The sequence below is a fragment of the Bubalus bubalis genome, chromosome 20 (genome assembly GCF_019923935.1).
Source record: "Bubalus bubalis isolate 160015118507 breed Murrah chromosome 20, NDDB_SH_1, whole genome shotgun sequence".
Taxonomy (NCBI): Eukaryota; Metazoa; Chordata; class Mammalia; order Artiodactyla; family Bovidae; genus Bubalus; species Bubalus bubalis.
Genome location: NC_059176.1, coordinates 46,799,856 through 47,052,235, shown reverse-complemented (window position 1 = coordinate 47,052,235; position 252,380 = coordinate 46,799,856). Strand labels below are relative to the sequence as shown.

The 252,380-nt window shown below is 44.7% G+C and overlaps 5 protein-coding genes, 1 long non-coding RNA gene and 2 other non-coding genes across 15 annotated transcripts; 4 read left to right on the top strand and 4 right to left on the bottom strand.

The window, feature by feature from the left end:
* The first annotated feature begins 9,699 nt into the window (after positions 1 to 9,699).
* On the top strand, positions 9,700 to 13,331 carry LOC102397046. Of its 3 annotated transcripts, none has more exons than XR_006546810.2 (4): positions 9,700 to 9,828; positions 10,715 to 10,869; positions 11,578 to 11,655; positions 13,015 to 13,331. It is a non-coding gene; the product is annotated as an uncharacterized LOC102397046 (long non-coding RNA). The 3 variants fall into 3 exon arrangements; XR_006546812.2 differs by having other exon boundaries at positions 11,564 to 11,655; XR_006546809.2 differs by lacking the exon at positions 11,578 to 11,655.
* LOC112581021 lies at positions 12,075 to 12,201 on the top strand. Its single transcript, XR_003105470.1, has one exon. It is a non-coding gene; the product is annotated as a small Cajal body-specific RNA 15 (non-coding RNA).
* A 1,384-nt stretch (positions 13,332 to 14,715) lies between the features above and the next one.
* Positions 14,716 to 59,661, bottom strand: FSD2 (fibronectin type III and SPRY domain containing 2). 3 transcript variants are annotated; one of them, XM_044932839.2, is made up of 15 exons: positions 59,294 to 59,661; positions 51,805 to 51,996; positions 50,496 to 50,680; positions 35,895 to 36,597; positions 35,657 to 35,752; positions 33,765 to 33,995; positions 32,554 to 32,576; positions 31,151 to 31,272; positions 28,079 to 28,234; positions 25,438 to 25,572; positions 24,549 to 24,699; positions 22,330 to 22,463; positions 21,091 to 21,223; positions 17,792 to 17,968; positions 14,716 to 15,648 (listed from the first exon to the last, which is right to left on the bottom strand). In XM_044932839.2, exons 4-15 carry the CDS (start codon positions 36,525 to 36,527, stop codon positions 15,396 to 15,398), a joined length of 2,244 nt encoding a protein of 747 aa, XP_044788774.2. In that variant the 5' UTR covers positions 36,528 to 36,597; positions 50,496 to 50,680; positions 51,805 to 51,996; positions 59,294 to 59,661; the 3' UTR covers positions 14,716 to 15,395. The 3 variants fall into 3 exon arrangements, with proteins under 3 accessions (XP_044788774.2, XP_044788775.2, XP_044788776.2); XM_044932840.2 differs by having other exon boundaries at positions 59,299 to 59,661; XM_044932841.2 differs by lacking the exon at positions 50,496 to 50,680.
* A 119-nt stretch (positions 59,662 to 59,780) lies between these two features.
* Positions 59,781 to 77,874, top strand: WHAMM (WASP homolog associated with actin, golgi membranes and microtubules). Its single transcript, XM_025271727.3, has 10 exons — positions 59,781 to 60,389; positions 63,204 to 63,377; positions 64,114 to 64,264; positions 66,099 to 66,268; positions 67,445 to 67,610; positions 70,191 to 70,378; positions 71,624 to 71,710; positions 71,953 to 72,048; positions 74,405 to 74,864; positions 77,102 to 77,874. Exons 1-10 carry the CDS (start codon positions 59,781 to 59,783, stop codon positions 77,401 to 77,403), a joined length of 2,403 nt encoding a protein of 800 aa, XP_025127512.3. The 3' UTR covers positions 77,404 to 77,874.
* Positions 77,875 to 91,825: 13,951 nt separating this feature from the next.
* Positions 91,826 to 219,117, bottom strand: HOMER2 (homer scaffold protein 2). 2 transcript variants are annotated; one of them, XM_025271721.3, is made up of 9 exons: positions 218,755 to 219,117; positions 129,289 to 129,445; positions 121,654 to 121,785; positions 107,456 to 107,548; positions 101,877 to 101,983; positions 97,644 to 97,800; positions 95,422 to 95,532; positions 94,175 to 94,255; positions 91,826 to 92,726 (listed from the first exon to the last, which is right to left on the bottom strand). In XM_025271721.3, exons 3-9 carry the CDS (start codon positions 121,753 to 121,755, stop codon positions 92,538 to 92,540), a joined length of 840 nt encoding a protein of 279 aa, XP_025127506.1. In that variant the 5' UTR covers positions 121,756 to 121,785; positions 129,289 to 129,445; positions 218,755 to 219,117; the 3' UTR covers positions 91,826 to 92,537. The 2 variants fall into 2 exon arrangements, with proteins under 2 accessions (XP_025127506.1, XP_045019650.1); XM_045163715.1 differs by lacking the exon at positions 218,755 to 219,117 and adding an exon at positions 182,801 to 183,005.
* Positions 123,536 to 123,608, bottom strand: TRNAR-UCU. The gene has a single exon. It is a non-coding gene; the product is annotated as a tRNA-Arg (tRNA).
* Positions 219,118 to 219,404: 287 nt separating the features above from the next.
* On the top strand, positions 219,405 to 224,836 carry RAMAC (RNA guanine-7 methyltransferase activating subunit). Of its 2 annotated transcripts, XM_006075614.4 has the most exons (5): positions 219,405 to 219,545; positions 220,273 to 220,321; positions 221,612 to 221,634; positions 223,113 to 223,291; positions 224,016 to 224,836. In XM_006075614.4, the coding sequence occupies exons 4-5, from the start codon at positions 223,122 to 223,124 to the stop codon at positions 224,200 to 224,202; spliced, it is 357 nt and encodes a 118-aa protein (XP_006075676.2). In that variant the 5' UTR covers positions 219,405 to 219,545; positions 220,273 to 220,321; positions 221,612 to 221,634; positions 223,113 to 223,121; the 3' UTR covers positions 224,203 to 224,836. The 2 variants fall into 2 exon arrangements, with proteins under 2 accessions (XP_006075676.2, XP_006075675.2); XM_006075613.4 differs by lacking the exon at positions 221,612 to 221,634 and having other exon boundaries at positions 219,408 to 219,545.
* An 11,659-nt stretch (positions 224,837 to 236,495) lies between these two features.
* On the bottom strand, positions 236,496 to 241,844 carry C20H15orf40 (chromosome 20 C15orf40 homolog). Of its 2 annotated transcripts, none has more exons than XM_006075615.4 (4): positions 241,680 to 241,844; positions 240,234 to 240,360; positions 238,034 to 238,161; positions 236,496 to 236,610 (listed from the first exon to the last, which is right to left on the bottom strand). In XM_006075615.4, exons 1-4 carry the CDS (start codon positions 241,827 to 241,829, stop codon positions 236,515 to 236,517), a joined length of 501 nt encoding a protein of 166 aa, XP_006075677.3. In that variant the 5' UTR covers positions 241,830 to 241,844; the 3' UTR covers positions 236,496 to 236,514. The 2 variants fall into 2 exon arrangements, with proteins under 2 accessions (XP_006075677.3, XP_025127549.2); XM_025271764.3 differs by having other exon boundaries at positions 236,573 to 236,864.
* Between the last annotated feature and the right edge of the window lie 10,536 nt (positions 241,845 to 252,380).

The following is a 252,380-nucleotide window of genomic DNA, read 5'->3' as shown; positions in this document are numbered from 1 at the left end:
CCCTCTGTATCCTGGTTGCTTCTAATACATATATATATATATATATATATATACACACACACATACACACAAACACACATATATATATAAATATCCTGCCTGCTTCTATTTTATATAAATAAATATATAAAAATACGTATGTATTTGTGTGTGTGTATATACAATGTATATTTTTCCAAACCAAACTTGGATATGCTTGCCTGCACGCTTAGTAAAGCCAACCTATCAATCACACCAGGTTGTGATGAAGGAAAAATGCAGCATTTATCACAGAGAACCAAGCAGTCTGTGCAGGTAGCTAATGCTCAAAAGACCCAAATTCCCTAATGGCGTTCAGGGAACCATTTTTGAAGACAGGGTCGGGAGGTGGGTTGCAGGGTGTACGATCAGTTCGGACATTCTTCTGATTGGTGGATGGTGAGCTAATTGGGAGTTAACATCATCAATCTTCTGGTCTGCGGTCGATGTGCTCCGGGTCAGCAGTTAACTACTTCCACCTGGTGGGGCTTTCAGTGTTTGCAAAACAGCTCAAAGGATTTGGCTCAGAATATTATCTACAGACCTTGAGAAGGAACTAAAGGTCCTTGACTTTGTTTAATGGCTATTATTATTTTGTCTGGCTGAAATGTTTTCTTTTGTTTCTGCATTTTCTCACTTCTCTGATTTTTTTTAACTTGGGGAAGGCCCAGGCGGCTAGAGTTTTTCTAAAAACAAGAGGCAGGTGGAGTACATGGTGGGGAGGGGGTGTCTATCCTCCTTATGGGGGAAGGCCCATAAGGCCTTATAACAGTGGGGAAGCCGAAACTGAGGCAGGAGCCAGGAAAGGTTAGTCCCTTCCATGAACTAAAGTAATAAAAGCTCTAAAAAAGGGCAGTTTAGCAAATAAAAATACAGGACAGCCATTTCGATTTGAATTTCAGATAACAAATATTTAAGACATACATACTAAATAATTATTCATTGTTTATCTGAAATTCAAATTTAACTGAGCATCCTGTATTGTATCTGGTAACCCTGCCCCAGAATGAAGTGAGGGGGAAAGTCATACATACCTTTTAGGGGAATGATGGTTCCAGGCAGAGACAGTTCCAAGTACAAAGGCACAGAGGTAGGAATACAGTTGGTATATTTGAGAAATAAGGAAGCCAGAAGTGGTGAGAGAAAGGGGGACAGTGGTAGAAGACGGGTTGGAGGGGCAGTCTGGGGCAGAGATCTCACAGGACCTTGCAGCCCATGGTAAGGATATAGGATTTTATTTTAAAGTATGATGAAAAGTCATTGGGCAGTTTTGCACAGGGGAGTGACTGGTGACTCAATAGGAATACTCTGGTTTCTGTGCAGTAGAGAGTGACAAGGGGAGAGAGAGAGAGTCCAGTTAGGATGCTCAGCCAGCAATCCAGGCAAAGATGTTGGAGGCTAGGACTAGGTTAGTATTTACTTTGGGGACAAAAAGTGATCAGATTCAGTATATGTATTTTAAAGTAGAACTCATTTGCTGATAGGTTTAATGCAGAATGTGTTTGAAAGAAAGGCATCAAAGATGACTTCAACGTTTCTGACCTGAGTGACGGGGTCAATGCTGGTATCATAAGATGAGGAATACTATAGGAAGAGCAGTTTTGAGGGTGGCAGAAATAAAGAGTTCAATTTTAGACATGTGAAGCTTGAGATATCCATTAAATATCAATTGGAGAAGTGAGGTTAATGTCTGGATGTGGGAGTGGAGAGTTCAGGGGAAAACTGCCAAGACTAAAGAGTTAATTTGAGGCTTATCAAAATAGAGATGATTAAGGTCATCACAAGATTTCACTAGTGGCCCAGTGGCTAAGACTTCACACCCCAATGCAGGGGGCCTGAGTTTGATCCTTGGTCAGGGATCGAGATCCCATATGCCACAACTAGAGATACTGCGTGCCACAACTAAGGCCAGGTGCAGTCAAATAAATAAGTTATCACACTGGAGAAAACCAACTAGAGTGTCAGGGTAGAAAGGAAAGAGGGCTGCAACCTCAACTGAGGTATTCAGAGGCACGTTTATGCCTTTAAGATGTCTTCATTAAAAACAAAAGACTAAGAATGAAGGCACTTTAAAAAAATAAAGAATCTTAGATTCGTGTTTAGGGACTCGCCTGGTGAGTTCAGTGGTTAAGAATCTGTCTTCTGGGATTTCGCTGGTGGCTCAGTGGTATAAAGAATCCACCTGCCAGTGCAGGAGACACACATTCAGTCCCTGGTTTGGGAAGACTCCACATGCTGCAGAGCAGCTGAGCCCGTGTGTCACAACTACTGAGCCTGTTCTCTACAGCCTAGGAGGCGCAACCACTGAGCCCCTGTGGCCTCCAGCCGGTGCTCCACAACAAGAGAAGCCCCTGCAGTGAGAAGCTGGTGCACCTCGAGAACAGCAGTGAAGACTCAGCACAGCCAAAAATAGATAAATACATATAAAAAGAGAATCCTCCTTCCAAGGCAAGGGATCGGGGTTTGATCCCTGGTGGGGGAACTAAGATCCCACATGCCTCCGGGCAACTAAGCCTGTGCTGCAACTAAGGCCTGACATAGCCAAAAATAAATAAATTAAAAAAAAAAATAGATTCAGATTTAGAAGTTAGACAAGAAGAACAAATAAGAGTAGGAAGAAGAACTATCACAAAAACTAAAACAGAAAAATACTAGAAAAACAAACTCCAAAGGCACTTCCTTGAAGAGTTCAAGAAAATAAATCCCTTGTGAGCCTGATTTAGAAAAAAAGAAAGAAAAAAATATGTAAGGTTAGCAACGAGAAAGGAAACAACCACGTGTGTAGAACAGATTTTTTAAATCATAAGAGAATTCTATGTCTAACGTAATGACAACTAATTTAAAAAACCTTTTGGAAATGGATGACCTCCAAGCAAAGTATAAATTATAATTGACACCAGAAAAAGTAGAAAAGATGAGTAATTCAATTATCACAGAAGAGAGTAGACACTTTATTTAAAATTCACATATAATAATGCTTCATACAATATAGTTTCACAATCAAGTTCTCTGTTTAGTCTTAAGAGAGCAGATAATTCTAAAGTTACTTCAATTATTTCAGATCATAAAAAAATGAGAAATGCTCCCTATTTTAAGGGATCTCATATAATTGTAAATACCAACATGTGATTAATATAGTACCATAAAATCCTACATGCCAATCTCACTAATAAGAAATATATCCTAAATAAAATATCAATAAATTGCACATAGGAGTATATCAAAAAATAATATAATTTGGCTAAATAAAGTTATTTGGACAGCCTATGAGTATTTTAATAGGCACAGTATCAAAACCTTTTGTCATAAAATTTTATCTTTAAAACACTGAATTTTTCCAATCCTGGAACATGAAAATCTTCATTTAATTAAGCCTTTCATGTCTTTCAATAATATTCATATTACTGTACATCTTTTGTTCACTGTATTCTGATGGATTCTTTTTTTCTATTTTATTACTGACATATAACAAAATTTTAAGGTTTTATATATTGTTAGCCACTTTGCTGAACCATTTAATTAGTTCTAATAGTTTGTCATTTAATTCTCCTTCATTTTTTAGAAAGAAAATCACATCATCTGAAAATATTTTTGCTTCTTCCTTTCCCAATCTTGTCTTTTTCTTGTTTTGCTGCACTGGCTACAAAATCTAACACCATGTTAAACACTAGCAGTGAAAGTGGCTATCTATTTTTTCAATGTCTCTAATGTTTCATCAGTATGCACAATGTTTACTATAGATTTATGGTGCCTTTTATCAGCTTGCTATTTATCCATTCCCATTTTGCTGAAAGTGTTTTAAGTAGATACTCAATTATTTCAGAAAACATTTTATCAGTTGAGGTGATCATATAGTTTTTTAAAACCTCTAAACTATATAAATGATTTGTAGCAACAGATTTTCTAATATTAAATCATTGCATAAATGCTTTCTTGTTCCAAATGGAGTATGGGATTAATTTGCAAATATTTTACTTTAGAAGACTGTATCTATGTGAGTTTGGTCTCTAGTGTTTTTTGTTGTTGTTTGTGTGCTATCAGGGGGATACTAACAATATAAAACAAGGATGAACTACAATGAAGTATCACCTCACACAGATGAGAATGGCCATCAACAAAAAGTATGCTGGAGAAGGTATGGAGAAAAGGGAACCCTCCTATGCTGTTGGTGGGAATGTAAATTTGGTGTAACCACTATGGAGAATAGTCTGGAGGTTCCTTAAAAAACCTCAGAGTTACCATATGATCCAAAAATTCCACTCCTGGACATATACTCAGAAAAGACAAAACTCCAATTCTAAAAGATCCCTGTACCCCACTGTTCACAGCAGCACGGTTTATAATAGTCAAGACACAGAAGCAATGTAAATGCCCGTTGGCAGACGATGGAGAAAGAAGATAATATTCCATATATGCAATGCAATATTACTCAGCCATAAAAAGAATGAAATAACGCCATTTGCAGCAACATGGATAGACCCAGAGATTAAGTGAAGTCAGTCAGACAGAGAAAGGCAAATAGCATATGATATCCTTTATATGTGGAATCTAAAAAAATGATACAAAACATTTTTTATTTATAAAACAAAAATAGACACAGGCATAGAAAGCATTTTTTTATTTACAAAATAAAAATAGACACAGACATGTAAAACAAACTTATGGTTACCAAAGGGGAAGAGGGGGGATAAATTACGACTATGGGATTAATACATACACGTTACCATACATAAAGGAGGTAAACAACAAGGGAACACATAGGGAACTAAAGTACAGGGGACTACATTCAGTGTCTTGTAACAACCTATAATGGAGAAGAATCGGAAAGAGAATATATATGAATCACTTTTCTGTACACCTGAAACACAACACTGTAAATCAGCTATACTTCAATTTTAAAAAATAGTAAGTTGAACAACTCTCCTCCCCACCTCATATCACAGCACAATTTCCATGACAAAAAAATCAACAAGTGAAAATCACATGGCCTGAAAGCAGCATTCCAGAAATAAAGGACAGCATGAGCAGGGACACCAGGAAGAAAAAGCACAGGGTATCAGAGGATGGGATTAATACTCCTTAAATTGGATAAGTAACACAACAGAAGTTTGGCTCAAGTTACTAATTAATCTTCAAAGCACAACCCCCACATCCTGAAACATTTCGATTTATTCTTTTAACATACAGAGCCGACTCCAAACTCTTCAGCCTGCATTCAAGATCCCTCCTGCTTTAACCTAACTTCTTTTTACATTTCAACCAGTGCTGGTTAGTGCTGTCTGTTTGCCAAGCACGCTGTGATGGTCTACGAATGACACATCCAAATTCTACCCACCCCTCATTCTGTGTGTGTGTGTGTGTGTGTCTGTGTGTGTGTCTGTGTCTCTGTGTGTGTGTGTGCTAAGTCATTTCATTTGTGTCTGACTCTTTGTGACCTTATGGTCTATAGTCCACCGGGCTCCTTTGTCCATGAGGTTTTCCAGGCAAGAATACTGGAGTGGTTGTCATGTCCTCCTCCAGGCGATCTTCTGACCCAGGGAGGAAACCCTGTGTCTCTTCCATCTCCTGCACTGGCAGGTGTGTTCTTGACCATTAGCGCCACCTGGGAAGCCCCAGTGTCCACAAAAACTTCTCAAATCCAACTAAAATATGCTTGAGTTCACTTGTACTACAGCTGTTGATTGTATTTGGCTTGCCTACTTCTTAGGCTCTTTGACAGCTATTCTGGGTTGGATAGTGTCAAATCCTCTCCCCCACTCCCATTCATGTCCTTCCTGGACCTTAGGATGAGACTTTATCTGGAATCAGTGCCATTGCAGATGTAATAAGTTAAACTCAGGTCATACTGGAATAGGCTGGGCCCTACATCCCATTTTTTAAGAGAAGAAACGTAAGGAGAACAGAGTTAAGTGACTGGAGTAAGGAGTAGCTATAAGCATTGAACATCAAGGACTATTGGACAGCACCAGAAACTGGAGAAGGGAATGGCAAACCACTTCAGTATTCTTGCCTTGAGAATCCCATGAACAGTATGAAAAGACAGAAAGATATGACACTGAAAGATGAACTCCCCAGGTTGGTAGGTGCCCAATATGCTACTGGAGAAGAGTGGAGAAATAGATCCAGAAAGAATGAAGAGATGGAGACAAAGCAAAAACAACGCCCTGTTGTACCTGTGACTGGTGAAGGAAGTCTGATGCTGTAAAGAACAATATTGCATAGGAACCTGGAATGTTAGGTCCATGAATCAAGGTAAATTGGAAGTGCTCAAACAGGAGATGGCAAGGGTGAACATCGACATTTTAGGAATCAGTTAACTAAAATAGACTAGAATGGACGAATTTAATTCAGATTACCATTGTATCTACTACTGTGGGCAACAATCCCTTAGAAGAAATGGAGTAGACTTCACATTCAACAAAGGAGTTCAAAATGCATTACTTGGGTTCAATCTCAGTAACAACAGAATGATCTCTGTTCGTTCTAAGGTAAACAATTCAGTATCACAGTAATCCAAGTCTATGCCCCAACTGCTAATGCCAAAGAAGTTGAAGTTGAACAGTTCTATAAAGACCTACAAGACCTTCTAGAACTAACACCAAAAAAGATGTCCTTTTCATCATAGGGGACTGATATGCAAAAGCAGGAAGTCAAGAGATACCTGGAGTTATAGGCAACTTTGGCCTTGGAGTAAAAGTGAAGCAGGGCAAAGGCCTGGTCATGGCAAACACCCTCTTCCAACAACACGAGATGACTCTACAAATGGACATCACCAAATAAATGGTCAATACCAAAATCAGATTGATTATATTCTTTGCAGCCAAAGATGGAGAAACTCTATACAGTCAGCAAAAACAAGACCAGGAACTGACTGTGGCTATGATCGTGAACTCCTTATTGCCAAATTCAGACTTAAATTGAAGAAAGTAGTGAAAACCACTAGACCATTCAGGTATGACCTAAATCAAATCCCTTACGATTATACAGTGGAAGTGAGAAATAGATTCAAGGGATTAGATCTGGTAGACAGAGTGCCTGAAGAACTATGGCTGGAGGTTTGTGATATTATACAGGAGGCAGTGATCAAAACCATTCCCATGAAAAAGAAATGCAAAAAGGCAAAATGGTTGTCTGAGGAGGACTTACAAATAACTGAGAAAAGAAGAGAAGCAAAAGCCAAGGAAAAAAGGAAAGATATATCCATATGAATACGAGTTCCAAAGAATAGCAAGGAGAGATTAAAAAAAAAAAAAAAAAAAGCCTTCCTCAGGGATCAATGCAAAGAAATAGAGGGAAACAAAGAACGGGAAAGACTAGAGATCTCTTCAAGAAAATTAGAGATACCAAGGGAACATTTCATGCAAAGATGGGCACAATACAGGACAGCAATGGTATGGACCTAACAGAAGCAGAAAATATTAAGAAGAGGTGACAAGAATACACAGAAGAACTATACAAAAAAGATCTTCATGACCCAGAGTGATAGTGTGATCACTCACCTAGAGCCAGACGACCTGGAACATGAAGTCAAGTGGGCCTTAGGAAGCATCAGTTCGAACAAAGCTAGCAGAGGTGATGGAATTCCAGCTGAGCTATTTCAAATCCTAAAAGATGCTGTGGCTAAAGTACTACACTCAATATGGCAGCAAATTTGGAAAATGCAGCAGTAGCCAGGACTGAAGAAGGTCAGTTTTCATTCCAATCCCAAAGAAAGGCCATGCCAAAGAATGTTCAAACTACTGCACGATTGCACTCATCTCAGATGCCAGCAAAGTAACGCTCAAAATGCTCCGACCTATGCTTCAACAGTACATGAACCATGAACTTCCACATGTTCAAGCTGGATTTAGAAAAGGCAGAGGAACCAGAGATCAAATTGCCATCATCCACTGGATCATAGAAAATGCAAGAGAATTCCAAAAAAAATCTACTTCTGCTTTATTGACTATACCAAAGTCTTTGACTGTGTGGATCACAACAAACTGTGGAAAATTCTTCAAGAGATGGGAATACCAGACCACCTTACCTGCCTCCTGAGAAATCTGTATGCAGGTCAAGAAGCAACAGTTAGAACCGTACATGCAACGGACTGGTTCCAAATTGGGAAAGGAATACGACAAGGCTGTAAACTGTCACACTGCTTATTTAACTTACATGCAGAGTACATCATGTGAAATGCCCAGCTGCCTGAAGCACAAGCTGGAATCAAGATTGCTGGGAGAAATATTAATAATCTCAGATATGCAGATGACACCACCCTTTGGGCAGAAAGTGAAGAGGAACTAAAGAGCCTCCTGATTAAGTGAAAAAGGAGAGTGAAAAAGCTGGCTTAAAACTCAACATTCAAAAAACAAAGATCATGGCATTCAGTCCCATCACTTCACAGCAAATAGATGGGGAAACAATGGAAACAGTGGCGGACTTTATTTTCTTGGGATCCAAAATAAAAGCAGATGGAGACTGCAGCCATGAAATTAAAAGACACTTGCTCCTTGGACAAAAAGGTATGACCAACCTAGATGGTATATTAAAAAGCAGAGACATTACTTTGCCAACAAAGGTCCATCTAGTCAAAGCTATGGTTCTTCCAGTAGTCATGTATGGACATGATAGTTGGACCATAAACAAAGCTTAGCCTTGAAGAATTGATGCTTTTGAACTGTGGTGTTGGAGAAGACTCTTGAAAGTCCCTTGGACTGCAAGGAGATCAAACCAGTCAATCCTAAAGGAAATCAGTCTTGAATATTCATTGGAAGGACTGATGCTGAAGTTCCAATACTTTGGCCACCTGATGCAAAGAACTGACTCACTGGAAAAGACCCTGATGCTGGCAAAGATTGAAGGTGGGAGATGGTTGCATGGCATCACCACCGACTCAATGGACATGAGTTTGAGTAAGCTCTGGGAGTTGGTGATGGACAGGGAGGCCTGGCGTGCTGCAGTCCATGGGGTCCCAAAGAGTCGGACACGACTGAGCGACTGAAGTGAACTGAACCAGAAACTACCAAGAGGCAAGTGGGGAGGGGGTTTACCCAGTGTCTTAGAGCATGATGTTGTTGACACCTTTAGTCTTTCCGGCTTCCAGCCTCCAGAACTGCGAGAAAAGGAGTATGTTTCTTTAAGCCACCCAATATGACAGCCCTAGGAAACGAAGGCAACAGCAAGAGTGCCATACCCACAGACCACTCCAGTACTACGTAGGCGCTCAATCCCGTCGCTGGTAAAGGAATGAGTTGAGCTTCAGCAGTCCTACTGGCCAAGAATTACCAGGCATTTATGAACTAACTGCTGGGAGATGCACAGCCAACACTCAGCATTACTGAAGCAAGATATGGGACCACACGGAAAACCGAAACACAGTGAGGAACTAAATACGGCATGGGACAGGTGGAGCAAAGCGAGAAACACAAGCAACTGACGGGGTACGTGGGCCTCGATTTCAAGGAGGACCTCTGTTGGAGAAAGGGGTTATTTTCTGAGAAGATGGCGTCTCCAAGTCGCTCTCCCAAGCCCCGCTCAACGGCTCCCAGACTTCTCCCCACGGCCGTGGACCCAGCAACAACAACCCACTGTCCAGTGTTCCTCCGGTCTGTACTACCCAGCAGTGAGCATACCTCTTATAATATCACAAGCTTAATTCTCCGCGCTTGCGCACGGCGCCTCGACGCGACGCACCGCCCCACGCCACCGCGTGGGGAGGGACTTCCTCCTGGCGCCCCGGAAACCGAAAGGAGCTCTTTTCTGCAGGAAGGAGAAGGGAGTTGCCGCCGACATCGGACACCGGAAAGCAGGCTCGTTGTGTTGCGTAAGGTAAGGCTAATCTCTGGCCACTCGGCGGAGCGGATGACTGCAGCGACCTTTTAAGCAGGCTGTCTGTAGCATCGGACTTCAAGCGATGCTGCAGGGAACCGGAATTAGAGGTGAGGTGTTGGTGTATCTGTCGCCGGGTCAGGCCACCAGCGACCGAGGTCTCATTACTAACTCATTGTCCTCAGCTCTTTCGACCTCGTCTGAAAAACGAGCTTGATAATAGCTCACGGAAAAGTCGTGAGGATAGATACGGAAGGGAGAAATTCACACTCAGAATGAAGTTTAAGAAAAAACTTAAGTAGGTGTAATTTCACGGGGGTGAGATCTGTGTTGCGTAAGCTATGTAACGTGAAAGTCTATACGAACCCTGCCTTTCTGAGTCGATGATTCCTGCCTGGTAGCAGCGCCTGTTGCATTAATTTGAAAAAGTACACTCACGGATGGTCATTTTTAAGCTTCCCGAATTGGCCAGCAGCGTCATCATTTGGTATTAGAGGTGGAACAGGATCGTCTAGGTCATTACCCCTCCTTTCATCTTAGATTAAAGCACAGTCTCTGAGAGGAGACCGACTGAAAGTAACACAGGTTGTTAGTGAGACAAACTAAAAGTGAGATTTCATTTCCAACCCAGAATTCTTCCCTCCACACCGTGCTGTCTCTTTGGATTGCTAAACAAGTCTTTGGGAGAAAAAGTGAGCAGGAATAAAGAGGGAGGTGTTGTACATTTAGGTGCAATATGAATCCATCCAAGGTATACTGGGACAGAAGAAAGGTTGAGGATCCTTGTCCCTGCTCCTGCCTATACACAGAAATTTGAAACCCACTTTCTAATAAAGAGGCTTGTTATTTTGGAAGACAATTTGATGTCTCTCTCTCTTTTTTTCAGGTATATGAGCGCTTTGAAAACAGAACACCGTTGTTTCCGTGATTCGATCATTCAGAAATTATGAAGGCACAGTTCTTGCCTTTGATTGACTTAAAGTCAAGCGGAGTAGACATAGGTCATGGTGGCAGTATAGCCACTTAAGTATTCCGAAGGAGGTGAGTGTGTGGCACTTAACTCAGCCTGAGAGAGGGAGAAATTAGGCAGTGCTTCTAAGAAGCGACTTTTATACAGGCCTTTATACAGGTGGACAAGGAACGGGGAGGGTGGGGGGTGGGGGTGGGGTGGGTCATTCCAGATTTCCAGGAATCTGTGGCTGAATTGTAAATTGTACAGAAGACACTGTCAGGTGTTTTACCTAGAGTGTTAGCCTTATTTTTGGCTCATGCTTCTCTTGCTTTCCTTCTCTCACTGCTCCCTCCCCCTTAACTGGATGGGTGTTTGGGAGATGAAAGGAAGTCAGGGTAGAAATCTTTCTGAGTGGCAGAATAATAGGATGGTTTTACCAAGAAGTAATGTATCTACTCAGTAAATCCATTTGTAAAAACTAAGTTCCTGCTTTGTTTAAATGCATAGCTAGGAAACCTCAATTTGTTCGTTGGATTCTTTCCCAGTGAGTGGATTATGTTCTTGTCTCCAGTTCGGTCTTTTTGAATATAAGGACATTTAAGGTGCTTTCAAAGAAAAGATCCCCACATTTAAGTTTAGGAATGAGCACAGGGGAGATAGCAAGATTAGAATCCAAGTTCATACTACAAAAACATTTTTGTTGGCTCTGTCTGGGTGACTGCATATTGTTTTAATCAGCTGCAAGCTGTTAAATTGAATTTGCATAGCTCACATAAATGACAGTTTAATTCCACCAGGATTTGAGTGAGGTGGAAATAGAGCAGAAAAACCTGAATCTGTCAAACTGGGGAAAATGAAGAAAAGGCAATCAATTAGTAAGTTGGGCTTAATGTTTTTTTCTGGGATTGGGGAATTGCAGAAAAGCAGCTCTGTAATAGTAAGACATGAACTGTTCAGAAGCTCTGGAGTAGTAAGACATGAACTGTTCAGTAGCATTTCTAAAATATTTGGGAGCATTTTACTGACTTGGGGCATAGTTGTACCCTGCTCATGGTTAATGCTCCTTGCAGGAGACTTCCTAATTGATAGAAAAGATGCTGACTGGGTGGACTCTTTACAAATCACAAAGTGTCTTGCATCTAGGTTCATTAACCATTGGTTGCTGTGAAGGAAGCATATGTAAGAGTTCAAATCTGTTAAATCTTTTAAGTTATAAAAGTAATAAATGACCATTCCCTCAGTATCTTGACATGCTAGAAGACAGTGTTCTAAAAGTTGGACTTGTCATGTTCTTCTGGAGACTAACAAAATAGAGTCCTTGAAGTCAAGCTGACTCTGCTTTTAGCCTCCTAAATGAAAAGGTAGATAGAACAGGTCTTGTGTGCAAAATGAATTCAAGACCTACTTATCTACCAACAGCAATGATAACAGTTTGCATCATCTTCTGTAGAAAATAGGAGTAGTAAATACAGAGATGAGTGAGGGTGAAGAGAGACTTAGCGAACCTATGAGACTCTTACTCTTTAATTGATAGGAAAGTGATTGGAAATTGGAGAGGTTGGTTAGGAAAGTGGAGGAGAGGACCTTTCCTGTAGTGCAGGCTTCAGAGTGTCCAGGAAGTCTCCAGATGGCTAAACGCCCTTGGTTGGAGACCAGCATAGTGGTGTTTACAGAATGCTGCATCATGGTGAATCGTGCTGGGGGCAGCTGTCAGTGTGTGAGCCGTGTAAGGTTTTCACACGTGCTGGAAGATGGAAAGAGCAGACTGATGACCGAGCACAAGCTTCAGAAATATTTTATTGGATGTGTACAAGTGCTTGCAAACTGTAGTTTGAATCAACAGGAAGTCGGTTATTAAACATAATACTTCTCCAAAGAAAAGGCGATTCAGTTTTACTAGAAACCAGTGTCATTTTATATCCCAAGTCTCTAACCAACTTTGCAATCTCATCTAATAAGGGTGCCTTAGGTCTTGAGTGTTCTAAATCTCTGAATCCCTGTTAGTCTACACCAGGATTCTATGGTGGTTTTACATATTCCCTTTCCCCTTTGTTAAGGTGGGAGGCCAAAGCTTATGTTAATTACTTGCTCAAGAGTTATATGGTGATATAGGTAAAGCTAAGAAAAGAACAGATTTTGATACCTTTTGTCTTAATTGCCCATTATGAAGGATTGTGGCTACAGTGGTCTGATTTTTTTTTTTTTTAATCTTTTTCTGTTTTGTTTTTTAACAGATTTATCAGCAGGTTGCAGGTGAACATGGCCTTGAGGTAAATCCTGCCCCTTGTTGAAATGTAGTTTCAGTAGATAGTTCTTGGCATTTTAAGGAATTAGAATAGTTACAAAAAAAAAAAAAAAGTTTTGTTTTGGTTCTTTTCTAGACTTTTTTTTTCTTGTAGATGATGAGAAACATATTAAAGGTTCTTTATGCTGAGTAATTGTGATGCTTGAAGTTGGTCATCTGCCTTGTTTAAATTAAGTGGATTTTAAATGTCAAAGCTAATTGTAGACCATTTTTCCTTGAGCAAAATAAAATCTTATTAAAACCTTATATGTGCCTAGTTTTTATCCATTTTATCTTATATGTGAAATAAAGCCTGAAAAACCCTGCATTCAAACTTACTTGATCTATGAGGTCCAACTTCCTACTCTGTAGTTTTTTTAGTAGCTGAGAGCATTTTTGAATACACACATACACACACACACACACACATATTGCAATTTGAGCCATCTCTGTGCTACTTCCTTATTTCAGGGTAGGGCAGAGATGTATGTGTGTGTGTAAGGAGCTTTAAGATTGTCAGGTTGAGTTGTGAGTTTAAGAATCTGAGTTCTTATTTATATGAATAGGCAGGGTTTTGAGATAGGAGATAATAGGGGTTCCTTGTGTCAGACTCAGCATGTACTGGGAAGCATGAAAGATTTTTCAGTTAACACAAAACCCTAAGTGATGGGATCCGGGCATATATGTTAAAAGAAGCACCTACAGGACATGATAGTAAATTGTCTCTGAGAACTGGCACCGGAAACTTGAACTCAAGAACCAAACCAGAGATGCAGCCGAGAGGGCTGGGCGTGGACCTCACAGAACACAGGAGAGCAGCGAGGCAGGAGGCCTGGAAGCTGCTGGCAGGAGACCACCTCTCCCCACGGCGCTCAGCTCTGTACTTGGCGGGCTGATGTTTTCTCCTAAAAGACTTGTGCATCTGCTCTCTGTCATACGTGGTTCTGCATTCTCATGTTTGTCATTAAATCTCTCCTATAAAGACAAGGGCTCCCCAGCTGGTGCTAGTGGTAGAGAACCCGCCTGCCACTGAAGGAGACATGCGGGTTTGATCCCTGGTTGGGAAGATCCCCCAGAGGAGGAAATGGCAACCCACTCCAGTATTCTTGCCTGGAGAATCCCATGGATAGAGGAGCCTGGCGGGCTACAGCCCATGGGGTCACACAGAGTCAGATATGAGTGAAGTGACTTGGCATGCATGCACGCACATAAGTGTTATTTTTCTCTTTGTTCAAAGGGAAACAAGCTCAGGGAGATAGTGTGACTTTTCTAGGGCCTAAAGCAAAGTGGCTATAACATAGCAATCAAACTCGGGTCTTCCAATTTCAGATATGGTTGTCTTTACCTTATAGGTCAGTTCCTAGAATCAGTTACAACTACTGGTGTCTATGTTGACCAGACCTACGAGGGCCCCCTGGCCTCCCACCATGTCCCCAACATGCACACAGTGAAAGCAACATGTGTAGTATTTGTGTGTGACACCAGGAAGCACGGGATGTTGCGTCTTTACCGACCAGGCCACCAAGCCCCAGGTGCCCCTCTTCTGACACACTGCCTCCCCTCCATCTCCTGGTCATAGGTCTTTTGCCGTAGCTTGAACGAGCCCTGCCGTGCCTCACGTGTAGAGCAGTGATAGGCTGAAGAGCAGTGGGTGGATGAAAAAGATGCTCTTTTATTCAACAGATACTCAGCGTGCACATGTCAGCCCTCAGGGACTGAGTGCTGAACAAGACAGACACTGTCTGGCTTTTGTGGAATCAGGCATTACAAAGGTCACTTCAAAATTAGAGGGCATAAATACCATGAAGGAGAGGAACAGGTTTTTAGAAAGTACTTGATGGGAGAAACCTCACCCTCCAGACTGCCACTGGGAAAACGAGAATGCCGCTGAGAAGAGCATATGGCTTCCCTGGTTCTCTTTGCTGGTGGCCTCTTGCCTTCTCAAGCCAACTAATGAGATGTCACAAGTGCTGGGGCAGCCTGAGCCACTAACATGAATCTTCCCTCCTCTTCCCCCAAGCTCCGCAGGCCTTGGAGACTCAGATACTTTGCATATACACAAATAGACCAATGCAGTTTGACAGCCTTAAAGACTTTTGAGTTTAGTTTGAACCTTCATTTTAGAACCAGGACTAGAACTGAGTAACCAAGCCTCACAAAGGTGGCAGTGCACAGGATCCAAGTCAGGTGAAATGAATCCAGCACACCAGGCTGCCAGGTAACGAGCCGAAAGTGACGCTGGGTGCACGGTGCTTGAATGCCAAGTTCAGGCAGCTGAGGTGTGAGTGGCTGGGAGAGGGGTTGGCACGGAAGAGAGACAAGCAGAGTGCGCTAATAGAAAGTGACGTGTTTTGGCATCGAAATGCCGTTGTGTATCTTCAGGCAGCCAGGCTTTTCCAGGGAAAAACAGGGATGCACAAACTGGTGAAGCTGACAGCTGAATGTATACAGATGCTGAGAAATGTCCACATTGAAAAATGACAACTTTGCATTTTCATAGTCTAACAGGATACCAATCTTCTTTGGGGGAACCGTTATTCTTATGTCTGGAGTTGTCTTGTTGTGTAGAAATTCATACTTATGCCTGAAGATTAAATGTTGATATAGCAAAACTTCAGAAACTCTGTGGATGGGCTATTTACAGAACATTTCAATTTTCAAATACTCCTATAATTATATTATTTTCCTTCATTAAATGAATATCAACAGGCCATTTCTAAAACTATACATCTCTTTGTCCTAAGAAACTTACGTTTCAAAACTCTGAGCAGCCACAACCTAGAAAACTTAACACACAGTATCATAAACTCATACTGCATCAAAATTTGTATAGAAATCATATGTTTAAAAATGTGGATTTCAAGGTTCAGATGTGAAATCCCCTGAAATAAAAGACATTTGAAACAGGGAACTTCGCGATCTTTCATGCGGTAAACGGGGCCTTTACGTATAATCTGCACATAACTGTGAGGCATCCCGTTCTTAAACTTTCAGGCCAAGCGGGGCACCTGGGGGCTGTCACCACTCGGTACTGTATGCACTGGCACCCTCTCCCGCCAGGGGAGGGTTTCACCACAAAGGGAGGTTGCCTCTCCTGTGTGCTTGGAAGTGGCTGAAGCCAAAGCCCGCCAAGGGAATTGCCTAACGCTGCCCCACTATGGGCACGTGAAGAGCTCTGTGTGCCGGCAGGGGGTCCACACAGTTGGGGTGAACACTTAAGAACATGCTGGAGCAAACCAGCCCATTTCCATCCCAGTTCACCTTATTTTTTCTCAACTGAGCAGTCACCCTCTACTTTCCCTCCCACCATCTATAGAGTCTATGAGTCAAAAAGTGCAAGTCCTCCATTGTGAACACACACACACACACACACACACACACACACACACCCCAACATCTTTCCAAGGTGGGACTTAGAGCCTGCTCAAGCACTCAGCTTTTTGCCCTTCCTGTCCTACTCTGTCTGTGTTCCCACCCTTCTTTTAGCCTTACCCCTCCCACTCCACACAGATGCCCATTCTTCCTTTATGCCCCTCTTTCTTAACTAAGAGAGGAGACTGATTTTTAGTCTTACTTCAGGCAGAATATTCAAAAACAGTGTGTGGCTCAGTGCATGGTGTTTCTTGCATTCTCCGAAGTGGGTCTGAGGTCTAGCAGAGTGCATATTAGACCACATTTTAGTCGTAATGCCTTACAGGAAGAAGGCTGGTCTCACAATTGCTTGGGCATGGCAACATTTAACTAACCATGATCGAGGTTTCACTGTGAAACATTAATAGGTTTCAGCAAGTTGAGGGTCAGAGGCCTCATAGTACACACGATGCTGGGAAAGTGGGGTGATAAAAGGGGAGGTTGCACTCATGGCCTTCTAAGTCTGAAGTGTCTATTGGCCTGGGCCTTGTGGATTTTCCCATTAGAGGACAGAATGCTTTTAGCAGCAGAAGCAAACCAGAATTAATCATAACCATTAAGCTTCTGCCCACTTCTACCAAAAAGGTTGGACTTGGGGCTTCAAGTCAAACTTCATTTAGTAACACTGAAGTTGAACATAAATGTAAAACCAATCACTTAGTGGTGAAGAATGCTGTCTTTGGAGCCAGACTGCCTGGGTTTGAATCCAAGCCCTGAATCCATGTTGGCAGTGGCTCTGTGTAAAGAATCCACCTGCCAATGCAGGAAACACAGTTTCCCCTCTCTGGTCTGGGAAAGTCCCACATGCCACAGAGTAACTAAACCCGAGTGCTACAACTATTAAGCCTACGCTCTAGAACCCAGGGCCACAACTACTGAGCCCACATGCTCTAGAGCCTGCGCTCCACAGCAAGAGGAGCCAACGCAATGAGAAGCCCACACACTGCAACTAGAGAGTAGCCCCTGCTCGGCGCCTCTAGAGAAGAGCCCGAGAAGCAATGAAGACCCAGCACAGCCAAAACAAGTAAATGGGATAATACAACTGTGAGAAGTAAACAAGACAGTATGTGTAAGGTTGTTGAGCAATGCTTAACACAGAATAAGCGCTCCACAAATTTTAGCTATTTTATCAAAAGTACCTAGAGCTGCTTTCTCTCTCTAGCTGGACTTTAGGGAAAGGGGCAGGAAATGAGTCCTGAAACATCTTAGCGTACTTTAGAAAACATGATGTGGGCCTTAGTTATTACCCATGAAAACCTCTTGCTCTCTTCTTAGCAAAGCACGTTTTGATCTCGGGTACCCAGATTTCGCCCTACCTTGATGACGCAAATGTGTGCCTCATGCACCAGGAGAGGTGGTTTGCCCCCAGGTCCTCCTGTCTGGGGACATCTTCAAAGGCCACACCCACCGTGTAGTCCAAACACTCGTCCACCTCCACCTCCCAGTAATGGCGCCCTCGGACTGGAATTAGGTTTCCCATGACTGCAGCACACCTGGGTTTAGAAAGTAGAAGTATGTGTCATTTGGGCTGACCCACGCCTGGCTGTGCAGGTGAGCAGCCCCAACTGCTGGGGTCAGTCAGTAAGTGATCAGGAAGGGTGGAGGCAGGTGTTCAAAGACCCCATTTGTAAGGCGGCACAACCTTTGCTCTCAAAGCTCAGCTGCCCGATGCTGAAGATCAGAAGGTTAGTACAATGCTGGTCACAGGTGAGGAGGAGACAAGCCCACTCTGTGTGCTTTTTCAGCAACAGGGCTTTTTACAGTAACAAAAAGATTTGGTTCACTTGTTCCTTAAACAAGAAAGAGATTGAGGACTTTCCTTGTGGTCCAGTGGTTAAGACTGTGCTCACAATGCAGGGAGCCCAGGTTCGATTCCTGCCCTGGAACCAAGAGTCCACATGCTGCAACTAAGGCTCAGTGCAGCTAAATAATTAAATATTAAAAACAAATGAACAAGACCACAGGCCCAAACTGGAGCTCTGTGTGCCAAGCCCCATGTCACCAGTCAGTGACAACTTACTTACAGTTTTACCTTTCACCTAAATGGAATTTTAAACCAGTCAATCAGAACACTAGTTAGGTAATATGCCTGAGAGACCCCTGACCTTTCCTAAAGGAAAGGAACCTTACCACAGCCAACCTGCTTTTTAAAAAAAATTTTTTTTTAAATTTTGTATTGGGGTATAGCCAATTAACAATGTTGTGATAGTTTCAGGTGAACAGTGAAGGGACTCAGCCACACATATACCTGTATCCATTCTCCCCCAAACTCCCTTCCCATCCAGGTTGCTGCATAACAGTAGGTTCTTGTTGGTTATCCATCTTAAATATAGAAGTGTGTACACATTCATTCCAAACTCCCTGACTATCCCTTCCCATACCCCCTGACAACCATAAGTTCGTTCTCTAAGTCTGTGAGTCTCTGTTTTGTAATCTTGTTTGTGTCATTTCTTTTTAGATTCCACATAAAAGGGATGTCATATGATATTTCTCCTCCTCTGTCTTCACTCAGTAAGACAATCTCTAGAGCCATCCATATTGTTGCAAATGGCATTATTCCATTCTTTCTAGTGGCTCAGCAGTATTCTATTGTATATATGTACCACATCTTCTTTATCCATTCCTCTGCCGGTGGACATTTAACCAACCTGCTTTTTTTGCCTGGAAGTATAATTTCCTTGTTCCTGATCCCCTCCACCTGAAAAAGTCTTTCATTCTGTACAGCTCCTTGGACCTCCTCTCTACCTCCTAGATTTCAGGGGCTGCCCAACTCAAGAATTATTGGAAAAAAGTCAATAAGAACTTTAAGATTTGATCAGTTTCATTTTGTTTCTCAACGCAGGTAAGAACTTTATTGTTTCTTATTCCTCTCTGCCCTGCCAACCCAGTGTTGACTGGGTGGAGGCAAGGAAGGATAAAGTTGGGTTCCACTGTACTCTGTGCTGCTCTGCTCTCACAAGCTGGCACAGATGTGTGTGTTGGTCGCTCAGTCGTGTCCGACTCTATGTGACCTCGTGGACTGTAACCCGCCAGCTCCTTTGTCCATGGGATTCTCCAGGCAAGAACATTGGAGTGGGTAGCCATTCCCTTCTCTGAGGGATCTTCCTGACCCAGGAATCGAACCAGGGTCTCCTGCGGTCTTTACCATCTGAGCCACCAGGGAACAGATAGTAGGTGCATAACACACATGCAGTAAGAAGGTCAGCAGGGAGCCAGCGTCAGAGGAAGAGACAGTTATGAGACAGCCCAGGACGCAGGCAGGGAGGCTAGATGCAGTTGTTCATCGGTAGCCCCTCTGGCCTCCTAAGTCCTTTCTTCCTTAGAAGATCCTCCTGACTCTGAGACCAGCCCACCAAGAATTCTTTCTATCCTGATTACCAAGAAGCTGAGAACTGTGTTTAATATTTAATCTTAAAAACAGAAATTAGCCCTTGAAGTTAAGCCATGTTCTTTTTTTTTTTTTATCCACTGCTGTGATTTTTCTATTTCAGTAGGGTACATTTGCTCTCCCCCCATTTTTTAGATTTCTTTTTATGTGAACCATTTTAAAAGTCTTTATTGAATTTTTTACAATATTGCTTCTTTTTTGGGGGGGCACTGAGGCATGTGGTATCTTAGCTTCCCCACAAGGGATCAAACCCACATTCCCTGCACTGGAAGGCACAGTCTTAACTACTGGACTGCCAGGGAAGTTCCTTGGCCCCTATTTTAAGTCTTCTTTAAGTATTTGGAAAGAAGTAAGGTATAATGAGGGCTTCCCAGGTAGTACCAGTGGTAAAGAACCATGGACAGAGGAGCCTGGTGGGCTACAGTCCATAGGGTCGCAAAGAGTTGGACATGATTGAAGCAATTTAGCACATGGCATGCAAGGTATTAATAAATGGCAACCCACTCCACTACTCTTGCCTGGAAACTCCCATGGATGGAGGAGCCTGGTAGGCTGCAGTTCATGGGGTTGCTGAGAGTCGGACACAACTGAGTGACTTCACTTTCACTTTTCACTTTCATGCATTGGAGAAGGAAATGGCGACCCACTCCAGTGTTCTTGCCTGGAGAATCCCAGGGATGGGGGAGCCTGGTGGGCTGCTGTCTATGGGGTCGTACAGAGTCGGAAATGACTGAAGCGACTTATTAGCAGCAGCAGCAGCAAGGTATTAATTAATACATCATTTCGACCTTAAGTACTAAGTTCTGAAAATAGCATCAGTCCAGACAGACAGGGCGCATCTTTGATGGACACCCCTCCCTCAGGTCTTGCGCCTGCATGATCATCATTCCTTCCACCAGCTTTGGTTTTTCACCAGGAGTTTTGTTAGAAAGTATTGCCCAGTGGGAGAGAGAGCTCTGGGCTCTGCACTGAGGGGCTGGGTCCTTGTTCTCCCACTGCTCTGGGAGCCCAGGACTCCACTCAGAAGCCACGTCTCCCCTTCTGACATTGGTCAGACCCCTACTACCCCTCCCCAGTCTCCCCTCCTCCCCTCCCTCTCCCTCATTTCTGGGAGTCAGAGCCTGAAGCCCCTTTCAAGGCTTCATCAGTCATAATCCACCAGTACCCGAATAACAGCACATATTAGGGGGGTTCATGAGCTGTTCAGGTGAAGGGCTGGTACAGTACCTGGTAAACTGGGTGTCGCTGGGGACTGGCTCCCTGGCGGGGCCTCTCCTCTCGCTTCGCACAACCGTGAGCCCATCTTCAGATACAGTCAGCCGGGGATGGCAGGTGTGCTCGTCCAGGGGGAAGTAGCTGCCTGCGAGGGGGGAGGCACATGGAGACCCCCCAAGCCAATCACTACACTGCTTTCTCCACGTTGCACTCCACACAGGCCGGGGCCTCACCACGTGTGGCTGGAGTTAGCTCCCTGTCTAACACTGGTGAGCCTGGACCTTGCCTGGTGATGCCCCTCGTGCTGATAATGATGGCAGTTTACATGGGTAGGGCGTTACTGGGTGTCTAGTACTGAGCTAAGCTGTTTGTTGAGTCTTATCCCATTCACACCTTACAAGTATCCAGGTGTTAGTATTTCCATTTTGTAGAAGAGGAAACAGAGGGGCAGGGTGGTCCTATCATCAGCTGTAGATGCTAGAACTCCAATTGGAACCCCAGAGACATCCCTGGTGGCTAAGACTCCATGTTCCCAATGCAGGGGGCCTGGGTTCCATCCCTGGTCAGGGAACTAGATCCCATGTGTCACAACTGAGACCCAGTGCAGTCAAATAAATAAATACTTCAAAAAACAAAATAAAAATAAACATAAGGAATAAAAATAAACATAAAAATAACAACAACAACAAAAAACCCAAACCCCAAGCCCATCTGATTCCAGTGGCTGCACTCTTCACTGGGAGGCTATAAATACCTGCAGGTGAACAGGAATTTCTAACCTGTTTGCCAAGGGGAATAGGAATTGAGGGAATTACTAGTGATCAATTTGACAAACGTTAGCAAAATCCAACTTTCAATGAGGGCAGTGAGAGAGAAGGGAGGAGATTGTACAACCATCTCTGAATTATGGTTAAAACAAAGCACACCAAAAAAAAAAAAAAGTTACAGAATGGGGATTTCCCTGGCAGTCCATGGATTAAGACGCTTCCAATGCAGGGGGTGCGGGTTCGATGTCCCGATGGGGAACCAAGTTCCCATGTGATGGGTGGTGCAGCCAGAAAAAATAAAGTGCCCCCCTTCTGTAAAATGGGACCCCAGGGCTTTGATCGCCCCAAGTCCCTTCCTAGCCTGATTTGCCATGTGTTCGTATTAGTGAACGTTCACTGATTTTTCCAATGAAGTCACAGCAGCACTGGGTCTGCCACGAAGGGGTAACTTTGGGTCCAGTGCGTGTGTGGTGGGGGAACAGACCTGTGGTGTGGACGGTAGCGGGCTCACTCCTTGCGCTGGGGCCGCCCACATTGAGGGCTCTCACATAGATGGTGTAGTTCTGTCGGGGCTGCAGCTGCACCAGGCACTCGCAGGTCGGGATGCCCACAACAGACCTGGGTGAGGAGGCATGCGGACATCACCGAGGGGCTGGGGCAGACAGACCCAAGCACCAGCCCCTCCCCGCTGACCCCCAGCAGCGGCACAGGCAGGACTGAGGCTCTCCTCAATGCTCCCTCCCAATAGGGTCCCCTTTTCTCATTTTCTTGTATCCTTTCTGTCTGTGGCTCTCGCCCGTCCAAGCCCCCCACCCTGTGTCCCAGGCATCCAGCACTGCACTCAGTCTGGGTCTAACGCTGCATCAGTGGGGCGTGCATGCAGTTGAATCCAGTGTGTGTCAGCCTGTCTGACAGGCCCCTCTCTGAGGGCAGGGGCCAAGTACCACAAACTAAGCACAGAGCCGGGCTCACAGCAGGCTTTCAGTCTGTGTTTATGAACAAATGATCTGACTAGAGCTGATATAGAGGGGCCCTGGGGGAAATGGAATGTAGCTGCTGCCCTCATAGAGCTTCCAGTCTAGAAGAAAGGCATTTCTCAAGCCATCACTGGAAGAAACATAAGATGGTAACATGACAAGTTGATGGTGTATTATGGAAGGTACAACTAGCTGAGAGGTGTTTTCGAGCTGAACTTTGAAGAATGACTGGGAGGTAAATGGATAAGAAAGAGAATAGAGGAGTCTCTTTCATAGAAGAAGCATGTGCAAAGGCCCTGTGGCAGGAAGAAGGATAGAAAGTAAAAGGAACTATTAATAAAATATGACCCATGTGGTTGAGGGAGGGTGAGCTGGTGGGGATAAGCTGGACAGGTGGGAAGGGGCCAGAGCTAGTGAAGAAATTTTGTCTTCTTCAGGGATGCCATGATTAGATCTATACTAGGAGAGTAAGCACTGCCCAGGTCACCTCAGTCCCTGACCAGCTTTCTGATGACCCCCAGTGTAAAGGGTTTAAAGTATCAGCACAAGTTGCAAAGGAAATCCAAACCATTTGGCGGGGGTGTGGGGGGTGTGGGGGGTGGGGTGTGGGGTGTGGGGGGTGTGGTCAGACCACTGAACTCCCTTCCCTGCTCCTGAGGATCCCTGAAATAGATAACCCAGGTTAGCAAGCCCTGATGTGGTTGTGGACACATGAATTTAGGCCGGGGTTTGGGGGCAGGGGGTGGGGCATATGGCCAGGTCCCAAGCCCTGAATTTAGTGTAGAACAATCTGTCTCCCTAACAGTTGACACCAACCCCTCCTCCTCCATTTCTCTAAAGTTGGGTTGGTGCACAGTAGGGCAGCCCCTGCACTTGGCTGCCTTTGATAAGCTTCTGGACTGCCTGGTTGTAATCCAGAGGCCTAGCCATAATTCCTCCACTGTACACAGCTGTAGACTTGTAGGATCTGCAGGCCTTTGTGGTTCCTGAATCCAGCCCTCTTCTAGTTGTGAACTCCTCCAGATTTCTGCCAACCAGAAGGGAACATGAGCCTCCAGGCAGCTGACCACCAGGGACATGATGTTCTTTGTACATTGAATTCAATTCTCTTTCATTTCTGCTTGCCTTGATTCTTTCTCCTCCTCAAGTTCCAGCCAGGTGGGTTTCTTGGTTCCTCCAGTGCAGGAAGCTCATTCCTGCCCAGTAGCCAGGCCTTGCCTGCACCCACTCTTCTCAGGCCTCCTCCCTTCCCATCCATCTGGTCTTAGTTCAAATGTCCACTCTCTTCAAAGTAAGCCTCCACCTCCACTGCATTCCCTATTTCATTTCGTTTCTTTTCCCTTCATGCTACTGTGTGTTTTAAGCATTTGTTTTCTTGGTTTTTGTCTATTTCCCCCAACTCAGACTGTCAGCTCTGTCAGGGTAGGGAATTTGTCTCTCGGGGTTACCAGTGCCCAGGCACCATCTGTACACTCAATACTTGTTGAATGAATAATGGGAAACCCTGGTTGGACTAAGAAAGCAAACCTGAGGTTTACCACTTAGTCACTTTTTCACTCATCCATCATTTATCTTCAATCACAACATTCCAGTTACTTCTCATGAAACTAAGCAATCTAAAATCAGGGTTCCTGTATTTAACTTTCTCTCCAGATGCCATACTTTTCCTAAGCTGTGTCACTGTGTCAAGGCCTCTCGTGCCTAGCCAACGCCCCTTGTGACTCACTCAGTTACACCCGAGGCCCCCGGCGTCTCTGCCTGGGTCAGCTCCACCGTGTATGAGTCTACAGGGTTCAGGTTTCCAGACTCCCAGGAGATGAGCGCAGCCTCCTCGCAGCTCCTTATCTCTTTGCTTTTTATAATGGGGGGACAAGGCGCTAAATGCAGGGGAAACGGAGAGAGGAACAACCCTTCTGTCACATTCAGCCTAGTGCTCCAGAACACAGCACACATCACAAGCCCTCTCTTCCTACAAGAGGTTCAGTGCAATAAAAGGCAAACCAGGTGTTTCAGCCTAGACAATCATGTCCCCCTCCAAATTCATATGTTGAAACCTATTCCCCAGTGTGATGATAACTGGAGTCTCCAAGAAGTGCCTAGGTCCTGAGAGTTGAAGGGGTTTATTATACAAGGAAACCCAATGAACTCTCTTGCCCAGTTCCATCATAGGAGGACACAGCAAAAAAAGGCCACTCTGAACCAGAAAGTGTCCTTCCCTGACACTGAATCTGCTGGCACCTTGATCTTGGACTTCCCAGCCTCCAGAACCACGAGGAATAAATTTCTGTTGTTTATAAGCCATCCAAAGTGCAGTATTCTAACAGCCCAAAGGAACACCAGGGAATCACTTGCAGATATCTCTGGAGTGGAGGATGGCTGCATGGTTCAAATGTGTCTGTGAAACTGTGTCCAAGGGCAGTACCTTATCTTCTTTTGAGACCAACTGTGAAAAAATGTCCCTGCCATATCAGGCATACAGATTTGGCGTACTAAATGAAAGGAAAGAAGTGCCAAGCTATTCCTGTCCTTCCAAGTGACATCAAAGCCCTGCCCCCATCAAGAAAGCCGAGACTTCTGGGTCCCCTTCAGTGAAGGTCCTACAAGTGGCCCCTTACCTGTCATGTACACCGCACGCTCACTGGTGGGGCTGAGGCCGGCCCTGTTCTGAGCTGTGACCCAAAACTCATACTGCGTGTTTGGCAACAGGTTTGTCACTGAGCAGTATGTTTCTTTGATGGTCATTGTAACCTCTGGGGGGAAAAATGATAGGAATTAAAACCTAGAACTTCCCTGGTAGTCCAGCGGTTAGGAATCTACCTGCAAATGCAGGGGACACCAGTTTGATCCCTGGTCTGGGTGGATTCCATATGCTGCGGGGCAACTCAGCTCACGTGCCACAACTACTGAGCCTGTGCTCTAGAGCCCTGGAGCCACAACGAGAGAAGCCACCACAGTGAGAAGCCTGCACACCACAACTAGAGAGTAGCCCCCACTGGCTGCAACTAGAGAAAGCCTGTGCACAGCCACAAAGACCCAGGATGAACATAAATAAATAAATGGAATTCAAGCCCCAAATAGGTCAACTGGCTCCGAGTTCACTGTACTATAATCTATCTTCCCTGAGGTAGATACAGAACTGGCTACCAATCCCCGTCGGCTGTGTATGCATGCCCCGCTGCAATGAGACTCTGCTGATCCTTCCATTGAGAGGACTGGTCTTTCCCACTATCCATTGCAGTCTGGGCTTAACCACGTAACTTTCTTTGGCCAATGGAACCACTTCAAACATGGTGCAAGCAGAGGTTTGGGCAGTGCTGGGGCACGGGTGCCTTGTCCTCTTCCTGCCAGGAATGCTTCCATTTCCATGAAATGACCCTGGGCCAGCCTCCTGAAGAATGTGGTCATGATGTGAACAGAGGCCCCCAGCACTGCAGCTGATGCCCTAGACATAACAGCAAGGCCATCCTAGTCTGTCCAGACCCTCCCAAGCTGGCCCAGACAAGAACTATCTAGTTCATAGAATTATAATAAATTCCATCCATTTCATAGAATTGGATATAGTTTATAATAAACTATACAATTCACAGAATTATAATAAATAATAAATGTAATTTAAAAAGTTGAAGTATCATTGATTTACAATATTAATTTCAGGTGTACAACACAGTGATTCAATATTTCTATGGATCATATTCAAGTTAAAGTTATCATAAAATATTGTATATATTCCCTGTGCTGTATAATATTGCCTTGTAGTTTATTTTATACATAGTAGTTTGTACCTCTTAATTCCCTACTGCTATCCTGCCCCTAGCAACAAACGAATGACCATAAAATTTGTCATTTTAGCTTATATGTTGGGTATATGTGTGTGTGTGGGGGTGTTGTTACACAGCAAAAGCTAACTGATACACCTCTAAACATGCCCAGACTCTTAAGGCAGTGACAGGTCATTAATCCACTCTCTGATATCAGTTCCTTTATAACAAAGTGCTCATTGAAAAGATCTTTACTGGGATGTCCCCAGCAGTCTGGTGGTTAAAACTTCACCTTCCAATGGCGGGGGTGCAGGTTCGATACCACATACCTTGTGTCCAAAAAACCAAAACATGAAAGAGAAACAATATTGTAACAAACTCAATAAAGACTTTAAAAAAATGTTTTTAATGTGATCAAAACATAAAAAAAAAAAATATCTTTATCAATCACCAGGACAAAGCCCCCTAATGATGGCATTTTCTGCAGAGGGTGCCAATAGGGCTGATTTGTGGCAAAACCTGCTATGAATCAGATCTGACTTTCTGGTCCTCAATCTCCCCTCCCATGTCCTCTTTAATCCCTCATCGTGGATTAAACTTACTTTGCTCAAGAACTCCTGTTCCTTCCTAACCCCTGGGCAGACAAATCATCCTCACCTTTGACATTCAGAAATCTTCTATCTGCATGAATGGGTACAAGGGGAAGAGCTCCAGGCATGGCGCCTGCGGACTCAACTCTCATTCTGGTTCTGCCATAACTTATGGTGTCCCCGCGTGTCCGCTCATCTGTCTCTAGGTCATCCATAAGATGGAGATCTCTGAATCCCTTTCCCACAGTCTTGCTCTGACCCCATGCACACAGAACAGGCCCTGATCCTTCAGATGCTCAGCTGGAGCTCCTCTGCTGTCTGACCCCCTTCTCAACAGAAGACTGCTTATCTACAAAGAGGGGGCATCTCCCTCAGCCCTAACCCTGCTCCAGCCAGCTCTTCTGTCCTGGGAAGAAGATGGGCTGAGAGCTGCATGCAGTGGAGGCCACGGCCTTTCCACCTAGGAATGTGGGTCAGATTAGCAGCAGCCCTTCCAGGCTGCAGAGCCCTCCTCAGCCCCCTGGGGGTCTGCAGACTAACCCCCGAGGTTCTCCCAACACAGGGTGACCTCAAGGAAAGCCCAGCCACCCTTGCATGCCAGGACCTGCTAGAACCCAGCCAGTCCCGCTGGGCCTCCTCGAGGAGGGGTGTGCCCACGTGTCCTGCATATGGTGCAGCCAGAGACCCATCATCCCCAGGACAACCCCGATCTGATGGCTGTGGATACGCTCCACGTATCTGAGCCCTATGATTCTCCCCAGCCAGGCCTCAATTTGCCTTCCCAGCCCTTCCTGCCATGCTCACCTGCCTGCACACCATCCTGCAAGGAGCTAGGTGTGCAGATTCACCCCATCGCCGCCTCCCCAGGGCCCAGGCTGGAGCTTGTTTCTGCTCCCAGCAGACCTCACCTGTTTGTTCCTTCCCAGGCGAGCCGTCCTGCACTGGCCGGTAGGACAGCTGATAGCTCTCCACAGTGTCATCGGAGTACAAGCTCCAGCACACTCGGACTGAGGAACCCGTGGCTGAGTTAGGGGCCTGTGGGTTTATCACTGGAGCAGAAGGAGCTAGAAGAGGAAAAGGGAGGAAAACAAAGACAAGTGAGGAGCCTTCACTTACAGGCACCGGATGGGAACGGCCGCTTTTACAGGACAATCCATCCCTCAAAGCATCCCACGGGCTTCAGAGATGGGAGAGGCAGCCTGGGTGGCCAGGGTGGGAGGCCAGACCTCCCAACCAGGAGCCTCAGTAAGAACCGGTTGTGTCCATCTTGCTCTGACCAACCCACACGAGCTGGGGGAGGCGGGGTTGCTGACAGCAGCTCAGGCTGGGGTGTTTGCAAGTCCTGCCCTAGAGAGGGATGGGTCCTAGGACCCCACCATGCCATCCAGAGGCAGGACGGCCAGGACCACAGCACCGCTGCCCTCAGTCCTACAGTGAACAGAGGAGGGAAAGAGCCTGCAACAAATGGCTCCTTCATTATGATTTCATTATGATGAGAGATGATTAGGTTTGGAAAAACTATGCTTTTTCAGAACCAACTTTTTTTTTTTTGGACTGCGCTGTCTTCATTTTGGCATGGGGGCTTCTCTAGTTGTGGCATGCAGGCTCCAGAACACATGGGCTCAGCAGTTCAGAAGTTGTGGTGCTTGGGCTTAGTGGCCCCAAGGCACGTGGGATCTTAGTTCCCTGACCAGGGATCAAACTTGTGTCCTCTGCATTGGAGATGGATTTTTAAAATTATTTATTTATGGCTGTGTTGGATCTCTGTTGCGGCACTGGCTTTTCCCTAGCTGTGCCGAGTGCTTGGGCTATTCTCGGTGGAGTGGCCTCTCTTACTGCGGAGCACAGGCTCTAGGGCACACTGGCTTCAGGAGTTGCAGCACGTGGGCTCAGTAGTTATGTATTCTGGGCTCTAGAGCACAGGTTAGTAGCTGTGGTGCATGGGCTTAGTTGCTCTGTGGCATGTGGGATCTTCTTGACCCAGGGATTGAACCTGTGCTTCTTGCATTGGCAGGTGGATTCTTGACCACTGAGTGACCAGAGAAGCCCTGGAAGGCGGATTCTTAACCACTGGCTCACAAGGGAAGTCCCCAGAACCAACTTCTTTCGAGTCCATCTACTGAGTTAATACTTTTCTTCTCTGTGGGTTAATAATTCTTCCTACCCCACCCCACACACATTCAAGAAACATTCCTTGTTTGTCCTCTGTAATTCTTCACCCATGGCAGCATCTCCTTCCATCTGGGGCTCTCAAGAACATCTTTATTTTCAAATTCTGAAATTGTTCAGACCAGGTAGGACTTCATGGAACATACTCAGCTTTTCCTTGCTGGTTAGTGGGTGGAAGGCCCCTAACATGACAAAAGTGAGAAGAAGAGAAAGAACCTGTATCTGCATGTGATGTAGCTCAGAATGCACAGCAGATGCCCTGTTATACCCTGCAAAGAAGAGTCCCCTCCGGGGAGGCAATAAGAAGAGGGATGGCCCTGGATACAGGCTGGGGGCTGATGGTCTGCCTGGGACCCGGACACGGGAGGGTGAGGAGAAACCACCACTACGTGTCTCAAGCACTGACTTAGGCAATAGTGCCTTTCCTTCAAAATCACTGGGTCTGATTATTTAGGCAATACCGTCTTCAGATCATCTGAAGGACTTCACAGCTCAGCAAAATCTCCCCTCAACCCAGGGAGTCTAAGAATGGCCTCCAAGACTCCGATTAAGGATGTTCATTGTGGTATGGTTTATAAGGATGAAAAACCTAAAAGCATCTCGGCACCAACAGTTGACGATTAAGATATACAGCCATTAAAATGATGTTGCAGAAGAATTTATCAGTGAGAATTAAGTACACAGATTAAGGTATAGAGCCATTAAAATGATGTCATAGAAACATTTATCAGTGCAAAATAATATTCATCACAAATGTTTTGCTGGGGAAAAAAAAGCAGATTATAAAAGAGGATGATTTCATTTTTATTAAAAAAAAAAAAAACAAAACACTTCTATAAAGGAAAAACCTAGAACTTCCGTGGTGGTTCAGTGGTTGTGAATCTGCTTGTTAGTTTAGGGGACACGGGTTTGATCCCTGGTCTGGGAAGATTCTACACGCTGTAGGGCACCTAGGCCCATGTGCACAACTACTAAGCCCACGCTCTAGAGCCCATGAGCCCGGGCTCCACAAAAGAAGCCACTGCAGCAAGGAGCCTGTGCACTGCAGCTAGAGAGCAGCCCCCGCCTGCTGCCGCTACGGACAGCCTGCATGCAGCAACGAAGACCCAGCACAGTGAAAAATTAATTTTTAAAAAGATTGTAAAAAAGCCTTTTGAAGAAGGAAAATCTAAAATGATAATATAAAACATTTTTCATAATGTTGCTGGGTGTTGCTGGATGAAAAAGGAAAGATGGTATTAAAGTCTAGTATCAGTCTTAAAAAATGAGTCCTCATAATAAGATTTTTAAGAGCTACCTGGCACCATGTGACATGCTATACATACATTACTCATTTATTTTTTACCATGTCCTCATGAGTCATTGTTATGTCCATTTTACCAAGGAAACCAAGGCTCAGAGAGGTTAGGTAAGTTGTCCAGGGTCACACAGGTAGGAAGTAGCAGGGCTGGGATTCTCACCAGCTCCATAGGATTCTAAAATCCCATCTCTTAATCCTATGCTAAAAACAACCACTTGAGAGTGACATAAATAAATTCAAGGAAATAAAATTCGGGATACTTGTTTAGAGTAAGACAGGCTGATGGGGACCAGATGCTGGCACCCTGGAGAGGGATGGAGGATATTTATCCCAGGAAGGTCAACCTCTGTTTTCACCCTTACAAGCCATAAAGACAAAAACACGAAGCTCATGCAGCTGGTAGGGGAAAACGCCCGTTTCTAGATCTTTATGATTTTTTTTAGCCATCAAAGTTTTTAACTCAAAGCTCAGAGAAACTGGTGTCAAGTATGCATCCAGGTGAGACACGCACCTGGGATGGTGTTTATGGAGCCCATCAGCTCCTCCACATCAGAGAAATCCAAGGTCTGGTCTTCAAAGTCGGGCTGCGCTGAGATCTCCACATCTGTTTTTGTTTTCAGGAATTTTCCAAGTCTATCAGTATAAAAAGACACACTAACAAGAATGGAGGGATACTCTTCCCCAGGGTCACTAGAGAGCAGCAATGAGGGCCTCTTTACTGAACTCTTTTTTTAAATAATTATTTTGTTTTTGGCCACACCAGGTGACATGTGGGATCTTAGTTCCCCAACCAGGAATGAATGAACCTGCACCCCCTGCATTGGAAATGTGGAATCTTAACCACTGGACCTGCCAGGGAAGTCCCCAGCTGAACTCTTATTTCCTTATTTTAAAATGCTGCGGGCGGCCTTCTGGCCTATGCTTCAGTGACTGACCTATGAAGTCACTGGAGGTGTGGTTGGTTTACACCTTTGAGGAGAGAAGGGGTAGGGTCACGTTAGAGGGTGGGGGGCTGGGGGATGTGGGCCAAAAAGCCCCAGATCCACACCTTCTGGAAGATCCTTAGATGCTGACCTGGGAGCTCCCACCTCCACACCACCCCAGGACCCAGAGACGCGCAGCCTCTCCACACGGTCAAGCGCCCTCAAGTCGATGAGCATGAACTGGGGCTCTGGGTCTCCTGCACCTGCTCCCATCTGCCACAGCCTTTGTAAGGAGCAGAGGCAGAATTTGAAACCATGTCTGTCTTTTGCCAAAGCTTATGCTCTTAACCCTGACATTATTAAACTTCACTGTTTGTGTTGCTTTACAGACATTGTCTGATTTTATTCCCACAAAGCTATCCCTGTTTGTCAGTAAGGAAGGTGAGTCCTAGACTGGCTGGACTTGCCCAAGGTCGTGGGGGTATCAGGATTTAAATTCCTGTCTGACTCCATAATGTGCATGCTTTCTGCAGCACACAGTCTGGGTCCTGGCTTATCTGGGGGATGCTGGGGATACTCTGACTTTTTTGCTTTTTGACCACGTGGCATATGGGATCATAGTTCCCCAAACAGGGCTCAACCCACGTCCCCTCTGGTGGAAGTGCAGAGTCTTAATCACTGGACCACCAGGGAAGTCCCACTCTCTGGATCTCTGTTCCTCCTGGTGAAAGGAGGGGCTCGGGAAACCCCAGCCCGGCTTGAAGGCTGAGTCTCACCATATGCTCCCTTCCAGCTCTGAGATTCTAAGCTTTAGTACCAGAGGGTCCTTGCGGTCCCACACTGTCATTCCAAAGACAGTGCTATTTACTCTTAGGGGCAGACACAAAAGCTGAACCTGGGAGCATGTAACCAAGGGCAACTGATACCTAGTCAGGTATCTAGAGGTAAAAGGAACAGAAAAAGAAAATACATGTCAGGATAAAAGTATTACCTGTCAGCCATAGCCACAGCATCCTAAAAAGGAGAGAAAGAGAAAAAAATATTAAACTGATTTTGGAAATAAATTTCTTTTTCAAACTATATAATAATATAAATGTATCTTAAAACTTGGAAGTTAGTAGAAGAGAAAAATCAGCCATGTCCACACCCTAAACAAAAAAGACTCTTACGACGCCTATGCAGTTTCTTCCCATTAACATGACGTGAGCACCTTCCAGGTGACAAATGGTCTTGGGGATCATCAATTTGAAAGACTGCGTCATGGTTCACTGAATGGGAACTCCATCATTTACTCTATTGTTGCACATTTTGGCTGTTTCTAATTCCTCACTACTATAAATAACAGAGAAGACATACTCATATATCTCACTTTCTCCACATTCTAGATTATGTCTGTGAGCTACAGTGATATTGTGGACAAACTGGTTCAAAGGTCTGAGTGTTGAGGGCTCTGACGGTGGCTGCCAACCTGCTGTCCCGCTTCCATCACGCACCCCGCCCTCACCCCAGGCATGGCAGGAGGGAGGGGCTGTGGGCCTTGGAGGACCACTATGGGCGTGGCCAATGGAAAGGGCATATATGGCAACTAGGAAGCTCTGGAGGCTAGGGGCCCCTTTCTCACATCCTGGATCCCACGTCTGCCCCATATTCCTGTGGGACCCTAAAGAAAGGAGACCCCAGCTCTGGCTGAGACTGAAATTCCCAGTCTGGCTGCATGGGGATTTGGAGTCAGATTGAGGAGGACTTTAAGGACTTTTTTTGCATGTCTGAGCTTATGAACTAAGATATCTAACGGCAGCACTTGTAACTGAGAAACAGGAGGTACCTTTCTAGCCTGGACGTCTTTCTCCCCCGACCTCTGAGAGATCATCTGAGATGGCCAGAAAAGTCTCAGAGTCCCGTTTTTGCCCCACTCCACGGTGAGAGCACCTATCTCTGGGTAACCAAGACAATGGAACACAGACTCTGGTGTTAGCTGAGCAGTGGTGGAGGGGAGGGTCAGCTGTGTACGAGCCTGCTTCACCCACGGTGAAGCTGTGCAGTGAGATGGGGGATGTATTGTCATGGTTACCCATCCAGTGGAATCAGATGGATACTGACCATGAAAGTCGGTTCTAACCCCAGGCAGAGAGGGGACAATCTAACCTACTCTGGCCATGACTGTCATTCCAGTTCATTATTTCATTTCACTTCATTACTGACCTTTATGAAATCAACCTTCTCTTCGTGACACATCTCCTCTATTGTTTCCATCAGTTCTTTGCAGGTGTCAAGATTTTCTCCACAGTTGACCAGTTGTCCATACAAAGCTTCCAGTTTCTCTTTCTTTTTCTCCCCTAGAGCTTGTATTTTTTCTTCGTATTTTTGAGCAAGTGTTTCCAAGATCTCGTTGTAATGAGACTCAAAGTTTTGTTCTTGTCTTCCAAAATTCTCCTGCAAGATATAGTTGATCTCAGCTGTCATTTCAGTGCATGTATGTTGACTGCAGAGTCATTTGGGGCATGAAAATGCATCTACTCAGAGATGTTTTGGTCCCTCCCTGTTAATCTTATTGTCTCCTGCCAGGATGCTGAGGTGGACAAAGGTGGAATTAGGACCAGGAGTCTCCAGCTAGAACCCCAGGGATAATCTTAACAAGAAGTACTGCTTTCTTTGCTGGTGGCATTTTACAATCCTCTTCCCCATACCCCACCCACCTCTAGTGTAGCCACCTCCCATTACCATGACAACCGACCCGGAAGATTATCATGATTATCATTACTATAATGAGTCAGCCTGCCACTGGAACCCTGGACCTTAACATGAAGACGTCTGCCCTGGAAGAGTCCTACCTAATTTGCTTTCCCTCCTGAGCTCTCAACATCTCATGACATTCACCTCCACTCCTTGATGATTGAATTATACAAACATCAGGATCACACAAATCCTTATAACAACCAAGAAACAGATGCAGGGGGAGGGGAATAACCCAGGTGGTGCCGCCTAACAGATCAGAAAAAGCAGGAAGACAGAGAGAGGGCTGTGCCAGGATTTAATCCTGGAATGCAATGGATGGGAAATATGAATTAAACTTTATCAACTCCTGGTCCCCCTTAGACTGGAAGCCCAGGAGAGCTCTGTGGGTTCAGGGAGTATTTACTCTTATCAATCATTCAGGGAGTACTTACTGAGTATTGACTGTATATGTAAGACTTTCTCAGAATGCTTGAAGAGAGGGAGAAGCGGTAGATGACCCCCACCAGTGCTGAGTGTAAAGGAAGAGGTCAGAGTCCTTACAGAGGGTGGAGACACCGTGAACTGAGAGCAGCGGGCAGCACGGAGTGTAGGGACCTTCTTCCTGGCTGCTGTACACTTACCCTCCTATCGCCCACCACCCAATGCTTAGATGTGGAAGGGCTGGTCCCTTCCCTGTGTCTCCCATAGGAGATTAGTGCAACAGCTTCCCTCCATTTTAAGACTGGGGGTGGGGAGGAAAGTCTAGCTTCAAGGGAAAGGAACCCAGGGCTTAGTTCATTCGCACAAGATGCTCCCACTGATGCAATCTGAGGCTGCATTAACAGAGGTAGAGCACCCACATGAAGGGAGGGGACATAGGAAGTCCTCTGGTCCCATTCCTGGGCGACCTCATCTGGATGGCTAGGTTATGTGCTGGTGTCCAACAGTAGATGATACACCTACTAGGCACACCCAGGGAACTGTGACATGTTTGGTGACAGGCACAGAAACTTACTGGCGGTGTGAGAAACAGGTAACATCTAAGGAAAAGAACACATCAGTGACAGGATGGGTGACTTGCAGTGTCTGCTTGGCTGGCCCATGAAAGAGTCCTAACTTATAGTGTGAGTGGAGACGTAAAGATACTGAAGACCCAGCCCCTGAGAGCTAACAGTTCAGTAGGGAATGCTGCCAGGTAATCGGTTCCACAGGTTTATGCCCCTGTGTTACGGAAAGGCAGACAGAGGGGTGAGGGAACAGGAGCGGCATCAACATCATACATTCCAAGAAACAGGTTCCCTAATTCATACCAGACACAGCTGCTGACTCAACCACTCATGTCTGCATATATCTGATGGAGTCACTGAGCGTGCTCTTACCTCCACCGTGATGAAAACCTCTTCTAAGTGACTTGCAAAGTTTTCCATCTCAATAATTTGCTTTTCCAACTTGTACATATTTTTGTGAATTTCATCCTGTCAAATAGAGGATCCCAAGAAGACATTAACACTATGTTTTCTCTGTTTCGTACAAGGCATTTTAGATTCAGTCCCTGCCTACATACTTGAGATACAAATACAATCTCCACAGAAAGAAGACCTAAGCAGACCTACTTACCTTGGCGCTCTCCAGGGCTTTACTGAGTGGAGTCACCTCATGCTGCCTGTGTTCATCCTGATCCTTCTCTGACGCTCTTATTGGAGTTTTGCAAGTGACACAGAAGACGTCAGCCGCTTCTTCCTCGTCCTCCTCCTCTGGGATGACGTAGCACTCGTACTCCTCGCTGGCACGGCCGTGGCTGTACCTGTAGGCTTCCCGCAAGTCCTGGCACTGGCCTGCTGAGCCCCACCCCATGAAGCCCAGGTCCTCACCCTGAGCTGCCTCACCAGTAAGTCTCCAGTCTCTCTGCTCACTCCCCATCATCATATAAGAAGGATATTCTGAAACCTCTATTCTGGGTGTGTTTTCCTCAATAAACTCATCCCCTAATTCGTGATCATCTTCAAGTCCATAGAGATGGACAAGTTCATCCACTTCCTCTCCAAGGTCTCTCGGAGCCTTCCCTTTCACGCCCCGTCTCATGGGCTCATGGGTCATTTCAGCTTCACCTTCTCTTCTCATCCGAGTACTCTCTTCTGGGAAGATCTGCAGTCTGTCTTCAGAGTCATACAGATCCATGTGATAGAAGCGGAAATCCTTAGACGCAGCAGACCTGCCCAGCCCCGGTGCCTCCCCAGCTCCCTCCTCCATCGCAGCTCCAGGCAGCACCTCTGCACAAGGGGGACTCTTCCTGGACAGTCCTTAGTGGATCTCCTGGGTCCTAGAACACAAAACCCCATTTCTGAGAAGGTCGTTGCAGTAGATGGTTATTTTATTGGGCTCAACTCATTCGCATTAAAAAAATAATTTCATCTGAGCAGCTCAGTTGTAGTTTCTCTTTAAACAATCTGTAAGGAAAGGTTTGCTTTCTGCAGGAGGATGGACTTCCTGAAGCTCCAATACTTTGGCCACCTGATGCCAAGAGCCGACTCATTGGAAAAGACCCTGATGCTGGAAAAGATTGAGGGCAGGAGGAGAAGGGGGTGACAGAGAATGAGATGGTTGGATGGTATCACTGACTCAATGGACATGAGTTTGAGCAAACTCTGGGGAATAATGAAGGACAGGGAAGCCTGGCCCGCTATAGTCCATGGGGTTGCAAAGAGTCAGACACGACTGATCAACTATACAATGACAACAAAGCTTAAAAGAGACAGGAGAAATTATGAACAAAAATGTAAATTGGGGGCTTCCTTGGGTGGCTCAGTGGTAGAATGCCAATGCAGGAGACACGGGTTCAATATCTGATCCTGGAAGGTCCCACATGCTGCGCAGCAATCGAGCCCGTGCACCACAACTACTGAAGCCTGCATGCGCTAGAGCCCATGATCCGAGAAGCCACCGCAGTGAGAACCCGTGCATCACAACTAGAGAGTAGCCCCTACTTGCTGCAATTAGAGAAAGCCTGTACAGCAACGAAGAAACAGCACAGCCAAAAATAAATAATTAATTAATTAATTAAAAAAAACAAACTATCTGAGCACCTCAGTTGCAGTTTCATTTTAAACAATCTGTAAAGAAAGGTTTGCTTTCTACAGGACTATGGGCTTCCAAAGCTTGAAAGAGACAGGAGAAATTACGAAACAAACAAACAAACTATAAATTGATTTGATTAACAAATGATCTGTATACATTTAAAAACCTAAAAATCCCAAAAGGCAAAATAACAGGAAGTGTTTCAGGCAATTATTATTAAATAAATTATGTAGATTAATTGAAAAGAAAAATCTCAGTAGTAAGGAATATTCACAAAATAATTTCCTTTGCATACAATGTTACCTATACAAAACCATTTGGAAAATAGTTCATCCTTATGAGTAACAGGGGCTTCCCCAATGACTCAGTGGGTGAACAACCCACCTGCAACACAGGAGACACAGCAGATGTGGAAGACTTGAGTTTGATCCCTGGGTCGGGAATATCCCCTGGAGGAGGAAATGGCAACCCACTCCAGTATTCTTGCCTGGGAAATCCCATGGACAGAGGAGCCTGGCGGGCTGCAAAGCATCAGACATGACTGAGCACATAAACTCACGTGTGAATAATAGAGAATAAACATGTAGATGCTGTTTTGCCTTTCGAACCCCAAGACTGGGGAAGGGTCCAAGAAATGAACAGTCTTATATGTTGTTGGTTAGAATGTACACAGTCCCACCTTTCTGGAGAGTGAACGTGGCAACATGGATCAAGAGCCTTAGAGATGTTCCCGCCGCTCAGGGACTTCCCTGGTGGCCCAGCGGTTAAGACTCTGCTTCTAGTGCAGGTGGTACAGGTCTGATCCTTGGTGGAGGAACTAAGATCCCACATGCTGAGCAGCCAAAAATAAAAAAAGTTCACACTTTCTAACCTAACAGACCTTTTCTAGGACCCTAAAGAAAAAATCTCAAATATACCAGAAAATATTATTTCTATATAAAAATGTCCACCACAAAATTTTTTTATAATAGCCAAAAAATAAAAACTGTAAAGCCCTAATGATTAGGAGAAACATAAAAAAAACTAGAATATGTACACCCTGTAAAATATAATGTAGCCTTTAAAATGTTAGGGAGAGCAAATGATACCTTGGGGAAAGACTTATAATATGATACTAAGTAAAATAAACAGAGTACTCACTATATATAGACTATGAGGTCTACTATTTTAATGGAGGTGCATAAAATCTAGAAATAAATAATAATAACAGCAGCAAATACAATATTAGTAGTAGCTACTGCATGTTGCGGAGAAGGCAATGGCACCCACTCCAGTACTCTTGCCTGGAAAATCCCATGGACGGAGGAGCCTGGTAGGCTGCAGTCCATGGAGTCGCTAAGAGTTGGGCACGACTGAGCGACTTCAATTTCCCTTTTCACTTTCATGCACTGGAGAAGGAAATGGCAACCCACTCCAGTGTTCTTGCCTGGAAAATCCCAGGGACGGGGGAGCCTGGTGGGCTGCCATCTCTGGGGTCGCACAGAGTCGGACATGACTGAAGCAACTTAGCAGCAGCAACTGCATGTTGACAACTTACTGTGTATTTTCTCCTGTGCTAGGCAATTAATTAATTTTTTTTTAGCCATAGGGCATGTGAGATCTTAGCTCACAGCCTAGGGATCGAGCCTGTGCTCCCTGCAGTGGAAGTGCAAAGTCTGAACCACTGGACCACCAGGGAAGTCCCTGTGCTAAGAAATTTTACTTACATTTTTCTGTGCGGTAGCCACTACTATTAGCCCCATTTTACAGACTGGGAGACAATTGGCTCCCAGAGGGTATCTTGTGCAAGGAAGGTCACATGGCTAGTAAGCTGTTGAACTGGGATTTGAATCTGAGTGTGTGTAGTGGCCATGAGACTGAGCCTCGCAGACATCAGTTATAGGGGCCATAACCAGGGGTGTCAGCTACACTCTGAAAGTCACTGTCACATTCGCATGGAGGACACACTTCCTGCTGGCGTCTCCCACTGGATGACAAAGCGTAGCAGGGACACTAAGGCAGATCCATTTCTGATTGACACAAAACTACCCTGGTGGCAAACCTTGGCTGCAGGACTCCTTGGCAGCCATGCCAGACCTTTCCTAGAGTGTGTGGTGGGCTAGGACGATTCTCCAAACCTTCCTTCCTTCTATCCATATCTGACCCCAGCCTTTCCTGTCTTTCTCCCCTTTATAATCTCACACAATAAAACAGCGTGAGATTAGTTTATAATTATAGTCCCATAATAAAACATAGTCCCCCATGTTATATTTATATTTATCTAGTCCCCTAGATTATAGTCCCCTAATAAAACAGTGTGTATCTAACTTCTAATTTGGTGCCTGCTTCTTGGAAGGCCTTGTTAACACAATCTGTTGGACTATAAAGTCCCTGCTTGCTTCTTGGCACAGAACTGCTGTTATATTACTTTTTGGTAATAAAGTGTTCATTTCTCAGTCATGTCCAACTCTTTGTGACCCCACAGATTGTAGCCCACCAGGCTCCTCTGTCCATGGGATTCTCAAGGAAAAAATACTGGAGTGGGTCACCATTTCCTTCTCCAGGGGATCTTCCTCCAGGGGAATGAACCTGAGTCTCCTGCATTGCAGGCAGATTCTTCACCATCTGAGTCACCAGGGAAGCCCCTTGCTTTAATTGATATGTACTTTATATGAACAGAGGAGCCTGGCAGGCCACAGTCCATGGGGTCACAAGAGTTGGACATGACTTAGTGACTAAACAACAACCCACCTGCCTAAAGGCTATAGTTCAGTGGTTTTTAGCATAGTCACAAAAACGAGCAATGATCTCCACAGATAATTTTAGACCATTTTCATCACCTCAAAAAGAGATTCTGGGGACACCCCCGGTGGCCCAGTGGTTAAGACTCTGAGCTCCCAAAGCAGCAGGCTCAGGTTTGATCCCTGGTCAGGAAACTAGATCCCACGTGCTGCATGGTTTAGATGCTACAATGAAGATCAGTGATCTCGTGTGCTACAACTAAGACTTGGCACACAAAATAAATAAAATAAATCTTAAGAAACTCTGCACTCATTAGCTATCATGACTCACATCCCCTCATTTCCACTAGCCCTAAGCAACCACAAATTTATTTTCTATCTCTACAGATGCTCCTGTTTGGACATTTCATATAGATGGAATTGTATGTAGTCTTTGGTGACGAGCCTCTTTCTTAGCATAGTTTTCAAGGTTCATCCAGGTTGTAGCATATGTCAGCACTTCATTTCTTATTAGAGCTGAATAATATCCTATTGTATGGATATATCATATTTTGTTTATCTAGTCATCTGTTGATTCGCACCACTTCCCATTTCATTTGGGTTGATTCCACCTTTTGGCCATACTAAATAATGCTACTAAAATATGTACAAGTTTTTGTGTGCATATATGTTTCATCTCCCTGGGATTTCTTTGGAAGGACTGATGCTAAAGCTGAAACTCCAGTACTTTGGCCACCTCGTGCGAAGAGTTGACTCATTGGAAGACTGATGCTGGGAGGGATTGCGGGCAGGAGGAGAAGGGGACAACAGAGGATGAGATGGCTGGATGGTAACACTGACTCGATGGACGTGAGTCTCAGTGAACTCTGGGAGTTGGTGATGGACAGGGAGGCCTGGCGTGCTGTGATTCATGGGGTCGCAAAGAGTCGGACACGACTGAGCGACTGATCTGATCTGATCTGATAGTGTTCCAGCCTAAAATAAGCCTTTTCCCTCTTGTTAAACTTCTCTCCCTCCTCTATTTTTTTTTTTTTCTTTCACATTTGGGATTCTCTAAAGGGTTGCAGTTGTGCTTCCCAGGTGGCTCAGTAGTACAGAATCTGTCTGCCAAAGCAGGAGACACAGGAGATGTGGGCTTGATCCCTGGGTCAGGAAGATCCCTGGAGAAGGAAATGGCAACCCACTCCAGTATTCTTGCCTGGAGGATCCCATGGACAGAGCAGCTGATGGGCAACAGTTCATGGGGTTTCTAAGAGTTGGATGCAATCAAGCTACTGAGTACCAAAGGGTAGCAGTTAAACTGTTGATGTGCAGACTACAGCATCTGTACACTAAGGCTTTCCAAAGGGGGACACAGACATGAATAGTTTTAAGAGTACCAGTTTCCAGATGTGCAACATAATATTTAATCTTTCCCAGAGCTGCTCTTGCCTGGAAAATCCCATGGATGGAGGAGCCTGGTGGTCCGCAGTCCATGGGGTCGCTAAGAGTCGGACATTACTGAGCATCTTTAATTTCACTTTTCACTTTCATGCATTGGAGAAGGAAATGGCAACCCACTCCAGTGTTGTTGCCTGGAGAATCCCAGGGACGGGGGAGCCTGGTGGGCTGCCGTCTATGGGGTTGCACAGAGTCGGACATGACTGAAGTGACTTAGAAGCAGCAGCAGCAGAGCTGCTCAGCCTGGCAATGAGCCAGCAGTCGAGGCTTCCTGCAGGTGATCTTTTCATAATAGCCCTTCATCTTTTTATTAGAAACGTAGAGCTATAACTCTCACTCATCCTGAATATTACATTCCACTGTGAGACTTCATTGCTTTGGAATTAAAAAACCCCAGTGGGCTAAATGAAAGGACAATTTGAAGTACTGATATCAGTGTCGAAAGAGTGAGTGACATTTATTGAATGGATAAGAAAATTTTTTGTAAGTTGAGTGGTTTTCGATTCTTTGCTTTCAACAAAACTGAAGGAAGATCTAATCAACTGTCATCTCATACACGGTCTAAAATGATTTTTCATGATATATTACTATGTAATTTTTGGCATACACTTCGGGAAGAGTTCAGATAATTGAGTGACTTGCTATAATAAAACAGCTTCATTTTCCATCTACTTCTATAGTGAACAAGTTTGCTTGGTGCTTACAACTACAAAATGAAAAACAGAAAGACAACTGGCACTAATTTCTGTTGCATTCTAGAATATGTCATCTTCATCCATGGATGCACAAACTAACTTTAAAGAAAGTCCCACCCACTTTATTAAGAAATACATTTCTATTTTACTTTTTTCTTTTGTTCAATAATTATTTGCCAAAATGTGCAATGCATTATGTCATACTGCTTGTGTGAATGTGCTCAGATGCTCAGTTGTGTCCAGCTGTTTGTGACCCCATTTTTTGAACTGTAGCCTGCCAGGCTCCTCTGTCCATGGGATTTCTTAGGCAAGAATACTGCACTGGGGCACCATTTCCTTCTCCAGGGGATCTTCCCAGGGATCAAACCCCATCTCTTACGTGTCCTGCACTGGCAGGCAGACCCTTTACCACTGGGGCCACCTGGGAAGCCTTGTGATTAAAAATTGTATTGATAAATTTAATCCAGAAGGAAAAAATATTATTTTAGTCTTAAATTTATTTATTTATTTTTTTGGGGTGGGGGGCACTCCTCTCCTATCCTCCTCACCGCCCTTAGCCTTTCCCCGTGGCTCACAAGACAGAACTCAGAGTGCATGGGGGCAGGTGGCAGGAGAAGCCTGGTGGGCTGTCTTGGGAGTGAGGATGGAGGTCTGGGCCAACTGGGCAAAGTGTCTCTGAGCAGCCTTGGCTGCACGGACAGTTCTTTCCCCCAAGGGTATGGGTAGAAGAGCTAAGTGATCCTTGGGCTCTGCAGGCAGAGACTGAGAAACGAGGATGAACCTGAAGGCCGATAGCAGGAATATCCAGGGCGGGGACTGGGACCCCGAGGATCAGTTCAGGACCTCATAGACACTAAGGCCAGAGAGCGGAGAGGCTGAAGAATGTGGGTTCTCTGGACAGCTGCTGAGCCAACTGGGCCTCCAGCTGTCTCCTAGCGTGGTCTACAGAGATGGTTGCAGGCGTGTGGCTTGAGAGACAGGGCCAGTGTCCCACCACACATAAAACTAGAAAGAAAAGAAAAATGAGAGGTGACAACTTTGGCCACCTGATGCAAAGAGCCAACTCATTGGAAAAGACCTGTGGGAAAGACTGAGGGCAGGAGGAGAAGGGGGCGACAGAGGATGAGATGGCTGGATGGCATCACCAACTAGATGGACATGAGTCTGAGCAAGCTCGGGGAGATAGTGAAGGACAGGGGAACCTGGCGTGCTGCAGTCTATGGGGGTGCAAAGAGTTGGACATGACTTAGTGACTGAACAACACGTGAGGGTGTCAAGTCTGAGGTGATGGGGGCTTTTCAGGAAGGCGGCTCCTCCTCTGGGCTCTGCCTGCGCTTGGGGAGAGCTGAAGGCCAGAGACAAGGGTTTCGAGAGTCATTTTCAGACCAGGGGACATGGAAGCTGTGAGTGTGGCCAAGATCACCTGGAGCACATGGACAGTGAGCAGAAGAACCAGATGGAAGCCTGGGGACTGCCAACACATGAGGAGCAGCCGAGGGAGGGAGTCAGCAAAGATTCCAGCAGGCGGTGGCCTGAGGTGATCACAGCTGAGCCAGGGGAGAAGGAAGGGTGAGTAGGAGCAAACAACACAGAGCAGTCAAGGGAGCACAGGGCAGTGTCCCTGGATTTCACAATTAGGCCCTCAGAAAATGTGATATTTAAATGGCAATCAGGACTTTCTTGGCATTAGTGGTTAGGACTCTGTGCTTCCACTGCAGGGGGTGCAGGTTTGATCCCTGGTCAGGGAACTAAGATCCCACATGGCATGACTCCAAAAAAGTAATAATAAAAAATAAAATAATATTTGTTTCCTTCTGGATTAATTTATCAATACAATTTTTAACCACCGGGCTTCCCAGGTGGCCCTAGTGGTAAAGAACGTGCCTGCCAGTGTAGGAATCCGCAGATTCGATCCCTGGGTCAGGAAGATCCCTTGGAGAAGGAAATGGCACCCCCACTCCAGTATTCTTGCCTGAGAAATCCCATGGACAGAGGAGCTTGGCGGGCTACAGTCTGGGTGCGTGCTTAGTAATGTTGGACTCTTCACGACCCCATGGACCGTGTAGCTCTCCAGGCTCCTCTGTCCATGGGATTCTCCAGGCAACAATACTGGAAGTAGGGTGCCATTTCCTCCTTCAGGGGATCTTCCTGACTCAGGGATTGAACCCACATCTCCTGAATTGGCAGGTGGATTCTTTACCACTGAGCCATCTGGGAAGCCCCTCTTTATCTGGGGCGTTGCACCAAATGTCGCTCTCCCAGTCATCATGGTCATGACCCTGCTGGGAAGCCCCTCACACACCCCTCCATGGTGTCACCCTGGTTTTTGCTGATGGCAAGACAAAAATACAAGAACCAAGTGTCCCTGTCTGACCATGGTGGGGACAGTGGGGATGTGACCACACGGACGTAGCCCTGCTGAGCTCCCGTGGGTCTTGTCTCTTCCCTCCTTCACTCTGATGTGCCCATAGGATGCTGTTCCTCCATCTCCTCCATCAGTACCACACAGAGAGGTCACTTCCAGCAGCTATTAGAGGACAAAGATGCTGCTATCCTAACCACACCCATATTATGCAGGCAACTGGTTTCTAGGCTCTGGATCCCCATCAGGAAATTTCACTCCTGAAACTCCAGGACAGCACACATAGCACTTGGGGGCCAGAAAAGCTTCAGTCCCATCCTCTAGTGCTGCCAAACTCTTCATTAGGAAAAGAATGGTAAATCACTTCAGTCATGTCTGCTGAGGCTGAGTACAATGACTACGTAGGACTGATGCAAAAGATACTGACTCCACAGTGTGCGGGTCCACCACTAGGTCCAAGGACACCTGGCCACTTCCTGGGAGGAGGAAGGGATGAATGAAGGTCACTCCCAGGGGCAGCATCACCAAGCAAGAGGCTCTGGGACTAGTGCTTTGTTCCCAAGCCCAGCATCCAGGACTTATGAAGACGGCGAGAGCCTGGATGTTCTTTGGGGTTGCTGGTAAGAACCCTGCTCACTACTAGACCGGCTGGATGGTCCTGGAATGTCCTCATCAACACAGCCTGTTGTACGGGTGCTTCAAGTGAAGCAGGACACATCTCATGATAAGTCTGTATCCCAACAGAAACAAAAGCCAGGGACACACACACACACACACACACACACACACACAACAGACCCAAAGGATTGTTCATTCTTCCTGGGTAGCATGTTCATTGCCAGGGACTACTTTAGCCAGGGTTTCCCTTAAAATGTTCCCAAAGTCAAAGAGTGAGGGGCTTCCCTGGTAGCTCAATGGTAAAGAATCCACCTGCCAATGCAGGAGACAAGAGTTCGATCCCTGGGTCGGGAGGATCTCCTGGAGAAGGGAATGGCAACCAACTACAGTATTCTTGCCTGGGAAATCCCATGGATAGAGGAGCCTACAGTCCATGGGGTCGCAAATAGTTGAACATGACTTAGCGACTAAACAACAAGGCCAATGGGGTCGTACAACGATGGAAGCACCGCTTTGCCTTCTCCCTGGATTATGATCCATCCTAGGTCCCCACATTCATTATTTGGTCAACAAAGCAATCAGAGTCTGCTGTCCGAAGGGGCTCTAAGTACTGCCTCCACTCTCCTGTGTGTCTGTGTAACTAAGCAGGATTATTCCATTGTGCGAAGGGGTAGACTCTTCAATAAGTAGTGCTGGGGAAACTGGATAATCACATGTAAAAGAATGAATCCTGACCCCTATCTTATGCCACTCATCAAAATAAACTCAAAATGGATTACAGACTTAAATGTAAGAACTAAAACCACAGAAGCCCTAGAAGAACACATAGGGGGAAATTTCCACATATACACCAAAAGCACAAGCAACAAAAGCAAAAATAAACAAGTGGGACTACATCAAACTAAAAAGCTTTTGCACAGCAAAAGAAACAATCAATAAAATGAAAAGGCAACCTATGGAATGGGAGAATATATTTGGAAACTATCTATATGATAAGGAGCTAATTTCTAAAACAAAGAAGGAACTCATACAACCCAACAGCAACCCCCCCCCCCACCAATAATTTGACTTAAAATTGGGCAGAGGACTTAAATAGACTTTCACCTTACATCTTACATCTTAGCATGGCTATTATAAAAAAGTGAGGCAGTGATCAAGACCATCCCCAAGAAAAAGAAATGCAAAAAGGCAAAATGGTTGTCTGAGGAGGCCTTCCAAATATCTGGGAAAAGAAGAGAAGTTAAAGGTAAAGGAGAAAAGGAAAGATATACCCATCTGAATGCAGAGTTCCAAAGAATAGCAAAGAGAGATAAGAAAGCCTTCCTCAGTGATCAATGCAAAGAAATAGAGGAAAACAATAGAATGGCAAAGACTAGAGATCTCTTCAAGAAAATCAGAGATACCAAGAGAACATTTCATGCAAAGATGGGTGCAATAAAGTACAGAAACGGTATGGACCTAACAGAAGCAGAAGGTATTAAGAAGAGGTGGCAAGAATACACAGAAGAACTGTACCAAAAAAAGATCTTCAAGACCCAGATAACCATGATGGTATGATCACTCATCTAGAGCCAGACATCCTGGAATGTGAAGTCAAGTGGGCCACAGGAAGCATCACTATGAACAAAGCTACTGGAGATGATGGAATTTCGGTTGAGCTATTTCAAATCCTGAAAGATGATGCTGTGAAAGTGCTGCACTCAATATGCCAGCAAATTTGAAAAACACACAGTGGCCACAGGACTGGAAAAGATCAGTTTTCACTCCAATCCCAAAGAAAGGCAATGCCAAAGAAGGCTCAAACTACCACACAATTGCACTCATCTCACATGCTAGCAAAGTAAAGCTAAAAATTCTCCAAACGAGGCTCAAACAGTACATGAACTGAGAATTTCTAGATATTCAAGCTGAATTTAGAAAAGGCAGAGGAACCAGAGATCAAATTGCCAACGTCTGCTGGATCATCTAAAAAGAAGAGTTCCAGAAAAACATCTACTTCTGCTTTATTGACTACGCCAAAGTCTTTGACTGTGTGCATCACAACAAACTGTGCAAAACTCTGAAAGAGATGGGAATACCAGACCACCTTACCTGCCTCCTGAGAAATCTGTATGCAGGTCAAGAAGCAACAGTTAGAAACAGACATGGAACAACAGACTGATTCCAAATCAAGGCTGTGTATTGTCACCCTGATTATTTAACTTATATGCAGAGTACATCATGAGAAATGCTGGGCTGCATGAAGCACAAGCTGGAATCAAGATTGCCAGAAGAAATATCAATAACTTCAGATATGCAGATGACACCACCCTTATGGCAGAAAGCAAAGAACTAAAGAGCCTCTTGATAAAAGTGAAAGAGGAGAGGAGAGTGAAAAAGTTGGCTTAAAGCTCAACATTCAGAAAACTAAGATCATGGCATCCAGTCCCATCACTTCATGGCAAATAAATGGGGAAACAATGGAAACAGTGATAGACTTTACTTTTTGGGGCTCCAGAATCACTGCAGATGGTGACTGCAGCCATGAAATTAAAAGGCGCTTGCTTCTTGGAGGAAAAGCTATGACCAATCTAGACAGTATATAAAAAAGCAGAGACATTATATTGCCAACAAAGCTCCGTCTAGTCAAAGCTATGGTTTTTCTAGTAGTCATGTATGGACGTGAGAGTTGGATCATAAAGAAAGTTGAGCGCAGAAGATTGATGCTTTTGAGCTTTGGTGCTGGAGGAGACTCTTGAGAGTCCCTTGGACTGCAAGGAGATCAAAGCAGTCAATCCTAAGGAAGTCAGTCCTGAATATTAACTGGAAGGACTGATGCTGAAGCTCCAATACTTTGGCCACCTGATGAGAAGAACTGACTCGTTGGCAAAGACCCTGATGCTGGGAAAGATTGAAGGTGGGAGGAGAAGGGGACAACAGAGGATGAGATGGTTGGATGGCATCACTGACTTGATGGACATGTGTTTGAGTGAGCTTTGGGAGTTGGTGATGGACAGGCAAGCCTGGCACGCTGCAGTCCATGGGTCAGACACCACTGAGTGAGTGAACTGAACTGAAGTGTGGATAAGGATGTGGAAAACGGGGAATTCTTGTCCACTGTTGGTCTGAGTGTAGTGTAGCCACTATGAAAAACAGTATGGAGGCTCCTCAAAAAATTAAAAATAAGGCTATCATGCAATCCAGCAATCCCATTTCCATGTATGGATCCGAAGGAAATGAAGTCATTATCTTGAAGAGATATCTGCACTCATGTTCACTGTAGCTTTATTCACAATAGTCAAGACATGTCCATCAATGGATGAATGTGTAAAGAAACACACACACACACACACACACAATGGAAAATTATGCAGCCACTAAAGGGAAAGAATTTCAGTCAGTTGAACTGAGGTGGATGAACCTAGAGTCTCTTATACAGAGTGAAGTAGGTCAGAAAGACAAATACAATATATTAACACATATATATGGAATCTAGAAAAATGGTACTGATGAAACTATTTGCAGGGCAGGAACAGAGATGAAGACGTAGAGAATGGACTTGCGAACATGGGGGGAAGAAGAGCATGGGATGAATCTGGAGATTAGCAGTGACACATATACACATATACACTATACACATATACACTACTGTGTGTGAAACAGGTAACTCACGGGAAGCTGCTGTGTAACATAAGGAGCTCAGCTTGGTGCTGTGAGGACTGAGAGGCGTGGGATGGGGATGGGTCGGGGGAGGCTCAGGAGAAGAGGGATGTATATACACATATGTATATGTATATATACATATACACATATGTATATGTATATATACAAAGCAATTATCCTCCAATTAAAAAAATTTTTTAAAGAACCAAATAAATAAATAAATAAAAGTATTATATGGGAAATACAGCAACAATTAAAAAAAAAGAAGGAGGAGGAGTTCTTCCACACCAGCTTTCGTCCTTTGAATGAACCAGCACAAACTGGTTTGGGAGCTTGGCAGCAAAAGGAGAAATATTGTGACACATCCCACAGTTACATTCACTTTTCCCCTTTATATCTAGACTCTTTCCATTTCTTAACAAAATATTCAGAACTGGGGGAGAGAGGAATATTAACACTAAATTGTCATTTGATAAGTGTAAAACCAAGGCTCAGAGAAATACAGTAATAAATCATAATTTATAAAAATATATTATGGATTTCCGTGGTGGTCCAGTGGCTAAGACTCTGAACTCCCGATGCAGGGGGCCCAGGTTAGATCCCTTGTTGGGGCACTAGATCCCACGTGCCACAACTAAGACCTGGCACAGCCAAATAAATAAATAAATTAAATAAATGTTAAAAAAAATACATTAGTTGGGTAGCTTCCACTCTATGCAATTGATCTGTAGTTAAAAAAAAAGAGACTTTTGCCTAAGTCTTACATAGAAGGTGTGTTCCTGCACTTTAATTAGAAAAATTCCCGATAAAAACAAGTCTTTTAACCGTTTATGGGTCATGGATATCCCTGAGAATCCACTGAAAGCTGTGAATTCTTTCCCCAAGAGTAGCCGATAAGGGCACAGATATAATTTTGTGTACAATTTGAGAAGCTCACCCATGTATCTCTTGGCAATTTCTGAGTCAAGGCTAAAGAAACCTGCTTTAAAGTGTTAGCTGTACAGTTTTTTTTTTTTTTTTTTTTTTTTAATTCTGGCAGTGTGCAGGTGGGATCTTAGTTCCTCAAGCAGGGATTCAACCTGCGTCCCCTGCACCCTTCCCTACATCGGGAGCACGGAGGGTTAACCATTGGACCACCAGGAAGTGCCCAGCAGTACAGTTTTGCAAGATGGTTCAAATCTGCACAGCCTACACCTGAAAACTTTCTAAGGGAGGAGGGGGATGCCTAACAAGTAAAAAGTGATTATGATGCTGTTTTTCAGTATTTGAATCGAAGCTTAAAATTATGGTTTGGCAGCATACACATGCAGATTAAAATAAAAGGTATTTATCAACCTGATACCATAGCCAAATGGTATCAACATTCAAGGTTCCAAACTGTTCTAACAAATGGACCCCTACACTAAAAATACCCTAAGGACACCCTGCAAGAACCACTAGCTTCTCTCTGTCTGCATCTGAGGCTTTCACGCCCTGTACTGAGGCCACATTCTTGAATCCTTGCTATAAGAAGGCACAGGAAACGTTCACATTGTTTACTGCAATGTACACACATCTGCGATTTAAGATGACATCTCTTCCCACCTAAAGGAAGACATTGTGGCACTAAGTTACTGGGTTTCTAGTAAACATTTTGCATTAGAAGAATGACTACACAAAAACTTGCCTGCTAAGTTAAGGATCCATAAAGTCTTCTTTTAACTTGGAGGCTGTGGTAACTGCTAGAAACTGCATTCGCGTTCAGCAGGCTTTCCCTCCTGGTGACCTCTGCGTGCCCAGCAAGCTGCCCCTGCCCGTTTTAGCCACAGTTCTACAAGTGGTGAAGGTGATGGTAACATGAGCTGGCTCCGGCTGCAAATAGCAACAGGCCTGCCATGAGTGAAAGCCCAAATATAGACCTGCCCACTGCTGACTGCTCAAGTATCACCAGCAGAAGTTACATGCTGTCCCCTGAGTTACTTCCATCACCGTGGGGACTGGAGTCTGGTGCCTCCATGGAGGGGATTCAGATGTCTAGTCATGCATAGAGGGTGGAGGGCTGTCACAGCAAGGGCCGGAGGCTGGCTGCAGGCCACAAAGAGGAGGAGGACTTCTGGGAGCCCCCAGGTATCCACCTGGCCTGAGGGGCTTTACCCAGAGTCTTTTCAACAAGCGCAACTCCGAAGGTAATCAAACACAACTTAATTTTTTTCTCCCACAATTCCTTGAACATTTACTCATGTATTCTCCTCTCAGGATAAAAATCCAGCACACCGGGGACTTCCTGCTCCCTCTTAGGTAACACAGTCCTAGGGTCATTTGAAGGCATAGTCTCCATTCAGTAATGGAAGGTACAGTCCAATATGTTAATTAAAAAGTCAAAGTTAGTTTGGACTTTTCAGGTGGCACTAGTGGAAAAGAACCTGCCTGCCAATGCAGATGGAGGAGATGTAAGAGTTGTGAGATCAGTCCCTGGGTTGGGAAGATCCCCTGGAGGAAGGAATGGCAACCCCCTGAAGTATTCTTGCCTGGAAAATCCCATGGACAGAGGAGCCTGGTGGGCTACAGTCCACAGGGTTGCAAAGAGTAGGACATGACTAAGGTGACTTAGCACCTAGCACAACACACAAAATTAGTTTGGCGAGCATCAAAATCTCCTCCGTTCCCCAGCTGAGGCCTCTGCAGCTAGAAATCTGCTTTTTCTCCCTGTACCTCCTCCCAAAGAAGCTGGTTTGTTCGCCAGGGGCAGGAGGCGATAACGTGATAAGGCAGCGCCTATCTGAGCTAATGCCACCGAGAGTGGGTGCTAGCTTCTGCTTCTCTGGGGCAGACACTCAGATCACTCTGAGCTTTTCTACATCTCTGGGAACCCATGATGCTCTCCCCTGGAGTTCCCACCGCCAGGCTGAGAACCCCTCTATTTCAGGGGTCCCTTGTACTCCTCCTCCAGGCTCTGGGGGGCCACCCCTAAGATTCCTCAAATGAGGTCTCCTCACCCATGCAGCTGGTTCTCTCAGGCAGGATCCAGGTGCCTCCTTGCTGGCTCAGTGGTGCAGCTGGCCCACATCTGGATCTTGGGATGCAGGCTCCATCCTTGGTCCTGGCAAACTCTGGGATGCAGACACTTCCAACGCAGCCACTCCACCAGCTCAGCCACCAGAGCAGCCAGTCCTCTTTCCTCTGGCCACCTGCAGGAAATACAGCAAACGCTCTGAAGGGTCCTGTTTTTGAAGACCCCTCACAGGGCTTAGGGGTAGAGGGTAGGATTTCCAATACCGCCCCTGCCCCGCCAGTCCAACCACAGCTCTCTCCAGAAAAATTGCTCCTCTAGTCTCCCTCCCAGACACCCTCTCTTCTTCACTGTGATCCCTTTTAATTTTTTTCCATTGGTGCAGAGTTCTGGGCCATTTCCTTTAAAAGTCTGCATGTGGTGATTTGATCTTAGAATTTGACATCTATTGCTTTTTTAAACCTTAATCAAAATTTTATTTTAAAAAACATTGTCACTGCCAAGTATCTATATGGCAAAAATATTGGAAGCAAATAAAACATCAAAAGCAAAAAATTTGAAAGAATAAATTATGCAAAGATGCATGTACTCTAAGAAAGTTCACCACAACATTATCTCTATTGGCAGAAAATTGAAGTTAATCTATTTCTACCAAAATAGAATCATTTAAATAAATCACAATAACGTCAACTCAGTATTGGCAAGTATTAAAATAATGACGTAGAGACCTATTTTTTAAATGTGGAAAATGCTCACAATATATTTGTAGAAAGAGTAGAAAGTAGAAAGACTATGCAAAATATTAGGGACAGGGGTGTACCTATGGCTGATTCTTATTGATGTATGACAGAAAACTACAAAATTCTGTAAAGCAGTTATCCTTCAATTAAAAAAATAAATTAAAAAAGAGTATGCAAAATATTTGGAGAAGGCAATGGCAACCCACTCTAGTACTCTTGCCTGGAAAATCCCATGGACGGAGGAGCCTGGTAGGCTGCAGTCCATGGGGTCGCTAAGAGTAGGGCACAACTAAGCGACTTCACTTTCACTTTTCACTTTCATGCATTGGAGAAGGAAATGGCAACCCACTCCAGTATTCTTGCCTGGAGAATCCCAGGGACAGAGGAGCCTAATGGGCTGCTGAATATGGGATTGCACAGAGTCGGACATGACTGAAGCAACTTAGCAGCAGCAGCAGCAGCATGCAAAATATTATTACAGTATAAAACCACCTGATGCAAAGAACTGACTTATTGGAAAAGACCCTGATGCTGGGAAAGATGAAGGCAGGAGGAGAAGGGGACTACAGAGGATGAGACGGTTGGACGGCATTACCGACTCAATGACAAGCTCCAGGATTTGGTGATGGACAGGGAAGCCTGGTGTGCTGCAGTCCATGGGTTCGCAAAGAGGTGGACATGACTGAGTGACTGAACTGAATAAATATATATACACACACACAAAGTGAAAGCAAGGTTTACGTCTTCTGAGTTATATTACTTTTATCTTTTTATCTCTGATGTGTCCATTTTATAATAATTATATTTACCATGTGCTACTTTTAAAAAGTCTTTATTTCCTGTTTTAAATAGTATATAGTGTTTGACTTAGAAAAAAGCAAATACTACAAAAGAACCAAAAAATAAAGTGAATGTAAACCAGTCATAGGAGAAGGCAATGGCAATTCATTCCAGTACTCTTGCCTGGAAAATCCCATGGACGGAGGAGCCTGGTAGGCTGCAGTCCATGGGATCGATAGGAGTCAGACATGACTGAGCAGCTTCACTTTCACTTTTCAGTTTCATGCGTTAGAGAAGGCAATGGCAACCCACTCCAGTGTTCTTGCCTGGAGAATCCCAGGGACGGGGGAGCCTCGTGGGCTACCGTCTATGGGGTCGCACAGAGTCGGACACGACTGAAGTGACTTAGCAGCAGCAGCAAACCAGTCATACATCCTGGTAACAACAATTATTAGGTTTGGTGTATACTTATCCATATTTTTTCTAAGAATATATACATTTATTCCCCTCACATGAAATAAAAATTATAGAAAGCCTGCTAATTTCATTTTGAAAAAGCAAAGAATTTAGAAAGACTAATAGAAATGATAAAATAATACAAAAAATACAGTTAAAAGACATTCTATAAAGAATATACACGGGCTTCCCTGGTGGCTCAGTGGTCAAGAATTCGCCTGCCAATGCAGGAGACATAGGTTTGGTCCCTGATCTGGGAAGATGGCACTTGCCACAGAGCCACTAAACCCATGCAGCAAAACTATTGAGTCTGTGCTCCAGAGCCTGGGAGCCACAACTACTGAGCCCATGTGAAACAACTACTGAAGCCCGCTTGCCCTAGAGCCAGTCCTCTGCAAAAAGAGAAGCCACCACAGTGAAAAACCAGGGTGCCGCAACTAGAGAGTAGCCCCTGCTCATTGCAACTAGACAAAAAGTCCGCTCAGCAATTAAGACTCAGCACTGCCAACAAGTAAATTAACTAAATTATTTTTTAAAAGAATATACAAAAAGATATTAAAACAGACTAGTTCAGTTCAGTTCAGTCATTCAGTCATGTCCAACTCTTTGTGACCCCATCAGATCAAATCAGATCAGTCGCTCAGTTGTGTCCAACTCTTTGCAACCCCATGAATCGCAGCATGCCAGGCCTCCCTGTCCATCACCAACTCCTGGAGTTCACTCAGACTCAAGTCCATTGAGTCAGTGATGCCATCCAGCCATCTCATCCTCTGTTGTCCCCTTCTCCTTCTGCCCCCAATCCTTCCCAGCATCAGAGTCTTTTCCAATGAGTCAACTCTTCGCATGAGGTGGCCAAAGTACTGGAGTTTCAGCCTCAGCATCAGTCCTTCCAAAGAAATCCCAGGGCTGATCTCCTTCAGAATGGACTGCTTGGATCTCCTTGCAGTCCAAGGGACTCTCAAGAGTCTTCTCCAACACCACAGTTCAAAAGCATCAATTCTTCGGCGCTCGGCCTTCTTCACAGTCCAACTCTCACATCCATACATGACCACAGGAAAAACCATAGCCTTGACTAGACGGACCTTTGTTGGCAAAGTACTGTCTCTGCTTTTGAATATGCTATCTAGGTTGGTCATAACTTTCCTTCCAAGGAGTAAGCCTCTTTTAATTTCATGGCTGCAGTCACCATCTGTAGTGATTTTGAAGCCCAGAAAAATAAAGTCTGACACTGTTTCCACTGTTTCCCCATCTACTTCCCATGAATTGATGGGACCGGATGCCATGATCTTAGTTTTCTGAATGTTGAGCTTTAAGCCAACTTTTTCACTCTCCACTTTCACTTTCATCAAGAGGCTTTTGAGTTCCTCTTCACTTTCTGCCATAAGGGTGGTGTCATCTACATATCTGAGGTTATTGATATTTCTCCTGGCAATCTTGATTCCAGTTTGTGTTTCTTCCAGTCCAGCATTTCTCATGATGTACTCTGCATATAAGTTAAATAAACAGGGTGACAATATACAGCCTTGACGTACTCCTTTTCCTATTTGGAACCAGTCTGTTGTTCCATGTCCAGTTCTAACTGTTGCTTCCTGACCTGCATACAAATTTCTCAAGAGGCAGATCAGGTGGTCTGGTATTCCTATCTCTTTCAGCATTTTCCACAGTTTATTGTGATCCCAGGATACCATGCTTCCCTGTCCATCACTACTCCCGGAGCTTACTCAAACTCATGTCCATTGAATCGGTGATACCATTCAACCATCTCATCCTCTGTCGTCCCCTTCTCCTGCCTTCAATCTTTCCCAGAATCAGGGTCTTTTCAAATGAGTCAGCTCTTTGCATCAAGGGGCCAAAGTATCGGAGTTTCAGCTTCAACATCAGTCCTTCCAAAGAATATTTAGGACTGATTCCCTTTAGGATTGACTGGTTGGATTTCCTTGCTGTCCAAGGGACTCTCAAGAGTCTTCTCCAACACCACAGTTCAAAAGTATCAATCTTTGGCGCTCAGCCTTCTTTATGATCCAATTCTCACATCCATACATGACTACTGGAAAAACCATAGCTTTGACTAGATAGACCTTTGTTGGTAAAGTAATGTCTCTGCTTTTTAATATGCTGTCTAGGTTGATCATAGCTTTTCTTCCAAGGATCAAGCACCTTTTAATTTCATGGCTGCAATCACCATCTGGAGTGATTTTGGAGCCCCCCAAAATAAAGTCTGTCACTGTTTCCATTGTTTCCCCATCTATTTGCCATGAAATTATGGGACCAGATGCCATGACCTTAGTTTTCTGAATGCTGAGTTTTAAGCCAACTTTTTCACTCCCCTCTTTCACTTTCATCAAGAGGCTCTTTAGTTCTTCTTCACTTTCTGCCATAAGGGTGGTGTCATCTGCATATCTGAGGTTATTGATATTTCTCCTGGCAATCTTGATTCTGGCTTGTGTTTCATCCAGCCCAGCATCTAGCATGATGTACTCTGCATATAAGTTAAATAAACAGGGTGACAATACACAGCTTTGACATACTCCTTTGGCCACTTGATGTGAAAAGCTGACTCATTGGAAAAGACCCTGATGCTGGGAAAGATTGAAGGCAAGAGGAGAAGGGGACGATAGAGGATGAGATGTTTGGAATGGCATCACTGACTCAATGGACATGAGTTTGAGTAAACTCGGGAGTTGGTGATGGACAGGTAGGCCTGGCGTGCTGCAGTCCATGGGGTCGCAAAGAGTTGGACACAACTGAGCGACTGAACTGACTAAGATGTTTTTCTGGAACTCTCTTGCTTTTTCTATGATCCAATGGACACTGGCAATTTGATCTCTGGTTCCTCTGCCTTTTCTAAATTCAGCTTGAACATCTGGAATTTCAGAATTCATGTATTGTTGAAGCCTGGCTTGGAGAATTTTGAGCATTATTTTACTAGCATGTGAGACAAGTGCAATTGTGCGGTAGCTTGAACATTCTTTGGCATTGCCTTTCTTTGGGATTGGAATGAAAACTGATCTTTTCCAGTCCTGTGGCCATTGCTGAGTTTTCCAGATTTGCTGGCATATTGAGTGCAGCACTTTCACAGCATCATCTTTCAGGATTTGAAATAGCTCAACTGGAATTCCATCACCTCCACTAGCTTTGTTCATAGTGATACTTCCTAAGGCCCACTTGACTTCACATTCCAGGATGTCTGGCTTTAGGTGAGTGATCATACCATCATGGTTATCTGGGTCATGAAGACCTTTTTTGTATAGTTCTTCTGTGTATTCTTGCCACTTCTTAATATTTTATGTTTCTGTTAGGTCCATACCATTTCTGTCCTTCATTGTGTCTATCTTTGCATGACATATTCCCTTGGTATCTCTAATTTTCTTGAAGAGATCTCTAGTCTTTCCCATTCTATTGTTTTCCTCTATTTCTTTACATTGATCACTGAGGAAGGCTTTCTTATCTCTCCTTGCTATTCTTTGGAACTCTGCATTCAGATGGGTATATCTTTCCCTCTCTCCTTTGCCTTTAGCTTCTCTTCTTTTCCCAGCTATTTGGAAGGCCTCCTCAGACAACCATTTTGCCTTTTTGCATTTCTTTTTCTTGGGGATGGTCTTGATCATTGCCTCTGGCACAATGTCACAAACCTCCGTCCATAGTTCTTCAGGCACTGTCTATCAGATTTAATCCCTTGAATCTATTTGTCACTTTCACTGTATAATTGTAAGGGATTTGATTTAGGTCATACCTGGATGGTCTAGTGGTTTTCCCTACTTTCTTCATTTTAAGTCTGAATTTGGCAATAAGAAGTTCATGATCAGAGTCACAGTCAGCTCCTGGTCTTGTTTTTGCTGACTATATAGAGCTTCTCCACCTTTGGCTGCAAAGAAAATAATCAATTGGATTTAGATATTGACCATCTGGTGATGTCCATGTGTAGAGTCTTCTCTTGTGTTGTTGGAAGAGGGTGTTTGCTATGACCAGTGCATTCTCTTTGCAAAATTCTGTAAGTCTTTGACCTGCTTCATTTTGTACTCCAAGGCCAAATTGCCTGTTACTCCAGGTATCTCTTGATCTTTTTACTTTTGCATTCCAGTCCCCTATAAATGAAAATGACATCTTTTTTGGGTGTTAATTCTAGAAGGTCTTGTAGGTCTTCATAGAACCCTTCAACTTCAGCTTCTTCAGTATTGCTGGTCAGGGAATAGACTTGATTACTGTGATATTGAATGGTTTGCCTTGGAAACGAACTGAGATCATTCCGTCATTTTTGAGATTGCATCCAAGTACTGCATTTTGGACTCCTTTGTTGACTATCATGGCTACTCCCTTTCTTCTAAGGGACTTTTGGTGGAGAGTTCTGATAAAATGTGGTCCACTGGAGAAGGGAATGGCAAACCACTTCAGTATTCTTGCTATGACAACCCCATGAACAGTATGAAAAGGCAAAAAGATAGGACACTGAAAGATGAACTCCCCAGGTCGGTAGCTGTCCAATATGCTACTGGAAATCAATGGAGAAATAACTCCAGAAAGAATGAAGAGATGGAGCCAAAGGAAAAACAATACCTAGCTGTGGATGTGACTGGTGATGAAAGTAAAGCCCGATGCTATAAAGAGCAATATTGCATATGAACCTGGAATATTAGGTCCATGAATCAAGGCAAATTGGAAGTGGTCAAAAAGGAGACGGCAAGAGTGAACATCGACATTTTAGGAATCAGTGAACTAAAATGGACTTGAATGGGTGAATTTAACTCAGATGACCACTATATCTGCTACTGCGGTTAAGAATCCCTTAGAAGAAACAGACCTGAATTGTAAGTAAATCATATTAGCTAACGTGATACATTAAAAACTAGTTTGAGGGAAAATAAATCACTTCAGCTAAAAGGTTCTCTCTCCAAACGACAACCAGAGCAGCTGTTAGGAATCCAAGACCCAGACCCAGGCTTCTTCCCTGCTCCCCGAGCTTCTTGTTCCTCCCCCTCTGTCCTGCAACCCCACTACCACTCTAGCAGCTCTCGCAGGATGGGAGCTGACACATACTGTATTTCCATCTACACTGTACATTTCCTAGATAGAGACCAGTGCTGCCTTATTCCTTGTTGTATGAACAGGTTCAGCTCCAACCACACTCCATCCCCACCTGAAAGTACATCACCCCATCTCCTTAAACAGGTCTTCAATAGCCAGGTGGTCTGAAGCGTCTGAATTGCCTGAGTGTCTGGGTATCTTAAGAAAAGTTTCTTTTCTGGATCTCAGTTTCCTTATCTCTAAAATGACAAGTTAGAACATGGATTGTATTTAAACATGTTGGTTGGGAGCCGGAAGGATTTGAAGATGGAGGTATCTTTTTTCTTTTTTGGGGGGGCATGCCCCCTTCGTGCGCAGCCTCCCAAAACATTATACATTACATAAAAGCTTGCTGAATGATACCAACAAACTTGTGGCTTCTACCTACTGCCTGGCACTTACGCCCTCAACAAGTAACTATTAAGTTTAATGTTTTACCTCACCATTCTTGAGCTCAGGAACGATGTATTCACTAGGGCCCTGATGATAGAAGACCAAGTCAACCGGTTTTCCGTTCTCAAGAGGCTCACAGTTTAGTGTAGGAGGCTAAGACAACAACTAGTTCGTTTAACAAATATTTTTTCAATATCAGTGTGTACATAGGTGGAAAAGGTGAGGCAAGAGTGGTAATCCCAGCATCCGGGCGAGGTTGCGACATTGATTGACTCGGAGCGGCGACCTCCTGACCATTTCATTGGTTGTCGCAAACCCGCCCATCTATCATCCAACCAATCGCGGAAGCGTTGTTGGAACCTCCCAGGCAGCAGACAGCCAATCAAAAGTGCCAAGGGTGGCGGTGGTTGGGGTGCTGACGCCGATTCCAGTTCAGCGAAAAATGACGCCGTCCGGACTGTGCAGCGGCTTCTGATGCGAGGAGACCAGGCTCGGGAGAGCCGAGCCCTCCGGGCGCTGACCGCTGGCGGCCATGGAGGACGAGCAGCCCGACAGCTTGGAGGGCTGGGTGCCGGTCCGCGAGGACCTCTTCGCCGAGCCCGAGCGGCACCAGCTGCGCTTCCTGGTGGCCTGGAATGATGTGGAGGGCAAGTTCGCCGTGACTTGTCACGACCGCACGGCGCAGCGGCGGCGGTGGCGCGAGGGGAGCCAGCCGGGGCCCGAACCCGCTCCCGAGCCCGAGGCTGCCGCGCCCCCGCCCAGTTGGGCGGGCCTGCTCTCGGCCGCCGGGCTCCGCGGCGCGCACCGGCAGCTGGCAGCGCTGTGGCCGCCGCTCGAGCCCTGCTTCCCGCGGTTGCCGCCGGAGCTAGACGTGGGCGGCGGCGGGGTCTGGGGCCTAGGGCTTGGGCTGTGGACGCTGGTGTGGCCGGCGCCCGCGGTCCCGGGCGAGGCGGCGCTGCAGGAGCTGTGCAGGCAGCTAGAACGCTACCTCGGCCAGGCGGCCGACTGCTGCGGCGGCGCGGCGGTGCGCGATGCGCTCTTCCCCGGCCAGCGCTGCGCGGCCGACTGCGAGAGCACGCGAGAATTCCGGGAGCGAGCCCTGCGCGCGCGGCGCGACGAGGCGAGCGCGCGGCTGCGCCAGGTACGCTCTCGCCGGCCCCACGCAGGTCTTTTACGTGTTCCTTTGCCTGGGGAGGGACGAGTGCGAGAGTGGGGTCTTCCGGTTATCTGCCTGATGCGCGGGAAGGGCGCGCAGCCTCGCAGGTGGCATCACTTGTCGGACAGCAGCGAGGGGACTTCCCGAGGAACTCGCACGGGCCTGGCGAGAGGACTGAGTTAAAGTTTATTCGCAGTTCAGAGCCAGAGTAGGCTCTTTAACCTTTCCCCTGGAGTTATTGGCGGAGCAGGCTGTTGTGACCGGAAATGCCAGAGAATACTGAAAGAGAAACTAGAAACATCCTATGAGTGTAGGAAGTGATAACAAGGACTGAATGTAAACAAAAGCAGGTTCCCGTGTATGAGGGGAAGCCCCATAAGGGAGACAAGATGTGTTAGAGGATGAAGGAGCTTCTAGGACCCAGGCTTTTGAGGTAAGAAAGACTTGGTGAGGAGATTTCCTTGGTGGTCCAAGGAAAGGACTCCCCGTTTTGCACTGCGAGGGGGCACTGGCTTCCAAGACCCCGCATGCACAGTGTGGCCAACAAAACAAAACAAACTTGGTCCAGTGGAAAGCCTATAGGATACGAGCTGTATTCATCAGTTTGGAACAGCAGCAATAGGAAAGCAATTTTAAGCTTCAAAGAGGTTGTTAGAGTGATTGAACAGTTCATTTTTTGAGCGCTAAGTTTACAGAACTGAAGGGGATTCAAAAAAGGGTTTAAGAGGAAAACATGGCTTATATATCCACAACGAATTGACTATTCTTAAGTCAAGACTGAGTTCTCTGTGCTACACCTGGACATGCCTCTTGCCTGCCCTTTCTATTTATTGTTTTAGTCGCTAAGTCGTGTCTGACCCCATTGACTGTAGCCCACCAGGCTCCTCTGTCCATGGGATTTCCCAGGCAAGAATACTGGAGTGGTTCGTTATTCCCTTCTCCAGGGGATCTTCCCCACCCAGGGATCAAACCTGCGTCTCCTGCATTGCAGACGGATTCTTTACCACCGCACCACCAGGGAAGCCCTTTCTCACTTTGCTGCTGCTGCTGCTAAGTCGCTTCAGTCGTGTCCGACTCTGTGCGACCCCATAGACGGCAGCTCCCCCGTCCCTGGGATTCTCTAGGCAAGAACACTGGAGTGGGTTGCCATTTCTTTCTCACTTTAGGTCGTTCTTAATCAGAATGATTTTTCTCTGTATTCATTTGAGGAAGGGGAGGTGTAAGAACAATTTAGCCACATTCCAAAATCTTATGTTCTCTCAAGCTAAATATAGAATGAGCTTTTTATACACCCACTTCTCATAGGTTTATTTCACTTGATAATATGAGGAAACTACAGGGCAGTTTCAGGATAGTTAGCCTTTGATCTTCAGCTTTACCATGTTGAATCACTTATTTTTCAGACACCTGGTTTCTCATAGAAGTGGTTTTCCCCTAAACTAACATATGTTACTATTGTAAAAGTTATATACACTTTATCCAAGTTTGAGTTCGTTCAGAGGTATTATGGCACTAGTATAGTTCATACTGTTAAGCGAGCTGTTGACACTGGTATAGTTCACCCGTTTACCTGGAACATGTGGGTGGGGTGAGGGCTTAAATATGAAATACACTGCATCCATGGAAGTGCATGTAATAATTTTAGTACTCAGCTCATATTTAGAACAGGAAAGCAATTGATTCTAGAATTAGGCCAGTTACTAACATTGCTAGAATACAGAAAGTGAAACTGAATGTTTTGAAGTCTGAATAGTCTTAAGAAATAAGGCTGAAAAAATCATTGTCTTAAGGTTACTTTTTCACGTGTTTTAATTTTCTTGAGGGAAACTTTTGCTTTTTTTTTGAGGGAGGGCATAATCCTACTTTTGTCACCTGGATAAAATGACTACTGAACATAGATCACTTTATCCTTAACGGAGGGAAGGAAATAGAAGAATTTAAGGATGTACTGACCGAGGGGTGGGCATGCGGAGTTTATACTACTAATTGATTTTTATTTCTCTTCTCCTGGGCAGTAAATTAGTTTCTTACCAAATGAGTTTTTCTAGTTTATAAGTGTTCGATTTATTTCTTGCCCTGCCTCAGAAGCATTCTTCAGAGGCTACAGCCCCATTTGTGATGCTGTGAATGAGTCTACTCTGCTGGGGAATTGGTGGGAATACTAACCTGGGGGAATTAAGAGTCAACGTGCTGGAGAAGTACCTGGAATCATCTGTATGTCCTTATCAGTTTGTCTCTTTGTTTTTGTTTGTTTTGATTGCATCACACGGCATGTAGGGTCTTAGTTCCCTAATCAGAGATTGAACCTAGGCCGCCTGCAGTGGAAATGCAGTCTTAACCACTGGACCACCAGAGAAGTCCCTTAGCAGTTTTAAAAAAGGAGTGCATTCTCACAATACCTTTATGGTCAAAAAAGTAATGGAGAAATATCCTCTCTCAGGCCCTTTTCTCTGAGTCCTTAGTACATGTACTACATACTTAGGACATAAATTTTCAACTCTACATCCTCCTCTATTTCCCATTTATTATTATAAAAGTGCCCAGATTACAGTACTGGTCCTCAAAAGCACAGTGCTGAATAAATGATTACAATAATAATATTTCTACTATGGATGTACCATGATTTATTTAACCATTCTTACTGGGCATTTTGGTTGGAGGACAATAGCATTTTCATGTTTAATCACTATTTTAAATTGATGCGTTAATGTTAGGAACATTCAGATTTCTTTAGCTCTATTGGTTTGGTATGATCTTATACTGTCCATACTTGAACTTTATTTACATTTTGCCTTCTAGTTGCTTCAAGGGCATGAAAAAGCCAACACCATGGTAGCATTAATGAATGTATATCGAGAGGAAGATGAAGCGTACCAGGAATTAGTTACTGCGACAACCATGTTCTTTCAGTATTTACTGCAGCCATTCAGGGACATGCGAGAACTTGCAACTTCATGTAAGCTTGCTATTTTGGTACGTTTTATGTTTTTACTTTATCAGATTTACTGTTTATGACATACTGTTTCTTTAGTTGCATTTATGATTCAATCTGTGTTTCCATTTTGGGTTCACCCTGTGTTTCAATAATATTGTAGATACATCGAATTTATTTTTTAAATAGATTTAAAGATGAAGACATTTAAAAAATGTATTTATTTATTTTTGGCTGTGCTGGGCCACGCATGGACTTTGTCTAGTTGAGGTGAGCGGGGCCTACTCTCCAGTTGTGGTGTGTGGGCTTCTCTTGTGGCTTGTGGGCTCCAGAGCATGGGCTAGGTAGTTGTGATGCACGGGCTTAGTTGCCCCATAGCATGTGGGATCTTCTCAGACCAGGGATAAAACCAGTGTCCCTGGGATTGGCAGGTGAGCCACTGGACCACCAGGGGTCTCCAAACAATATATATTATTATTATCAGAGAAACACAGCTTGACAGTATTCCCTTCTAGAAAAAGTTATTCGAGTAGTACAAAGTAAAGTAGGATATTTTTTCCTTTATGCTCCAGAGTATCCCTTTGTCTTCCAGAGAATGCTGCACTTAGAGCCTTATTTATACTCAGTAAGGAACTGATGAGTGAATGAAATTTAATTGACTAAGTAGTAGTAATAAAAGTAGTTTAAATAATCCACATGACCAGTTTCCTTTCGATTTTCTAATGGTTCTACATGATTCTTCTCTCTTACTAATACAACTTTCCCTTCTTTCTGTAGAAGTCCTTGGATGAAGATGATCTAGGTCCTAAAAGGATAGTTGCCCTGCAGAAGGAAGCCCAAGAATGGACCAGACAGGCTGAAGAAGCTATAGTCTCTATTCAAGATATAACAGTGAATTATTTTGAAAAAACGGTAGAAGCATTAGCAGGTAATAATTTTAAAATGCTATATTAAGATACATGTAATTTTCTTTGTACTCAGAAAACACTTGAGTGCCTCTTAAGCACCAGATTCTGTATTTTCTAGGTACTGAGGATTCACTATAAGGATAAGCATAGACACTGTAAAGTCAGATGAGGGAAGAGAAATCTTTATTATATATTCATTCAAACACATGGAAAATGGCAGTGGCAACAAGCCATATGAGGAAGAGAAACATGGGGTGCTGAGAGCCTAGGAGAGAAGAATGAGGCTCAGTCAGAGTGGTCACAGAAGGCCTCTGAGAAGTGGCATTTGCTCTCCTATCTGAAGGCTAAATGGGAGTGGAGAGAGCAGAAAATTGATGGAAGGGTGTTCCAGGCAGCAGTAGCGTTTACAAAGGCCCTCTGGTCTGAGGGAGCTTGACAAGAATGAGGAAGCCATGGGCTGGAGCACAACACGGACACACCTCATTTCATTGCTCATTTCGTGGCGCTGTACCTTACCCCACTTCACAGATAGTATGATTTTTACAGATTGAAGGTTTGTGATAGTCCCACATTGAGCAAGTCTGTTATAAAATAGCAAGTGCTGGGACCTCCCTGGTGCGCCAGTGGTTAAGATTCTGTGCTGCCAGTGCAGTGGGGTGTGCAGGTTCGATTCCTGGTTGGGGAACTAGATCTCACATGCCATGTGGTGCAGTCAAAAGATAAAAATAAATAAATTTTAAGAATAGCAACTACTGTTTTTCCTACAGCATTTGCTCCACTTTGTGTCTCTGTCAGTCACATTTTGGTAATTTTCAAACTTTTACATTTTGTTATGGTGATCTGTGATGAGTGATATTTGATGTTCCTATGCCAAAAAGATTATAGCTCAAAGCTCAGATGATGGTTAGCACTTTTTAGTAATAAAGTTTTTTAAATTAAGGTTTGTACATTTTTTTTAAAGACATAGGCTCCTGCACACTTACTAGACCAAAGTTTGCTTTTAATGTTCTTGTATGCAGTGGGAGACAAGAAATCCGACTTGCTTATTGTGGTATTCACTTTACTGTGTTGGTTGGGAACTGAACCTGAACTACCTCTGTGGTCTGCCTGTACAGAGAATGTGGTGTGAGAGAATGCTGGCAGACAGGCAGGGACAAGACCAGATGGTCCTGTAGGCTGGGTGAAGTACTTTCTGTTTATTGGGTTTTTTTGGCCATATCACTGAGGTGGAAGTGCAGAGTCTTAACCACTAGACTGGTAGGGAAGTCCCTGGGTTGAGGTACTTTTGTCTAATCTTCAGTCATTGTTGATAGTAGCTGCAAATAGCAACAACTTATTATCTATCAGTTTGTTAAATTATAGTACATTCATAAAGTGGAATACTATGTAGCTATTAAGCATGATTCTCTATAACAATTTTTATGAATAGCAAGAATTCTGTGATACAGTAAGTGGAATAAACAAGATATAAAGCAGAATGATATCCTGGGTGTGGGGAGGGGGGTTGGTGGTTTGTTTTGGTCAAACTGTATCTTCCTATTAGTCTAGTTAGACACAGAAACAGCCCAGAAGTATTTGCACCAAGATGTAAGAAGCAATTGTTTTAAGTGAGATTCATGATTTTCTTTTTTTAAATGAATTTATCTAAAATTTTATACTAAATAGCCATGTATTATTTTTGTGACAATAAAAAAATCACTAAAATACAAGTTTTCTTTTGAAAGGGATGTTTTGCAGGTAACATAGAAGGCAATAAACAGAATTCATTCAGGATGAATTTTTCCTTTTTTAAAAAGTTTCTTTTTTTATTGTGAGTTGTACTTAAGTTTTATTTTATTAATTACAATCCAACAGGAATGAAGAAACAGATGGCGCAGGATGAGAAGAGATTCGGCCAGGCTGCCTGGGCCACAGCAACTCCCAGATTGGAAAAACTCAAGCTGATGTTAGCCCGGGAGACTGTACAACTCATGAGAGCCAAAGAGCTGTGTTTAAATCACAGAAGAGCTGAAATTCGGGGCAAGGTAAGACAAACATAAGTGAAGCTTTGTTTTACAAATACACTTTTATTTTAGGTAGCATCCTTGCTCACTTGTTCCAACACCATCTTTTTTATCTTAAAAAAGTTTTTTTTATTTAAAAATTGTTTGTAAGTTTCACCATTTTATTTATTTATTGGGTTGTACCGGGTCTTAGTTGTGGTTCACGGGATCTCTGATCTTCCTTGCGGCACGTAGGATCTTTATTTGCAGCATGGGAACTCTTAGCTGTGGCATGTGGGATCTAGTTCCCTGAGTAGGGATTGAATGCAGGCGCTCTGCATTGCAAGCAGAGAGTCTTTGCCACTGGACCACGAGGGAAGTCCCCAGTACCATCTTCTTTTGTTACTGTCCAGTCACTAAGTCGTTCCAACTCTTTGCAACCCCATGGACTGCAGCACACCTAGCTTCCCTGTCATTCATCATCTTCTGGAGTTTGCTTAAACTCATGTCCACTGAAGTTGGTGATGCCATCCGACCGTCTCATCCTGTCACCCCCTCCTCTTCCTGCCCTCAATCTTTCCCAGCATCAGGGTCTTTTCAGAATTTAGAGACTGGAAGTTTGGCCGTGAAGTTTCAGTTAAAATGTTTTTGAAATATTATATTGTCGCAGTCACTTGATCACATTGACCTCAGAACCAAAGTAGGTAATATACTTGAAAATCAGTCAAGCCATGTTTTCAGCACAATTTTAGAATAATTAAAGAGGTGCTTCGTCTTAGGACCATAGTCAATTTTATTTCCTATAACATTATGACTTTAAAGCAGAAAACATCTGTGAATACTTCATTGTCATTTATTTTCTCAAAACCTAAATGTTTTCATGTGTTTCAGAGATGAGGTAAAGTATTTGTGATCAACGCTGAAGAAGGCATTTTTATCCCACTAAGTGAAATGGAAAAGTGTCTCTTCTCTCTTTGCTTTTTTCATATTTGATACTGAGCAGAGAAGGAATGGCAACCCACTCCAGTATTCTTATCTGGAGAATCCAGGGACAAGGAGCCTCACAGGCTACAGTCCATGGGATCCCAAAGAGTTGAACACAGTTGAGCAACTAATACTTTCACTTTCACAGAATAGAAAATAACTCAGATGCTTGTAAAGTTTGCTTTTAATGTCCTAATTATTTTAACTTGCTCTTATCTTTTTCATGAAAACAAGATGGAAGATCTTCAAGAACAAGAAAAAAAAATAAACATCATAGATGACTTAGAAATACAATATTATGAAATTCAATTAGAATTATACGAGGTTAAATTTGAGATATTAAAATATGAAGAAATACTGCTTGTTACACAGTTGGACTCCATTAAAAGACTTATAAAAGGTAAAATTTATATTTCAATGTATATCTTGGTATGTTTAAATTACACATTCAAGGAAATACAGACCATATTATCAATTATTTCTTGTATATTGTATACTGAAATTTTCTAATACAGTTTCCCTTCAGTATTTTTGTTACTGAAATAATATGTTCATTGGTAAACACACAGCAAAACAAAGGGAAACTATTTTTACTCCAGTTCCATCATCTAGAGATACTTTGTAGACTCTGTAGTTTTGTAGCCTTTTTTATATGCTAATGTTTAGAAATATCTATCAATTTCTTAAACCGAAACTGCATATTCTGTTCAGTAACCTCTTTTTCATTTAATATATAATAGTCATCTTTCCATTTCAAAAAGTTATAAAATCATCAAAAAATTTTAATGGCTGCATAGTATTCCATTAAATAGATATACTGGGATATCCGCTTTTCACTGTTGTGAACAATGTAGTGAAGAACCTTCCTTTACATATGTCTCTGTGTATAGGACATTCTTTCCTTGGGATAAATTTCTAAAGACGGAATCAGGTCAAGAACAGTGTACGTTTTACATTTTGACACTTAATTGTTAAAACAACACTATAACAATCATTTGATATACATTTTCCCAAACCACTATTATTTTCTAATTTCTAAATTTCATTCTACTTAATGATGCTCCTATCAGCTGATGATGAAAATGTTTCCCTGTACTTATTCATTTAAATTCTTTGCCTATGTGATGGGGGAAAAAATGGCATCTTCTAATTTTCATTTATTTCATTTACAAGTGATGTTGAACACAATTTTGTATGTTTACTGGTCATTTGTTTTTATTTACTGCCTATTCATGGTCTTTGCCCATTTTTCTTTGGAATATTCCTTTTCTGTATTAGAGATGTTACTTTATTATCTGTCATATGTTGCAAATCATTGCTCTGTCATTTGCCTTTTCGGAATATTTAATCTTTATGAAGTCACCTCTCTCAGTCTTTCTGCTTTGGTGCTGTAAGTCCTTTATCCCAATATTACACAGGTATTTACTTTTGTTTTTAGTATTTGTATGATTTTGCTTTTAAAAACACTTGGCTCTTTAATCCAGATGAAGTTTATTTTGATGTGGGGTAGCAATATAAACTTTCCCTTCCAAATTCTTAGCAGTCCCACTCACTGATTTTAAAAACATTTCCCCTGTTGCTTTGACTTGTCACCTGTCCCATATCCAGGATTATCATACTTGTTTTGATCTATTTATGAACTGTTATTTTCTTTCACTGATTTGTGAATGGCTCCTGGTAGCTGGTACCATGCTGTTCCTATTATTACGTAAAGCAAATCCTTCCCTCATTAATCTACTTTTCCAAAAATTTTCTGACTCCTTATCACTCCTTTATTCTTCCAGATGAACTTTAGAATCATTTTGACAAGCTCAAAGCAAAAACCCCAAAAAACTCGGAATTTTTATTGGGACTGCAGTTAACATTAGAGATTAATTTGGGAAGAATTATCGTCTTTTCAATTTTGAATCTTCCCATCCAAGAACATGGTATGTCTCTCCATTTACTCCAGTCTGTTTTTTTCCCTAAAGTTCCTCCAAGTTTAGTTATTTTCTTCATATAGATCCTGAACATTTAATTTAATCCTAGGTATTCAAAAACTTTAGGTTCATGTTATAAGCACTTTACATATTTAGGAAGAAGTTCTGTTAGAAAAAGGTTAATCTGGAAGGATGCGTGCCAAACTATTCATATTTTCCTCTGGGAGTAAAAGGACAAAGATTTGGTGAGGAAAGAGGAAAATTTTACTTTGTATTTTTATGTACTTCTGTAGGACTTGAGTTTGTTACAGTCAGCATGTATTTTGAAAAAATCAGTACATAATTAAGATTAAATATCATTAAGGCACCTTAATGACATACTGCTGGTAGAACATATGTTCCCTTTCTGGAGGAGGGTGATTTGACAACAGTGATCAGGAGCCTTAAATATTCATCTGCAAAGGAAGTAATAAAAAATGTATACAAAGATTTATATTCAAAGATGTTCATCACAGTGGAAATGATAATAATGGAACATTGTGACATTCTAAGAACAGAGAGTGCTTAAATTCGAGAATACTGTGTTGCCATTAAAACTGTATTTCTATCACATGGAAAAGTTTCTCTAATTATCTTTATTGATACATGTATCTATGTAAGTTGCATGTGTGTGTGTATACACAGACACATATATATACCTGTTAATTGTAAGAACCTTTAACTATCCTTACATTAAAAAAAGTATGCATGGCTTCTCTGGTGGCTCAGTGGTAAAGAATCCACCTGTCAATGCAGGAGACACGGGTTCGATCCCTGATCTGAGAAGATGCCGCGGAGCAACTAAACCTGCGCACCACAACTGCTGAGCCCGAGTGCCCTAGAGCCTGTGCTCTGCAAAGAGAAACCACTGCAGTGAGAAGCCCGTGCACTGCAACTAGAGAGTAGCCCCACTCTCTGCAACTAGAAAAAGCCTGTGCAGAGGACCCAGTGCAGCCAAAAGAAAAAAAGTATGCATTATTTTTAATAAAATATGTTTTTAAAAATCATTAATATGCTTCTAGATAAACAGGATGAAGTGATCTACTACGACCCGTGTGAAAGCCCAGAGGAACTTATGGTCATGGATGGTGTAATGGGGCTCCAGGAAGGGAAGCAGCTGGAGGTGGGAGTGCTCAGCCGGCAGTGCCAGCAGCTGGAGTCAAAGCGGGGCAGCATCTGTGCCAGGAGAGCCCGTCTCAGGAACAGAAAGGTGGGTGCGCCCGGGCGGCCTTCTTGTCTCACGGCTTTGGGGGATTTCTTCTTTTACAAAAGATAGGTTTGAAAATAAGGCTTTTATGAATGATTCATTTTATGTGTGTTTATGTAGATATCAGTGGCTACAATTAAAATACACTACAGTTTTTTTTTTCCTTAAAAAGATTCTTTTTTCCTTTTGGATTTAACCATCTTTAGATTTTAATTAAGTCTTTCAACAACTATTGATTGAATGTCTATGACATACATAGGCATTTTTAAAAATCACAGTAGGTAGAAACTTCTAAGAAGCTATAATAAATGATAAAATTAATTTTATTTTAAATTGATTATAAAATGTCAGTCAGACAATATTCGGCTTATTTCAGTCCTTATAATTGGTGAGTGATTTTTTTTCTTAATTTTTAAAAACTCTGTGATTACATAAAAAGGTAACATACTAAGAAGGGGTAAGCATACTTGAGATACAGTTTTTTTTTAAAGTTATTTATTTACTTATTTTTGGTGGCACTGAGTCTTCATTGCTGAGTGGGCTTCCCCTAGTTGTGGTGAATGGGGGCTTCTCTTGTTGTGGAGCACAGACTCGAGAGCACAGGCACAGTAGCTGTGGTGTTCGGGCCTAGTTCCCCCGGGGCCTGTGGGATCTTCCCGGACCAGGGACTGAACTTGTGTCCCTTGTGTTGGGAAATCAGACTCTTAACCACTGGACCACCAGGGAATTCCCAGATGATATAGTTTTTAATATAATTGTTCAGATATTATAGATTGGATGTGTTATGTAGGTATGTTTGGAAAGTAGCTTGGATGTGTTATATAGGTATGTTTGGAAATATTTAGAACGTTAGTGGGAAATGTGTTTATAACAATTGCACTGAAACAGATCCTCAGGACACTTCCCACTTAAGGATGTGGGGCTCCTGTATGTCCTCTCATTTCTACTTGGATGGAGGACTTGCTTTTTCATCTCTGAAAGCACTGCATCCCAGCCATGACGTTCCTGACCAGGAACAAGGGATTTCCGTAAGCAGCCAATCAGCCCATGTCACGTGACCGAGGAGGAGGCAGATGTACTGAATCACACCATAACTCCTATGAATAAATGTCTTATACTGCAGCCCAAATGCAGTGCTTTTTTTCTTTCAACCTTTTATGCCACCCCATGGTAATATTAAAAGCCATGCAGTGTTCAATTTATAACCAAGTTAAAAAACAGATCAGTGAAATTACATTATTCCCCTAGGATCAATGCAAAGAAAATCATCGACTCAGATTGCAACAGGCTGAAGAAAGAATAAAATATTCTCATCAACACCACAGTGTTCAGAGGGTGAGTGGTCGAAGAAAAATGTTTTATGTTTGCATAATGTGACCCATGGGCTTCAGTTTGTGCAAAGTGGAGCCCCACTGCCTGGTCAGCCTGGATCCTGAGGGCCTGGTGCAGTGTGGCCCTGCAGCCGGGGTGGGGGTGGTGGTACGGACATGGCAGTGGGCGGGGGGTGGCAAGAATGTTAGGTTACAGTCTCTCAAGACTTTTGGGAAGCTTACAGATATGTGTTTTTATAAATATAGAAAAGAGACAAGAAAAAAGAGGAGGAACAAAAGAAAAGAGAATGGATAAACCAAGAACGCCAAAAAACCCTACAACGATTAAGAGCATTTAAAGAGGTGAGTTCTTTTTTTTTTTTTTAATTTTATTTTATTTTTAAACTTTACATAATTGTATTAGTTTTGCCAAATATCAAAATGAATCCGCCACAGGTATATATGTGTTCCCCATCCTGAGGTGAGTTCTATAAATCCTCGCTTCTCCTGTGTTTTCTGGAAAAATAAATGAAGATCACCTGCCCGAGGAGAAAAATATGAAGTAATAGGGACAGATGATTTGGGACCTAAAATGTTCCCCAAATGCCATGATTTGTAGTCTATAAATAAAAAACAAAAGTATTAGAAATATCAAGATGTTTTTGACCTTGCCACTTACCCTGCTGTTAAATGGCAGGGAAAACCCAAAATAGTTAAATTGCCCTCAGCTCTAGCTGGCTTTTCCTCATTTATAATAAAGAAGGCTTTAAAATTTGGTTGAGGAAACATTGTGACATTAGTTAAGTGACCTGTTAAAAGTGAACAGGTTTAAGAGACAGGGAGAACAAACGTGGATACCAAGGGGGTGTGGGAAGAACTGGGAGATTGGGACTGACATATATACACTATTGATACTGTATATAAAATAGAAAACTCACGAGAAACTACGGTATAGCACAGTGAACTCCTCTGAGTGCTCTGTGGTGACCAAAATGGGGAGGAAATCCAAAAAAGATGGGATGTATGTATACGTAAAGCCGATTCACTTTGCAGTTAGCAGAAACTTAACATTGTAAAGCAACTATACTCCAATAAATTCTTTTCTTCAAAAGTGAATAGGTTTTTTTTTTTTTTTTTAAGTAAATAGATACTTAAGTAACGTTAAACTTGTTGAACATAAAGCGCAAACCTTTTCTCGTCATATACCCTCATAATGACCCAAAAGAGAAAACCACCCACTCCCAGACATAAGTCTGGGATGAGGTACTGAAGATGCGTGGTGCAATACCAACAAGAAAAACAGGGGCCACCAGAGTGAATACATCATATTTTACAACTTCATCTTCTCTCTTTTTTGAAGTTTGACTGCACTGTGTCTTTGCTGTGGTGAGTTGACCTCTCTAGTTGCCATGCGTGGGCTTAGTTGCCCCAGGCATGTGGGATCTTAGTTCCTAGACTAGGGATCAAATCCACGTTCCCTGCATTGGAAGGTGGATTCTTAACTGCAGGAGCACCAGGGAGGTCCCTGATACACTTTCTACTCTGATCCCTGCTGTGTAGCAGGCACTGTGCTAGGTATTTACATTCATGCTCATTATCTTTTTTTAAAGCAGCTTTATTCATGGAGGTTGCACACTATACGGTTCTTCCATTTAAGGCCTTACTCTATTCACAGAGTTGTGTAGCCACCACCACAGTCAGTCGGGAACATCTTTACTGTTCCCAAAAGAATCTCATATCCAGTAGCCGTCATTCCCTGCTGCCTCCCTGGGTCTGGGCAACTATTAATCTGCTTTCTGTCTCTATGGATTTACCTACGGTGGACATTTCATATAAGTGGTCCTTTATGGTGAGTGGTCTCTCAGCATAATGTTTTCAAAGCTCATCCATATTCCAGAGGGTACTGATGAGCACAGCAGAGTCACTGTGCAGGAGGGGATTCAAGGGATCCAAGTCCAGCTCCATGACCCTGAACTAGTCAGAGCCCTGATTTTCACATTTACATGGTATGAAGGTGAAAGAATCCACCAACAAACTGGAACAAGTTGACCTTAAATTGGTGAAAGTTTCAGTTTTTTTGGTCCATGGAGGTGTACACCCCTCAAGATTAGTTCTTTGTAAGGTGAGGTTTTTCTTGAGCAAACTATACCTGTGAGACTACAACTTCTTTAATTAATATTTTTAAATTATAAAATTTACTCTAAGTCTAAACATTAGAGAAACATCTGTAATACCTGTTTTAACTGTCACTTGGAGGTCCACACTGCTGGTATTTTTCATAGATCTGTTTTTTACATGGTTATACATTGCACACCATATCATCTACATTTTTTTTAAAGATGTTTCACAGACTTTGTACTATTTATGATTTTTCATGGCTGCCTGATATGTTAAACTCACCATAATTTTTTTAGCTAACTGTCTTTTGTTTATATTTGTTTTCTGATCTTTCATACTAAAAATAGGATGAGTGTTTTCATCTGTGTGTATCCTTTCATATCTTTATTACAGAGAAAAGTATTATATGAAAGCATACAAATGTTTGTTCCTCAATATATAGATTTAGTAGCAAGGGTGGCTGTGCAGAGTGAGAAGCAGCTGCTTTGTGAATTAGAATGATCCATACAAAGAAAGTCTTTGGGTTTCCTTTATAGAAAGCTCTAGCATTTTGATGGTTTGTGATGGTAGCCAGTTTCTCACAATGGTTTTTCATTTTCAGAGATGTCCAGGCCAGCCTGTCCTAAAGAGCTCTCCCTCACAGCCTGTGACTCCAGACCTGCCAAATGGACTACCCAAGCAGACACCCTCGCCGACTTCTCAGATGACAGCCGTGATCCATCCATCCTCTAGGAAAACCAGAAGTGCTCCCTTGTCTGAAGTCAGTACTGTGAAAACCCCTGAGCGTGAAGACTGTGCTGGAGACAGCCCTGTCCCAACTTTGGTTCCAACTGGTGACCAAACACATTCCACGTCAAGTGAGGAACTGCCGCCGCCGCCGCCACCGCCGCCTCCCCCGCCACCTCCTCCCCCACCACCACCGCTGCCCCTCCCTTCTCAACCTGCAAATCATCGGAATTTACGCTTCGGGACTTCAGTGAAAGATGATCAGCCACTTCCATTAGTGTGTGAATCACCCACTGAGAACCCACGTGGTCCTGCAAACAGTTTTAGTGGCCCAGGTAATCTTCCCAACTGTCCCCACTCACCTGGGGTGGTTAAGTGGTTACAGAGTTCCAGCTTTAGCAGCCATCATCTTCAATTCAAAATCTTTTTCATAACGCTCTACAATCTTAAAATATTCTAGTATGTGTTACCTTGTCTCTTTTATTGCAAAATTAGCAGAGCCTAAATCTGAGCCTAAATTGAAGAAACATCTCTATACAATTAATGGTCACATGACTTGGGATCTCTGAGGCTGTTCAAGAATCAACCTGTCTCAGGTTCTTTTTTTTTTTTTAATTTATTTATTTGGCTGAGCCAGGACTGAGTTGCAGCATGTGGCATCTTCTTAGTTATAGCATACAAACTTTCAGTTGTGCCATGTGGGATCTAGTTCCCTGACCAGGGTTTGAACGTGGGCCCCCTGCATTGGGAGCTCAGAGTTGTAGCCACTGGACCACTAGGGAAGTCCCTTCTCAGGTTCTTAAGACATCAGTGTTTGATTTCTGCCACATGTTTCAGTGTCGCTTTGAATTAAGCTCACTGTTGCATCTGTGAGTCCTTCATGGAATTAAATTGTTACATCTTAAGCAGAATATTGGTTTGGAATTACCTTGTAGAAATTTTAGACTATGGAGGGCTGTTCTTGTAGTCTCTGAGTGGTGGTTAGAGAAACCTTACTGTGGGAAATCTTTGTAAAATGAAGTGGTCAAATACAAGGGGACTAGGACAGATGATGGGAATTATATAACAGTTCCAACTGTGGCTCTGGTTAATGTGTATTCTGGTCATTCTGAGTTTAAGGTTTCACTGTACCTAGAACCAGGTACAAATGAAAATGGCCACACTACTAAGTGGAGACCAGATGGCCCATTTCCATGGGCTTTGCTGCAACACTGTGGTAAATGAAAGTGAGAGCTCACGGGCCTGGACAAGAAATAGGCCACGGCAGGTCTTTGTGGGGGTGCCTCATTCCTGACCAGGGATTCCCTGGTGGCTCAGTGGTGAAGAATCTGTCTGTAATGTGGGAGACCCGGGTTCAATCCCTGGGTTAGGAAGGTACCCTGGAGGAGGAAATGGCAGCCCACTCCAGTATTCTTGCCTGGGAAGGCCTATGGACTGTGGGCTGCAGTCCATAGAGCTGCAGAGTCAGATATGACTACCTGCTGAACACATGTGCACACATTGTTTCCTGACCTGACTCGTAACACACACACTGCCTCACTGCACTGAAAGCATAAGGAAGTGTGAGTTAACACCATAAAATGCCCTCGATGGTGCAAGTCTGTCTTATTACTCCTAGAAGGGAAGTGGAATAACAAGTTATAGGTTAAGATCCAAGGTGTTTTGTTAGCCATGGCATAGCTTTTCAGTTCTGAACTAGAAATGACCTTGAAGTCTCACATGGAAGATCCCTAAATTAATGGCCACAGTCACACCCTTCCAGCAAGTGGTAAAAGATTTTACCCACCACAGGGGGCTCAAGGTGCCAAGAGTGAAAAATAGCTTCTCCTCATCAAGGCTTTGAAACTCTGATCTAATATATGTTTTGACAGCATTTCACACCCTTGAAAGTAGAGAGCACATTAAGTTACCTCAGGATAATGTAGGTGGAATTAAAACACACTATATACAGAGACATGCCAGAACCACCCGCTCTGGGTTCACTGATTGAGGTTTTCCTTTAAGCCTTTTTGTGTGTGGAAACCCACTCACTTCAGTGTCACAGAACAAGTAATCACTGACTAATATCCAAGACTGAAGTTGGAGAATTACAGCGGGGTACAGTCAAAAGATTTTTAAGTGGGAAAGGAAATGGAGGAGACAGAATGTCAGAGCTATCAATGCACGCTGGGTCGGACTAAAACACCCCAGCTGTTCATAACTATCTTCAGAGACACCTGAAAAGGTGATAACACCTGTGTCTTCAGAAACAGCCGTGCTAACCAGGAGGTATGGTGACTTTCAACTGTGCCTGGGAGTTGCTATGGATTTGAAGTAGTAGTGGAAAATCAGTGGTTAAGGTAAAATATTACGATGAGACTATCCTGGATTCAAACAGGGAGCCAATACTAGCAGATAGCAGATATCCTAGCAGATGCTCAGAGCATTTGTCTAATGGGATGATGACCATTTGTTTAAATCATGGCTTAACTGATGGGTGACTTGACACCTTTAACAAGTACAAAATCGTCTTGGCACTTTGGGGAGAAAAAGTATGATTCCTTGACTCCTTGCTTTGTTTACTCAATTTCAGGGTCGATGGATGAAGTGCTGGCCTCCCTAAGGCATGGCAGGGCCCCTCCCCAGAAGGTGCAGGCGCCCGCTTTGCCCCCTCCCCGAGCCTCAGTCAACGAGCACATTCTGGCTGCCATAAGGCAGGGGGTCAAACTGAAGAAGGTCCACCCTGCCCCTGGCCCGAGCCCCAGCAGTAAACCCACCAGCGACCTGGAGAAGAGCATCAAGGCAGCGCTGCAGAGAATCAAGAGGGTGTCTGCTGACTCTGAGGAAGAGGGGGAGGAAGGCGATGAGCTGGGCCCCCACGACTGGGATCATTAGGCTCCTCTCCCAGGGCCCAAGGCCTGTTCTGATACAGCGTGTGATGGGGTACTGGTAGACAGGCTGCACAACACCCCAGAAGATCAGCTAGGGCATGGTGTGTGATGCTGCAGCTTCATTTAACACTGTGGCTCTTCAAGTCAGGGAAGGAAGGAGACATGTGGTGCCTCTTGCACATCTGAGAACCCACGGTGAGCACTGGTGGCATGAGAAACAGTAATCACTGTTCACCACAGATAACCTAGAATCATTCCCTTATTCTGAAAAAAGTTTACACTGCTACTGTAGAAAGCACTGCTGACCAAGCGTGTGCAGTGGTTTGCTGGGATTGAAAGGTTTGAATGTGGACATTATTTTAACAATAATCAGAGTAAATTGCTTATAAGCAATACTTATTTTAAATATTTTAAATGAAATGTATTTCGTGTATCAAGCACAATATAAACTCATAATAAAGAACTATTTATAATGCCTCTGTGTCACTCATGAAATGAAACTGAGTATCTTAACACAGCCGTTCCTGCTTTGGCTAGGTTTAGCTGAAATCTTATTAAAAACATTGAATGTTTTTTTAAGCAAATACTAAGGGTTGGGAATAGTGTCATTCTCCTCAGGCACTCATGCTGGAATCTTTTCTCCTTCTTGCTTTGTGTTAAAATTAGCAAAGGAGTGGGACTTCCCTGATGGTCTAGTGGCTAAGACTCGCTGCTCCCAATGCAGGTGACCCGGGATTCTGTCCCTGGTCAGGGAACTAGATCCCACATGCCCAACTAAGAGTTTGCATGCTGTAACTAAAGATCCTGCATGCTGCAACTAAGACCCAGTGAAGCCAAATAAATAAAAGTAGCAAAGGGGAAGAGACCAATACAAGGCAGTCCACTCTTTTCACTAACCTCATCGCGTCACTCTCGCCATGGCAACCCTGGGTTTTCTCAGAACAAGATGAATTGACCCTCCTTGGTTTCCACAGAGAAGTTCTTACAGACCCAAACTGTTCCTACCTACAGCTGCTGCTTTGCTGACTCTGACGGGCCTCAGGCGGCACAGCTGGGAGAGGCTTGGGTGATTTTTCAGCAGCTACAGCCTGACCTCCGTGCACAGCCACTGCCAGGGGTCCTGCCTTCCCTGACTGTGAGTGATGCAGGCCCAGATCCGGCTTCCGGGCATGAAGGTGCCTCACTCCTCTCCCTGGGCCCAGGCCCTGGTCCCCTGACACACAGGTCCCCTTTCCTTCCTGTAGGTTCCCAGCAGGGTTTAGGAGTGTGTGCTGCACGGGGCCACACTCCTGTGTAGGTAGCATCTTGCTGGCTACTGGCTGGGCTTCCGTCAAAAGCCCCAGAAGCTGGCCCAGTGGCTGTGTCCCTGGCCTCCTTCACCACCAGAGACAGGCCAACCTCAGCACAAAACTCTTCTCTAGAAAGAATTTGGTATTTTTAAAAATGGCCAAATCAGAGCTCTGTTGAACTTTGCTTGTGCTTATTTTGCAATTCAGTATTTTTAATTATTGTAATTTCAGTATTTTGAGACACGAATGAGCTTATTCAGACTTGGATAATTCTCAGAATTTGCTTTCTAAGGGCTGCCAAAAATGAGAAGCTTTAAAAAAAAAATCCTTTTCAGAGTTCTCCAAAGAAAATTCCTCACCCAACCATCTTTAGTGCATCAAAACTTCTCTGGAACCTTCTCTCCCTCATTTTTCTCCCTTTTCCCCGCTTCTTCCAGCCAAGCTGGGAATTAAGTCCAGACTCTGGCCTCAACCCTGAATACTCATTGAAATGACTGATGCTGAAGCTGAAGCTCCAATACTTTGGCCACCTGATGCAAAGAACCAACTCACTGGCAAAGACCCTGATGCTGGGAAAGATGGAGGGCAGGAGGAGAAGTGGGTGGCAGAGGATGAGATGGCTGGATGTCATCACCAATTCAATGGACATGAACTTGGGCAAACTCCAGGAGATGGTGAGGGACAGGGAGGCCTTGCATGCCACAGTCCATGGGGTTGCAAAGTCAAGACACGACTTGGCAACTGAACACACACACTGGCCTCAGAGGATCCAGAGTCACAGTGGGGGACAAGTAGTGTCTCCTACTATCTGGCTTCAAACCTCCCTAGTCCACCCTCCAGAGTGCTATCAGTCAGTCTCCACTGCTCCCTGTGATGTCCTTCTCCACTCTCCTACCCACACAGGTAAAGGCTGCCCCTTGGTGTGGCGTGCCAAGCCCTCAGGACCTGGCTGTTGCCCGCCACCACCCCTTCCCCCACCACACATTTTACTCCAGCAACACCAAGCAGGTTGCCACCAGCTCCCACATGGCTCTGCTCTCTTAAGCCTCAGTGCCTGGGATGTACCAGGCCTCTGCCACCCGGTCCTGGCAAATCCATACCCACCTTTCAGTCTCAACTCCACAGCATCCTCCTTTCTGAAGTCTTCCCTGGCCCCTGTAGGACCACTGCATCCTGTCCAGGACGCCAGTCACAATGCCTCCCCCGTCCATAGCCCCAGCCACAAGGGCAGCCTGCTTTGGTCAGGTCTCATATCCCACGATGGGCCTTCTGGCCAAAGCTGATTCTAGGACAGCCAATCCCTAACTGGAGGCATCCTGTGGATGGTCCCAGAGTGAAGGACCATGAGCTAGGCCAATCAGACCGACTTATTCATGTGCTCTTTCATTCCCTCTCCTGCATCCGAACTGGGGAATCAAGAAGGTAGTAGTAGCAGGAGCCAGAATCAAGAGGTTTTGATTAATGACCATCCATCACATGAAGCCATGTAGTTGACTGAGTTGACATAGCAGAGTTTCTCAACTCTCAGATACGTAAACTCATGGGAAGAGTATATTGGTTTATTTATAATAATATTATTATTATATCTATCGGTATATCTATTGCTGCCAGAACTAACTACAGAAAATATATGGCCTTAAAACAGCATAGATTTATTATCTTACCATTCCATGGGTCTGAAGTCCAGTGTGGGTCTCCTTGGGCTAGTATCCTAGTGTCAGAAAGGCTGAATTCCTTTTTTGAAGCTTTAGGGGAGAAGCTAGAAGCTCTTTCAGTTTCTGGAGGCAGCCTACAGTTCTCGATTTGTGGCCCCTTCATTGATCTTCAAAGCCAGCAACACGGCATCTTTCTGATTCTTCTTTCATTACCATCTCTTTATGACCACAGCCAGGAAAGGTGCTCTGCTTTTAAGAACTCATATGAGGACTTCCAGGTGGTCCAGTGGTTAAGGATCCACCTTTCAATGCAGGGTACGAGGGTTCGATCCCAGGTCAAGGAACTAAGATCCCACATGCCACAACTAAGGGTTCGCATGCTGAAATTAAAAAAAGATCCCATGGTCACAGGGCAACTAAGCCCATGTGCCACAAGTACTGACGCTCACGTGCCTAGAGCCCGGGAGCCACAACAAGAGAAGCCACCTCAGTGAGAAGCCCGTGCACTGCAACTAGAGAACAGACCCCACTTGCTGCAACCAGAGAAAGCCTGAGCACAGCAACAAAGACCCAGTGCAGCCATAAGTGAATTAAATAAATAAATATTTTTTTAAAAAAGAATTGGAAAGGAAAACTTCTCATGGGAAGATTATTGCAAAATTGAGGTCCATTTTCCCAAATGTTCCAGAGAAGGGGCGTTTGGTATTTGGTGCCCCAAACACAGGGCCTCACTGGTGTAAGGAGGCCCCTCTGGGAGGTGGTTCACGTAGCGCTTGAGGCCACTCACGAGTGAGCTGGGAGGGTCTGGAAAGCAAGTGGACATGAGTGGCCACAGAATCACTTCCATTCAGTAGCATGCTCGCTCTTGCAAACACGCATCGGCTGATCTAGCTAGCAGCCTTCCAAGTTAAATCGGGGCTTCCCAGGTGCCTCGGCAGTAAAGAATCCACCTGCAATGCAAGAGCTGCAGGAGACACGGGTTCAATCCTTGGGTCAGGAAGATCCCCTGGAGGAGGGCATGGCACCCCACTCCAGTATTTTTGCCTGGAGAATCCTATGGACAGGAGCCTGGCAGACACTACTGAAGCGACTTAGCATGCACACACAAAGTCAAATCATCCACTCAACCTTTGCTGTCAAACAGGATGGTGCATAGAGGATCTGGGGTCAGAGCCTAGGACAGCCTCATGGGGATTTCTGCAGGACAGGGAAAGCTGGGGAATTGTGAAACAGAGGTGGTGGAGTGAGAGAGCAGGGGGAGGAACAGGGGACATCTCAGCAGACATAGGCTCCCCAATACCATCCTGGGACTATGTAAGCCCTCAGCCTCTGAAAACTCACCTCTGGAGAAAAGGGGGTCCCAGGAGTGACTGAGATCAAACTGCATGAGGCTGGTAGATTGAGGTCCCAAACAGAAATTTTCTTGAATGAAGGGATGATAGAGAAGGTGGTATTTCTTTTACTCCTGAGCTGTGAACTGAGATTCACACCTCCTCCACGTATTTGGGAAAAGTTGGTTCTCTGCCGGGCACAGACTCTGCTGTGTGAATAATCTGCTCGAACAGCTCTGGAAAAATCTTTCCCAGTAGAATGAGTCTCTGAGATTAGCTCTTCCTGCAATAGCCAGGAACACAAGCATAACACTCTCTGCTGCCTTCTGCTTAGAAGGACAGCCCTGCAGCAGAAAACTGCCTCTTGGATTAAGAAAAGCCTTGGGGGACTTCCCTGGTGGTCCAGTGGTTAAAACTTCACCTTCCAATGCAAGGGGTGTGGGTTTGATCCCTGGTCGAACTAAGATCCCACATGCCTCATGGCCAAAAAACCAAGATATAAAACAGAAGCAATGTTGTAATGAACTCAATAAAGACTTGAAAAATGGTCCACATCAAAAAAAATTGTAAAAAAAAAAAAAGTAAAGCTTCGGTATTGACTTCATGAAGGCAGAAGATAACCAGCTGGATGGCAGGTGATCTCTGAGCACACCAAGCGTGGGGCTGCCCTGAAGCAGGAGCTGGAATTGATGGCAACTGCCCTAAACCCTCATTCTGTTGCAAAGGCTTAAATGCCTCAATGCACACTGTCTTCCTTGCTTGGGCACAGGAAGTCACCCTGGAGAATATCCACCTACCCTTGGGAAGAGCCAGAATTTCCAAAGTATCTTAAGACACAGAGGGCTTCTCAAAGATTTTTGTTGGCTTAAAAACAGACACAGACATTTTACTGAACTATGTATTTCTACATAAACAACTCTGTTACAACAAAATCAGGTAAAATCCACAAAAGTATACAAGTCTTTGAAGGAAAATATCTTTCCCCTTTAAGTATAAAAAGATGTCAAATAACATTGTACTGAAACACATGAAGCAAAAGCTGTTGGAAACACAGGAGAAACAGAAACATAACAGTAGTGGGAGACTAACACACTCTCCTTAGTCTTTAATGAATCAGGTCAGCAAAAATTAAAAGTCTGTAACATTATAGTTAATAAGGTCAGATCAATACATATAGATTGAACTTTGTTCCCTTCTGAGAATATACCTTCCTTTCCAGTTTCCTGGGGATATTTATTAAAATAAACAATTTATTAGGTCCCAAGAAAACATCAATAAACTCCTGAATGCAGAAATTGTACAGGCCACGCCCTCTTTGACAAGGCAGTAAAAGTAGAAATATATAACAAGTGTTAAAAATAACAACAAAGAGTATCAAACTATCTGGAAATTTAAAAGTATAATTTCAAATAACTTTTAAGTAAAATATAAAGTCAAATCTGAAATTACAAATTATTAGAACTTAGAACACCATACCTAAAGATATAAGGGTAACAGATAAAGAAATATTCAGAAGAAAAGTCATATAGCCTTATGAATGCTAGTAACTGTATCTACTATTAAACAGGAAAAAGTTAAAATGGCATTCAACTTGAGAAGGTGAAAAAACATCATAAGATACAGGAAGAAATTAATAAAAACAAAAAGTAACCAAAACATCATAAAATGGTAAAACAGTAAATTAAGACTTAAGCCCTAAAATAAAAAGACAAGCACAGAACATTATGAACGAGAAAAGAAAACACAATAGTGCCAGCCCAGCAAATTTGAAAGTCTGAACAGAATCGTTATTTAGGAAGTTTAAGTTGCCAAAAACTTACAGAATAGGAAGAAAGTTTAAAGAGACTAATGAGTGTGGAACACTGAATAAATTGTCAAAGAATTATTTCCTAAAAAGGCACTAGACTTGGACAGATTTATATATGTTATAAAGACCTCAAGGAGCAAAAAGTTCTCAGTATTATTTAAACTGTTCCAGGGCATAGAAAAAAGAGATAAAGCTTCCCAAGTCGTTTTTTAAAGAAGTTAACACAAAACCAACATCAATACCTGACAAAGAAAGCAGGAAAAAAAAATTATACAAGTATCCACTTTAACATTTGAAAAATTCCAAACTAATAAGAGGAAACCAAATCCAGAGCATTTTCCTTATTTTAAAGCTCCTATTTTTATTATACAAGTCATAGCAGAGCCATGTAGAAAAATCAGAAAAGATAGATAAGAACATAAAATAAAACTCTACCATAAACCAACCCATCATAAATAACCACTGTTAACACTGAAAGGAGATGTACATCAAAGAATAATATACCATGACAACATTAGATTTTTCTAGAAATGCAGAGACAGTCTGACATTAGCAAATCTATTAAAATGATTCATATTAACTCATGATAAATAAAAACCATTTGATCATCTTGAAAGATGTGGGAAACAAAAAGCATTTAATAAAATGCCAACATCCATTATGGATTAAACTTTCAGCAAATTTAGAAAGAGAAGGGCCTAACACTATATAAATTTAAATGTTAAGAATATCTCATACTAAGAGTCAAATCTGTACTTCTGAAGAAACACTGGAGGTATTACCAAGTAAAAAATATATATAAAGAAGAATGTACAATATCAGCACAATTTATATAGGTGTTATTTACCATTATTCTAAAAGTGCTGGTCAATGTGATAAGGTAGTGAAATAAGATTATTTAAAAATATGGAGGTAAAGTTACCATCACTACTCAGAACTATTATCTACGTGAAAAAGGCAAGAGAATTAACAGTAACAACAGCAAAACAATTAAAAGGAAATTCGGTAACTGGCTAGCTACAAAATAAATAACCAATTATCACATTAGATAAACAACCACAGAACTCTCTATGAAGAGTTAAGAAAAATGAGGTAGATTGATATCTACAGACAGGAAAATGTCCAAGATCTATTGCCAAGGGAAAAATGCAAGTAGCAGAAGGGTCTATCATATGGTCCAAATGATAAAATATATTTCAGGAAAAAAAGATTTGAGGACCAGGGATCCCTGCTGTGGAGAAGGCAATGGCACCCCACTGCAGTACTCTTGCCTGGAAAATCCCATGGACGGAGGAGCCTGGTGGGCTGCAGTCCATGGGGTCGCAAGGAGTCGGACACGACTGAGCGACTTCACTTTCACTTTTCACTTTCATGCATTGGAGAAGGAAATGGCAACCCACTCCAGTGTTCTTGCCTGGAGAATCCCAGGGACAGGGGAGCCTGGTGGGCTACCGTCTATGGGGTCGCACAGAGTCAGACATGACTGAAGCGACTTAGCAGCAGCAGCAGCAGCAGTAGATCCCTGTTGACTGTTTTATCTTGGGGCAGAGGCATTTTTAATTATGGGGGACTTTCAATTTCCATATTATGTTTTTTCATAATCTTTACATTTACATAGCTTTTATGTAATATTTTAAATTTAAAAAATCAATGGATTTAATTGATTTAATCAGTGGTGTACATTTATGTGAACAATAAGAGGTTGGAAAATATAATGGACAAAGAGCTCATTTACCATAGAACCACAACTACAAAAAAATGATCTATACCAGAAAGAATACACAGAGGAACACAATACTTTATAAATTTACTGAAATGAAAGGTTAAATATTATGAAGATGTTAATTCTAGCTATGTGTTGTGCTAAGTCGCTCAGTCGTGTCTGACTCTTTGCAACTCCATAGACTACAGCCCACCAGGGCTTTCCATGGGAATTCTCCAGGCAAGAATACTGGAGTGAGTTGCCATGCCCTCCCCTGGGGATCTTCCCAACCCTGGGATTGAACCCAGGTCTCCCACAATGCGGGCGGATTCTTTACCATCTGAGCCACCAGGGAAGCCCAATTCTCTCTATAGCAACGTATAAATTTTACACAATTTAATTTCCAGTTCTTCTATAAACATTACAAAATGAACCTGATGTTCTTTTGGAAATATCAACATACAAAAGTACTAGGACATTTTTGAAGACATTTATTTAAATGGGGACATTTAAATATGAGATGATCAAACTATGTGGTACCAGTGCCAAAATGTACACAGTGGACCACACAGAAAGTTCAGAAGGATGTTTATGATATATAAGGATTGTGTACACAGTGAAAAGTGGGATCTTGTATCAGTAGAGAAAGGAAAGGTTTCCCCATAAGTGATGTTGGGGTAACTTGGAAAATAAATTTCAAATTTACTAGAATTTGGAAAATAAATTCCAAATGGATCACAGATTTAATTGCTTAAAAAAATGATAAAAGTACACAAATAAAAGACTGGTGAAAATTCATAAATGTGAAATCAGAAATGCAAAGATGTTTAAAAGCAGGCCAGCAAAGGCAGCAGTAATGAAGGAAAAGATAAAGTTGACTAAAAATAAAAATTTTTTTTAGTCCAAGTCATATATGGAACTTAAAAAAAATGTATTTTTAGGGGAAAAACAACTTCTTAGAAATCAATGAGTCAGCTAATCAGGGGGCAGTGAGGGCGCTGGGGAAACAACTTCTTAGAAATCAATAAGACAGCTAAACACCTTGTGAGAAAATTGGCCAGAGAAGATGAATAGGTAAACAAGAAAAGAATATAATCTAATAAATATTTCAGCTAGGGTGGGTCACACTTTCAATTAAAAAAATGCATATCAAAACTAGCCCTGTGGTCCCCACAGTAACACCAGTGCAAAAGAGGGAGTCAGACATTCTCACACACTGCTGGCGGGAGTATAATTTGGTATCATCTTTCTGGAAGGCAATATGAGGAGAGATGTTTACCAGCTGAGCCACCAGGGAAGCCCCATATTAGAAGTCCCCACATGTGCATATTGTATTCTTAGTCAGGATACATTATGTGTGCTGCAGTAACCCTGACATGCCAGTGGTGTGAAGACTTAACATTTATTCTTTATTCACACTGCAGGTTCATGCAGGTGGGGCCGTGTCACAGTGGGAGAAGGGCAGCTATCCACACAGTCACTCAGGGACCCAGGCTGACAGAGGCTCCAGCCCTGGGACATCACCAAGGCAACAGGAGTCTGCAGACCTGCCCAGGGGCATCTCAAGAGTCTCAGCCTGGACGTGTCACGTGTCACTGCTGCTCGTACTTCTTTGGCCATAATTAGGAACAAGACCTGAATGACTCTAGGGGCTGGGAAGTGGTGTTTCCTGTGTGCCCAGGAGTGGGGGAGAAGACAGGGCATGCTTGCACCACCCTTCATACTTCAAGCCAGCAAGTCCAATTTTAGAAAGTTATCCTAAGTAAATATTCTGAGAAGTTCATGAAGATGTTAGAAGAAAGGATTTCATCATATCCTTGAGCTGCTGCTAAGTTGCTTCAGTCGTGTCCAACTCTGTGCAACCCCATAGACGGCAGCCCATTAGGCTCCCCCTTCCCTGGGATTCTGCAGGCAGCAACACTGGAGTGGGTTGCCATTTCCTTCTCCAATGCATGAAAGTGAAAAGTGAAAGTGAAGTCGCTCAGTTGTGTCTGACTCTTAGCGACCGCATGGACTGCAGCCCACCAGGCTCCTCTGTCCATGGGATTTTCCAGGCAAGAGCACTGGAGTGGGGTGCCATTGCCTTCTCTGATCCTTGAGCACAACCATATAAAACTGGGACCAACCTAAGTACTGAAAGTACAACCTACACTGATGTTAAACATGATGCTGTTACACATTTACTGACATAGAAATATACTCACAATATAGTGTTAAAAGGAAAAAAGCAAGTTAAAACAGTATAATATGTATAACATAGTTGCATCTCATGAAAAAAGTAATAAAACTTATATAGATGCATACAAAAATGTCTGAAAAGATATATGCCAAAGTGTTAACAGTGGTTATAATCAGATGGTATAACAACAGGTGATTTTTTTATTTTCACTCATTGTAGTTTCTTCTTAAAAAAAAAAAAAAGGATATATTATTTATGTACCAAAAAGGCATGAAAAAAACCCCAGTATTCTTGGGAAAGTCCACTTAACTACCTCACACTTATCATTAAATTCTTATATGTGATGCAAGAAATGCCTAATTGTCTGTCACACCATAAGACACTGCTATAACAGTTTATTTAAAGTCAGGACTTTAAAAGTGGAACACAGGGTAAGAACAGTAATGCACTCCCCATAGCTGGGTATCATCAGACCTGTCAAGCATCCCACAGTCTGGACTCCACCGTGGTTTCTCTGGGCTCCTGCCAGGTGCATCAGGGATCTGTGTGGCCTGGGGGTTGGGTGGGGGCCCCTCTTCACAAGGCTATGCGTTCGTCAAAGAGAGTAGGGCACTGTACAATTCCACTCAAAACAAAAGACCCACAAGCTCTTCTTCTCAAAGATGGATATCAGAAAATATAACATCACCACCAGGATTACTGAAGACTCCTCTTAGCTACATATATATTCTATAATTGAGAACCCTTCCTTGTTTCTCCCTCATTTCCCTGCTGCTCCCTCTCCCAACACATTCACCGCCCCCAGACACACTCCAAAGTTCACTAGACCATTTCACTCAGCTGCCAGATTCTTAGCATAATAACCTTCTTCCTGGCTGGTGTTTAAAAAGGAACCGGGAAACCCATATTCTTGAGATAAATGTATGCAAAAGAGACGTAACACAACACACGTTTCTATACAGGATCCCCCCTCTCCATGCCATCTGTCACACTCACCATCCCCAGAATATATATTTCTTTTGGGGAAAACCATGCAATCAGAAATCAGGGTCCTTTTCACCATGCACATCATTTAAAAATCTATACAGACGTTGATTTGCAGGCTTCTAGTTTACATTGTCAGTGCTTCAACACCCAGTGACGTTTCAAGTGAAAAAAAGAATCATCACAGCTTTTAGAAGGACAAATCACCAAAACAGCCACTTTCAGTGGTGAGGAGAGAACAGTGGCTGGCTCTGTCTTAAAGGGCACCCTCTGACTTAGAGGGCAGCCTCCATCGAGTGCCTCTGCTAAGTCCCATCTCGGCTGCCTGCCTGCCTGCCTTCTAAAGGTGCACCTGGCCACACCAGATGTCCCACAACAAGGTCCCTGGCACAGTCTGTGGTTGGCTCTGGCTTTCACCTAGAGTGGCCCCTGATTTCTATGGAAAAGCAGTCTTTCCCTAGAAAAGGAGTCTTTTCACAATGGGCAATAATCACGCCTCTGGGCAGCACATTAACTATATCCCCCCCTTTGCTTGATGTTTTATGTCAGACACAGTGGTCAGACATCAGCCAACCACCCTCTAGGCTGTGCCCATGGGCTGCCAAGCCTAGAGATGTCCACAAGGAGCCTGCAGGATGGAGACCAACAGCTCAGACAGTGGACAGTCCTCCCGGGGGCTGGTCAGGTCCCATTCAACCTGTTCTAACCACTGGCCCACCTGCTCTCCACCTGGTGCTGGCTCCAGTCTGGGAAGGGGGTGGGCAGTGATGGGCAACCCCCCCAACCGCTCCCTTCCCCGCACCAGCATTCTGGTTACTGCTCTGCCTTCTTGGGGCCTCCTGCTTGTTTTGAACACACAGCTCTGTCTTGATGAAAGACTCAAAGCATTTGCACCTCATCATTCTGGCCTCTCAGAGCACCCACATCATTTTAAACAATGATCTCTTAAAAAGATCCCTGCAAAGCCAGAATCATTCAAAAAGGAACTCACTGCTGTAATGAACACGAATGTAATTCTGATTTGCTCATCTGTAAGTCGTCACTTGCTGTGGACACGTGTAGGAAGACATAGGACCAGGGTCTCCAAGAGACCTGGATGCCACTCAAGCTGTTGCTCATTCACTAGCTGGTTGACCCTGGGGGAATAGCTTGTCTGCTTCCTCTGCAAAACAGGGAAAGATCTGTGCCCTGTTCTCTCACCCAATCATGATCCAGAGTAACAGCCTGCAAGGGAGTGTGGAAGAGGGAGCACCCAAGTTCCGGGTCTCAGGTAGACACTCACTCTCTTTTCAGGCCTGACCATGCTGTCCTGGCCTCTCACTCAGGTGGTTTTCTGTTCCCTGGGCACTAGGAATATTTCACCTCCCCTCCCCACTCTCCACTGGACCACACATCCAGTGGGGCTTTATTTACTTGAAACGAAAATTATTTTTAAGGATCATTATGGCTGAAGGCTTCTAAACTTTACTTTGCTTGTTTTAGTCCCGGATTTTACAGATGCAGAAAGAAAAAAAGAAAGCACATCAGGATTTAGGCAGCCAGTCTTGGAAATGTCAAATCAGGAGACACCACTCGGAATAAAGATGCAGCCCTGGCTCTAAACCCTCCCGCAGCACAACGTGGAGGAGGTGCCTGTGGGAGTGGGGGTGGTGTTTATGCCCTGCCTGCGTTTGGCTTAAGATCGAGACAACTGAAGCGTGTGAGTGCTGAGAGGGGAGCTGGACTTCCTGATAAACAAGCTCACGGGGGAACTGAGACAAATTCAGTGGGTCATTATCATGACATCCAGAGGCTGTCGGATAGGGCCAGACTCTCAACAGACTGCTGAGGTTGTCTTGGGCCTGTTTTTTTCTTTTAAAGAAGGTAAATGAAGAACTGTTAAGATTTTTAGAGAAAAGCAGAAAGGAACTGAAGTCCACAGTTTCTGTCCCTGCTGAGCCCAAGTCAACTTCCCCATGAGGGGTGCCCCTCCTGGGCTGCATGGTGTAGGGCCAGCTGGGCCTGCCGCATGGGGGCTCGCAACTCCTCACCTAGACCTGCCAGCACTCACCCAACTCTTCAGCTGTCGGCGAACAGGGGTCAGGGGTCTCAACCACACAGGGATAAAAGCAGCCCACCGTGCTCATGGCCCTGCTGCTCCGGAACGTGCCGGTGGCTCTGACAAGTGTCCTCTAATGAATACGTCCCCTGGGTGTATTCAGGACAGTCAAGACAGCTCCTTCTGGATGAATAAACCGCCTCACAGACGGGGTGGGGGGCGTCAGATGACCCAAGCTGAGGTTTCGGAATCCTGGTGTCCGCTGCTCCTGGACAGCAAACTCACCCCACCTTCTGACAGGTGGACTCGCCTGACCTGAGAAGAACACCCTTTAGCCCGATGCTGGGCCACGGGGCTGACCCAGGGCCAGTCTAGCTCTCCAGGTCACCACTGCCCCGAGAGCTGTCCGGAGCACCAGGGAGGGGGCGGGGCCAGCAGCCCCACCGCCCATCAGGAGGGCTGCCTCCGGCCCAGTGGACCTCACCAAAGCCGCCCACCCTGCTTGTAGGTCTCCCTGGCATGCCCCAGTGCTCCAGACCACCAGCCTCCCGTCTTTCCCCATCCCAAACCAGACCTCCTCGCTCTGGGAGATGTCTCAGCGACACGAAGGAGAACAGTAGGAAGTGGACAGTCACATCCGTGTGTCCCCTGCCCACCTCCTCCGACTATTTTATTGCTTATCTACATTCAGCAGGGATAAATTCTAACATGTGAGAAAACCTTTTTAGAGGGAGATGTTCTCACAGTGGTTCTCAAAGCACGTACGGGGGCACCAAAGCCTCCCTCTCCGTCAAAGGCATTTAGAAATGCCTACAGCCAGGGAAATTCAGACAATTGTGTCATGCACAGGGCAAATGAGATGCCCACTTACTTGCTCCACTAAGAAACTCGGTGAGAGAGGAGAGGCTTATGGCTCTGGTCCCTCCCTTCCCAGGAACCGAGGGATGCAGGAAGCAGACCTCGACAGAACTCCTTTAAGGCCGAGGCTTGGTCACTTCGAACCCACTCTCGTTCATGGGCCTGTGTGATCCTGTGTGATTTCTTTTTCAATTATCTAAACCCAACAGAGGATCCTACCCTAAATCCCAAGCCCTGGGCAGCCCCTCTACCAGGGACAGTTGGCAGTCCTGGAATCCCCAGACCTCACACTTGGAGAGGAAGAGTAGTTGGAGTGTCAGAGGTGCCCCCCACCCCTATCCCAGGACAGAGAACCAGGATGGGCTCCCGGGGTTGGGAGAGGCTCAGACCATTTCCTGCTGCTTCCACCGCCACCTTCCCCAGCCCCAGGGCCACCTGAGCCAATCCACGAGTCTGCTCACAAAGTCACATTCATGCCTGATAAAGAATGACCCAGTGCACCAGGATGGGGGACTTTCCAACAGGGGCTTTGGCAGGAGGGGGGAGGGGGGTGGGCATTGATTAAAACACTAAATTCTTTGTATACATTTAATTGAACAAATATTTATTAAGCACCTACTTTGTGCTAGGCACCCTCACTGTGTGCTGTCCCCACAGCGCAGTAACCTGTTCAGAAATTAAAACCAAGAAAAGGAACATTGTCGCAACCTTATAAACTGGAGGGCCGGAAGAAGTGGGCTGAGTGGATGTAGGTGATTCCCCAGCCAGGAAACACCCCCAGGAGACACTTGTCTCCTCTCAGGACAAGTATCTACTAAGTCATTGTTTGAAAGCATCTCTATATATGCTGAGAGGGAAGTTACTATGGCCACACCCCATGCACTGGAGCTGGTGGACATTCAAATACTCTGAGCTCTACTCAAAAAACAAAACAAAACAAAAAAAGAGGTGGAAAGGCTATTCCTATTTGCATTAGAAAATACTATTTTTTTTTTTTTTCAGTTCATATGGTTGCAACAGCCCTTGAGGAAGATATAAACATCCTTGCCCTGACTGCGTAAACGTTTAAGGTAGGCCTAGTTCTGGATTCCTGAGTCAGAATCGTCCAGTCATCCACGACCTCGCGAGGCCAGAGAAGAAGCGAGGGGGGATTTCTATTCCAGAGAGGAGAGAGTGGACGGCACCCCTGGTTTGGAAACATGACAGACCGCGCCTGCATTGACAGAAGCCACGCGAACGGGAGGACGTCCTAGCACTACTGCGGGTCACACACACCCTGGGGACTCACGCGGGACCTAGTTGTCCGCACCCAGCTTGGAGAGGCCCCGGCGGAAGTCGTGGAGGTCGTCAATCTTGCCGTCCAGCACCTCCAAGAAGCTCTTCAGCTCCACCTTCAGGTGGCGCTGTCGGTACTTGCTCTCCTCAATGTCCGTCTTCAGGGACCGCACTTTGTCCTCCAGGTTCTGATTGTCTCTCTCTGCCGCCTGCAGCGGAAGGAGAGAGGGCGGACTGCTGATACAGTAGAGGGGAGTCCGCCTGCCAATGCAGGGGACGCGGGTTCGATCCCATGTCTGGGAAGATCCCACAGGCCTCAGAGCAACTGAGCCCATCCACAACTAGTGAAGCCCTCATGCTCCGCAACAAGAGAAGCCACTGCAGTGAGGAGCCCATGCACCACAACAAAGTGTAGCCCCTGCTCATGACAACTAGAGAAAGCCCCAGCACAATAATGAAGACCCAGCATAGTCAAAAACAAATATATATATATATATATATATTTTTTTTTTTTAAAGAGAGACAGAAAGAAGGGTCTGGGAACAAAGCAGGAGCCCACTGAGACCTGTGATAGTCGGTCAGTCAGTCCCTGCGGTGGGCCTGCCTCTCTGGGGGTGTCAAGTGCCCCCCCACCCCCAGAAATCAGGTGTGTGCCCCTCCTTCCTGCTGTTTGCCAGCAGAGATCTCATCTTAAAACGATGCCCACAGAGAACGCAGAACTCAGAGTTCTGCCCAAAGCAGCCTGGTGCCAAGTGATGCTTTCATAAAGTGCCTGGCAGAGGAAATCTGACATCCCAGCCCATGGGGTTTTCAGCCCCAGGCCCAGGATTGTCGGCAGGGCCCCCTCTGGGTTCCATTCTGGGGGAGAAACAGCATGAATGGGAGAGTGACTTGTCTCCCCTGAGAAGGCAAGGCCTCCTTGGCCCCAGGCCAGCTGCTGGCTGTCCGTGAGGGAGCACTGGCCGTGCCAGATGCAGGGACGGTGGGTCTGCGCACCGTCTGTCCTGTGGTGTTGCCATGGAGACAGTCAAGCTCCCAATGGCGGGACTGCTGTGAGTCTTCACGTGATCATTCTTCATAGCAAACAAGAGCTTCCATCTTGTGGGGATAAAATGAGGCCTTCTAAAAATGTGTTACAGGAACCAGTTACTAACACTGAGGCTGTGTACCTGAAAAAAGTGCTCTGGAAATGAGGAGACCCTCGGAGGTGAGGGAGGACCTGAAAACACTCTTTCTGTGGATCAGAAATCTGAGGCCAGGAAGGGGCGTGCCTGCTCAAGGTCATATCCAAGGTCACTGGCTGGGGCAGTGGAATAGTCCCTGGTCTGAGGCTCTCCCTTAGCTCTCCCTCAGTCCCCTGCTCCTTCCTGGCCCTCCTGTGGGTGTGCAGGAACTTCTGCCAGCAGGAAACAGCCACCTGCACTACAGTTACGCACACGACACCTTTGTGTAAGTGGAAAAACAAAAAGGCAGACTCGGCTGAGTCTTCCCCTGGGGGCAGAGCAGGCATCCAGCAAGTAGTTACACTGGCTGTTTAGGAATCCGTAGTCATTCTTCTTCACCAAGTGAGGCGAGAATGGAAGAGGCCTCTGAGAAACGGGTAACATGACGGATGCCTTCGCACCTGAGTCAAAGTGCATGTGCTCCCCACTCTTACCTCTAACTTCTCAGAGACGTATTCACACTCTGACATGAGCTGAGGTATGATTTCACTTTGTTTTCGGAGGTCTATCAACTCCTACAGGGGACAGAAGTTTGAAGAAGAATATGAGAGCAAGTCAGATAAAATGTATTCTTGAAAATCCCCAACTTTGTGTGTACAGTCATGGAAGCAGCTTTTGGAACCTGTGTGGTCTGTATAAATAATGGTGATGATGTTATACCTAAGACACATCAGGTAATTCTAAAGGCTGAGTATGTCCTGTGAATTAAAGCATGAAGCCTACATACCACCGTGAAAAGAGAAGTATGATTCCTGTTTTTGTGGGGAAACTGAGGCTGAGAGAGGACTGGTAACTTGCCCACAGTCTCCAGCCTCTGTGGACAGTGAGTCCCCTCCATACAAACCTTCGAGCTGCAAACTTACAAAGATGAGAACGTGCATTCGCATGTCCAGTTGCATAAATCAGTCCACGTGCCTGGTGTAGTCACATGCAAGCATCCTCTACATGTGGCTGAGCTTTTGTGTCCTTTACTACACACGACTGTACAGAGGACAGCAGTATAGTATCTTTATTTTAAGTCCAGGAGGTCCAGCAGCAAGTGTCAAAGCAGTGGTGAGGTAGCTGATACTACTGTACTTTTCAAGGTACTAAACTGCAAGATTAAAAATGTTTTTTTGGGGGGTTTGCTTTTTATGTATTATTTGTGTGAAAAGTATGATAAACCTATTACACCACAGTACTACATAGCTGATTATGTTAGTTGGGTACCTAGGCTAACTTTGTTGGACTTAGGAACAAACTGGACTTGTGAACACACTCTCGGAATGGGACTCGTTTGAACAGAGGGGAGTCACTGTACTTAGCTGTCCTGTCCCCCCAAGAGAGAAATGATTGTGTGACTGGGGGTTCTTGCTGCATTAATTTGACAGCAGAACTCAACTTCTGATGAGGGACCATCTATGAAAGTTTCCAAGAGCGTTTGAAAATGTCCAACTCCTCTTGGATCTGAGAGACTGACTAAATATAATAAACCCAAGGAGGCTGCACAGGGTAATGGTCAGGCCCTTGCTCTGGGCTCTTTGTGCCTTGGTGTGGCCCCTGGCTCTGTCTCTGTGCTGCTGTCTGGGCAGCTGCCAGGGCCGATCACACGTCCCACGGCCACCTGCCGTGTCCCTGGATGGAGCTCACCCGCCAAGGCCCAGGGCACGTGAGCAGCACGGCTCAGAGCTCTACCACTCACCGTCTCCTTTTCTCGGAGTTCTGATTCTAGCTCCTCAATCCTTCTCTTTAACTGGGTATTCTTCTCCTTCTCTCTGTTGATCTCGCTGCACTGCTCTTCCAGCTCATCAATCTTTAATAATAAATATCACGTTAAAGCAGGGGTGCCAGTTTACTTTGGGCTTCTCTGGTGGCTCAGACGGTAAAGAATCCGCCTGCAATGCAGGAGACCAGGGTTTGATCCCTGGGTTGGGAAGATCCCCCCGAGAAGGGAATGGCTACCAACTCCAGTATTCTTCCCTGGAGAATTCCATGGACGGAGGAGCCTGGCTGGCTGCAGTCCATGGGGTTTACTTTAATCATTAAACAAGAGATTGCCACAGGTCTTTTAAAATAAACCCTAAATTAACCCACTTACAAATGTTTCCTTGTGGCTACAAATGAACTCTATGGGGCTGCCCCAGGCTGTTTGCTCATACTGGCACAGGGCGCCTCACTTAATACCAGAGAAGCCATGGAAGTCACACAACCTGGCTTCAGGATGCTCCAGGATTCTGGTTTTCTCTTGCGGCCACAGGACAGTAGTTCTAGGTTTGCTTTTAAGGACCTGTCACAAGTAGGAGCCAGATGTCCCATGAATCTGTCTGCTTCTCCCCAGAATGACGTTCACATTATTTTAATAATGCCCTGAATGATTCTGTTGCATCTCCAGAGCTGAGGCCAGCAGGGTAGAGAATCGAGCAGCTCTGTGGGACTCAATGACATTTCCAACACTTTTAAATCAAGATGACCTTTCCCCACTGATGCACGCAGAAGGGGCCTGGCCTGTGGGCCTCTTCCTGGGGAGACGACAGTTGCTGGCTGACCTGGCACATCCTCATCTTTCTCTCCTTCCCCAGCTTGACCCCCCGGAAGGGATGCATAGGCCTGACAACCGTGGCACTGCTGTCTGATGCTGGGCAATTTCCAGGGGCCAGAGTGTGGGTACAGAGTGGTCAGCAGGAGTGGAACCAAGAAACACAAGAGTGCCAGGTCAGTGGGGTCCCCACTAAGTGGACAGTGGCAGTCCTCGGGGTGAAGGGCAGTGGGTAGTCACCTTGAGGACAGTTCTCAGAGATGACTGCAGCAACCCTCAGGATCTGCACCCCCAGCCTTGGGGGCTGTCGGAAGTCCCTCAACATCCACATCCCACCCTGGAAGTCAGGTTCCCAGGGCTTCCCACACAGCAAGCAAGTTACACAGTAAGAGCTTCCTTCACACCCCCCTGCACAGCCCTTTGGTTCTTACACTCAGACGTGAAGCGAGAAAACTCAGCTCTTGGCTTGGAAAAAGAGGGCGATCGATCCCTCTGGCAGGCAGATGAGCCCAGCCCAGGAGGGAAGGTGCAGAGTCAGCACTTGGCCTGCGCCCCTCACCATCAGCACTTTGTGAAAAAAGGACATGAGGCAGTTTCACGTGCCATCTGCACAAAGTGAGACGTGGAAGGCGAGCGGTCTCCAGGGGATCTGCTCAGAACAGGGTGGGGGGTTACAAATGTGGGTGAGGGGAGCCAGTCCCCATCTCAGTGTGATGTGGACCCTCAAATCTGCAAAGCAGACCACGGTCAGCAACCATGGGGTCAAAGTGCTGACCAGCAAAACAGCATGGCAACCCCGGGACCTCAACTAGGGACCCCCAAACCTCCACATCAGTTCAGCCCAATATCAGAGTGTGAACGACGGATTACAGAGAAGGGCACGGGTGAATCCTGGAAAAAGGTCGAGATGCTCGGATGTTGAGGTAGGAGGGTGGAGGGCACATGAGGGCATTGGCCCCCCCTCCACCCGCCATGTCACACTTCCTGTCCTCGCTTCCTAACTCACGTTTTCGGAAATAGTGGTCTGCACAGAAGCAGGGTTTCTGAGCAATCATGCCTCACCATTTCCCCAGTCTGTTTTCTTCCCTCACCCTCTGGAAGGTCACTGAACCAACAGAAAATACCAAAAGGAGGCTGCCCATGAAAGGCCCACCCGCAGTGCACATGGGAGGGTGCTCTTTGAGAGACAAAGCTGCTGTCTCCCATTGATTCCTCTTCCCCTTGGCAACACAAACTATGAGACTTGGTTCAATAGAAGGATTAAGTCACTTCTGTGCGTGGTTACACTCCCTTTACTAAGGCAGGGAAGGAGTGGAAGGAAGGTCCCGGCTGCCTTGTCCCATTCTGGCCCCCCACTCCCCGTGGGTTAGGGTCTCAGCTGAGCCCACCTTGTTCCGGAGCCGGTCGTTCTCATCTCGGCACAGGGAGAACTGGCGCTTCCACTGCTCCACGCTGGCTGCCGACTCCTGCAGCGCTGAGGTCAGCCGGGCATTGCTCTCTCTCAGGGTCTGCAGCTCAATCTCCCACTTCTTCACATTGGCGGCACTGTGGGGCGGGGGCCAGGCGGTGACTGGGTGGTGGGTGCCATCCACTCCACTGCCCCAGGGTGGGGGTACCCAGACACCCCTCAGCCCAGCTCTCAAGGCCACATCCTCTCCTACTGCGGCCTGGCCACAAGGACCACGGGTCCCGCAGGCCTGGTGCCTCTCTTTAGTGGGAACATATTTGCCCCACTAAAGGGGCACTAATTTGCCCTGCTGGGTGATTTTTCTCAAGGCATCACTTTAGAAAGGACAGAATTCTCAGAGAAGGAAGAGATGAAACTAAGAATGAACTGAGCCATAAAAAAGAAGGAAATAATGCCATTGGCAGCAATATGGATGCGACTAGAGATTCTAATACTAAGTGAAGTAAGTCAGAAAAAGAAAGACAAATATCTATGCCATCACTTATATATGGAATCTAAACTATGACACAAATGAACCTATCTCCAAAACAGAAACAGACTCAGAGATGTAGATAGCAGACTTGTGATTGCCAGGGGGGAGGGGGCTGGGGGAGAGATGGGTTGAGAGCTTGGGGTTAGTAAGATGCAAACTATTACATACAGAATGGATAGACAACAAGGTCCTCCTATATAGCACAGGGAACTCTGGGGAGAAGGGAACCCTTGAACTATATGCCACATCCTGGGATAAACCATAATAGACAAGAATATCAAAAAGAACTGTATACATATACGTATAACTGAGTCACTTTGTTGTATGGCAGAAATTAACACAACAGTGTAAATCAACTCTAATTCAATTAAAAAAAAAACTATGAATGAAGCCACACACTGTGGTAGAGACCCCCCCCTGCCTGCTCCCTACTGACTCCTGGCCACAGGAGGGGTCCCTCTTGCCCCATGTCTAGTTCCTTCCTGAAATGAGCCTCAGGGATAAAGGTTCTGAAGTGCTGGGGTGGAGCCCAGGCCCCCTGAGACTCTCATGAAAGCTGTGGATCTTTTCAATAAGCTCCTGACGCCCCACTCTCTGGAGCCCAATGACCCCAGGTTTAAACAGACAGCCTGGATCCAGATTTGACAGCTGAGGACTAGAGGACAGAGGAGACAGGGCTGGGAATTCCCTGAAGGAAGAACTGGGGTTCCAACCACAGTGTGTGTGAGGGAGTCATGGCCGACCCCATGTCACCTCAGGTCTGAGGGATGCCTCCATGTTATCACCAAACCACATGATAATCTCTGATCCTCTGTGATGAGGGAAGTTTTCAAAAACAAACTGCAGTTGGTTTCCCCTCAAGCTGCTCTGCCCATTCAACACTTCCCTTTGTTTCCTTGCTCTGGAGCCCAATGTTCACTGCAGCACTATTTACAAGAGCCAGGACACGGAAGTGACCTAAACATCCACCAACGGCGGAATGGATAAATACGCCGTGATACATACATACAACGGATACTACTCAGCCATAAAAAGGAGCAAAATAGTGCCATTTTCAGGGATGTGGAGGGACCCAGAGTCTGTCACACAGAGTGAAATGAGTCAGAAAGAGAAAAACAAATATCTGATAATATCACTTATTCATGGAATCTAGAAAGATGGTAGAGGTGAACTTATTTGCAGAGCAGAAACAAAGTCACATGTGCAGAGAACAAACACATGGACACCAAATGAGGAAGTTGGGGGTGGGATGGATTGGGAGATTGGGATTGACATATACCCACTACTATGTATAAAATAGATAACTAATGAGAACCTTCTGTATAGCTACTGTGACCCAAATGGGGAGGAAATCTAAAAAGGAAGGGTAGAACTGATTCACTTTGCTGTACAGTAGAAATCACCACAACATTGTAAAGCAGTTATGTGCTTAGTCGCTCAGTTGTGTCTTACTCTTTGTGACCCTGTGGACTGTAACCCACCAGGCTCCTCTGTCCATGGGGGTTCTCCAGGCAAAGAACACTGGAGTGGGTTGCCATGCCCTTCTCCAGGGGATCTTCTCAACCCAGGGATCGAATATGCCAATAAAAATTAATTTTTAAAAAACCCAACGCATCAGACTTAGCTACTGAGAAAAAAAAAAGTTTCTGGCTTCTAATCTATACTGCCTGGCTGAGGAAAGTTCTGTATCTAAAGTCTTCTTTAAAACAATTTTTTAAAGTAAATACAACTGTATTTTAATAATCTGCATTATCTTTCATCCACCTCAAGGTCCTAGGAATGTGACTGGAAAATATGTACTTTTGGTTTCAAACACCACAGACTGAAAACACAGCAAATACCATCATGTGATTAATTCCAGAGTTGACGAGTGAGAATCTGACCTGATTTAGGGAAATGACTTCACACTCATTCCTGTAATTCACTTGTCAATTAAACTGGAATTAAAAAAAAAAAAAAACACATTTATTTTTAGGGGTGAAACGTTTTCAACCAGGCAGTCCACTGTGACTTAAACAACCAAAAAGAGTCCTCACGATTGCCTGATGATTAAGAGAGACTGGTCACAGTTTTGTCCTCTGAAGCACCTGATAAAACCCACAGTCCAAAACAGGTGCTGGATCTGTGGATCTCATGTTCCTTCTGGAATTCCCAGGTCAGATCATGGGAACTGAGTTCCAAGCAGCGGTCAGGCCGCTGGGGGGCAGAAGCGGGTGCTAACCCGTGGGCTCCAGCTGTGGAGCACGACTGCTGCCCCGGGAGGATTCCTGAAGACTCCCACCTTGAGTATAGGCAGGCAGTGTGGAGAATCTACCAGCCGTGTGACCTTGGGCAAGGACTGGCTGTAGCACTTGGGCCTCGGTTTCCTTATCTGTGTAAAACGGAGGGATTAATATGACAGAGCTCTTACACAGGGCAGCTCTGAAGAATGCAGCCACAGGGAGGCTCGGGGGAGCTGGCAGAGTTTCCTGCCAGGTGAACAGAATGACCCCAAAGTCAGCGACCCTGAGGGTGCTCATAGGGCCAACCCATACAATGAGGTCCAGCCTGGCTTTGGGAAAGATGCCACATTCTCGAGATATGAAAACACAAGCATGGTTAGTGTAGTCACTAAAAATTAAAATCTTGCTGATATCATTATGGGGACTGCATTAACTTTATACATCAATTTAAGGGAAATTGATACTTTTTTAAAATATTAAGGCTTCCTACTCATTTCCAATAGACTTTTTTCTATTTGTTAAATTATTCATGTATGGTCCTCAAAATTATTTGAGTTTTCTTCACAAAGATCCTGTACATTTTATAAGTTTATTCCTATGTATTTTATGGTTCATATTATATTTAATAATTCATACTATAAAGGAAGGGCTTCCCAGGTGGATCTAGTGGTAAAGAACGCCTCTGCCAATGCAGAAGATGTAAGAGACTTGGGTTTGATCCCTGGGTCAGGGAAGGCCCCCTGGAGGAGGAAATGGCAACCCACCTCAGTATTCCAGGAGAATCCTACAGACAGAGGAGCCTGGCAGACTACAGTCCATGAAGTCACAGTGTTGGACATGACTGAAGAGACTTAGCATACAGGCATTATAAAGGAAATCTCTTCTTCAAATATATAGTCTATGTGATGTTTGCATATAGAAAAGCTACTGATTTTTGTGAGACTTTATATTATTATATAATATAATATAATATATTATATTAAACTATATTAAAGATAGTTTCTTAAGGTTTTTATATGTTTCTCTTGGATGTTCAAGACAGTCTTTCATATACAAATAAATGATAAATCTGGCTTCTCAAAAAACAAAACAAAGTGAAACATGATCACAGGGACTCCCCTGTGGTTAGAACTCCACACTTCCATTGCAGAGGGCCCAGGTTCAATCCCTGCTTGGGGAACTAAGATCCCACATGCTATTTAGTACAGCTGAAGAAAAAAAAGGTCACATCTCTCTTTCACACACACACACACACACACACACACACACACACACACAGGCTGATGTGGACAGGGAACAGCCACGGAGGCAGCTGGTCTTCCTCTGGCCAGGAGACAAGACCGGCTGTTCTGAGCAGGACCTGGTCTCCTCCCCCAAGTTCCTGAAGCCCTGCCCAGTGGGAGAGGCTGCAGGGGAGTGCTGGCCCTGGGTGACAGCACCTGGATTTGCACATGCTCACCTCTGGGTCAGAGCGATCTTCAGCTTGTCATTCTCGGACTTGAGGTGTGTGTCGGCAGGACCCGCACAAGAGGCCTTCTCATCATCTGTCCCATTGACACTGGATGCCTGAGTAGAAGAGGGGGTTACCTTCGCAGCTTATCACTTGATCTGACAGCGGCAGGAGCTGTGTGTTTAAGAGTGTGGGAGACCCAATGCCTCCAACCAGAACACACAACACGAAGACTAATAACAAGACTGGCCCTGGAGAGTCCACACGGAGTCCAGAAAGTCTGTGCCTTTTATTCACAAGACAGCATCTGGGGCTGTTAGGCAGAAACTTTTAAAATCAGACTTTACGGATAAACCTACAAGTCAGGATACCTGGTCTCCTTAAATGACACAGGACAGAAGCCACAGATTAAAAGGGGGTGGGGATGGTTATAATAAGAAACAGTGACTGAGTTTGGAGAAGGAATAGCAACCCACTCCAATATTCTGCAATGGGAAATCCCATGGACAGAGAAGCCTGGCAGGCTATGGTCCATGGGGTCACAAAGGAGTCAGACACGACTTAGCAACCAAATGACAAGAAGAAGCTGAGATAACCTTTTTTATCCTAAGGCTACAGAAAGATTATTAAAAAAAAAAAAAAAAAAAAAACCACCAGGAATCAGATATGGGTGTCTGCTGTCTCCATTACTATTAGCATCATTATGAATATTCTGTAATGCTTTCTGTAATAAGACATACCACATGGAGGTCAATCTTATCTGGTCTCAGATAAGGTCTTAGAAAGACCTTACTTAGTCTCCAAGAAGCATAAAGGCAAAGGGAGGAACCATGAAGGGAATGAATTTCTGGCTAAATTTCTGCATCACAAAAAAATGCCATAAACTATATTAGAATGTAAACAATCATGTGGAGGAAATATTTGAAGAGGATATGAAAACCAAAATGCCAATACTTATATTTAAAAGAAACTCTTAGAGTTCTCAGCTCTTAGAGCAACACTCTGAAATATTTGTGGATGAAATGATGTCTGGGATTGGCTTTAAAACAAAGGTGGAGGGATAGGGTGAGTGTAGATGAAATGTGAAGTGAAGTGAAAGTCGCTCAGTCATGTCCAACTCTTTGCCATCCCATGGACTATATAGTCCGTGGAATTCTCCAGGCCAGAATACTGGAGTGGGTAGCCTTTCCCTTCTCCAGGGGATCTTCCCAACGCAGGGATCAAACCCATGTGTCCCGCATTGCAGGTGGATTCTTTACCAGCTGAGCCACAATGATTGGTCATAAATTCCTAATTGTTAAAACTGAACTGATGGGCCCATGGGGTTCAGTTACACAATTTTGCCTAGTATTGTATATGTTCAAAACTAGCCATGCTAAAAAATAAAGTTCTTGGAAATGAACATAAAAAAGGGAAAGGATATGCAATTGACATTTACAGTAGAAGACACACATAGACTCAATAAACAAAAAAATTTAATCTTATTAGTAAAGAAATGCAAAATGAAAAAAAGCAATAAAATACATTTTTCTTCTGTCAAATCAACAAAGCTCTGTGGGTAAGTGCGTGGGAGGAAAAATTTCTCTCATTCACTCCTGGTGGGAGTCAGAATTGTACATTTCTGCAGGGATGTTTGCAGTATGCGTCAAAAGCTCATAAAACCTCCTACCCTTAGTCCAATACTTCCATTTCAAGAATTTATCCTGCAGTATATGTATAACTGAATCACTTAGTTGTAGACCTGAAACTAACACAACATTGTTGTCAACTATACTCTGATGCTGAAGCTGAAACTCCAATACTTTGGCCACCTGATACAAAGAACCAACTCATTGGAAAAGACCCTAATGCTGGGAAAGATTGAAGGCAGGAGAACGGGACAACAGAGGATGAGATGGTTGGATGGCATTACCGATGTGATGGACATGAGTTTGAATAGGCTCCGGGAGTTGGTGATAGACAGGGAAGTCTGGCATGCTGCAGTCCCTGGGGTCGCAAAGAGTCAGACACAACTGAGCAACTGAACTGAACTGAACTGATACTCCAATATAAAATTAAAAGTTAAAAAAAAAATTATCCTGCGGAAACCATCAAATGCACAAAAAGTACACAAGAACAGCTTATCACGGTGTTATTTCTATTAATGAAAAATTAGAAATAACATCAGTTCAGTTCAGTTGCTCAGTCGTGTCTGACTCTTGGCAACCCCATGAACCACAGCATGCCAGGCCTCCCTGTCCATCACCAACTCCCAGAGTTCACTCAAACTCATGTCCATTGTGTCAGTGATGCCATCCAACCATCTCATCCTCTGTAGTCCCCTTCTCCTCCTGCCCTCAATCTTTCCCAGCATCAGGGTCTTTTCAGATGAGTCAGCTCTTTGTATCAGGTGGCCAAAGTATTGGAGTTTCAGCTTCAACATCAGTCCTTGCAATGAACATCCAGGACTGATCTCCTTTAGGATGGACTGGTTGGATCTCCTTGAAGTCCAAGGGACTCTCAAGAATCTTCTCCAACACTACAGTTCAAAACCATCAATTCTTCTGCGCTCAGCTTTCTTTATAGTCCAACTCTCACATCCATACATGACTACTGGAAAAACCATAGCCTTGACTAGACAGACCTTTGTTGGCAAAGTAATGTCTCTGCTTTTTAATATGCTGTCTACGTTGGTCATAACTTTCCTTCCAAAGAGTAAGTGTTTTTTAATTTCACGGCTGCAATCACCGTCTGCAGTGATTTTGGAGCCCAGAAAAATAAAGTCAGCCACTGTTTCCACTGTTTCCCCATCTATTTGCCATGAAGTGATGGGACTGGATGCCATGATCTTAGTTTTACGAATGTTTAGCTTCAAGCCAACTTTTTCACTCTCCTCTTTCGCTTTCATCAAGACGCGCTTTAGACTTCACTGTCCCAAATTATAGGAGTATAGTGGAATAAGTTGTGATATAAACAAACACTGGAATTCTATTTATACATTAAAATAGTTTTGAAAAGTGATATTTGAAAACACGAGGAAATGATTATAACAAACATAAGTTTAAAAAAAGATGAAAAATAAAAAAATGTACTGGAAAACTATATTGGTAAGAAATAGTTTAAAACATTAAGAAAATGTCTTCGGTAAGAATATAGGTAATTTTTATTCCTTCCTTTATAGTATGGCATATTTTAAATTTCTGCAATAAATATGCATTGCTTTTACATTCAGAAAAAACACACTAAAAATTTTTGTAGTTAGGTTGTTTAAAATCTTCAAGTATTTAGAAAACTTGGCCAAAGTACTCATTCTCTAAGAAATTCAAAAAACCAAGCAACTGTGTGATTTTTAATAAAAAGAAAAATGGACAATGATCTCCATAGTTGGGAAAACATCAGCAAGGGTAAATAAAAACTAAAGCTTAGAAAAGCCATTTATATGTAATTAATATATATCTATATAATAACATTTTCTCTGTACACTTGACTTTTTTCGGTTTAAAATACTTTAGAGGAGAAAATAAACATTAAAGCAAAAACAATATATAAAGAAATTCAGATATTAAAGATATCACTATAACATGACATTTAGAAAAAGATGGTATATCAGAAACTTTGTATCATAAGTTATTGCTTATATGTAGAAGCTAAAGTAATAGTGCAAATGAACCTATTTACAAAACAGAAGTTGAGTCACAGAGGTGGAAAACACACTTGTGGTTACTAAGGGGAAAAGGGGCATGGGGGGGATAAATTAGGAGACTGAAACTGACATATACACACTAGTATATGTAGAATAAATAGCTAGTAAGAACCTAATGCAGGAGACCCCAGTTGGTTCCTGAGTCGGTAAGATCCCTTGGAGAAGGGATAGGCTACCTACTCAAGTATTCTTGGGCTTCCCTTTTGGCTCAGCTGGTAAAGAATCCGCCTGCAATGCGGGATACCTGGGTTCAATCCTTGGGTAGGAAAGATCCCCTGGAGAAGGGAAAGGCTACTCACTCCAGTATTCTGGCCTGGAGAATTCCATGGACTGTATAGTCCATGGGGTCGCAAAGATTCAGACATGATTGAGCAACTTTCACAAGAACCTACTGAATAGCACAGTGAATTCTGTTCAGTTCTATGTAAAGAATCTAACTCTGTGTGTGTGTGTGTGTGTGTGTGTGTGTACATATACACAACTAAATCACTTTGCTATATAGCAGAAAGTAACACAACATTGTAAATCAATTATATTCCAATAAAAATCAATTAAAATATAGATTTTCCTCTATGTAATAAAATAAAATTTAGCATTCTAAAAAAAAAAAAAAAGAAACTCCTTAGACTACGGACCACTTCAAGTGCCCAATTTTAGAGTTCCTCAGATATTACTCAGTACAGACATTAGTATGCTAAATCAACAGTATCATTTAGATGATATTACAGATTGTTTATAAAGATTCAGGAAAGTTCCTGTCCACTTGGAGTCTAACACACATTCATTTCCGTAAGTCCAAAGGGACATCTTTTATATGATCCAGGTTTGGCTATGGGTGATGATCAAGCCTAGGGTGTTGACCTTGACCACTCAGGATGCCCATGCCTCCTGGTTCTCTTCCAGGAGGTAGGTTCTCATCTTTGCCCCAGAATCCATCCATGGCCATCCCGGCATGGCCATTCTCCATCCCACAGCCTCCTCGCCAGTCTTCCCGCCCTCAGCTGCTCCCTGACTTCCTCACCACCCACACACAACCATCATGTCAATTCCTGATCAGTGGCCATAAAACACCTCCAGTGTCTTCTCACTATCCAATAATACAAAATTAGGTAAGAAGGGATCCACTAATGCAGAATTCTGGGTCCTTCACGGTCCCTCCAAGTGCATCCCTGGTCCTCCCATCGCACTCTTCTCCCCCAGGCCAGTAGACTCATAGCTTTCACATACATCATGTTTATTTCTAACCCCAGATGCTTGCTCCTCATGTCTCTAGTGCCCTGTCTCTCTACACATAACTCTGTCACGAGGCAAGGCTTCTGCCTACTACTGCATACCCCACTCTAGACATCAGGAAGGCAGGTATTTTTATTTCAGGTCCCTTTTAGTCAGTGACCACACTTTCAAGCAGACAGATGACTCAGTTCCTGGCAAAGCCACATTTTCGTTGACTAAACTAGAGCTGTTGAAATACCACCTCCCACCTGACTTTGTTATAATAGAGAAACAGACGGGGAGCCTCTGGCATCGACCAAGTGTTCTCTGTCATGGGCATAGGTACCTGCATTGGTCCATGAGCATGCTTTATGGAGATCTCCCCTCCCAACACAGAAAGAAAACACGTCCCCTTGGCATTGGTATTTAAACAGTGACCAGAGAGAATTCCAGATGAGGGACATGCATTAACTCTCATCTCATCAAATGTTTTCCATCCAAAATGTATCACCACATCTTGAAAAATTCAAGTCTCATAAAAACATGTCACATCTTTCTCATTGTGAAAAGGCTAATAGTTGAAAAAGCCTTCAAAATGCCCTACTGTGAAAATTTGTTCTTTCCTGTCAAAAGTGACAGGAACAAAGTCCCAATCACTGATCACACTCATTTATTTTACGGGCAAATTACTTACTTGGGAATGATTGCTTGAAGTTTCAATTTTCTCCTGGGATTTGTCTCTGGCTAGTCTGGCAGCTTCTTTCACTTCCTGGAATTTCTCTGCAAACTGAACATGAAGAAGAATTATTAGAGGTTTCCTTAACTTTATATATGGATGATATTCAGAACCCACCTTTATTATTTTGCATTCATTTGAAGTCAATAAATTCTGTATAAATCCAGGAAAGAGATTTTATTTGAGATTTAAGAGAAGTGAATATAAGAAATGCTTTTTCCTGAACAACAACAACAAAAAAAGAAACAAAAAAGCTCAGGTCAGATCTAAATTAATTTCTAAGCTACTGAAGCAAGATTTGATGGCAAAATATTAAAAACACACACCTCTAGTTAAGAGTACCTAATACAAATGCAACAAAAGAAATTTAGCTATAGCACAGAAGGAATCCCCCTAAAACTTTATAATCTCTGATGAAAGATCCAAGAACTCTTACAAGTCAATGGTGTGAATAGCAAAAACATCCAAAAAGCTCAGGGGAAGGAACATTCTAGATTTTAAAAGCCTAATATGCAAAATGTAACATGTTAGCCTAGGACTAAGTTCTCTTTAAAAGAAATTTTATTTATTTGGCTGCGCCAGGTCTTAGCAGCAGCATGTGGGATCTAGTTCCCTCACCAGTGATTAAACTCAGGCCCCCCTCATTGGTAGCTCAGAGTCTTTAGCCACTGGGCCATGAGGGAAGTCTGAGTCCTCTTTTAAACAGGCCAATTATAAGATTTCTGGGCAACAACAAGGGATATGTATGGACTGGATAAGATGACTCCAAGGAGTTACTGTTTTATTAGTCTTGTTAGAAGCACTGCTGATGTTGTGGTTATTAGAAAATGTCATTATTTAGAGATAAATACTGAAGGATTTGGGCTTCCCAGGTGGCACAGTGGTAAAGAATCCGCCTGTCAATGTGGGAGATGTGGGTTCGATCTCTGGGTTGGGAAGATCCCCTGGAGAAGGAAATGGCAATCCACTCCAGTATTCTTGCCTGGAAATCCCATGGACAGAGGAGCCTGGTGGGCTACAGTCCACGGGGTCGCAAAGGGTTGGACACTACTGAGTGACTGAGCATGCACATACACTCTGAAGTATTTAGGCATGAAATGTCTTTATGTCTGTAATTTAAAGTACTTCAACAACAATAAAAACAGGTGAAAGTCACTCAATCATGTCTGACTCTTTGTGACTCCATGGACTATATAGTCCATGGAATTCTCCAGGCCAGAATATTTCTCTTCTCCAGGGGATATTCCAAACCCAGGTCTCCCACATTGCAGGTGGATTCTTTACCAGCTGAACCACAAGGGAAGCCCAAGAATACTTGAGTGGGTAGCCTATCCCTTCTCCAGGGGATCTTCCTGACACAGGAATTGAACCCGGGTCTCTTGCATTGCAGGCGGATGCTTTACCAACTGAGCTACCAGCAAAGCCTGAAAACAGACGAAGAAATGTGGCAAAGTGTTCACTATTAAATTTATGTAATGCATCTGTGGGTGTTCATTCTACTATGCTCTCTGCTTAAAGGAATGTTTTAATATTTTCTTAAAATTAAAATATTATTCAAATCCCAGAGCAATCATATCAATCACTGCTTTACTGTCACTGACAAAGCAACTGATTTTAATTAGCAAATACACTGAACAGAGAACTGCCTATCATAGCTAATGCTGACATCACACAGCAAGAGAGAGCCCAACGTGGTTGCTGAGTAGCAAGAAAAAGCCAGCCAGTGCCAATGCCACCGACAATGCTGTGGCTTTCACTAAGAACTCGATTCCTGGGCATAGGCTGCCCCCTGAGTGTCTCACAAGGTCAACAATAGCGGTCTGCTTTGGGAAACCCTGCTGGATGACAGCTGCTGGTAAACCAAGCACCTGGCAGAAGCAGAAAAGGTCAGCCTTGCAATGCTGGCTGGCATTGCTCCTGCAGGCCTGGAAATAAAGCCACCGACACAGGGCTTCATTTAACCAACCCAGAGCTGCCAGTGAAAAATCACATTACCTGTTGCTTAAAAGGTCTGAGGTCCAGAGAGGATGGACGAAGCATCCCCCTTCCTTTTAGGGGCCCCGTAAGTAAAAGCATCAAGTCATGAGTTCCTTGATGGCAGGGCCCATGCTTTTCCCCTTTGCACCTTCCCACGAGACCAGGTGGAAAGCAGGTATAAGTAAGTTTGTTAAGAGAATGAATGAGCTCTGGGTTTTAGATTTGCACATTTCCACCCTCTTGGAAAAAAAAAAGAAAAAACATGTGAAAGTATGGCTGAACCTAAGGACCTGGGGAGGTACCATGGTACGGGAGGTACTCACAGGCATGGGAATACTTCACCAGGCTCCCAAACCAAAGGCATTATTTTTTTACAGACCCTTCTTGCACCTGTCAGGGTCTCTTTTTCTCGGGGTCTTATTTGAAGTTGCTTATAAACTAGATTAGAAATGTCATCGCCAGGGTCATGTTTACTCAGTCGACAAACATGGTCTGAGTACCATTCAGGACTTCAGCAAACAAATATGGGGCCGTGGCCTAAGCTAGGTGCTGGGGTATGAACACTGTAAGCATCAGAGACAGCGCCAGACTTGGGTAGCAGGAGAGAGTGGCAAACAAGTCAGTCAATAAAGCCCTGCCAGGTTTTGATAAAACAAGCTGCCTCTGGATGGAGCTTGGGGCTTCCTTCCTGACCCTGACTGTCATGATGACCCTCAGCTCAACTCCTGGAGACTCAGTCCAGAAGGTCCAGTGGTCCCTTCTCTCTTGGTCCGCTGACACCCATCATGCTGGTCCCTCCAGATATCCCACAGTTTTGCCTTGGGTGGGCATAACTATCACCTTCTTCCCCTAGACCCTCAGCAGAGCCACATTTACAAGGTAAGGAGTCTAATGGCTTCTTTTATTAAGTTTTATTTATTTTTTGGCCACGGCTTGCAGGATGTGGGATCTTGGTTCCCCAACCAGAGACTGAACTTGTACCCCCTGCATTAAAAATGCAGAATCTTAACCACTGAACTACCAGAGAAGTCACAGAAATTTAATGACTTTCAAAACAAATTCTCCTGTTTGTTACCCTCTATTGGACAGGAATTCTTATTCATAGTTTCCTGATAAGAAAATAGAGTCTTAGAGAGGTTAATATTTGCCCATAGTCACATGGCTAGTAAATAATAAACCTGAACTTGAGCCTAGATCTGATTTCTACATGATCATCTACACATCCGGTTACTTTCGTGTGCCTACACGAATGCCAGAGACTTGCACAACAGTTGTTAAACATTTATCGATTGGATTTTCCATTTGCAAAGAGAATTGTACTTAAAATGGAATTGTACTCACTTCCTCTTTAAAAGAACATTATAAAAGCTTAATTCCAAGGCAGGTCATGGGAACCTTTAAGGCAAAGATAAGGCCTGAGGATTAGAAAATCAGATGTTAATGGAGTGAATAGCCCAGGCGACAGCTCTATCATTGCTAAAAAATTTGTGACTTGCTTTACCGCAATATTCGCTTCATTGCAGTGGTCTGGAACCAAATCCACAGTATCTCTGAGGGATGCCTATGAACAGCAACAGCCTAGAACATCTCAAAAGGATGTCACCTTGAGGTGACAGAGCTATTAAACTGGCTCACCGTGCTTTACCGTGTTTCACGGATACCGTGTTTCTTATAAATTGAAACTGGCAGCAACCGTGCACTGAGCAAGTCTATCAGTACTATTTTTCCAACAGCATTTACGCACTATGTGTCTCTGTGTCACATTTTGGTAATTCCCACAGTATGTCAAACTTTCATGGTGATCTGTGATAACTGATCTTTGTTGTCACTACATTCACTGAAGGCTCAGATGATGGTTGGCAATTTCTAGCCATATAGTACTTTTATTTAAGGTATGGTTGTGGTTTAGTCGCTAAGTCATGTCCGACTCTTGCGACCCCATGGACTGTAGCCTGCCAGGCTTCTCTGTCTATGGGATCTCCCAGGCAGGAATACTGGAGTGGTTGCCATTTCCTCCTCCAGGGGATCTTCGCGACTCAGAGATCGAACCCGGGTCTCCTGCATTGCAGGAATATGAATACTCTTTACCAACTGAGCTGCAAGGGAAGCCACTATGTATTTAAGGTATATACATTATTATTTTGGACATAATCCTAGTGCACACTTACTGGACTACAGTATAGTGCAAATAAGACTGTTATGTGTGCTAGGAAGCTAAAAAATTTGTGACTTGCTTTAATGCAACATCTGCTTCATTGCAGTCGTCTGGAACCAAATCCACAGTATCTCCGAGGGATGCCTGTGAACAGTAACAGCTTCAGTTCAGTTCAGTTCAGTCTAGAGCATCTCAAAAAGGGCAAAACAGTACATATATTCTCACAGTCAGGATGCAGTTATACTATGCACTCACAGCCACTCTGAGGTCCTCTTACTACTGTCAATATGCAAATGCAGCACAGATGGGTTTCGTAACTGGCCAAGGTCACACTGGGACTGAACACAGCCATCTGACGCCAGTGCTGGACACTCCAGGGTCCTGTGATTTACCTACTTAACTGCTACCTTAGCTAAGATGCCTAGATCTAACCCTTATCCTTCTTTCAAATGCAGGCAAATGAACCACTATGCACCTTGCTTTCTTCATCTGTGAAATATGGGTAATAACAATACAACCTCCATGGATCCCTGGAGGATGAGAGATGGGGCTTTGCGATGGGCATTCAACAAAGGGAAGCACAGCTTCTCATGGCCCTGATTTGACTGAAAATCACGAACTTAGGACTTCCCTGGTGGTCTAGTGGTTAAGACTCTGTGCTTCCAACGTAGGGGACATGAGTTTGATTCCTGATTGGGGAACTAAGATCCCACATGCCATGAGGGGAAAAAAAGCCACAAATTTTAGTAACAGAGCCCCACAAAAGGGTGAATTCATTCATTCAAAAATATTAACTAGCTATCTCTAGATACACTGAAATACTTAAGAAGGACTTAGTTCCTGTCTTCAAAGGAATTCTGGGTCTGTAGAGGACTTTATATTTAAATGGGTGATAATCAAAAGAATTTTTATCAGAAAATAAGCTCAAAATGTCATGAAGTAGGATAAGCCCTATCAGACAAATTTTAGGTAAATAAATAATCACTTATTTATTTTTATTATTATATATTTTTTAAGGTGTGCCATGTGGCATGTAGGATCTTAGCTCCCCGATCAGGGATCGAACCTGTGCCCCTTACATTGGGAGAGCAGTCTTAACCACTGGGCAACCAGGGAAGTCCCTAAATAATCATTTAAAAAGCAGTGGCAGGATGGGCCCTACCATTTATATAAAAATTAGCTATGACAAAGGAGGAATCATAAATTAATGAGGAAAATTATTCAGAATATAATTGCAATAATTTTGGCAAACTGAGGGGAAATGGATTTAAATCCTTACACAAACCAGTAGCATGATAAATTAATGATGAGTTAAAGGGGTAAGTTGTTTTGTATTTGTAAAATCTGGATCCAAACAGTTGAACATTCATCAAACTTCTGCTTGAGGGGTGTGAGGGTAATTTTCTAAACCTGGAAGAAATAAAAGGAAAATCACAAAGTGACAGACTTGCCTGCCTAGCAATTTAAAGCTTTTGTATATAAAAAGAAAGAAAGAAACTCAGAAGGGAAACTACAGCCTAGGGAAAGTATCTCTGTTTAGACTAGTACAACAGAAAAAGGGTCATTATCTTTAGTATAAAAACAGTTTGTACAAATTGAAAAGGAAAATATGAAAAGCCCAATAGATAAATGGCAAAACTCACAAATAAAAAAACAGAATAAGTAAGCAACTTAAAGAAAAGATCGTTCAGCCTTGTTGGAAATTCAAAAGCAAAATAATGGGGCACCATTCTTGGCCTGCTAAATTAGCGAACACTAAATACAATTATGATACCCTGTGCTGGCAAGGTGTTCCTGGCAGTGTTGTGACTGTGCAGCCCCTTGGAGAAGCAGTTTGGAACTACTGGTCATAAGTGAGAGAAACATTTATACCCACCGGCCTAGTGGTATCACTTTTGGGAAACTATCTTACAAAAATAATTGAGAGAATGAAAAAAAAAAAAGGTCTTCTATACAAAGATGCTAATCCTAGAGTTATCTGTCATCACGAAACACTGGAAGCAGTTCAGGGAGCCCCGGGAGAAGGATGGAGAAGGTTTCCACTCAGAGCCTCCAACTGTTGGGACACAAGTAGTCTCACTGTCCTTCGGTGAAAAAGCTCCTCTCTCCAAGTCTTAAGCTTTCTAATATTTCCCCACTTATTATGAAAAAGCACATATGCTTGTACGTTTAGTAAGCATAGTTTAGGAAAAATATTTTTTAAAACCATAGAGTCACATCATCCAGAGATAAGCACTAACCACGTGAATTTTTTTTACTTTTTTCTATCTGTACATATGCATCCATTACACAGATATTTAAAAAAACTGAATGATACTGTATTGGGTTGGCCAAAAGGTTCGTTTGTGTTTTCCCGTAACATCGTATAGAAAATCGGAATGAACTTTTTGGCCAACCCAACACATCCACTTTTATCGCTACTTTTGATATTAATATGACAATATTTCCATGTAATTATCTTTTATTACATTATCTGAATTGCTGTACAATATTACCCTGAAGGGTATACTGGAGTTTATTTAAATAATTTCTATAGCTGGACATTTAGGCTGGTGTATTATAAATGATGCCATGAGGAAAACTCTTGTAGCTAATTTTCTGCACGCAGTTACAATTATTTCCTTAGAATAGATTCCTATAAATAAAACCCATGGATCAAAGAATATTCAAACTATAAATATTTCTAAATAGATTCCAAATTCTAATGTCTTTACTCATTAGGATCATTTTCTGTAGTTTTTAAATGTGTGGCAGTAATTTAATAATCAAAATCATCATATTATGATAGAAAGTGAAAAATTATTGTTTTATTTCATTTTTTGGGGAGGGGGGCCCTGGCCATTGAAGACCCTATGGCAGACATTACCTATTTGCTTATTCAAAATCCATTTCTTCTTTTCCTTTAGCTTAAGAGAATCTTGATTTGTCTAGAACAGTAATTTCCTAGATGGTAGAGAATAAGAACTGATCTAAGCTGATCATGGTAATTCATTTCTCTGCCTCTTTTTTTCTCCCTGAAAGTGGGTATGGGAGGGTGGTCCAGGGACCCAAGACTGATATTGGGTTCTCAAAAGAAATCTGCCACAGGAGTTTACAGGGACGCTGTTGTGGTACCACCCTCCTGCCTCCTTCCTCTTGCTATAAATGCAGATGTGATGGACAGAGCTTGAGAAGCCATTTTATCATCACAAGGAAAAAGGATAAGCAAAGAAACGAAACACACAGAGTCCTACACCCAAAATCATGGAGCACTGTACTTACGCCAACCGCTTGCCTCAGGACGTCTTTTCCGTATGAAAAGAATAAGCACCGTGATCTTTGCTACTTGTAGCCACCAAACAGTCTAACTAAAACCTATCAGAAGAATGATCAATATCCTCCACTGAAAGAAAAGTGAGCCTTTTAAATCAGAAAGGTAGGAGATCAGGAAATGTTCTTACAAGGACACTGAGTTAATGAAGGAAGCGTTAAGAATGCAAATTTGAATTAGAGATAACTGAAAAGCAAATGCCACTTAGGGGGCTCAGGGTTTAGCTGGACCAACTACCCAGCGCTAGCAACTCCATCCTGGATCACTGCCCTTTGTGGCAGAATGTGTTTGTTCCAGGCAGCTGACAGTAACCCTCAAACCATTCTGGGCTTCCTGTAAGAACTCTTACTGGAGGAGACCGGGTGACCCAGGGAGACAGGCACTCCTTTTTAATGACAGGACATTTTCTCCTGCCTGGGAAAAAATTAGAAGTGACCTTGCCCAGCACTTTGAGGTTTCCAGCCCTATCACTCTGGATATGAGACACTTGGCAGGGGAGGTATCGCTCCCAGCACCTGCCTTCTCCCACCAGGAGCTTCTTCATGGGGAAAAGGCATGCAATCCCCACCAGTCTCTTCTGACAGAAGTTCTGGTTAATTATTCTTTTAACAAAGAATAATGGATCAATCACAGCACGAGCAACTCCAACCTGATTACTCCCCTTCGTGGCAGGATGAGACGGAGCCAAAAGTATCAAGGTCAGATGCCAGGAACTGTCTAAACTTGGATGACTGGCTCATTCTTACACTTGGTTCTCCTTCCTCTGATCTCTTCAGAAGGCTTTCTAGTTGTCAGAACAGGCAAGTCCCTTTTCAACACTCTCCAGCAGGCTGAGGCATTACACCCTTTCCAGTGGGTGAACAGCGTTCCAGCTCACCCTTGGGAGTACACAGCTCCTGTTATTTTGGAAAGCCTGTACAGAGAGTGGAAAGTGTCCCTGTAATACTTTCTGGATTTTGGTATGAAGTGGTCCTTATAACAGGAGCCATGAAGATCAAGGTATCTATTTTCCTTCTGGAGGAGTAAAAAAAGAAGTACGTATGAAGTGTTCTTAAATGCTAACGTCCACTGTGGAGTTCCTTTTTCCAGGCTAGTTAGAGTGTTTGATTACCAGTTCCCCTTTCAGGCCTGTGGGTGGCTGCTCCGTGAAGTTGGGAATATTCAGCCACAGCTGTCCCCTCAGCAACATGCCTCGGGAACCCGTTGGGCCCAAGTTCCTCTGTGCTCACTAATTGCCACTTGTCGAGACTGCCAGCCTCACTTCATGGTAATTTATCAGTGTGTGGTTAATCGTTCCCTTCAGTGAGAAAGGGGAGAAGTTGATTTTCAACATTCTGAACAAAGGAGGCATCTCAGGGCTTATTTGATAAGTCTTTGTGACAATGGCAGGTCACAGTCACAGAGCGGGACTCCAACGCCACTGGAGGAGACCGGGTGACTCGGGGTGACAGGGCACTCCTCTTTAATGACAGGATGTTTTCTTCCATCTGGGAAAAATTAGAAGTGGCCATGCCTGGATGCAGGCACAGCCCAAGGTCTCTTTAGTTCTCAGAGGCACAAAGAATGGAACTTTAACCACTTCTTCTCATTTCTCTTCTGAGTTCTCCCATCTTTCAATTCTTTTCTTTGAAACGTTCCCCCTTCGTCCTTCCTAGCTACTCTGAGTCCTCCAAAGATTGAAGAAGTTATTCTAGGCAGCTGAGGGTAACCCTCAAAGCTTCCGTGGAGAACTCCAGCCCTGGGTGGGATCAGGGGCTGGTGAGCCAAGGAGGAGGGCCCAGACAGGACTCCATCTCTGACAGAAGCCACCCTATCTGCCCCTCCCCAGCAGCGTGAGGTTTCCAGCCCTCTCAGCCTGTATATGGGTCACTCGGCAGGGTAGGCGTTGCTCCGCCACCCCACTTCTCTCCACCAAGCACTTTTTCAGAGGGAAAAGGCATGCAATCCCTACCAGCCACTTCTGACAGACGTTCTGGTTAATGATTCTTTCAACAAATCACCATCAGACTTGCTTCCACTTTACAGAAATTTTCTCAGATCCTCACAGCACCTGTTCCTCTGCCTCATTTCAGAAAATGGCATCACATCGTCCATCCATCACCACCCCACAGACTCTGCCTCCCACATCCTCTCACCAAGTTCTGCCACTTTAGCTCCTCAATATTTCTTAAATCCCTCCAGCTCTTATGCAAGCCCTCCTCATCTCTGATCTGGATGAAAACAAGCTAATCTGTCTTGAAGTCAGAAAAAAAAATCTACTTAAAGTACAAATCTGATCATTTTCTTTCTTGGCTTAAAGTCTTTCACAGGCTGTGAGATAAAGTCCAGAGACTCTGGCATGGCACAGAAGGCCCTTTCAAGAGCTGGCCTCTAATCAGCCTTGCCCACCCCCGAAACCCGGGTGCCCTATCAACAGTGAACTATTTGCAGCTTCCCTTACACAGTGTCAGGATTTCGCTCGTGTTCCTTCTGCTATCTGGAGGATGGAGGGAAAGGGAAATGCTCCCTGTGGCATAATCTGAACATCTCATTGCCTGGTGTGCACAGCAGAGGTGGCCTGGAGTTGGGAACTACACTGAGCCCTGGGGACACGGTTGAGGGCCAAGTTGCATGGGAGGGATTGGGAAGAAACCAAGCTGAAGGGTTAGTGACAGAGAGATTTGGGAAATGGCTACAACAGTGGGTCCAAGTGGAGCCAGAGGCTGGAGATATTCACCTTCCCCATGAATGCCTGCAATGGATGGGCTGAAAGTCCATGTTCTCCCTCAAAATCGTAGGTGGAAATCCTAAATGCCAGTATGATGATTAGGAGGCGGGGCCTTTGAGAGGTGACTGGGGCACAGGATGGAGTCTCCATGAATGGGAAGAGTGCCCTTAAAAATGAGACCTCAGAGAGCGGAACTGACCTCCTTCCAATGAGAAGCTGACAGTCTGCAACCCGGAAGAGGGCCTTCACCCCACCCTGACCATGCTAGCACCTTGATCTCAGACCCCAGCCTCTAAGACTGTGAGAGGCTGCTGTTTAAACACTCATCAATAGTATTTTGTTATAACAGACTGAGCAGACTAAGACCATGCTTTTCTGAAGCCTCCACCCTTCAACAAAGAGAATCCTGAGAACTAGGGACAGGAAAGATGCTCTATGGACACCCAGTCATTCTCTTCCCCAGGCACTTGCTCAGAAGGTTATGGACACACTGGCCTTGGTACCAGGGATAGAACTGTGGCCTTGACAACACCTCCTCCTTCCATGGCCACTCTGACTTCTGGCCCTGCCGAGTGTCAACTGCCAACAACAGGGACCTACCCTGAGGCCTAGATTCTGTCAAGTGACCAGGAAGTGACCAGGAAGCCCCCTGGGGAAAGCTGACTGCACCAGGCCCTTCCTCCAGAGCACATAGCAATTTATCCTCAGAAAACAGACATGGACTGTGAACCATCAGGTCTCCCGGCCCCGCCACCCTTAGACTGACTTAATGCCTTCCATACCACACAGCACCACCTCCAAACAACCAACCAGCTTCTCTGCAAATGAAATGAAGCAAGGTCTACACACCACAGGATTCTTGATCCTCCCACAAACCCTATCAGCCCAAGCAGCAGGCCTTCCAGAACTCTGCCGTGCTGCCTGTTAGAACACAGGCATCACGCAGGCCCCTGGGATGGGATGCGTCTCCTCAGGGCCATGGTCCAGAGACTGAGGGACCAGAGATGGAGATGACACCTGCCACGTTTACACCCCACGAGCTACCCTTTGGGTTTCTGCTTCCTGCCCCATGAAGCTGAGCCCTGGAGATCTGGAGACTTTAGTACCCAGGAGAGAACGCGTCTATGAGGGGCTGGAATAAGAGAATGCGCAGAGTGCTACTAGGCCATCTGGGGTTTGGGCTTTGAGGGGCAGCGTCCTCAGTAGCTGGGATGCAGAGCAACACAGTCTGTGGTGTACCCTTCATCAGGGGGCTCGTTTGTGGCTGGGTGCAGGTGCTGGGTTTGGGGGCCTCCTTAGAATGTGCAGGTGTGTATATGTGGTGTTTACACACACATACACATGCACACACCGGACAAATGAAAGGTGTATTTAGCAAGTCCTTTCACAGTGGCTTCCTGACTCATCTCAGTCTTGCTCTGTGAAAGTCCCGCTCAGTGTGCACAGGGAACCCAAGCGGCCCAGTCTGCACTAAAAGCTCCGTGAGTTCCCCAGGCATCTGGGGCTCTAAGGTGCACGGGGACAGGACACCCGCTCTGCATCCTCGGGGCCCAGCTCCGTGTCGGCACAGCAGGAGCTCACTGAACACCTGCCCAGCAGCCAGTCAGATGGTCAAGGCAATGGATGAGAAACAAGTTCTGGAGCCGAGCTGCCCAAAGCCAGCCTGGCTCTAGCCCTTCTCAGATTTTCAACTCTCTCTTGGATTTTCTGGATACTCTGATATTCTTCCAGTAAATTCTTGTGTCACACAAACTAAGCAGTCTTGCTTTTTGTTTTGTTTTGTTCCTTTTTGGCCATATTGCAGCATGTGGAATCTTGGTTCCCTGGTCAGGGATAGAACCCGTGTCCCTTGAAGTGGAAGCGTGGAGTCCTAACGACTGGACCACCAGGGAAGTCCCTAGGCAGTCTTGCTTTTAACCAGTACATTCTCAACACCTACACAGGGCTCTCCACCATCCTACAGGAAAACCTGTTCTCCTAAAACAAGCTGCTGGCCCTTCAGTCGGCTAGGGGAGGCCTCTTAGAGTGGTCAGTTTGTTCCCTCAGTCCTCACTGTTCTGTTTGAGGTCAGCCTGCTCGGCTCCTCAACACCTTTCTAACCATCCATAGTCAGTGCCCCAGACCCCTTGGGCCGTCAAAGCAAAGCTATGAACCCTTTCCCTAGAAAAAACAGCAACACACACACAGAACGTTGGGTGACATTTGAAGGGTTGTGGGGACTTCAGGTTAAGAGCTTGTGGCATTGTGACATATAAGAAATGCACATATTGGTCTTCTTCCACGGGCTCCTGGGCAGTGAGAGCATCTTTTGTCATATTTGGTTTCTTGTCCTCAGTTTTGAGTTCAGAGCCATAGGGGAGAAATGGGTGTCTTGTGATTTAGAACAACACCCTTTCCATCAAAACTGGGTTTATGTTAATGAGGTGACTTCTGGAAAGGACCTAAGGATGGGGGCTGTTTGCCAGGGGAACCAATCATGAATGGAGGTGGAGGTGGTGGGAGACTTCTAGTCCCTCTGGGGAGGGGAGAGGGTTGGAGGCTGAACCAACCACCAAAGGTGGATGATGTAATCAATCATGACAAGTTAATAAAGCTTCCATAAAACTCCAAAAGGATGGTGTTTGGAGAGCTTCCGGGTGGGTGAACACGGAGAGATATGGGAAGAGGGGCACATTTCAGAGAGGGTGTGGAAGCTCTGTCCTTCCTCTGCACCTTGCCCTGAACATCTCTTTCAACCAGCTGTTCCTGACATACACCCTTTTAAAAACTGGTAACCTGAGCAACTGAGCGATTGAACTGAACCTAGTAAGCAAAACGCTTCTCTGAGTTCTATAAGCAGCTCTGGTGCTGGTGCTGGTTTAGTCGCTAATCCGTGACTGACTCTTGCGACCCATGGACTGTAGCCCGCCAGGCTCCTCTGTCCATTGGATTCTCCAGGCAAGAATACTGGAGTGGGTTGCCATTTCCTTCTCCAGGAGATTTTACCCACCCAGGAATCGAACCTGAGTCTCCCACATTGCAGGCAGATTCTTTACTGACTGAGCTATGCTGCTGCTGCTGCTAAATCACTTCAGTCGTGTCCGACTCTGTGCGACCCCATAGATGGCAGCCCACCAGGCTCCCCTGTCCCTGGGATTCTCCAGGCAAGAACACTGGAGTGGGTTGCCATTTCCTTCTCCAATGCATGAAAGTGAAAAGTGAAAGTGAAGTTGCTCAGTCGTGTCCGACTCTTCGCGACCCCATGGACTGCAGCCCACCAGGCTCCTCCGTCCATGGGATTTTCCAGGCAAGAGCACTGGAGTGGGGTACCATTGCCTTCTCTGGACTGAGCTATGAGGGAATCCCTATAAGCAGCTCTAGCAAGTTAATTAAACCTTAGGAAGGGGTCATTGGAAGCCCTGATCTATAGCCAGTCAGTCAGAAACACAGGTGACAGTTGGGAATCTGAAGTCGGGGGATCTTGTAGGACTGAGTACTAAACCTGTGGGAGCAGACACTACTTCCAGGTAAACAGTGTCAAATTGAGGTGCATTGCAGGACACCCCACAGGAGGCTGAGAACTGTTTGGTGCTGTAGGAAACACCCCCACCACCTGCATGCATGTTGGAAATTGGGAGCAGAAACCTTTCAAAACTCTTACTGAGCATCACCTTGCTCCCTTTCTCTGAGGGCTCCAACCATAGAGTCACTGACATTGCTGGCTGTCAGACAAACCCTGGGTGCAGGGAGCTGGGGTGGTGGGGGGTTGTGGACACTAGGCAAAGCTAGTCCTGAGGCTGGGATGCAGCATTTTTAGAGACGTTTTCCCTCTCCAAACTACATCTCCATTTTTAAGGAACCTGGTGATTTGTAAAAGGTCATCTGGTCTGGCAGCCCTGCAGTGCCACAAGGGGAGAGGCTGAAGGCCAGAGGAACCTGCTCACCAGCGGCAGTGCTGGATCCCCTGACAGGCAACTACACATGGGACAGCGGCACTCATGGTGCTGTGGGGAGGACCACCTGGTTACCTTTGTCAGCTGCTGCTCCGAGGAAAACCCCAAACCAAACACCGTGTTGGCTCTGCTGTCCGCCCACTGCCCGAACTTCTGTGACGTTTTGGTGAAAGTCATATTGGGCGTGATTGTGCTGTTGATGATCACCTGCAGAGAAATAGACCAAAGAGTTGATGCTGAAACATTGAAGTAGACACCCAAGGGAGTCCTTAAAAACACCCTCTGTTGGCAAAGCTCGTATGTAAAGCCTACCTCCCCCACTGTTACATGTGGTCCTGAGTTCTTCCTCTTCTGGCTCATCCCACACTGAGTCATACACACACCACCATGATAAGGGGCAATTTTAGAGACTTAAAAACAGGCAGTTGGCCTAAAATAAGATTTCACAAGTTATCAGTGGGAGAGAGTCTTTCCTAAGGAGAGAATAGTTTCCAGAACTGCTATTTATTATCCCAAAGCTGTTGTGCATCCGATTGTCCTGAATGGCTAGCCGTGTCACAAATCCTCTGAAGAACCCAGCTGCTCACCTTTCTAAGTGCCTGGAGCCCCGGGGCCCACCTCATATCATTTAAAATCTTCATGAGCAGTGGGGGCTTGCTGCTTTCCCACAGGAAAGTAAAGGTACACTCCGGTTGGGATAATTGGTGGAGAGTTGATTGACAGATTAATTAGGCAGGTGTGAGCTGGGTGCATGGAGATGGTAAGGACAGTGCAGGGGCCTGGGGCTAGCTGTTGCCGCTGCCCTTTGGCTTTAAAGGATGAGGAGGTGTGGGAATTTCCTGGTGGTCCGGTGGTGAAGACTTCATGCTTCCACTGTAGGGGGCGTGGGTTCATCCCTGGTCAGGGAACCAATATCCCACATGCCTCACAGTGCATTCCCCAAATTAAAAATAAATTAATTAATAAAATAAAGGATGAGGGAGTGCAGAGGCTGTGGGACGTGGAAGGAGACAGTCATGGAGCACAGGCTGTGTTAACAAGAGAGGTGACCTTCTGCTGAGGGCCACACCAGCACATGGGGAGCCCCCCAGGAGAGGAAGCCCACAGGACAAATGCCCTCAACTCTGCCATTCTGATTTCCCACCACCCACCAGAGCCAACCAGAAGCCAGTGGCCCCGCAAGCCCTCCAATGTCATCAACAGGGCAGCCCCCCGGGGACCAGAGCGGAGTGAAGAAGAGTAGAGGATGAATGCAGAGGTGATCACTCATTCCACAAGCACTCACGGAACATTCACCGTGTGCCTGGGATTCTGCTGGCCAAAGGTACAAACAGGAAGGAGTCAGGAGTCCTGGCCTTGGGACCTCCCTGGCGGTCCAGTGGCTAAGGCCCCGCACTTGCACTGCAGGCAATCAGGGTTCAATCCCTGGTCAGGGAAACAAGATTCCACATGCCTTGCAGTGTGGCCAAAAAAGAAAAAAAAAAAAGATTAAAGCACAACCTTTAATGTGGACTCCTGACCCCTATGCCTACTCCTTTCTTTTTCTGTGAATTCTCTCTGAAACTTTCATGGAGGAAAAAAAGAGACTCCTTGGTAAATTCCTGCAGAGCCCTGAAATCAACTTTTCAGAAAATGCACAGAACACATGCCATTAAGAGGTACTTGGAAGAGCAAAAAAGCTAAGTGCCTCCAGTCTCCCATCTGGCTCCAGACTTCAGAGGAGGCTGCTTGTCGCAAAATGTGAGGCAGGTCCCCTGGATTCCTTTTCAAGGCACGTTTTCCTCAATCCAAAGAGAGAGAAGCCGGAAGGACTTAGAAATTTTCCACAAGAGGCTGGGAGTGACTTATAGCAATTAAAAGACCTGGTGCCTGCTTCCAGAAAAGGTATGAATAGACTATTTTAAAAAACATTTTTAAAAAATATGTTGGCCACGGTGCATGGCATGTGGGATCTTAGTTCCCTGACCAGGAATCGAACCCGTGCCCCCTACATTAGAAATGTAAAGTCTTAACCACTGGACCACCAGGGAATTCCTATCAATAGATGCTTTTATTATTTTTTATTTTAAAAAAGTCAGGAAAGAAAAGAAACCAACATTCACTGAAATCCTACTATGTGCTGAGAACCTTTCCTGTGTTTGCTCCCTTAATAGAAAGTGGTCTATATTGATTCAAAAGAGGAAACTATAATGTGAAAGCTGGACTATAAAGAAGGCTGAGCACCCAAGAATTGATGCTTTTGAATTGTGGTGCTGGAGAGGACTCTTGAGAGTCCTTTGGACTGCAAGGAGATCAAACAAGTCAGAGTTGAAAATCAACTCTGAATATTCATTGGAAGGACTGATGCTGAAGTGGAGGCTCCAATACTTTGGTCACCTGATGCGAAGAGTGAACTCATTGGAAAAGACCCCGATGCTGGGAAATATTGAGGGCAAGAGGAAAAGGGGGTTACAGAGGATGAGATGGTTGGATGGCACCATTGACTCAATGGACATGAGCTTGAGTAAACTCTGGGAGATAGTGTAAGACAGGGGAGCCTGGCATGCCGTGGTCCATGGGGTTGCAAAGAGTCGGACACGACTTAGTGACTGAACAACAACAACAACAATCATAATAATGGGTGGAGAAGGGGACCCTGACTGTGTTCTTGAAAGCAATTTCCATTCCTAGAAGAAAACACCAAACAAGTCAGGGTTTCAGGGCTTGTATCTTCTGAACACTGGTGATCATGCAGAACACAGCAGGTGCTGCTAAATATTTCTAGACTGGATGACCTCTATGGTCTCTTCCAATACAGGCTTCTGTGATCCTATAAATAACTGAGAACCAAGGGCAGGAGAGCCATCCAGAGCCCCTGGGAGAAACACCTGCTCCAGGCAGATCCTGTCCACGGGCGCAGGCAATTTCTCATAAGGATGGCAATGATTAACGCTGTCTGCAAAGAGTGCCAACAGCACAATGAAATCAAGCGCTGCGATGGCTCAATTAACAAATGCTCTGGGAATGGAGTTCCTCTATAATGGAGTTGGCGGTTCTGGGCAGAAGTTTGCCATCACTGACACAGCTGTTGGTTGCGGCTGCGGGTGATATGACAGCTTGTATCAGGGCTCCGGGAAGCTGGGAGGTGGGAGGTAGCCTCACATGGCTCCCCTCTGTCTATGCGCAGGGCTGACCTGGGGTGATGTGCTGAGGCTTCCATCCTGGCTCCGTCTTGGTGGTGACCCTCCTCTTGTCCTCTGGACATGGCACACCTCCTGCAGGCCTGACCCCATCCGTCACCACATCTATGGCGTCACCCACTCTAGCTTGGTGCTGGGACCCCACAGGTAAGCCAGGCCTGCTCCTCCAAGAGCACAGTCTCCTGGCAGCCCTCCCTCCCAGAAATGGATCCACAGAGCCCCCAGGCAGCGCTGGAGCTATGTATTCCCACCAACATATGCCTTGAGGGGCAACTGTGACTGAGGTGTGAAATACTCTCCCTGGAAGAAGCAAGCACCTCAGTGTTTCAGGAAGGAGGAGACACAGGTCTGAGCATAGGTTTCTCCTATGATAAGCAGCACCCACAGCTCTCAGGGGAAGGAGGGGGCCTCCTGGCAGCCTTCCCCAAGGAGAGCACGGCGAGTGCTGGGAGAGGGCAGAGGGGCCGCTGTGCCCGCTGCGAACGACAGCTGTGCCCGCTGCTGCCGCACCTCCTCCCTTCATGGGGAGCCCTGCTCTGCAGGGTGCCCATGGTGGGCTCCGCGGCTGTGGCCTTTGCTCACCACAACCTTCGAGTCCTGTTCACACCGGCAGCCTGTCCCTGAAGCAAATGCGCTCCTTCATCTGGGAGGGGCGGAGCAGGCTTCCCCTCCAGCCCGCAGCAGCAGAGGGACAGCTGGCCCAGCAGCATCAAGCACAAGACCTGATATGGCCAGGCCAGGAGAGAGAGGCAGGACAGGAGGCCCAAGGTCAGAGCTGCAGCTCGTGGGCCAAGACACAGCCCCCAAGGCTCAAAGCACCTGACCATCTGTCATGGCAGTTCAGATAACACTTGGAAGCAAAGGCCTAAAACAAAGTGGAGTTGTCCCAACATGGTGGGACTCAGAGCTGGGGAGCTGGAAGCAAGGGTGGGATGCAGAGGAGCAGTGGACAAGAGTGGCACGACCCTGGCTCAGGTTGGCATACTGTGCCCCGCTCCAGTCCCTGGGAAGAAAGGAAGGAGATCCATCTGGATCACTGGGGCAGGGTGGAGGCTGGGGCTGTGGAGCTAAGGAATTCAGCCACGGGTTGGGAGGAGGAAGGTGCATAAGACTGGGTGGTGGCCATCGCCATGCTGGGGTCCTTCTCCATGTCTTACCTGATGTGTGGAGCAGCTGGAGGTGCAGGAGCTGACCTAGAACTGGCCGAGCAGCTCCAGGAAAGGTCTGGCAGGGCCGAGGCGGCCTGGGGATCCCTGTCTGGTATCCTGTGCTCCAGCTCTCAGGACAGGACACTTATCTCCTACCCTCAGCCCCAAGTGCCATTCACAGTCACTGAACAACTAAGGCCAGCCCCTCCCGCTACCTGGGCCTTCTGCTCCATCACAGGACACTCCCTTTTGCGGAACAAGGCCCAGTCACAGTGTATGTGCCCTGCTGCTTAGGCAGAAGCTCTAGGTGGGCCCCTGGAACTCCGGCTGGTTGGGCATCATAGGAGGGGTGGCTGGAGATCCTTGGACTCCAGTGCTGGATTCCAGGGGCACCCCCACAGCCTGAGTTCCCCATTCTCACTTTCTTTTTGGCTGCACTGGGTCTTAGCTGTGGCACTCGGGATCTTTGATCTTCACTGGGGCACATAAAGAAGGGATCTTCGTTAGTTCCATGACCAGGGATTGAACTCAGGAGTGCTGAGTGCAGCATCTTAGCCAATGGACCATGAGGGAAGTGCCCCCTTTCCCACTTTTTAAGTGACTCCTAACTTGATGGAGGCCCCACACTGAGCCTGAACTAACTCTGTTCTGTAGTGGGGGCCCTCCACCCATCCGACTGCTCAGAGTTGGCTCCTCTGGCTCCGACCCCACCACTGTCAGAGCCTCAGGAGCTGCAGAGCTGTGCACTGCAGTGGCTGACACGCTGACACATTACTCAGAGCCCAGCTAATAGGACTAAAACACTTTCTCTAGGAAAGTCATTTGATCTGTATTTAAGCCCACTCTATCCTTGGATAACTCAGCTGACAAAAGTGCAAACCCATCTCAAGGGATGGAGGATGAACTGACAGGATCTACAGATAAAAGAAAGCAAGACAGCTTGACTCACCACCCTGAGCAGAACATCCTGGCAAGAGTCTAGGAGATTCCAGTCCAAAAGCACAGAGAAGGAAAGCGGTAACACAACCGCATTATCACCATGTTTCCCAGAGGAAGGAAAAAAAATAAAAGCATCTTCCAGATACTCAATCCTCAGACACAAGGTGCCTACCTACTATGCGCCAGGCACTTGCACACTCCCTCAGTGCTCACCGGATCCCTGCCACACCTGATCACCCAGCTTGCAGCGGGAAGTGTGCCCTAACTCAGAGAGCTGGGAGCTGGTATCTGAGGACCTGGGCACAGGCAGCAGTCTGTCAAGCCTTAACAGCAGGGTAAACACAGCCAGTCACTGCCTGTCTTTGACTTGAGCCATAACATAGGAGTAAGGGCTGTGGCAACCTGAAGGAAGAGAGAGGACTGCGAGGCCAAGCTCCTCTATCTGCAACCTCAGCAGTGCTGAGGGTACAAAGGAGGCCTTTAGAGAACTTCAGGTGAAGGGAGAATTTGCATGAAGACGGGAGCCTCATCAAAAGATCCAGGGCACCACGAGCTCTCAGACTGTTCCTGGGGGATCCTTAATGGAGGCTTCCTGCTCCATGGTCGTGGGGGTCATGGAAGGAGGAGCCCACAGCCAGGCCCCATTCTGCAACCAGCCTGCACCCAAAACTCCCCTGCTTCCAACTGCCTAGGAGCACTGACCAGACACACTGCAGGCAAGAGGAGGCCAGTCAGAAGGCTACTGCAACAGTCTGAGCAAGACTGTACCAGGACAAGAGTTATGGCCTTGAAATCTAGAACGAGGCATAAACGTGAGACCGGCTTTCATTTGATCAACTAAAAGGGAACTGACCCTGCGCTTTTCCATTTGCTTTTTTTTAAAAAATATTTTCTGGCAACAAATGACTGGGAAATGAAAATGGAGAGGTGGTTTAGAGGACAAATAAGGGTATTCAGCTTCAGATACACTGAATTTCTGGTGACAGCAGATAATCCATGTGAAAATGTCCATCAGGATGAACATAGATTAAAGACACAGAAGAAACTATGAAGCATCGAGTCTAGCTCTTTTCTTTTGTAAACTTGGTGATATGTCTATTGATAACCCTTCTTTATTCTGCTCCCATAATAATATGGCAAAATACTGAGGAAGGGATTTCCCTGGGGGCCCAGTGGCTAAGACTCTGAGCTCCCAACATAAGAGACTTGGGCTCAATCACTGGTTAGGGAACTAGAACCTAAATGCAGCAACTAAGACCTGGTGCAGTGAAATAAACAAATAAGTGTCTTTTAAAATATTGAGGAAGACAGCAGAATAATGAAAACACCAGGAAAAAAATATTTCAAGAAATACTCTAAAACCACTTAATAAAATTCAACTCCCATAGCTAATAACACCAAAACCAAACAAGATCTTATACCTAAGGCTGGCAAGGATGCAATAAACTGGCATTCTCATACAGGCTGGAGGACAGAACTCTTTGGAAAGCCACTTGGCAATATTCATCAAGAGCCATAAAGTGTTAATATCTTGGCCTATAATATTACTTCCAGGAATCTGTTCTAAGGAATTATCCAAAAGAAAGCAATAGGCATGGGACTTCCGTGGTGGTCCAGTGGCTAAGACTCCATGCTCCCAATACAGGGGGCCCAGGTTTGATCCCTGGTCAGGGAACTAGATCCCATGGCTGCAATGAAGAGTTCACATGCAGAAACTAAGACCCGGAGCAGCCAAATTCTTTATTTATTTAAAAAAGCAATAAGCACAATGAACAAACAAGGGTTATCTGTTTCATGAAGATGCTCATTATCTATAATAGTGAAAAAACTGAAAGCCACTTCAGTATCTAACTATAATGGGAGAGATTAAGGACATTATAGGTCCTTGGTAGAATTATCAAAATGGAATTAAAATGCTACTTATGAAGACAATGTGCTAACAGGGAAATCTATTCTTTTAAATGTCATACAGAATGAAGTAAGTCAGAAAGAGAAAAACAAATATCGTATATTAATGCATATATGTGGAATCTAGAAAAATGGTACAGATGAACTTATTTGCAGGGCAGAAATAGAGACACAGGTAGAAAAATGTATGGACACCAAGAGGGAAAAAGCAGGGTGGCATGAATTGGGAGATTGGGATTGACAGACATATATTACTATGTATAAAATACAGAACCTGCTGTACAGCACAGGGGGAAAAAAAGAAGGTATAATCTGTTTGCAAGACATATTACTGGAGAAGGGAATGGCTACCCACTCCAGTATTCTTGCCTGGAGAATTTCACGGGCAGAGGAGCCCGGCGGCTACAGTCCACGGGGTTGCAAAGAGTTGGATACGTTTGTAGGACATACAGTAAGTGAACCTTAAAAATGTATCATATTGCTTTTGATGAAAAATAAGTGACTGGGAAGGTTCAAATGAGCCGGTGAAATGGTACCTTGGCTCCATCCACACTGATGATCCGATAGCTGTTTCTTGTGACATCGTAGAAGTAGGAGACGGTGACAGCCTGCTTGCTTGCAGGCACCCAGTTCTTCTTGGTGTTGGGGTCGATCTGGAAGACATGCGCTCGGGTAGTGAAGATGGGCTGTTCTCTGCAAGAGGAGAGACGGGCCCGTGAGTTGATGGAACATGGCTTCATGTATAATTTATGATTTCTAAGCCACCTAAGATTTTAATCATTTATGGGGAAAGATACATATGCATGAGAACAATGAAAACAAGAAAAGGGAAGAGAGGAGGAAAAAAACAGATACCTGAGGAGTGGTTACTGAAACCCAACACCCTGAGGCTGAGGGGCAATTGGCTTAATGAGCAATTTGCTTAAAAGGCAACTCCTGGTGCCGTGTTTTTACATCCTGGTCAAGGGTCCTGTTCTTTTTCTGATATCCTCTTGGCAGTTTTTAGGGCTTTGCAACAAATGTATTGGCAGGTAGGGATTCTGCAACAGTTTTAAGATTTTGCAAACCATTTGTGACTTCATACTATATTTCTATGGGCTTCCCAGGTGGCTCAGTGGTAAAGAATCCATCTGCCAAGCAGGAGATGCAGGTTCAATCCCTGGAGGGGCAAATGGCAGCCCACTCCAGTATTCTTGCCTGGGAAATCCCATGGACAGAGGAGCCTGTCCATGTAATTGTGTCCCCTACAGTTATGGGGACATGACTTACCAACTAAGCAACAACTGTATTTCTACTAAATACTACTGATATTTGCAGCATTTTATGAATGATGCATTCATTCATAATTGACTGGGCCTTAAAGTTTTATGTTTCCAACTTACAAATCTTTGGGTTTTATGCAGTATTCATCAAATCTCTTTTGCTATTCTTGTCTCTGCATTGTTGCTTTTTCACTCAGACGCCTGTAAACTCTTAATGTGATTATTAACCAAATTAGCATGGTGTCTATGTTTCTATTAAGTGAGGAATTAATTAGATCTTGACAATAGCATTAATAAGGCAGATGAATAAAAATTATAATGGATTTCACTGCATTTCATATTTTAATTTAATGTGTCTGCTTCACAAAGTAGCACAAAATAAATCACAGACTCATTACAAAATATAATTTCTTAAAATATAATTATTTTTGAAGAAAGGTAATTCAGGTTAACTGGCTGGAAAATCCTTTCCAAATAAGACAAAATGGGGGTGGGGGGAAGCCACCACACCAGGATGTAAAAATAATCCTCTCATTCATAAAATGCTATTGATGTAGTAAGCACTTATGAGAGACAAAAAATTAAATTAAAATTAGAAAAATTAATTTTTTTAATCCTCACAATTCAAAGAGACAACATAAAAGAATGGGACACCCAAGTGGAAACAGAAGATAAAATCAAAAGGAAAAAGTGAATTTTAAGTGCTCTGGTCTCTGAAAGGAGTGGTTTTAGGTAAAGTCATCTCTGAACCCATCCTGACTAAACAAGGCTCATTATTGGAAAGGAAACCCTTTCTTAAGAGAGAAACTGTATCCTAGAAAAGCAATTTACTAGGCATTTGCACCCCACGCAAGAGATACTGAGTAACACCACGAATACCAGCATTAGCCATCAACTGTGACTGTAGATAATGCAGAAACTTCCTCATGACTGTTTCTCTGAATGAATAAAAGCCAAGGGCACGCTCTTCCTGCTACTTCAATGCAGCTGTTTCTAGAGTTCAGCTTTCCAGAAGGGACAGAGCTCGGCACTCATAGCCCCCTGAAACGTTCCCCTGTAGGTCCCAGGAGCAGTTTAAGAGCCTCCGGGGTGTGGATCATAAGGACGCTTGTCTTCCTGCCACAGTGACCAGGTTCACCCACCCACTCAGTCCCAAACTGACAGGCTTCTGGCCACAGGATGACAGCTGTGGAAACAAAGGAATATTCTCACTGTAGTGTTCTGCATCTGTTGTTGAGAGGGGGACCAGCCGTTGGGGAGCATGTGTGTGCCCGTGAATACCAGCCTGCCTAATCAATCCACACGGGAAAGCCTTGCATCTGTACACTCGGTGCCACGTTTTGCTAAGCATACAAGTACAACACCAGAAAGGAAAACACTTGCTCACCTGGAGTTCTGTATGTTTAAGAGGAGGGAGCGACTGAAAGGGCAGGAATACAGAAAATCTTTTTAAAAGGATCGAATTATGCAAGGTATACAAATACCAAATCGTTGTTGTCTACTGAAACTAACAATGTTACATGTCAATTATACCTCAATTTAAAAAAGAGAATTAAGCTAAAATCTCTGCTTCCTTTGCACAGAGCACTAACAAGCTGGGCAGGGACCCACGGTCAGGCAGGAGCCCTCCCAGGGGAGGGGGTCAGGCTTTCCCTTGTGTCCTCCACACTGGGGAATATGGATTGGGTCTGGGTTTAGCACCCTTAGACTAGTGTTTCCTAAATCTCTGATAGGAATTAGCTGCGGCACTCAGTAAAAATACAAGTTCCTGGGCCCCAGCTTAGCCCCATGGGAACCTGGCTGTGCAGGGAAGGGGCCTTCATAGTTCTATCTTTTAAATTAATTAATTTTTGGTTGTGGGTCTTTGTCGCTGCACTTGGGCTTTCTCGAGTTGCAGCGAGCGGGGGCTACTCTCCAGTTTCCCTGCATGGGCTTCTCACTGTGGTGGTTTCTCTTGTTGTGGAGCACAGGCTTTAGAGTCAGGGATCAGTGGTTGTGGCAGAGCATGGGCTTAGTTGCCCCATGGCATGTGGCATCTTTCTGGACCAGGGATTGAACACACATTCTCTGCATTGGAAGGAGGATTCTTAACTGCTGGATAACCAGGGAAGTCCCAGCTCTATTTTTTAACAAGAGCTCCAGGTGATTTTTATCCTTAGGAAGCTCGAATTAAACATTATCAGATGATCTAGAAACAATGGAAGAAGTCGCCACTGCAGCCAGAACCTCTCCTCCAGAATGACAAAAGCAACTCCGAAACACCCTCCCACAGCTTGAAGAGGATAACAGAGGGGCCAAGAACAGGATCTTTGGCTGCAAAGGATGGGGGAGGGGGATGGAGAGGCAGAGGTGCTCTGGTCAGGACAGAAGGCAGACTCTGGTGGTCCAGCTGTGACCTTCTGAGAGTGACTGAACAACAACAACACACAACCAGAGATGCAGGGATGTTGGGAGAGCACAGTGGGTGGGCTCAGCTGGCCACACCCTAGGTGGCTGCAGCCCTGGTCTCCATGGTCAGGCCTCTGCCGGGGAAGCGGCTGTTCCGGCTCAGAGGGAGCACGGTGACCCAGGAAAGGAGCTGCAGGGAGACCCACTGACCCTATTCTGAGGGTGGGCCCCACAGGAGTTGCCACGGCTCTTCAAAGACCTGCGATCTCGGGCCTGGGGACCTGGGCTAGACAGGGCCAGTGTGGCACAGCTTTGAGCCCAGGAAACTACCCACAGTACTGGGATTTCTACATGAATAACCAAGTCCTTGGCTTCTGGGGGAGTTCTGTTTCATTTTTCTAAAATTAAAAAAACTAGTGGTATTTAGGGACTTCCCTGGTGGTCCAGTGGCTAAGACTCTGCGCTCCCTGTGCAGGGGACCCAGGTTCCATCCCTGGTCAGGGAGGTAGATCCCGCATGCCTCAACTAAGACCCAGCACAGACAAATAAATAAATAAATTATAGTTACATTTTTTAAAAGTACAAGAAAAAAAATCTAATGGTATTTAAAGAAAAAGAAGAAAAAGACAGGCTGGAAAGGAAAGTCAGTTAATATTTAGCTGGTATATGTTGTATATGTTCTCATTCAACCTTCTGGACAGAGCTGTGAATGGGTAGCATTCTCTATCTAGAAAGAAGGTAGGGACTTCCCTGGAGGTTGAGTGGCTAAGACTCTGTGTTCCTACTGCAGGCGACCTGGGTTTTATCCCTGGTCACTGAACTAGATCCCACAGGCCACAACTAAGACCCAGTAAAGTCAAATAAATACTTAAAAGAAAAAAAAAGAAATTGAGAGTTGCAGGATGATTTCAGGCAACATGGACAGCAAACCTTTACCTCTTCATGGGCAAAATCAGAGCGCAAACCTCACCACAAAATCCAGAAAAGCAGACCCCAACTCTGAAAGAGCACCGTGCCCTACCGGAGAAAGTAAGAGCTGGAACTAGGACACAGAAGTCAGTTCCTGTAAGTGTGCAAATCAGTATAAATAGAAAAACCCAAAAGAAACACAACTGTCCATGCCAGGAGGCCACCTTTCCTTCCCAGCAGGGAAACGCCGAAGTGTGTATATCAGAGAACAGAAACTACCTTCATACCCAATTTTATTCTCCTTTCTTTGGTGTTTGATGCTTAGGGAGTATATTTGAAATATACTCCCATTCCTTCTTCAGTGCTTTAAATAGAAAGCAGATGTTTCCGGATGGCAAACTGTTCCTTTAGGCAGACAATATAACCTACTGTTCCCTTGCACAGTCTTTTTAGAGCTGAATAAACACCAATTGCTGCTCATTGAACACATTTGGGAACCTGACAGTAATTGTCCCCAAGAATAATTAGACACTGTGAAACATATGTATGTTTGGAATATGAAAACCGCTCAGTAGAAAGGCCACTCCTGCAATGAACGATTTCTGGCTCCATGCGAAATGATTCTGCAAAGAACTGGCATGACTACTTTTTGCAGGAAAAAAAAGTAAGTAAAGTGATATTTTATTATAATCTCTCACTTGCAACGCTCACTAGGCTTTTCCTGATATGAACTTGTAAAACCTCATGATTATTATTCTGACTTCTGTCTGATGTGAATGAAAACAAACCATTCAGTCATTATCTTACAGCCCTTTAAACATATTCCAAAGCCTCCTAGGATGCCCTCATTAGTTTATCTTCCTTGGGTCTTAGATCCTTGTGCACAGCATTCACACAGCTCCAAGGGAAGCGTTCAGCCCAAACCTCAATGGGTGTGGCGCTGTCCACCCAGCTTTGAGGACCCTCCCTGGCTCTGTGCCCCACAGGACCAGCTCCAGATGCATCAGAGTGATCCATGGGTGCTGAGCACCTGGCCATGCCCCCTCACCAGACAGGCTCTGTGCTTTTCTGCTAACACCTCCAAACCAAAGCACCTGCATTTTCGCAGGACCATGCACGTGCCCTTCACTGGGGCTAAAGCATCTTCCCCTTTGACTGGCCTTCCACTAGTACTAGGAGTCCTACTATAGCATATTAAAAAAAATTCTTTTTTAACTTAAAAAAATATTTATTTACTTTTGGTTGTGCTGGGTCTTCAATGCTGTGCTGGCTTTCTCTAGATGGGGCGGCAGGGGCTACTCTTTGTGACAGCGTGCAGGCTTCTCACTGAGGTGACTTTTCTTGTTGGGGCTCGGTAGTTGTGGTGCACGGGCTTCAGTTGTTCAGCAGCATGTGGGATCTTACAGGACCAGGGATCTGAATCTGTTTCCCCTGCCTTGGCAGGCAGATTCTTAACCACTGGATAACCAGGGAAGTCCCTACCACAGCACTGTGAGACATCTAACTCGTGCTGTGAAGATACAGGCCCTGCACTGAGCACCTGGCATGTGGGAACAGAAGCTGGCTTACCAAGCTCTCCGCCCTCGATCTACATCTAGGCCAACAGGCCCTTGCTGGCAGGGTCAAGGCCCCAAGCCTAGGAAAAAGATCTGGTGGAAAAAGGAAATAATGGACAAAAGGTTTTAGCACATTCTTTCATAAAAAGAACCTACCAAACTGATGAGTATCTTGTAATTCTACTTTCATACAAAATCCCCAAAATAAAGTTATCATTATTTGCAGATAACAGGATCACACATCTGGAACACCCAAAAAAATCAACTGAAAAAGTAACTATGAATAATAAAATCCAGTAAGGTGACTAAGTAAAAAATTACCAAAGAAAAATAAAATCAACAGCCTTCCCAGATAGACATTATAATAGATTTTAAAAGATCCCATTTAGGACTTCCCTGGTGGTCCAGTAGTTAAGAATTCACCTTCCAATGCAGGGAGTGCAGGTTCCATCCCTGGTCAGGGAACTAGGATCCCACATGCTGAACGGTATAGCCAAAAAATAAAAATAAATAAAAGATACCATTTACAGTAGCAGTAAAAAAGATCCAATTTCTAGGAATCTATTTAAGAAGCCAGATCTGTTCTGAAAGAATAAAGATAACTTCTCAGGCAAACAAAAGAAAACCTTAATAAGTAAGACATCATGTTCTTACAAGGGAAGGTCAATATGAAGATGTCAATTACCCCTAAATTATATATACATCTTAAAAATGCCAGTATCAACAGAATTATTTTTAGAACTAGACAGAGTTATTCATGTGGAAGACTTAATATGAGAGGATAGCCAAGAAAATTCTGAAGATGAAGAGCAAGGAGGAGGTTTAGCCATATTGAAATATATTATTATATGGTTCCAGCAAATGAAATAAGAGGTATGAGCAAATAACAGACAGACTAATGGAACAGAACAGAATCTAGAAACAGAAGTCCAGGGAATTAAGTATACAATGCAGGCAGTACTACCCATCAGTGGGGACCCGGAAATCATTCCCTAAACCCTCTTAGAACAACAGAGCGGCACCTCCCTGGAGAAAACTTGCACCTGGCCAACCTTAGCCAGAATCCGTCTCCTTGCCTGGTCTCAGCCCTTTCAAGTGGGTCACAGCAGACCCATTCTGTTAAAGGGATTTCCACCTGCCCCCAAACTGTCCAGATTAACAAATCTGATAAATGAGAGCTATCACATAAGTCACATGTGTCACAAACTCCCTACTCCACTGACCGGGGATCCCCCTTTTGGGTCACATTTACATCAGGGAACAGAATGAGGCAAGCATCCTGATGAACGCTGACAGGCTTCTTTGACGATGCTAGCTCTATGGGAGAGGGTCTGACAGTTTCTCAGGAGCTCTCAGCCCACGTCCTCCTGCGGGTCTCCTGTGATGTGGGTCTGACAGAGCTCGGGGGCTGGTTCACAGGCTGAGGGCTGCCCCGGAGGGCCCACAGGTCTATTACCATGTGCTCTGGGAAAGGCTCTACACTGTCCGAAAGGGGTGCTGGGCCCAGAGCACTGGGAGAGGATCCCAGTCATGGGGAGGGGAGAGGCAGAATCTCAGAAAAGCAAATCTATGATGGAAGGCGAATATCTGCATAGGGGTGGGTGGGTGGCGCTTCTCTGAAGGATGCTGGGTAGGTAAACATATGATGGGAGGAGGAGACCAGGACAGGGTCAAGGGAGAAAATAAAACAAAACTCACCAGCAACACTGCAATACCAGGACTTCCCTGGTATTCCAGCGGTTAAGACTCCACCCTCCCCAGGAATAGAGACGCAGACTTAGAGGATGGTCTTTCGGACACAGTGGGGAAAGGATAGGGTGAGACGAACTGAGAGAGTAGCGCTGACGTGCACACACCGCCATGTGTAGACAGGCAGCTAGTGGGAGGCTGCTGCACAGCACAGGGAGCCCAGCTCAGCGTTCATGACGATCTCAAGGGGTAGGATGGGGCAGGGGTGGGAGGGAGGCCTAAGGGGAAGGGGATACATTTATACATAGGGCTGATTCACAGTGTTATACAGCAGAAACTAACACTACATTGTAATTATCCTCCAGTGTTTTTTTTTTAAAAAGACCCAATTCTCAAGATATTTTTTATTTAAAATGTCAACTATCACAACACATTGTACAATAAATAAAGACCTTAGAATCACACACTCATACACGCACACACACAAAAGACTCTGCCCTCCCAATGCAGGGGGCCCAGTTCAATCCCTGGTTGGGGAACTAGACCCCATATGCCACAGCTAAGACCCAGCAAAGTCAAACAAATAAATACTTAAAACAAAAAAACCAGAAACACTGCAATCCCATCTTGTGTTCAAATGGCACCCTGCTACTCCTGCATAGAAACCCCTCTCCCTCCTCCAAACCCCACCTCTAACCCAGCCCAGAATCCAGGAAATCATCGGGGTTTAGCATGTGAGGGGGAAATGACTCTGCAGATGTGACAGGTGTGCTCAGAGACTGGCAAGCGCCACTCAGGGATACAGGAAGGGCAGGGAAGAGACGAGGCCTTGAGGGTGGGCTGAAGCCAGGGGAACACTGAATGACCCTCTAAGGAAATCGGTTTTTCTCTTAGGGGCCACTGTCTCCAACTGTGCTCCGTGGCCAATTTATGTCAAAGCTATTTTCTCTTCCAAATACATTCCAAGAAATATATATGTAGGAAAAATGTTAAATGCACTTGGATAGTTGTTCTCACAATTATGGGATATCACCGTTTAGAGATTGTGTTCTCTACCCAAGGAAGGCTTCAGAGAAATCACCAACGCCTGTCTTTTGAGCCTCATACACGTGTGTGACCTGCACTTACAAAGCAGCCACTGCACCAACAGGCACCTTCTATGCATGATATTTCATCTGTGGAAGGCATCTTATTTTTAGGATTTCAACATACATTTGTGATGTATTCTATACGCAGCATATTGAACAGTTACACTAAAGAACTCACTCCTCTGGAATCTATGGTGAAAGATGGGAGTTTTAAACCTCAAAGCAGAGTTTTATGATTCACGTGCTGTGAACCCCAAAAGCCAAGAATTAGAAAACATCCAAGGGATGATTTCTAAAAAGCCAGGTGTCAAGCTGCCAAGCCATAATGATTAATGATTCCTGGGACAGCTAATTCAAGAGAGTGCAAAACACTGCCCAAGAAGCAGTCGGCGTTGTTCCTGGTGCTATAACATGTCTGTGCCTGGAGGTTTTCCTGTTACACTAGATAAAAACAAAATACAGAAGACTTCATGCTATGTCTGTTTTGAAGACATGACTCATCAACATCATTCCTAATACTAAGCAGATATTATTTTCTTACAGGACTGAACAAATAATGTTCTCGATTTTAAGTGTTGAGGGCTTTTGTACTCATCTATAGTAAACATAAGGTGGGGAGAATGGGGAGTGACTGATAATAATAAGTTCTGGGTTTCTTGGAGGAGGAAAAAATGTTCTAGAGTGAGATGGTTTTGATGATTGTACAAACAATGAATTGTATATTTTATATAAGTAAATTGTATGGTGTATGAGTTATAGCTCAGTAAAGCTGTTTTTGTTTGTTTGTTAGTAAGATCAAGTGTGGAAAAGGATAAGAGAGAAAAAAGAACCACGTTTTCTGGCTCGGGCAGTTGAGAGGAAATATGAGTCCTAAACAGTGGACCTTGTTTATGAACCATCTAGAAGAGATGTTAGAAGGCAACTGGGACCCCTACTTGGAGTGACTGCAAGGTTAGGAGACTAGACTGGGAAACTCACTGCAACAGCTGAATAAAAATCAGGGGTGGAGGACTTCCCTGGTGGTCCAGTGGCTAAGACACCATGCTTCCAACGCAGGGGGCCCTGGGTTTGATCCCTGGTCGGGGAACTAGATCCCACATGCCACAACTAAAGATCCTGCATGCCACAAGGAAGACTGAAGATCCTGCATGTGTCACAACTAAAGACCTGGAGCAGCCAAATATATACATAAATTAAAAAAAATAATCACAGGTAAATGAAACCACTCAGGGAGAGTCCCCAGGGAGAGAGGAGAAAATGGACCACCCAGCTGAGAGGCACCCAGGACAGGGGCAGGAAGAGAAGCCATCCTCAGAGATGAAGGACCAGGGCAGGAAAACAGCAGGGGAGCAGGGAAAAGCATTGGAGCAGGGTCCTTCAGGCTGACTGAGCTTTGCAAAAATCCACTTGGTTCCATATCATCCTGAAAGCCCACCACATAACAGTCCAACCTTTATCAGGAAAGGAAAACAGAGTGATGGACATCTGAAATATATACTGAAATGACTTGACAGTGCCCATTTTGTGTCAAGAACATAACAGGGTTTGGGTTTTTTTTTTAACAGTATGTTTTTAATTGGAGTATAATTGCTGTACAATTGGTTTCTGCTGTACAACAATGTGAATCAGCTCTATGTATACATATGACCCTTCCCTCTTGGACCCATTCCCACTCACCATCCCCATCCCACCTCTAGGTCCTCACAGAGCACCCGGCTGAGCCCCCTGTGTTATGCAGCAATTTCCCACTAGCTATCTATTTTACACATGATAGTGTATGTATATCAACACTACTCTTTCAATTTGTCCCCCTCTCTCCTTCCCCCTCTGCGTCCACAAGACCATGCTCTACGCCTGTGTCTCTATTCTTGCCCTGCAAATAAGTTCATCAGTACTATCTTTCTAGATTCTAGATTCTGTATGTATAATATCTGATATTTGTTTTTTTCTTTTTGACTTACTTCACTCTGGGCTTCCCTGGTAGTTCAGAGGTTAAAGTCTGCCTGCAATGCAGGAGACCTGGGTTTGATCCCTGGGTTGGGAAGATCCCCTGGAGAAGGAAATGGCAACCCACTCCAGTATTCTTGCCTGGAGAATCCCATGGGCGGAGGAGCCTGGTGGGATACAGTCCACGGGGTCGCAAAGAGTCGGACACGACTGAGCGACTTCACTCACTCACTCACTGTGTATAATAGGATCTAGGTTCACCCACCTCACTCCAACTGACTCAAATCCATTCCTTTTTATGGGTTTGGTTTTAATTCTAGTTCCTTTCATGGCTCTGTCTACCTGTCAGAGACACAGCTGAAGTGGAGGAAGGCTGCTTCTCTTCATTAAGAATAAGGGGAAAATCGGTTCAGGAACAGTACATGCACCCAAGGAGGACCTGATCACCTGTATGACCTTGGTCAAGTCACTTCCCTTGACCTTAACATAAGCCCAGTCTGCTCTCAGATTAAATGTGATAATGTCTGCAAAGCTCTTTTTTGTTAGTAATAGCAGCCTGTTAAAGGAATATTGTGATACGTTAATTATAGGCGTGAGACATCACTGTGGGGAAGATAATCCCCTTCACCTTAGACAGCTCCACACCACCAAAGAGAACTAGCACTCTCTCCCTGTTATCATCAGCAAATTAAACAGAAAAGAATCTTCAAAAAGAACACCTGTGCACTTTCATAATTAACAAAAATTTTTCATAGCTTAAAAAGTTTGTTTATAAGCCTTTGTTATTGTTGTTTAGTCAGTAGTCATGTCTAACTCTTTGTGACCCCCTTGACTGCAGCACACCAGGCTTCCATGTCCTTCACCATCTCCGGGAGCTTGCTCAGATTCATGTCCATCGGAGTCCGTGATGCCATCTAACCATCTCATCCTCTGTCACCCCCTTCTCCTCCTGCCCTTGTTCTTTCCCAGCATCTGGGTCTTTTCCAGTGTTGGCTCTTTGCATCAGGTGGCCAAAGTATTGGAGCTTCAGCATCAGTCCTTCCAATGAACATTCAGGGTTCATTTCCTCCTGGGACTTGTTTTTTCCACTCCTGGCAAAGAGTACTATGGCAAACTGGTTTTGCAGTTCATTTTTTTCTTTTGGGTTCCCCAGGCAGCAGCAACAGGGATCCTGGTGCCAGTTCTAGAAGCCATGCGTGTGTGCTAAGTCACTTTAGTCATATCCGACTGTGTGACTCCATGGCCTGTAGCCCGCCAGACTCCTCTGTCCATGGGATTCTCCAGGCAAGAATAGTGGAGTGGGTTGCCATTTCCTTCTCCAGGGGTTCTTCCCAACCCAGGGGTCAAACCCAAGTCTCTTACATCTCCTGCACTGTCAGGCACGTTCTTTACCACTAGCACCATCTGGGAAGCCAACCCTGGTTAAATATACACCTTACCACTCTGAATTTGGGTTCGGGGGGGGGAAAGTGCTTTTTGTTTTCCTAGGAACCTCTTGTTTAAAATTAGAATCACACGGTGTCAACAGGCTGATAACTTGCCAAGTCAACTGCAAAAGTGTAAAATACAAAACCAAAGGTGCAGACATACCTCAAAAGAGCATTTGTGTTGTATTCATTTACACGATCAGCCTGTCTCTCAGACTAGTAGATATTTCATGTGTGTACTACAATAATACGTTATCTACAAAAAGTAGGTGGCAAGGATAGTTGCCAGATTTGGCACACGCACACACACACACAAATACAGAACTGGCAAAATTTTAATTTTATGGATATTTTCAAATTATTTTTATGGAGGTATAAATCAGGTAACATAAAACTCATCCTGTCCAGTTCAGGGATTTCCCTGGTTAGGACTCCGTGCTCCCAGCGCAGGGGATCTGGGTTCAATCTCTGGTCAGGGAACTAGATCCTGTATGATGCAACTAAGACCTGCTGCTACTGCTAAGTCGCTTCAGTCGTGTCCAACTCTGTGCGACCCCATAGACGGCAGCCCAGCAGGCTCCCCCGTCCCTGGGATTCTCCAGGCAAGAACACTGGAGTGGGTTGCTATTTCCTTCTCCAATGCATGAAAGTGAAAAGTGAAAGTGAAGTCGCTCAGTCGTTTCCAACTATTAGCGACCCCATGGACTGCAACCTACCAGGCTCCTCTGTCCATGGGATTTTCCAGGCAAGAGTACTGGAGTGGGGTGCCATTGCCTTCTCCCGACTAAGACCTGGTACAGCCAAATAAATTATTTTTTTTGAAGTGTACAGTTCTGTGATTTGTAGTTTATTCAGAGAATTGTACTCTGAATAAATAAATAAATTAATTAAATCACCACTATTTAATTTCAGAGCATTTTCATCATCCCTAAACCCCATGCTCATTAGCAATCACTCCCATTCTTCCCTCCTTTAGCCCCAGGCAACCCCGATCTCCCTTCCATCTCTATGGATCTGCCTGTTCTAGACATTTCATATACATAGAATCACAATATGTGGCTTTCTGTGTGTCTGACTTTTTTTTTACTGAGCACAAGGTCTTCAAGCTTTATCCATGATGTAGCATGTATTAGTACTTCATTCCTTTCTATGGCTGAGCTATTAGTCCACTGTATGGATATACTACATTCTCTCTCCATTCATCAGCTGATGGACATTTGTACTGTATCCATCTTTTGGCTGTTATAAATAATGCTGCTATGACTATCTGTGTACTAGATTTATGTGGACATGTTTTCTTGGCTCTTGGGGTTTACACCTAGGTGTGGAATAGTCATATGATCATATGGTGACTCTATGTGTAACATTTTGAGGAACTGCCAGGCTTATTTCCAAAGAGGCTGCACCATTCTGTCCCCTCACCAGTGCTGGATGAGTGTTCCAGTGTGCTGCATCCTTGCCAGTATCTGTTACTGTCTTTGTTACTACAGCCCTCCCAGTGGGCGTGCAATGGAGGGCAATGGATACTTAGCATATCTCCAGGGGAACGTGGTGTACCTGACTGAAGGTGACCTACTCCCCAGGCAGACAGAATGCGTGCCCACTCGGGGCCTCCATTGTCTTTCCTGGGTCATTGCTGTCCCAGGGAGGAACCCACCTCATGCTAGGCTGCCTATTTTACCGTCTCTTTTCTTTCTTTCTTTCTATCAATCGATAGATCGATTGATAGATCGCACCATGCAGCCTGCAGGATCTTAGTTCCCCAACGAGGGACTGAACCCACGCCCCCTGCAGTAGAAGCCTAGAGTCTTAACCACTTGGACCACCAGGAAAGTCCCTCTCAGGGTCTTTTATTAACAGGAGCATTTTTTTTAATTCTTTCAGAAATACTGAAAACACAGAAAATGGGGGTTTAGAAAGGGGCAAGAAAGGAGTTCAGTGAATACCAAAGCAAATGCTTTTTTTTTTACAGAAGGCAACCTTGAGAGATACAAGCAAACCTGCAGATGGTGGGCGGGCCGTATTTCAAAGACTAGGAAGATGCTCTATGGGGCTCTGCCATGCTCCACATGTGCGGAGTGGCCTGGGCAGAGCTGAAGCTCAGCACCCCTGTGGCTGGGGAGAGGTGGTTACAGAAGTGCCTGGTGCCTCAGGAGCATGTCCACAGTTCTTACTTTGCTTCCAGGCCACCGTGACCATCTCATAGAGGCTTGAGTTACAAGAAGAGAGCATTAGATCCTTCCAAAATTTCTCGCATGAAGTGGAAGCCCCCTGGCCTCTCCTAGCCAATGGTGCCTGCTGGTAGAGATGGAGAGCCTGACCTGGTACTGATAGCCCAAGGAACCCACCTTCCTGTCCACCTTGTCTCGGTCACTGTTCTTGCTTCTGTGGTTTCACCCGAACAGCAGCCCTCTCTCTGGCTACCTACCTTAAAGCTGCAGAAGCCACTGCTTAGAAGAGTAAACTATTAACACAACAGGCGGATGGTGATCACACAGCAAAGCTCTGCATGCCTTAGGAAATGGTTCTCATCCCACTCTGCTTGGACCCTTTGCTCTGGACTCCTAGGTCCAGGCTCCCTGCACACTGCTGGGACTGTGGAAAGCAGTTTGGCAGTTACTCAAAAAGTTAAACACAATTACTGTATGATCCGGCTATTCCATTTTTAGGTATATACCCCCAAAGAACTGAAATTCAAGGCTCAAATAAATACTTATCCATTAATCTTCAGAGCACCACTATGCACAGGGGCCAAAAGACAGAAACAACTCAAATGTGCACTAGCAGGTGAATGGATAAACTGAATGTGTTACACACATATAATGGAATGTACTATTCAGGCATTAAAAGGAATGGAATTTTGACATATACTACAATACAGAGGAACCCTGAAAATTATGATGCTAAGTGAAATAAGCCAGACACAAAAGGATAAATGCTGTATGATTCCACATATAGGAATCAAACCATCAAAGGCAGAGACTGAGAGTAGAATGGTGATTTCCAGGGGTTGAGGGCAGGAGAGAATGAGTGTTACTGCTTCATGAGTTCAGAGCCTCTGTTTGGGTGAATGAAAAAGTTCTGGAGATGGGCGGCAGTGACAGGTACACAACACTGTGAATGGTCTATATGCTGATGAATTGTGAAAACACTTAGAAGGGGTTCAAGTGCTAAACTTACATTCTGTATATTTTCCAACAACAGTAGCAGAGTGTGCTGCTGAAATGGGAGGGAAGAGGGCAGGGCACAATCTTTAAAAGAATGACATGGCCTCAGGATGTGACAAAGACTGGTGAGAACCAACTGGATCCAAGATGGCAGAAGAGTCAACTTTCGGTGGACCCCGAGCCTCATCACACTCACCCTAACACAGCAGCATAAGCGAGGTGACACGCCCACCAGCCCCATGACAGTTCTGAGGCCAGCCATCAAAGGCCAAAACGTGGGCACTGGCCCAATTCCTAGAAATCCTCACTCCTTCCCACAAATAACTGGAATAATCCTCCCACACATTAGCCTATGAAATGATCCAGCCCATGAAAGCTAACTGCACCATATTTCAGGGCCTCTTGCCTTTTGAGATGGCCCACACTCTGCCTGTGGAATGTGTTTCTCTCTAAATAAATCCAATTCTTACTATCACTTTGTCTCCAAATTATTTTGAGACGAGGCAAGAACCTTAAATTCACCGGGAACAGTTCCTAGGGAGTATTGATGGAGAGGGCCTAAGGTGGATGAGGCAGGAAAGGGCAACCTTGAAGAACAGCTCAAAGGCATGGGAGAGAAAACTGCAAATGGTAAGTACTGAAAAGGCAGGTGGAGCAGAGGTGGGAAAGCTGGGCAAGAGGGGGCAGCGAAGCCGGCCAGTACCAAGGCTGGGGGTGCGGAGCTCACGGAGGGAGCTGTCCGGAGCCTCAGGCAGCTCTGACCATGCGGAGGACTGCGGTGCAGAGACACCCAGTGTCCACAGCACTTGACCACAAGCTGCACCTTCTCAGTAAAAAAAGAACTGTGAGCTAAAACAGTGAGAAGCTTTCCAGCATCAAATTGTACAGACGAAAAAACAAAAAAAACCCCGCACTTCTCTGCTGACAAAGTCCTGAGACTTCTAGTGGTCCAGGGATTAAGACTCTGTGCTCCCACTGTAGCCAGCACAGGTTTGAATCCTGGTCACGGAACTAAGATCCCACATGCCGCCTGGTGCAGCCAAAACAAAAAACAAAAAACACGACTGCATTCTCTTAAAGCCAGCACTTCCACTTCTAGTATCTATTCAAGGGCAATAAATAAGGATATGCAGAGTATACAGGCAAATGGACAGTCACTGAAGAGCTGTTTATTACACATACACATACCCCTTTTAAATAATCTAAATGTTCCAAAGTGAGGGATTGTTTAAATTAAGTATAATAGACCCATCAAGACATACCATTCACCCTTTAAAAACTGTAGTATTTAATAAGATGGAAAGGTGTTCTTTTTTTCTTTATCCATTGTGATATACTCTCAACTTCATTAAACTATAGTTCAATGACTTACATCCAGAAGCTACTGAATAAGGAGGCCAACAGGTGTTGCTGAGTCCAGTCTGTGTCCTCTATCCTTCTGAACAGAGCTAGCTAGACCCTGAAGGGCTCCGGTGACACTCAAAATCTCTTTATTCGGAGAAAACAAAGCTTGGAGCTGGTGCACTGGGACGACCCAGAGGGATGGTACGGGGAGGGAGGAGGGAGGGAGGTTCGGGATGAGGAACACGTGTATACCTGTGGCGGATTCATGTTGATGTATGGCAAAGCCAATACAATATTGTAAAGTAATTAACCTCTAATTAAAATAAATAAATTTATTTAAAAAAACAAACAAACAAAAAGAACCCAGATGTTCCAGAATTCCAACCAAAGCTAGCCAACACTAACACTATAGATGTTAATAAGAATATACAGTATTAAAGTGAAAAGAGATTACAGGAAAGCATCATTCTATGATCTCATTCTTATAAAGGTGTACACTAGTATATATATTAAGTTAGCAATCATCTACTCTGCAGTTATATAGGAACACCCCAGTAACAAGACGCCCATGGCCTCTGCCTCAGAATCCAGGGCACTCTGGACCTACCTGAGTGCACAAGAAAGACCATGGAATGGTGACCACAGTGCCAGGGTTGTCTCCGGCAAGAGAGACACTAGGGTTACTGAATGCATGCGAGGTAAAGACAGTGAGCCTTGCTACAACCTGAAATCGTGTCTGGGCAAGAGAGGCCAGTCGCTTGCTTTCCAACCTAGAGGTCAAGTGTAGAACTACCCAGACCAAATAAGACAGATGTGACAGAACCCCAAACACCATGGTTGACAGAGGGAGAGGGATAGGTGCTCTTAGAACTTCATACAGGGACTTCCCTGGTGGTCAGCCAAAAAAAAAAAAAAAAAAAACCACCAAACTCTGACCAGCATGGTGCCAGCAATTAATATTATATTGTACACTTACGATTTTGCAAAGAGTAGATCTTCTGTTAAGTGTTCTTATCACAAATACACAAATAAGCAAAAAGGCCACGAGGAAGCTTTTGAAGGAATGGGTGTCTTTATGGCGTAGGCTGTGGTGATGGTTTCACATCACATTTGTTCTTATCTCCAAACTCACTAAGTTGTGTACATCAATTATGTACAGATGGTATGCCATCTCAGGTGGCTCAGTGGTAAAGAATCTGCCTGCCAATGCAGGAGATGCAGGTTCGATCCCTGGGTCAGGAAGATCCCCTGGAGGAGGAAATGGCAGCCCACTCCAGTATTCTTGCCTGGGAAACGCCATGGACAGAGGAGCCTGGAGGGCTACAGTCCATGGGGTCGCAAAGAGTTGGACGCAACTGAGCACTCAAGAGTACACCTCAATAAACTGTTTTTCCTTAAAAAGTTTAGATCACAAGGGAACAGAAATGACTGAAGCTGGATGGGGATTTGGCACCAACAGAACTGAGATCCCAAGGGGCCCTCTGAGCTTGGCTGGGTATTTCCAAACCACCAGCTACCCCAGAAAGAGTCAGAATCCTTGGGTTTAGTGGTTGTTTGGGCTTGTTTCTAACTCAAAGTTAACCCACTTCCAACCTAGTGAACCAAGAAGTAGTCACTTATTATTCATATCATCCTTGTGGACCCCATTTATGGACAGATTTTAACCTTCCAGGCAGTATTTATGAAAGAGTAATTTGTTTTCTCACTTCTTTATGGACTGAAGTCACATATAACTGCCAGAGAGCTTTCTAATCAGCAGGATTTCACAAAGGTGCTCTCAAGAATTGTTAGGATTCCAGCCAAAAAGGAAAGTGCATTAGTTACCTACCCAAGGAGTCTAAAGCAGAACAACTGCCCTTTGTCTTGGGGAAATAATGAAATAGCTGGGGCATGGTTCCTACCCTCCTAGCCCCTGGGTGGGAGTTGCTGGACAGTTCTTTGCACCCACGGACACTGCACGTGACACCAAAGACACAAGCAGGGAGGACCTGCCCCCGTGGGGACAGCAACAAGTCCCAGCACCAAGTAAGGGAGAAGTGACATGTTTAGTATAATATTATGAGGCTGAAACACTATGTGTCTTAAGAGAAGGAAACCTAGTAAATAATAATAAATCCATTGTTCTTAAGCCACAGTGAGTTCACTCTGACATGCACTAGCAATGCACCTCTCTCCTGTGTGCACAATTGTGGTTGCTGTTCACTTTGCTAAGTCATATCCAACTCTTTGCGACCCCATGGACTGTAGCACTACAGGCTTCTCTGTCCTTCACTACCTCCCAGAGTTTGTTCAGATTCATGTCCATTGAGTCGTTGATGCTATCTAACCATCTCATCCTCTGCCTCCTTCTTCTCCTTTTGCCTTCAATGTTTCCCAGCACCAGGGTCTTTTCCGATGAGTCAGCTCTTCGCATCAGGTGGCCAAAGTATTGGAGCTTCAGCTTCAGCATCAGTCCTTCCAGTGAATATTCAGGGTTGATCTCCTTTAGGATTGACTGGTTTGATCTCCTTGACGTCCAATGGACTCTCAAGAGTCTTCTCCAGCACCACAGTTTGAAAGCTCCATTTCTTTGGTGCTCAGCCTCCTTTATGGTCCAACTCTCACATCTGTACATGACTACTGAGAAAAAACCATAGCTTTGACTACATGGACCTTTGTCGGCAAAGTGATATCTCTGCTTTTTAATACGCTGTCAGGTTTGTTAGAGCTTTCCTTCTAGGGAGCAAGCATCTTTTAATTTCATGGCTGCACTCACCATGAAACTGGTTTGGATGCACAATGTAAGTCCAAAATATTTGCTAAACTAAATTATTTGGCTTTGATGCAATGTGGAAATCATATGAGATGTGCCCAAGAAAGCAAAAGTTCCTTTCTAGTATTTCCCACAATGTCAAGGGCAAAACTATAACCAGCTCACCTGGTCCAAGAGCTCAGATGTGGGGGCCCCAAAGCAGGCCTCCTTCAGTTCTGGGGAGTGTTCCTAGGATGGCTGTCAAGGCCAGAGCTCTACAGGACTGGACCCTACACTCCTCACAGCCGCTCAGAGTCGGGGTTGTGGAGAACACCGGGGCAGTGGATTCCCAAGGCCACCTGGGGCAGAGAGCAGGCAGGGTTGCTGGAGCCCTTCATCGCCCAAGCACCCAAGTCCAGACCTCTATCTGCACTCTTAAAGGTCCTTCAGAAATCTAACGCTCGGGGGACTTCCCTGGTTGCCCAGTGGTTAAGAATCTGCTTTGTAATGCACAGGACATGGGTTCAATCCCTGGTCAGGGAACTAAGATCCCATATGCCGTAGGGCAACTAACACTACATGCTGTAATTACTGACCTGAATGCCTAGAGCCTGAGCTCTGAAACAAGAAAAGCCACCGCAATGATACGCCCACACATGGCTACAAAGAGTAGTCCCACCTACTGCAATCAGAGAAAGCTCAAGACCAGCAACAGAGACCTAGTGCAGCAAAAATGATAATAAAAAAAGTTAAAAATAAATCACATAAAATTATTAAAAAAAATCTAACTCCTGGCCCTAGGGACAGACAGACAGATGAATGGAACACTGTGCCGGACAGCACACCCTGGCAGTGACACCAAGTGAACACTGGTGGAGAATGCCAGCACCCGAGGGTGCAGAGCTGAGGGCTCAGGTATGGCAGCCAGAGGTTGCTGCCTGGGATCCCTGACCAGGCTGGGTCGTTGCCCATGAGCTATGGGACAGGGTATCACAGTGCTCAGATTCCCCTCCCACGGGAAGCTTGTTTCTATGTTCTACTTGAATATCAGGCCCTATCTTAGCAGAGGCGTGGGATGGACCTCAGGGCCTTACTTGCTTGTTTTCCTGAGTTCTTCTCTGTGGAGTGCTCACACACACTCACGTCCACAGCTTCAAGCGCCACTGCTGTTTGACGATGCCCAGATGTCTGCCCCCAGATGCTTCCCCGGGTTATCTCTCCTGGGCTTGGCGCCCACATCTGACCTCCCTGCAGCCCTATTTCAGGTGTTCCCACCTTCAGATCTGTCAGAACAGCAGAACCCCAGGAGTCTCATGCCAGCAGATGGCAAGAACATCTCCAGCCTCTGTCTGCCCCCCAGCAGTTCAGGCCCTTAGCCATCTCCCTAGCATCATCCTCAATCGGGCCACAGGTATGCTGAGCCACAGGTTCACACAGCACAGAACCCAGAGGGCCTCTGTTCATCACCGTGCTCATAAAAGGTTGGCACACTGACTCTGTCTACTGCCTGGCAGAGTGGGTGTCTGGAAGCTGTCTTGGAAAAGAACTACCTTCCTTCTCATTTGTACAAAGACGTCACTGGGTTGAGAGGAAGTGGCTTGTTGACAAGGAGATCTCCTCAACCCTTGGGGGCAGAGCAGACCCTGGGGTGACTGGAGGGCCTGGATGGGTCACTTCTGACTGTGAACAGTCTTTTGCATTTATCCGTGAGCTGTACAAATATTTTCTATGTGTGCATGACATCAAGAAGATTGGGCAGTTCTGACCTTGCTGACAACAATAGCTCTCTTTGTTTCTGGCGCCTTTCTGTTAGCATATGAACAAGCTCAGGTTTCTCCCACAGGCACCAAACCTGTAAGGCCATGTACCTGCCCCCGCTTCTGCCCACGGGCTGCTGTTCAGAAGCAGCACCAGGCTGCTCTCCAAGACAGGATCCAGTAGGACCAAGGCCCAGTCATGGGGACAGTCTCAATGAGTCCAGTAACCACCTCCCTCCAGAATCTCCAAGTCGCACTTACACCCAGGACACCTCCCCCCATTGTATGTAATTACACATTACCTGACAATTCAGTTCTTCAATTCTTCCCACAAAGAGGCTTCATGGGTCAAACTGACCACAGACTCCAGCATTAGTTACAAAAAAAAAAAAAATAGTCAAAGGCAAGCAGGAATTAAATGGAATATCCAGCACCAGGAAGAATGCAGTCAACATATGAACACAAAAGAGCACTACATCACCATTTAAAAAGAGAGCATGACTGTGACTATATAAATACTGCTCCCCGCAGAGCCAAGAAATGCACTGGGATTCTATTTCCTTCTGTACAGTTCAAAGTCAGGAGTCAAGCACTTCTCAGAGGGAAAAGTTCCCAGCATCCAGGTCAAACAGCAGCTTCTTGGGACTTCCCTGGTGGTCCAGGGACTAAGACTGTGTGCTCCCAATGCATGGGACTTGGGTTCGATCCCTGGTTGGGGAACTAAGATCCTAAGTCGCTTCAGTCATGTCCGACTCTTTGTGACCCTATGAACTGTAGCCTGCCAGGCTCCTTTGTCCATGGGATTCTTCAGGCAAGAATACCGGAGTGGGTTGCCATTTCCTCCTCCAGGGGATCTCCCTGACCCAGGGATCAAACCCGCGTCTCCCGTGGCTCCTGCATTGCAGGCAGAGTCTTTGCTGCTGAGCTACTGAGGAGGCCCCAACTAATAGTTCACATGCTTCAGCTAAAGATCCTAAAGCTAAGGCTGGGAACAGCCAAATAAATAAGTAAATTTATTTTTTAAAGAGAAGCGTTTCCTTGCCAGCATGCTCCCCACTGTTCAAGGCAGGTGGTATCTCAGTGTGCTTCACATTTGGATCACAACATGCTCGCAATTGTTTTTTATTTTTTATGAAGTTTTTCTACTGCCTTCTTTTTCCTATTGAGAAAAGAAACAACCCATCTTCCTATAACCCTCGTGTCTTCCAGCTTCTTGTTCTCTCTGAACGTTTCCTGGAACCCATTCCAGTCTCTGTCCTGGAGATATTATTCTTGGAGCCAACGGCTTCCAGTTCTAATTTGGACTGGATGCTTCTGAGGCCCACTCACAGCCGTCTGTCTGGAAGTTCTTTTCTTCAGGTTCCTGGAAGCCACCCATTCTCTTTCTGCCCCGAGCTGCCTCCTTACTAGGCTTCACCCTTGTATGGCTGGCACAGATCATCAGAATGAATGGGAATAAACCTTAAGTCCTTGTATACCTATAACTGACTTCACTCTCCCCTGACACTGGATGAGACTGGCTCAGTGTATTTGCTTCCTGGGGCTGCAAACTACAACTAACTGGGTGGCTTAAAAGTACAGGGTCTTGGGACTTCCTTGGTGGCACAATAGATAAGAATCTGCCTGTCAATACAGGGGACAAGGGTTTGACCCCTGGTCCAGGAAGATGCAACATGCTAAGGAGCAACTAAACCTGTGTGCCACAACTACTGAAGCCCACCTGCCCTAGTGCCCACGCTCCACAACAAGGGAAGCCACTGCAATGAGAAGCCCATACACTGCAACAAGGAGTGGCCCCCACTCGCCGCAACTAGAGAAAGCCTGCACGCAGCAACGAAGACCAACCAAGACCAAGACCAAAAGAAAAAACTACAGGATTTGGGAACTTCTCTGGTGGTCCAGTGGCTGGGACTCCGTGCTCCCAATGCAGGGGTCTGGGGGTTCAATCCCTGGTCAGGGCACTAGATTCCACTGCTGCTGCTGCTGCTAAGTTGCTTCAGTCGTGTCCGACTCTGTGTGACCCCATAGACGGCAGCCCACCAGGCTCCCCTGTCCCTGGGATTCTCCAGGCAAGAACACTGGAGTGGGTTGCCATTTCCTTCTCCAATGCATGAAAGTGAAAAGTGAAAGTGAAGTCGCTCAGTCGTGTCCGACTCTTAGCGACCCTATGGACTATAGCCCACCAGGCTCCTCCGTCCATGGGATTTTCCAGGCAAGAGTACTGGAGTGGGGTGCCATTGCCTTCTCCAGATTCCACTAGATTGCCGAATTGATGCTTTTGAACTGTGGTGTTGGAGAAGACTCTTGAGAATCCCTTGGACTGCAAGGAGATCCAACCAGTCCATTCTGAAGGAGATCAGCCCTGGGTGTTCTTTGGAAGGAATGATGCTAAAGCTGAAACTCCAGTACTTTGGCCACCTCATGTGAAGAGTTGACTCATTGGAAAAGACTCTGATGCTGGGAGGGATTGGGGGCAGGAGGAGAAGGGGACGACAGAGGATGAGATGGCTGGATGGCATCACTGACTTGATGGACATGAGTCTGGGTGAACTCCGGGAGTTGGTGATGGACAGGGAGGCCTGGCGTGCTGCGATTCATGGGGTCGCAAAGAGTCGGACACAATTGAGCGACTGAACTGAACTGGACTGAAGAGTTTGCATGCTGCAACTAAAGATCAAAGATCCTGCATGCTACAACTAAGACCCGGCGCAGCCAAATAAATAAATAAATAGTTCTTAAAAACTAAAGGATCTTATCATCTCCCAGCTTGGAGGTAGGAAGTCCAAAATCACCTTCACTGCTAAAACCAAGGTGTGAGGAGGCTCTCTTCACAGGCTCCAGGGGAGAATCCGACCACCTGGCCTTCTCTAGCTGTTAGGGCTACCATGACCTGTCCCTCCACCTTCAGATCTCCCTCTGCTGAGCTCACGGCCCCATCTCTCTTCTGTGTGCAGTAAAATCTCTTTTGGCCTCTCCCTCGTAAGGACGCATGTGATTGCATCAGGCTCACAGGTATAATCCACACTGAGCTCCTCATCTCAAGATCCTTCCCTTAATTGCCTCCAGAGACCCTTTTATCAGGTAACACTACAGGTTCCAATGATTAGGGCCTGATATCTGCGGGAGACAGTGGATACAAAATTTCTTTTTCAATGGTTAAAAAATTATTCTCCCTCAGAGCCTTGAAGGCCCAGCTTTACTATCTATTGTCCTGTGCCCACGTTATCTGATTAGACATTTATTTTGCTGGCTCTTCCTCTTCCTGGCTCCTCAGTGAGAGCACTCCACTTTCCCTCCCTAGCTGACCTAACCAAGCAGGCACCAGGGCTTCAAATGCCATCCATTGACCCCAGATCCACGCAGGACCAAGGAAGGCTTTATTCCTTTTTTTTTTTTTTTAATTGGAAGATAACTGCTTTACAGTGTTGGTTTCTGCTGTACAATAACGTGAATCAGCCATAAGCTACACATATGTCCCCTCTCTCTGGAGCCTCCCTCCCAACCCTACCCAACCCACCTCTCCAGGTGCAAGGCTTTATTCTATTGATAGAATGTCAGTACCCACACCCCAGCCTTGCCTCTGCCAACCAAGTCCACCTGTCCTCATCTTCTCCTGAGACCGTCCATTAAAGTTCTAGCTTTTAGGACTTTCCAAGTGGTCCAGTGGTTAAGACTCTGAGCTTCTAATGCAGGAGGTGCAGTTCGATCGTTGGTTGAGGAACTGAGTTCCCAAATGCCGTAAGGCCAAAAAAACCCAAAACATTAAAAAAAATTTTTTAAGCAATATTGTAACAAATTCAATAAAGACATTAAAAATGGTCTATATGAAAAAAAAAAAGAAAGAAAGAAAAACATCCCAGCTTTCAGCACCATGTCTCGTTCCTGCTCTGGGATGGACTCACAGGCTGGGTCAGGAGGCTCTCTGGGGTTCTGCGGGGCAGATCAGCCCCTCCTCTTGGGCCCACTGGGCTCTGGGTGTCTACAACATTTCTAACATGGCCATGCCTCTACCTGCCTTCTATCACCCAGAAATTTGTTCTGGTCTCTCAGCTGCTGCTAATTCCCTCCCATTCACTTCGCTGTCATAGGATTATACTTTTAATAATCTCTTTATTATCATTTTAATGGGTTCTGGGGAGGAAAGGTAGAAAGAAGCACTGTGCTGAGTCCTCCATCTTGAACTCTATGTTAATCTCATTAATTTTTCAGTTATAACTTGCATATGCTTAAAAGATAACAGACGGTCTCTTCTAAGCCCCTTGTCTGCGGGCTCTTACGGGCGGGAAGTGAGGGTGGTGATGGCAGGGGTCAGGCTGGCGTCCCAGCTTGTCACCTCCCGCCCGCCTCCGACACACACAGACCCTCCTTGTCGGAGCACCACTGCGCCTGACACAGATCTGCCAGCGCGAGTTACAGGACTGGCGACCTGCAAGCGGGTTTCCTCTTTCCAGGATTTTTTTTTTTTTTAAAGCAAATTACTTCTGTGGCCTTCCCTGTAAGGCTCGCATACATGCACCAGGACACCAAATGAAGAGAAGGGACAACTTTAGATGGGGATCATCTTTTGCAGGTTCCATCAGCACAAGGGGACCTTTTTTACTCAAAAGCAGAGCTGGCATGACACATCCCTGCCTTACAAAGCCTCAAGTTTAAAAATAAACACGGGCATTTGAAGGAGCACAGAAATAGTTTGTGCCCGCAGCTCCACAGACCTCCCAGCCCTAGGTGTCTGCTGGCCCAGGAGGAGCTGAGGCCATGTTCAAAGTCAGCCCCGAGGACCTCAAACGAGCGATACATGAGTCAAGAAAGCCTTTTCGTGCTGGATTCTCTTGTACTACACGGAGTCAGCTGCACTCCATTCAGACTAAGCACAGGTGGCCGCCCTGCCTGGCTCTTCACACAGGGGCTGTGAAGGCAGTGTGCCGCGCCCCACCGGAGCCCAAACCCACGACCTCAGCTGGCCTCTGTCCCCTCCTCCCCATCAATCCCTGTGCCAGTCTACAGGATTACCAAAACAGAAGCTTCTGCTTGTCCCTCCCTGTGCCTTCTCCCGGGAATGCCTCTTATTCATGGCCATCCCCTCACTACTTAGGCTACCCCCACTAGTCAGAACCCTATCACCTTTCAAAGCAAAGCGCAACTGGTCACCTCTTCTGTCAGAGGCACCTGGGTCCACTGCCAGCCCAGAGTCCCTCCCTGGAGCCCAGCTGTCTGTGTCTCCCTTGTGGCCCTCATGTGGTTCTGCTTTGTCTCTGGTGGCTGCAGGTGTGCTGTACCCCCCACACTGGACTGTGAGCCCCCTTGACCAGGAATCAGGTTATTTCCAGAACCCCTGCAGACCCTGGTAGAGGAGGTACCTGAAATTGTGGCCCAAATTTTCACTGAACCCATGTCACAGAGGGCCCGCCGTGTCTGGCCGCTGGCTGGCAAGCATGACCCTATGAAATTCCACAGGGCAGAGAAGCAGATTGCTGCTGGACAGCAGTGAGACCCCTCTCCCCACAGGAGAACTGCTAGGGACTGTCTTCCTCCCATCACACACACACACAAGTGCATATGTACACGGTGCAGGCACACATACACACACACAGAGGTGTGCAGTGAGGTACTGACCCTCTAGCTCCAGGCTGCACCAGGTCAGCAGAAGGCCCAGCCTGTGGCTCCCACCAGCAACTCTGTCCTCTATCCCAGGTGCTGTGCAGATGACCTTTCCAGGCGCCCTGCCTGGCCAGAAAGCACAGCCCTACCGGGGTAAGTGCAAGGGCCAGGACTACATCTGATGTGCTGTGTCACAGCCAGAGCCTGGCACCCAGAAAACATGCCTTAACTCATTACTGACCAGGGGAAACCAAGGCCTATGGCTGGCGGTTTTTATTTTGGCCAGCCAAAATATTAATTCTGTTATTTCACCAATACTTTGCAGGCTAGTACATTCAAAAGTTATACCTGAGACACCTGTAAACTCTAATTTTTGTGAAATGTTGTCTTCAATTGTAGAGGCAAAGGAGCCATCTCCAGCACTGTTTCATGTTCACTGTCCATATCAGAATCAATCGCTAAGGTAAGTTTTGTCTTTTTGTTGGTCTAATATTCTCATCATCTGAATAACTGTATTCTGAAGAACTATCATCTTCTGAGACACTAGTATATATACATCACTTGGACAATCAGAGAAAATATCTGCATAAAATTCGCTGAAAGTTTTTCTTCACTCAAAATTTCACGATGCATCATTTTTTAAAATTTTATGATAATAAACTTGCATTTTAATCTACACGAGGTTGGAATGAAAACCTGACACAGCAAAATGTGAATGATAATAACAATCATGAGATATATGATGAACCCTTGATCAATTTTAAGCTCTAACAAGTTCACAGAGTGATGTTAATCATATCACTGTCTAAAAACATATTAATATGTCTCTGGTCAATAATGTTTGGGTAACATAAGAAACATTAATATATCTCTGGTCAATAATGTGTTAACAAAGGGATGAGGGACTTCCCTGGCAGTCCAGTGGTTAGGACTTAGCATTTTCACTGCCATAGCCCAGGTTCCATCCCTGGCCAGGGGACTAAGATCCTGTAAGCCAAAAAACAAACAAACAAACAAAAACAGAAAGGGCTGAGAGAGAAGGTACACAGAGACAGAGAAAAAAAACGTTAGAGCAAACAGTCAAGTTTCACTTATACTTCTTCAGGTTTGGAAGGGAATGTACAGAGCGTTGGTGGGTCTTCAGTAGACAGAAAGAAGTGACTGTTAGAGGAACGATGTGTTTTCCTATCCCTCTGTGCTCTGCTCTGATGAATCAGATGGGCGCAATTTATCAGACTGGATCTTCTACAGGTTCTTCCCCTTTTTGGAAAAAGTCTGATACTCGACTTCCAGCAGAAACAGGCAGCCAGCAGGTGTCTAGACAGTTGGGGCCTACGTGTGCCCAGAGTCTGGCCCGGAACAGCCGTACTACTTCCCATGTGCCAAGGACACACTGCCCGTCCCCTCTGAAGGCCCAGATGGCCTGTGTGTAGACCTCTCCCTGCTCCATTTTTACCCGCTTCAAGATTCCATCCTCAGATTTGCAGGCGTCCATGCACATTCATGGGCTTCCCAGGTGGTAAAGAACCTGTCTGCCAATGCAGGAGACACAAGAGACACAGGTTCGATCCCTGGGTCAGGAAGATCTCCTGGAAGAGGGCATGACAACCCACTTCAGTATTGTTGCCTGGGAAATCCATGGACAGAGGAGCCTGGCAGTCTACAGTCCATGGGGTTGCAGAGTTGGACACGACTGAAATGACTTAGCACAGCACACAAGCACATTTACATCTTCAGTGCAATTCGTGTTCCTCTCCTAAAGGATCTGGCTTTTAAATAGGAGATACCTTTCCGTGTCCTGCAGCAATGCTGAGATCCACACCACCAGCAGTATCAGAAGTACCTTGGAAAAGGTATTTCCCAGAGGTTCTGGTGTGTACTGATCATCTGTGGTTGTCTGGCACTGTTCTGGGCACTGACAAACACAGCTCACCTCCTTTTCCCAACAACCTTGACAGTCAGTGCCTGTGTCTTCATTTTAACAGAGGAAAACAGGAAGAAAAGATGAAGTAACTTACTCAAGGGCACATACAGCTATAAGCTGGGAGTCACCTGGAACATCTAAGCCCAACACGCCCCTCTGGATCCGTTCCCAAGTGAATGCCCAGTGAGGCCCCGCACCTATGTTCCCTGACCCTCCTCCCCAGGCCACCATGTTAAGGCAGAAGCCTTCTTGAGGGCCTTGATGGGTCTCTGGGCAAATACATTCATCCTTATACATCTCTCTTTTTAAAAAATATTCATGTATGTATGTACTGTTCCTTGGAAGAAAGGCTATGATAAAACTAGACAGTGTATTAAAAAGCAGAGACATTACTTTTCTAACAAAGGTCCCTATAGTCAAAGCTATGATTTCTCCAGTAGTCATGAATGGATATGAGAGTTGGACCATAAAGAAGGCTGAACACTGAAGAATTGGTGCTTTTGAACTGTGGTGCTAGAGAAGACTTCTGAGAGTCCACTGGACAGCAAGGAGATCAAACCAGTTAATCCTAAAGGAACTCAACCCTGAACATCCATTGGAAGGACTGATGCTGAAGCTGAAGCTCCAATACTTTGACCACCTGATGTGAATAGCGAACTCATTGGAAAAGACCCTGATGCTGCGAAAGACTGAGGGCAGGAGGAAAAGAGCAACAGAGAATGAGATGGTTGGATGGCATCACCGACTCAGTGGACATGAGTTTGAGCAGACTCCAGCAGTTGGTGAAGGACAGAGAAGCCTGGGGTGCTACAGTCCACAGGGTTGCAAAGAGTTAAGACACGACTGAGCAACTGAATTACAACAATCACGTAGTTAGGTCCCCATACTTAGGTGCTTTCCAAAAGTCACCTTCTCAACCTAACAAGACACTTGTAGAGCTCTCCTCACAGGAATTTCCAAGGGTTTCAGGAGCTCTGTGACAGGAACAGGACGAAGACCAATTATCTACTTCTTATCATAAATCACAATATCACAGGAGCCTTGCTGAGGCTCTCTCTTCCCGGCCAGACACCCCTGTGATCCACCCTCAGGGGACCCGGCACCTCTCCTGCAGGCATTTTTCACAGCTGATCACCAGCTCCTTGCTGCCTACTCCAGGTGATTCTCTTCCCTCTTCCCTCCAACTCCCCAGTCTTCAATCTCTTGTCATCAGGCCCTGTCATCCTCTACCCTTCACTGCTGCTGTCAAGCACCAACCTCCATGTCACTCCCCCTCATTTCTTGATGATTTTAGCTCCTGGATAACGGGCCATCTCTTCTACACGACTCCTGTCCTGATTCTCAGTCACTTCAATACACACACACATACACATGATCCCTCCAACTGGCCTGCCAGTTGCTTGCACTGCCTTCAGCCCCTCCAACTCCTTGTCAAGACCTGACAGTTATCACTAACTCCAAACCCATCTATAATCTTCATTTCATGCACCCCACTCTCTGCAACTGGCACCCACTCACCCACCCCACCCAGTTACTACTCCCAATCATCTTTCCCTGCTCTATTGCTCACAGTATTTATCACCTCTAATATGCTACATAATTTACATGTTTTCATTTGATTTATTGTGCATCTCATTCGAATGCAAGGGCCAGTAAGGCAGAGACTTTTGTCTTTCTGGTTCCTGCATGTAGCACCACGAGTAGAACCTGGTACACCAGAAACTCAACAAACTTACTGAATGAATGAATGAATTTTAATCATTTGTGTAATTATTCAATATCCATTTCCTCTGCTATACTGTAAGCTTTACAAGGACAAAGGCCAAGATCCATCTTAGTCACCCCTGGAAGCACTCAGTAAATATTACTTAATTGAGGAAATGGAGGAGCAAAATTCAGATTTAAGAAATCCATTGCTGGGCTAAATTGGCTGCTTGCAAGGGTCACCTCCTCCAGGACTGCCTGGATCTGGCTCTGTCCCCACTGACTGGCACCTGAATACAGGTGACCTAAATAAAGCTGTTGATTCTGATAAGCCCAAGCACAAAGCATCAGAAGCCCTCAGACACAGAGATCTGAGCGCATACAGCGCTTTCTGATGCCACTGTGCAAATATTTGATCCCGTGGATGGAGGCGGGGAACTCATTTCACCTGTCATTAAGAATAGTTTCAGTGGCTACCTGAAAAAATTCATTCCAAAAGCATGATGGAGAGGACCTTCAATCATGAACTTCCTCTCAGGAAAAAACACTTAACAAGATCCTAACTGGGTTTTTAAAAAAGTGTTTTTATTTATTTTGGCTGCCCTGTGTCTTACCTGTGGCATGCAGGGTATTTTAGTTGCAGCATGCGAACTCTCAGCTGTGGCATGCAGACTCATAGTTGCAGCATATGGGAGCTAGTTCCGTGACCGGGGATCAAATCTGGGCCCCCTGCATTGGGAGCGCAGAGTCAGCCTCTGGACCGCCAGAGAAGTGTCTTATCTGGGTGTCAGATTACAACTTCAGTTTGTGACTTCTTCTTCAAGCTGTACTCATGGCCCACTAGGTTAGTTTTGCCATTCATGGGTAAGAGATTTGCTCCAGGAAAAAAGACACATAAATAAACCAAGCACTTTTTGTAAAAGGCACAAAGAGAACCAAATTTCACTACTTCAGACTTAGTCTGACCTCTCACCCAGGATGGAGGAGCTTGAAAATCCCTCTCTTCTACAGAGATCAAGTGCTGCCAGGGAAACCAGTTCTGAAAATCACATCATTCAAGTACCTTGCTTCTCAGGTTCCTGACAGGCGGGTCCTTCAATTCCAGTCAGGAGAACCTCAGCTGCAACAAAGCAGCCACAACACTTGGGGAAACAGAAGTTCTTGTGCATCTCTGAGACAAGCAATGCAGACAATCAACTAAGACCTGAACCCCTGGCAAATATGAGAAAGATCCTGATTCACAGCCAAAAAGCAGGTGAGAACAGCGTGGGCTTTGGTGATCTTACCACCCTGCCCTGTGTCAAGATTAATATCAAAGTAAGTCATCAGATACAGACCCAGCCTAACAGGTTTACTTATTGGGGACTTGGACTCCTATTATGATCTGAACAATGTCTTAATAGATGTCGATTGCAACATACAACTCAACAAGGGTGAAGAATTAAGTCATTCTGAGAACCTCTACTGAGATCTGAGGAAAAGGGCCAAGAGAAACTGGAAGAGAGAAGGATGAGAAAAGGAGACCAAGGAATGGCTCAGTAGATTCAGGGTGAAAGAAATCTGTAGAAAACTTGGCTGTGTTCCAGTGGTGATGACTTCCCCACCAGAACATGCCTTTCACGAATGATCCCCTCCATCCCTCTCCAGAAGAGGAGAAGAGGACACACAAGAAGAAGCGCCTGGTGTGGAGCCCCAGTTGCCATCCTATGGGTGTGAAGTGCCCAGGATACCTCAACCATCTCTAGCCAGGCACAAACAGCTTTGTGTGCTGGCTGCTCTACTGGCCTCGGCCAGCCTACAGAGGAAAAGCCAGGCTTGCAGACAGATGCTCTTTCAGATGGAAGCAGCATTAAAAGCACCCTGAATCCAGATGAGTGGGAAACCATCACAAAAAGCACATTTTGGATTTAAAAAAGAAAGAGGGACTTTCCTGGTGGCCCGGTGGTTAAGAATCCACCAATACAGGGGACACAAGTTTGATTCCTGGTCCAGGGTTGCAAAGCAACTAAGCCTGTGCACCACAACTACTGAGCCCAAGCACCTAGATCCTGTGCTCTGCAAGAAGAGAAGCCACCGCCATGAGAAGCCTGCAGACCGCAACTAGAGAGTAGACCCCCACTTGCCTCAACTAGAGAAGAGCCCACACACAGCAGTGAAGACCCAGTGCAACTACAAATAGATAAATAAATAAAAATTTTTTAAAAATAAAGAAAACTCAGCCGTGTGAATGTGCTCACACCAGACTAAAGATACCTGCTCTTAACCCCTGCTGTTTGGAAGGTGTGCTAGCAGAGCTTCCTGAAACACATCTCTTCTTTTAGACCTCAAGTTTGTACTTTTGAAACAAAGAGTGTTTTTCTTTTCTCCTGGAACTGTACAAGTCTCAGAGTCAGACAACATACATAACCACCAGCCCACTCAATGTGCTGGCTGTGTGACATTCGCCAAGTAACTTAACCTCTCTGAAATCATTTTCTTATCCATAAAACATGAAGCTTAAATGAAATAATACCTATAGATAATCAACAAATATGCCTTCCTTTCCTCCCAGCAAAACTCAATCTTCCATAGAATTCAAGTAAGACACCACAGTGACCATCTGACACAACCTCTGTCTGTCCAGCACACCATTCTGTGGCATCACGGATAAAGAGCCTGTGTAATTATGGAACAGGAAGACAGCCAGGAAATAATCGGCCAGTTCCGAGATGCCACCATGGCTCCTGAGGGGAGGGTCATCTGCCAGAAGATAAAATAGCCTTCTCTTGCCCTCACAGAGTCTCCAGAAATTTCCACCAAGTACACAGAGAAACCAATGTCAACACTACAGTGGCTGGGAGATCGGGGATACGGCCCAAGGCCATGGACACCTTACATGGGCAGTCACATGGCAGCGAAGGGACAAGAAGGACCAACCAAGACCTCATAGGGCCGCTGCGAACAGCTGCTGGATGGCGGTACCTCAGGGAAAACATGCGCCGTATCACGTGACACCTGCATCCGCTTCCGCGACACTGCCAGGGTTGTGCCAACCTTACCCACTGCTTCAAAGATGGCTGTTTGCACCTGCATCCATCTCTCTGTGAGGAGGGCCTCCTCGGGCTCCCGCTGAGCTCCCCACTTGAGGAGGAGGCTCCCAGAGGAATGGTGTGCCTGGGCCTATGCTGTCCCGCCAACCCCAGTGTGCTCTATTTAATTATTCAAGGGATGAGGCGTTGCTGCCTTTATGGGCAAAGCTTTCAGAATACTTAAAATTCATGGGAGAAGCCAAGGAGTGGCTTTTTAAAGCTCCCTCCCTTGAAGGCCAGTGATAGGGCTTTCAGTCAGGTGGTGGGATTCCAATTTTCCAGAATTTTCCATCCTTGGTGAAACATGCCTGCTTTTAAAAAAAAAAAAAAAAAAAAGAAAAAAAACTGAGAGGAGAAAAAAAAAGAGGAAGGTCTGACAAAAGTCAATCTTGATTAATCATAAGTTTTGTCCCAAGGGAGTCGCTTTCAGACTTAGCAGATCAGATGCTGTGGGTGCCACAGTCAGGTGGGAGGCCAGGAACCTCTTGGGAGCCTGCTGGGTGTGGGGAGGGAGGGGGCCCCTGAGCTAGTATACTCTGCTCCACCCCAGGGCCGATTCAGAGATCGTCTCACCCAACTCCACATGCTGGAAGAGATGCACAGGCCACCAAGGTGGGTGCCTGAGGGCCCATGAAGGTGGGCTCACAGCCCTGGCTGAGATGCGGGCTAGGGCTAGGCACCCCTCAAGTCTGTGCCCAGGGAACACTCAGCACACCACATCACAGAGGGGCCCACTGAGGATGGACGAGGGGCCCGCACCCTGAGAGGACACTGGCTGAGGAAAGGCAGGCAGGCTTCTGGGGGCCTCAGCGTTCACTGAGCCGCACTGAGCCACCGCAGGGGCTTCACATCTCCCAGCGAAGCTCAGCCCACGACACCACGTCCTCACGCTATAGGAAAGCCTGGCAGAGCCCAGAGCTTTTTGCTTCTCAGAACGAGGTCTGGACAATGGTTTCACAGCCATCACAGGCCACCTCTTTCTGTCCCTGCCCTATGTACCCCCCACCTGTGTACACCCAGCTGTGCTCAGGCCCCCTCAGCCCCCATGGAGCCAAACCCTCTGCCTGCGCCTTCCTCCCTCTGGTTCGAGTCCCTCCAGATGTGTCCACAGAAGCAAACCGCCTCCTCCAAACAGCAGTGGTCCTCTACGCGGAAGCCACTCTCTCCTGCCCCTGCCTCTTGGCCCAAATTCTCCCTTCTCTCAGCTGAACATGCCCATATCCTTTCAACAGGCGATTCTTATCTCTTTAAGGTCAAGGACTGCTTTGAAAATCTGATAAAAAACTACAGCCATCCTCCCTAGAAAAGAACATACACATATACAGTGCTCCATACAGTTTGTAGGGAGGGGTGTTCACAGACCTCTGAATTGCACATAGGCACTTCATTTTTAAAAATTGTGTATTTATTTATTTCTGGGTGTGCTGGGTCTTTGTTGCTGCGCACAAGCTTTCTCTACTTGCGGCAAGTACAGCCTGCTCTCTAGTTGTAGGAGGTGGGCTTCTCACTGTGGTGGGCTCTCTTGTTTCAGAGCATACCCTCTAGGCATGCAGGCTTCAGTAGTTGCGGCTCATGGGTTTAGTTGCCCCGTGGAATCTTCCCTGACCAGGCACCAAACCCATGTCCCCTGCATTGGCAGGCAGATTCCTATCCACTGGACCACCAGGGAAGGCCCTAGAAACTTCATTTTAAGAAACTTTCCTTCAGGGAACTGCCCTGGTGGTCCAGTGGTTAAGACTCCACACTCCCAATGCAGGGGGCCTGCATCCGATCCCTGGTCGGGTCACTAGATCCTGCATGTCACAACAAAGATCCCATGTGCTGCAACTAAGACAAATAGATAAAGAAAAAGAAACCTTTCTCCGTGTCATCCTTAGGAAACATGTGGCCAGACCCCTCCAGCTCTGCTCTCCTTCCTAATCAGATGAACTCCGGCACCCAGAACTACACACAACATTCTGGATGTCACATGCAGCAGACCCCTCACCGCCAGCTATTTCACACTTTGGCTAAGAGCTTCAGAGTTTTAGCCGGCCACATCACTGGAGCTGATTCACAGGGAACCCACCACCAACTCAAATCCCCAGGTCTTTCACATGCTTGGAAAGATCCGTCTCACTTCTCATCCCTCTACCTGGGGGACAGTCAGGGGACCACACCCTCCCAGTTACCCAGCATCATCCAGGCTCTTGGTCCTCCCTGCTAAGTTGGAGCCAGTCTTTCCCTCCTCCCTACATTCTCAAATCTCCTAAAGTCCTTGAAACCTGCGGGACCAGCTGTCCAGCCAGAATACCCCCTTCACCTTCACACCGTAACTGACACAAAGCTAGTCCGTGAGGACGGCACTGCCCCACCACACACAGCTGGTCTGCTCCTCTCACCCTCCACAAAAGCAGAACCCAAGGGGAGACGGGTGGCTGGTGTCCTCACGGCCCCCAGAGTGTGGCTCTCTCTGTGCCCTTGGAGGCGAGGCCATTCCAGTCACCTGCCCCTGCCACACCTGTGCCAGCCTCCAAGTGTTTCCTGCCACTGATGGGGGCTTCAGCTCTGAGCCTGACTCATCCTCCGTCCACCTCCTGTCACCACCCCCATCCACAGGACAAACGCCTCGCCCTGGACTCAGCTCCTCCCACCCAGTGCCTTCTTCCCTGTGCCCTCAGTGAGTTCACTTTCTTCCCTGAATGGCCCATGCCCTTCCCACAGACCATCACTGTTCCCCACTCTGTGGGAATTCCTTGCCTCCCAACCTGATGCACTCTGCCATCTGCCTCTCTGCGCCCACACCCAAGCAACCGGGTGGACAAAACAGGGTGGACGTATTTCACTTTAAATACATGTTCTCTGACCTCAAACTGTCGCTCTGCAAATGGCCCACAAAGCCTAGGTTTCTCTGGGAGGCTGGCCACCCGGTCCCAGACAATTTCACTCTATTTTCTTCTCCTCAGATTCCCATCCCCAATGAGATTTCCATCCTCATTGCTCTGAGCTAATGAGCCTGCCTCATACATCCTGGCGAGAAACAAGAGCCCTGGACTAGAACTCAAGCACCTTCCACCACACCCAGACCTGCCTCCATCTGCTCCCACTGTGGCCTCCTTCCCTCCTTCCCTCTCTGCTCCAAGGGACAATCTTCCCCCGATGCCCTGAACCCCACTCCTGTCACCATATGGCCTGGCTCCTGGGTCACCCTGCTTCTCTCGGGCACCATTCCTGCCAGCATCATCAACCACATGCTGAAGCTCTCCTATCTTAAATACCTTCTCCCTTTACCCACAGCCTCTCATGTGGTTGTCTCATGACTCCGTTCCCTCCACTGTCAACTCCACTCACTCGTTCATTCGTTTGGCTGCACAGGGTCTTAGTTGTGGCATGCAGGGTCTTTTAGTTGCAGCGTGTGAACTCTTAGGGACTTCCCTTGTGGCTCAGATGTAACAAGTCTGCCTGCCATGTGGGAGACGTGAGTTCGATCCCTGGGTTGGGAAGATGACCTGGAGGAGGGCATGGGAATCCACTGCAGTATTCTTGCCTGGAGAATCCCATGGACAGAGGAGCCTGGCGAGCTATGGTCCATGGGGTTGCACAGAGTCAGACACGACTGAGTGACTAACACACACATGCAAACTCTTAGTTGTGGCATGTGGGATCTAGTTCCCTGACCAGTGATCAAAACTGGGTCCCCTGCATTGGGAGTATGGAGTCTGAGCCACCGGACCAGCAGGGAAGTTCCAATCAACTTCTTGAGAAAAGTGGTCCACACATCCCTCACGCAACCCCCGTCCCAGCCTCCCATTCCTCTTCCGGCCCACCTGGTGCCTGGCCCTGCCTGACTCGCCGCTGTCTGGATTCAGGTCAGGGCCACCACCAGCCACCACGCCACTTAGCCCTAGGCCACTGGTGCGGCACTCAACACTGACACCCAAGCCCCCGCTGAGACACAGCCCCTCCCTTCCTCCCTCCCTGGGCTCTCCTCCTCTATCTTTCTTGCCGGCTCCGCCTGCTCTACCACCACCTGGAAAATGGATGCTTCTGAGCCCTCTCCTCCTCTGCCTTCCTTCTCAATCCATCAAGAAGTCACCCAATCTCTTCCAGTCTGACCTCTGCTGAACCCAAGCTACATTAAGTCCCTGCCTTCTGCCCAGCTCCACACACTCCGTCAAGCTTAAGATGATGTGGCCATTTGACCTTGAGTCTCCCACTCCACCCCTCACCTTCTGCTCCTCCAGGCTTCCCTACACCTTCTTGTTGTTCAGTCGCTTAGTCGTGTCCAACTCTTTGCAACCTCACGGACTGCAGCACACCAAGCTTCCCTGTCCATCACCAACTCCCAGAGCTTGCTCAAACTCATGCCCATTGTGTCAGTGATGTCATCCAACCATTTCATCCTTTGTTGTCCCCTTCTCCTGCCCTCAATCTTTCCCAGCATCAGGGTCTTTTCCAATGAGTCGGGTCTTTGCATCAAGTGGCCACCACTTGCTTCAACCCCAAACCAAAGGGATCCTTCTCATTCCTTCCCTCCCCCTTATTCCTATCTTACAACCAATCTCTCTGAAAGCTCTAACAAATCTTCCCCCAAATCATCTGCAGTCTGCTCACTTCTCCTTCCCTCTGTGACCTTCTCAGGCTCAGCCAGCATCCTCTTTGAACTAGAACACAGGAACCCTGTCACTTCTCCTCACTTCAGGTCTTATCCTCTTTCATCCATTCTGCATAGAGCACCAGAGAAGTCTTCTTAAAACGAAGGAAGGGCTGTGTCACAGGGCTATTAAAACCTTTCTGTCTTTTTTTGTTTGTTTGTTTGTTTTTGGCAGCATCCCTTGGCATGTGGGATCTTGGTTCCCTGACCAGGGATCAAACCCACATCCACTGCACTGGAAGTACAGAATCTTAACCACCCGCAGGTCTGTCCTAACCCTTCAGTCTTATCTGCTCTCACAGCATTTCAAATATAAGCCATTGTCCATGCCACAGCCTATGAGATCTGGTGTGCCCTCATGCCTACCTACTCTCCAACCCCAGCCTGGGCGCCCCTCCCTCCCTCGCTGCCAGCCAGCCTGGCAGGTCTGATTTCAGTTTCTGAAACATTCTGGGCAGCCCCTTCCCACACTGGGTCTTTAACCCCGCCCCTCCCTCCACCTAAAACGATCTGCTCCTGCTCGTCACATGATAGAGCAGCTTAAATGTCACCTCTTCAGAGGCAGCCCGTAAACATACAGCCTCAAGCTGGGCTCAGCCCCTGCTTCCTTCCCTCATGGCACTGAGCACAACTTGCAGCTATTTCATTTGTGGATGCTTGCAGGGGGAGGAGAGGGCTGGGAGTGGGCAGAGACAGGTGGAATCTGTCTCCCTCACTAGAACGAGAATTCCATGGAAATAAGAGGGGCCATGTCTGACTTAAATTGTTAAATGTTAAAAATAATAATATTTATTTATATATTTGGTTAAAATGTGTTAGGATTAACAAATGTAGTATATTAATGCATATAGGTGGAACCTAGAAAAATGATACTGATCAACCTATGTGCAGGGCAGGAATAGAGATGCAGATGTAGAGAATGGGCATGTGGACACGGAGGGTGGGGGACGGGTGAGTGGGACGAACTGGGAGATTAGATATACACTGACAAGATATACACTACTGGGGCTTCCCAGGTGGCTCAGTGGCAAAGAGTCCACCTGCCAATGCAGGAGAAACAGGAGACACAGGTTTAATCCCTGGATCACAAAGATCCCCTGGAGAAGGAAATGGCAACCTTCTCCAGTATTCTTGTCTGGGAAATCCCATGGACAGAGCAAGCTGGGGGGCTGCAGTCCACGGGGTCACAGAAGAGTTGGACACGACCTAGTGACTAAACAACAACATTTGCACACCACCATGTGTAAAATAGTAAGCTAGTGGGGACCTGCTATATAGCACAGGGAGCTCAGCTCAGTACTCTGATGACCTAGATGGGTAGGATGGGGTGGGAGGAAAGTCCAAGAGGGAGGGGATATATGTATACCTATAGCTGATTCACTTTGTTGTACAGCAGAAACTAACACAACATTGTGAAGCAATTATATTCCAATAAATAAATAAATAAATAATATACATTAAAATTCATTTCACTTGTTTCTTTTGCTTTTTTTAATGGAAACTAGAACATGTAAAATTACATACGTGGCTTCATATTTCTATGGGACTGTGCTGGTCTAGTTAGCAAGGGTGGGGGCAGATTATGACATTATGTTGATATAACACTGTATTATAATCAACTGCTTTATGTGATAAACAATATAGAGAGGCACAGGCCAAGCATTCAGGTACACAGAAGGCAGGTAGGTCAGAGGAGGTTAGAACAGACTTGAAACACCAAACTAATGAGGATGAAGTCATGGATTGCTGCTACTTAGCTGAACACCCTGCAAGTAGCTTATGCCAACTATCCAATACATGTGCAGATCTGAAGGCTGCCACTGGAACAACAGAGGATGTGTTTCAACATGGTCACATAGCACATGTCCTAAAGCCCTTCCCGACTCCAGTGGGTTCCTGGGCCTCTAAGAACAGACCTACTGTCTAGATATTCTTGTCTGCATACAACTCAGTGCTCTCATGCCCAACCTTCCCCTCATCATACTTAGAGAATTAGACTCATCAAAAGAAACAAGGGGACTTCCCTGGTGGTTCAGTGGTTAAGAATCTGCTTTCCAATGCAGGGGATGCAGGTTTGACATCTGGTTGGGAAACCAGGATTCCCACATGCCGCAGGGCAACTGAGACTGAGTGCCACAACTAGAGAAGCCCAAACACCACAAGGAAGACCCAGCACAGCAAAACATGGAAGAAAGGAAGGAAAGAAATGAGGTCTTGCTATGTTGGTTTCTGTCAACTTTGGGCCACTGCAAGACTCAGAGTGGGACCAAGGAGAGGGCTATGCAGAAGTGCCCAGCCCACCTTCCATGGGGCACATGTCACGTCAGCTGATGGGGGTAAGGGCACAAGATGAGCCATCCCCACAGAAAAGCCTGAGCCCTCAGGTGTTGAGCTGACCCTCTGGGTCACCACATTAATATTCATTCCCTCCAAGAGATTATCTGCTCCCATGGAGCAAGGAAATCTACTTCTCACAGAGGTTAATAAACTTACAGATCTCATTATTCAAAGAGGTCATGCTGGCAAAAATTTTAATGCATTTTTTAGGAAAGGTCTGGAAGATTATTAACAACAGAAAAATGGCTGGCTATTCAGAGAAGCGAGGGCAGAGAGGTGACTGATGGAGACGAAGCAGGCTCTCCCCTCCTCCACACAGCATCCCCAGGGCTGTGGAAGGTAAAGCACTTGGAGTCCAACTGGGCCGGCCATCTCTGACTGCCCACCCTCTGGGTCTGGGGCTGCTTGCCTCTGTTCCTGCCCCCAGGTCACCTCGCACGTTGGCAACTAGCACATTTACCAACACATTCCTCAGTCTCCAATGGGCACTGCAAGGCTGCTCATAAATCTGTATTTGCCCACAGTCAGCTGTATCAAACCATTTCTTCTCTTCCTAATCTACCCCCTGGTTCTCAGATCAATTCCTTAGCTCACACAGAAAAGGAAAAGCCAGGCGACCCAGCTCCCTCATTCCCCTTTCCACCTCAGCCTCAAAATGCCACCATACCTGCACCTTGCCTGGTCTCTAAGGGCGATCCTCCCAGCATAAAGCTCTTGTTCTAGTTCCTTCCTGCCATCCACTTCCCTGTGCCAACCACACTGCCTGTCATCTTTCTCTAATATCTTCAATCTCCACTTCTATTTCCCCCCCAGCCTCCCAACATGCTCAACTGATGAAATGAAAATCAGCCTTCCTTCTACCCTGACTCATCCTCAAGCTCAGCCTGACTTCTTTATTCCCCTGCTGTACACTCACTCCTTAAACCACTGCAGATGGATTTGTGCCTTCACACTTGGCTGAAGCTGCTCTTAAAATCCATCAGTGCTCTAACTCTCCCACCCCCACAGAGGGATTTAACAGCACGCACCTTGGGTCCCCACCCAGCTTCCCAAGGCCTTCACTCATGTTGAATACACCTCCCTTTCAGCCTCCTGTCTCCTGGCTTTCACAACACTGCTCTCCTCCAGCCTTCCTCCAGTATCATCACCTCTAAGTCTCATCCACTGGCTTCTTTTCCTTCTCTTCAACTGGTGTCCTTTCCCAGAGTTCCATCTTCATCTTTTTAAAGTATTTTAAAAAATATTTTATTATTCTTATTGTTATTTATTTTTATTTTTTGGCTTGCTGTGCAGCATGTGGGATCTTAGTTCCCCACACCCCCTGCACTGGAAGCACAGAGTCTTAACCACTGGATGGCCAGGGAAGACTCCCATCTTCATCTTCTTGATCCACTCTCTCCTTGGGTGATCAAGTCCATCTCAGAGGTGATGGCTCTCAAATCTGTACCTCTGATTCTACCCTAGTTGCTGAATGCTAGAGCTGAATTAGGAGAAGGCAATGGCACCCCACTCCAGTATTCTTGCCTGGAAAATCCCATGGACTGAGGAGCCTGGTAGGCTGCAGTCCATGGGGTCGCTAAGAGTCGGACACGACTAAGTGACTTCCCTTTCACCTTTCACTTTCAGGCATTGGAGAAGGAAATGGCAACCCACTCCAGTTTTCTTGCCTGGAGAATCCCAGGGATGGGGGAGCCTGGTGGGCTTCCATCTATGGGGCTGCACAGAATCGGACACGACTGAAGTGACTTAGCAGCAGCAGCAGAGCTGAATTTCTATTGATAGAGGCCACCACACATGACCCACTACAAGTGGAAATTTACCACATTCACTCAGACTAAACTCTCATCAACTCTCTCCCCTAAACTGCATCTCCTCTTGTACTCTTAATCTCAGTCAATGGCACCACCATCCACTCAGTCAAACAGTCTAGAAATACCCGAATTGCTGGCAGCTCCACCTCTCCCTTTCTCCCGTTACAACAATCAAGAGCTGTGGGTTCACCTCCCACATGACTCTCGGGGTGCCTTTGGCCTCTAGAAAATTCATCTTAAGAACATGAATTCTGCTCTCAAATAGGCGAGAGCTTGGTTTCCTGGCTGTGAGTATGAACAGATTACTGAATCTCTCAAGCCCAGTTTCCAACTCTGAAAGTGAGGGTTGTTGTGAGAATTAAATGAGATATTGTATAGACACACTCTGCATACTAACTCAAACCCACTAAGTTCTCATTAAGTAATAGTTTAGTTTGTGTCCTGATTTAGCAACTCTATAGGAAAGACATTCAAGCTTTAACTCTCTCATCTCTGGCAAGGTGCCTTACATATATTTTTCTGCTTTATTGTATTATACATACTCCTAGAAGCTGCCACAGATCCAGCACAGAACAGGGCATGGTTTACATATATAAATCTGTGCCATACATGCTCTGTGCTCTCAACACTTCTTGCCTGGACTGTGGCTAGTTTCTATGAGGTCTCTTTCCTCCAATCTCTCAACTTTCTGCGCTACCCTTCATTATCATCTCTGGAGTAATTTTCCTAACACAAGTAATGTTCTTCTCTTCAGAACTGATTGTTCCCTCATTACATATAGACTGAAGTCAAAATTCCATAGGACATAGCATGTTTCTGCCTCCTAACCCAAGTTACCTCATCCTCTCTGAGCCCACTGCCTGCTACTGCCTGGGACTCAGGCCTCATTCTTAGGTACCAAGACGAACTGCTCCTCTCACCTCCAGCCTCACCCATGGCTGGCTCCCCCTGCCACCTATGGGATAAAGTCTCAAACATGTAGCACAAAGGCCTTTCCTTCATGTCTGTATGTTCCTGACCCCTTCACCACCCTCAGCACGCACTTCACATTCTTTCTCACCTCCCTGCCCACTGCTAACAGCTAATGCACATCACAGCGTGTGCTTCGTTTAATCCTCACAACCACACTATGATGGTGGTACTATCATCAGTCCCATTTCACATATAAGGAAAATGAAGCTCACAAAGGTCAGTATCTTGCTCCAAGCTGTATAGCCAGTGAATGGCCAGCCCAGGCCTGAGTCCGAGGTCTCTGTTCTTGACCTGAATACTCTACTGCCTCCTGTGGGCAGCTCTCTCCATCTCAATGCTTCCCTTTGCCCTGCAGTTCTGCCTGCCTCGGAAACTCCTCCTTATCCTTCAAGACTCAGTTCCAAAGTCACCTTTTTCAAGAAGCCTTCTGCAACTTCTCAAAGAGTTAGGAATTTTATCCTTAAGGACATTTCAATAAAAGGCTATTTCATTGTCCTAAAAAGCTACCCACCATCCATCTCCCTTGGGAGGGCAGGAACCCTGTCCCAACAGCCTCTGTCATCCTGTCGCCTGGCCCAGAGAAGGTGCGCAAAAGCTAAGGGATGGCCAAGAAAGTTACAGAAGGGACTTCCCTGGTGGTCCACTGGTTTAGACTCTGTGCTTTCAATGCAGGGGACACAGGTTCAACCCCTGGCTGGGGAACTAAGGTCCCACATGCCCTGTGGTGCAGCCAAAAAATTTGAAAATAAATAAATAACTTTTAAAAAGAAAGTTACCAGAGCTGATGAACAGATGAAGGGTGATCAGAAAGGAGTTCAGATCCATATAAGTGGGTGGGAATCAGAGATATGAGACCCTGAAACCAATTACTGTCTAGTCCACATAGGCCCTGGCCCCATATCGATATCTCCCATGTTAGTTCATTAGGTAACATTTGTTTGATGTCTACCTCCCCTACTAGACTGAAAGCATCGTGGGGCCATCACTGTGATTGTTCACAGCACATAAGGTAGATGGCCATGATTTGTTGAATGAATGAGTGAATGAATATACAATGAAGGGCTCCCTAACCAGCAGCACAAATCACTAGTCTGATGCCCACAATAGGGAGATACTGATTTTTGGTTTTTGTTTTTGGTCCACTCGTGTACCTCCCCAAGAAAGCAACTGGCTGGTAGACTGGTTTTCTTGTGAAGATAGGTGGGTCAGCTTCCTGACCTTTCTTGTCCACTAGCTAGTAACATTTCTCCACCCACACGAACTGAGAGGCTTAGTGATATGAGCGGAAGCTTCAGAAGGCAAACTACATATCCTCTGGGTCACATGACGACAAAGAACCAACTCTGACAATACTCAGGACTGGGAGAGAGCAGCTGAGGACTTGAGGAGGGCCCAAGAATGGACCATGTCCAACCACGTATCCCCCAAAGGCACATCGGGAGCCACCTGCAGACCTTCCATCCAAGGCAGAAATGACCATGATGATCTTAGTGAACTTGGTCACCACTGATGAAATATTTATGTCAGTGAAGTATACATGTGTGCTCAGTCATGTCCAACTCTTTGCGACCCCATGGACAGTAGCCCACCAGGCTCCTCTGTCCGTGGGATTCTCCAGGCAAGAATACTGGAGTGGGTTGCCATTTCCTTCTCCAGGGGATCTTCTCGACCCAGGGATCGAATCCTCATTCTTGCATCTCCTGCACTGGCAGATGAATTCTTTACTACTAGTGCCACCTGGGAAGCCATTTATGTGTCAAAACCGTGTTCTAAACGTTATGTACTCATTTTACTCGTCAGTTGTCTCAGTCCTTTGATAGATGCAGATGGTAAAGCTAGAGAGATAAAATGACTTGTCCAAGTTCACACAGCCAGCCAGGAGGGCTGGGATCTGTACTCAGCATCCTCTCCAGTCTCCAGACAGGTGGACTTCCATGACAACAGACTCATCTTGCTGAGATAGCCAGTTCTAGTTCCAGTCTGCCTGGAGGGGTTAGACAGTTCGTCCTCAGACCAACTGAGCTGAAATCAGCCATGTCTACCAGGAGCTCCTTCTCCTGCCCTTCAGAGCCTCCCAGCACAGGAGGACCTGTTCTTCATCCCCAAGAGGACCTTCTCCATCACCCCTCTCCCACAGGACAACAGACACCAAAGCAACCCTCCCATTCTCCATTTATCTGAACAACTCCAATTAAAAGCTTTCCCAATTAAAAATCCCAAAAGGGATCCAATGCCAGGGCAGCAGGGTCTGCAATATGCCTCACTAATTGGATCCCTGTGGACAACCCCTACCCTGTAACCCGCAGAAAAGATATCCCCCAGTGCACAAGGGGAGGAAGGAGGACAAAGGCTGGTTGGATGGTCCTACTCATCACCCAAGAGCTGGACCAAGACCTCCCAGAACAAGGCAACCAAAAAGGACTGGTCAGAGCCCTGCCGGCAGCTGGGATGCAGCCTCCACTTGGCTGGGAGGTACCTGGGGATTTAGCACTGTTTAGGAGGTCTGTTAGGCTTCCCAGGTGGCTCTGTGGTGAAGAATCCGCCTGCCAGTACAGGAGACTCAGTTGGAGCCTTGGGTCAAGAAGATCCCCTGGAGGAGGGCATTGCAACCCACTCCAGTATTCTTGCCAGGAGAATTCCATGAACAGAGGAGCCTGGTGGGCTACAGTCCATGTGGTTGTAAATCAGTCAGATACAACTTAGCCACTAAACAGCAACAACTACTGGGGTCTCTTAACGCACAGCTCTTAAGCTAATTGCTTCGGCTGGTGGCAATGCTTTATCCTAAGCTTTTCTGCACAGGGTGGAGGATGTCATGATCCCCAATTCCTTAGAAGAAGATGACGCCTATCAACCAGGCTTGTGAATAAAAATTAAAAAAAAAAATCTCCAGTCGTTGACAAATGTCTAAATGTGTTCCCCACATGCATATTTTTATTCTAACAAGCTAATTTGAAATATAATTTAAATAAATTCTACCAGAATGATACCATATGACTAACAGCCCCCGGCGGCAGAACTACTGGAGGGAGGCTTCATCGTACATTCAGCAGAGGTTCCCAACCTGACACTCTTCCCACACAACGCACACCCCGCTAGGAAGCTGGCTCCGGCTGCCAACACGCACCTCCAAGCCTATAAATATGACTGGGGGTGGGGGGCAGGCCACGCGAGCAATACCTAGAAGTGCAGGCAGAGAACATGCAGGGCTTAGGGACCCAAGGATCCAAACCCATGCAAATCAGCAGCTCTTGGCCCCAACTCCCCTTGAGGCTCCTTTGTGCCTAATTTATTTTCATATTAGAAAAAAAAAAAGTCTAACTCTCAAGATCCATAAGGTCAGGACCCAGCACACCTGAGAGTTCTAATATTCTGAAGAATGCTTTTTCTCTATTGTAACTCTGTTTGGGGGTGCTGTTCACTTTTGACAAAGGTACAGGGAATTTTTCTTTTCAAAGGGAAAAGGAGCTCCCATCCCCACTCCATATACCAAAAGAAGTCTTTTCCCAAAGGTTTTAGGTGCCAATGCCGGCAGAGGTAATCTGTCACAGGATTTATCCAGATTTTTTTTTTTAATTGCCTGACAACTGAAGCAGGGACTGTACCGACTTCCCTGACTGTGCGTTCTTGTCAATCCCCTCACCAAGGGAAGCGTCTCTGCAGGAGGGGCCTAATGCCCAGCAGACACAGGGCTTTGCAGAGGAAGACGTCTAAGGGGTGGGCATGGGTGCTTTCGGCTTGTAGGCAGCCTTCTCTTCTAGGTCTTACAGCAGAATTACTCTGCCCTAATATTTCCAAACAAGCAGAGACAGTTTGAGCAGCTGGGTCCTCGTCCACCAGCCACCCTTAGCAACCACGACGGATCCTCAGTGTTCCTACCAGGATTCACTAAGGAGCGGTGACTCATCCAAAATTACACAGTCTCTGCAAATTACCTAACGTTAATTTTGATCTTGGTCTCCTCTACCATTTCTTTCCTTCAGTAATTCATTTAAAAGATTATCAAAATGTGGCTTTTATTTTTTAATTTATACCCTGCCTTGCTCTAGAAAAGGATTTCAGCAGAGATGTATAAAATTCAGCAAAATGATAAATCAGAAGTAGGTTTGGAGTTGAATGATGGTGTATATTTATAGTAACTGTCAGGGAAAGATGTCCATTCAAGGTATTTTAAGTTGAAAAACTTAGGTTACAAAAGAGATGTGTGACATGATTTCATTTGGATAAAAATATCCAATTTTTTGATACTGTTTGCTCTACATAAACGTCTATCTAGACACTGAGACATGTATACATGGAAAAGAGTCTGCAAAGATGGATATCTGATTGCTGATGGAGGTTATCCTTGCAATGTGGGATGACAAGTAATTTTCACTTTCTTCTTTACACTCTTATTTTTTTAGTATGAACATGTAATACTTTTATAATTAGAAAAAAACAAAGCTATTTCCATTTTTTTTTTTTCTTTTTTACTTAGTGAAAGAGTGAAGGCAAAACAGGGACAGGGTCAAAAAACTGAGCGAAGATAGTGGTAAAGGATGAGATCTCATCAATGTGATAAGGTCACCACACATCTGTCTCCTAAGTTCCCCAGAAGCCACTGCAGAAAGGAAACCTAATAATTTACACAAACCACTGAGCCCATCAGACAAAAAACAAAGCCCCTTTCTGTTCTAGGTCGCCCTTCAGGGAACTGTGCACAAGCAGCAAACATGCCCTCAAGTCCATCCTAAAACCAAGTCAGGAGTTTCAGGACTGTTTCCAATAAGCATGACAGCATTTTCCCAAAGTGAAAGTCAACCCAAAATGAGTCATTCATTCATTCGGCACATACCTACTTGTTATCTACCCCATGCCAAGCACTGTGTATTTTTCCAGCTCTGACACGAAGGGTGACACTAAGGACTGTCTAAACAATGAGGATGATCCTACATGTTAAGGGTCTCCCTAAGTATTTCTGCCTAGTGTACTGGGGAATCTTTCTTATGTTCCCCCAATAGTTCCTCTGACACCCTATGGATTACAGCATTTTGTTTAAACTCACACATATAGTTGGCACTTGTGTATGTGGCTTATGTTTTCCTTCTAAAATATAAACTCCACAAGGGCAGCAACCAACTGCTACCAGTCTGCTCATCCTGGATCCTCAACAGATTCTCCAACTGCCTTAGAGACGACGAGCTTGAGACCTCAGGAAGTCAAGTTTAAAAAACCCACAAGAAGGCATTCCTGGTGGTCCAGTGGTTAAGAATCTGCCTTGCCTACCAAAGCAGATGATACAGGTTTGATCCCTGGTCTGGGAAGATCCCAAATGCCGTGAGGCAGCTAAGCCTGTGCGCCCCAACTACTGAAGCCTGTGCACCATGGAGCCCGTGCTTCACAGAGAAGCCACTACAATGCAAAGCCCATGCCCGGCAACTAGAGAGTAGCCCCTGCTAGCCACAACTAGAGAAAGCCCTAGAGCAGCGACAAAGTTACCAGCCAAAGATAAATTTAAAAAATTAAAACAAAAACAAAAAAACCCACAACAGAGGAATTTCCTGGTGGTCCAGTGATTAGGATTCTGCACTTGTACTGCCATGGGCTGGGGTTCAATCCCTGGTCAGGGAAGTGAGATCCTGCAAGCCATGGTGTGTGGCCAAAACACACACACACACACACACACAAGAAACCCATAACAGAACCAAGGGAAGACAAGTTTCCTCAATATATTCAAGAGCCTGTTATTTATTTTAGTCAACACGAACCTCCCCCTCCACAAAAGTCTCTAACTTGCAAGAACTATGAAATTACGTGTGATTCAAGAGGAGTGGAAAACTAAAGGAGAAGGAATGATCATCAGAAGAAAGCAAACCAGTATAGATTACCAAGCGAAGGCCTTCGGTGTTAGATAACCAAGTGCAACGTAATCTTGGCTGAACAAAACAAATGAGTGTAAACTGAAGCCAAACAGAAATACAGTAGATGTTGTTTGTAAACACTGACAAAATCATCCCAAAGTCACAACAGCACACAAGCTGGCTTTTCTCTTAGCCTTCTGCAGGCGGGTAGAAAGACAATTTACAACCCCAATGCTCGGGTGACAGCTGACAGCCTGAAAATGAACCCAAGTCACAATAAAAGCTAAACAGTGTGCTTCAGCATTAAAAGAAAACTGCCTCCAAATGTGATTTCCTTCTCTCTTGGCCCTTGCAACTCTCAATTAAGCATGCCATATAAAAGGTAATCCAGAAATTATCACGACTTCTAGGCTGGCGTCCAGGCAAGGCTGCCCACCACTTCAAGCATTGACTCAATCAAAAAATTTATTGGAAGCCTATTAGGGGCAAGACATGGTGCTAGGTGTTGGGATTCACTGGTGAAGAACGTAATACCTTATCCTCTCGGGATGCTATGGGGAAGGCAGATGATAAACAAGCACAAAGAACCCAAACAACAGCAGGTGTGGTGAACAATGGTGGGAACAAAGTGTAGCCACCTCATCAGGTGACAGGGGTGGTTAGAAAAGACCCTGAGCAGGTGATCTCGATGTCCAAATGCCAAGGATGAGAAGGAGGAAGGTTTTCGCAGAGCCGGGGCAAAAGCATTCCAGGTGGAGGGAAGAACGAATTCAAAGCCCTCCCAGGCAGGGCAAGAAAGGGCAGGGCAAGAAAAGAAAGGAGGCCAGGGTCAGCAGAAGGCAGGGAGGGAGGCCAGAGGGGCTCGGAGGAGAGGGCACAGGACAACCTCTTGTCGGCAAGCGGAGGCTTAAGGTAAAGAGGGGTGTGACCTGATTGAAAAGTGGCGTGACTCATCACCTGGGCTCCCATGTGCAGAGTGGACCGGAGACACCCCAGAGTGGATGCTGGGGGTGCCTGTGAGGAAGTTAGTCCAGGATGGAGGCAAATGGCCAAGGGTAGGGTAGGAGCTGTGATTCTAGGGAGAGGTGAATGCACCCCCAGATAATATCCCAGGAGCAGAACCTCGGGGACCCACTGACAGCCTGTATATCAGGGGTGAGAAAGAGAAGAATCAAGGATGACTCTTACAAGTGGGTGGACGGTGGGGCCAAGGGCTGGGGATGGAAGAGACAGAGGGAAGGAGAGATTTGGGGAGCTCTGTGCATGAACAACAGCAGGAAGCCCTGGGAAAGGGCTGTGTTAGAAATACAGTGGAATGGACTGTACTTCCCTGCTGGTCCAGTGGTCAAGATTCCGAGCTCCCAATGCAGGGGGCCTGGGTTCAACCCCTAGTCAGGAAAATAGATCCCTGATCTAGTGCCACAACTAAAAATCCTACATGCTGCAACGACAATGGAGGATCACAAGAGCTGTAACTAAGACCTGGCACAGCCAAATAAATAAAATAAACATTAAAAAAAAGAAAGAAATATAAATATGGGAGTTGCCAGCATATAGATAGTACTGAAAGCCATGGAGGGATGGGATAACATCACCAAGGAAGAGAGTGTGGACAGCAAAAAGGAACCAGGATCAGGACCTAAGCAACCGCATCACTCTGAGGTCAGACAGAGGAGCAACCAGCAGGGAGACTGAAGAGGAGTCATCGGGAAGGGAAGGGAAACCCAGTAGAGTGCGGAGGGGTAGGGGAGGGAGTGGCCACAGAGGAGGAACACTGCTGAGGAGGGGAGGAAGACAAGGACAGAGGTCTGACAACATGCAGCTCATCAGTGGCCCGGCAGTTCAGAAGCCAGACTAGAGGCTATGAAGGGCTGACAAATGGCAGGCAGAGGAGATGAATGGAGACGGTGGTTTTGGGCTTCTCTTTTGAGATGTTCTCAGGTAAAGGGGAACAAAGAAGTGGAACAGAAGAAGGACAGGGATGTATCAGGTTGGCCAAGACTTTCATTCAGGTTTTTCCATGAGATGGTATAGAAAAACCCAAATAACTTTTTGGCCAACCCAATAAAATGAGAGACGCTAAAGCTGTGCTATCTAACATGGTGGCTCCACTAGCCACGTGTGGCCATTCAAACTTAAAAAAATTAGGTCTCAGTCACCCTAGCCACATTTCAAGTGCCCCATAGCCGCAGGTAGCTGGTGACCACCGTACAGGACCACGTGGATAAGAATGTTTCCATCAGTGTGGAAAGTTCCACGGGACAGCACTGGACCAAAGCATGTTTGTACACGGGTAGGAAAGACCCTAGAGACAGATGGAGGGGAGAAAACAAGAAATGTTCCCTGACAAGGTGAAAGGGGATGTGATGGCTGGTCGTCCAGGAGGGGCAAGCCTCTGGCAGGATAACAGGTAGGAAGGAAAACACCGGGGTGGCCACACACAGAACTGTAGGCGTGGGGGTGGGGGGTGTTGGTGAGGCACTTTCTTGGATTGTGGCTGTCTTTTGTCAATGAAAAGGGAGGCAAGATGTGTGTGGCGGGAGAAGAGGGAGATCTGAGGAAGGAATAAAGTAGGAAACAACTTCCTTGGGGAGCGAAAACACAACTTTCCTGGAGAAACAGACACACAATGCACAATACTTCTCAGAAGCGAAGCGGGAAATAGCAGTGAACTTCTGAATGAGGAAAAGCATCTTAAGTGGGGGAGAGAGAAACTCAGGCTTGATCCCCCCCACCTTTTAAATTTTGGTCATGTCTACACAGTAGAGCTGTGACAAAGCTGTAAGATCACAGCAAGCTTTTCTACTGGCTGCCCTTTCTTAGTTCATCCCCCTCCATCCTACTCAACTCTCGGAAAGGATGACATTGGTTCTATTTTCGGTGAAAATGGCTCCCTCCTCTGTGTGAATAGCTTACCCAGCCCTTAGCTCCATCTCAATTTACAGCCATGGTTTGTATGTTCACATAAATTATAGAAGAGGTGGATATATTAAAAATGGCAGAAGTACGTAGGAGTTACCAACCAACCCTTACCTACGAGAAGTGAGTAACAGACATTTATCAGATGATGTTAAAATTACATGAAAGACATATTCAGTATTTAAACAAAATCCCCAAGCTACTCCTCCGGCTTCTCTACAAACAAAAATTATTTTCTGACATTTTCTTTAAGCTTTTATGAGTAAACATTTTCATTTCCACAGAACCATTTGATCTCAACCACGGAGCTTCAATATTTGTTTTTGATCCCACCAGTGTGTTGGGTTGGTTTTGTGTTGGCTGGGAGTGGGGACGGGGGCAGGGGGTGTACAGACAGAGTTAAAATTACCAGGTTCCTTTTATCTTCCATCTTGAGACCTACATTTGCCAACTCCTTCTTTCTATACATTTTTTTTTAAAAGTATGAAATATGAGAACCTCAAAGCTTCCCACTGCACAAAGAGCAGCCCTTTCATAGCCAACCAAGAGGTCACTGGAAATGTTACAGGAAAACAGCTTCCCGGCCAGGGTGCCTCTGGTAAAAACCACTCACAGCTTCCTCCGTGTGAAATCTGGATCAGCACCAGTGTCTTCAGCAAATCTCCAGGCTCCTCTCTGTCCCCCCCGGCCTGCTCACGTCAGTCTGGAGTTCTCACACTTCCCTTCTCAGAATTCATTTCAGCCTCCCTCTGGTTCCTCCAAACACTTTACAGACCCCAGAGGTAAAAATTCACTGGGTAAAAGGACTCCACAAACTGGTAAGGACTAAGGCACAATGAAGCCAAGGTGGGAGCCCAGTCAAACCACCAGGAGGCCCCTTCCCCTTTCTGCTGCTCACCAGTCCTGCCCAGGAAAGCAAGCTCTCTAGACCTACCACCCCGCAGAAGTCTTTAGGTCTTGAGGAATGTGTGAAGGGCGCTCAGCTCAGCAGCAAGGGGACACAGAGATTCAGGAACTCCCCTTCTGGTACACACCACCCACCCACCCCAAGCCCACTGTCAGGCTGCGCTGGCAGTCTGCCCCTGCGCTCAGGGGTCATTCTACACTCATCCACTGCCTGCTCAACCTGGGAAAAGTCACCCAACCACTTCAGGCCTCTGCTGCCTTATCTGTAAAATGGGAATAAAAACCACTTCCAGAACCTGCACAGCACATCATCAATATGCGCTTACATCGGGTGAGCAGATGCACGGAGTTAATTGTGTTATTAACGCAGCGGCTCCCTGACTCACAGCGCCTACTGCTCAGAGAGACGCCAAGGAGAAATCAATCCTGCTTTTTAAATTACTTTATATACTCGGATGCATTAGTCACTTCGACAGAGTGCTTCAACTTCTCTCCTGAGCATCTACTCAGTTGTTCAAAGATTGAAGCCTTACCTACACATCCTCAGTCATATCAAAGCATAAAGTCCACTATTCCTATGCGGGGGGTTATTGTTATCTGGCGTGTTCCCTTTCCAGGAAAACTTCGATTTCCATTTTGTACGTAATAAATCCCAACTGTGGAGACAGACAAACTGCTTCTTAGACTCCCAAACACAGGCCCTGGAGTTGATCGCGCCTGGAGCGAAGGGACCGCGGCGGAATGGCCGAAGCAGGGAGGCCGGCCAGTGTGCTTGTCCCCGCCCGGTGCCCCCGCGCCCGGGCTGCCTTAGAGGGCGAAGGCCACGCGCGCTGCGCGGAAAGTCCGCGCCCAGGCCGGGGTGCCTCTGCCCGGTGTCCGCGCTCCGGGGTGGAGAGCGCGGGGTCGGGCGGCCCCAGGCTCTCCGGAGCTGGCTGCGCGCTGGCTCCAGGCTCCCGGTGCTGGGCGTAGAGGCCGGTTCGCCCAGGGGGGCTTCGAGCCTAGGGACGCGAGCCGGGGCACCGCAGCCCCTCGGGGTGCCACGCGGGGCGCGCGCGGCGCGGGCTCACTCACCCCATCTCCGGCGCTGCTCCGGCGGCCGCTCCGACGGGGCCTCTCGCGTCCTCTCTCCGCCGGCTCTGCAGCCGCTCCCCGCGCAGCACATGCGGCGGCCCCTGCGCGCCCGGCTCAGCCCCGGCGCCGCTCCATTCCGCGGGGCTGCGCGGCTGCCACTACCGCCGCCGCCGCCGCCACCAGGCGCGGGCGGGCGGGAGGGCGGGGGCTGGGCCGCCGGGGCTGGGCGGTCGCGCTCGGGCGGCGCCCGCCCCGCCCCGCTCCCCCCGCCCGGCTCCTTACGTAACCTTGTGGCCCCCGGGACTCGGCGCCCAGCCAAGGGGTGGGGGGCACGGCGGGGTGTGCGGTGTCCCCGGGCGCCGCCCCGCGGTCGCCACCCGCCTCCCGGGCTCCCCACCCCTTTCCCTTGGAGACCCGGCACTGGCACTCTCCCGCCCCGTGCCCACCGAGGGGCTTGGCGCAGTGCCAGAGCAAGCATTCAGCCTGTGGGACTGAGAGGACTTGGGCGACCCTTCGTTTGCAGTTGCAGGAACGAGGCCCCAGGAGAGGAAGTGACTTGCCCAAGGACATACATTCAGCTTTGAGCCCAAAGTTTTCAGAATCTGCGATAGGCACGGCCGTGTGCCGCCCTGAAGCCCCCTTTCATCTTGCGGGTCCACTCCAGGGGTTTGGCTCAGGGCACCCCCACCATGAAATTCCGGATCCTACACCCGCCACAGGTGTTCTGGACTCTTCTGTGGGCAAAGATGGGTTGGGGTCTCCCGATTACAGCATAATCGCTTTTCAGGAGGCTTAATCAACTTGGCTTGCTGCTGCTGCTAAGTCGCTTCAGTCGTGTCCGACTCTATGCGACCCCATAGACAGCAGCCCACCAGGCTCCCCCGTCCCTGGGATTCTCCAAGCAAGAACACTGGAGTGGGTTGCCATTTCCTTCTCCAATGCATGAAAGTGAAAAGTGAAAGTGAAGTCGCTCAATCGTGTCTGACTCTTAGCGACCCCCTGGACTGCAGCCCACCAGGCTCCTCTGTCCATGGGATTTTCCAGGCAAGAGTACTGGAGTGGGGTGCTTAGAGCAAAGGAAATTGAGATCTTAAGGGTGGAGCTTCAAGAAGAGCGATTGCTGAGTCCTCTGTCTACGCGTCAGGTCCCGATCCCCTGCTAAAGGTGGCATGGGACTAACCTAACCTTCATCTCCACTCTGGGCCCCTCACAGGATCATTTTCTCTTGAGAACATGCTGCCCACCTGAGCCTGGTCAGTATTTCTTTACTCAGGACAGTAAACAAAAGTCGAGGGACAAGCATATGAAGCAGGGCCACCACCCAAAGCCTACCCTCGTGTTTCCTGGAACCACAGCTTTACCTGGGAACCCTCAAGGTCTCCTCCTGGGACTGGTGACCTGCTATGAGTAATTGTCTCAATTACAGACCTGATCCTATCTCCTTCGCACCATCCTTAGGATGAAGACAAGATACTGAATGTGCTCACAAGGCCTGGCCTCAGGGTGCCTCCATCTCCCTCTCCTCGCATTCTGTCCCTTTGCTTCCTGTGCCGCAGCCAACTGGCCATCCTCCCTTCAGCCCCTGCTGTTCTCAGTCTGGGAAGATACTTTCCTCTCTTGTCTCTGACACCCCAACCCCTTTGCCTTGTCAATTCCTACTCATTTTCAAATCTCAGTTAAACTGTCCCTTCCTTGTGTAATCTTTTTCTAATGCCCCAAACAAGACTGTGAACCCCTGTACTTTTTCTTCATTGCACTCACTGTGTGTAATGTCTGTGAAATTAATAATTCAACCATCTCCCAGGCACATCTGCACACTCTATGAAGCTGTTATAAATTTTGCTCATCACTGCATCTCCAGCGCCTGAAAGTTCTCCATAGAACATTTGTTGAATGAATGAATGAGCGAATAGGCTAGGCCACAGATAAACAGAATTGGCCAGGGTCTGTAAGCACAAGTAAGTCTGTTCCCAGGTGGCATTAGTAGTAAAGAACCCGCTACCAATGCAGGAGACATAAGAGACCCAGGTTCGATCCCTGTGTCAGGAAGATCCCCTGGAGGCAGGCATGGCAACCCACGCCAGTATTCTTGCTTGGAGAATCCTATGGACAGAGGAGCCTGGTGGGCTACAGTCCACAGTGTCACAAAGAGTCATACACAACTGAAGCAACTTAGCACACAACACACAGAGCCAGGACTGGATAAGCATTTGATCCTGGAGGAAACTCATCACCAGCTGAATTCCAAAGGCCAAGTGAAACTGGTAGGGTTGGGGGTGGGGGTGGGGGTGGGAGTTCCCAGCAGTATCAAAGGGAGGAGTCAGGAAAGAGGACTAGAAGAAGCCTGCTGAACTGGAGTAGGAGGATCGGAGAATAGACTCACGGTGCACTGGACCAAGCAGTGTCCCCAACCCTGAGTGGGAGTTTCCTTTGGCTCCACCAGTGGAAAGGGCAACACCCAAGTTACCTTGGGAAGAGGTACTGAGGCCATTACAGGTGCTGAATCACCTGGGCTGCTTCACACAGTCAGCAAAAAGCAGGGCGGTGCGGGAGGTATAAGCCCGGTAAGGTTAAATACGCTGGGATTGTAAAGTTTAAAAAAAAAAAAAAAAATATGCTGGGATTAAATTGACTGTGACCAAAGCTTCCCTATAGGAAAGGGTGGATCAGACAAGAGTGGGAAATGGATGTCCCTCCTTCCGCCCAGTTTCAGGCTGCTGTCCCTGGGGGATACTCCTCTCCTTCACCCCCAACTCCAAGCCCAGGTTGGGAGCTGCCTCTCAGGAGCTTTCCCAGATGCCCAGAGCCTTGTCTAAGCTTCCAGTTCTTGCCAGCAGTATTTCATCATCTTGGAATTTTCCCTAGAAAGAGGTCACTTAATTTCCCTATTAGTGCCTCCTCCCTCCATTGAAGCCAACACAGTAACCCTTTTTCTGTGAAATATCGCCGATCAACATGGTCTTTGTGGCCCCAGTCTTTCCTGTTCAAGAGTCTCACAGTTGAGACTTGCCTAGCAGTCCAGTGACTAAGATTGAGTTCCCCATGCATGGGGCCCAGGGATTAGGGATCTAGATCCCATATGCCTCAAGAATTCGCAACAAAGACCTGATGCAGCCAAATAAATAAATGAATATTAAAAAAAAAAAAAGTCCTATAGTCAAAGGGAGAGATTCCATGCTGGCTGGACGTTGAGGTGAGGCCAAGGAGAGTCTTTTTAGGCCAAGAGACTTCAGGATTCTTTTAGGTTGAGCAAGAGGAGTCAGTGATGCGGGACAAAACTGAAGATGTGAAAAGGAAGGGGCAGTCCTGGGGAAAGCAGGAGGATGGGGTCCAGGCCAGGCAGAGGTGCTGGCCTTGGAGAGGGGTGGAGGGTCTAGAGGGGAAGGTGAGAGAGGTGGAGGGAACCCTTGCCTGGTGGGCTCTTTTAGGTTTTTTTTTTTTTTAATGTGGACCATTTTAAAAGTCTTTATTGAATTTGTTACAATATTGCTTCTGTTTTATGTTTTGTTTCTTTGGCCATGAGGCACGTGGGATCTGAGCTCCCTCCCCCACCAAGGGCCAAACTTGCACACCCCGCACTGGAAGGTGAAGTCTGAATCACTGCACCTCCCAGGAAGTCCGTCCCATGGGATCTTTTTTCTAAGGAAAGAAAGGACACTTAACTGAATGTGCACGAGAGAGAGGAGGCGGGGTAGAAGGCAAACTTGATAGCCTTGGGAAAATAAAAACTAGTGTTTGAACAGGCCCAGAGTTGGAAATGAGCATGCAGAAGTCTGGGAGGCCATGTCTTGACCAGCACAACCTCAGGGACCTGGAATTCCTGCCATTCTGTGTGGGCAGCAGAGGCTCCGGAATCTGATAGGTGGCACGGGAAGGGCACCCTGGCCTCCAACAGGGGCAAATTGGATAACTGTTGATTGCTCACCAGAGAGCTACATGAACCTGCGAAATTAAGGAAAACAGAGAGCAGCTACACGTGTGCCCTTCCTCTGTACTGCAAATGAATTCTCCCAGGCATCCCGGGCAGCCCCTGTGCCTAAGAGGTTTGTGGTCCACATCTCTGGCTTCTTGTCTCCCAAAAGCTAGCTCCTGGAGAAATGGCTGATAGTAGTCTAAGGCAGGAAAAATGAAAACCAGCACAGAGCATCTTGTAGTACCACATAGTAAGGAGATACAAAACAAAACAAAAAACAACCCAAGGGCTGGGTGTGTGCTGAAGGGATACAGGAGCTAACTGAAAGAGCTTCCAATGGCCAAAGCTGGAACAATTTTGGCAATACGATAAATAACACTGTATAGGATTATAATGCAAAATGTAACATAAATACACACGAATCCATGCTGATGTAAATTATTAAATAAGTGGGAAGAAACCAATCTCCTCTACAGAAGAATCTCAAATAATATGTGTAGGTACTCTCCCCTCCAGGAGGTAGCAGTTAACACTCCCCTCCTCTACCTCCTGAAGAGTAAGCTGGTCTTAGCATCTTAGCGCTTTGTTTCTAAAGAAGAGAGAATGGGAAGGGAAAAACAGCAACTTCACAGTGGAGAAACTGGATTGACACTACCTTGACCGGGTGATCCGGGTTAACATTGCCAGTGACAAGCCATGTTGGAATCGCATACCCTCTGATGGGATGTGAAGAGAAGTAGACTTCACCTGTCTGTTATTTTTCCCTAAGCCCATAACCTAATCGTCAAAGGGGTACTTCTCTGGTGGCTCAGTGGTAAAGAATCCACCTGCCAAGGGAAGAGATTTGGGTTCAATCACTGGGTCGGGAAGATCCCCTGGAGAAGGGAATGGCAACCCATTCCAGTATTCTTGTCTGGGAAATCCCATGGATAGAGGAGCCTGGCAGGCTTGCAGGGGTCTCGAAAGAACAGGACACGACTTAGCAACTGAACAACAACAATCATGATAAACACACCAGACAAATCCACACTGAGGGACATTCTAGAAAATTCCTGATCAGTACTCTGCCAAACTGTCAAGATCATGATAAGCAAGAAAAGACTGAGAAACTGTCACAGACCAGAAGAAACTAAGGTGACATGAGTTAGTATTTGGCTGCTGAGTGTTAGTCACTCAGTTGTGTCTGCCTCTTTGCAACCCCATGGGGGTCATAGCCCACCAGGCTCCTCTGTCCATGGGATTTCCCAGGCAGGAATACTAGAGTGGGTTGCCAGTCCCTTCTCCAGGGGATCTTCCTGTCTTCCTGACCCAGGGATCGAACCCAGGTCTCCTGCATTGCAGGCAGATTCTTTACCATCTGAGCTACCAGGGAAGCCCCAAGGTGAGGACATGATGATTTACTAAATACTGTATTTAGATCCTGGAAGAGAAAGAAGAAAAAATTTTGAAATCCAAATAAAGTCTGGAATTTAGTTAATAGTAATGTATCAGTGTTGGTTTCTTCCTTATGCCACGCATTCCATGGTAAGGTAAGATGTTAACAATAGGGACAGACATCCCTCATGGTTCAGCGGTTAAGACTTCACCCTTCCAATGCAGGGGGTGTGGGTTTGATCTTTGGTTGGGAAACTAAGATTCCACACGCTGTGTAGTGCAGCCAAAAAAAATTTTTTTTTAATTTTCAACGGGGGAAAACTGGGGGTACATAGGCACTCCCTATACTGTCTTTGCAACCTTTCTGTAAATCTAAAATTGGTCCCAAATAAAAGAAAGTAGCCTTGGGAGTTTCCTGTATACTAGAATCCTGCAAGTAGTCCAATCACTGGTCATCTCAGAAAGGTGAACATGTGGAACACTGAACAAGAACCTCACCAGGGAATGTCTGGGACTTGAAATTGTCTGCATAACTCCAAAGCGATGCATCAAAATCTTGCTTTTCCATTTTTAAAAAAATTGCAAGCTACAGTAAGAAACAGATTTTACACTGTGGCCAGGTAGGTACTTCCACTTTATCTACAGTTATACCTAGACAAAATGGAAACAAAAATAATATATGTAAGTGAAAGTTACACAAAGCAATTCTCACCTGCAAAGCATTCAGACATTTTCCATTCTGTTCTATTTTTAAAAGCAATGCTGTTGATTGATTTCAAAACCTGTAATCCATGTATGTTTCTTCTTTCAACAGCAAAATTAGGCTCACGGTGCATATGTATAATATTAATGTGTTCAGATTTCTGGTATTGCTAATCCAGGGACTTCAACTTTTTTGTCTTCTAACCCTTCTCTCCACTACATATGAAACAAGTGTCTTATTAAAGTCATTAAGTAAACAGGTAATGATCAGGTATGTTTTACAGCTATTAAGATTATATCTGTGATATAATTTGTACTATATTTCTAGATAGTAACATAGAAAAATATTCTTTCAAGAAATATTAATCATCTCCTATGTGCCTGGTACTGTGCTGAGTTTTAGGGATAAAGTGCTCAGCAAAAAAGACAAAGTACTTCTATAATATCATGGAACTATAAAAGTGGGTGGAAATATTAAAAAATCAGAAACATTTATCTGTTATCTGATAAAAACTGCTATCTGTGTGAATAAAATGGTCCTAATGTAGGTTGAGAGGGGTTGTCAGGAATGGCCTCTTTGAAGAGGCATTTAAGAAGAGGCCTGGGAATTTACCTGGGGGTCCAGTGGTTAAGACTTAGCCTTCCAGAGCAGGGGATATGGGTTCTGATCCCTGGTTGGGGAGCTAAGATCCAACATGCCTCTTGGCCAAAAAAAAAAAAAAAAAAAAAAACATAAAACACAGAAGCAATACTGTAACAAATTCAACAAAGACTTAAAAAAATGGTCACATCAAAAAAAAAAGGCCTGAAGAACAAAGAGCAGGATATGGTGGAGGGAAGAGGTCCTAGACAGAGGAGCACAGAGGTGAAGAAGGCTGGGAAGTTCTGAGGAACTGCAGGGTTAGTGTAGTTAGAGTGCACGGAGTTTAGCAAGGCAGGAGATGAGATGGGAGCGGTCCCCAGGGCCCTGATGAAGGGTTAATGGCATTTATCCAACCACACTGACAGGTTGGAGAATGGTCTGGTTTACATTTTTTGAAGCTCACTCTGGCTACTGGGAGGAGAAGAGATAAGGAGGAGACAAGAGTGAAAGTAGGGAGACCAGTTAAGAGGCTCTAGCAGAAACCCAGACAGAAGACAAGGGCTGAGAGGAAGGGAAGTGGATTATAGATCAGTGTATTTTGGAGGGAGACTTGACAGGACTTGGTGATGGACTGGGTGTGTATTGTGATATAAATTTAAATTCAGAAAATCATCCATGTTATTATATTCACTGTGCTGTAGCTATAATTAGGTAAAAGCTACTAGTCTGCATGGACAAGGCTTGGAAGTATAGAAAACGAAAAGTCTGATTTGTTGGGATAGCAGAAGGAACACAGGGTAGAAGCACAAACACTGGAGTCAGACAGACTTGGCCTGTGTCTCAGCCCTGCCACTGACTGTCTCTGTGATGCTTAGCAAGCTGTTCAACCTCTCTGAGCCTCAGTTCTTTCACCTGTAAAATGGGGATACCTCACTGGACTGGAAGATGAAATGAGAAAACATGTGAAGTGCTTAGCGGAGTTCCTTGGTATTTGTTATTGCTGTTCAGTCACGACGTCATGTCCGACTCTTTACAACCCCACGGACAACAGCATGCCAGGCTCCTCTGTCCTCCACTATTTCCCAGAGTTTGTTCAAATTCATGTCCATTGAATATACTGTACATTCTGAATACATATCAAGTATTATTATTATGACTGGTTATCACGGTGGGACCAGGGCAAACTTTTCATTCTTTATTGTGACTGAATTAATACTGTTATAATGGTATTTATAGAGTTGGTAATTTAAAGTTTAGTAGAGTTGGTTTGAAGATTCTGAAACTGTATGGAAACAGCTCATGCATTTCCTGCCCAGTAACATGTTGCCAACCTGTGTCCAAAGCTCTTCATAGCTTCAGGGTGTCCCTGAAGGGCACCTGAGGGTCAGAGAAGACTATGGGCCATCTCTTTAAGATGCCAGCTCCAGCACCTGCTTCTAATCTAGCCAAGGATCTGCTCTTGGAGAGACAAGCTCTGAATGGTTTCCAACATTGCTACTTGTTCTCTCCTCTTCCTATCTGAGGAAGTCTATCTGTTCTAGATGCCTCAGAATTCTGACAGCATTCATTCATTCGTTTAACCTTAGCCCCTATTCTGACATAGATCAGACAATCTGACAATCTATGTTCTCAAACAATCTAATAAGTAAAATATAATGTAACCAAGGTATGAATAAAGTCCCATGAGATAACTGGCTTTATCTGGGGAAGGCTTCATAAAGGGGACACCTGAACTGGATCTTAACAGCTGTATGGGAGAGAAGGTCAATTCCTGCAAATAGACCAGCACTTGCTAAGTCACAGGGACATTAAAGAGTATGACTCATACAGGGAATGTCCACGTGTTTAGCTCAATAGTGTGTGGTAAGAAGTGGCTTCCCAGATGGCTCAGTGGTAAAGAATCCGCCTGCCAATACAGGAGATGTGGGTTTTTGGGAAGATGCCCAGGAGAAGGAAATGGCAACCTACTCCAGTACACTTGCCTGGGAAATCCCATGGACAAAGAAGCCTGGTGGGCTATAGTCCATAGGGTCACAAAGAGTCAGACATGACTTAACGACTAAACAGTAACAACAAGAAGGAAGTGGCCAGGCAGGAGAGGTGGGTTGGTACTACCTTGTGAAAGACCTCAGGGGAATGTTAAGGAGTTTGGACCTGATTCTGACAGCCACAGGGAGCACGTGAGAGTTTTGAAATAGGAGGCTGGTGTGATCAGATTAGCATCTTACAGTCTCTGGCAGCAGTAGGGAGCATGGTCCAGAGGGGCAGAGACTGGAGGCAAGAAGAGTCTGTCAGGAGAATCTAGGCAAGGTTCCAGCCAAGGCCAGAAAAGGAGAGGAAGGGTCTCTATTAGCCTCCAGTAAGGGATGGGAGCCTGAATGAGGCGGAAGGACCAGGGATCTCCTGCAATGCAGGGCCCTGGGAAGCTCAGCTGCTGAGCAGAGAGATCAAGCATCCAACAATCCAGCCTCCAGGAGAGGCTGGACCTCACTGGCTGCCTCCACGAAGAATTTAAGGAGGCAAAACCAGAAATGACTGGATAGGGGAGATGAATGGGGAGATTGGGACTGACATATATGCACTACTATGTATAAAACAGACAGCTAATGAGAACCTACTGTACAGCACAGGGAGCTCTACTCAATCCTCTTCGGTGACCTAAATGGGAGGAAATCCCAAAGAGAGGGGATATATGTATACATACGGCTGATTCACTTTGCTGTACAGCAGAAACTAACACAACACTGCAAAGCAACTTTACTCCAATAAAAATTAATGAAAAAATAGACACACTGCTGTATATATGCTCTTGCCTGGGAAATCCCATGGACGGAGGAGCCCGGTGGGCTGCAGTCCATGAGGTCGCTAAGAGTTGGACACGACTGAGCGACTTCACTTTCACTTTTCACTTTCATGCATTGGAGAAGGAAATGGCAACCCACTCCAGTGTTCTTGCCTGGAGAATCCCAGGGACGGGGGAGCCTGGTGGGCTGCCGTCTATGGGGTCGCACAGAGTCGGACACGACTGACGCGACTTAGCAGCAGCAGCAGCTGTATATAAGACATATCCAACAAGGACCTACTCAGTCCTCTGTAATAACCTATATGGAAAAAGAATCTGAAGAAGAATGGTGGTAGTGCTGGTTTAGTTGCTAAGTCGGTGTCCGACTCTTGCGACCCCATGCACTGTAGCCTGCCAGGCTCCTCTGTCCATGGGATTCTCCAGGCAAGGATACTGAAGTGGGTTGCCATTTCCTTTTCCAGGGGATTTTTTCCCACTCAGGGATTGAACCCGGGTCTCCTGCATTGCAGGCAGATTCTTTACTGGCTGAGCTATGAGGGAATCCCTGCATGGATACATATGTACAACTAAACCACTTTCGTGTACACCTGAAACCAACACAAGATTGTAAATTAACTACACTCTAATATAAAAGAAACATTAAATTTTACAAAATGGGAATGACCATATGAGCAGCTCGGCCACTACCAGCACCCCCCAGGGACATTCAAGTCCTGCTGCTCCACCTCCCTGAGCCAGCTCCCTGACTTCCCCTTCACTGCTCCTTTGGGACTTGTCAACAGGTGAGCCTCTGCCACTAGATGGTGACCTTCAAGGGCAGAATCCCTCCCTGGGTCTTCCTTGCTCTGCCCAGGCTCATCCTCAGACAAGCTCTCTTCTTGGCTCTAGTCTCACATTTATAAGCAGCAGGAAATGAGAAAATTCCCAACCAGTTCAAACCAAAGCCTCAGGATTGAGTTGCACTGCGCCTGACTGGCCTGCCTTGGGGCATGGGCCCATCCCTGAGCCAGTTGCTGTGGCCAGAAGGATGAAATGCCCTTACTGCCTTAGTCTGGGTCACATGCAGCCCTGGGGTGAGCTTCTCACAGGAGGGCATGAACCGGGAGTAGGACCAGAGCAGACGCTCCAAGGAAACGCAAGAGTTGGGAAAATCAAAGTCCACGGATACAGGATGGTGCCCTCACATAATAGATGCCCACTCTGAGTATATAGTTATATTCGTTTCCCTGTGCCAGGTACAGAGGAGATGGGTGAATTGTTGGATGAACAATAATCAAGAACGTAGAAGTGTCATTTCAAATTCCTGGAGAAGAACTTGAAAGGGTCAGGCTGGAGAGCTAGAGAATGGGCATAATTCTGAGACCCCAGGACAGAGAAAGTGGAAATAGATGCTTTAAATCAGTCATTCAAAACCTTGGCTGAGGATTAAAATCACCCAGAGGGCCATGACAAAATGCCAGTGCCGAGGTCCCACCTCCAGAGGGAATGATTTAATTGGTTTGGTTGGTGGCCAGGCATCAGTAACCCTCCCCAGGTAGTTCCAATGCTCAGCCAGGGTTGCCAGCCACTGCTGTAAGCCTCCTGGTGCCCAGGAGAAGTGGATGTGAGACTCAGAGCCCCAGGAGCTTGGGAACTGGTAGGAACACACTCGCTGGCTAGGCTTTCTGGAGACTTAGGACTCCGGAGGAGAACCAAAAACCCAAGAAATTTATTGAGCCAAGGAGGAGCTGTACCTCCTCTGAGCACAGGGCAGAAAGAATTCTAAAGCCTGCTAGAGCTCTCTGAGAGGGGCGGGAGCTCTGTGGATGAATTGCCTCTGACTGGCAGCAGCTGTAGAACAGGGAGCTACCTGTTTGTACCTGGAATAGATGGGATGGGGCAGGCTCGGAGAGGTGAGGCAAGATTCCAGAGTCACGTCTGGGGTAGACACGAGACTGAGGATGAGTTAAGAAGATGGTGCAGTCATATGTGGCACTGAGGTCCAATTTGAGATGTTGTTCACACAAAGACACATCTCAAGGGTATGTGGACTCCTGGAGGGGAGCGCAGCAGTGGGTCAGAGTGGAGAGGTGATGAGTTCAGTTTTGTTTTTTGGCTGCATCATGTGGCATGTGGAACTTCCCCAACAAGGGATCAAACCTGTGCCTCCTACAGTGGAGGCGTGGCGTCTTAACCACTGGGTCACCAGGGAAGTCTGATGAGTGCAGCTCTGGACATGCTGAGATGCAAATACTGAGGAATAAACAAGAGGTGTCCAGTAGGCAGTTAGACATGGTAGGCATGGAGCTGGGAAAGGAAGCTTGGGAGCCATTAGAAAGACAATATCTAAACACAGGAAGAGCCTGTCCTAGGAGCAGAGGTGGGGTACAGGAAGGCATAGGGGAGGAAAGGGAGCCTGTAAGGATGAAAGAGTGGCCATTAGCAGTGCCCAGGAGGCCATTCTGTTCTAGATGTGGATCCACCCCCTTTTAGCCTGATTTAGCTGAATCAAATATCTTCTCTTTACAAAAATGTAGTAACTCTTCACTAGAAAACTAAGGGCAAAACAAAAACAAACACACAAAAAGCAAATAGTACAGAACAGAAACAAGTGGGTTTTCAATTCATTTTAATGTAGCAAATATTTACCGAACGCCTACTATGTGCCAGCCCTGCCCCAGATGGCTCAGCTGGCATGTGGAGCTTATCAGACACAGCCCCTCTCCCACTCTCTTCCCAGCCCCATCTGGAGGCCACCATGGCTTGGGTTCCTAGTATCTCCACTTCCCATCAAGCTCAGCTCATCTGCCAATTGTTCTAAGTGAGGTCCCCCTACAAATCTGGGGTCCTCCTCATAAACAACACCTTTTCTGAAAGCCACCTGTTTCGTAACAGCTGCCCAACGGGTTTGTGGTTCTGTCTGTTCCACAAACCCCTTGACTGTGCTGGGCTCCCTGCTAAGAGTTGGGTTCTGCTCGGAAGCCCACGTCCAGCCCCTTCCCGGCTCCTGCACATGGCAGAGATGCATGATTGGGTAGTGGGTCCAGAACTGAGTACACCTCTTCTGGCCATTTCTAACCATCTCTCCAACATCTCACCCCTCAGCGCTCTACAGGAGTTTCATTTTGGTAACTTCACAGTAACACTACCAGAATACTTAGCAGAAAATCACTCTGAATCAAGACAATATGTCTTGGGACTTCCCTAATGGTTCAGTGGCTAAAACTCTATGCTCCCAATGCAGGGGATCCGGGTTTGATCCCTGGTCAGTGAACTAGACCCCACATGCTGCAACTAAGGATCTCGCATACTGCAATGAAGATCAAAGATCCTGCGTGCTGCAACTAACACCCGGAAATCCAAATAAATTAACTCACTCAAAGCACAGTCACCAGCCACCTGTGGAGATTTCTTTCACTGCTTTCTCTGCAATTTCTCATCACCTCATCCCCCCAGAGGACACTTCCTATGCCCAGGGTGGTTGGTAGTGTGAGGGCTGCCTTTTTGACAGACCTTTCCCTTTAGACACTTGCTTTCCACTAGATTTGATCTATTGTTCTCCTTGTACATGCCACGTCTTTCATTGTTTTAAGTCTCCAATCTACCAATTCTTTACCTCCTTCAAAACTAGCGCAAAAGCTGTTTCAGTATTTGGTCTACTTCAGGAGAAGGCAATGGCACCCCACTCCAGTACTCTTGCCTGGAAAATCCCATGGATGGAGGAGCCTGGTAGGCTGCAGTCCATGGGGTCGCTAAGAGTTGGACACGACTGAGCAACTTCACTTTGACTTTTCACTTTCATGCATTGGAGAAGGAAATGGCAACCCACTCCAGTGTTCTTGCCTGGAGAATCCCAGGGACGGGGGATCCTAGTGGGCTGCCATCTCTGGGGCTGCACAGAGTCGGAAATGACTGAAGCAACTTAGCAGCAGCAGCTGCAGGCTAGTATCCCTTTAAATCACATGCTCCTTCACATTTACTGGCTTATCATTTCGTAAATGTCTTCTTCAGTTGGTTTTAGGGTGTATTTTTGTCTGAACAAGATTTTTTTACACAATTATGATAAAATATACATAACAAAATTTACCATTTTCATAATTTTTTATTGAAGTATAGTTGGTTTACAATATTCTGTTTATTTCAGGTATACAGCAAAATGATTCAGTGATACATGTTTATATATGTATATGTATATAGGTATATTTTCTTTTCCATTATAGGTTATTACAACATATTGAATACAGTTCCCTGTGCTATATAGTAAATCCTTGTTATTTATGTATTTTATATATGGTAATGTATATGTTAATTCCATGCTCCTAATTTATCCCCACTCTTCCCCTTTGGTAACCATAAGTTTGTTTTCTATGTCTGTGAGTCTGTTTTCTATGTCTGTGAGTCTGTTTTGTAAATAAGTTTATCTGTACAATTTTTTATATTCCACATATAAGTGATATCATGTAATATTTGTCTTTCTCTGGCTTAGTATGATAATCTCTAGATTCATCCATTCTGCTACAAATGGCATTATTTAACCCTTTTATGGCTGAGTAATATTCCATTGTGTATGTGTGTATGTGTATATATATATATTCCATTGTGTATGTGTGTATATGTATATATATACACATACACACATACATACATATATATACACACATATACCACATCCTCTTTATCCATTCATCTGTCTATGGACATTTAGTTTCCATGTTTTGGCTATTATAAATAGTGCTGATGAACATTGAGTGTCTGTATCTTTTCATATTAGAGTTTTCGTCCTCTCCAGATATATGCCCAGAAGTGGGACTTCTGGGTCACATGGCAACTCTATTTTTAGTTTTTTAAGAAATGTCCATACTGTTTTCCATAGTGGCTATATCCATTTACATTCCCACCAGCAGTACAAGAGGGTTCCTTTTCCTCCATACCCTCTCTAGCATTTGTTATTTGGAGACTTTTTGGTGATGGCCATTTTGACTGGTGTGAGGGGATGCCTCATTTAAGTGTACAGTTCAGTAGAATTACGTACATTAACACTGCTGTGCAACCATTACCACCATTCATTTCCAGCATTTTTTTCTTTATCTCAAATCCAAACATGTCCCAGAAAGTAGAGACATTTTTAATTCATTTTTTATTCCTAGTTCTGCACATAGTATGTGTTCCAAAAATCCTCCTGGCTAATCAGAGATAATATAAAAGAACAGGTTTAATATAAAAGGCACCAAAAGGGCACCAATAGTCCACTCAACCACCTCTTCTAAAATGATTCTTATTAAATCAAGCGGGGGAACAATAACCCAAGAAAAGGGAGAAAACATAAACTTATTCTAGCCGAGCCACAGGCCTCAGTCAGAGGGGCTAGAAGTCCAAAGCCCCCTAAGAAGATGAGGATGAGGAGGGTAAGATCCTCGCCATTTCTTCTGATAGAACACAAGACCCTCATGGGATCCCAAGACAGACCGAACAATGAATTGACGGTATAGGGACAGAAAGTTTTTCCCTTCTTCCCCTCTAGCTTCTTTGGCTGGTCTAATGTTTGTTGTTGTTCAGTCACTCAATCATGTCTGACTCTTTGCAACCCCATGGACTGCAGCATGCCAGGCTTCCCTGACCTTCACCATCTCCCGGAGCTTGCTCAAACTCATGTCCATTGAGTTGGTGATGCCATCCAACCATCTCATCCTCTATTGCTCCCTTCTCCTCCTGCCTTCAATCTTTCCCAGAATCAGGGTCTTCTCTAATGAGTTGGCTCTTCGAATCAGGTGGCCAAAGAACTGGAGCTTCAGCTTCAGCAATAGTCCTTCCAATGAATATTCAGGGTTCATTTCCTTTAGGATTGACTGGTTTGATCTCCTTGCTGTCCAAGGGGGTCTCAAGAGTCTTCTCCAGCACCACAATTTGAAAGCATCAATTTTTCAGCTCTCAGCCTTCTTTATGGTTCAAGTCTCATATATGTACACACTACTGGAAAAACTATAGCTTGGACTACATGGATCTTTCTCGACAAAGTGAGGTCTCTGCTTTTTAATATGTTGTCTAGGTTTGTCTTCCTGGTACATGCCCTCTATTTAAATTCTTTTAGTCAGGTAAGGGAAGGTAAAAAGCTCTTTGTGAGTCTGTTGGGTCCTGACTGTTCTCAGCTCAAAATAATCCACATGCCAAAGTGGAATACTCTGGGGTGGCATCTTCTGTTCCTCCTCAACAGGAAACAAAAGTACTTGGAGGAATGGACTGAGCCTGGAATAACTAGGGTAGTGTTTCCCAAACTCATCATATAGATCACTCAGGATATTTATTAAATGGACCAATTTAGCATTTCGGGGGTAGGGTGTGGAAAGCTGCATGTTTAGTGCCTGGAGTAATTCCTATGAAAGGCAAATTTGGGAAGAAAGTTCCATCAGCAAGGGTTGTGGTGGGGGGAGGAGGAAACTCCTGCCTGCGACTGTGTAGGTGAAGGCTTTCAGCCAGACTGACTTCCTGTTTCTAGAAGCTACTCAGACTACTTTCCCAAACCCTTGCAAGTCCATTAGGCCCCAGGACTCCCATAGGCCTTCTGTACACAAGGCCCACACGCTGGCTCTTACTTCTATTCTACTGCCGAAGACCTCAGATGATCCCAAATTTCTGGCAGCTCTGGCCCTGTGCCCTGGCTTGGTTCCCCACAGTTGAGGGAGAACAGTGACATGCAGTCCCAATTTAGAACAAAGAGTCAGGTAGTCATTGGCCAGGTATTAATTAGGGAGTGACTATAGATAGCTGGTGACATCATAGCCTATCTTTAGAGCCAGCTGGGTCATTGTATGGAAATAAGTTGGGAAGTTTATATCTACCAAATCCAAGGTCAGGGTTTACAGAGGGAGACACTGGATACTAACTACACTGTGTGAGCTGAAATTTCACCTTGAGGCCCTCGTGATACAAGCCTGGGAGGCTCATTCACATTCGAGTGGCTCCAGTGGGCCCCTGCCTACAAAATATGAGCCCTCCCCCCGGCCCCCGCAATCCCCAACAACTACCTCATGGCACAAGGAATCATTACAAAGGTTGGTATAGTGAAAGCTATGATTTTTCCAGTAGTCATGTAAGGATATGGGAGTTGGACTATGAAGAAGCCTGAGGGCCAAAGAATTGATGCTTTCGAATTGTGGTGCTGAAGGAGACTCTTGAGAGTCCCATGGACTGCAAGGAGATCAAACGAGTCAATCCTAAAGGAAATCAACCCTGAATATTCACTGGAAAGACTGATGCTCAAGCTGAAACTCCAATACTTTGGCCACCTGATGTGAAGAGCTGACTCACTGTAAAAATACCCTGAGGCTGGGAAAGACTGAGGGCAAGAGGAGAAGGGAGTAACAGAAGATGAGATGGTTGGATGGTATCACCAACTGAATGGACAGGAGTTTGAGCAGACTCTGGGAGATAGTGAAGGACAGGGAAGCCTGGCATGCCGACCCCAGTTCATGGAGTCACAAAGAGTTGGACATGACTTAAGAGACTGAACAACAACAAAAACGAGCCAGAGAGGTTTTGATTTAAAAAAAGGCTAGAAACTCAGAAATGTCATCCTCTTAATGAAGCCAGTGAAACTTTAATGAAAATACAGTTTCTGAGACAGCTCCTTGTTATCATCCCGTCAGAAAGTTACATATAGCAGTGTTTCCATGGAATGTCAACAGGTGTTAAGCATCAGAGAAAGGTTCCATATTCCATAGGTTTGGGAAATACTGGGCTAAACAAACTGAAATAGGTTTCTTTACTGGTGCTTTTTAAAATATTTATTTGGCTGCACTGGGTCTTAGTCATGGCATGTAGGTAGGATCTAGTTCCCTGACCAGGGATTGAACCCAGGCCCCCTGTATTGGGAGTGCAGAATCTTAGCCACTGGACCACCAGGGATATCCCTGGCTTTTTTTTTTTTTTAAGAACTTTTAATATGTCAATGTAGACTCAGGAAACTCTAATAAGTGAATATAGTGCACTGTACTTCCTAAATTAAAGGAACTTAACAGTGAAACTTTAAGTAGTTTTCCAAAGGACACATGTGGGAAATGTTAAAATAAAGGATCATGTCAGAATAGACAGAAAACAAACTTATGGTTACCAAAGGGGAAAAGGAGTGGAGAGGAATAAATTAGGAATTTGGGACTTACATACATACACTACTCTACATAAAATAACCAACAAGAACCTATTGTATAGCACAGGGAACTCTGCTCAGTGATCTGTGATGACCAATATGGAAAAGAATCTTTAAAAGAGTGGCTATATGTATATGTATAAATGATTTACTTTGCTGTACACCTGAAACTAACACAACATTGTAAATGGACTATATGCCCATAAAAAATTATTTAAAAAAGCAAATAAACCTTCAAACAGGTCATATAGAAATATGTACTTCTGTGGGTTAATCAATGCATTATAAACACACACAAAAAGAGAAGACAGTGGAGGAGGAGAAACAAAAGACTCAAACCTCAGTTTCCTTTAAGACAGTGCTGGCTGTAACATATGATCCCCTAGGGAAGGTACCCCATCAGCACTTGACCCTCTGATACTAGTTTGGACAATGTGGAAAACTAAAAGAGTCTCCAGAGAGAGAAGGAGGGTCACCCAGAATTCTATTAAATAAAGGTATGAATGGGCTTCCTTGATAGCTCATTGGTAAAGATAGTTGGTAAAGAATCTGCCTGCAATGTAGGAGACCCTGGTTCGATTCCTGGGTCGGGACAATCTGGTGGAGAAGAGATAGACTACCCACTCCAGTATTCTTGGGATTCCCTTGTGGCTCAGCCTTTTCCTTCTTCAGGGGATCTTCCCACCCAGGGATCGAACCCAGGTCTCCCCTAGATTCCTTAGCAGGCAGATTGCAGGCAGATTCTTTACCAGCTGAGCCACAAGGGAAACCCAAGAACACTTGAGTGGGTAGCCTAGCCCCTCTCCAGTGAATCTTCCTGACCCAGGAATAGAACCAGGGTCTCCCGCATTGCAGGAGGATTCTTTACCAACTAAGCTATCAGCGAAGCCCATGATATCAGGTCATGGTGGAGAATTCTGACAAAACGTGGTCCACTGGGGAAGGGAATGACAAACCACTTCAGTATTCCTGCCTTGAGAACCCCATGAACAGTATGAAAAGGCAGAGATATGACACTGAAAAAATGGACTCCCCAGACAGTAGGTGCCCAATATGCTACTGGAGAAGAGTGGAAAAATAGGTCCAGAAGGAAAGAAGAGGCTGAGCCAAAATGAAAACAATAGCCAGTTGTGGATGTGACTGGTGATAGAAGTAAATTCTGATGCTGTAAAGACCAAGATTGCATAGGAACCTGGAATGTTAGGTCCATGAATCAAGGTAAATTGGAAGTGGGCAAGCAGGAGATGTCAAGAGTGAACATTGACATTTTAGGAATCAGTGAACTAAATACACTGGAAAGGGTGAATTTAATTCACATGACCTTTGTATCTATGACTGTGGGCAAGAATCCCTTAGAAGAAATGGAGTAGCCCTCATAGTCAACAAAAGAGTCCAGAATGTAGTACTTGGGTGCAATATCAAAAGTGACAGAATGATCTCTTTTTGTTTCCAAGGCAAACCATTCAATATCACAGTAATCCAAGTCTATGCCCCAACCATTAATGCCAAAGAAGCTGAGTTGAACGGTTCTATGATGACCTACAAGACTTTCTAGGACTAACACCAAAAAAAGATGTCCTTTTCATCATAAGGTACTGGAATGCAAAAGTAGGAAGTCAAGAGATACTGTGAGTAACTGGCAAATTTGGCTTTGGAGTACAAAATGAAGCAGGGGAAAGGCTAACAGAGTTTTGCAAGAGAACACACTGATTATAACACCCTCTTCCAACAACACAAGAGAAGACTCTACACATGGACATCACCAGATGTCAATACCAAAATCAGACTGATTATATTCTTTGCAGCCAAAGATGGAGAAGCTCTATACAGTCAGCAAAAACAAGACCTGGAGCTGACTGTGGCTCCAATCATGAACTCCTTATTGCCAAATTCAGACTTAAATTGAAGAAAGTAGGGAAAACCGCTAGACCATTCAAGTATGACCTAAATTAAATCCCTTATGGTTATGCAGAGGTGGCAAGGATACATAGAAGAACTGTACAGAAAAGATCTTCATGACCCAGATAACCACAATGGTGTGATCACTCACCTACAGCCAGACATCCTGGAGTCTGAAGTCAAGTGGGCCTTAGGAAGCATAATGATGAACAAAGCTAGTGGAGGTGATGGAATTCCAACTGAGCTATTTCAAATCCTAAAAGATGATATTGCAAAAGTGCTGCACTCAATATGCCAGTGGCCACAGGACTGGAAAAGGTCAGTTTTCATTCCAATCCCAAAGAAGGCAATGTCAGAGAATGTTCAAACTACTGCACAATTGTACTCACTTTCCATGCTAGCAAAGTAATGCTCAAAATTCTCCAAGTGAAGCGTCAACAGTATGTGAACTTAGAGCTTCCAGATGTTCAAGCTGGATTTAGAAAAGGCAGAGGAACCAGACATCAGATTGCCAATATCCGCTGGATCATAGAAAGCAAGAGAGTTCCAGAAAAACATCTACTTCTGCTTTATTGACTATGCCAAGCCTTTGACTGTGTGCATCACAACAAACTGTGAAAAATTCTTAGAGATGGGACCAGACCATCTTACCTGCCTCCTGAGAAAGCTGTATATGGGTCAAGAAGCAACAATTAAAACTGGACATGGAACAATGGACTGGTTCCAAATTGGGAAAGGAGTATGTCAAGGCTGTATATTGTCACCCTGCTTATTTAACTTATATACAGAGTACATCATGCAAAATTCAGGGCTGGATGAAGCACAAGTGGAATCAAGATTGCTGGGAGAAATATCAATAACCTCAGATATGCAGATGACACCATCCTTATGACACAAAGCGAAAATAACTGAGGAGCCGCCTGATGAAAGTGAAAGAGGAGAATGTAAAAGCTGGCTTAAAACTCAACTGAACTGTGGCTCAGCTGGTAAAGAATCTGCCTGCAATGCAGGAGACCTGGGTTCAATCCCTGATTTGGCAAGATTCCCTGGAGAAGGGAACAGCTACCCACTTCAGTATTCTGGCCTGGAGAATTCCATGGTCTATATAGTCCATGTGGTTGCAACGTGTCAGACACAACTGAGCAGCTTTCACTTGCACTTTCAGTTCAGTTCAGTCACTCAGTCATGTCGGACTCCTTGCGACCCCATGAACCGCAGCACGCCAGGCCTCCCTGTCCATCACCAACTCCCGGAGTCCACCCAAACCCATGTCCATTGAGTCAGTGATGCCATCTAACCATCTCATCCTCTGTTGTCCCCTTCTCCTCCTGCCCCCAATCCCTCCCAGCATCAGGGTCTTTTCAAATGAGTCAGCTCTTCGCATCAGGTGGCCAAAGTATTGGAGTTTCAGCTTCAAAATCAGTCCTACCAATGAACACCCAGGACTGATCTCATTTAGGACGGACTGGTTGGATCTCCTTGCAGTCCAAGGGACTCTCAAGAGTCTTCTCCAACACCACACTTCAAAACCATCAATTCTTCGGCGCTCAGCTTTCTTTATAGTCCAACTCTCACATCCATACATGACCACTGGAAAAACCATAGCCTTGACTAGATGGACTTTTGTTGACAAAGTAATGTCTCTGCTTTTTAATATGCTGTCTAGGTTGGTCATAACTTTTCTTCCAAGAAGCAAGTGTCTTTTTATTTCATGGCTGCAGTCACCATCTGAAGTGATTTTGGAGCCCCAAAAAATAAAGTCAGCCACTGTTTCCACTGGTTCCCCACCTATTTGCCATGAAGTGATGGGACCAGATGCAATGATCTTAGTTTTATGATTGTTGAGCTTTAAGCCAACTTTTCCACTCTCCTCTTTCACTTTCATCAAGAGGCTCTTTAGTTCTTCTTCACTTTCTGCCATAAGGGTAGTGTCATCTGCATCTCTGAGGTTATTGATATTTCTCCCGGCAATTTTGATTCCAGCTTGTGCTTCTTCCAGCCCAGTGATTCTCATGATGTACTCTGCATATAAGTTAAATAAGGACCACAGCCTTGTCTAACTCAATGAAACTAAGCCATGCCGTGTGTGGCCACCCACGATGGATGGGTCATAGTGGAGAGGTCTGACAGGATGTGGTCCACTAGAGAAGGGAATGGCAGACCACTTCAGTATTCTTGCCTTGAGAACCCCATGAACAGTATGAAAAGGCAAAAAGATAGGACACTGAATGATGAACTCCCCAGGCTGGTAGGTGCCCAATATGCTACTGGTGATCAGTGGAGAAATAACTCCAGAAAGAATGAAGGGATATAGCCAAAGCAAAAACACCACCCAGTTGTGGATGGGACTGGTGATAGAAGCAAGGTTTGATGCTGTAAAGAGCAATATTCCACAGAAACCTGAAATGTTAGGTCCATGAATCAAGACAAACTGGAAGTGGTCCAACAGGAGATGGCAAGAGTGAACATGGACATTCTAGGAATCAATGAACTAAGATGGACTGGAATGGGTGAATTTAACTCAGATACCATTATATCTACTACTGTGGGCAGGAATCCTTTAGAAGAAATGAAGTAGCCATCATAGTCAACAAAAGAGTCCAAAATGCATTACTTGGATGCAATCTCAAAAACGACAGAATGATCTTTTTGTTTCCAAGGCAAACCATTCAATGTCACGGTAATCCAAGCCTATGCCCCAACCAGTAACGCTGAAGAAGCTGAACAGTTCTATGAAGACCTACAAGACCTTCTAGAACTAACACCCAAAATAGATGTCCTTTTCATTATAGGGGACTGGAATGCAAAAGTAGGAAGTCAAGAAACACCCGGAGTAACAGGCAAATTTGGCCTTGGAGTACAGAATGAAGCAGGGCAAAGGCAAATAGAGTACTGCCAAGAGAACTTACTGGTCATAGCAAACTTGCACTTTCAGGAATGGTTAAGTTACTAATAAAGAGGGAGAATAAAGAGGTTCTTGCTGGTGAGTTCCAGTGCCGAACTAGGGCCTCTCAAATTCGGATTTCAATCATTACATTGGCATTTCATGACTGACATCTGCTGCCATACAGCACTGTGGGCCCTAGCAGGCAAAATAGATGATCAGAAACTCTTTAGAAAATGTTTGGGTAGAAATAGAACTTTAATAGCATCTTGTCCAACTTCAAGATGTTCAGATAAGAAACTTGAAATTCCTCCAGATCTCATTATGGCTAAGAATGAGCTGACCGGGTCAGTTCTGGGAAAAGGAGATTGGTCACTTTAAAACCTTAGAGCAATAAGTCAGCCCTAAGGAGGATGTTTGTGAGGCAATCTAGGAAACATAAACACTGTTGTTTGATGACATTAGGGAATAACTTAATTTTTTTAGGTTGATAATGCACTGTAAGCTTTTTTTTTTTTTTTAAAGGAGTCAATAGCTTTTATGAGATGCATACTGAAATATGTACAATTTGCTTCAAAATAATCCAGTAGGTATGGAGGACAAGTGTTCAGGTATAAATGGAGTCAGATTTGCCATGAATTGCTAACTGTTGAAGCTGAGTGCTAGGTAAGTGGGGTCCATGACACTGTTCTACTTTTGTATACATTTGGAATTTTCCACAGAAAACTTCACAAAGCAGAGATACCTCATCACACAGATATCTCATTGATACCTAATATAAATCTGTAAATAGGCATTTTATTCATTCATTCCCTCATTAAGAATATATATACACACACATATATATGGGCTGAAGTGACTTAAGCGACTTAGCATATATATAAAATTATGGTAAAATTCCTGTAACAAAATTCACCACTTTAACCACTTTAAAGTGTACAATGCATTTTGTACATTCATAATGTTGTGCAACTATGACCATTATTCAGTTGCAGAGTAATTCTGTTATTCTGAAAGGAAAGCCCAGACCCAATTAAGCCATCCCTCTCCATTCCCTCTTCCTCCTAGCCCCTGGCTGACATTAATCTGCTTCCTCTCTGCATATTTGCCTATTCTGGATACTTCAAATACATTCAACATATTTTTTAAAAATTAAATTTTACTTATTTTTTATCATGAAAAATTCAACAGGGTTAGATTTCAAAAGGTACAAAAGGGTTTACAGTGAAAAGTTTCCCTCCAACCATTCTTCCTCCAGTGCACAGTTCCCTTTTCTGAGGCATTCCAGTTCTCATACATCCTTTCAAAGAGTGAAAGTTCCTTTTCCCTGTCTTTACTTAAATGGAGTACTCTATACTCGCTGATTTGCAGTCAGCCTTTTTTTCGTCCTATAACAGAACAGAAAGACCGTCCTCCTTCTTTCTATAACTGCATGCTCTTCTACTATTTGGGGTTACAGAAGTGAATGGTTCTTTTCTCAGGCAGCTCACAGTCTTAAAAGTACTCTGTTTGGAGGAGGGGAGAAAGGCAAATTAAAGGTTCAACTTCAAGGCAGCTCTTGTCACAGCCGTGCATTTGGAAGGGAGAGGAGAGAACGAAACTGAAGGGTTCTGAGAAATCTTTGGGGATTCACTAGGTGTGGCTGGAAGGTGACAGCAAACTGCTGTCTCTCTTCCACCTTCCCCTGCGAGACATAACTGATCATCTCACTCCCTTACTTCTTTCCTGATTAGAAAACAAAGGGATTCTCCTTGAGGGAGTTAAGAAAGTGAATAGAGAAGCAGTAATTATCCATAGTTGTTTGTAAACATTTTAAATAGAGGTGAAAAGCTGCACTGCATTGACACATTGCAACTTACTAAATTATCTCCCCATTGACTTCTGCATTTTAGAGATTCAGAAACCAAAGCCACAGCAGTTGTTTATTTTAAGGACCCAAAGGGACATCTAAGTGCATACATTAAATGAGACAGGTAAGATAGCTGGAATCGGAAATGGATATTTGAAAATTATCTCTATGAAATTGAAACTGTACTAACGAATAATCTTAGGGAGGATGCAGGGAGAGAAAGAGAACAGAGGCTGATAGCTAAGACTTCAGGGATTACTACAATGACTGGATAGTTAAAATAAAGAACCCTGCAAATTAATTAGACGAATATTTACTTAAATAGAAAGGAACCTCAGTATCCTCAACAACTACAGAAGAACTCTGCCAAACATATGCAGTAAATGTTGAACTGAACTGAACAGGCAGCCTGATGAAAAGGGATATGGGATATCCAATGAGGGATGGAAGAGGATTCGTGCACAGAATATACTGATGTCTAAATACAGTCAGAACCATACACCATAACTGAGGGTCAAGGGTACCAGCAATACAAGTGGCAGTGGAAGCCACAGGAATAAATACAATTCACACGAAGAGCATGTATGGAGAATGAGAGGAGGTCAAGGGCTGAGTCCTGGACACAATGACCTCAGAGAGAGGTCATGGCAGCCAAGAGTTTTGAACAAAACCTCCTAAACTTCAGATCAGAAACTCTGCCTGCTGGAGTAAAGGGGAGGACAGAGGTGTCACATGGGTATGGAAACCTTTAGGAGTATTTATTAATATATCAGTGGCTTCCCTGCTGGCTCATATGGTATATAATCTGCCTGTAATGCAGGAAACCCGGGTTCAATCCCTCAGTCAGGAAGATCCCTGGAAAAGGAAATGGCAACTCACTCCAGTATTCTTGCCTAGAGAATTCCATGGACAGAGGAGCCTGGTGGGCTATAGTTCATGGGGTCTGTAGAACCAAGAAAAGGGAAAGCCTGTTTGGGGGTCTGAGAAGAGGTCCCTATCCCCAGGGACCTGAGTGACAGGGCTTTACAAATGGACAGGACTCTTCTTTCCAACAATATAATTTTCCTTGAAAATGGATCTAATAATGTGCCTTGTGCTTCCATCAAGACTAAATTGGACTCCACTGACTCATAAGTCTTTTTGTGTCTTCGGCTCCGATCCTTGCTTCCCATAGCACTCACTAAATGACAGCACTGTTGTTCTTTCTACCCGAGAATCTATTTCAGGGACACAGTGGACAGTCTATAGTTGCCTGTGCTATTATTACCTGGGGCACAGTGGGATCCTTTATTGCATTCATTTTGGATGTGAAGGAAAAGAGGAAACGCAAAATGAAGTAGAATGATATCTTGCTAGGTAAATCCCCTGAGATGAATGTTCTTTATGATGAAGTCAGCTGTGTGGAGAAAAAAAAAATTAAAAATGGCTACTTCATAAATCTTGCCTGCAGTATTTGCAAGGATCTTTGTGGCTCAGAAACAACATTTGACTAAACTAATATGTGGGGTAAAAATATCTCTAGGTTCTGTTTGACTACGAATGGCTGAAGATACACACATCTTATCCCTGGCAAAATTCAATTCGGTCTGGCAAATATTTATGGAGCACCAACTGTGTTCCAGGGATGCAGAGGTGCAAGGCCAGAGTCCATGGCCCCAAGTGGTGCCCAGATACTGAGACACCGGGGAAGGGGCACCCTGAGTCACTGATGGAAGGGAAGGTGTATTTCTCATTGTGAATTAACAAGCTGGTATCTGATCTAACAAGAAACCAGTATGGTGGTTTGGTTAAATAAGCTTGGTTAACAGAGCCAATCCTTGGTGAGCAACTCCGATTTCTGGATTTTTCAGCTGAGGCGTGGGCTCAGGATCACACTGCAGGTGCAGGTAATTAAAATCATTCTGGGAGGCGAGAGGGAGCTCGAGTGCTTCCTCCTGCTGTGCCAGCTTCCTAAAGGGCACCAGGGCACGGTTCCTGTTTCTAATGCTGGGGATTCTGTCCTTCGGCTCTTTAAGAATTCTGAACTAGGTGAGGGAAGAAGTGGTGGTCAGAGGCAGGAGGGACAAGGGAGGGGGGTGGAGGAGAGAAAGCAGGAGACAGAGAGACAAACAGACACACATACACATACAGAGAGAAAGAGAGGGGCAGGGGACGGATAGAGGCTGTTGGGAAGGCAAAACCACTAAAGGTATCTTTTTTTTTTTTTTTTTTTTTTACTTTGACACCATTTTTAAATAAATGTCAGTAATTCTGGCACCGAGAACCCTGAGCCTGGTGGCTAGCCAGCCTACACCTGACAGTTTAAATGCAACAACTTGCTGTGCGGAATTTATTTTAAAATTCAAATAGACTGTAAAGCGTTCCTGGAATCAAAAACTGGTGGCTCTTGCTGTTAAACTCTGGCTCTGTCAGTGCAGGTCTGAACCAGTGCCTGAAAACCCACTCTCTTCTGTGGAAGAGGACTGATACGAGAGCGACAGAGCCAGCTGTTCCTGCACAGCCACTATTCACGTCAGGACTGCCGCCTTTCCCAGGGGTACGTCAAGCAGGCAGATTACCCAGAGTTAGGTGTTTGGACACAGAGATTTTAATTATTCACTCCTACTCCTCACATTTTCTAGGCCGAAATCTTCTCTTCTGTGCTCCATGGCCAGTTACCCCAGGTCTTCACTGAAGTGCTAGCCATACATTCAAGTGGGTTCAAAGCTGCTTTCATCATTTCTCTTCCTCCCCCCTCCCCCCTCCCCCCACATAACTGACATATCACAAGAGTCACTTTTTGTAAGAGTACGATTCATGACTGTTAGCAACGATTCACGACTTTTAGCAACTTTTGGTGCCACTGAACATCTGCATTCTACTCTCTCCTCACAGAGCCTGTCACACAGCTACTTCTCAAAAAAACACTCTGGCTCAAATATGTCGTTCTTCAAGTTCTCTGGTGTTCCTTCTATGGAAATAGGAGAGTTGAGGTCAAACCTGATTTCTTGTTTGCTTGTGTAGCCTTGGACAAATTATCTGTCATCTCTAAGCCTTGCTTTTTTTTTTTTTAAAGAAGATAGGGACGTCTCTGGTGGTCCACTGGTTAAGACACTGTGCTTCGACTGCAGGGAGCACAGGTTCAATTCCTGGTAGGGGAACTAAGATCTCACAAGCTACACAGCAAAAAAATAAATATGTAATAAAAATTTTTTTAAAAAGATATCTACCTTGGTATGTTATTGTGAGGATAAAATGAGGTAACATAAAAGTGTTGCCCAGCTGGTTGGCCTGTAGTAAACACTCAATAAATAGTAGCAGTAGAGGTGTCCACAGTTTGACAGGACTATTGTGAAATGTTTGCATCAGAACCTCTTTCTACTATTCAAATCAGCCAAGTCAGAGTGTTCTCCTTTGGTCTGGAAAAGTGATGAAAAAATGACATTTGTTCATTCTTACATTGTAGGTTGTGGAAATGATTATCATAATTGCATTTTAGAAATTAGGAAACTGAACCTCTCTCTTGGCTAGTCTCCCCACCTGCAGATGCTGACGACTTCTGTGGAGATGCCCACCCACCTGCGGGTGGGGACCGACTCCTGTTTGCCCTGGGGAAAACGGAGTCAGTCCTTGCAATGTCTAACTGGAACATGCAAAATTCTGAAGGGAGACGTGCATTTCCCCAAGTGAGCCAGGATTACAACTCATACCCCAAATATGACAGTGGGTCAGGGGTCCCCCGAGGGGACTTGGGAGAGAGGAGTAGTACGAGGTGGCTTGAAGGGGGAGATGGAGCAGTCTCAGAGTCTTTCTCTGAAGAGCATTCGACAGAAGGATGGCCAGTCTCCATCCTCTCTACCCCTCAAATCCAAATTACACACAGGTGCTACTGCCGGCAATGCATATACTCTGTGTGTTTCTGTGCTTATTGGAGATTCACCACCTTCAGTAAATTTCTCCTGGTTGATTTCCCTTTGAGCTGATATTGTCTCTACTCTGAGGCCTCTCGTACTTGAATATCCAGTTGGAATTACCTTTTCCTGCCCTCCATCAGGTTACTATGCGCGCTTTTACATTACGCATATCTACATCCATATCCTCTGCTCGATTCTTCAATTAGATCTTAAGATTTGTATTTTACATTTTAAAAAATCTTTTCACTCCCCCAACATTGAGCCTAGAAATATATATAGGGTGTTAATAAATGCTTGTGGAGTGAAAAAATAAGTCGCAAATCTTAAGAGTCTTTAGGGATTTTTCCTAGAGTTCTAACTGAACAGAAACAAATATTAAATAAATGAGTAAAGTTTGTATTTAGTTTACAAAAATGAGCAAATTAAAATGCTGAAGAAAAAAATTAATTTTTGTTCCAGAGAAATAACACACTTTCAGCTCATTTCTAGCCACTGGGGTCTAGTCATCAGTAGGTTGTCACCCACCCTCCTGAGAAGCTGTCAAGGCATATGTGTCGCACGCCTTGAAAGGAACATATGGAACCCACCATCAGATGCAAAGGGGGTGCTTGTGACTACATGGAGACACTGTTTTGCCAATGTTCTCACTCCTTTTGGAGGATTCACCTTCATTCTGACTCACTTTCTTAAATGTTTACCTTTGTATTTGCCAACTGTTTGAATTGGTGTTTCAACTGTTCTGACCATCTGCTGGGAGAAAACTTTGAGATTATGTCAGTTTTTGTGTCAAACTGTATAGGTTTGGAGTTGGAGAACTTGAAGCTCAGCAAGTCTGACTCCTTCATTCACACAGTCGCAAGGCTTCTTCACTGCCTCGTGTGTGTCAGTCCCGGGGCTAGGTATTGGCAAGGCAGAGACTCCCGGCACTGATACTCACAGGGAAGATGGACATGAAAACAGACTCAATGAGGTGATGCAGGTGCCGTGATAAACGGGTGTCTGGGGAACATGTGCTATGCTCAGGAGGTGAGCTGAGTCTTTACCTAGGTAGAGTGTGTACTAAGAGGGGAGGAAGTAGGAAAAGATTAGTCTAACATACAATGGAGAAGAAGGTAGGGGCAAGATCAATAAACATTTATTGAACATTATTCATAAAATGTTCATATATATGGGCTGCCAGATTCTATGTTCAAGGCATGAAAGATAGAGCCTTCCTCTCAAGGAACTTATCATTTAAGTGCACATAAACAAATTATACATTGTGATAAATACACTGACTATATGTGGGGACCAGTTAGAGGCCATCACCTGGTCTGCATGAGAAGGGATGAGGGTCAGAACTAACAGAATGATGGAAGAAAAAAGGAGTGAATAAATAGAAGAGATGGTCAGGAGCTGAAGTCCACTGGACTTGGGGAAGGCCTGGGTGGGTAGGATGGGAGAGAAGGAGAAGTCCTGGGTGACTTCCAGGTTTCTGATGTGGGTAACTGGAAAGAATCATTCTCTGAAAACAGAGATAGAGGCAGATGAACAGGTTCAGGAAGAAAGAAGAATTCACATTAAGATACATGCTGGAGATGTCTGCTGGACATCCAGATAGAAATTTCCAGCATGCAGCAATACTTCCAAGTCTAGAGCTCAGATATGATGGATGTCTGGGGATATCCATTGTTGAGTCATCAGCACAGAGCGGGAAGCTGAAGTCATAGAAGAGTCTGAGTCTCCAAGGGCAACACCAGGAGAGCAGAGTGGGGGGCCATGGGTAGGGGAATAAGGGGTCAGCCGAGGAGAAAGAAACAGCAATCCAGGGCAGAGAAGAATCATGAGAAATCTGAAAACAGAGTGAGAAGAAGGTTTAAGGGAGGGAGGAGATAAAAGTGTCAAATGCTTCCCAGATATTAAATAAACTGAAGATTTTAAACCAACAGCAGCTGAACTTGGCCCTAGGTCAACTTTGTCTGGGGAACTTTGCCAGTGTGGTTTCAGTGGCGTGTCTGTGGGCAGAAACCTGACTGCAGTGGACAGAAAAGAGGGGAGGGTAGAATGCTGAGGCTGTGGGCACTCTTTGTAAGATGTGCCCCATGAGGGGGAAAGGAGATCTGAGATCTTTATAGGAGGACACAGGATTGAGGCAGGGTATCAGTTTTGTTTTGAGACTGGAGAAACTTGAGCAAGTTTACATGGTGTGGTGGGGGTGGGAGGAGCCATTACAGAAGGAGAGTTGAAAACAGAGAAGAGAAGGAATAACTACAGGAGTGATGTTCAGCAGAGCTGAGGGGACACTGATCAAAGACACAGCAGCAAGAGACTGGAAGACAAAAGGTGAAAGGGGGCAGAAAGAGGTCACCCTGCAGCAGAGGTCTTTCCCTGTGAGATTTGGAAATCAAGGGAATTGATATTGAAACCTCAATATTATCTGCAAAATAAGAAAATGAGAAAACCAAGGCCCAGAGAGGTGGTGATCTGCATGATAATCTACAGAGTAATAGTTTGATTTAGTCAAGTTTCTTGACTCCTTGCCTGGTCCTCTTTCTACTCCCTAGAATTAACTCACTTGTTTTGAAGACATTTGCATTGCCTGAATATGTGTTTGAAAATGGGGCTTTTTTGTACCTTTCTTTTCAAAGATGACCAGGCAAGGCTGGCTTCACAAAATGGAAGATTATGCCACCTGTCACCAAGGACAGTGAGCCTACCAAAACCCAGGAATGGGACCTAGAGATTTTCCCTCTTGAAATGAGTAAGGGACTTTCCTGGTGGTCCCATGGCTAGGACTCCATACTCCCGATGCAGGGGGCCTGGGTTCAGTCCCTGGTCAGGGAGCTAGTTCCCATATGCTGCAATTAAAGAATCTGTATGCCACAACTAAAGATTCCATGCGCTGCAATGAAGACCTGGCACAGCCAAATAAATGTTAAAAAAAAATTTTTTTTTTAATGGGTAAGATAGCAGCAGTTCACCCTCGGACAGAGATCCTGACTTACTCATGCCTCTTTCCAGTGCTTGGAAAATGCATTGAACACTCAAAACTGTGAGCATCACTTCACTGGAAAACATTCTAGAAAAGTACCTGGAGGGAGAGTATGGTGTTAGGGGGAAGGAGCGGCTGACAGTAAATTGTGGACAAGCCTCTTGGCCTTTCCACACACTTCCAAGGTCCTTTCTAAGGGTAATACACACATCTGAGGAAGAGGTGGACAGGACCAAGCACTGATGACTAGAGCTAGATGGTGGAGCACACAGAGAAAACAGTCACCGAAAATACAAAGGAAGGATAATGAAGATTAGAGCCATCATTTAGCCGTGGATGGGCCTGTCAAATGGAATAGAAATAGGCAGAAATTATGTCTACTTGGAAAACATAGCTTGTATCCTTAACTCATATAACATTAGGGAAAAGGAGGAAAAAACACCTTCATATCACAATCACACACTTTAGAACTGGAAAAGACTTTAAGTCCAACCTACTAAGACCAATTCATAGTTCTGTCATCCCCAAGATTGCTTATCTCTCCTTCTGTGATTTATTTAACAATATCAACTGGCTTCTAGGATAATTAGAAATACTCAGATAGCTAGCAAACTTGAAACAAACACTGGGTTGCTTTCTGCAGTGTCCTGAATAAAGGCCCCTAGACAAAGGACTCTGGATGTGGGAGGCCGACCCTGAGGTGGAGAACTGGATTAAGATCCTATAATCTCTGATAAAAACCATTCCATGTAATTAAAGCCACAGGAGTACAAATGTGGCTCTAAACCAATGCCTCCTATAACTTGAAATGTTTCCCTTTTGGAGATTAAACCTTTATGTAACATATAATAACTTTATCATTATAATTTACATAGCATCTTTCTTCACTGGCGCCTAAAGTGCTTTATACACGCAATGATTAATTCTTACAAGAATTTTACAAAGCAGACAATCAGCAAAGGTTATTATTCCCATTTTGCAGAAGATAAAATCAGAGCAGGGAAACATGATGAGATTTTCTGCAGGTCAGAAAAAATGAGTGGAAGATTATCATTTTTAAATTCTCTTTTGGGAACTTATTTATTGAGTTCAACCCTTGTGCTCTGGTGTGTTTGTGATGCAGTAGAGTGGGTGGGGTGGAAAGGGGGAATGGGTTTGAATAACACAATATAAAGACGAAAGAACGTTTAGGAGCCCGTAATTCCAACTCAAGCTATAGAAACAGAAGTTAAATTGTGCCACTGGGCACAGTCTATGAAACTACAAACTCAGCAAATCTGCCTTGCCCCAGAAATGAGAGAGAGATTTTTTTACTCCCTTGTGAATGGTATGGGTGTTAAAAATAAACAAAGTATTCAATTTTTATATTCATGATAGGAGAGAAAAGAGGGACTCCACCATATAAGGAAATGGGCTGAGATGAAAACTATCACGCACACACTCCCTGACCATGCTAACCAAAGCGGCAGCCTGTTACCCTCTGTGTTCTTACTGTGCTTAATTACTCTTCATAGCACATACATATTCATTTTTTTAATTGTCTATCTCCCCCACTAGAAATAGAAGCTCCATGAGGGCAGGGCTTTTATCCTTATTCATTGATGTTTTCAGGGCCTAGAACAGTACCTGGCATCTAACACTCAAAAAGATGTCAAACTAATGAAGAATGCCTGTAGGTTATAGGTCTAGTTCTGTCATTGATCAATTCTGTGACCTTGGAGAAGTCATTTAATCTCTGGGGGTGTTTATTAAGAGGGGAAAAAAAAAAAAGCATTCAACCAGATGATCCTTTCACCACTTCAATTTTGTGATTTTATATATATATATATAATGAACCATAATACAAGGCAAAGTGTGATTAAGCTAAAGTGAATAAATGTCATATTTCTGGGCTGCCCAGCATCTTTTGAATATCTTTCTGTTCAGACAATTTACTACCTGATGACACTCTCTCTCCAAGGATGATACTAGAAGTTCACTGGCCGAGTCTTCCTTTAAGCCAGGGACAAGCCATTTGACTTGGGTTCTGCTTATGAAATACAACTTCAAGAGATTTTTTTTTTTTTTTTTTTTAAGGTAAGCAATGTGAGGAAACAGGTACCATGTGGAGTTCACTTTTTGGTGGGGAGGTTGCAGGAGTTCCTCTTTTCTGGAGCTCCACATCAACTGTGGAGAGGAAGAGTCCGGGTTGTGTTGCAGCAGCAAAGTTGTTTAATGTGGCTCGAGACTTGTACAGTAGAGAATGAAAAGGAGAAAACAGTGTTTCACTGAGGAAAAAGCAAGGCCTTCTTAAGTATCACAGACTTGATCCAAATCCTGTTCTGCCACTTACTGGCTGTTCCTTTGAATAAATTATATTGCCTCTTCAGCTCCGGTTTAATCATTTAAGAAATGATTATTGTCTTAAATTCACTCACAGCCTCAGAAAACTCTTTGCTGCTACAATTCCCCCTGGGACTTCTGCTAAAGCGTTTGCCTCTAGATCTCTGGGTCAAAGTGAAGCTTCAAATTAGGTCAATCTATAAAGCTATGAGAAGATAAAATACTGAGCTACAACAGTAATAACAGAAACAGCAAAGTCAACTAATAAAAGGTAATTTTTTCCATAGGTATTAACAGGCCCAAAACACATTACTACCCAGCAGAATAGAATTGCTATTCCTTTTGTTATTTAGTTGTTAAGTCGTGTCTGACTCTTTGTGACCCCACGGACTGTAGTCAGGCTCCTCTGACCACTGGGATTTTCTAGGCAAGAATACTGGAATAGGTTGCTATTTTCTTCTACATAGGATCTTTCATGACTCAGGGATTGAACTCTTACCTCTTGCACTGGTAGGTGGATTCTTTACCACTGAGCCACTGGGCAAGCAGCTGATGCTGTAACAATTATCCTTAATTGCCAAGCAAAGATTAAATTATGGCCCACTTACTCTGGTTACGGTACAGAAGTAAGTACTATATTTTACGTATATTTCTAGAAAAGTGGTTCCAGTGAACATAAGTACTATATTTTACGTATATTTCTAGAGAAGTGGTTCACAGTGAACAAGTTTTGATGCTTAAAGGCTGTCAGTTAACTGGAAAATTCCCTTTCACGGAACAGATTATTTCTCAGTGATGCCAGAAAGTGAAATATAGTAACTGACAAGATATCAGAATATGAGAAAATATTATGTGCATAAATAGTTTAATTTTAAAATTGGCTGGCATCCCCAGTTTTTCACAGAAACTCTCTGAAGCCTAGGAGCTCCTAAGTGCAGTTTTGGAATTTAAAGAAAAGAAATATACTCTTTTCTATGTAAATTCTCATTACCTAGAAATAACACTATAATAAAGTCACAAGGAAGTCAGAAAGCTGGACTCAAAAACTGATTTCCCAAATATCGTCTCTGCCGATACCAACCAGGCAAGCATTTACCTGAGTTTTTCAACTATTACATTGCTACCCATCTTTATTCCAATTTCCCCTTCAAGTTTATTATTTCCTATTCCCCCTTCCTAAATATGGGTTATTTCCTGAGCTGTAGGTTTGGCCTTCTGCTTTTCTCTATACATACTTTCTCCTTCGGAAAGATCATATACCCTGATGTTTTCAACTGTTGTTTCTTCACGGATGACTCACACATTTACCTATTTAGGTACAGCTTCTCTTTCATCAGCTTTAGTCCTGTATTTCTAAAACCCCCCTAAGATTTTTCTTCTGAATATTTCACTACTATTTCAAATTTTAAAAATCTTTTTTGAGCTCTGAGCTCATTTTGGTTTTAAAACCAACACATGCTATGCACATCCCTTTTCAGTTACAATTTCCAAGACTTAAAGAATTGGAGTCTTTTCAGATTCCTCCTGATCCTTTTCTCCCATCATCCACTTGACTACTATACCAATCAATTATTGTAATCTTGGTCTTTTTGCTTTCACCTTTATTACCCAACACCAAGACTATCCTATCTTCCCATTCATACTATCTTTCACACTTGAGCTAGGGTAATGTCTCTAAAACGTAGATTGGAACATTCACAGTTCATCATTCATTCCACAAACACTTACTGAGTGCTTATTTTATACAAAGCACTGCGTTACACACTCAGGATGCAGAAATGAATGGTTATGGTCTAGAAGGGAGAAAAGACTTGTACATAAATAGAAGTTCCAACTGAGAAACTGATACTGAATGAACAGATTAAGAATGGTTTCCAAAGCATAATGAACATTCAGTAAAAGGAAAACTTATTTCTAGATGGAGCTATTATTTCATTCAGCTTTAATTAAAGGATAGAATTTCAACATCCCAAGATAGAGACATGAGCCTCTACAGAGCCTCCCCTGAATTTCTTGTCACTAGCCAATTTCTATTGCTTGAGAAAGGCCAAAAACGCTGGTCAGTATCAATGGGGAAAACAGAAATGGCATCAAATTGAAACATTGATGTTTCCAAGCTGGAAACTCATGAGAGTATTAAAGAAATGAGGGAGCCACTCTGGAAAGCAATTCGGGAGGAAGGAGGCCAAAATACTCTGCGGAATAGTCAGCGTTTATACACCTACGACGGAGAAGGCAATGGCACCCCACTCCAGTACTCTTGCTTGGAAAACCCCATCGACGGAGGAGCCTGTTAGGCTGCAATCCATGGGGTCGCTAAGAGTCGGACATGACTTGAGCGACTTCACTTGCACTTTTCACTTTCATGCATTGGAGAAGGAAATGGCAGCCCACTCCAGTTTTCTTGCCTAGAGAATCCCAGGGACTGGGGAGCCTGGTGGGCTGCCGTCTATGGGGTCGCACAGAGTCGGACACGACTTAAGTGACTTAGCATAGCATAGCATAGCATAGACCTACGAACATTACAGAAGAAACGGACAAGACTCCCGAAGGGAGTTGGGTACTGACGACTTAAGCTGGAGCAGAGCGGGGCCGTGTTTCGGTAAAAACAGGTACAAAACGGACTAGAGAAATCTTACTACTGAGGTTCGCCTGAGCAGGAGTGAAGGGTGTAGTATCGCTGAAGGGATCCCCTCGCGCCTACTCGGCCGGCAATCGCCTCAAGTTCCTCACGCAGACTCGGCGCAGGCGGCCGAAAGCAGCTTTTCCCGCCCTTCTCAGCTGAGAAGTTCCAGAACTTTTGTCCCTAGCCGTCGCCGGCTCCAAATCAAGAGGGCTCAAAATACAGCGATGCGTCTCTTCCTGCCAGTCACCAGGCCAGTTGGAAGCGCACGGAAAGCATCAACACTTTTAGCCCGACCTAACTACTCTCGCCGGAGAAGGCAATGGCAACCCACTCCAGTACTCTTGCCTGGAAAATCTCATGGGCGGAGGAGCCTGGTAGGCTGCAGTCCATGGGGTCGTGAAGAGTCGGACACGACTGAGCGACTTCACTTTCACTTTTCACTTTCATGCATTGGAGAAGGAAATGGCAACCCACTCCAGTATTTTTGCCTGGAGAATCCCAGGGACGGGGGAGCCTGGTGGGCTGCCGTCTCTGCGGTCGCACAGAGTGGGACACGACTGAAGCGACTTAGCAGGAGCAGCAACTATTCTCGCAGAGCCCCGCACAAACCAGCAGCATTGAGAAAACTGGGAAAAATGCACAGGGAGACCTGAAGATCCCGCGAGACTTCACAGGCCTGCCTTGGCCTCAGCGCGCCGGAAGCGGAAGTCAGGAGGCGGTCGGATTCTGGCCGAAGTGGCTCTGTTACCTGGGAGAGCTGAAGGAGTGTACACAGAGGTACTGTGCCAGCGCCCTGGACTGGAGGTAGGTTTCCGTGCGCATTCGGAGCCCTGAGCGGGATAGACACAGTCCTGGGTGGAGGAGTGCGTTCGGGCCGCAGGGAGGAGGGAGTCGGGCGGGCAGGCCGAACTGAGTGGCCGGCGAGGTGTCCTCGGGCTCTGCAGTTCTGGGACTGGACTTTTTGGCGAAACCAGGAGCCGCTTCCCCCTCATGGCCTCTAATTTCCCTCGCGCCTGGGGCCGAGGTGTTTTAGAAGGAGCCCAGCAGTCAAAGCTGCGAGAGAGAACTGAGAAACGCAGCGGTTCTCAGTCGGTGTCTTCGTCGGTTAATTCTCTGGGTTCATCTCTCAGGGCATGACTGCCCATTCTGCGTAGTCCTTTCCGAGGTTAGTGACTCACAGCGAAAGTTCCGTGTGGTTTTATTTAGGGCCTAAAAACTAGCCGTCCTCGAGTACACATCTACCTTGTTTGTTGTTGTTGTGTTTGTTTTTAACAGAAAAGAACATGCTTTGTCTAGTTATTATTCACGCTCGGATTGATTTTGAAGGCCCAGAGGACAAGTCTTGTAGCCTCTTCTAGCTAGCTCTTCGGTAGCACTTTAAGCTCCAATTTCCTCTTTCAAATTAGCGTCGGAAGTCTTTTAATCCTACCACTTAATTAACTTAAAGATCCTTATGGTTCCCGTCCCCGCGGCACACACCATTTGAGGGTTTCTTTCAAGGGAGTAAAGTTTATTGTTTTTCTTCCCACAGATCTACACAATCTAAACATTAAACAGAACAGTCGCCTCAAATCCCTGAGGTGAGTAAAGCATGGATCAATGAAAATCCTATTTAAGTTTCATCCTCACCAGTAATGATAAAGGTGATAAACATTTGCTTATTTGTGGGAGGGGGATCCTGGGAGAACATTAAATACAGTAGCACATTTGCCTTGCCTTATGATTTTTATCACCCCTCTGGTTAGGTATGGGTCATCTTTCTGGTGATTCCAGTGATTCCTAAAGAAATTGAGGCACGGTTTTAATTTGCTGAATCTATCTTAAACTGTACCTTGGATTTGAGAATTTGACAGCTGTTTGCCAATCTCAGACACATTAGTATTTAATAAGACATACTCTAATGCCTAGAAGTTAAAACATCTAGATACTGTTTCTTTAATCCAAAATATAATCTTTGTTTAATTTCGTTGGGACAACAGTAGTATTATAAATATTCGCATGAGTTTTGAGGAGTTTGGAGGAAAGACAAACTAATGAAAAAGCTGTCTTCTGCTATCACATCTCTTTGACAAAAGCTTTTTATTATAACTGAATTGATAAAGGAAGAAAAATAATTCTAGGATGTCAAATAAGAGAGATTTGGTTTTAAAGTTTTAATATGATGTCATATATGCCCCACATCATAAAACAAGTCTTGAGGCAAAGAATAGAAAGATAGGGTTTAGGTTAGGAAAGGTAGGGGATGGGACTGCATCAAGGACGGACTGGACATTGAGTGAAGTGAAAGTGAAAGTCGCTCAGTGCTGTCCAACTCTTTGCAACCCCATGGACTATATATAGTCCATGGAATTCTCCAGGCTAGAATATTGGAGTAGCCTTTCCCTTCTCCAAGGGATCTTCCTGACCCAGGAATCACACCGGGGTCTCCTGCATTGCAGGTGGACTCTTTACCAGCTGAGCTATCAGGGAAGCCCCAGGGCATCGGGGGCTACCTCCAAAATACTTCCAGGGCTGGCTTCCAGATCTTGGTTGAAGACAAAAGAAGTGAACTCTTTCTTCCTTGATTCCTCAAGGATTAGGCCTTCTGCAGCCTAAGTCAAATTTTTTTTCAGAGGTAGGGAGCTCTCTGAAAATTTGGGTAAATATGGCTTCAAATGTGAATCCATAATTGCCCTGGAAAACTCAGCTGAAAAAAATTTCTGTTTTCATAGCTATTAGATAATATTTATAGTACTTCTTTTCATGTGTCAGAACACCTAGAATAAGAATGTATTAGAGAAAAAAAGAAAATATATTAGATACCATTCTATAGTAATTACCCTCGACTTTAATAGCTCTGTGTTTAAAGGCCTTTTTGTCTGTCTTTCCAGAGACTTCCCTGGTGGCTCAGAGGGTAAAAGCATCTGCCTACAATGCGGGAGACCTGGGTTTGATCCCCTGGAGAAGGAAATGGCAATCCACTCCAGTATTCTTGCCTGGAAAATCCCATGGACAGAGGAGCCTGGCAGGCTACGGTCCATGGGGTCACAAAGAGTTGGACATGACTGAGCGACTTCACTTCATTTCACTGTATTTTCAGTCTTTTTCTTTCTTTGTTGGCTCTTCTTTTATTTTCCTATCACCAACCATCAGGTGTTTTAGTCTGGGGAAAAAGAGATAATCTTCCAGTAAGCCCTTAGCTACTGCCCTTTGTGTGTTCTCCAGCCAGGCCTCTTGAAAGCTTAGTATAGACTAATGGGTGTAGATTTCTATTTCCTTACTTTCCAATTACTTCTTAATTAATTGTAGTCCTGCTTTAATCCCTGCTACTCTATTCAGCTCCTAATGGCTAAATCGAATTAATTTTCTCTTGGTTCTTTCCAGTTACTATTCAACACTGATGACCTGTCACTCTTTAATCTCTTGCCTTCTATGATAATCTCTTGGGTTCTTCTCTTATCCCTTCTTTATTGTCTTTATACGGTGATGTTCTCTAGGATTGTTTTTTGATACTCTTTTCTTTTTCCATAGCCTTCCTGAGGAGTCTCATTCTCACAGCATTATCCACCAGCAAAATTGATGTATCCCATTGCATTCATTGTCCACCCAGTTCTCTGTCCCAGATATTTAAACTGTGAACTGACTCTTCATGTGGATATACATAACTAACTTACCTCAGTGTGGATCTTCACCCACCTTCACTTTCTAGTTCCTGTGATACCATAACCTGACCAATTATTTGGCCAGAAACCTAGGAGTTATCCTTTATCCCCTCCTCTCTTCATAACATCTACTCAGTGACTGATTCCTCTTGGAATTCTTTTAAAACTATTTTCACAGTCTGTGCCTCAGATTAAATCCTCACCATGTCACCTATGTTATTGCAGTAATCTGCCCTTAAACTCACTAATCTGTTTTCTACAGTGTTATTAATAGAAAAGTGATCCTTCTAAATGGTAAATTTGCTCTTGAGACTTCCCTGCTTAAACCACCCCTTTGCCTCAGAAAAAGCAGAGTTGTTTACATTAAATACAAAGTATTTCACTATTTGACTTTTGCCCACTTTTAGAGCTTCATTTCTTGACATTTGCTGCTCCTCCCTTTATATTTATACCACAACTGTCTATTCTACCAGACCTCAGCTCTTTGTGGGCAAGGTTCATGATATATTGTTCATCTTTGTATCCCAGGCTCCTAGTTAGCACAGTGCCTCTGTTATAGTAATGAAGAAACACTGAATTGAATCTAGCCTGTCTTAAGTTTAAAGGTACACAAGGGCTTTACGCATACTCTGCCTAAAAGTGTTTACTTCCTATTTTCTCACTATCTGGTAAAGATGGTGTTACTTAAAAAAAAAAAATTCTAATAGAAACATATTAAAAACCTGTACAGAATTTCAGAATGACTGACACTTCTGAAGCTGTTCCAAATTTTGAAGAGATGTTTGCCAGTAGATTCACAGAAGATGACAAAGAATACCAAGAATACTTAAAACGCCCTCCTGAGTCTCCTCCGATTGTTGAAGAATGGAATAGCAGAGCTGGTGGCAGCCTGAGAAATAGAGGCAATCGGTATGTATTACTTCAGAAGAGTAAATGCAGATGGCTGATCTGGGAGAGGACAGCTCGAATCATCTAGCCCCCAAGGCCCGTGAGGGCAGGCATCAGTGTTTTTGTTCAGTGTGCTATACTGAGTGCCTAGTAACTGCTTAAGTCCCTGATAAATTTTTGCTTTAATATTTTGTCAGCACTATATTTTTTTTCCCCTTGCTATGCAGCCATGTGTATGTGTATTTTAAAGGTTTTTTTTTTTTTTTTTTTTTTTTTAATATTCTTTCTCTGGACTGATATTTTCTTGGCAATTATGCTTTAAAAACCTAGGGTCTTCTACAAAACGTTTACATTAAATTCCATAAAGAAGGTATTGTTTTGGTTTCCATTTAGAAAGAAGTTTATACAATGGAAATTACTTCCATTTAATACCTCAAAATAGATAAAAGGAATATTACCATACTGCTTTTGAACAACTGAATAGGTTTAGTTTGCTTCAGAACCATCCTATTGTTTTGAGTTTGCAGCTATAGTTTACCTCTTCTCTGCAAAGTCTATCCAGTATAATACTGGATCTGAATTTTAGGAAAGTTTTGAATACCTGGTGCAATAACACTCTAAATAAAACTGGTTTTTACTCTTTTGTTTACTGAGTATTAGATTGAGAAATGAAATGCACCAGGCTAGATTTCTCATGTGTTTTTATTCTTAAGGGAAGTATAAAAATATTTCTGTTTTGTTGTAGGTTGCAAGATAACAGACAGTTTAGAGGTAGGGATAGCAGACGGGGGTGGCCAAGTGACAATCGATCCAATCAATGGCATGGACGATCCTGGGGTAACAATTACCCGCAGCACAGACAAGAACCTTACTACCCGCATCACTATGGACACTATGGTTACAACCAAAGGCCTCCCTATGGCTACTACTGATAGAAGTCACCAACTTTTAGTAAAATTATTTACTCTGTTAACATGACAAAAGTTTACATTGTATCTTTTGTTGGTCCTAGTTTTACATCTGATTGTAGAAAATGGATTGTTAATATTTTGGAACTTGGGACTTTTAAAAAATTAGCTCTTACTGGAGAGACATGATGGTTGCTGGAAATAAATACTCCCCTAAAAAGGTTGTGGGTTATATTGCTTGACTTCTACCTCAGATTCGTCTTTGTTTCATGACTTAATAGTGCTTTGAATGTTGTATATAATTTTCCTTGTTAGACCTTCAGGAGTTGTCTTTGTTTTACACAGAAATAAAAATTTTATGTAGAAAATGCTTGCTTTTAATTTGTAAGATGAAGTATCCCTACACTCAGTTGTGCGCATTCCTAAAATTTTACACAGGGAGTACAATCAGCTCCTAAATGCACCACTATGCTACTTATGATGTGTTGTACCCAGTAGTAATTGAAAGGTAAAACAACTGTAGTATATTTCATTTGGCTTTTGTTGTTATGTGAATGTGGAACTTTGTAGTTACTCTACAGGTATGAGTCATCTTCACAATCATTTTGGTCTCTTTATAGAGGGATATCAAGAATAAAGCTATAAAATCAGGAAGGAATCCGTCTGTTTCAGTGTCTTATTTATAAGTCTAGTGGTGGGTGGGATTAAAGCACACAGTCATTTTACACAAACTCTAAGGCTTTTGCTTACATAAACATTACAAGTTATGCAAAAGTTTAACTCTGTAATGTTCCCTTTCTTCTCAGTTATGTGTAAATAATGCTGTATTTTGACTCTATTTACTTTTATGGTATTTAATGTAGGTTGAGTTTACAATGTTATTTCACCTCCAGATGTGCATTTTTGCTGCCTCTTTTATAAATCCAGTGATGCTGAAACTTCCTTTCAGAATGAGCACCATATTTCCCATCATTTTAATGGCCATTATAATGGTTTTATTCAAATAAAATACTTGTAAGTATTTTCCCTCAAATTTTGGTAGTTAGTCCATTGATTAATACGGTGAGATGAGCTTTATTGCTCTGTCCTCATATCTCTTGAAAGTTCATTTGGTTTAAGAGTAATATTAAGAGCACAAGTTTCATGATAGGTCAAAGATATTAAAAGCCAACTTTCTGAATCTGCCTTTTGCTGCCTTCTTTCTTAGCAATCTGCTCTAGAGGTTGACATCTCCAGATACGCTTCTCCTATATGCTCTGGATCTAACTCTCTTCTCCACACATACTTCCTGCAAAGCCATCCTTTCAGGTAACTGTTTTATTAGAAAGGATTTGATAAACCAAGTACTCACACTCAGCTATAAATAAAATGTTAACAATAAGATAAGGGTTTTCCCCATACCCCTCTTCATTACATCAGTAGGAAACAAGCCAGTGCCGGTATACTAAGATAAGTCTTTATACTACAGAGTACTTAGCCCAGAGAGTTAAGAATGGCTTGGCTATATCCCAAGATCCTTTCTGAAAGCAGGTATGAAAGTGAAGTGTGAAAGTGTTAGTCACTCAGTTGTGTCCAACTCTTTGTCACCCCGTGGGTCACAATCTGCCAGCCACCTCCATCCAAGGAATTCTCCAGGCAAGAATTCTAGAGTGGGTAGCCATTCCCTTCTCCAGGGGATCTTCCTGACCCAAGGATCAAACCTGGGTCTCTCACATTGCAGGCAGATTTTTTACCATCTGAGCCACCAGGGAACTCAAAAGCAGATGGGTTATTAAAAATACCTGCTTTATCAACTGATAAAGCACAGCCACTGACCTGTTGGGCCACACCTCTGGAGCAGGATCCTGGGGGCTGTCTGCTGTGCCAGCTATTGACACTAGTTAGATCTCTGGATCGGAGAAGGCAATGACACCCACTCCAGTACTCTTGCCTGGAAAATCCCATGGATGGAGGATCCTGGAAAGCTGCAGTCCATGGGGTTGCTGAGGGTCGGACACGACTGAGCGACTTCACTTTCACTTTTCACTTGCATGCATTGGAGAAGGAAATGGCAACCCACTCCAGTGTTCTTGCCTGGAGAATCCCAGGGACGGGGGAGCCTGGTGGGCTGCCATCTATGGGGTTGCACAGAGTCGGACGTGACTGAAGTGACTTAGCAGCAGCAGATCTTTGGATCCAAGGGACCAGGGAGGATGCCTCTCAGAAAGCTCAGAAGAAAAGTGTTTTCCAACAGTACTTAAATATTTTCACAGTGATACAATAGGGAATATATGGTCTGAGTATCAACTCTTCTTGGAAATATGATGAGTCCTCCTTTAACATGGGTTATTTCTGCATTCAGCATGGGTAATTTATGTGGTGGTGGTTTTTTTTTTTTTTTGGTAAATAGTGGTTATATCAGACTGCTCCCTGTGTATTTAAAATCAGGAAAAAATAAAAGACATGGTTTCTGCTTCATGTGGGAGAGACAGAAAAGAACATCAAAGCAACTTAAGGATCATTGAAAAGGGGAGAAGAAAAAAAATAAGTGTCAAGTGAAATTCATCTCAAATAGGTAGTCTCTTGTAATAGCATATAGACTAAGTCGTAAGGAATCTTGGCTCCAAGTTTGTCTTAGAAGGTATCCGATCTTGAGAAAAGCAAGCACTTAAACTTTGAGCTTATTTGTTCACCTGCAAAAATGGGGATATGCTTGTCGCTCTCACAGGGTTATCATAAAAACAAGTGACCGGACATATAAGAGCTTGAGAATGGAAATGAAAGCCCGTGACCATTAAAACCTCAGTTGTATATAATTGGTGCTGCCTAAGTATTTGTTTAATCAGTGAGAGGGAAGGATTTGATAAACTGTAAAGCATGAAATTAAAAGACACTTACTCCTTGGAAGAAAAGTTATGACCCACCTAGATAGCATATTAAAAAGCAGAGACATTACTTTGCCAACAAAGGTCCATCTAGTCAAGGCTATGGTTTTGGTCATGTATGGATGTGAGTTGGACCGTGAAGAAAGCCGAGCAGCTAAGAATTGATGCTTTTGAAGTGTGGTGTTGGAGAAGACTCTTGAGAGTCCCTTGGACTGCAAGGAGATCTAACCAGTTCATTCTAAAGGAGATCAGTCCTGGGTGTTCATTGGAAGGACTGATGCTAAAGCTGAAACTCCAATACTTTGGCCACTTCATGCGAAGAGTTGATTCCTTGGAAAAGACCCTGATGCTGGGAGGGATTGGGGGCAGGAGGAGAAGGAGACGACAGAGGATGAGATGGCTGGATGGCATCATTGACTCGATGGACATGAGTTTGAGTGAACTCTGGGAGTTGGTGATGGACAGGAAGGCCTGGTGTGCTGCAATTCATGGGGTCGCAAAGAGTCGGACACGACTGAGCGACTGAACTGAACTGAAACCATAGTATTGATATAAAGGATGTGGTAGTGGTTTAGTCGCTAAGTTGTGTTTGACTCTTGCAACCCCGTGGACTGTAGCCCACCAGGCTTCTCTGTTCATGGGATTCTCCAGGCAAGAATACTGGAGTATGTTGCCATTTCCCTCTCCAGGGGTTCTTTCCCACCCAGGAATTGAACCCTTTGCTCCTGCATTATAGGTGGATTCTTTACTAACTAAACTACAAGGGAATCCCATATGAGGTAGGCAGATTGAGAACCAAAGATGTGTGATTGTTTCCTTAGATGTATTATTATACAGATTAGCAAAAGAACAAAACATTGTATCCTTCAGAAAATAAATGCTTCAAATATGGAAGACAGGAATTCCCTGGCAATCCAGTGGTTAGGACTAGGTAAATGGCTTGGGTGCAGTCCCTGGTTAGGGAACTGAGATCCCACGGTGTGGCCAAAAATAAGAAAGAAAGTTTATATCAAAGTGGAACCAAAATTACTGGCATTTGCTGTTTGGAAATTGACACTGGCTTTACAATGTTGATTATGGAACACATCAAATTAGTATCCTTTGAGATCAGTTTACTAGAGATTTAAGACAGGAAAAAAAATTTTTTTTTTCTTGAGTGCTAGAAGGATTTGCCCTGGAGGAGGAAATGGCAACCCATTCCAGTATTCTTGCCTAGGAAATCCCATGGACAGAGAAGCCTGGCAGGCTATAGTCCATGGGGTCACAAAGAGTCAGACACGACTGAGCAACTAAGCACAGCCAGAGTATAATAACCGTGGGTTACTGCTCTAAGAATAGTTTCTAGGTTCTTGAAACCATATAAGAAAGCCAGTAAGATTCCCAGCATAGTTTTGGTTTCCAAAGCTGCATTCCTTATAACATAATGCTCAACAGACAAGGATGTAATGTTCCCTTTGTATTTTATTCCCCTAAAGCAAATATAAAACTTTATGACAGTTAAGGGTAATGAAATGTCAGTTTTAAGTTTAGAATCCCAAAAAGGAAGGAAATGATCTTTTACCCGGAAGATTACTGATATCACTAATTTTGAACTCTATTGAAAGCACTACCCTTTGTTTCTGAATAGTTTTTAACACCTTAAAAAATTCCCTAGACTTTGTATTCTGTTTGATTCAGTCAATTCAAACACAGATTTCGCTATGTATTGAAATCTATGCTCTGGACCTTTCACTTCTTTTAATTAGCACTCCTGTTTGTAGTGAAAGGGAATTTTTGTTCTTGTTAGGAAATAAATACTCCCAGTTTGAGGTGGCTTGTTAGAAAACTTTAGTTAGCTGGAAATGCTATGTGTGAAAGCATTGACTCTGGTAATGGTAGATAAATTGACGTATTATATATATATATATATATTTTATATATATATAAATTCACTGAAAAGTTTCTTTGGGTTTTTTCTTTCACTGTCCTGTGTTTTAACCAAAGAAGCTTATTTGATATCAGTTCAATCACTCAGTCGTGTCTGACTGTGTAACCCCATGGACTGCTGCATGCCAGGCTTCTCTAACACCCACTCCTGGAGCTTGCTCAAACTCATGTCCATCAACTTGGTGATGCCATCCAACCATCTCATCCTCTATTGTCCCCATCTCCTCCTGCCTTTAATCTTTCCCAGCATCAGGGTCTTTTCTAAGGAGTCAGTTCTTTGCATCAGGTGGCCAAAGTATTGGGGCTTCAGCATCAGTCCTTCCAATGAATATTCAGGATTTCCTTTAGGATTGACTGCTTTGATCTCCTTGCAGTCGAAGGGACTGTCAAGAGTCTTCTCCAGCACAATAGTTCAAAAGCATCAATTCTTCAGCACTCAGCTTTCTTTATGGTCCACCTCTCACATCCATAGATGACTACTGGAAAAACCAGAGCTTTGACAAGACGGACCTTTGTCTGCAAAGTGATGTCTCTGCTTTTTAATACGCTCTCTAGGTTTGTCATAGCTTTTCTCCTAAGGAGTAAGCATCTTTTAATTTCATGGCTGCAGTCACCATCTGCAGTGATTTTGGAGCCCAATAAAATACATATTAAATACATATTATATTTGATAAATAATATATATAAATGGGAACTTTGAAATACATTAGGCTTTGGTTTATTCTGTGTGAAAAATCTAATTATATAGGTCACTCAGAGAATGTTTCCTCTGTTTAGATTTATAAACTTAGATATGCTTTAAAAAATTTTCCAGTTTTGAACTTAGATTGAATTAAGACCAACAGTAGTAAATATTCTTGACATCTGTAGAAATTAATGATATTAATTTTTAGATTAATACTTAAGAATTCAGACCTATTCGGTTTGACATGCTGTAATAGCTAAACATATTTTCCTGGGTCTTGCTACATCAAATTATTTTGGGGCCTGTTCTTGACTGGAGAATCCCAGGGATGGGGGAGCCTGGTGGGCTGCTGTCTATGGGGTTGCACAGTCGCTGAAGAATTGATGGTAGACTATACCATTCAGCTGTAAGGTAACCTTCTAGTCTGACACTTTTACTGGGACCAGCTCTTGGGGAAAATAGGGATGGTAGCAGAGATCCCATGAGCTGTGGAGATGGCAGGGGAGGGCCATGCTGGCTGCATGGGTCTCAGTCAGTAGGACTGCTGAGAATATACCAGGGTTGAAGAGGAAGTGACCTCAGCAGCTGGTAACACTGCTGAGGCCTGCATGTGCCAGAGACACATGCTTATCTGAGTAGTTCGTAATCAATGCTGTCAGACTGGAAAATGGGATGAGCTGTGGATAACACCCCTCAGATTTTAAGATTTATGGGATGGCATGGGAGGAGGTTAATGAAGACAAGTTGTTCCTCATCAAAATTGCTCATAAGTGATTGGATCACCCCCTTGAAGGATTAAGTGAAAGCACTGTGCAAAGTAAACATCAGTGGGTGGGGCACAGACTCAGTGCCCAGTCAGCATCAGGTTTGTGCTTCCAGAAGTAGAGTGGGTACCTCTGGGCCGACGTGATTACAAAAAGTGCAGCTCACAGATCTCCAGTGTCTCTGTGTACTCATGGGCTAATTCAGTTGTTTTCACTCCTGGCCCCAGGGGGTATGGAGAGCCCCATGTATTAATTACCAGTTAGGTTTTCTCTGGGTTTCAGTGACTTCTCCTGAGATGCCTTCAGGGGACGATGTGATGATGATCTCATGGTTTTTTTATACTGTGCTTTTAACTCACTAAAGGATCTCCTGCCTCTTTGTCTGAAAGAGGTAAATAAAACTGCTCTAACTGCTAAAGTCCAAAGCTTTTTTAGTGTTTCTCTTTTTAAAGTTTCCTTCACTAATATGTTTTGTGTGTATACAAAATAATACTTTAAAAAGTAAAACTGGACAAATGAATAATCTGCACCTAACCAGTGATTCTGCCCTGTTGTGAATGCTTCTGTCTCTTTTACCAGGCCCACACAAATTTATATAAACTTGGCCTATGTGTTTTTCCTTCATTAAACTGAGGTTATATATATATAAATCCACACGTGTGTATAATTCTTTGTTCATACAACAGATTATAACAGGCATCACTCCAGGTAAGTAGCCATAGATTAAAAATTAATGACTTAATTTTAATAACATGACATGGTATGGTATGGATATACCATTGATTATATGACCATTCTCCAATAGGTAGACACTTCGGTTTCCTTTTTTGCCTCTACTATGCCATGTTGCTTTTATCCATATATCTTCGGACGCTCTTGTGTGTTCTCTTGGGGTGGTCTCAAAAATAGAACTGTTGGGTTAAAAAACCTGTATTACTTCATTTTAATAAATACTGCATTTCCTAAAGAAGTGCAGAAATTTACATTCCCATCAGCAACATGTGAGTTTGCAGGTATGTTTTCTCTTTTCCTCCCTGTGACTTCAACTTTTTATCTAGATGGCCACAGGCTGTTGTACCTTCAGAAAACTTTACTGGGTTGTGTTTCATTGCTGATCACTGTCATATTTCACCTGGGACACCTTCGTTCTGTAAAATAATCTTATTTCTCCAATATTTTGATTGTATCTTCAAATCTTTGTTCCATTTCTTTGGTTCTCTCCTCCTGCTATGTGTTGGTTTTCCTGTGTCTGACTTCTGGATCTGTCATTTTCCTTTCTTTGCTCACTTTTATCCTGCCCTCTAAACTCCATGTCATATTTTCAGCCTCTTTTCTGTTGTGTTGTTTTCAATAGGACCTTTATTTCTGTGATGCTTTTTAGATTTTATTAGCCACATTTCAGGTGCTCAGGATCCACATGTGACTAGCAGCAACTGTCCTGGCATCACAGTTCTATAATCGGACTAAAGGCTTGGGGTTCTGTGGACTTGACTTGCTCCCTTATCCTCCACGGTGCTCCAATTCCTCAGGTATGTCTGGGGAAACCTAAGGCTCTGAAGAGATTTCCCAGAGGGACAAGGTAGTCACTAGAGGATCCCACTACACACTCTATTTGGCAGGTGTGTTCTTCACTCCAGTTAATAAACTGGCATCCTTTTAATTCCTTGTCAGTTGTTCAGCCCAATTCTGTTTTCAAAGACAGTGACTAGATGGGATATCTGAAAGCTGCAAAATTAAGGGAGGCACTTGGGACCTTGCTGGCTCCACCAAAGCGCTGACCCACACTCTCGAGTACTCAGCTGGCCCTGGTTAATAATGCCACACTCTGGTCTGTGCTAAACCCAGAATGTGAGGGGATTAAGTCTAAAGAATGTCTCTGAGGAGACCAGACAAGAAGGACCAGAGATTCTGATATTGGTAGTCGGGCACAACAGAAAGGGATTCCTAACTCATTTCAGAAGGAATTGACAATCTATTCCCTTCTTTAAACTGTGTGTGGGTTTCTGCTGTTGCGTTATGGTGCCACCTTTTGGATGTAAACTGAAAATCTAGCCTTATAAACTTTGTCTCTAGTCACAGGCATTAAGAAAGTCTGAAGTAGGGGCCCATGATGGGTTCTAACATTTCTGTTCTACTTTATGGTTAAGGAACTACTTAACTGAATGTCCAGAATGTAAGAGAGGGATGCTGGTGGCCTGAAGCCCAGAAAAGTACTGCCTCCTAAAGTGAGTCTTTCAGTTCAGTTGTTCAGTTGTGTCCGTCTCTTTGCAACCCCATGAACCGCAGCACTCCAGGCCTCCCTGTCCATCACCAACTCCTGGAGTTTACCCAAACTCATGTCCATTGAGTCAGTGATGCCATCTAACCATCTCATCCTCTGTCATCCCCTTTTCCTCCTGCCTTCAATCTTTCCCAACATCAGGGTCTTTTCAAATTAGTCAGCTCTTTGCATGAGGTGGCCAAAATACAGGAGTTTCAGCTTTAACATCAGTCCTTCCAATGAACCCCCAGGACCAATTTCCCTTAGGATGGACTGGTTGGATTTCCTTGCAGTCCAAGGGACTCTCAAGTCTTCTCCAACACCACAGTTTAAAAGCATCAATTCTTCAGTGCTCAGCCCTCTTTATAGTCCAACTCTCACATCCATACATGACCACTGGAAAAACCATAGCCTTGCCTAGACAGCCACCTTTGTTGACAAAGTAATGTCTCTGCCTTTTAATATGCTGTCTAGGTTGATCATAGTCTCCCTTCCAAGGAGTAACTGTTTTTTAATTTCATGGTTGTAATCACCATCTGCAGTGATTTTGGAGCCCCCCAAAATAAAGTTAGCCACTGTTTCCCCATCTATTTTCCATGAAGTGATGGGACCAGATGCCATGATCTTAGTTTTCTGAATGTTGAGCTTTAAGCCAACTTTTTCACTCTCCTCTTTCACCTTCATCAAGAGGCTCTTTAGTGAGTCTTTAGCTGTTTGGAATTTTAAGCACTGTAAAGGTGCCACCCGCATGCTCTGGTTCTCTCCATCCCCCAGCTGGCAAACTAGTGAGGAGGAGCTCACGGCCATCGGGAGTTCAAGCTCCCTGTTTCTGCCTCCAATTTGGTCAGTGTAGTGTAGTCAAAGCACCTAGCAGTGTCTGGCAAGCAGCAGGCACTGAAGTCATTAATTTACTATTCTTAATTAAATCATTTTTGCAAGAGTAATTATCATGTATTAAAGTGAAGATGATAGATTACATATGCACTGCTAGACCACCACCATGATATGATCACCAGAGTTGGATAAGTATCTTTCAGACCTTGTTTATGGGCTGCCTGAAAGGCTGGACCCTCAGGACAACAGATAGGACAAGAAACACAGCAGTCACTTAAATTTAATGGGGGGAAGGCAGAGCTATAATCATATTATCTGACACATGTTATAGGGGTGGGGGTTTTGTATCCTTGTCCTAGGTCACTGGGCCTGTCTTAATGTTCTTGAAGGCAGAACAGGGTCCAGCTGAAGAAAGCTGCATTAACTACACTTTCACATCAGGTCAAGATACCCAGGCCTTAGCTGTGATTGTTATTAATGGGGAACAGCCCTGTGCAGGTCAGGAGAGCACAGACTGCTAAAAGGCAACCTTGTTCGCTGAGGAAGAAAGGGAAATCATGTCCCCAGATACAGCTCCTGGACCAGTTACTACCTCTGGCAACCGCTTTTGATGACTGGATGTTCTTTTTTCAAAAGATACGGTGCGTTTCTCAAAAAAAGTGACTAGGCAAAAACATTCCTATGTTAAAATATGGCTATTTAAATAGATGATTCTGGTAGATATCTGTTACTCCTATCCAGACTCCTATTTCTGTAACTTTTCCTAATTTGCATTCAAGTACTTCCCCTTCTCTGCTCTCTCCTGTTTCTGTTTCGGCTGAGCCCATCTCCAGCTCTAGGACAGACCTTGATTAGTGTAAAACAGTGAGAGTAACGCTCCTCATTAGTCACTGGTTTAGGCACCTTGTGTTACAACCTGGCATTCTCTGACAATAGGGGCTGGTTTAGAAACTTCGTGTGGCCTGATCTGGGCTAAGATACAAGGAGAAGCTGATGGAGAGCTTTTGGAAAAGAAATACCAAAGCTCTTATGAGAGGCCCTTTTTCCAACTGGATAGGTGGATGAGAAGCCCAAAACTGCTGCCTTTTTGCCTCCAAGAAGGAAGTGGGCCTGAGGGTAAAGCTGGCACTGCTGAAGTAAGTCAGGAAGGAAAGTAGGTGGGTCCTTTATGACATCACTGAACTGTTGATGAGTCAAACCAACCCCTAAGTAAACCCTGCCTCTGAGACTTTTCAGGTATGTGAGCTAATAAATCCCTTCACTGCTTAAGCCAGATGAGTTAGGTTTCTGTTACTTATCAGGGAAAGCATCCTAACAAACAAGGATTCATGTAAAGACCACAAGTAAAAAAACGCCTGTAACGCACACACCAGAATAGTGTTGAAAAAGAACAGAAAGGATTCTGAAGCCAAGACCACGTAAAGCAGAGCACATCTGGGGGCAGACGGCATAAGTGAAGGGAGCTGAGTGCAGCCTGTGCTCTGCCCTTTACTCTGATTTCGGATGAGCCACTGCACTGATTGTCCTTGGTTCCTCTCAACAAAATAAGTTGTACCGGACAAGTGGCTCCCAGTTCTTTTACCATCCATCATTTTTATTATTGGTCCTTTTAGTGGATTTTATATTTTTAAAAACTTTTGTCTATCAAGTTTTTCTCATGTACTTATTAGACAAAGCAGACAACTGCAAATCAACTCTTCCATCAGCAAAGTTAGTAATTATTTAGATTACCTTAATTACTATAGTTTGTATTGAACATTTAAAAACAAGATACTTATTATTAGTTTTTGAAGCCTCAATATAGATATGACTTCTGACAGGACAGGCTTTCACAAGTATTGAAAATAGTTTCCAGATCTTCTGTCTTCTTTTGAAGATCTTAGGAGATTCATAAGGACAACAGATTTGATGACTGGAGTTACCATCCAAGAGGAATATTAACATGAAATTACAAATCTTTTTTTTTTTCTTTGCTTGATAGTGTTCCGCTCATGAGATCTGAGTTTCCTGACCAGGGATTGAGCCTGGGCCGTGGCAGTGAAAGTGCTGAGTCCTAACCACTGGACTGCCAGGGAACTCTCTAAATTGCAAGTCTTGATTTGTTCTTTCTTTTTAACAAAATGCTCAACAGCATTTTAAAAAGACAAAAAAATGCTGCATTTACATAAAAGTGAAAGTCGCTCAATCGTGTTTGACTCTTTGTGACCCCATGAACTACACAATCCATGGAATTCTCTAGGCCAGAATACTGGAGTGGGTAGCTGTTCCCTTCTCCAGGGTTTTCCCAACACAGGGATCGAACCCAGGTCTCCTGCATTGCAGGCGGATTCTTCACCAGCTGAGCCACCAGGGAAGCCCAAGAATACTGGAGTGGGTAGCCTATCCATTCTCCAGTGGATCTTCCTGACCCAGGAATCGAACCAGGGTCTCCTGCATTGTAGGTGGATTCTTGACCAGCTAAGATACCAGGGAAGCCATTTACATAAGCATTTTAAAATATAAAGTGACACTACGAAGCAGCGTGACAGGTTTCCTCTGTCACTTTTAAACTGGATTAGAAGGCAGTCCCCAGAATTCCAGTAATTGCTGTGGAAATACTACCATTTTAATTTACAACCAGGATAAACTGCATTCAGCTAGAAGCCAAAGGATCTAAGTTCTAGTTGCCATCTTGCACCAAGTGATCCTGAAGACTCTCAACTTCTGAAGTCAGAAGCCTCATCATAAAATGAAAGGGGCTGAATCAAGTCATCCTAAATATCCTTTCCAGTTCTGTACTCTGTAATTCTGTGAAAACAGAGTAACATGTCTCGAGCTGTTTGGGATCAGGGATTTGAGAACCTAAGTTCCATGTCCAGTACTTTTAATCTTCATACTTCTTTTTTGAGTCCTGTTCTTATTAAATATATTTACACATTCTGTGTATTTAAGTGTATTTTAACAGTCTCTCCATCATTAGCAATAAAAAAAGTTTCTCAAGGACGTACTTTTCATTTCTTGCTTTTATTTCTTTTCAACTTGCTTTTTCAATTTCTCCAAGATCTCTTCCGGAGGTGTGGAGGCCAAAAGCTTCACCACTTTTTCACGAGATTTACTACCCTGGACCAAAAGGAAAAATCGGTGTCAGGACAACACACTAAACTTTCGAATGCTATTAGTGACAGCAGACTTCAGTTGCTGAGGATACGCCACCGTGTCCTTGTGGGGCTGACACAGGTGGGCTAGTTTTCCTGGTAGCTTAGTGCTGCTTTCTCCTAGCCATTTCTGGTCTATCCAAAGACAGATTCCGGTTCAGTACTTTTTTTCTTTTTCTTTTTACAATTCCCCAGAGGTTTTACCTTCACACATCAATTCTGTAGTAATAAAAATTAGGCATTTTCAAAATGAGTATGGAATCTGGACGTACAATATTCTGTTTTCAAGTAATACTTTTGTTTAAATTACCAAAACAAATATTGCAATTTAATATAAACTTTGATTAAAAATAATTCTAAATATAGGATTGCTATTCTCTATACTGTTACACATTTCTGAAAAATTCCAAACAAAAAGTGACCACATATCCAAGTGCTATGATCCCACAACCGATTAAGACAACTATAAGAAGGATTTGTTTAGAAATATCCTTTAAAGAAAGTAAATTCTGAGCAGGTATTTATCTAGATGGGTAGAAGCTGCACAGATGGAAGCATGGGGAGGGCTTTTAGGCAGATGTTAGGGCATGCACGCTGGCAGAAAATCAGAAACGACCTGCTGTGGAGGAGATGCGGAGGGGCATGGCCTGATCATATGGATGCTTAGGTGTTAGTGTTCGTCGCTCAGTCGTGCCTGACTCTTTGCAACCCCATGGACTGCAGCCCACCAGGCTCCTCTGTCCATGAGATTTTCCAGGCAAGGATACTGGAGTGGGTTGCCACTTCCTGCTTAGGGGAAGCCTACTAATCAATGACTCAGTGCCCACTGGATCCTGGATGGGAGCTACAGAATATAGCACTGGAAAACAAGCAGAGTTGTAAGAAATATAAGCTTGAGTGGGTCTTGCTCCTGCAGATTCTATTTGAGTAAGTCTGGGGTAATGCCCAGGAACCCGTGTCTTAGAAATCATTCTCAGGTGATTCTGATCACCACCTCTAGTGCAGACCCTTCCAGTGCAGAAGGATTAATGACTTTGTTAATGAGTGTCTCCCAGTGAGCGAGGACATGCTGGACCAGATGTGCTTGATGGACTCTCTAATGGAGGTTACAAACAACAGGAACCATTTTAGATGTTTCTACTAAGGTGATGAGTTGAGGGAAGAGACAAGCAAGTTTAATCTGACAGAGCAGGTACAGGCATGAACTCAGAAGGACTAAGGCATTTGGGAGGAAGGGGACTAGGAAGAATTATAGATTTTTGGTGATTAAATGTATACGAGAGTTAAAAATAACTGGTTTTTCAATTATTTTGAAAAGAATAAAATTGGTGTTTTAAAAGTAATGACTGATGTAGTACTCAAAGATGTTGAGAGACAGAGAGGCCTACCTTATCCAAAACCACATCACTCTTCCTGAGTTCTAAGACTTTGGAAAGATAGCGACACAGCTCCGCGTTAGCCTCTCCCTCTGTCGGAGGTGCGGCAATGGCTACACTCACAGCCTCGGTTGTCACGTCTGGAATGAGAACAGATTCTTATAGAGTTCCTTTTCTTCATGAAGTGGGGATATTTTGTAAAAGCATTTGCATTTGTCTGGCATACAGTAGGGATTCAGTGAATAACTGCTGAATGAAGAATGACGAAGCTCATCAGTTAAGGGAACATAAACATGCCACTACCCTTATAGAAACCCAGAGAAGAAAATTGGTTTTCACCTGCTGACCAAGGTGGGCCCACAGAGTCCTGGGCAATAATCTGGAATTAGGAGCTGGAAACTGCGCCTGGTCTGATAGGAAGAGCCCCAGGCAAGGAGTCAGGGGAGCTGGGCTTTAGCCCAGCAGTCACTGAGAAATGAGTGAATGAGGTAGCTCACAGATTGTACAGGGCTGTTCAGAGTTTCCTCATTAGGGAAGTGGCAGCACCACATTAGGTTCACCTCAGTGAAATGCCTCTCTTGATGTTTTTAAAATGTATTTATTTAGTTAACAGCTACATAGCACTTACACCAAGTTTAAGGGCACACATATTTTAAGGGCTTTACCAATAATAACTTTATTCCTATAGTTTATCATCTCCATTTTACAAATGAGGAAACTGGAACCGAGAAGTAATGTGTTCAGGGTCACATAGCTACAAAGTGATGTTGTGATTCAAAAATAAATTTGAATTCATGCTTTGAAATCCAGGGACAATGAACACTGCTTTCCGAAGTGGTTCAGGCTTCCTCATCAATACAGCCTTCATAAAGAGCAACCTGCCTGCAGTCCTCCATGTCATTTCTGAGAGGAGTATATATTCAAAGCAGTTTGCAAATGAGCTTGAGCTAGTCCTGCATTTGGGGTTACCCAGGCATTTCCATACTCATTCATCTCGCCTGTGTAAACACGGCCACAGTCCACAGGAATGAGACAGTAGAACAACCCTTCTCCTATCCTGTCACTGATTTTATGATGCAGTTTTCCACATTTTAGTATCTTTGAAATTCAGGTGTTAGATGGGAAAGAAAACGTTTAGTTGATGTGGATTTTGTCTGTCTTACTGGTACATAAAGTACCATGTGTACCTTACAGTTGATGGCCAATTATATCTGATGAAACATGGTATTCCAACAGTATGTAGAGACAGTGTCCACAGCGACTACTTAGAAAATGCTGGCTAAGGAGGGGACAGCCAACACACAGCTACACTAACATGGCCATAAGCACAAACTAGGCCCAGCACCCCAATTCTGAGGTCTTGTTTTCAAAATATTAAAAAAATTGGAATACAGAGCTTTAGTGGGTGACAAAGACAATCAAGACTACTCAGATCAATGCTTTTCAAACATTTTCCCCCACCCAGAATCCCCTACCTCCACTCAATTTCCCCTGAAATTCCGACATTTAAAGCAAATGTCAACAGTTCTCAGGAGTCCTCTCTGCTTACCTCACCTGTGCCCACCATAGAGAACCCTAAGGCAACTTTTGGGGTCCAGGAAATAGCTTAAAAGCTTCTAACAGGCCAACTATCTCATCTGACAGATGAAAGAACTGGGCCTAGAAATATTTTGCATAGCTTGGACTGAAAACAAGCTCACACAGGTGTTGATCATCAGGTTCTCTCCCTCCTTGGACCAATGATCATTAAAAAATAACCTAAACATCTTTCTCTGAATGTTTCTACTTTTGGAATAGGACAAACTAAGAATCATCTAGGCTACATACGTTTCTGTATAAGTTCTTTCTAAAATACCTTTTTTAAATCTGAGGTATGATTGACATATAACAGCTGTACAACATAATGATTCAATATTTGTATTTTGAACTGATCACCACAATACTGGCTAATAAAATATAAAAAAAGACAGTGTTCAGTGGTTTTTCATCTAACTTGGTATGCTTTAAATATATACATATTCAGTTTTAAGCACTAGATTATACCTTTAAATTAGAATTCAAAGTTTAAAAATGGAGGAGCCTCTAACTGCAGACGTGAAAAATACACTTGATCATACAGGATAAATTTTCAGCAAACTAAGGCAAAAGAAGGATGGAGCAGGGGACAACTGAGTCCTTCATACAAGATCCCTACCCCAGGGTCCAAGTATACCTGTCACAGCATTTTGTTTGGAACCCGGTTTGGCATGGATGGCTATGCTGACACCGCCTTTAGGATCAACTGTCACAGGACCTAAGGGAGGAAGTGGTCTCTCTGGTTCCTTGCTCTGGTTTTTACCCTAAAACGACAAGAACAACCACACTACAGCTTCACAGTTTACAAAACACTTTCCCACACATTTGATCCTGCCAGGATTCCTTTTCACCCTTAACCAAGGCAAATTAGGCTGATTAGTCATGTCCAAGGATTTCTGGTCATCTAGAATGGTCTTCCAACATCTTTCACTGCTCAAATCAATTATTCCACAAAGCCTCCCCATCAACTCCACTGTTTTTTCCCTGCCTTGGTAAACCTTAAAGCCGGTTCCTTTGCATTTCCCATTCCTCAGGGGCAGCGACTATTCATTATTTATCTTTGTATTTCAAGCAGCACAAGTTAAACGTTTGTGAACAACCACGGCTGGACGTGTTTATAAGGGGGGAGGGGTGGAGAAAAAAAGAACAACAGTGGTATTTAAAGGACTTATTGTTATTTAGCCGCTAAGTCGTGTCTGACTCTTTCCGACCCCATGGACTGTAGCCCGCCAGGCTCCTCTGTTCATAGGATTTCCCAGGCTAGAATACTGGAATGGGTTGCCACTTCTTCCTCCAGGGGATCTTCCCGACCCAGGGATCGGATCTCTGTCTCCTGCACTGGCAGGCGAACTCGTCGCCGCTGAGCCACCCGGGAAGCTGATTTAAAGGACAACTATGTGTCAGAAGCTGTACTAGGAACTTTCCACTCAACAAACATAAACTGCGCACCAGGGGGGTGTGGAGGCAAAGGATGAGTAAAGACGAATAAGGACACATGGCCCTTGCCCTCAAGGAGCCCGGACTGTGGACTGGTACACTGTGCTAGGAGCGCCGACCACACACCCACGGGGCATCACCGCGCAGCGAAGGAGGAGGCAGTTCGGCCTCGGGACGCCGGGGAAGCTCCCAGCAGGAAGCAAATTTAGAGCCGAGTCTTAGGAACCAACCGAAATCGGCCCTGCAGAGACAGTGGAAGGGAAATGGGAAGTGGGTTCCCGACGGAGGGGTGGGAAGACAGTCGAGGCAGGGAAGGGGACTGAACGCTGGCGACAGCCTCCCAGGGAAGTACAGGCCACACCGCGCTGCCGGAACACGAAGCGCGAGCCTGGGAGTGCGAGAGCAAGGCCGGAGGGGCGGCAGTCACCGCTCGGGGAGAGGCACGCGAGACGCCGGCCCAGGTGCTCGACCTCTCCGGGTGGCCTGCGGCGCAGCCGAGTCGGGTGGGGAGAAGGAGGCCTGGGACTCGGAGACAACAAGCGGTTAGCGGAGCTTCTACCCACCCGCGTGTCCCGCTTCTCTCCCGCGCTCCTCAACCAGCATTCCTACGGCCCACCCTCCCGCGGCCACAGGAATTGCCACTGGCCTTGTTCGTCGCACCACATTTCTTAGGCATGTCGCCCAAAGGGAGCCGGGTGACAGCCCGAGAACCAGATCCAGCTTCGAGCAGCCTCAACCCGTAGCCTAACAGCTGCATCCCAGCCAGGCGCCGGAAGAGCCTTCTGCGCCTGCGCATGCAGCAGCGGAGCGTGGCCCCGTTGGCCTGAGCCTCCGCTCGGGCACGAGGGCGACGCCTTCTGGCTAGCCGGAGCACGACTCCTTCTTCCTGGAAAGACCTGAAGAACTACTGCATGCATGCTCAGTCGTTAAGTCGTGTCCGACTCTTCCGAGACCCCACGGACTGTAGCCCGCCAGGCTCCACAGTCCACGCAGTTTTCTAGGCAAGAGTGGAGTGGGTTACCATTTCATCTTCCAGGGGATCTTCCCCACCCAGGAATCGAACCCAGGACTCTTGGATCTCCTGTATTGGCAGGCAGATTATTTACCACTGTACCTCCTGGGAAGCCATGAAGAGATACTGCAAATGGTTAAAAAAAAAAAAGGGGGGGGGGAGGGGGTGTTCTATGATCCAAATGGCAGGAAACCCATTATTAATGTTTATACTTGTTCCTATTTTCTCTTTAATTTCTTTCAGGTTTTAGTAAAGTTGAATTTAAAAATTCAATGTTGTCTTAGCTTTTGCCAATGGAGAAGATGGAAAATGGATTTTTCAAGTGTACAAAGTAGGCAAGAGTAATGAGCCGTGTAGCTTTTGGAGCTAGGATACTATAGCACCATGCTGTCTTAGGAATGATGCATTGTCTAGTTCAAGGGACAGTTTTCAGGTTTTGAATCTCAATGACTGGAACAGGGAAGCAAAAAGGAGATGATTTGGAGCAGATAGGACTTGAAAGGGAAAAGATTTGTCTAAAACATACTGCATTTGAAGATCTGGCTCTTTAATATCCTATAAGGTTGTCTATTTCCAGGTAAAGTTTTTTCTTGCAAATTAAAGTACTACTTATATGGGCCTAAAAGAAGGACCATTTGATAACTCAAATAAATTATCACAATTTGTTGGACGGATACTGGAGTAATTACACTTAAAAAAATAGAAAATGCTCATATTTTGCAGTAAATACAGATTGGCAAAGTATCTTTCAGGGTCTTATTGTAAAGTTTGAAAATGGTGACATGTTATTTTGGGACCCAGCAAAATAGTTTCCCAACTTTATGGCTTGGGAGATAGACCTGGGTTTAAATTCGACTTCCCACTACTTACTGACCTTTTAAAACATGAATTTCTTGGCCTGTGAAATGGGTCTTATAATAGTACTTTTCTCATATGATGTCGTGAGAAGCAAATGAGAATGTGTGGCAACTGTTGGTGGGAATGCAAACTAGTACAGCCACTATGGAGAACAGTGTGGAGATTCCTTAAAAAACTGGAAATAGAACTGCCATATGACCCAGCAATCCCACTGCTGGGCATACACACTGAGGAAACCAGAAGGGAAAGAGACACGTGTACCCCAATGTTCATCGCAGCACTGTTTATAATAGCCAGGACATGGAAGCAACCTAGATGTCTATCAGCAGATGAATGGATAAGAAAGCTGTGGTACATATACACAATGGAGTATTACTCAGCCATTAAAAAGAATACATTTGAATCAGTTCTAATGAGGTAGATGAAACTGGAGCCTATTACACAGAGTGAAGTAAGCCAGAAAGAAAAACACCAATACAGTATACTAACGCATATATATGGAATTTAGAAAGATGGTAACAATAACCCTGTATGTGAGACAGCAAAGGAGACACAGATGTATAGAACAGTCTTTTGGACTGTGGGAGAGGGCGAGGGTGGGATGATTTGGGAGAATGGCATTGAAACATGTATATTATCATATGTGATAATATATGATATGATAATATATGATATAATATATGATAATCATATATTATCATCACCAGTCCAGGTTCGATGCATGATACAGGGTGCTCAGGGCTGGTGCACTGGGATGACCCAGAAGGAGGGTATGGGGAGAGAGGTGGGAGAAGGGTTCAGGATGGGGAACACATGTACACCCATGGCAGATTCATGTCAATGTATGGCAAAACCACTATAATATTGTAAAGTAATTAGCCTCCAATTAAAATAAATAAATTTATATTAAAAAAAAAAGAGAATGTATATCAAGTGCTCAGTGCAGATCCTGGTGTACAGGAGTCACTCAGGCAGCTCTTTTAATAGGAAATGATAGCGTGATGCTCCTTACCCTCTATCAGAGGAAATAACAAGAATAGTTCTCTCTCACCTATTGAGAGCAAACAGTGGAGAAAAACCCAAGACTGCAAAACACTGGTGAAGCAGCAGATGGCAGCACTTGTTTCCACTGTAGATGTTTAAGTAAGTTGAGTTGCATTATGTCCATAAACAAAAAGAGCTTCCCGAGTGGCGCCTGCCTGCCAATGCAGGAGAGACAGGAGAAGTGGGTTCGATCCTTGGGTCAGGAATATCCCACAGACAGAGGAGCCTGGCGGGCTACAAACCATGGGGTCACAAAGAATCGGACACGACTGAGTGTCTAAGACACCTAAATAAAAATAAAGCTACTAGAAGATCTTGCAGAACCACTCCAAGGAATTTTTGAGAAGAAAACATTTTGAAATACATGTGCAACCAAGCATGCACTGGACTGCACTTTACAACAGCCAAAAAATGGAAATAAACATATTGATGGGGAGATAAATGGATAAAGAAAAAGAGACCTATGTACACAATGGAACATGACTCTGCCAGAAGAAAATGACATAATGTGATTTTCAGGAATATTGATAAAACTAGGGATGATCAAACAACATGAAGAAACTCAAAATCAGAAAAAGATATATATCTTTAGATATCATTTATAGCTGGAATTGATAAACACCCACCAATTTATTCACTGAGAAACAGGAAGACTCAGAGACCTAGAAAACAATCTTCTGATTATTAAGGAGAAAGCAAGTGGAAAGGGATAAAATAGAAGATTAGAGTAAGCAAATATAATCATTGCATGTAAAAAAGGTAATCATCAAAGACCTAGGTATAACAAAGGATTTCTGTGAACACACTGTAATGAATTCCATGAGGAAAAATGCAAATATGAATATATACATATATATATATATGTAAAACTGAAAACACATTCAGTTCACCTGCCACCCACAACACATTGTATATCACTGTTACTACAATATAGAATAAGGATTAATTTTAAAAAGAAAGCTAGGGAAGAACACACAAGCTTTTGGATATTTGTTCAGGTATGTTCCACACTAAATTACAGCCTTGAATGAAAACTCTCATAAAGCTTTCATTTCCAGAGTAACCACAGTTGGGCACTAGAAAATCCAGCAGCCTTGTGGTCATTCCCAGCAACAGTTATCTTAAAAGTTTTGCTTATGAGTACCACGTTGTTCAGTCGCTAAGATGTGTTCAACTATTTGCAAACCCATGGACTGTAGCACGCCAGGCATCTCTATCCTTCACTATCTCCCAGAGTTTGCTCAGATTCGTGTCCACTGAGTCAGTAATGCTATCTAACCATCTCTTCCACTGCCGCCTCCTTCTCCTTTTCCCTTCAGTTTTTCCCAGCATCAGGGTCTTTTTTATGAGTCAGCTACTCACATCAGGTGGCCAAAGTAATGGAGCTTCAGCTTTAGCAACAGTCCTTCCAGTGAATATTCAGGGTTGATTTTCTTTAGGATTGACTGGTTTGATATCCTTGCTGTCCGATGGACTCTCAAGAGTCTTCTCCAGCACCACAATTTCAAAACATTAATTCTTCGGTGCTCTGCCTTCTTTACTATCCAGCTCTCACATCCATACATGACTACTGAAAAGATCATCAGTTCACTTCAGTCACTCAGTCGTGTCTGACTCTTTGCAACCCCATGACCCTCAGTATGCCAGGCCTCCCTGTCCATCACCAACTCCTGGAGTCCACCCAAACCCATGTCCATCGAGTCGGTGATGCCATCTAACCATCTCATCCTCTGTCGTCCCCTTCTCCTCCTGCCCCAATCTTTCCCAGTATCAGGGTCTTTTCAAATGAGTCAGCTCTTCGCATGAGGTGGCCAAAGTATTGGAGTTTCAGCTTCAACATCAGTCCTTCCAATGAACACCCAGGACTGATCTCCTTTAGGATGGACTGGTTGGATTTCCTTGCAGTCCAGGGGACTCTCAAGAGTCTTCTCCAACACCACAGTTCAAAAGCAATTATTCGGTGCTCAGCTTTCTTCACAGTCCAACTCTCACATTCATACATGACCACAGGAAAAACCATAGCCTTGACTAGACGGACCTTTGTTGGCAAAGTAATGTCTCTGCTTTTTCATATGCTGTCTAGGTTGGTCATAACTTTCCTTCCAAGGAGTAAGCGTCTTTTAATTTCATGGCTGCAATCACCATCTGCAGTGATTTTGGAGCCCAAAAAAATAAAGTCTGACACTGTTTCCACTGTTTCCCCATCTATTTGCCGTGAAGTGATGGGACTGGAAGCCATGATCTTAGTTTTCTGAATGTTGAGCTTTAAGCCAACTTTTTCACTCTCTTTCACTTTCATCAAAAGGCTCTTTAGTTCCTCTTCACTTTCTGCCATAAGGGTGGTGTAATCTGCATATCTGAGGTTATTGATATTTCTCCCGGCAATCTTGATTCCAGCCTGTGCTTCTTCCAGCCCAGCTTTTCTCATGATGTACTCTACATATAAGTTAAATAAGCAGGGTGACAATATACAGCCTTGATGTACTGCTTTTCCTATTTGAAACCAGTCTGTTGTTCCATGTCCAGTTCTAACTGTTGCTTCCTGACCTGCATATAGGTTTCTCAAGAGGCAGGTCAGCTGGTCTGGTATTCCCATCTCTTTCAGAATTTTCCACAGTTTATTGTGATCCACACAAAGGCTTTGGCATAGTCAATAAAGCAGAAATAGATGTTTTTCTGGAACTCTCTTGCTTTTCCCATGATCCAGCAGATGTTGGCAATTTGATCTCTGGTTCCTCTGCCTTTTCTAAAACCAGCTTGAACATCTGGAAGTTCATGGTTCACATATTGCTGAAGCCTGGCTTGGAGAATTTTCAGCATTACTTTACTAGCGTGTGAGATGAGTGCAATTGTGCAGTAGTTTGGGCATTCTTTGGCATTGCGTTTCTTTGGGATTGGAATGAAAACTGACCTTTTCCAGTCCTGTGACCACTGCTGAGTTTTCCAAATATGCTGGCATATTGTGGCACTTTCACAGCATCATCTTTTAGGATTTGAAATAACTCAAATGGAATTCCATCACCTCCACTAGCTTTGTTCATAGTGATGCTTCCTAAGGCCCACTTGACTTCACATTCCAGGATGTCTGGAATTGACATCCTGGAATGGAAAAGATCATAGCCTTGTCTATATGGACCTTTGTCGGCAAAGTGATATCTTTGCTTTTTAATACACTGTCTAGGTTTCTTATAGCTTTCCTGCCCAGAAGCAATTGTCTTCTAATTTTATGGCTGTGGTCACCATCTGGAGTGATTTTTTAGAGCCCAAGAAGAGGAAATCTGTCACTGCTTTCACCTTTTCCCCTTCTATTTGCCATGAAGTAATGTGACCGGATGCCATGATCTTTGTTGTTGTTCAGTTGCTCAGTCGTGTCCGAATTTGTGACCCCATGGACTGTAGCACACCAGGCTTCCATGTCCTTCACCATCTCCCAGAGCTCACTCAAACTCATGTCCATTGAGTCAGTGATGCCATCCAACCATCTCTTCCTCTGTCATCCTCTTCTCCTCCTGTCTTCTATTTTTCCCATCATCAGGGTCTTTTCCAGTGACTTGGGTCTCTGCATCAGATGACCAAAGTATTGGAGGTTCAGCTTCAGCTTTGGTTCTTCCAATGAATATTCAGTGTTGATTTCCTTAGGATTGACTGGTTTATTCTTTTTGCAGTCCAAGGGACTCTCAAGTCTTCTCCAGCACCACAGTTTGAAAGCATCAATTCCTCGGGGCTCAGCCTTCATTATGGTCCAACTATCATAGCCAAATGTGACTATAGGAAAAACTATAGCTTTGACTACATGAACCTCTGTTGGCAAAGTAATGTCTCTGCTTTCTAATACACTGTCTAGGTTTTTCATAGCTGTTCTTTCAAGGAGCAAGTATCTTTCATTTCATGGCTACAATCACTGTGATTTTTTTTTTTAATGTTGAGTTTTAAGCTGGCTTTTTCACTTTCCTCCTTCACTCTCATCAAGAGGCTCTTTAGCTCCTCTTTGCTTTCTGCCATTAGAGTGGTATCATCTGCATATCTGAGGTTGTTTATATTTCTCCCAGCAATCTTGACTCCAGCTTATAACTCATCCAGCCTGGCATTTTTCACAATGTGCTCAGAATATAGGTTAAATAAACAAGGTGACAGCAGACAGCTGTGTGGTACCTCATTCTCAATCCTGAACCAATCAGTTGTTCCCTATAGTGTTCTAACTGTTGCTTCTTGACCCGCATACAGGTTTCTCAGGAGATAGGTAAGGCGGTCTAGTATTCTCATCTCTTTAAGAATTTTCCACAGTTTGTTATGATCCACACAGTCAAAGGCTCTAGCATAGTCAATAAAACAGAAGTAGATGTTTTTCTGGAATTCTTTTGCTTTCTCTATGATCCAGCAAATGTTGGCAATTTGATTTCTTGTTCCCCTGCCTTTTCTAAACCCAGATTGAATACCTGGAAGTTCTTGGTTTGTCTACTGCTGAAGCCTAGCTTGGAGGATTTTGAGCATAACCTTACTAGCATGGGAGATGAGTGCAATTGTCCAGTGGTTTGAAAATTCCTTAGTACTGCCCTTCTTGGGGATTGGTATGAGGATTGACCTTTGCCAGTCCTGTGGCCTCTGCTAGGTTTTCCAAATTTGCTGACATATTGAGCACAGCACTTTAATAGCATCATCTTTTAGGATTTTAAATAACTCACTGGAATTCCATTCCCTCCACTAGATTTATTGGCTGCATTGTTTTCTAAGCCCACTTGACTTCACACTCCAGGATGCCTGACTCTGAATGAGAGACTGTGGTTGTGGTTAATGGATAACCATTGTGGTTATCCAGATCATTAAGATCTTTTTTGTACAGTTCTTCAGTGTATTCTTTCCATCTCTTCTTGATCTCTTCTGCTTCTATTAGGTCATTACCAGTTCTGTCTGTCCTTTATTGTGTGCATCTTTGAATGAAATGTTCCTTTGATATTTCCAATTTTCTATGGCTACCAACTTAAAAAAAAATTACCTATCCATGCACCCACTAGATTAGACACCAAGTTTTGCCACAAAACTTCCTGTTCATAATCCAGCACTAGCCCCTAAAATAAGGAAATTGTGAACATGCGCTGCTGCAGAAGAACAAAAATTCTGAGGTAAAGACTCCTTATCCTTAAATAGTTTGCTCTAAACAAACTCTCCATAACATCCTTAGGAAGCCCTTGTCCCAGATACGTGGCCATGCAGCTGTCAGGTGTCCTCTATGGCTCCATCCTGCACCCACTTCCACACAGCAGACACACTGTACCCAATCACCCCATTTCAGAACAGGAATAATTTGTTTCTATGAATATGATTTTAATAATATTCCATAAGTATTCAGTAGTCAAAGTTTTCTCCAAATTAAGAAAAAATCCAAAGTAATCAGCAAATATTTTGTGTGTATATATATGTATATATACACATATAATTTTTTAAAAAAATCCCTTTCCGTAATTTAGTTCTGACTTCTCAGTGATGGAAGCAGGGAAGGACTCAGTGTCAAAGCACACTGTGATAAGACTTTTTCAGGGCAATCAGTTGCTTGTGGATTATCCATCAGGCTTGCTCCAATTCCACAAGGACTCCACCACAGTCACTAGGATGGAGAAAGATCATTGGTTTTCTATGTGCTCCTATTTTGGCCTCTTCACTTAGAATACAAATCTTTTCTTTCCAATCCAACACAGCTGCATTTATATTATCCACCCTAAGAAAAGGAAATAAACAAGAACACATCTGAAATCATAAAAACACCAAATTATAGTATCGTAAGACTTAGAAGAAACTTTGCAAACTCATGTGTCCAACTCCTCTGTCTTTGGGCAGAACCATTCTTTAACCATCACAAAAATAAGCTTAATACTTCTAGAGACCAAAAAGGAGGTTGCTAAATTTTCCTAGGTGAGAACCACATGCTTAAGAATTTTCTCCATTAGTAAACATTTCTCCTTAGGGCGTAAATGATGTCTTCTCCACTTCATAGTATGTTCTTGTGGCAACACTATTGATGATTCCTCACAAATTATTTTTCTAAGAGCCTTGGGTTCCTCATTTATAAGAGGGAGATGAGGCCTGCCATATAAATGGCCAAGAGAGCAAGATGAGATAACAGATAAGCAGCTCTTAGAACAGTTTACAGAAGGTACTCAACAAATATGAGTGCTTCCCTGATCTCTAAACCTCCCATCTGCCAAACTGTCTGGTTATTACTTTTATTTTGGCCATGCAGTGTGGCATGTGGGATCTTAGTTCCCCGACCAGGGAACTGTGAGCATTTCCAGGGAGTTACTGAGCATGAGGGTGGGTTTGTGCTGTTCTATGCTTAGTCACTCAGTCGTGTCCAGCTCTTTGTGACCCCATGGAAGGCAACATGCCAGACTTCCCTGCCCTTCACTGTCTCCCAGGGTTTGCTCAAACTCATGTCCATTGAGTCAATGATGCCATCTAACCATCTCATCCTTTGTTGTCCCTTCTCCTCCTGCCTTCAATCTTACCCAGCATCAGGGTCATTTTCAGCAAGTCAGCTCTTGACATCAGGTGGCCAAAGTATTGGAACTTTAGCTTCAGCATCAGTACTTCCAATGAATATTCAGGGTTGATTTCCTTTAAGATTGACTGGTTTGATCTCCTTTCAGTCCAATGGACTCTCAAGAGTCTTCTCCAGCACCACAATTTGCAAACATCAATTATCCGGTGATGGCTGGCTCTAAATTGTGCAGTCTGACTAATAGGCATATCAATTAAAGTTTATATATATATATACATGCTAAGTCACTTCACTCGTGTCCGACTCTTTGCGACCCTATGGGCTGTAGCCTGCCAGGCTCCTCAGTCCATGGGATTCTCCAGGCAAGAGTATTAGAGTGGGTTGCCATGCCCTCCTCCACATATGTATATATACACATACACATACATTGTATGTGTGTATAGGTGCATATGATGTCAACTGTATGCATTACTTGTATTTGCTTTTTTATTTAAGATGTCTTAGCCATTTTTCCATGTCACTACATAGAGGTCAACAATTTTTAACCTACTACATAGCATCCTAAATAATTATTTCATAGAAATACAAAAGGTGATCTAATCCTTCCCATAGTAATAAGCATTTGGACTATAAGAAGGGAAGTGGGCTCTTCTCAATGGTTTGGTGATAAACTATGCGTCTCTAGTGTTGCTTGTTGAACAAAAGAGTTTGGTGCAAGTTTGTGGACACCACTCCACTGGCATCTGAAGCCACATGCACACAGCAGGGACAGGCAGAGACAGATATAAATATTCTAGAGTGAAACTAAGAGATATGGAGGACAGCTTCATATATTCTAGCAAACCAGAGCTAAAGAAAAAGAGACCAGCTGGAGTAAGAGTAGAAATATTTGAAGAGATATCTGATAATTCTACATAATTGAAGAGAGAGATGAGTTCTCAAATTAAAAATAAATAAATAAAAATATTTATTTTATATTGTTATAGACAGGACACAATCCTGTTTGATGACATTTGACATAGAAAATTGAACTGAACAGTGGTCTGATTAGAACAGTAAATAATATGGATCTAATTAGCCCTTATTCCCGATGACAGACTTGGTCAGTTGCCAGATATTTATACTTTCTTTTCACTTGACTCTTGCTGAAATATTGCCTCCAGAAGGGCTGCTTACTGTGCTATAAATAGATGACTTGGTAAGAAGCCAGAAACCCACTGATGGGTGAGACGTGGGTAAAAATTATTGGAAAACCTCCTCCTTGCTAGGAGTCACTATTTCTTCATTTCACATTTGAAGGTCCTTTCTACAGATCCCACTCTTAATTTGTTTTTGTTTTTGTTTTTTTGGTTGGATGAGGTAACTTGGCCTAAAGGTTTAAGGAAATCTGCGTAATATCTAGTGGAGTCCCTTGCTTCAGTTTATTAGATGTCAGGGTTTCCTGCATAAACTCTCCTGGCCTCTAATGTAGAACTCACCTATGAAGTCCTGTCTGACTTGAACTTTTCTGTATGTCAACAGGATGTGGTTTTGTTTGCTTGCTTGTTTTCGGTTAAAATATTAAAGTGTTGGCTTTACAAAAGAACTTTACAAAATGCAGAGACACAAATATGAAAGAAATAAAATAGCTCAGTATCCTTCCACCTAGAGGTAGCGGCTGCTAACATTTAATTAACCTCTGATTCCCTTCTTAGGCATGGACACACTTACCTGTATTAAATGTGGTAAAGCTTACATTCTTCTCTAATTATTGCCTTTTACCCCCAAATTTTTAAAAAGAAATTTCAAAATCCATAGAAATTCGGAGAAAGCTAACATCCATTCTGACTTCATCACCACCTGACTTCATCAAATTGAATGTTTTGTCATGTTTGTGTCAGATTTTTTTATGGGAGGGGTGGGAGGAGAATAAAATGTTCCGTTGGTATTCCTTTTGTGTG

Excerpts from the sequence above, each read along its gene's own strand:
- FSD2 (XM_044932839.2), bottom strand. The coding sequence starts at position 36,527 with ATGGAGGAGGGAGCTGGGGAGGCACCGGGGCTGGGCAGGTCTGCTGCG. Across the intron at positions 35,753-35,894 it reads AAGCCCTGGAGAGCGCCAAG|GATGAAATTCACAAAAATAT; the intron begins GTAAGTAGGTCT and ends TCTATTTGACAG. Across the intron at positions 31,273-32,553 it reads GCTGTGGCTATGGCTGACAG|ACTTGGAAAATTCCTGAAAA; the intron begins GTAATACTTTTA and ends TTATACTGATAG.
- WHAMM (XM_025271727.3), top strand. The coding sequence starts at position 59,781 with ATGGAGGACGAGCAGCCCGACAGCTTGGAGGGCTGGGTGCCGGTCCGC. Across the intron at positions 66,269-67,444 it reads GAGCTGAAATTCGGGGCAAG|ATGGAAGATCTTCAAGAACA; the intron begins GTAAGACAAACA and ends CATGAAAACAAG. Across the intron at positions 74,865-77,101 it reads AAACAGTTTTAGTGGCCCAG|GGTCGATGGATGAAGTGCTG; the intron begins GTAATCTTCCCA and ends ACTCAATTTCAG.
- HOMER2 (XM_045163715.1), bottom strand. Across the intron at positions 121,786-129,288 it reads TCAGTGTGGATGGAGCCAAG|GTGATCATCAACAGCACAAT; the intron begins GTACCATTTCAC and ends ATTTCTCTGCAG. Across the intron at positions 92,727-94,174 it reads ACGTCTCTGAGAAGTTAGAG|GCGGCAGAGAGAGACAATCA; the intron begins GTAAGAGTGGGG and ends CTTCCGCTGCAG.
- RAMAC (XM_006075614.4), top strand. The coding sequence starts at position 223,122 with ATGACTGACACTTCTGAAGCTGTTCCAAATTTTGAAGAGATGTTTGCC. Across the intron at positions 223,292-224,015 it reads CTGAGAAATAGAGGCAATCG|GTTGCAAGATAACAGACAGT; the intron begins GTATGTATTACT and ends GTTTTGTTGTAG.
- C20H15orf40 (XM_006075615.4), bottom strand. The coding sequence starts at position 241,829 with ATGCGCAGGCGCAGAAGGCTCTTCCGGCGCCTGGCTGGGATGCAGCTG. Across the intron at positions 238,162-240,233 it reads CAAACAAAATGCTGTGACAG|ACGTGACAACCGAGGCTGTG; the intron begins GTATACTTGGAC and ends TTCTCATTCCAG. Across the intron at positions 236,611-238,033 it reads GTGATGTGGTTTTGGATAAG|GGTAGTAAATCTCGTGAAAA; the intron begins GTAGGCCTCTCT and ends CTTTTGGTCCAG.